General features: G+C 42.6%; 1 protein-coding gene and 2 long non-coding RNA genes across 6 annotated transcripts; 1 reads left to right on the top strand and 2 right to left on the bottom strand.

Moving 5' to 3' along the window:
- Positions 1-2,869: 2,869 nt before the first annotated feature.
- Positions 2,870-10,996, bottom strand: ATG101 (autophagy related 101). 2 transcript variants are annotated; one of them, XM_089679214.1, is made up of 3 exons: positions 10,975-10,996; positions 5,596-5,865; positions 2,870-3,456 (listed from the first exon to the last, which is right to left on the bottom strand). In XM_089679214.1, exons 2-3 carry the CDS (start codon positions 5,845-5,847, stop codon positions 3,052-3,054), a joined length of 657 nt encoding a protein of 218 aa, XP_089535340.1. In that variant the 5' UTR covers positions 5,848-5,865; positions 10,975-10,996; the 3' UTR covers positions 2,870-3,051. The 2 variants fall into 2 exon arrangements, with proteins under 2 accessions (XP_089535340.1, XP_089535333.1); XM_089679207.1 differs by lacking the exon at positions 10,975-10,996 and adding an exon at positions 10,736-10,894.
- A 15,515-nt stretch (positions 10,997-26,511) lies between these two features.
- On the bottom strand, positions 26,512-142,282 carry LOC149473263 (uncharacterized). 3 transcript variants are annotated; one of them, XR_016313337.1, is made up of 8 exons: positions 142,150-142,282; positions 62,244-62,370; positions 62,040-62,151; positions 59,085-59,124; positions 57,517-57,593; positions 39,005-39,096; positions 36,018-36,134; positions 26,512-27,038 (listed from the first exon to the last, which is right to left on the bottom strand). It is a non-coding gene; the product is annotated as an uncharacterized LOC149473263 (long non-coding RNA). The 3 variants fall into 3 exon arrangements; XR_016313339.1 differs by lacking the exon at positions 39,005-39,096; XR_016313341.1 differs by lacking the exon at positions 62,244-62,370 and having other exon boundaries at positions 142,150-142,276.
- A 12,809-nt stretch (positions 142,283-155,091) lies between these two features.
- Positions 155,092-158,434, top strand: LOC149473262 (uncharacterized). Its single transcript, XR_016313336.1, has 2 exons — positions 155,092-155,196; positions 157,338-158,434. It is a non-coding gene; the product is annotated as an uncharacterized LOC149473262 (long non-coding RNA).
- Positions 158,435-243,793: the final 85,359 nt, after the last annotated feature.

Here is a 243,793-nt window from a genome sequence, read left to right as displayed (position 1 = left end):
GCATGTATTAAATGCTTGTTTGGCTAGGAGGGGGAAGAAAGAAGTATAAATACCATATTCTTAGACACAGCAGGCTTCTTGCTTCTTGCATGAGCGTTCCTCTAAAGCCCCTTCCCTCAATGCCAGGCTGGTTGCAGCTTGCTGACATCATCACATACAATGCAGGACCAGCGGTTAACATAATTTTGGGTTTACGAATGAAAATCCATTGAGTATAATGCCTTGGTTTATGAATTTTTTTACACATTTTTTAGCAATACGAAGTGTATGTCGGTGTAGATTTTTCAATGCAATTGCAGGCTTTTTTTTTTTTGCTTCACTATAGCTGACATAATTAGCTGTTACTTTCCCCCAGTTAAAGGAAGCTTTGTTTCTTTTAAGAAACTAAAAGGAAACACTGTTTCTTTTAACTTGGGGAAATAAACTAAAAAGAAACTTTCTTTCTTTTAGCCGGGCAAAAGTGACAGCTGAATTTCTGAGCCATAGTGAAGAAAAAAAAAAAAGCGGTAATTACATTTAAAAACTGGCACCATAATAAATAAAAAAAACAGCATGGGGTCCCCCCTTCCACCCATACCAAACCCTTCGGGTCTCGTATGGATTTTGAGGGGAACCCCACACCAAAATTACGCATGGGACCCCACCCCATGTGACATCAATCACGTCACATGGGACGGGGTCACTCGAGTGATGTCCCCGGGTGGCCCCGCCCCTTTACTATTTAAGAACTGTCAAACCACTGGAGCAGACAGGAGGTGGGAGCCATCGTCGGTAGTGGAGCCTTTTTTTTTTTATTCTTTTTATTTTCGGGTCAGTGGCGGGCATCGTGATTGACGTTGGATCTACTGCGGGGGACATTCTTTTAGTTTTTTCTTTTAATAAAGGACTTGTCAAAGAGCATGCCCTGTATTTTTTCACACTACACTTTTTGTGAATAAGTATCGGGATCATGTACCCCATACTCATTCACATGGGGGGGCCCCCCTTGTTAAAGGGCACTTTCAGATTCCAATAAGCCCCCTGCCCACAGACCCCCACAACCACCGGCCAGGGTTGTCGGGAAGAGGCCCTTGTCCCCATGTTGAGGGTATGTGGCCTGGTATGGTTCAGGAGGGGGGAGCGCTCGCTCGTTCCCCCACCCCTTTCCTGACCTGCCGGGCTGCGTGCTCGGATAAGGGTCTGGTATGGATTTGGGGGGACCCCCCATGCCATTTCTAAAAAAAGTTTGGCGTGGGAGTTCCCCTCAAAATCCATACGAGACCCGAAGGGCTTGGTATGGATGAGAGGGCAATTTATTTTTTTTAATTGCCAGCAATTCTTTTACATTCAGCTGTCAGTGGGGAATACCGCTGACAGCTGAAACATGAACACATGGTTGTCACTACTATAATACCGTATGACTTGATAAAATAACACATGCATATTTTTGGAGCGTTTACTTTTTTCTAACCTCAGGAATGGATTAATTGGTTTTCAATGCATTCCTATGGGAAACGGTGTTTCAGTTTACAATTTTTTTGCTATACGAAAAGTCCCGCAGAACTAATTAAATTCGTAAACCGAAGTATGCCTGTAAAATGAATTTGCTGCCTGTCAGTTAAAGACCTCTGTCCTAAACCCTTTACATGCCCCAGGCTGCAATATGATTGGAGTCCATGTTCTGGCCCTACCTCTGACCCTCCCTCATTCAAAAATGATGCACTTTTATCTTCTGTTTAGATAGCTTCTGTTTAATGAAGACTTTTTTTTCATCAGTTTTAGGCTAAAAAGGGTGTGGGCAAAGAACATTTAAAGCTGAGCTCCAGGCAGATTTACAAAACACAATGCAATGTAACAAAATATCCAAAAGGCTGTGAAAACCACCATCCTATGTATCAAATGTAAATACCTTTCACAGTTACCACCTGCAGACATACTATTGGAAACCTGATGCCCCCTGAGAATTCCTGTTATTTGGCTATCTTTGGCTTTTACACTTTTTGAGTTACTGACCCAGAACAAGCATTCGACTTGTCATGAGGAGAGACCTTCTTCATGACCTGCATACTTGTTTTGGATCTGTGAGACCTATTTAGGCATTTAGATGAGATTAATAGGCAGTCAAGTAGTAGTTCCAAAAAGGAATAGTAGCCTACATATTTTTATAATACAGGTTTTCTTAAAAGTGTACTTAAAGCCAAAACTTTTTCAACTTTGGAGAGAGTACAGAAAGATTAGAATCCCTTTTATGTTTATTTGTTTCCTTTTTTTGCTGTCTGTGCCTGATTTGGGGCAATAATCCTTCACTTCCTGTCTTTGAGATGCAAGAGAAAGTGAGAGCAAATTCCGTTACAAAGTTTCCTTGAAACAGGTCTCCCCATTAGAAGATATTCCTCCATTCCTGTTCCAGTGACAACTGTAAAATGTTAGATTTGTATGTTCCATCTCCTTCCTGTGCCAGGGCCATGTTCCCTAGAACAAACAGAGAGGTTAAATCTCCCCAATGTAGACATCAACAATAATAGCTTAAAGAGGACAAAAAAAAAAAAAACAATGGAGTACCACATCATTCCTTATAATATATAGTCCAGTGTGTTTCACAGGCTTTTAAAATGTCTCTATCATCTTAAGCTTTAATAGCTGAAGTTGAATGTGGTATTAACCCCAAAACCAAAAATGTTATATATTGCAGCTTACCAGTCATTAGATGTTGTGGCTGCCTTCCCCCCCCCCCCCCCCCCCCTTTCATAGGCTTTTCCCCTGTGTTTTCACCTGGTGATCTGGACAGTAACACACCTTCTGTATTAGAGCGCTCTAGGTGAAGCAGCACAGGGGGCACCTTTGGAAATCAGCATCGTCAGTCTGGGGGAAAGGATAATAAAAAGGCCAATAATCTCAATACCTTTTATTATTTATAAGAATTACAATATTTTACACACCCTAAAAAGAAAAAGGTAAAGACTATATACAAACTTGCCACTGTTCTATGATTTTTCGTCAATCAGTGTAATTAGTGACCATTAAAATTAATGACTGCAGTCCATTCTATAAATATTTTGGGTACATGCAGGGCTACAGTGCCAGTGTGTCTTTGATGAGTCTCCGCATTGTAGTAGTGACAGATGTGCCCAAAGAGTCAGTGATCTGATAGGAAATTTTGTACAGATAAGGCTGAACATCCTTCAAAGTTGTATCAAAGACATTGTCCACTTCTGATTGTGTTGGCATTTTTGGTAGATACTCATGTCTGTTCATCACTTCCACAATATTAATGATCTTTTCTCCCAGTTTCTCTCCCACTTTTTCCCTACAGATCTGCCGTTCCTGCTCAGTGGCCAGTGACACAATGTTGACTTTGATTGTCCAAACCTCCCATGGGATGCATTCATCTGAGAATGGCCAACGAGACTTCTTCTTCTGGTAGAATTCAAGAGAAATCTGACCGATGCCGTCATTTCCAGAATTCCTGAGAGCCTCCTGGAATAAAAAAGTTGAAAAGTTGATAGTTCTAACAGACAAACACACTCAGGCTCATTAAATAAGACAATAAAGTGCAAAAAGCAATTACCTTAGCTTCAGGAATTAAGCTAAATGCTATGTTTTAGTTCATTATATTTTCTCATCAAAATTTCAATTTACAAATTAACGTGTAAAATAGTTATTTTTTCCACCCCAAATGGACAAGTTAAACTCAAGGCAAACAGCCAAATATAGAAAAAATACATATGGTATATGGATGCTGTTGTACCAGCTAAAGGATACGTATTTCTATCCATTTATTCCTGAGATTTACTCAACCCTGCCACTCAGCACAGCCAGCCTGGAGACCTTACTTTTTTCTACTGCAATTAAATAGCACAGTTAGGTCTTGTCCCTGCCTCAAACCAGTGACTGGACAATGAATGAGAAGCAGCAGACTGATAAGGTGATCGGTCTATTACTCTGCTTTTTGTCAGATGTCCCTTTTTAGCAAATGAGAACTTCAGCACATCTTACTAGCTCCTCATGTAGCTTTACCCTCTGCCAGTCTGAGCTCTGGTGTACAGGGATTCAAAGAGGCTGATTTAAAGTCACATACAGGTACTTACTAGATGCTTTTAAAATATACTTATAAAGTATGGGTTTGCAAAAAAACAAAAACAAATAAAAACAAACACATTTTTACTCACCTAAGTGGGTGCAGCATTGGTCCGATGCTGCATTGGTCCCCCACCAGCTGTAAGACTGAAAACTGAGCGGTCAAAGAATGCTGATTGATTGGTAAAAATGGGTAAACGAGCGCTAGAAAAACCCAAAAGTAAAAAGCAGCTGGCATAAAAGGTTAAACCTCCAACCCTCATGAGACAATAAATATAAAAATGCAGCGCTCTAAAAGAATGACAACCTCATGTAACAGTATAAGATATTGATAAAAGACTCGGGTGATTCAATAAAAATATGTCTAAGCAAACGCACATATAACAATAATGATGCGCACAGTCCAAGCAGTAAATTTATTAAAGGGCCCCTTTGAAAACGTGCAAGTGCACAAAATGCATTAGGGAGGAGCCAAGCCAGTGACGTTACACCGCATGAGCTACGAGGGAGGCCTGCGGCCATCTTTGATACTGTTTTGTACATTCCTGTATACCTGAGCTGCATTCCTGTGTACCAGATGTGAGTGTTTACTGTCAAAATACATGTTTTACCATTGAATTAATAAACTTACTGCACTATATAGCACTTCTCTTTCTGGCTCATTTAATTTGAGCTATTAAGGTGGATTCCTTAAGTGCTTTATATTGGGTACATATTCTTGAAGTGGAGTTTTCCTGGAATCCGGAGAGTAGCAGTGGATGATCAGCGGTTGTGCAGACGTATGCCAGATGATCCCCGTGGTTACCCCAGGATGATGATGACCAGGAGTGGTCTATGTTACTCAAAGGCTCTTTTAATTGCAATATATGGTTAGTGTAATATATTCTCATTCCCACATTTCACTGGAAGCACAGATCTGTTCACCTACCTGTATTTGGACGATTAGCTGTCACTTACGCACCACTTGCGCCATACTCAGGCGCAATCTGCACTTTTACTGTTGTGCTCCAAAGTGCATTTATATTTATCTTTGGACTGTGCACAATATTATTGTTATATGTGCGTTTACTTAGACGCATTTATATTGAATCACATGAGTCTTTTATCAATATTTATACTGTTACATTAGGTTGTCATTCTTTTAGAGCGCTGCATTTTTATATTTATTAAAGAATGCTGATTGCTTAGTTCTCAGCTTTCAGTGAGCTGGTCTGTGGAGGTGGCAGGAGCTGCTGGCGTGCTAAGAGGCTGAGCCAGCTGCCGGTCCAGGTGTCTGGGTGGATCCCGACAGAGCTTGGACCGGCTCTGTAACGTCAGCTGATAGTGGGCTTTAGCTCACTCTTGGCTGAAAATGGGTCACAGGAATGCAGAACGAACTGCACTCCTGTGATCCCCAGGAGAAGTATAGCCAAAATAGCTTGCATATAGTTCTCCTTTAACGTATGCCTAAAGTTAAAATCTTTCTTTCATTTTTTAGAAGTGGAATTTCTTACCATTCCTTACTCAACCAAAACTTTAAAGAAAATCCAGTTGTCTCACCTTGAACTCACTAACTGCCTTCCTCAGGGCTCTGTCCAGCTCATCTGAAGAAACTCTGACGTAAGTAAACTCTATGAAATCGCAATCAATGTCCTGAGTTCCAACAGTGCCAATAGAATAGGTTCCTTCCTTCTTGTAGTGGAACTTCCCCGTGCTACGGTGAAGGAGTATAGTATGTAGTACCGCCAGCATTGCCTCTTCTACCTGACGGCCCTCTACAGACACTTCCAATACCTCTGAACGGCAGTTCATTGTGATTTGTTAGGAAGCCTGTAGATAGATAACAATACAAATTTGTAAACAACAACTTAAAATGTAAAAATTGCTTGCAGATATTGCGATATATTCATGACTAGAGAGACCATAGATCTCTCCTCTGGCCTCCAAAGCAGAAGTTCAAACCAAGATCAGTTTGATCTGTTGCTTCTCAAGGCGGTAATGACAAACAAACCGAAACTGGAAGTGACAAAACCCTTGTGTCTTCTGGTTTCTGACATCACACAGTGGGAGGAACAACATCAGTTCCTCTCAGTATGTCCAGGGAAGCTGATGCCATTGGATGCATCCTTACTGGGCTCCCTGATTTGACTGGAGCCTAGTAAAGGCAGTGGCAACAGGAGGGGACCCTCTTCTAGCACCTGTAAAAGTAATCTAGAGGCTGTATAGCCACTAGGGTTACTTTTACATTGTGCAGAATTGCCTGATGTAAAAAATTATACCAGGATCATGGTTACAGCCTCAACCTTGATCCCGGTATAGCCACCTCAATATCAGGATGTATATGTGCTTCCAAATTATTATTAACTTTACTGTTCTCCACTATAGGTGCAGAGAGTGTATTACACACTAGTGGTTACAAGAAGGCTCATATCACTATTCTGCATTCAATTTTAAGTCCAATGCCAGTTTTCTTAGTTTTATATATAGTGTGGAAGAATTAGGACACTCAAGTTTTTATTGTTGTCTAAGACCTTTTTGTAAAATAGGAAGTGAGGAATTACCCCTCATCTTGTATCAGTGTCACCCTGTAACACTGTCACTAATATAGGAAATCTCCAAAGCGGGGACACAGGAACAACAACCTGACAGCAGTTCAAGCTCTTCCCTATTCTACTATATATACTAATAATCTGGGTAAATATCTAAGTTACCTGAACAATTATAATGGTGCAAAAAAACTAACACAATTGACAATAACAAACAGGTAGTCCTGTTTCATGTCTATCTGTGCCACCCAATTCCAGTTTCTTTTTAAGAGTGAAATAAAAATGAGTTTGAGTTCTGCACCGGCTTAACAGAGGGATGTGAAATGGGCAGAGGAATCCAGAGCATGCAGTTGCAGCTGGGCTTCTCTCTGTGCTATGGCTATCACAGATGCAGCACAGAACAAGGAGAAGATTGCTTCTCATTAACAAAGGGGCTTGTATCCCTTTCATTAATTTTTAACAATATGAAAGCTCACAAGTGCTGTTTTACTAGACCTACAAGGCAGCAGTAACACAACCGATCTCCGGCCTCCCTACTGGAGTGACCGGTCATTCCTAGAAACCACTGCCCTACGGCACTATGAAGAGGAACGCTGAAGCAGTGGTTTCAACAATCCACAGCAAATAGAGGAATAACAATAGGATTGAGCTAAAAAGTGTATGTAAACCCAAAAACAAAAGTTGTTATATTGCATCGTTCAAATTCTTAAATGTATTGGCTGCTTCGATTTTCTTTTTTAGTTTTTTTTCTTTTATTTTCACCTGGTGAAGTGGTCAGTGACTTTATTATTTTTCAAATTACTTTAAAACAGAACTAAATCTGCCTATGCTTTACAGCCAAGGAAGCTGCCATCTTAGCCTCTGTTTGATCTGTACTGCTATGGTGCAGCACATGTGAACAGTTATGACATCAGCCAATTGATGGCTTGACAGTTCAGGTGAGAGCTGACAAAGGCACACTACCAACTGAAACAGTTGCCATTTGACGCATGCCTGGATGTAACTGTTTGGGGAAACCGCTGAATTGGTCCATTTAGTTCCGCTTTAAAGTACAACAAAACGCACTGATTTAACGGTTTTATGAAACAGTTACAATCCCGGCATGTCAGGAATGCTAACCATCATAGTCTCATAACTGATCACATGCAGAACTATGGCAGTTGCAGATCAAACAGAGGCAAAGATGGCAGCTTCCTTGGCTGTAAAGGATAGGAGGGTTTAGTTCCGCTGTAAATTGGAATTAAACCCATCACTTTACTGGTTTTAAAAAACAATTACACTTGGTATGCTGGGAATGCCAACTGTCACTTTTTGCTTTTATCCAAACTGTCAAACCATCAAATGGCTGGTGCCATAACTGATCACATATGCAGCACCATGGCAGCTGCAAATCAAACAGCGGCTTAGATGGCAGCTTCCTTAGCTGAGAAGGATAGGAGGGTTTAGTTCCTCTTTAACCTCCCTAGCGGTATGATTATTTCAGATTTTTGGTGCTGAATAATAAATTATAATTTAATAAATAATCATTAAAAATAATAATATAATAATAATACATTTAATTCAATAATAGAATCAAACCAAAAACACTGAAATTTGAAATAGAGCGCCAAGTTCGCACATTGCTGAGCAAAGTCGCAGAATCGTTTTCAGTGTCTGATGACGAATTTCCCCCACGAATCATTATCACTCAATTCTGCAAGTGGTTCTGATTTACTATCGCTGTTATCTAGCTGGTCTAAAACTGCTTTTGACCTAAAGGGACACTTTTTGGACACCATGGACATTTCTCAGTTTCCAGGCAGAAAGAGCAGACAAAATGCAGGCAGGGCACAGGACAAAGCACTAGGGACAATATGTATGTGAAATGGGTTGAAACAGCAATGTTTTACTATGTAAAATTTGTTTGGAAAAAAATGACATTTTTTAAAATTTTCAAATTTCCCGCCGCTGGCAGCGCCCGTACGTCCCGACGTCACAGGGACCAGACCACAGAAGCTGGATGCCGGCATCGGCCGGAGGAGATGGCAGGGGACGCTGCAGGGGACACATTGTGGGAGCGAAGGACAAGGTAAGCTCTGCAGGGACTCCCTATGCAGCGCCACATGGTAAGCCCGAGTGTAGCTCGGGGTTACCGCTTTTAGTACTGACATTTTACCCCGAGCTACACTCGGGAATACAGTTAGGGAGGTTAACAGACCAAGCTGTCCAGCAAAAGTGGCAACTAGATCATTGAGACACACCATTTTACACGGACAAGGGTGCTTACAATGGAAAAAATGTTGCTGTAACTGCTTACAAAGTGTTAGCTGTCAGAAGTGAATGCAAAATTGGAGAGGCATTAGAACACCAGTCAGGTTTTATTGCTGTCAGCCAGTTACAGAGATTCTCCCTCTATGTCTGTTCTAATGACTGTTACCACTGAATGTGATAGAGAATGCTATATTTTTAGTGGCCAACTTTTATTTACTGTACTGGTGTGAACTAGACCCATTGGAATCCATGTTACACACCGTCCATTCGTTTTTGATACAGAATAAAAACACACTGGACTGCATCTGGTTTGAACCAGCCCTAAGACAGGACATATTACTGGCAGGATCACCAAATGCAAACAATGTGAAAAAATCCGTAAATAAGAAAACTAAAGCAGCCACCACATCTAAGGACTGGTAAGCTGCAATATATTACAATTTTGTTTTTGGGTTTAGATACACTTTAAAGCTGTAGTAAATCCACAATTAAACATTTATTATTTTGCAACCTACCACTTCTTAGATGTGATGGCTGCATTAGTTTTCTTTTTTAAGGCTTTCTTGCTTTTAAGCTGATCTGGCCAGCATGTCTGCTGTTTTTCAAAAGACCAAGCTCTCTTGCAGGATGTAGTAGTTTACAGGGTTGAGACAAATTATTTACCACTGACAGAGGTGCTTACAATGATCAGCTTTTATTTATTCATTAAAAACCTTTATCCTAAAAGGAAAAAAAATGTTGCTATAACTCCTTTTTAAAGTGTTAGCAGGTGTTTGGCTTCAATTTGTTAGTGTATCTAAATCTGCTAGTATATCTAACACTCCCCTAACCCCAAACTGACAATTCTGCTGTCCAAATGTTCCCCTTCATCCAGGGTGGCGGCACTCTAATACGGGAGGAGTGTCACCGGCCAGATCACCAAATGAAAACAGGGAAAAAGGCTTAAAAAAAAAAAGAAAACTAATGCAGCCACCACATCTAATAACTGGTAAGCTGCAATATTAAATTTTTGGTTTAATACCACTTTAAAGTGGAATTTCACTCTCTCAGTCAACATTGACCATTTTTAATCCTTGCTGCTAGCATTAGTAAATAGATAGGAAAGTATATATGTGCTTGTTTTAACCTTTTTTGCATTTCTTCACTTACTTTCTGGTTTCCATACCTAGACAAATGATATCATCCCCCCACAGCTATTACCTTTTCATATCACTCAACCCCTCCTCCTAGATTGTAAGCTCTAACGAGCAGGGCCCTCTGTTTCCTCTTGTACCAAATTGTATTGTAAGTGTTTGTAAAGAGCTGCACAAACTGTTGGCGCTATATAAATCCCGTATAATAATAATACATCCCAGGAGTCTTCAGGAGGGGAGGTAGGGTTTTCAGCTCAGCCAATGCCTGAGCTAAGGGCAGATGGATTCCAGGAAGTAACTGCTACATGAATCATCTGCCCTTACTCAAGATGGCCATGGCCAGACCTGCCAGGAGGTGTTTTTCAAAGTGATTTCTCAGTAAAATAAAGCATGGAGACATGAACAGATGGGTGGGTTTGTTTGGAATATTAAAAGAATGAATGATATAGCATTCTTGGTTTGGGGTGCTCAGGTGCAGTTTAGGGGTCCCACCACACCATTCCTTTTCAGTGGCATTTTGCTGTAAAGCCTCCCTGGTCCAGGGTTGGTTCCTCCAGCACTGACCTATGGCTCCTTGTTCCCCCCTGGGTCAGGAGGTCTCACTCAGGTACCCCCATGTTCCTCTACACAAGTCCCCCATCCAGTGAGGAAGAGGTGCCCTGACTATGTGCACCGTCATTGGCTGATTGTGGAGTACACAGCAGGAAGACACAGGTATGTGCGCTCCCTCCATCCCCCCGGCCTATCCAGTGACCCAACCATGACACTTACCGCCGACGAGGGACAGAGGGCCTGCAGCTGCCGGTCATATAGAGTGAGAGCAGAGGGAAGGCCGGGCTCAGCGCTGCCAGCTATGTACACACCAGGGCCTCACCACCCGCACAGCTCGCTGCCCCCCACTAGTACCTGCTGATGATGACAGAACCAAAACAATGAACGTCACCGGACTGTACCACCTGCACCGGAAACAGCCTGCACTCCTCTCCTATCACCCGCTCATACTAGGATACCTTGCATTCCTCTGTACTGCGATATAAAAACGCTGTGCCGTATTTTTAGGCTTCTTTTTCTATCGCACAGACCCTACTGGTAGTCCAGTCTGGATTTTCCGTCCCCTTGTCTCCCTGAAGCAATGGTATGGCCCGCTCTGCCTTGTTTGGGACTTGTGCTCCCTCTGCCGGCCATCTCGGTGAAGAAAGGAGAACAGATGAGCTTGTATGATAGATGGAGCCAGACATGAAGCCTGCTGTTACTAGTCTGGGAGCTTCTAAAATCCAACCTCATTCGTCTATTTCATGGATCAGCAATGGAAAACTTGTTTTGGAGTGTGGAAGGGTTAAACACTCTGCCAAGTTTTTCTAGCGGTGTCCCCGCAGAGAGATTCACTTTTCCCTGGTGACTGTTGTCACCGAGACAGAAGATAAAGGGAAATCTCACATTTTGTCACAAGAGGCGAGGAGATGTCTTCTACAGAGGACAGCTGTCTATGAAGGGAATTTCCCTCAGTTGGGAGAGATTTCCTCTCACTTCCTGTTCGGTCTCCAGGACAGGAAGTGAAAGGAAATCACAATAGTAGGGCACAGAGTGTAGGAAATAAACTGATAGAGGTGTTATCCCTTCTCTACTGCATCTAAAACGGAACAAAGTCTTGATCCTATGTGCATTTTAAGGGTTCGTTCACACAAGCTTTACTCTTTGAAGAGTGAGCTGCATTCAGATCATTCTTCAGAGAGTATATGGCATGTGGTGCCTCCTCACACACTCCTTTAACCCCTTGAACCCTATACTAGTGCACCACAACTGCTGTTATTGAATGGGTCACATTTAGCAGGAAGTAGCACCCATCGAGAGTGACAGGGGGTATCATTTCAGCCATGGCATGTGTACATCCCCTCAAAGTGTAGCTCAACTGCTGGATTTTACTGCCCCCCCAACCACTAGCATGAATAAGCCCTAATGCTAAGTTTACATTTGCGGTTGGGGGCAGTGAAAATAGGCAGCTGAGCTGCATTTTTACAGCCCCATCAACCTTGCTTCTCTCTTAAAGTGTTATTAAACCCAGGACCCTGCATTCACTATATCTGGTCTCCTACAGTACACACAACATGGAAGTGCAGTTATTTTAGTAAATATAAACTGCTAAATACCTTTTCTCATCAGCAGTTAGAGCAGTCTTGTGACTTCTATCAGTGTCCAGCGGAGTACTGGTTAAAGCCTGTAGGAAGAGTTTTCATTCTGCTCAAGGAGGATGCAGAACCCCTGACCTCTGTCTGGACAGTGCTGATTGGCCCTTTGCTGCACTCTCCCAAGAAAAAAAAAAAACCTCTCAAGCAATACACACCAAGCTGAGCATATGCAGATAGTCTCCACACCAAATGTCCTTTCAGGAGATAAGAGGGGGACACTGGAAAAAGGGGAGGATCTGAGAAGTCAGAATCAAACAGCCTTTTTACACAATGCAGAGGATTAACCCCTTAGGTTACACAGTGAATATAACAAGCATGCTTTACTGCATATACAGACTGATTTTATTGTTGTGGATTTAGTAACAATTTAAGCTACAATAGCAGCCATACGGAGTTCTATAAATGCTGCAACCACAGTGTTTTGCTTCGGGGAGTGGCAAGAATTATACTCCATCACTTTAGTAGGCAGTTCCACCAGCTGAAACATGACCCATTCAAGTAAATAGGGTTGCCCCACAACCATCAGGTAAATTTGGCATGGTGGGACTAAAACAGGTAGTGACATATGTCCACCTCAAATCCTTGCCAAACATTCTCTGAAAAGCAATCCACCATAGATTGCTCTTCAGAGGGCAACACTTATGTAAATGAGCCCTAACAGCCACATTGATTAATTTGGTTCTGAACTAAGCAAATACCTCCACTCCAAAGAGGCATCATCCATGAGGTCCCCCAACAGCACCAATATTGTTTCCCTGGCTTCCCATGCCCATGCACAAGAGTCAAGCCACCAGCCAATCAAGATGGCCAAGGACTGGCACCCAGAAGAAGCCCAGAGATGTCAGCACACTGTGTGGGACCTAATGGTCCCATGGCTGGAGTAGAGGTGTGTATCTCTAGGCTTCAGTACTGCTTTAGTGCCCGGTCATACCGGTGTGATTTGCAAATTGAAATCGCACATGAAATTGCATCTAATGAATGTGAATGTCAGTGTCTTAAAGTGTGATATGCTGGAACACGATTTCTAAGGATGTTTTTGCATGACTTTTTCTACAGTTTTGTTGTGATTTCCCATACATAGAATATAATGGAAATTGCAAGAAATCTTTGAAAATCTCCACAAGTAGGAATAAAGTCTTCAGAAATCGCACCTGAAATCACGCTGAAATTGCACACAAATCGCACGATTTTAATTCGCAACTGTGTGATCGGTGACTTAGGCAAATTTCTTTTTAGCAATTTGGATAGAGCAAGGGAGAGTTATTACTCAATTTTCATATGTGTGTCCCATAGGGGAGGTTTTACTTAACTACCTATCTCATAGCCAGGAACAGGAAGTGAGAGGAAATCCCTGGTTGTCAAGAGAGTCATTAGAACTAGCGTCCCCATTGGAAGGTTTCCCTCTATTCCCGTTCTGGTGAGAACCCAAATTTAGGATTTTCTTTCATTTTTTCTCTCAGTGATAACAGTAAACAGGACAAATACAGAGGGTGACTCTCCCTAATAGGGGCACAAACAGCAATAGAAACCTGACAGTTGTTCTAATCTGTCTCCCCGCTATCCAAAACAAAAAAAAGTGTTCCCTTTAGCTATATTTTACGTTTACAGGAAGACAGAAGGACGCTGCATTTCTGGCAAGAGGTATTTTCTGATCTTGCCGAAAACAATCTTAGCCTGAAAAGTGAAAACTAATGCAGCTACCACATCTGGTAAACTGCAATATTTTACTTTTTTTTTGTAATTGGTTATCTAAACACTCACTGGCCACTATATTAGGTCCAGAATTGTGTTAATTCTTCATGGCACAGATTCAACAAGTTGTTGGAAACATTCCTCAGAGATTTTGGTCCATATTGACATGATAGCATCACGCAGTTGCTGAAGATTTGTCAGCTGCACATCCATGATGTGAATCTCCCAAAGGTGCTGTATTGGATTGAGATCTGGTGGCTGTGGAGGCCATTGGAGTACAGTGAACTCATTGTCAGTTCAAGAAACTAGTTTGATCTTTGTGACATGGTGCATTATCCTGCTGGAAGGAGCCATCAGAAGATGGGTACACTGTAGTCATGAAGGGATGGACATGGTCAGCAACAATACTAAGGTAGGCCGTGGTGTTTAACCACTTGCCTAACGGCACTTTTACCCCCTTCTTACCCAGGCCAAATTTCAGCTTTCAGTGCTCTCGCACTTTGAATGACAATTGCACGGTCATGCAACACTGTACCCAAACAACATTTTTATCATTTTTTAAAACAGATAGACTTTTGGTGGTATTTAATCACCACTGTGGTTTTTATTTTTTGTTAAACTAAAAAAGACTGACATTTTTGAAAAAAAAAAAGTTTTTTCTCAGTTTCTGTTATAAAATTTTGTAAATAAGTAATTTTTCTCCTTCACTGATGTGCGCTAATGAGGCTGCAGTGATAGGCACTGATAGGCGGCACTGTTGGGCACAGATAGGTGGCACTGATGAGGAGGTACTGATGGGCATTGACAGGCATCACTTGTGGGCATTGACAGGCATCACTGATGGGCACTAAAAGACAACACTCATATGGCACTGATAGGTGGCACTGACCGGTACTAACTGGCACTGATAGGCGGCACTGACTGGCACTGGTTTGTGGCATTGATGGGCACTTACAGGTGGCATTGATGAGCACTGACAGGTAGCACTGATGGGGCTACACTGATCATCAGTGCCCTGATGATCAGTGTAGATGTCCACTCTTAGGAATGCCGATTACCGGCTCTCCTTTCCTCAAGAGCTGTCAGCGGGAGGAGAGAACTGCCGATAACCGGCATTTCCTATTTACATGTGATCAGCTGTAATTGGACACAGCTGATCACATGACAGAGCAACTGTCATCAGCTCTTTACAGTGATTGGTGATCCGCTGTATCCCTGGGACACAGCGCACCACCGATCGCCGCATGCCTCTGAGGGCGTGCATGCGCAGTTAGAGTTGGAGGACGTCCTCCCAGAAAGAGAGAACCGCCACCTGCCCATCATATGGAGGCAGTTAATCCATGCTCAGTTGGTACTAAGGGGGCCCAAAGTGTGCCAAGAAAATCTCTCCCACACCATTACACCACCACCACCAACCTGGTCCGTTGATACAAGGCAGGATGGATCCGTGCTTTCATGTTGTTTACACCAAATTCTGACCCTACTGAATGTCACAGCTAAAATTAAGATTTGAGACTCATCAGAGCAGGCAATGTTTTTCCAGTCTTCTATTCTCCAATTTTGGTGAGCGTGTGCGAATTGTAGCCTCTCCTTCCTGTTCCTAGCTGACAGGAGTGGCAGCCGGTATGGTCTTCTGCTGCTGTAAACCATCTGCTTCAAGGTTCCACGTGTTGTGCATTCAGAGATGGTAGTCTGCATACCTTGGTTGTAACGAGTGGTTATTTGAGTTACTTTTGCCTTTCTATCATCTCAAACTAGTTTGCCCATTCTCTTCTGACATCTGACTACAACAAGGCATATTCATCCACACAACTGCTGCTCACTAGATATTTTCTCTCTTTCAGACCATTCTCTGTAAACGCTAAAGATGGTTGTGTGTGAAAATCCCAGTAGATCAGCAGTTTTTTAAATACTCAAACCAGCCCGTCTGGCACCAACAACCATGCCATATTCAAAGTCACTTAAATCCCCTTTCTTCCCCATTTTGAAGCTCGTCTTAATTACGTCTAGATGCCTAAATGCATCGAGTTGCTGCCATGTGATTGGCTGATTAGCAGTTTGTGTTACCAAGCAATTGAACAAGAGTACCTAATAAAGTGGCCGGTTAGTGTGTGTGTATATATATATATGTATTACTGTATATATAATATTTTAGAGATAAGATGTTACTAAGAGGGCACCCCCAAGAATTATGTGTGCTGCAGAATAAATGCTTCTTAGTTGCTTTAGATAGACATTCGATTGCCCAGTGCAGTCTTGCTATTATGACACTGCTTCTTGGCATTAAAGAACTGGAAGCTTGCCTATGTCAGTGGGGCTCCTGCTTGGCTGGGCACAGTCTTTATTAAGCAGTTTACTATTTATGGCTGACTTTGGCCTGAAGGTTTCATTGCCTGTGAATTGCTTAGCACTAACAACTGCTGTTTAGATTAGATATACAGTGGATATAAAAAGTCTACACACCCCTGTTAAAATGTCAGGTTTCTGTGATGTAAACAAATGAGACAAAGATAAATAATTTCAGAACTTTTTCCACCTTTAATGTGACCTATAAATTGTACTGAAATCTTTTTTTTTTGGGGGGGGGGGGGGGGGGGGTAAACAAAAAACTAAAATAATATGGTTGCATAAGTGTACACACCCTCTTATAACTGGGGATGTAGCTGTGTTCAGAATTAAGCAATCACATTCAAAATCATGTTAAATAGGAGTCAGTACACACCTGCCATCATTTAAAGTGCCTCTGATTAACTCAAAATAGAGTTCACCTGTTCTAGTAGGTCTTTTCTGGCATTTTCTTAGTCGAATCCTACAGCAAAAGCCATGGTCCGCAGAGAGCTACCAAAGCATCTCATTGTTAAACGGTACCAGTCAGGAGAAGGATACAAAAGATTTTCCAAGGCATTAGATGTAACATGGAACACAGTGAAGACAGTCATCATCAAGTGGAGAAAATATGGTGCAACAGTGACATTACCAAGAACTGGATGTCCCTCCAAATTTGATGAAAAGACGAGAAGATAACTGTTCTGGGAGGCTGCCAAGAGGCCTACAGCAACATTAAAGGAGCTGCGGGAAAATCTGGCAAGTACTGTGTGGTACATGTGACAATAATCTCCCATATTCTCCATATGTCTGGGCTATGGGGTAGAGTGGTAAGAGGGAAGCCTTTTCTTACAAAGAAAAACATCCAAGCCCTGCTAAATTTTGCAAAAACACATCTGATGTCTCCCAAAAGCATGTGGGAAAATGTGTTATGGTCTGATGAAAGCAAGGTTGAACTTTTTGGCCATAATTCCAAAAGATATGTTTGGTGCAAAAAGAACACTGTACATCACCAAAAGAACACCATACCCACAGTGAAGCATGGTGGTGGCAGCATCATGCTTTGGGGCTGTTTTTCTTCAGCTGGAACTGGGGCCTTAGTCAAGGTAGAGGGAATTATGAACAGTTCCAAATACCAGTCAATATTGGCAAAAAACTCAGGCTTCTGCTAGAAAGCTGAACATGAAAATGAACTTCATCTTTCAGCATGACAATGACCCAAAGCATACATCCAAATCAACAAAGGAATGGCCTCACCAGAAGATTAATGTTTTGGAATGGCCCGGCCAGACCCCAGACCTGAATCCGATCGAAAATCTGTGGGATGATCTGAAGGGGGCTGTGCACAGGAGATGCCCTTGCAATCTGACAGATTTGGAGTGTTTTTCGAGGAAGAGTGGGCAAATATTGCCTAGTCAAGATGTGCCAAGAGTACTGGAATCAAATCAAAAGGTGCTTCAACAAAGTATTAGTTTAAGGGTGTGCACACTTATGCAACCATATTATTTTAGTTTTTTCATTTTTATTTCCCTCCACCTGAGTTATACAGTTTATAGGTTACTTTGAAGGAGGAAAAAGTTCTGAAATGATTTATCTTTGTCTCATTTTTTTTACATCACAGAAACCTGACATTTTAACAGGGGTGTATAGACTTTGTCCACTGTACATGCCACTTTAAACTTACAAAATAGAGTAACCCCAGTGAGTACTTCAGTACTTATTCAGACTGAGGTTAAAATTGAAATAGAAAAAAAACCACTTCATACTGGGAAAACAGAATACAATATTTAAGAGTTTATATTTACTGCCATGGAATATGAGAGACAATAAGGCAAGCAGCTGGCTTTGTAAGTATTAAATCACATCTGAGTAGAACACCAAAGAAAAAATACAATATCTGGCAATATGCATTTATTTTTTACTTTATTATAAGTCAGTGTAACCAGGTGCTTGGCTAAGAATGAAGCATGATAGAAACATTGGCTGCAGATGTTCTCACAAAGCTGTTAATGCTGGACCTAGCAACATTGCCTGCCTCCAGCCAGTACAGGGAGCAGACAAGTCTAAAGAATTCAAGAGACCTATGCTGGCCACAATAGAGTGTGGGAGTTGAAGTTCAGGAAGGGAGCCATGCTATAGACTCTTATGGAATAGAGATGTGCATGAATAAACAATTTGTTTTATTTCAGATTAGTTTTGTCATAATTGTTATGTTAGAATGATTCATTTTCGGAATTCATTTTATATATTTGGATTAATTTTGTATATTTGTTTATTTGTTATTTTCTAATCCAGGGGTCTCCAAACTTTCTAAACAAAGGGCCAATTTACTGCCCTTTAAATGTTTGGGGGGCTGGACTGTGGCCAGTGGGAGAAGAAAATGTCCTGGTGTCAGTGGGAGTAAACAGTTCCCCATCATCGGTATTAGGGGGAGTAATAGTGGTCCATCAGTGGTATCAATGGGAGGAATAGTGCCCCATCATTGGTGTGAGTGGTAGGAATAGTATCCCATTGATGATGTTAGTGGGAGGAATAGTGCCCCATCGTTGGTGTCAATGGGAGGATAGTGCCCCATCATTGGTGTCATAGGAGGAATAGTTCCCCATCATTGGTGTTAGTGGGAGGAATAGTTCCGCATCATGGGTGTCAATGGGAGGAATAGTGCTCCATCATTAGTATCAATAGGAAGAATAGTGCCCCATCATTGGTGTGAGTGGTAGGAAATAGCATCCCATTGGTGGTGTTAGTGGGAGGAATAGTGCCCCATCGTTTGTGTTAATGGAAGGAATAGCGCCCCATCATTGGTGTCATAGGAGGAATAGTTCCCCATCATTGGTGTCATAGAAGGAATAGTTCCCCATCATTGGTGTCATAGAAGGAATAGTTCCCCATCATTGGTGTCATAGAAGGAATAGTTCCCCATCATTGGTGTTAGTGGGAGGAATGGTGCCCCATCATGGGTGTCAAAGGGAGGAATAGTGCCCCATCATTAGTATCAATATTAAGAATAGTGCCCCATTATTGGTATCAATAGGAGGAATAGTGTCCTTTTGTCGGTGTCAGTGGACTGTACTATGCCCCACTGTTGCTGAAAGTGGGGGGAATAATGCCCCAATGGCCACAAAAAAGCAAGCAAAGGGCCACCTCCAGCCCCTGGGCCACAGTTTGGAGACCACTGTTCTAATCAATTTAAATTAACAATTTTGGAAGATGGCTATATTCTATTTTATTCTTTTCTATTCTGATTCGAATTGCAGAAGATGGCTATATACTTTCTATTCACTTTTATTCTTTTTGAATTTGGAATAATAGAAGATGGCTATATTCTTCCTATTTTATTCTATTTGAAAATTGAATAACGGAAGATGTCAATATTCTTTCCATTTTATTCTATTCTATTTGAAATTCGAATATCGGAACACGGATGTATTCTTTCCGTTTTATTCTAATTCAAATTTCAGAAGACAGCTATATTTTTTCTATTCTGTTCTATTCTGATCGATTACATTTTTTTTCCTATTCCATTCTTTTTTATTCTATTCTACTCTGTTCTATTCTATTCTTTTATATTCTATTCCATTTTGGTATGTTCTATTCTGTTTCATTTTATTCTATTCTATTTCATTTTATTCTATTCTATAAAGCACAAAATCAAACACCACAAATAATCACGCTTGGGTTAAACACCTACAGTTATAAAGACTGAAAAATAAAAACATTTAAACAAGATCCAGCAGCTTGCACAATATCGTAGGATACAATATAAAAGACATATGAGGAAAATGGTGCAGCACTAGTAATAACAGAAACATAACACTTCAGTGTAAAATATAATAGAAAGTCCTATCCATAAATAAATGGTGCACTCTAGTTAAAAAAGGCATAATACGGTCCACCTGTAAAGCCTCAATAGACTGTACTGTAGGAATTGATGTTTCAAGATGTTTAAAGGAGGAAGGAACAGTCAAACAGCGCAGAGTGCAGTCGATATGGACATCAGCAAAGGACCCGCCACAAAATTTTCCTTCGATGGCTTCCAATATATTCCAAAGGGATATAGCCTAATGGGCAGGAATAATCCTCACAGATAATAGCCCAAAAAGGAAAAACATTGTCATAGTGTAATATATTGATAAACAGTGTGCAGCGGAAAGATAGGGATCTGTAGGCTGCTGCTAGCAACTAACACAGGTGAGGTGATAATAAATCAAATAGAATGCTGCGCTGCCAATCCTATAGCTATAAGAAATATAGTGAAAAAATAGTGAAAAAATGTTGTGAACCCCTCTCTAAATAAGAGAAAATGCCAGTTGAAGTGAATAAATTCATAACAATGTGACGTGCTACAATGCACCTCCCTCCTCAATGAAAATGCATATATAGCACTCTATAATATGTGAAAAACCATATGATATACAGGGGTGTGGAAATTTTTGAAAAAACTACTTACCCGGGGACTAAATTGGTGCCCCAATTTACTTGTCCAAATAAAATTTCTTTTTTTTTTAACCATAACTATTTATATCGGAGGTGATTTTAGGAATGTCTGGGGCTTTTAAAAACAAAAGGGGCTTTATGGTGACTTAAACGTTTAATATTTTTAACATTGCCCTGTTTATCAACTCCTCCCCTCCCTGCCTGTCTCCAGCACCGCATTCAGGGACTAGCAGGGAGAAGAGAGACCTTGCAGTGTAATGAGCACTGATTGGCTGCTCATCAGGAAAGGGTGGGTCAGGGCTTATCCTTTATCCCTTTTGCTGCCAGAGCCATTTTTGTATTTTTTGCTCACTTTTAAAAAATCATTTTAGGCCTGAAGATTACATAAAACCCCCAAACATTATATATTTTCTGAAAGCAGAGACCCTAGAGAATAAAATAGTGGTAGTTCCAATTTTTTATGTGGCATGATATTACTTTTTTAATTTTTCATGTGGCAAAATTTCAGTAAAATTTGCATATGCTTGTTAAATGGCGATGAACTTCAGTACCCTGTATTTTCTATAGGTCAACACATTTAAAGCTCCTTATAGGTCACCAGTTTAGTGTTACGAAGGAGGTCTGGTACTAGAATTATTGCTCTCACTCTGGCGTGCGCTGCGATATGTGACATATGTATCACAATCGATGTTTTCATTCGTAGGCGCCCCAGCGTGTGTTTTTACGTTTTTATGTGCATATACATGGGGGTGGGGGGGCCTCAGTTTTTTTTTGGGGGGGGGGGTGGTATGTGCTTGGGTGTAACTTTAATTTTTTACAATAAAAACATTTTTTTCTTCTTACTTTTTTTTTTCATCACATCGGGGACAAAGTCCCTTATGTGACAATTTTTGGTGACAGGTCTTCTTTATTGAGGCATCCAAGATCTAAAAGACCCTGCATGTCTCCCCTGTGCTCCACTGAATGTAATGCAGTGCACATTGCACCGCATTACATTCTTTCCCGGCTTTCATGGCCGGGAATCTCTCAATGGGGACCTGGAAGTGACATCATAACATCACTTCCTGGTTAGGACAAGAAGGGGAGGGGAGCGGACGTGTCTCCTCCCTCTCCTCTAGCTGCCAGCGCACGAATGCTTCCACCTGGTAGGTGAGCCCACTACATGTCCCAGGCATCAGGCGATAGGAATTGAACATCCCTGAATATGAAACATAAATCATATACAATTAATTGGTGTCTAAACCAAAATATTGCATCAGGGGCTACAATACACCTCCCCCTGGTAAAACGTTCTAAAATATAATGCTAAATAATCAAAAACCAATATGTTTATCGGTTCATCTTTATTAGGTAAAAAAATGTCCAGGTACTACAAAACACCTTCCACGTTCATACAATGGTGACTTGTTGATAAGAAACCAGTGACCGTAGCTAATAGTGATCCATCCTGTCACTATTGCTCCCCCTACAGAACCTCACTCACCACAATTTATTGACCCCTGTGCATAGGTGGTTCAAAAGCGCTTATCTGGGTGCATTCCTTCCACAAGCCCCTGTAATGGATTAGCCTCCTGTGAACTGCTGGGATGGATATCCACTGTGATAAGATCCTCCCTATGGAAGGGAACCTTCCAATATACCAGATGACCACCTGTCCGCCACCACCACAGAGCTATGCAGTAGAAATGATCAAAAGGGAAACTACCATAGCGATATACTGTTTTATTTGGATAAAACCACATAAAATTGCAAAAACAATCCGTTCCGGAATGCCATTGTGCTCCACATACATCCTCATGTGAAACGGAAGTGACGCAATTAGCTCTGCCCAACCTACCAGGCGGAGGTGTATTGTAGCCCCTGATGCAATATTTTGGTTTAGACACTTATTAATTGTATATGGTTTATGTTTCATTTATCATATGTTTTTTCATATATTATAGAGTGCTGTATGTGCATCTTCATTGAGGAGGGAGGTGCATTGTAGCATGTCACATTGTTTTGAATTTATTCATTTCAACTGGCATTTTCTATTTTTTATAGAGGGATTCACAACATTTTTTTTACTATTTTTTTCACTATATTTCTTATAGCTATAGGATTGGCAGCGCAGCATCCTACAGCTGCAAGAAAAAGTATGTGAACCCCTTGGGATTACGTGGAGTTTTGCATGAATTGGGCATAAAATGTGCTCTGAACGTCATCTAAGTCACAACAATAGAAGAATACAGTCTGCTGAACATAATACTACACAAACATTAGATGTTGCCATGGTTTAATTGCACATAACATGTAAATATTCACAGTGCAGGGAGGAAAAAGTATGTGAACCTTTGGACTTAATAACTGGTTGACCCTCCTTTGGCAGCAATAACCTCAACCAAACGTTTCCTGTAGTTGCAGATCAGACCTGCACAACGATCTGGAATAATTTTGGACCACTCCTCTTCACAAAACTGTTTCAGTGTAGCAATATTCTTGGGATGTCTGGTGTGAATCGCTCTCTTAAGGTCATGCCACAGCATTTCAATCGGGTTGAGGTCAGGACTCTGACTGGGCCACTGCTGAAGGCGTATTCTGTGCTGCTGCAGCCATTGTTTTGTTGAATTACTTGTATGCTTTGGGTCACTGTCCTGTTGCATCACCCATCCTCTGCGGAGCTTCAGTTGGTGGACAGATGGTCATACGTTTTCCTGCAAAATGTCTTGATAAACTCTGGAATTCCTTTTCCCATCAATGATAACAATCCGTCCAGGCCCTGAGGCAGCAAAGCAGCCCCAAACCATGAAGCTCCCTTCGCCATGTTTTACAGTGGGGATGAGGTTTTGATGTTGGTGTGCTGTGCCTTTTTTTCTCCACACATAGTGTTGTGTGTTCTTCCCAAACAACTCAATCTTGGTTTCATCTGTCCACAGTATATTTTGCCAGTAGTGCTGTGGAACATCCAGGTGCTCTTTTGCAAACTTCAAACGTGCTGCAATCTTCTTTTTGGACAGCAATGGCTTCCTCCGTGGTGTCCTCCCATGTACTCCATTCTTGTTTAATGTTTTCCTTATTGTAGATGTGTCAACGAAAATGTTAGCATGTGCCAGAGATTTCTGTAAGTCTTTAGCTGACACTCTGGGATTCTTCTTTACCTCATGCATCATTCTGCGCTGTGCTCTTGCAGTCATTTTTACTGGACGACCACGCCTAGGGAGAGTAGCAACAGTGCTAAACTTTCTCCATTTGTAGACAGTCTGTCTTACCATGGACACATGAACATCAAGGCTTTTGGATAATAATTTTGTAACCCTTTCCAGCTTCATGCAAGTCAACAATTCTTGATCGTAGGTCTTCTGAGAGCTCTTTTCTGCGAGGCATGGTTCACATCAGACAGTGCTTCTTGAAACCAGTAAACCCTAAACAGGTGTGTGTTTTTTAAGGGCAGGACAGCTGTCAGCAACACATCCAATATCATCACACTGATTGGAGTCAAGGTTGGCTCACTCCTGGCTCCAATTAGCTCTGGGAGACGTCATTAAGCTAGGGCCTCACATACTTTTTCCTCCCTGCACTGTGAATGTTTACAGTGCAATTAAACCATGGCAACATCTAATGTTTGTGTAGTATTATGTTCAGCAGACTGTGTTCTTCTATTGTTGTGACTTAGATGACGTTCAGAGCACATTTTATGCCCAATTCATGCAAAACTCCACGTAATCCCAAGGGGTTCACATACTTTTTCTTGCAACTGTATTTGATTTATTCTCATAGTATAGTATGCTAATAAAACAGATAATGTATTTGAAAGATTGCATGTACATACAACAGAAGTTTAAAACAGCATATCACCAAGCCAGGTAAGAGGTTTCCAACCAACAAGATGGCCGCCACATGTCGCTGCTTGATGATATCAGCCTATCTGCTGTAATAGAAAGAGACTGAGCCCTTTAAGAACTGACCATACAGCCATCTAATAGCCTTATTGCTGCCCACTTGACTGGAACAATTCTCATGTGCACCACTGGTACAACCGGGCCCTAACGCTAGCCAGCTGAAGAGTAGGCCTAAAGACTGCCCCTTTACAGCTGCTGCACAGAGACCTTTACTTTATTCCTAATGCCAAAAGGTACCTCTCAGGGGACATTGCACCTTATCTTAGCATCTTAGCCATTCTCCTAGAGTGCATTATTATGCAGTATTATTATTCACATTGCAGTTAATGCTTGTATGCACTGTTTATTGCTGACTGTGCTGATTCTTGATTAAATTTCAGTCTGGTGGCACAGAACTCTATTCTAGGTTACTTTGGCTTACTGAATATACTGTCTAACAGACTGTGTCTGAATCTACCTTCTGTATGCGCGTTTATACCCAAACCTCCATTTACTCTAAGCCATACCAATACATTGAGTTAAAGAAGGAGTACAGCCAAAGCATTTTTGGCTGTATCTCTGTGGATCTGCACTCCTGTGACCTGTTTTCAGCTGACAGCAAGCTGAAGCCCACTGTCTGCTGACGTCCCTCAGTTGGGGAAAGATCCCAACTTTAAAGTCGAGATTCACTGGGGGGGGGGGGGTCAGAGCATACAGCGGTGACTCCCCTCCCTGCCTGTCTCCAGTCTGACTGTCAGTCAGACTGCTCACAGAGGCAGTGAGAACACAGCAGTCTAGTGATCACTGAGTTCTCACATTTAGAGCCGGTGGGGGACAGATGCAGCATCGGACCGATGCTACATCCACCTAGGTAAAGATAATTTGGTAAAAAGAAAAAACACAAACTTTTCTTGTAGCCTCCCTAGCGATCTGATTATGTCCATATTTCTGTGCTCAAAGCGGGACATTTTTTTTGCATGGAAATATGTATTTTTGTTATTGTAGGCCTGTAATTTTAAGGAATAACTCACTGAAATCTGTCCGAACAAAAGTCTAGTAAACATCCCGGGTATGTTAAAATTTGAAACACGAAATCATAAATTATAATTTAATAAATAATCATAAAAATAATAATAGAATAATAATACATTTAATTCAATAATATATGTAATAAATGTAAAAAGAAAGTGAGCGCTTCTGAATCCTATAAAAAAGCTGATAGCATGAGGAAACCTCTATAACCCTTGAACATGTAAATATATAAAAATGCATTGTCTGAGAGGGTCCAATAAGAGGTCTGGAGAATACCCCTGGACGGTATGAGTGTTGTTTGAATACCACATATTCATCGGGTCCCAGATGGTCACCAGTACCTATATACTTAATGCGTATATATATTATATACGTCCGGTGAGTGCAAGCACACCCTTTATTATATTATCTTTCACGGAAGTCACGAACACCTGATTATCTGATGGAAGCTGAATAAGATTGATCGCCAAGTTCCTATTTGAATCACTGATGCACTTGATGGACTCATGTCATTTTTATCTGTGTGATATATTGTATTGTTACGACAATATTTATTTATTTATTTATTTTTGTCTTCATTAAGACATCATCACGGTCATACAATTAGCGCATCAGTTTGCGCCCTCTGTCACATTCACTTTTATTTGTATTTTAATTTTTAATTTGATCATTCTTTTATTATCAATTCATCCAAGTGCTGCATTTTTATATATTTACAATTAAATAATATAATCAAACCAAAAACACTGAAATTTGAAATATAGCACCAAGTTTGCACATCACTGAGCAAAGTCGCAAAATCATTTTTAGTGTCTGATGACGAATTTCCCCATGAATCATTATCACTCAATTCTGCAAGTGGTTCTAATTTACTATCGCTGTTCTCTAGCTGGTCTAAAACCGATTTTGACCTAAAGGAAACGCTTTTTGGACGCCATGGACATTTCTCAGTTTCCAGGCAGAAAGTACAGTAAAAATGCAGGCAGGGCGCCGGACAAAGCACTAGGGACAAAATGTATTTGAATTGGTTTGATACAGTAATGCTTTACTATGTGATTTTAGTGAATTTAGTGAATGTCACTTTTTCAACTTTCAAATTTCCCACCAGTTCCGTCCCCGTACTTCCTGACGTTACAGGGAACGGAACCCAGAAGACGGATGCCAACATCGGCCGGAGGACATTGCCGGGGACACTGCAGGAGGGACATCGTGGGAGTGAAGGACAAGGTACGTGAAGAAGAGATCCCAGAACAGCGCTGCAAGGTATTCCCGAGTGTAGCTTTGGGTTACCGCTTCTGGTGCTGAAACTTTACCCCAAGCTACACTCAGGAATACGACCAGGGAGGTTAATTTACCAGCAAACTGTCTTGTGTCTATTTCCTGATACTACTTCACAGTTGAGTTAAAATTATCCACACTTATGTTCCTATATAGTAAGTGCGTGCAGTAACTCAACCAGGTCTGTCAGAGGGACTGAGGTTGTTCTTGGAGTCGAGGCGCAGAACAGAGAACCCAAATTACCAAGCGACTCCTTCGGGGGTAGCACTACATAACAAAAAGAGAAGAGAAGAAAAAGGGTATGTTTATATACTTGGCTCCCTGTAGCAATACGTTGTGGTAATGCACAGTAAGACGCACATTTACTATTCATAAATACATTCATAAAGCCTGAAAATTATACAGTTTTAAAATGTGGGTTAGGTTCACATCTTAGATACCTGTCCACCTCTCCTGATCCACAGCGCAATTCATTCTTAATTGAACTGTCAGGAACGTGGTTTCAACCATTGGGCTAAGACACACTGTTTGGCTATTGCGCATGCATGCACATTCTTATGAGCATAGGTGACAAATTGCACTACGTATTCACATGTACGCAAGTCTACTGCTGACAAACACCTATTTAAACCTGAACCCTGCACTGGTTCTGTGCTGTATGCCACCTACTGGAGTAGGAATATTAATTTTTACAGACCACAAGAGCTTAGAGTACCTCGGAGCTGCAAAATGTCTGAGGCCTTGACAAGGAAGGCGGGCACTCTTTTTCTCAAGTTTTAATTTTCATATCAAATACTGGCCCAGTTCTAAGAATGGTAAACCCTATCCCGCATGTTCTCTGAGTCTGAAGACCTAGTGCAGCTGGATACCATTCTCCAAGCCGGAAACATCCTGTTGATGCAACCTGGTCTCATGTCTCATGCATAATCACAGGCATCCTTAGATCCTTTGCCACAAAGAATGAACCTTCAAGAGAAGGATAGTCTTTTCTGACATGAATGTAAACTCTTTATACCTCAAGACCTTCATACAAATATCTTGAAGATATGCCATGTTATCCTTTGGCTGCACACTTTCTGGGATACAGGACTTTGAACTTGGTTCAGTGGCTCTTTTGGAGGCCAATAATGGCAGAGGACTGTGTAAGAGGTATGTTAACTCCTGTGTTACCTGCACCGAAAACAGGGGCAGCAAGAGTAAAGCGTTAAAGTCACTTATTATTCCGGAGAGGCCTTGGGACATTATCTCAATGGACTTTGTTGTTGATCTTTCTTTGTCTGAAAGTTTTTTAGTGGTCTTTGTGATTGTACAGTATATCATCTTTCTAAGATGGCATACTTTGTTCCTATTATGGGGACTCCATCAGCAGCCAAAACAGCTGGAGTCTTTTTGAAAGAAGTAAAAAGGTTGCATGGGGACCAGGGGGAGACTGACAACTCATGGGGCCCCCGGGCAATAAGAGATCATGAGGACCATCTGTGTCCCTGCCCTCACTCAAGCCACACCCACACAAATCCCCACCTCCATATTGCTAAGACAAAGAGGCTCTTTATGTAGTAACGTTCAGTGACAGGACACATAGCAGTCTCTGTATGTCGAAATATTTGGTGATAAGCTCTCTCACCTCAGAGGAGCCTTCATCCCTCAAATCACCTCAGAGTAGCCTCCATCTCCTCACAGAAAATCTGTGTCCCTTATATCTCCTCATAGTCACCCCAGGCGCAGCCTCCATCCAAAAGTTTACCTCAGAGGGAGCCTCCACCTTCTCACACTCAGACTCCTCTCCTCTGACAGAACTTTTCCCTGCCATGTCTAAGGAAAGTTGCCACTCTCCCATCAACCTGGACTGCTGTAGCTACTGCCTGGACCTCGCTAATCAGGCAGAGCCAGCAAGCCTGATCTCCATCGCCAGCCATTTCTGAGCCCTGAGGGACCAGCTGGTGGTGCTGGAGGACATGGACTGGCTGAACCAGATGATGAGTCAGTCCTCAGGAATCCCAACTACCTCCTCAATCAGAGACTGTACGATGGGAACATCAACCAAACCATGCTGTCCAATTGTGTGGCAGGAGACTTAAAGTTGGCGACCCAATAATGGTACCAAGAGCCTTTCATGGGGCCAGGGTTGCCAAACTCCTGCAGTATTTTTCACTGACAAAACATGGAAAATTTACTGATAGAGCTAATTTTTTACTGACAACATGAAAAATGACAGAACTCCTATTAAAAAATGAAGACAATCGATATTTAAACAGTATAAACACAATATGGAAACACTGACAATACCCATAACAAGTATTTTGCTTGGTTTACACTTCAGTTGAATCAACTGAAAAACAAAATCTGCTATGCAAGCTACAGACAACAATGGGCATGACTAAACTGCATCTAAGAGTGGCTCAAAAGAGAACTGTTTCTTGACCACCTCTCTGTACATGAACAGAGCAGCTAATTGTGTGTATTCACATTGCTGTGATGGTCAATTAATGAGATTTTGGGGGTCTCAACTGCAGCCCAAGACACACTAAAACGATGTGCATATTATTTAGTGCTAGACATGCTACAGGAGAGGGCAATAGACTGCAGACCTACTACAGGAGATGTTCAGAGTCTGCAGACCTACTATAGGAGATGGTCAGAGACTGTGAACATGCTACAGGAGAGGGTCAGAGACTGCAGACATACTACAGGAGATGGTTAGAGATTGTGGATATAATATAGGAGATGATCAGAGAAGATGATCAGAGACTGCAGATAAACTGCAGGAGATAGAGACTGCAGACATTGTACAGGAGATGATCAGAGACTGCAGATAGACTACAGTAGATGATCAGAGACTGTGTACATATTACAGGAGCCATTCAGAGATTGCAGACATACTGTAAGAGATGGCCAGAGACTGCAGACATACAACAGAAGATGATCAGAGACTGCAGACATACTGCAGGAGATGGTCAGAGACTGCGGACATAGTACAGGAGATGATCAGAGACTGTGGACATAGTACAGGAGATGATAAGCACAGACAAAAAAGGAATTCTTAGCAACACTTACCAGCCAGCTTGCGAAAAAACCCATATGGCCCTGCCTAACAGTTTGCATTAAAAACAGAGAGTTTTGTTTGCACACATTTGCAAATACATGCATAAGCCACAGTCCCACAATAAGGGTCCTCTGTATACTGTGGACCTAACTATAATTTTGAAAGCCTCCATAGTAGAAGCACATGTATGCACCTTACTGCTAAGGCTAGTTATAGGTTAGGACGGTTGCCATTTTTGTGTAGAAGATGATCAGAGACTGCGTACATATTACAGGAGACGGTCAAATATTGCAGGAAATGGTCAGAGACTGCAGATATATTTCAGGTCAAGGTCAGAGACTGCAGACAAAGTACAGGAGATGCTCAGAGACTGCAGACATACAAAAAAAATGGTCAGAGACTGCAGACATACTACAGGAGACGGTCAGAGACTGCTAACATACTATAGAAGATGGTCGGAGACTGCAGACATACTACAGGAGATAGTCAGCAGGTGAGTATGATATCTTTTTAATTTTAAAGAAAAAAAAAATACCCTTTAGTATCACTTTAACAAACATGTCCTTTGTGTAAACCTGACGTGCCAACTCATTCCATGATCGAGATTCAGGGCCTCCCAAAACTGTGACAGTTGATGGTGAAGAGGAATTTGAAAACTATTGTAGATTGCAGTAAATGTAAAGGACAGATTTAATATGAATGTGGTGCCAGCCGTTAGGTTAAGACATGCTGTTTGGCTAATGCATGTGTGCATAAGCATGCACATTCTTATTAGCATAGGAAACACATTGCACATTTGCACACACATATGAGCACGCACACATGTGCTCGCACATCCACTGCTGACAAGCGGCCTAGTTAAACCTGAGCTTTCAGTGGTTCTGTGCTGTATGGTCTTCAGCCTTGTCCCCGTGTTCCAGTCTCAATGCTCATCTGTGATCCTCTTATCTACCTAGCTTCCTCTCTGACCTTGCTCTCGGATTACCCTTGCCAGCTCATGTTTGCCATCTGTCTCCACTGCCGACCTTGGCCTGGACTACTGACCACAGTTCTGCCTCTGACTGGCTCTGTACCTCGCTGCCAACTTTTGCCAACTTCTGCCTTTTCCTGACTCTGATTCTGAGTACATCTTGGTACTAACTCAGGGTGCTCAGATGGGAACTGTGTAAGAAGCCACCTTTGTCATCTCAGGATCCGCATACAGGTACGTGACAGGCACCCCCACGCATTGGCAACCCGGCACGATTTTGTACGCAGCACAATGCAATTCTGTGCAGCTGGATTTCTAAAAAGGGCCAGGGACTTCCCTACATTTCTTGTTGATAGGACAGCCCCAAACGAATGGTTGCAGTGCTTATGATGTGCACGTGCAAACATGCTCACACTTATGTGAATGGAGCTTTAAGCAGGTTAGTAAGGGGTGCCAGGATAATAGAGAGGAAGAATACATTTTGTTTTTGCATGCTTTACATTCTAAGGCTGGCCATAAACGGGCTGTTTATCGGCCGAATTGTCGGCCAATAAATGAAAAATCGGTCGTTGCTGGCATGGATGCTGCCACAAATGCGTTTTTTGTGACCGATAAAAAAGATAACAAGAAACCAGAAGATCCACGAAAAACGGCCGATGCATTGCCCCACTAACGGCGTGAATATCAGCCAATTTTTCGTGCGGACGAAAATTCGGCCGATAAACAACCAGTCTATGGCCTGCATAAAGCTCAGTTCATTCATTGTACAATCTCCTTTAGGTCTGTTAACAACTATGTAGTGCAAAGGCTTGCCTAACTGGATACAAAAGTGAATGGATAATTTAGGCAGGATTGTGAAACAGCTTGGGCACTCTGAATAAGTAACAATAAGGTCTTAATTGTGGGTGTGGCCCAGCTGTGCAGTGGGAGGGGATTAAAGGGGCATGGATGAATAAAATCACACAGCACACATATGTCATCATCTTTTATATTAATTCCCCCCACCAAATAGGCCTTAAAGGCTGTGTCACCGGCTAGAGTCTCACAGACACATATAACTCTCAGCATAATCATAAAAAAAAAGATTTTTTTCATTACATAAGGCTTTCTGCACACAGTCCAGAACTTCATTAAAACAGAGTGCATGGGTCGGGAGTATATAATGTACAGCGCTGTGTAAATAGTGCAGGGGTCAACAGTATGTAACGGTCAGACTGCAGGAGTGAAGGGTGTGTAATACACAGTCTTCAGGGGTCAGAACAGCGTAATGCACAGAGTGCAGGAGTCAGGAATGCTAATGAACAGTGTGCAGGCGTTTAGAGTGTGTGCTGCAAAGAATGCAGGGGCCTAGGATGCATAACGCATGAAGTGCTGGGGTTAGGAGTGAGCCGTCGACAGAGTGCAGGTGTCAGAAGTGTGTGATACACAAAGTGCATGGGTCAGACGTGTGTAACTTAAAGAGTGCAGGAGGTGGGATTGCATCTTGGTTGAAGTAGTAAAAACCTCTTAGCAAGGGGCTGGTACTCCCTTAAAAGTGTTGTAGCCTGCTCAGTGGCAGGAGTGTGGTGTGTGAGGAGTAGGAAGATGTAAGGCTGGAGGAAGAAGGCTGCCAGGAGGCCTAGTGAGATAATGCCTGCCTGTGAGCTTGGAGCTGGAAAGGAGGAAAACCTGGGACTCATTGGCCCCCTATGCGAGGACCACCTGTATGGCAGGGATGAAGCAGCCCTGCTGATAGGACTGGTAGCAGCTGCCAAGCCACAAGCGGTACAGGAGAGGATCTTAGTGAGCACACCTGCCCCCCCTAGGTGGATAGGGGAAGGAGCACTCTGGTAGGAAACCAAATTAGTCCCTTACTAGTGACTGTTCACTTCAGTTAAAGAGACAGGAGCCAGAACCCCTGCTCAGGAAGAAAGTCTCCAGATTGCATGAAGAGGAGTTCATCTAAGGTCTGGGGTGGTACAACTAGGAGATGCTGGCTAGCCCTTCAACAGAGAAAACCTCTTAGCATGGACCTTACAGGGAGTAATAAATGGACCCCAGGAATGGGTAACAATGGGAGTAGAAAAAGCCCTCACAGTGTTGCAGTCAGTGGGAATATTAAAGCCCCTCACACCCCAGCATTGGTGTCAGTGGTCACTTATGTCTGTGTAGGCTCCATGTCCAATGCCACTCCTTGTTGTGACAGGGAATCACTCCACCCAATAGTACCTGTTAAAGATTACCAGGTGCAGTAATTTAATAGACTACACCATAGTTACACATCCCTCCATAATGATTCTGGAGCAGGACAAAGCTGCTGGTCAACTATGGATCTATGGATTTCTGCAATCTATACTATAATGCTATGTCACCCAAAACATGGAGCTGGTATGGTGTATGTATTGCAGGAAAGTGAAACTGTTGCAACATCATTACTGCCACATCTCTATTATTTTCTATGATCACCTGTTAGTGTAAAAATGGATATGGTGCTAAATAAAAAAGACATCGGGTTTTGATCAAACATTCTTTGGAAAGTTCAGGGTAGTGCATATGTAGGCTAATTGTTGTTAATAAAAGCCTTAAATAATCACATCATTTATTGACTCCATTCAGAGCTTACACTACAATAAAACAGTTAATTAGCCTTTTCTAGGTTGCACTACTTCTCAAACATTGCATTAACTGAAGAGGGTGGATCTGCAATTCCAAGAAACATCCAGCAGATGTCATGGGAGTATGGCAGTAAAAATCGGGCTTCATACTTGCCAAACGATAAAAAGAAAAAAACCTTTCATGCATTTCATACAACTTAAAAGAAAACACAAAAGTATTATTTTTAAAACCCCAGTATAACTTATAGCTCAAAATGTGCAAGGCCATTTTATCAAATCAAAAGTGTTAAAATATTAAGTATCCTTTTATCCGTTTAATTAGCAATTCTGTTGTTTTTATACATAACAGTTAAATTCAGTAAAAAATATACATGTGCAATTTACATAATAGGTAATTTATATGGATTGTTAAATGTATTACAATATGCTCCATTCACTAAAGCAGACAGAATGCAGTATTTAGGTGATGTGATGCATATTTCCAAAGTATTGCATGCTATGCTGAAAATGGCAATACACTATCACCTTATGTGGTATTTATCTCTAAAAGCAAAAATGCTCAGTAAATACCACACAAAACAGCATTAAAGTCAATTCACTAAAGGAAATAAATGTAAAAATGTAAATAAGTAGTGGTCCAGGCATGCGGCATTTGAGGAATGTAAAAACACAATAGCCAATTTGGAGTAGTCACTGCCTTTTTGGATCAGTTCTCTCAACAGTAATGCATAGAAACCTTAATATGGAAAAACACAGAATCATTGGGGTTGATTTACTTAATGTATAACTAGAGGGAAAACATTTCTTTTAGTTTTGGATATAGTGGAGGTGGATTAGAACACCTGTTGGATTTTTATTGCTGTCAGTGCCCCCATTAGGAAGATTCACCCTCTCTGTTTGTCCTGTTTACCATTATCATTGAAGGTGAAAGTAAAAAAAAACACATTTCGGTTGTCCCTAGAAAAGTAAAAGAGGGGAAATCTTCCAATGGGGACACTGATTCTGGTGACCTGGGGGTCCCCAAGGAATTCGATTAAATTGCAGGGATTTACTCTCACTTCCTGTTTTGGCTATGGTACAGGAACCCCAAATAAAAAAAAAAACTATTTTTCCTTCAGTTCTATTTTAAGGCAATTAAACTATGCACTTTGCAAGTTGCTCCAGAGATTATTAAATGAGATAAAACTTAACTTTACAAAGAATACCCAATCACAAGCAAGAAAAATAATAAAAACTGCATTTTTACTTGCACATGATTGGATGGATGAAATCAGCAGAGTTTCTCCTCATTTATTAAACTCTGGAGCAACTGCACTTACAAAGTTCTCAGTCTATGTGTCTTTAGTAAATCCACCCTGTTACTTGTAGTAAAATATATCTATTTTCTCCTCTTATTTTTGCCAGCTGTTCAAATACTTTTTTTGTGTATATACAAGCATATACATAATTTTCTGCAAAAAACCTCCCAATCACTCCAAACATAACAAACATGTAGCACCCTCCTAGTTTAGCTACGGGGAGCAGCTAGACTCAATAGTTAGTCAGGAGCTGGTTAGCAGCTCAGATGTGATAGTCAGAGGGGGCAAATTGTGGTTGGGGCTGAGAGACTCTGCAGGCCAGCCCCTTTGGAATTTCCCTCTGTTCTGAGGCTTTCAAAGGAGGGCCTTGGAGGCAATGGGTGGATCTGTGGAGTGGCTGGTTGCACTCTTGAGGGACCTCAGCCAATCCCCAAAAGAAGTCTTGACAAAGGGCTGGTACTCCCTTAAAAGTGTTGGCGCCTGCTCAGTGGCAGGAGTGTGGTGTGTGAGGAGTAGGAAGATGTAAGTCTGGAGGAAGAAGGCTGCCAGGAGGCCTAGTGAGATGATGCCTGCCTGTGAGCCTGGAGCTGGAAAGGAGGAAAACCTGGGACTTATTGGTCCCCTATGCGAGGACCACCTGTATGGCAGGGATGAAGCAGCCCTGCTGACAGGACTGGTAGTAGCTGCCAAGCCACAAGCGGTACAGGAGAGGATCTTAGTGAGCACACCTGCACCCCCCTAGGTGGATAGGGGAAGGAGCACTCTGGTAGGAAACCAAATTAGTCCCTTACTAGTGACTGGTCACTTCAGTTAAAGAGACAGGAGCCAGATCCCCTGCTCAGGAAGAAAGTCTCCAGATTGGGTGAAGAGGTGTTCATCTAAGGTCTGGGGTGGTACAACTAGGAGATGCTGGCTAGCACTTCAACAGAGATTACATCAGTGAACAGAAACTTGTGAATAGTTCAGGAAGTTGTCCTCGGATATCGGTTCCCTTGGGCATCCTATACCCTCTTGCCCTATCCAAGTTCTAATCCCCTCAAAAAGTACCAAATCCAATGCTCAAGGACTGTTTTCTGTCTCCGGATGAAAGCTTGTGGGGAAAATGCTGAATGACTGGCTGTGCAGGACTATAGGGGGCACCCAAAATCATTAGCAATCCCTAAGGGGATAGCGCTGCAAACATAATCCAGTGTACATGCATACCACAATGGTCTAATTCCTTTTAGAACATATGTCATATGTAGCAGGGATACTTTACTTTTTCACAGTTATTTTTAGAGATATCTTTGGATCAAATATTCACAAGACAGAATTGGATTAAGAATAGACAAGTATTCTTACAAAGGTGTGGAACTTGGGCTGTTAGGAGAGGGTGTCATCAAGATGGATCCCAGAGTGACACTTTCAAGAACGTCATCAGAGAATGACAATGGCTATTCTCTAACAAGAAAAACAGACCTGTCCAAAGATACAGAAATTACTTCACCAAATATCACAGTAAAAATTACTTTAAAGTGTAACTAAAGGCAAAACATTCTTTTTAATTTTGATAAGAGTAATGGGAGGTTAGAACCCCTGGTAGTTTTTTTTGCCATCTATGTCCCATTGGGGAGATTTCCCAACTATTAGTGTTCAATGTCAACCTAAAATGTGGGAATTTGTTTTCCTTTCACCTTCAGGGACAAAGAGAAACAGTAACAATAGAGAGAGAGAATCTCCCTATTGGGGGCACAGCCAGCAATAAAAACCAAAGAAAAGAGGTTACTGGAATACCAGTCAAAGGAAAGCTGCTTTTTATTTTTTTTAATTCTTTATTTAACCACTTCCAGTCCGGACACTTTTACCCCCTTCCTGTCCAGGCCAATTTTTAGCTTTCAGTGCTATCACACTTTGAATGACAATTGCGCGGTCATGCAACACTGTACCCATATGAATTTTTTAGCATTTTTTTGAGACAGATAAAGCTTTATTTTGGTGGCATTTATTCACCACTGGGATTTTTATTTTTTTGCTATGTAAATGAAAGTCCCAAAATTTTGAAAAAAAGTGTTTTTCTTTTAAAATTTTGCAAATAAATAGTATTTCATCATAAATCTTGGCCAAAATGTATTCCGTTATCTTTTTAGTAAAAAAAAAAAAACCCAAATTAGTTTATAACCAAAAATTATAATTTAAACTTTTTTTAACATTTTTTTTATTTTTTTATATTATTATTATTTTTTTAACATACTGTCACCCTAGCAGTACAGTGTCACCATGGTGACACTGTACTACTTGTGGGGGGTGATGAAGATTTTTTTTTTTTTACACTGATTGCTTTTACACCCATAAAGGCTGTAAAAGCAATCATTTCTCCTCTCTAACTGCATTGAGAACTACTTTGTGAGCTGTGATTGGTCACAGCTTGTCACATGGTACAAGGCTATTGTGAATGGCCCTGTACCATGTGATCTCTGTGATCATTCACAGATTTCACATGTAGTAAGCAATGATGTCAGAAGTGACATCTTGCTTACTACTCTGCATGTGATCACTGATTGGCCAATCAGTGATCACATGATCGGGACCTCGCACAGAGGTCCCGTCCGACGTTTGGTGTTCCACTGTGCCTGGAGGACATAGCGGGCACCGGATCGCGGTGCTGCGCGCTCCCAGGGAGTGCGCACAAGCAGGGTGCGGGGAGGCCGTTTATAAATGGCCACCCGACCCTGCACTGCCACCGTCCAGCCGTTTATATACATGGGCCGGACAGGAAGTGGTTAAACAATTCTTCATTCACAGAGCAGTAAAATACAACAGAAACATACATATCAATAGAGGGTAACCCCTTCAAAGGTCACAAGCCATCATGAAAAATTACAACAGCTATAAACAATATAAAGTGCAAAGAAAACTTGTTCAAAACACGTAACTGTCACATAGTAAACTGCTTTCACAGGACACACGTGGTGTGTCAAAAACAACTACAATAAACTAAGTAAATGCTAAACTTCTGTATAAATGTCAACTATTGAATGAAAATAGTATAAAAAAATCACATACATATATAAATACCCTTCTTTCAATGATAAAAAAGACAACGTTGTCCAGCTAAAACCATTTTTAGTAGAATAATTGGAGGCTTTTCCCTTAGCTCCTCTCTTGTGAAATTGTTGTCAACAGGACAGGAAGTGAGGGCAAGTCCTCATGCTCACTTTTTTACAGCTGCTGTTTTTGGCTTTTGGCGTTTTTTTTTCTACAACCAATAAACTCCCCAGCATGTTATCCTATGTGTCCATGCACACATGGTGTTTAATCAGTGTTTTTTGGCAGGGGCGTTTTTTGGCTGGAAAAAAATCCCAGAACTAGTGGGTTTTGTAGAGGAGTTTTTTACCTATAAAAATGCTCTAAAGTTGGTAAACGCGCAAACCAGCATTTTTTAGCTTTTTTTTGTCAAAAATTTTTCTTTTGTAAGAAACGCTAACGCAGAAAAACGCGACTAAATGCTAATGCAAAAACGCTAAAAAAAAGTTTTTGATGCAACTTATACAGCTAACGCTACCAGCGTTTTTAAATCGCCCATTGTACATGAGGGCTAACAGAGCCCCGGATAGCAGTAAAACCAGTGTTTGCCAAAAACAGAAGTGCTTGCTTTTTGTATACCTTGCCTGGAACTAAAGAGCTATCAAGACAGGATTTTATGAGCAGCATGGATAAACATTAATTTTTTGCAACCTCATCACAACCATATTCATACATTTTTTTATTATCATTATTATTATTCACATCCTTAAAGTGATTTTAAAGGCATGATTTTTATGTTTTAAAAGTACCAAACATGTCATAATTACCTGCTCTGTGTAATGGTTTTGCAGCTAAGCCCTGCTCATTGGCTGTGATTGAAAGTAGCAGGAGCCAATGACTTCGGCTGCTGCCTCTCTGTCCAGTGAGGAGAATAGAGAGCAGAGAGAACAGTTACTCTTGTGCAGATCGCTGAATCGAGATCAGGTTCAGGTAAATTTTAGGGGGTGCTGGGGAGGGGGGCTGCATACAGAAGGTTCTTTACCCTAATGCATAGAATGCCGTAATTAAATGTACTCTGTATTTCACACCGCTGTGATCTTGATCTGAGTAGTTTGGAGCAGTATATCAGTATTCTGGTCAACCACATGATGTACCCTCACACGATAAATGTTAGGCAGCTTCTTGAATATTTTTTTTTGTTGTTGTTGTTGTTCAAAAATAGCATGCTTCTCTCAAGTTGCATTCAGTAATTAAATGCAGAATCATATTATTTACGTTTAGTAGTATTAAACCCAAAAGCAAACATTTATTATATTGCAGCTTACAATTTCTTAGCTGTGACGACTGCATTCCTTTTCTTTTTTAGGCTTTCTTTCTTCTATTTTCCCCTGGTGATCCAACCAGTAAGTCTGTTGTTCTTCAAAAGAATAAGCAGAATGCATTAGTTACAGAGTTAAGACAAACCGTTTACCACTGATGGGGTGCTTACAGCAATCAGCTTTTTTTTATGTAATGTTTATTTATGTAAGACAAACCATTTACCACTGATGAGGTGCTTACAACAATCAGCTTTTATTTATGTAATGTTTATTTAACTAAGACAATACATTTACCACTGATGGGGTGCTTACAACAATCAGCTTTTATTTATGTAATGTTTATTTATGTAAGACAAACCGTTTACCACTTATGGGGTGCTTACAACAATCAGCTTTTATTTATGTAACGTTTATTTATGTAAGACAAAGCATTTACCACTGGTGGGGTGCTTACAACAATCAGCTTTTATTTATGTAACGTTTATTTATGTAAGACAAACCATTTACCACTTATAGGGTGCTTACAACAATCAGCTTTTTTTTATGTAATGTTTATTTATGTAAGACAAACCATTTACCACTGATGAGGTGCTTACAACAATCAGCTTTTATTTATGTAATGTTTATTTAACTAAGACAATACATTTACCACTGATGGGGTGCTTACAACAATCAGCTTTTATTTATGTAATGTTTATTTAACTAAGACAATACATTTACCACTGATGGGGTGCTTACAACAATCAGCTTTTATTTATGTAATGTTTATTTATGTAAGACAAACCGTTTACCACTTATGGGGTGCTTACAACAATCAGCTTTTATTTATGTAACGTTTATTTATGTAAGACAAAGCATTTACCACTGGTGGGGTGCTTACAACAATCAGCTTTTATTTATGTAACGTTTATTTATGTAAGACAAACCATTTACCACTTATAGGGTGCTTACAACAATCAGCTTTTATTTATGTAATGTTTATTTATGTAAGACAAAGCATTTACCACTGATGGGGTGCTTACAACAGTGAGATTTATTTATGTAATGTTTATTTATGTAAGACAAACCGTTTACCACTTATGGGGTGCTTACAACAATCAGCTTTTATTTATGTAATGTTTATTTATGTAAGACAAACCGTTTACCACTTATGGGGTGCTTACAACTAGAGATGAGCGAAGAAATGAAAAATTCGATTCGACTGATTCGGCGAATTCGTGGACAATATTCGATTCGAGTCGAATAAATTCGCTGTGAATTTAACTTAAAAAAGGGTGTTTCTAGGCTTCAGAGAGACTTAATATTAGTGCAGAACACTGTACCTTTAATTTAAATGCCCTTGGAGTCTGCTGGGGAAGAGAAATAATACTGTCTGTCAGTATGACATGCAGATGAGTGCCGTCGATCTTAGAATCACTGCACACTTCACTCCTTTGGCCAGTCACGGGGCCAAAACCAGTGTTTGGAGCCACAGTGTGGCGGTGGAGGCAGCAGCAATGGGAGGCCATACAGCAACCTATGACAAAATGGAAACCAGCAGGAGCGTGAGGAGACCTGAAAGTGGCACATGGCAGAGTGGGAGCAATGGGAGGCGGTACAGGGACCCAGGTCACACTATGGGCCCAGCAGCAGCGTGACCAGGCGGTACGGGGGCCCATGGCCGATATGGGGCTTGGTGGCACCTATGGAAGGCCTGTAATCTGCCAGCAACCTATGACAAAATGGACAACCGCAGGAGTGTGAGGAGATTTCAAAGTGGCACATGGCAGAGTGGAAGCAATGGAAGGCCGTACAGGGACCCAGGTCACACTGTGGGACCAGCATCAGCGTGAACAGGCGGTACGGGGGCCCATGGCCGATTTGACCTCATTCATCCCATAGTCCTGCCGACTCACGAATAGCGTGGCCTCCTCAAAGGGCCTGAGCAAGCGCAGGTGTCACACATGAGCTGCCAATGGCTGACATCTAAGTTACACAGGGAGTACCTTTATCCGCTTTTAACATCAGGAAATCTGTGATGGCCTTTAGCTGTTCGTAAAGGCGGTCTAACATATGTAGGGTTGAATTCCACCTTGTTGCAACGTCACAGCATGAGGAGTCGGTACGGGGGCCCATGGCAGATTAGGGGCCTGGCAGCAGCTATGTGAGGCCCGTAATCTGCCTGCACCCTATGTCAAAAAATTTAACACACCAGCAGTGTGAAGAGACCTGAAAGTGGCACATGGCAGCAGAGTGTGGCGATGGAGACAGCAGCAATGGGAGGCCGTACAGGGACCCATGAGAGACTCTGGACTTGGCAGCAGCATGAGGAGGCGGTATATAGGGGCCCATGGCAGATTAGGGGCCTGGCAGCAGCTATGTGAGGCCCGTAATCTGCCTGCACCCTATGTCAAAAAATTTAACACACCAGCAGTGTGAAGAGACCTGAAAGTGGCACATGGCAGCAGAGTGTGGCGATGGAGACAGCAGCAATGGGAGGCCATACAGGGACCCATGACAGACTCTGGACTTGGCAGCAGCATGAGGAGGCGGTATATAGGGGCCCATGGCAGATTAGGGGCCTGGCAGCAGCTATGTGAGGCCCGTAATCTGCCTGCACCCTATGTCAAAAAATGTAACACACCAGCAGTGTGTGAGGAGACCTGAAAGTGGCACATGGCAGAGTGGGAGCAATGGGAGGCGGTACAGGGACCCAGGTCACACTATGGGCCCAGCAGCAGCGTGACCAGGCGGTACGGGGGCCCATGGCCGATATGGGGCTTGGTGGCACCTATGGAAGGCCTGTAATCTGCCAGCAACCTATGACAAAATGGACAACCGCAGGAGTGTGAGGAGATTTCAAAGTGGCACATGGCAGAGTGGAAGCAATGGAAGGCCGTACAGGGACCCAGGTCACACTGTGGGACCAGCATCAGCGTGAACAGGCGGTACGGGGGCCCATGGCCGATTTGACCTCATTCATCCCATAGTCCTGCCGACTCACGAATAGCGTGGCCTCCTCAAAGGGCCTGAGCAAGCGCAGGTGTCACACATGAGCTGCCAATGGCTGACATCTAAGTTACACAGGGAGTACCTTTATCCGCTTTTAACATCAGGAAATCTGTGATGGCCTTTAGCTGTTCGTAAAGGCGGTCTAACATATGTAGGGTTGAATTCCACCTTGTTGCAACGTCACAGCATGAGGAGTCGGTACGGGGGCCCATGGCAGATTAGGGGCCTGGCAGCAGCTATGTGAGGCCCGTAATCTGCCTGCACCCTATGTCAAAAAATTTAACACACCAGCAGTGTGAAGAGACCTGAAAGTGGCACATGGCAGCAGAGTGTGGCGATGGAGACAGCAGCAATGGGAGGCCGTACAGGGACCCATGAGAGACTCTGGACTTGGCAGCAGCATGAGGAGGCGGTATATAGGGGCCCATGGCAGATTAGGGGCCTGGCAGCAGCTATGTGAGGCCCGTAATCTGCCTGCACCCTATGTCAAAAAATTTAACACACCAGCAGTGTGAAGAGACCTGAAAGTGGCACATGGCAGCAGAGTGTGGCGATGGAGACAGCAGCAATGGGAGGCCATACAGGGACCCATGACAGACTCTGGACTTGGCAGCAGCATGAGGAGGCGGTATATAGGGGCCCATGGCAGATTAGGGGCCTGGCAGCAGCTATGTGAGGCCCGTAATCTGCCTGCACCCTATGTCAAAAAATTTAACACACCAGCAGTGTGAAGAGACCTGAAAGTGGCACATGGCAGCAGAGTGTGGCGATGGAGACAGCAGCAATGGGAGGCCGTACAGGGACCCATGAGAGACTCTGGACTTGGCAGCAGCATGAGGAGGCGGTATATAGGGGCCCATGGCAGATTAGGGGCCTGGCAGCAGCTATGTGAGGCCCGTAATCTGCCTGCACCCTATGTCAAAAAATGTAACACACCAGCAGTGTGTGAGGAGACCTGAAAGTGGCACATGGCAGAGTGTGGCGATGGAGACAGCAGCAATGGGAGGCCGTACAGGGACCCATGAGAGACTCTGGACCTGGCAGCAGCATGAGGAGGCGGTATATAGGGGCCTATGGCAGATTAGGGGCCTGGCAGCAGCTATAGGAGGCCCATAATCTGCCAGCACCCTATGTCAAAAAATTCTACACACCAGCAGTGTGAGGAGACCTGAAAGTGGCACATGGCAGCAGAGTGTGGCGATGGAGACAGCAGCAATGGGAGGCCGTACAGGGACCCATGAGAGACTCTGGACTTGGCAGCAGCATGAGGAGGCGGTATATAGGGGCCTATGGCAGATTAGGGGCCTGGCAGCAGCTATAGGAGGCCCATAATCTGCCAGCACCCTATGTCAAAAAATTCTACACACCAGCAGTGTGAGGAGACCTGAAAGTGGCACATGGCAGCAGAGTGTGGCGATGGAGACAGCAGCAATGGGAGGCCGTACAGGGACCCATGAGAGACTCTGGACTTGGCAGCAGCATGAGGAGGCGGTATATAGGGGCCCATGGCAGATTAGGGGCCTGGCAGCAGCTATGTGAGGCCCGTAATCTGCCTGCACCCTATGTCAAAAAATTTAACACACCAGCAGTGTGAAGAGACCTGAAAGTGGCACATGGCAGCAGAGTGTGGCGATGGAGACAGCAGCAATGGGAGGCCGTACAGGGACCCATGAGAGACTCTGGACTTGGCAGCAGCATGAGGAGGCGGTATATAGGGGCCCATGGCAGATTAGGGGCCTGGCAGCAGCTATGTGAGGCCCGTAATCTGCCTGCACCCTATGTCAAAAAATGTAACACACCAGCAGTGTGTGAGGAGACCTGAAAGTGGCACATGGCAGAGTGTGGCGATGGAGACAGCAGCAATGGGAGGCCGTACAGGGACCCATGACAGACTCTAGACTTGGCAGCAGCATGAGGAGGCGGTATATAGGGGCCCATGGCAGATTAGGGGCCTGGCAGGAGCTATGTGAGGCCCGTAATCTGCCTGCACCCTATGTCAAAAAATTTAACACACCAGCAGTGTGAAGAGACCTGAAAGTGGCACATGGCAGCAGAGTGTGGCGATGGAGACAGCAGCAATGGGAGGCCATACAGGGACCCATGACAGACTCTGGACTTGGCAGCAGCATGAGGAGGCGGTATATAGGGGCCCATGGCAGATTAGGGGCCTGGCAGCAGCTATGTGAGGCCCGTAATCTGCCTGCACCCTATGTCAAAAAATTTAACACACCAGCAGTGTGAAGAGACCTGAAAGTGGCACATGGCAGCAGAGTGTGGCGATGGAGACAGCAGCAATGGGAGGCCGTACAGGGACCCATGAGAGACTCTGGACTTGGCAGCAGCATGAGGAGGCGGTATATAGGGGCCCATGGCAGATTAGGGGCCTGGCAGCAGCTATGTGAGGCCCGTAATCTGCCTGCACCCTATGTCAAAAAATGTAACACACCAGCAGTGTGTGAGGAGACCTGAAAGTGGCACATGGCAGAGTGTGGCGATGGAGACAGCAGCAATGGGAGGCCGTACAGGGACCCATGAGAGACTCTGGACCTGGCAGCAGCATGAGGAGGCGGTATATAGGGGCCTATGGCAGATTAGGGGCCTGGCAGCAGCTATAGGAGGCCCATAATCTGCCAGCACCCTATGTCAAAAAATTCTACACACCAGCAGTGTGAGGAGACCTGAAAGTGGCACATGGCAGCAGAGTGTGGCGATGGAGACAGCAGCAATGGGAGGCCGTACAGGGACCCATGAGAGACTCTGGACTTGGCAGCAGCATGAGGAGGCGGTATATAGGGGCCTATGGCAGATTAGGGGCCTGGCAGCAGCTATAGGAGGCCCATAATCTGCCAGCACCCTATGTCAAAAAATTCTACACACCAGCAGTGTGAGGAGACCTGAAAGTGGCACATGGCAGCAGAGTGTGGCGATGGAGACAGCAGCAATGGGAGGCCGTACAGGGACCCATGAGAGACTCTGGACTTGGCAGCAGCATGAGGAGGCGGTATATAGGGGCCCATGGCAGATTAGGGGCCTGGCAGCAGCTATGTGAGGCCCGTAATCTGCCTGCACCCTATGTCAAAAAATTTAACACACCAGCAGTGTGAAGAGACCTGAAAGTGGCACATGGCAGCAGAGTGTGGCGATGGAGACAGCAGCAATGGGAGGCCGTACAGGGACCCATGAGAGACTCTGGACTTGGCAGCAGCATGAGGAGGCGGTATATAGGGGCCCATGGCAGATTAGGGGCCTGGCAGCAGCTATGTGAGGCCCGTAATCTGCCTGCACCCTATGTCAAAAAATGTAACACACCAGCAGTGTGTGAGGAGACCTGAAAGTGGCACATGGCAGAGTGTGGCGATGGAGACAGCAGCAATGGGAGGCCGTACAGGGACCCATGACAGACTCTAGACTTGGCAGCAGCATGAGGAGGCGGTATATAGGGGCCCATGGCAGATTAGGGGCCTGGCAGGAGCTATGTGAGGCCCGTAATCTGCCTGCACCCTATGTCAAAAAATTTAACACACCAGCAGTGTGAAGAGACCTGAAAGTGGCACATGGCAGCAGAGTGTGGCGATGGAGACAGCAGCAATGGGAGGCCATACAGGGACCCATGACAGACTCTGGACTTGGCAGCAGCATGAGGAGGCGGTATATAGGGGCCCATGGCAGATTAGGGGCCTGGCAGCAGCTATGTGAGGCCCGTAATCTGCCTGCACCCTATGTCAAAAAATTTAACACACCAGCAGTGTGAAGAGACCTGAAAGTGGCACATGGCAGCAGAGTGTGGCGATGGAGACAGCAGCAATGGGAGGCCGTACAGGGACCCATGAGAGACTCTGGACTTGGCAGCAGCATGAGGAGGCGGTATATAGGGGCCCATGGCAGATTAGGGGCCTGGCAGCAGCTATGTGAGGCCCGTAATCTGCCTGCACCCTATGTCAAAAAATGTAACACACCAGCAGTGTGTGAGGAGACCTGAAAGTGGCACATGGCAGAGTGTGGCGATGGAGACAGCAGCAATGGGAGGCCGTACAGGGACCCATGAGAGACTCTGGACCTGGCAGCAGCATGAGGAGGCGGTATATAGGGGCCTATGGCAGATTAGGGGCCTGGCAGCAGCTATAGGAGGCCCATAATCTGCCAGCACCCTATGTCAAAAAATTCTACACACCAGCAGTGTGAGGAGACCTGAAAGTGGCACATGGCAGCAGAGTGTGGCGATGGAGACAGCAGCAATGGGAGGCCGTACAGGGACCCATGACAGACTCTAGACTTGGCAGCAGCATGAGGAGGCGGTATATAGGGGCCCATGGCAGATTAGGGGCCTGGCAGGAGCTATGTGAGGCCCGTAATCTGCCTGCACCCTATGTCAAAAAATTTAACACACCAGCAGTGTGAAGAGACCTGAAAGTGGCACATGGCAGCAGAGTGTGGCGATGGAGACAGCAGCAATGGGAGGCCATACAGGGACCCATGAGAGACTCTGGACTTGGCAGCAGCATGAGGAGGCGGTATATAGGGGCCCATGGCAGATTAGGGGCCTGGCAGCAGCTATGTGAGGCCCGTAATCTGCCTGCACCCTATGTCAAAAAATGTAACACACCAGCAGTGTGTGAGGAGACCTGAAAGTGGCACATGGCAGAGTGTGGCGATGGAGACAGCAGCAATGGGAGGCCGTACAGGGACCCATGAGAGACTCTGGACCTGGCAGCAGCATGAGGAAGCGGTATATAGGGGCCTATGGCAGATTAGGGGCCTGGCAGCAGCTATAGGAGGCCCATAATCTGCCAGCACCCTATGTCAAAAAATTCTACACACCAGCAGTGTGTGAGGAGACCTGAAAGTGGCACATGGCAGAGTGTGGCGATGGAGACAGCAGCAATGGGAGGCCGTACAGGGACCCATGAGAGACTCTGGACCTGGCAGCAGCATGAGGAGGCGGTATATAGGGGCCTATGGCAGATTAGGGGCCTGGCAGCAGCTATAGGAGGCCCATAATCTGCCAGCACCCTATGTCAAAAAATTCTACACACCAGCAGTGTGAGGAGACCTGAAAGTGGCACATGGCAGCAGAGTGTGGCGATGGAGACAGCAGCAATGGGAGGCCGTACAGGGACCCATGACAGACTCTAGACTTGGCAGCAGCATGAGGAGGCGGTATATAGGGGCCCATGGCAGATTAGGGGCCTGGCAGGAGCTATGTGAGGCCCGTAATCTGCCTGCACCCTATGTCAAAAAATTTAACACACCAGCAGTGTGAAGAGACCTGAAAGTGGCACATGGCAGCAGAGTGTGGCGATGGAGACAGCAGCAATGGGAGGCCATACAGGGACCCATGAGAGACTCTGGACTTGGCAGCAGCATGAGGAGGCGGTATATAGGGGCCCATGGCAGATTAGGGGCCTGGCAGCAGCTATGTGAGGCCCGTAATCTGCCTGCACCCTATGTCAAAAAATGTAACACACCAGCAGTGTGTGAGGAGACCTGAAAGTGGCACATGGCAGAGTGTGGCGATGGAGACAGCAGCAATGGGAGGCCGTACAGGGACCCATGAGAGACTCTGGACCTGGCAGCAGCATGAGGAAGCGGTATATAGGGGCCTATGGCAGATTAGGGGCCTGGCAGCAGCTATAGGAGGCCCATAATCTGCCAGCACCCTATGTCAAAAAATTCTACACACCAGCAGTGTGTGAGGAGACCTGAAAGTGGCACATGGCAGAGTGTGGCGATGGAGACAGCAGCAATGGGAGGCCGTACAGGGACCCATGAGAGACTCTGGACCTGGCAGCAGCATGAGGAGGCGGTATATAGGGGCCTATGGCAGATTAGGGGCCTGGCAGCAGCTATAGGAGGCCCATAATCTGCCAGCACCCTATGTCAAAAAATTCTACACACCAGCAGTGTGAGGAGACCTGAAAGTGGCACATGGCAGCAGAGTGTGGCGATGGAGACAGCAGCAATGGGAGGCCGTACAGGGACCCATGAGAGACTCTGGACTTGGCAGCAGCATGAGGAGGCGGTATATAGGGGCCTATGGCAGATTAGGGGCCTGGCAGCAGCTATAGGAGGCCCATAATCTGCCAGCACCCTATGTCAAAAAATTCTACACACCAGCAGTGTGAGGAGACCTGAAAGTGGCACATGGCAGCAGAGTGTGGCGATGGAGACAGCAGCAATGGGAGGCCGTACAGGGACCCATGAGAGACTCTGGACTTGGCAGCAGCATGAGGAGGCGGTATATAGGGGCCCATGGCAGATTAGGGGCCTGGCAGCAGCTATGTGAGGCCCGTAATCTGCCTGCACCCTATGTCAAAAAATTTAACACACCAGCAGTGTGAAGAGACCTGAAAGTGGCACATGGCAGCAGAGTGTGGCGATGGAGACAGCAGCAATGGGAGGCCGTACAGGGACCCATGAGAGACTCTGGACCTGGCAGCAGCATGAGGAGGCGGTATATAGGGGCCTATGGCAGATTAGGGGCCTGGCAGCAGCTATAGGAGGCCCATAATCTGCCAGCACCCTATGTCAAAAAATTCTACACACCAGCAGTGTGAGGAGACCTGAAAGTGGCACATGGCAGCAGAGTGTGGCGATGGAGACAGCAGCAATGGGAGGCCGTACAGGGACCCATGAGAGACTCTGGACTTGGCAGCAGCATGAGGAGGCGGTATATAGGGGCCTATGGCAGATTAGGGGCCTGGCAGCAGCTATAGGAGGCCCATAATCTGCCAGCACCCTATGTCAAAAAATTCTACACACCAGCAGTGTGAGGAGACCTGAAAGTGGCACATGGCAGCAGAGTGTGGCGATGGAGACAGCAGCAATGGGAGGCCGTACAGGGACCCATGAGAGACTCTGGACTTGGCAGCAGCATGAGGAGGCGGTATATAGGGGCCCATGGCAGATTAGGGGCCTGGCAGCAGCTATGTGAGGCCCGTAATCTGCCTGCACCCTATGTCAAAAAATGTAACACACCAGCAGTGTGTGAGGAGACCTGAAAGTGGCACATGTTTGAGGCATGATTCATGGCGGATTTAGTCAGTTGTGTCAGGAACTGGTGGTTTGAAATCCAGACTAATCCACGCCTGATTCATTTTCACAAACGTGAGTCTCTCCACACTTTGGGTGGACAGTCGTGTCCTCCGCGGAGTTACAATACCTCCTGCCGCACTAAACACGCGCTCCGATGCCACGCTACTGGCCGGGCATGACAGCCTTTCAAGGGCAAATTCAGCTAGTTGGGGCCAAAGGTCAAGTTTCGTTGCCCAGTAGTCAAGGGGATTGTCTACCTCGGTTGGCAGGGTGCTGTCCAAGTAGGCCCAAGCCTGTTGTTTGAGCTCCTGCTCCAGGTCCACCTGATGCTGCTGCTGCTGCTGCGGCTGGTTAGTAGTTTCCTCACTGCGCTGGTGAAGAAAGCTACTCATCATCGACTGCAGACTGAGGCAGCCGCTGCTGGTGGAGCTGCCACTGCTCCTACCACCCCACCCCTCCCCTGCTGCCATGCCAGCGGAACGCGAGCGCACAGGGCCCACAGTGTCTGAGGATGGACGTTGGCGCACAAAGGCAGAGACCAACTGACTACATAGGTGGTTTTTATAGTACGTAATTTTGGCCTCCCTCTCAGCAGGTGTGAAAAAGGCCACCATTTTGGACCGGTAGCGAGGGTCCAACAAGGTGGACAGCCAAAAGTCATCCCTCTGTCTGATGGTTATTATTCGGCTGTCGCTACGCAAGCAACCGAGCATGCTATGGGCCATTTGTGCCAAGGAATGCGAGGGACTCCCTGCCTCCATCTCCACAGCATACTGCCACGGTGCGTCTGGGTCCTCTGTCTCCTCCTCCTCCTCCTCTACCAGATGCTCCTGCTCCTCCACTCCTGTCCGCTGAGTGGAAAAACCACCCATTTCACTCAATAATTCCTGAGCACAAATGTCCTCCTCTACCTCCTCCTCTTCTTCCTGTCCTGCCCCCACAGGGGTCATGTGGCGTTGAGATCTGTGCGCCACGTCTACCGCACCCTGACCAGCCATTGTTAACAGCATTTGTTCCAGGACGTGCAACAGAGGAATGACGTCGTTCATCCCATAGTCCTGCCGACTCACGAATAGCGTGGCCTCCTCAAAGGGCCTGAGCAAGCGGCAGGTGTCACGCATGAGCTGCCAATGGCTGACATCTAAGTTACACAGGGGAGTACCTTTATCCGCTTGTAACATCAGGAAATCGGTGATGGCCTTTCGCTGCTCGTAAAGGCGGTCTAACATGTGTAGGGTTGAATTCCACCTTGTTGCAACGTCGCAGATCAGGCGATGCTGTGGAATTCCGTTCTGACGCTGCAGCTCAATGAGGGTGTTCTTTGCGGTGTAGGAATGGCTGAAATGCATGCACAGTTTACGTGACATTTTAAGGATGTCTTGCAGTGGGATGGTGGATTTTAGGAACCGCTTGACAACCAGATTGAACACGTGAGCCATGCATGGCGCATGGCACAACCTTCCTTGACGCAGAGCAGACACCATGTTCTTTCCGTTGTCAGTCAACATGGTTCCGATTTTTAGTTTGCGCGGAGACAGCCATCTGTCGATTTCTCTGTTCATTACACTCAGCAGTTCCTCCCCTGTGTGACTACGTTCGCCAAGGCATACCAGGTGCAGCACAGCGTGACACCGTTGCGCCCTGCACATGTGATATGCCGGTCGGGTAATGGGACTTGGCACGGGGGTGGCGGCTGAGGACACGGCGGAAAAAGAGGTGGTAGAGGCGGACATGCTTGCTGGACCAAGGACGTGCAAACGTGGAGGCAAAAGCGTCGTGACCTGTCCAAGTTGCTGGTGCGGCTGTGCCGGCACCACGTTCACCCAGTGGGCCGTAAATGACATGTACTGTCCCTGACCGTAGTTACAGCTCCACACGTCGGCGCTGCCGTGCACTTTGGCAGAGACCGACATGCTCAAAGACTGGCCCACCATCTCTTCTACATGTGAATGCAGGGCTGGCACTGCCTTTTGGGCAAAGAAATGACGGCTTGGCACTCTCCACCGCGGCGCGGCACAAGCCATCATTTCTCGGAAAGGTGCTGAGTCCACCAGTTGGAAAGGGAGGGACTGCAGCACCAGCAACTTGGACAGGAGGACGTTCAGCTTTTGCACCGTCGGGTGCGTGCTCGCAAACTGTTGTCTCTTGGATACGGATTCCAAGAAAGACTGTTGACGGAATCCGAGAAGAGGAGTAGCAGGAGAAGGAGCATCTGAACGAGCGGAAGATGCCAATGAGCGACAACTCCCCTCAGCAGAGGTGTTGGAGCCTTGACTGGCTGATAGAGGGCGATTGACGACGTCGGGTGACGGAGCAAGTAACGGAGCGGGTGATGGAGCGGGGGCTGGGGCAGGCAGAACCGCCGTATGTTTATCACGGTTTTCCCAGGCCACCGAATGGTGACGCTGCATATGCTGACGCAACGCTGTAGTCCCAACATGGGCCCCCTGGCCACGCTTGCATTTCTGGCCACATAGTCGACATACGGCTACGTTTACTTCCTCGGGCGGCTTGAGGAAAAATTGCCACACCACCGAGTAGGAAACTTTGCCCCCGCTACTCTTCACTGGCTGACTGCTACTTCCTCCGTGCGCAACGGCACCACTACTGGCCGTGGTGGTAGGCTGCAGTGGAGCTGGTGCTCTACTCCGTGGACGTTTGGCTCCACTGACACTGATGCGACCCTGCTGCTGTCTCCTGGGCAACCCACCGACTGTTTTGCTCGCTGCCAAGCTGCCACCCTCTTCTCCTGATGATGCGGAAGAAATTGCCTGATGACGACGAGGCTGCCAAGTGCGATCAACCTCCTCATCATCAAGTAGGGTCTCCGCCTCACTACTAGCCCCCTCGGCTGCGTCTGGGTCAGGAGACAGACCTGTCTCTAGACCGGCTACCGAGCCACTCTCCTCGCCAGTACTTGTTCGCTTGGCTGCTGAAAAGGCCGATGTCTCCCCCCGTTCCTGACCGCCCTCTGTTAGCTCTTCCTCACTGTACAGTGGGGCTGAGCCCACAGCATGCGATACTTCGCTTGGTGAGGGAACAGCAAAGGACAGGGGCAGGTAGAGGACACGTGATTTCAGTGGGCTTGGTCCCGGGCCATGCCAACTAACGGTTGTGTCTGACGTACCCACCGACCGTTGGCTGTAGGTGTCAGAGGTGACCTGGGAAGAGGAAGACGACCGAGCCAACCAATCAATGACGGCAGGGTTGTCGGTGGAGACACGACCGCTGGATGACACCGGGAGCACTGGCCTCTGGCTGCGAATACTGCTGCCTCGACCCCTTCCTCTGCTGCCACGTCTGCTCGCTCCTAAAACATTGCCTCCTCTGCCACTCCTCTGCATGTTGTCTGACATACTATTTAATTCAACGATTAGGTGTCCCTGAGTAACAATTCTCTGGCACTCAGTAACAATTCTGTCTGTCCCAGAGTATGAATTCTGTGGCCCTGAGTAACAATTCTGTGTCTGTGCGAGTAACAATTCTGTGTCTGTGCAAGTAACAATTTTGTGTCTGTGCGAGTAACAAATCTCTGGCACTCAGTAACAATTCTGTCTGTCCCTGAGTAACAATTCTCTGGCACTCAGTAACAATTCTGTCTGTCCCTGAGTAACAATTCTCTGGCACTCAGTAACAATTCTGTCTGTCCCTGAGTAACAATTCTCTGGCACTCAGTAACAATTCTGTCTGTCCCTGAGTAACAATTCTCTGGCACTCAGTAACAATTCTGTCTGTCCCTGAGTATGAATTCTGTGGCCCTGAGTAACAATTCTGTGTCTGTGCGAGTAACAATTCTGTGTCTGTGCAAGTAACAATTTTGTGTCTGTGCGAGTAACAAATCTCTGGCACTCAGTAACAATTCTGTCTGTCCCTGAGTAACAATTCTCTGGCACTCAGTAACAATTCTGTCTGTCCCTGAGTAACAATTCTCTGGCACTCAGTAACAATTCTGTCTGTCCCTGAGTAACAATTCTCTGGCACTCAGTAACAATTCTGTCTGTCCCTGAGTAACAATTCTCTGGCACTCAGTAACAATTCTGTCTGTCCCTGAGTATGAATTCTGTGGCCCTGAGTAACAATTCTGTGTCTGTGCGAGTAACAATTCTGTGTCTGTGCAAGTAACAATTTTGTGTCTGTGCGAGTAACAAATCTCTGGCACTCAGTAACAATTCTGTCTGTCCCTGAGTAACAATTCTCTGGCACTCAGTAACAATTCTGTCTGTCCCTGAGTAACAATTCTCTGGCACTCAGTAACAATTCTGTCTGTCCCTGAGTATGAATTCTGTGGCCCTGAGTAACAATTCTGTGTCTGTGCGAGTAACAATTCTGTGTCTGTGCAAGTAACAATTTTGTGTCTGTGCGAGTAACAATTCTCTGGCACTCAGTAACAATTCTGTCTGTCCCTGAGTAACAATTCTCTGGCACTCTAACAATTCTGTCTGTCCCTGAGTAACAATTCTCTGGCACTCAGTAACAATTCTGTCTGTCCCTGAGTAACAATTCTCTGGCACTCAGTAACAATTCTGTCTGTCCCTGAGTAACAATTCTCTGGCACTCAGTAACAATTCTGTCTGTCCCTGAGTAACAATTCTCTGGCACTCAGTAACAATTCTGTCTGTCCCTGAGTAACAATTCTCTGGCACTCAGTAACAATTCTGTCTGTCCCTGAGTATGAATTCTGTGGCCCTGAGTAACAATTCTGTGTCTGTGCGAGTAACAATTCTGTGTCTGTGCAAGTAACAATTTTGTGTCTGTGCGAGTAACAATTCTCTGGCACTCAGTAACAATTCTGTCTGTCCCTGAGTAACAATTCTCTGGCACTCAGTAACAATTCTGTCTGTCCCTGAGTAACAATTCTCTGGCACTCAGTAACAATTCTGTCTGTCCCTGAGTATGAATTCTGTGGCCCTGAGTAACAATTCTGTGTCTGTGCGAGTAACAATTCTGTGTCTGTGCAAGTAACAATTTTGTGTCTGTGCGAGTAACAATTCTCTGGCACTCAGTAACAATTCTGTCTGTCCCTGAGTAACAATTCTCTGGCACTCAGTAACAATTCTGTCTGTCCCTGAGTAACAATTCTCTGGCACTCAGTAACAATTCTGTCTGTCCCTGAGTAACAATTCTCTGGCACTCAGTAACAATTCTGTCTGTCCCTGAGTAACAATTCTCTGGCACTCAGTAACAATTCTGTCTGTCCCTGAGTATGAATTCTGTGGCCCTGAGTAACAATTCTGTGTCTGTGCGAGTAACAATTCTGTGTCTGTGCAAGTAACAATTTTGTGTCTGTGCGAGTAACAAATCTCTGGCACTCAGTAACAATTCTGTCTGTCCCTGAGTAACAATTCTCTGGCACTCAGTAACAATTCTGTCTGTCCCTGAGTAACAATTCTCTGGCACTCAGTAACAATTCTGTCTGTCCCTGAGTATGAATTCTGTGGCCCTGAGTAACAATTCTGTGTCTGTGCGAGTAACAATTCTGTGTCTGTGCAAGTAACAATTTTGTGTCTGTGCGAGTAACAATTCTCTGGCACTCAGTAACAATTCTGTCTGTCCCTGAGTAACAATTCTCTGGCACTCTAACAATTCTGTCTGTCCCTGAGTAACAATTCTCTGGCACTCAGTAACAATTCTGTCTGTCCCTGAGTAACAATTCTCTGGCACTCAGTAACAATTCTGTCTGTCCCTGAGTAACAATTCTCTGGCACTCAGTAACAATTCTGTCTGTCCCTGAGTATGAATTCTGTGGCCCTGAGTAACAATTCTGTGTCTGTGCGAGTAACAATTCTGTGTCTGTGCAAGTAACAATTTTGTGTCTGTGCGAGTAACAATTCTCTGGCACTCAGTAACAATTCTGTCTGTCCCTGAGTAACAATTCTCTGGCACTCAGTAACAATTCTGTCTGTCCCTGAGTAACAATTCTCTGGCACTCAGTAACAATTCTGTCTGTCCCTGAGTATGAATTCTGTGGCCCTGAGTAACAATTCTGTGTCTGTGCGAGTAACAATTCTGTGTCTGTGCAAGTAACAATTTTGTGTCTGTGCGAGTAACAATTCTCTGGCACTCAGTAACAATTCTGTCTGTCCCTGAGTAACAATTCTCTGGCACTCAGTAACAATTCTGTCTGTCCCTGAGTAACAATTCTCTGGCACTCAGTAACAATTCTGTCTATCCCTGAGTATGAATTCTGTGGCCCTGAGTAACAATTCTGTGTCTGTGCGAGTAACAATTCTGTGTCTGTGCAAGTAACAATTTTGTGTCTGTGCGAGTAACAATTCTCTGGCACTCAGTAACAATTCTGTCTGTCCCTGAGTAACAATTCTCTGGCACTCAGTAACAATTCTGTCTGTCCCTGAGTAACAATTCTCTGGCACTCAGTAACAATTCTGTCTGTCCCTGAGTATGAATTCTGTGGCCCTGAGTAACAATTCTGTGTCTGTGCGAGTAACAATTCTGTGTCTGTGCAAGTAACAATTTTGTGTCTGTGCGAGTAACAATTCTCTGGCACTCAGTAACAATTCTGTCTGTCCCTGAGTAACAATTCTCTGGCACTCAGTAACAATTCTGTCTGTCCCTGAGTAACAATTCTCTGGCACTCAGTAACAATTCTGTCTATCCCTGAGTATGAATTCTGTGGCCCTGAGTAACAATTCTGTGTCTGTGCGAGTAACAATTCTGTGTCTGTGCAAGTAACAATTTTGTGTCTGTGCGAGTAACAATTCTCTGGCACTCAGTAACAATTCTGTCTGTCCCTGAGTAACAATTCTCTGGCACTCAGTAACAATTCTGTCTGTCCCTGAGTAACAATTCTCTGGCACTCAGTAACAATTCTGTCTGTCCCTGAGTAACAATTCTCTGGCACTCAGTAACAATTCTGTCTGTCCCTGAGTAACAATTCTCTGGCACTCAGTAACAATTCTGTCTGTCCCTGAGTAACAATTCTGTCTGTCCCTGAGAATGAATTCTGTGGCCCTAAGAATTCTCTGGCACTCAGTAACAATTCTGTCTGTCCCTGAGTAACAATTCTCTGGCACTCAGTAACAATTCTGTCTGTCCCTGAGTAAAAATTCTGTGGCCCTAATAACGTTTCTGTGGCCCTAAGTAACAATTCTCTGGCACTGAGTAACAATTCTGTCTGTCCCTGAGTATGAATTCTGTGGCCCTAACTAGCGTTTCTTTGTCCCTAAATAACGATTCTGTGGCCCTCATTAACAAGTCTGTGTCCCTGAGTAATGGTTCTCTGTCCCTAAGTAACTTCTCTCTGTCCCCAATTCTCGTTTCTGTGGCCCTAACTCTGTCCCTGTCCCTAGTACAGAGCGGTCTGCCTCTGTTCAATGACTGCAGGCAAATGAAGATTTCCAAAATGGCCGCTATATATACCTCGACCATTACACAGTGCTGGCTGGCTGGCTGCTGATTGGCTGATGCGATCACATGTCGTTGAGGAATGCATTATGGGGCAGCGCGCCTTGTCTGCGCGCCTTCCCCGACATCCCCGCTCCGTCGCCGCACATGTCAGCCGCCATTTTCGGAAAAATTTCGATTCGCGCGTCCGAATTAGGCTGTTTTTCGGATTCGGCACGAATCGAAATTTTTCCGATATTCGACTCGAATTCCACTTCGGATGCTTCGATTCGCTCATCTCTACTTACAACAATCAGCTTTTATGTATGTAATGTTTATTTATGTAAGACAAACCGTTTACCACTGATGGGGTGCTTACAACAATCAGCTTTTATTTATGTAATGTTTATTTATGTAAGACAAAGCATTTACCACTGATGGGGTGCTTACAACAGTGAGATTTATTTATATAATGTTTATATATGTAAGACAAAGCGTTTACCACTGATGGGGTGCTTACAGCAATCTGCTTTTATTTATGTAATGTTTATTTATGTAAGACAAACCATTTACCAATGATGAGGTGCTTACAACAATCAGCTTTTATTTATGTAATGTTTATTTATATAAAATATTTATCCCAAAATAAAAAAAACCTTTGCTGTAACTGATTATAAAGTGTTAGTTTAAAACTGGCTTCAATTTGTTAGTGTATTTAAATCTGCAAGTATATCTTACACTCCCCTCCCCTTCCCCAGACTGACAATGCCAAAGGTGTCCCTGCGCTCCTTCATTCAGAGTGGGGACACTCTAATGCAAGCAGTGTGATATTGGCCAGATCACCAGGTGAAAAAGCCTAAGAAAAGAAAAGTACTGAATCCACATCTAATGATTGGTGAGCTGCAATATATTAAATTTTTGGTTTTAGGTTTAATACCACTTTCAGTATACTAGCAGGATTGACTGACAAATTGTTTTGGACTGCATCATTAGTATAAAGCCCCCATATAGTGTGAAAATGGGTGAAAATAGATCTCTGCTACTTAGTGAACTGCAGGCTTCTGTGATGTGTTACACACTTTGCTCCAATATTGATTATAGGCGAACATCCTAATTCTTTAAGGCATTACAGTTTTTCAGCTAGATTTCCTTACCATAGGTTTCCTTTTATTTGTCTGCTGCATCCTGTGCACAGCCTGCGTTGTGTGATGATAAAACATTCCTTCTGGCACTGAAGTAAATGAGGAATAACATTTGGATTAGCAGGGTTTCGGTAGCAGCAGTGACACCCAGAAAATAGGACACCGCTCAGAGTTCACTGAATGGATGGGATGGTGAGAAAGAAAATGAACAGTAACAGATATTTATAAGGACATGTTTGTCTCAGATTGGAGTAACCCTGTGATGTAAATTGAGCATTACATGGTAAGTGTACTGTCACAGAAATGTTTTACCCTGTCATCTAATTGTCTTGATTAGATTGCAGGCTTCATAGCTCCATGGATTGTATACTCAGACTGTAATTTATTTATATACTTATTCTCGAGCATATACTGCACAAATTATATGACATTGATGGCATACAGATGCTTTGTAGGACCTGCATAAATCTCCCTTCTGTCAGAACACAATGACATGGCAGGGAGGATTCCTGCATCCACACCAAATGTGCAGATGGGGGAGCTGTCTAAACGAAGAACCTGAACCATGTATAACATCCTGGGCAAATTAAAGGGTTTATTTGACTAATGGTTAATCTGCCTTTAGTTTAGTGAATTAAATGTGGTAAAAATTCACTTTACATAAAATACCCAGTCACGTCCAAGGAAAATAAAAGAACAATTTTTCTGTTTCATATGATTGGATAATGGAAGCTAGCAGATCTTTACCTCTTCCACTAAGCTAAGGGAAAATTCCCTTTCAAAGCAAATAGTATATTTGACTTTGATAAAGCAACCCCTTAGTGTGTTGCCATGAAACATGGGGGCATTAGTAGTGTGGTTTGATGATGAAAGTCCTGCCTTAGATTAAATGATAGTTATACATTCCAGTCTAAACCAACAACACTGACTTGGTAATATGTAGGCAAAAAATGTCAATTCTGACAATACATGGGCAGCAATCAGATAATTAATACAATGTGCAGATTTTAAATAGACAGTCGTGGCAGTACACAGACAACAAGAAAGTATTATAAATGCATAGGCAATTGTTGCAAAAGAGGGCAGTAAACAGGCAATTGTTACACACTTGGGCTGTCAATGGACAGTTGGGACAAACAAACATCGTTTTAATAATATGCAGGCATAGTATGGGCAATTATGAAAAAACCTGGTCAACAAATGGCCAACCATTAAACTACTGTATATGGGCAAAAAACAGGCAACACTTTCAATACACCATGGGGGGGATTTACTAAAACTGGAGCATTCAGAATCTAGTGCAGCTGTGCATGGTAGTCAATCAGCTTCTAACTTCAGCTTGTTCAGTTAAGCTTTGGCAATAAAACCTGGAATCTGATTGGTTTATATGCAGAAGTTATACCAGATTTTGCACTCCCCAGTTTTAGTGAATAAACCCCCATGCTCCGTGAAATAATAAACATCACATCATGCTCCCAAGGAGTTGTTTTTTTTTGGCAGGTCCAAGATCATTCAAATGAACTTCCATAGTGCTCAAGAGACCTGTAAAGCCAATTTTACCCTTAAAAGCCACTACAAACCTTCATAAGTCCATCTTCCCAATCATCTTCAGTGCATTTCCTGAAATGCAAATACTGTGAATGTTGGTCATAATAAGCAATAAGATTCTTTCATGCACTAGAAAATAAGGTTCTGATTCTTTTGGACACACAATATAGTTCCTCCTTGAAAAAAAGGCCTGACTCTCATTACAATTACATTAAGCAAATTAAAAACAAAGCATTATTATAAAATGTTTATCATATTATAAATTAAATTAGAAAAATTACTTGTTTATGTCCACCATATTTTAACATGTCTGAAGTCCAATCAAAATTCCAAGCACTATTGTGCAAAACAGAATGCTGAGTTTTGGTGCTGTGTATTGCCTGTATATTGGAGGATCAAAGCAGGTCACAACTGCGAAACTTTAAACAATGCAAACCCAATGAACATAAGAGCTGATGTGTCCTAATAATTACACTTTGTTAGTGAGCAAAAGGAACATTTTTGCCCTCTGAGATCCCCTGTTCCCGAGTACATTATTCTAAATGATAGAAAAGCTTCTGTGCTCCTCAGACAGAACAATGAGGCTCAGTAAAGAGCACTGCTAATATTCCATCAGTAATGTTATTTGAACTGCCCTCTATAGCAGACAGGTCAGCCAGTGAAAGAAGTGGAAATTTTGTGACTTGATGGGATGTATGTTTGAAGTGACATGTCCAATTATGCTGTAATTGTTAGAGTGGAAAAAATTTAATTGTGACATCATTTTCTGCATAGGAAAAAAAGATTTAGAACTTTAACTGTAATGTACAAGTATTGAAACAATACTGATTCACACTTTAAAAAATATTCAGCTAAGCTGTATAACATTACAAAAAATGGCCACTGCCCCAGTTTATAACTGGCCTTCACAGCAAGGAGCACATGGAAGGGGAACACATGTCAAACAACAAAAGAGAAAAATTTCTAGCTCAACTTGCCAACCAGCCTACAAACAAACCAAATTAACCTGTCTAACAGTATGCGTCAAAAACAGGGGTTTAATTAGCACACATTTGCAAATACATGCGTAAGCTACAAAGCCCAAAATTCTGTAGTTTCTAACTCTCTAAATTTGGAGAGCCCCCGCAGTAGAGGCACATGTATTTAATGTATAGACCAGGGCAGGTGGACCAGAGGGAGCACACCCCTCCTTAAAAAGTACAGGTACAGGAGCGCAATGGACACCCAGCATGTAGCACAATGGCAGCTAAGGTGTTCAGTGCGCCCCCTCACCAATAATTCAACAGTACAAAAATGGCCGCTGCCCCAGTCTATAACTGGCCTTCACAGCAAGGAGCACATGGAAGGGGAACACATGTCAAACAACAAAAGAGAAAAATTCCCAGCTCAACTTGCCAACCACACTGCAAACACACCAAATTAATCTGTCTAACAGTATGCGTCAAAAACAGGGGTTTAGTTAGCACACATTTGCAAATACATGCATAAGCTACAAAGCCCAAATTTCTGTAGTTTCTAACTCTATAAATTTTGAGAGCCCCCATAGTAGAGGCACATGTATTTAATGGATAGACCAAGGGCAGGTGGACCAGAGGGAGCACACCCCTCCTTAAAAAATACAGGTACAGGAGCGCAATGGACACCCAGAATGTAGCACAATGGCAGCTAAGGTTTTCAGTGCGCCCCCTCACCAATAATTCAACAGTACAAAAATGGCCACTGCCCTAGTCTATAACTGGCCTTCACAGCAAGGAGCACATGGAAGGGCAACACATGTCAAACAACAAAAGAGGAAAATTCCCAACTCAACTTGCCAACCACACTGCAAACACACCAAATTAACCTGTCTAACAGTATGCGTCAAAAACGGGTTTAGTTGACACACATTTGCAAATACATGGATAGGCTACAAGGCCTACTCACGGCATCCCGATATTCTGCAGTTTGTAACTTTACAAATTTTGAGAGCCCCCATAGTAGAGGCACATGTATTTATTGGATAGACCAAGGGCAGGTGGACCGGAGGGAGCCCATCCCTCCTTAAAGGTACAAGTACAGGAGCGCATTGGACACCCAGCATGTAGCACAATGGCAGCTAAGGTGTCTAGTGCGCCTCCTCACCAACAATTCAACAGTACAAAAAATGGCTGCTGCCCCAGCCTATAACTGTAGGCTCTGTAGCTTACGCATGTATTTGCAAATGTGTGCTAACTAAACCCCTGTTTTTGACATATACTGTTAGACAGGTTAATTCGCTTTGTTTGTAGGCTGGTTGGCAAGTTGAGCTGGGAATTTTTCTTTTTTGTTGTTTGAAGCTGCATAACATGCAACCATTACAGTTATTTGCAATTACAACCGTGGACACCTAACATGTCATATATCTGGCAGAAGATTTGTATAGAGAGCAGTAACTTCTACAAGTCAAAGACACTGATACACAAGGTGGTAAAAGCATGTTATGTGCTGATTTAAGGAGAGGCATCTAATGAGAAGCATGGTTTGATTTTTTTGGTATATGGCAGAGGTTCTTAATGGGGTTATCAAGACAGGTAGGACAGTACAGACCAAGAGCAGAGGCTTGAGATTATAAGACAGGAACAAGTGACTAGGATAAAAAGCCGGGCCCACCTTTTGTTCTAGTGATAACCAGGGGCGGACTGACCATTTGGAAACTTGGGCACTGCCCGAGGGCCCGGGGTCAGTAGGGGGCCCCATGAGATGCCCCTGGTACCTTTTTCATAGGCTTTTTTGAGTTTGGGCAAGGACACAGGGGCCCCACGATCCCCTATTGCCCGGGGGCCCCATGAATTGTCAGTCCGCCCCTGGTAATAACTGTAACATTTTGGGTTTCCCATCACTTTCTGTTTCGGTGATTATGGTTAATAAGACTGATGGATGGACTAACTGAATCTTACAACTGGAGACACAGACTGCAATAAAGACTTGACAGAAGGTTTTGACCATACTTTAAAAATGGTTGTACATACACTTTAACTGGTGAAAGAGACAGCATATCTTCAGACTGCTTGGTGAACACTAACCACACTTCAATGGCTTTTCTTGGCCATCAAATGACCCACTACAGGCTCTCTTGGCTGCCTATAAAAAGCAATGGTTAATACATGTGGATTAAGTTTCTGCTGCATTCACAATTTAATTTACCAAATGCCAAATTGCCAGACACATATTACCTCAAAATGCTTTTTTCCACAATTTCATTTGGCTGGGGTTGAACGGAGTTCCTGCTAGAAAATGCATCACCCTGAACAGGTTTTAGAGAGATCTTGGAAAATCATCCTGAACAGATTTTAGAGAGATCTTGGAAAAATTGGAAAACTATGTAAGCGCTTTGTAACATAAGTCTGCAAATTGCTACGGAGAAACTGTAAGGACAGGAGTTTTCTTTATTACCAACTCATCCAACTTAACCCAACCCAACTTGATATCAGATGAACTTACTGTACTGTACACCTGGTAGGCATATCAAGAAAACTTACTGTATTCACTTCATGGCTACATTGCAGCAGATCTATAAACTAAGACTAAGCCATCACATTGTGGCCTATCTTTTCAATACAGCAAATATGACACGTGAGAAACACCTCTGAATTTAATAGGAGAGTAAGAGCCATGGCTTGATGCATATTTCTATCCAATGCAAGGAGGGGTATGTCAGCCATATACATTGGCAGTAGCAGGCCATGCATTTCACATCTAGGCCTTCAGTAATTTCCTACATGAATTAATCCAGCAATTTTTGGCTATATGTACTCTCAGTAAAGCACTCAAGTCACTATGTGCCTATACTCCACTAATAAACAGATAAGAATATAGTGCAATGTCCATAAAAGTGCAAAAAGTGGAGTAAATGAGAAGATAGGTTGGAATACCACTACATCTTGCTATTTCCATGCCCTGTTTGGGTAAACAAGTGCATCTTCTTTTTAATTAAAGAGGTCATATTGGTCTGGTGAATGATTTAAAGTGGATTTCCAGCCATTTTTGTGTTTATTAAAAATCATCAGCTACAAAAATTGTAGCTGCTGAATTTTAATAAGCACACACTCACCTGTCCCAGGGTCCAGCGACGTGGTCACCCGCACTGTCCCTTTTCTCCTTCTTCTCTCCCCGGTGCCAGCATCTCAACTGTGGGTACCAGGCTGTGACAGATTTCGGTTTCACAGCCGGGTGCCCACTGTAAGTTGCACTGCGCATCCCGATTGGTTCTAAAGTCTTCTGAGACCTATGAAGGTTCCCAGGAGACTGCGGGAGGAAGGAGGGGGGCCTTGAGCTGGAAGTGGGAGCGGGAACCTGTCAAAACCAGATGTCCGCTCCCCCCCAAAAGGTGCCAAATATGGCAGTGGAGGAGGGGAGGCAAATGAGCGGAGCTTCCACTTTTGGGTGGAATTCTGCTTTAAATATTGTCTTTCCCACTAGGTGAAACCTGGAGATTGTATGGTGAAGGAAAATCAGCTTTTTATGGACATTGCACTATATTTATATATATGAATTTGCTTATGATTATATGGTGATATATTTGCACAGAATCTTATCTGTTTATTAGTGGAGTGTAGCGCCCTCTATGTAAGTTAGATTAGTTAGTAGTTAATTAGGCTTTATTGTTGTTTCTTCAGACAGAGGCTGGGTAGCAGCCTGGGATGAATCATCCTGGGAGTGAGGTAGTGAGTTCATCTCAAGACAGGCTGGGAGGCTGTACAGGTCAGGGCTTCTGGAGCCCTCCCAACCCAATCCAGAAACTGAGAGAACTTTCTGGAAGAGGGGAGGAGGCCCAGATTTGCATGTTGGAGGGACCTTGGCCAATCCCCAGGCAGGAGGCCAGGCATGGTGACTGAGGACAACCCTTAAATTCCGCAGAGCCTGAGCAGCAGTGTGGAGTTGGGTGGATGATGGATTGAGAGAAGGCTGGAGTGTGGAGCCTGGGAGGGGGCCCCAGTGAGGGGAGCCTATCTACAGGCAGGAAATGCTGGAAATGAGAATCTCCACTGCCCAAGATCCCTTAGGGAAGTCATCCTGAGTAGCAGGGAAGCGGCCAGCCCAGCAAAAAACCTGAAAGCAGCCACCAACCCACCATGCTGACAGCACAGGACAGTGTGAGTACCCCTACACCCCCTGGGCCAGATAAAGGGAGAGGGCAGTCAGGTGCAAGACCCAATTAGTTCTTATCTGGGACTACTTTGCTGTTAGATCTTGGAATACCTTGCCCAGGGATACCCCAGTACAGCTGGGTAAAGAGGAGGATTGATCTGAAGTCTGAGGAGGTACACCAAGGGGACTTCAGTGCTCCTTAAAAGAGACTGTGTCATTTTTGGATCCACATTTTTGTGCAATATTGTAGCTAAGAAGTTTGTCCTCAAGTTTACAGTTCCTTGGCCTTCCCATATACCCCTAGACCCCATCCAAGTTATTAACCCTTTAATAAAAACAACTAAAAAATAGCTCAAGGACTGTTTACTGACTACAAGTGTGCAAGTGTGGAAAATGCGTGTTGCCTGGCCATGCAGAGCCCAGGGGGACCCAAACAAATCCAGCAGCCCTCAAGAGGGTAGTGCTACAGGAATATAGGTACATTGTGACTTCAGTGCATTCTAACAGTGCCCCTATTGAGAGTACACATAGTTTGTGATTTTTTGGACACTACAGGTTGGCAGCTTATTTAGCTTCTTTGACGCAGGGGCTTTCACATTTTTTGCACATTCATTTTTGGCTGTAAACTTAAAAGTTCAGAATTGTACACCTGCTAGATGGGCCCTGGTGTTGCCAATTCAAAATTTGATTGGTTAAAACTACAGTTTCATTGCCATTTCAGAAGGCATCAGGGCAGATTTTTTTGACCCTTGCAACACATGATGGCTATCATGGCTATAATATGATTGGATAAAAGCTCTAACATAAATGTTCACTGGAAGCAGCAAAACCAAGAGAAAGGCTTTGAAATGAAGAGAATAGACTATTGGGAATAACACATTCATGTTCTTTCTCTTTGGTTTTTGAGAAGTATTTGAATACTTCTCTAGCTCCCTCATCACCTCCTCCCACGCTCGCCTCCAGGACTTCTCCAGAACCTCTCCCATCCTCTGGAACTCCCTACCACATCATGTCTGGTCAGCCCTGTAACGATCGCAGCGTCAGACCCCCAGCCCTTCTCAGGCAGGGATTCTTAGTTTGCATTAAAGAGCTTTAAAAACAGTTCAACACTTTCAGAAAGTAAGATTTATTACTAAAAGGTCAAAAGGGTGCAATAAAAATATTTAGAGTAAAAAGATGTAGCCAATATATATATTTAAATATACAGAGAGCAATAACACAGCAAAGAGATAACAGAAAGAAGTTTAGAGAGATAAAGTACTTGCCGTCAGCCTTGGTTTAGCAGATCAAGTTTCCTGAGCAAAAGGGCCTTTATCTCCCTCAGTTGGTTCCAATGTTAAAAGGGAGAATTCTTCAATTTAGCTCAACTCCGCTTAGCTTAGCTAAGCATAACAGCCTTTTTCTAGGAACTCAGCAGGGTGTCTCCTTACAGCGGAGAACCAATCGCCTCATTTGGGGAGGGGTGTTGGGGCGGAGACCCAAGCTAGAACCAAAAACCCTCACAGTTGATGTCATGGTTCATAACTTACCCTTGGTGCATTTAGCAGCCTTGCCTCTAGTAGATTAATATGCAGACGCATCTGCTGAACGTCTAGATATGAAATATGACATACCTGCTGGGACGGTTAAGGAGATATCATTTTCTGCTCTCTTGTAGAGGTCAGCTAGGGGGTGTAATATATCGGACAATTAGTATTAAAGTGACCGGTCTGAATATATGCCTGGTTTTTATGTAAGTCTTTCATATTCCAAGATATGAAATCATAGGGGGAAAGGGGATGTTTAAATGTGAGTCCGTTTTACAACTACCTAGAATGTCTTTGAGGCTCAGTGAAGGACTTGGTTTATGGCTTTACGATCCTTTTCCAGCAAGAGTCTCGCAGACATACGGGGGCCAGGATAATTGGGGTTTATAACCATGACGCCCTCCCAATGAGTTTGCTGCCTTTGATCTCTGCATCAAACAGACCACATGTCACTCAACAGAGAGGGAGGGGGAATTTGGAGTAGAAAATGATCCAAGATGGAGGCCTTTGCCAAAATGGAGGTTCGCATCCATCTCTGTGTGCACAATTGCTACAAGCCCCCACCCTGTCTGCCTTTAGGCGATCTTTGAAAACTCACTTCTTCAGGGAAGCCTACCTCACCTCCACCTAAGAACTGTACTTGAATCACATGCACCAGATCATCCCCCGCAGCTATAACCTTTTGTATCATCTCCCCCTTCCTTTAGATTGTAAGCTCCACGAGCAGGGCCCTCATATTCCTTCTGTACTGAAATGTATTGTAATTGTACTGTCTCCCTTATATTGTAAAGCGCTGCGCAAACTGTTGGCGCTGTATAAATCCTGTATAATAATAATAATACAGTAACTGATTTTGGTGTGCGACTCTGTATGATGCAATATAATTTCTGTTTATCAGGAAGTTTATTCACTCATTGTTTTCTCAGTTCTCTTGCATATGAATGTACTTGGACAGACTAAATCAATTTGAAAAACAAAATCATAAATATAGTTCTGATTATCAGAAGTACGTACTCATTATTATACTGCTGACACATGGGGCTCTCTATGATATGACACACATTATATTTATAATCACATTTATTAAGAGGCTATCTTAAGAAAGGGACATGATTTACAATTCACTGTATGCAATAATTTTTTAAAAAGCCTTAGCGTCAACATTAATTGCTTTACAGGAAGCATTACACTATTCACATACCGTAAGTTCCTACCTTAATATCCCTTACTTCTTCTTCACCCCACTGTAGTCCTATTCCAATATGGGCAAATGACCCGTTAACTTACCAGTATATTTACTATACAAGCTGAATGCAGAGTAGATGAAACCAAGGCATTGCCAGTATACAATACAATCATAACTGTAGCCAAAATGTTATTATTTTGTCAAAAAATGACTGTATAGCATTTCTGCCATCAACGAAACCCAGTGAGCTATAGCCTCAAAAATATTATTAACCTATTGTACCTTTTTAGTAGTTTTTGAGCCACTTAAAGCTATCCAGTACCTAGTAATAGCACCAGTTCCACATTACATGCTTGCAACCCTATTTATATAAGTATAGGCATCTGAGGCATATGATATGTACTTGGTAAGCAAAAAGATGCATATATTGCCCATGATGTCAAGTTCAAATTGCATACAATTTTATGGCTTGGTATTAATTGCCTAGACACAGTTGCTAGGCATACTGCAGTGTTACAAATAGAAGAATTAGTACGTATACTTTCCATAATTAGCATATTATTGCACACTTATGTATACAGTGTACTTTGAGGTCAGTAACTGCTCTTTGACTGCCACCAACTTTCTTCTCTGAGATTGATTGGCCAGGAGGTGTCAGCAGAGATCATAGTCAATCTGTAGGCATACGATTGTTTTAGATTGGTCAGCGATAATGTCACGCCTGCGGTTAATGTAGATTCTAGTAAAGTGAACATGTGTATAGGCTTTTTTTTTTCAAAATGATCTCCCTGGAGAGTACCATTTCTAGAGATCAGATGTATCTTAGGATAATTAATTTCTTGTAAGCAGAGGGCTTATCATAGAATCCTCTGTTTTTTGTTTATTTGTTTTCTACAGCTTGGTTTGCCATGGCACCAGTCTTTGTCACTCAGCAAGAATATCCTGCTAGAGTGGGATGTTCTGATTGGCTAAGAAATTTGGCAATAACACACCCGCTGTAACTCATCACAGCAGTCCATTTACAATGCCCCCAAAGTTCTCACATACCAGACACAACAACTTTTATACTCTGATGACACTGATGATTGAAGAATAATAACTGTTTAATGTATTAAATTACACAATATACTTTTACACATGAGGCTACCAACAGTCCTATAAGTAGAATATACTTTATAAATGTTTAGAATATTATCCAGACAACTAAAATAAAAAATAAATCATCTCTTATGGAGACTGTCAATTTACTTCCTTTACAGGATTCCTAGAAGTCAAGCAAGCTTATCATTAGTGAACAGGCTTAGGGTCAACACTGTTCCTGTATGAACTTGGCACAACCGTGTTTAGTGTATTTGTGTTTAGAATGCACTTACAATTCACGTCTGGGAAAAAGCGGAGAGGCTCAGAGAACTAATAGGTGATCATCTTCTTTTCCTAGAGTTGAACTGTTAAAGAGTAACCCCACTTTTGTTGAGAAAAAAATATTCCCTTCTGGGTGATCTATGTACATTGCAAGGATTTTAACAAACTTTGTCGCAGATTCCTAACTTTTGTTATTCTGAAGAAATAGCTGTTTGTCTGTGTCCATGTGCTAAGTAAATCTGAATGGCAGTGTGACAGACCCATCTGGGACAGGAGCTTGTCTACTCCCTTGCCTACTGACCATGGGCCCTGGTATCTGAGTGGGCTCTATTCTTTGGGAGGTGTGTGCCTAGGGGGGACCTTTAGAGTAGTATGTCTCCCCGAAATACACAGACTCTGAGAACTGAAGGACCCCGATACAGATTTGGGGTCTCTGTGCCCAAGCCAGCATTGACTGCTTCAATCCCCTCCCCAGACTCAGAGACTCAGAGTACATGTTAAAATAATCAGCTCAAAACAACCTGATGCTGAGATCTCCTGCTGTAATCTGTTTATTAAGGTGTTATGTGTTTACTGTTGTGTCTTTCTCTAATTGTTAATTGAGTTAAATGAGTCACCTATTGTTTCTATCTGTTGGCTAATTATCCTGGAGGTTCCTACATGATGGGATTAGTCTTGTGTCAACTTGACCACCTTACCTAATCATTGTGGGATGTTTATCCTAATGCGTAATATTTTTTTTGTTCATGTGGGGACTGCCCCTATTTCCGAAGTGTATAAAAACCTGTATTTCTGTTCAATAAAGTAGTTCCTCTTTGCACTTAAGCTAGTGTCGTCTAGTCCTTGGGTGCAATGCCCAACTATAATACTTTGTCCCTGTGTTTCAGTGGCAGCTCTCTGATGGAAGCACTCAGGCGGGGTGCCAGGCGTTCCATCACAGGGAGTAACTTCATAATTATCAATCAGCTGCTGCACTTGCAGAGCTCTAATGAGGAAAGGTGCAAGGTCTGAATCCCTTTAGATGCAATTTTCTTTTGGGAGTATCTTACCAAAAATGATATTTTTGTTGCAGGGGATGTCTGAAATCTAACCTGTATCTCAGGGGGGTGCTGGAGTGGGCTATGCCCCCCAGATTTTAGTTGCACCCCCCCCAGACCTCTGAGAGTGCATCCACAAATCCATGAGATCTGATGGGGACAGTTGATGTAAGGAGGAACTCTGATGAAGACAGTTGATCTAAGGCGGCACTCTGATGATGTAAGGGGGCACTCTGATGAAGACAGTTGATCTAAGGCGGCACTCTGATGATGTAAGGGGGCACTCTGATGAAGACAGTTGAAATAATGGGACACTCTGATGAAGACAGTTGATGTAAGGGGACACTCTGATGGGGACAGTTGATGTAAAGGGGGCACTCAGAGGGGGCCATTGATGTAAGGGGGCACTCTGTTAAGGCAGTTAATGTAAGGGGGCACTCTGATGAGGCAGTTGATGTAAGGAGGGACTCTTATAGGAGCCCTGATGTAAGGAGGAACTCTGAGGAGAACTCCTGATATAAGGAGGGACTCTGTTAGGGATACCTGATATAACTAATGACAGCCTAATTCATACAAGCATTCCCAGTTCATTCCTGCACCACCTCTGCACTACCTGTCAGACATTTCATCCGGGTTATGACTCTGTGGTACAGAAGTGTGCCGAGTGAACAGGGAATACTATTTCCATGCATCCCTGCCACACTATTGACAATGTGCCTCCTGACTTTTTTTTTACTGCACCCCCAGATCAGATAGGCTAGATCCTGCCATGTTGTAGCTTAGTGCAGACTTCTGGGAAAATCAGTGGGCCAATCTCTGAAAAAAAATGTTTCTAGGGGGCATTCTGTACACCATCTGCGCACAGAATGCCTCCAGGTAGCCATATTGAATTACTTTTTACAGAAAATTTCAGCACTGCAGATTGAAAAGGAAGGGTAATTTTGAATAATATTCAATTACAATATGACTTGTGTATATGCTCTATATATTGTTTAAATTAGTATTTTGCTGCACAAAGTAGAGTTACCCTTTAACTTAGTTTTCTGCAGTGATTATACAAATGTTTTCCATCTGGGGATTATGAAGAATCCCAAGCAGTTTCAGAAAATCATTTTTTTTTAGTTTGCATATTTAAAGGTAATCATTCTGAAGTCAATGAATAAAGAATAAATGGAAAGTCACAGTTGTGCCCCACCTCTCTTTTTTTTCCTACAGACTTGTTGTTTTGGTCTCTCATACCAACAAAACAAATTCTATCCTTTTAGAACAATCCAATCAATACAATATGATTTCTAAATAAACAGCAGTTTATGTGAGTGCTATCATACAGCTCAATAGCATATCAAGAACAGAGCACGCTACTGAGATAGGCGTTAATACCAATCTACCTAATTTAGGTTGTATGGATAGGTGTTGACATCTTGTAATCTGTACAATATATTTTAAACAGGCATAGAATGACTCAAGCCTTATGCAATAAATCTGAATGCTACCACGCAGGCAAACAAATTACTCATACTGGGGTTGCTAAAGGCAAATATACTATTCATTTTGCAAGAGAAGTTGTTCTTTGCATGGGAATGCTTCAAAGATCTTAGTGAATTAGGTGACGTTCAGCTGACTTCCATCATCCAATCATTTTCAAGCAAAAAAGTGCTGTTTTTTTTTTCTTTGCACATGACTGGATATTCTTTGCAAAATGAAATTTTACCATCTTCATAAGCTCTGGGGCAAATTTAAGGGCAAAATGCAACTTCCCTTGTAAAGTGCAATCTCATTTACAGAGTGAACAGCCTAATTGCTTTTAGTAAACCAACCTCACTATCTTGGGCAAACTTAAAGTTGAACTCCAGGAAAAAAATATATTTACTCTTGCAGTGGGTTGCTCTCCCACTGCAAGAGTTAACTGATTATTTTGCCTAGGGGATAATGAGTAGTGTGATATACTTACCTTATTCCTCACTCTCTTGGTTGTCATTCTCCATACATTCTGATGTTCTGGAATATGAACGGGTCCTCTATGTCCTCCTGTAAAATGCAGGCCTGCTGCTCTTGCTCAGTACATAATGTTATCAGAAAGCTGCAACCTGCTTGGCACTGAAAGAGGCTTCAGGGGACCGGTTACAAAGTGAGGAGAAAGCCTGCGGGAGTGAGGAATAAAGTAAGTATATCACTTTTTTTCATCGTCCCCTAGGGAAAACTACAACCTAGCTGAGATGAATATATCAAAAATGGGAAAAGTAACAGCAACTTTCTGGCTAATACTTCAGACAGAATTTGATAGTTTAAAATAGTAGACTAGTCCATACAATTATAATATTATTTATTACAGGTACTTGCATAGCAACGTCAATTTGCACAGCACTTTACATATATATTGTACATTCACATTAGTCCCTGCCCTCAAAGAGGTTACAATCTAACTCACATTCATACATATACATACTAGGGCCAATTTAGACAGGACCTAATTAACCTACCAGCATGTCTTTGAGGGGTGGGAGGAAACCAGAGTACCCAGAGGAAACCCACGTAGGCACACGGAGAACATGCAAACTCCAGTGCTGTGGTTGGGATTCAAACCAACATCCCAAGTGCTGCTAGGCAGAAGTGCTAACCACTGTTATATGTAGGTTTTCCTTTCTTCACCACATCCTTCCTCCTCCTGTCCTTCTCTTTTTTTTATTCTCTGATCTTACCTTAACCACCTTCTGCCCAGCCTATTGTAAAAAGGCGGCAGAGTGGGAACACTGTTACTTCAGGTGGACAATGTCCTCCCCGTCGCGCACCTCATGCACATCCTAGGGGCTGCTCAGCGGCATGGCCTGTCACCCACTGTGTCTACCAGACATAGTGGATAAGAGCTCATTGTACTGGGCTGGCCCCAGTATCATGTGATCTCTGTGACCAATCACAGCGATCACATGTCAAATGTACACAATCAGTGGCTTTCATTCATAGCTAGTGTACTATTGTGATCTCTGTGATTTCTCACAGAGTTCACATGGTACAGACAGGGCTAATCACAGTGCACCTGTACCATGTGATAGCTGTGGCCAATCACAGCTATCATAATTTTACACAATGCAACATGAATGGATCCCATTCATAAAAATGATTACTTATAACAGTGATCATCACTGTAATAAGCAATCATAGTGTAAATTAAAATAAGATCCTGAGCACCTCCCCAGAGTAGTACAGTGTTACTATGGTAACACTGCACTGCTCTGGTCACAGTAAGTAGAAAAAAATGTTAAAGAGTGACTCCAATTTTGTTGAGAAATAACCTTCCCCTCTGTGCAATCTATGTACATTTCAAGGATTTTAACAATCTTTTGGTTGTCTCAAACACCCAAAGTCAACAGTGTGCAGCTGAAAATCCAAACCTCCGTGGGTACAAAAGTCTCATATGCACAAACAGTGCACAACAATCCTTCACAGGTCTTCATATATTCTCATCAGAGTACCCCAATCAGAATGCGTTATGTATCATATGATCTCCTCTCTCTTTTTTATTGACCATCTATACGACTGCTTCCAATCTCCAAAGCAAAAAAATGAATATAATCTAGTAATTTCCACATATAATGTAATATGTGATTCACCCGTGCAAAGTGTAAAACACTGTGAATCGTATCCACCACTATCCACACTAATTACTCTTACCCTCACAGGGTGAGATTGTGCATACAACTCTCCATCAATATAATTATCCTCTTTAATAAGAGTGTGACCATGCTCCATCTACCTCCAATGTGCAAATAGATCAGCGTGCTCATTCCCTTCCCCTTCAGGCATGGATGTGATGTCAGATATAAACGGAAGTGCCTCAGTGGCCATTTTTGTACAGGTTGTTTGTACTTCTCTTTCATGTAAGCGCAATTCTATCATTAAATTGATCATTTTACACAATTGCTGTACTATGGGCTTGTATGTTTGCTTTTATATGGTCATTGAGAGTTTCTGAAGAGTGGGTGAGGAGAAAACGGAGTGAAGATCACACTGAGTTTGAAGAGCACTTTTCGATGTATGCAGGGTAAGGTGCATGCCCGAAGGGGAAGGGAACAAGCAGTGGTGTATTTTGGTTTTGTGCTGCCCTAGGCAAGACTAAAATCGGGCACCCCCCTGCATCTAAATTTGTCCCATCCCTTCCTGTTTAAGATTCACTCCTTCATCTGTAAACCCCACCCCTTCCTATTTAGGATCCACCTCTTCCTATTAGAGTTCCGCCCAATGACAACGATGGGGTGCTATTCCTCCCACTGACATCAATAATGGGGCACTATTCCTCCCACTGACACCAACAATGGGGCACTATTCCTCCCACTGACACCAACAATGGGGCACGATTCCTTCCACTGACACCAATGATTGGGCACTATTCCTCCCACTAACACCAATGATGGGGCACTATACCACCCACACTGACACAAATGATGAGGCACTATTCCTCCCACACTGACACTGATGATGGGGCACTATTCCTCCTACTGACACCAACGATGGTTGTACTATTACTTCCACACTGACACCAATGATGGGGCACTATTCCTCCCACACTGGCACTAATGATGGAGCACTATTCCTCCCACTGACACTAATCAGAGAGAGAGAGGAGGGAGGGAGAGAGAGGAGAGAGAGAGGGGGGAGGGAGGGGGGAGAGAGAGAGGGGGAGAGAGGAGAGAGAGATAAGAGAGGAGGGAGATAGAGAGAGAGAGGGGGGAGAGGAGACAGAGGGGGGAGAGGAGAGAGAGAGGGGGGGAGAGAAGAGAGGGGGGAGAGAGGGAAGAGGGGGGAGATAGAAGACAGAGGAGGGGAGAGAGAGAGGGGAGAGAGGAGGGAGAGAGAGAGGGGAGGAGAGAGGGGGGAGAGAGAGAGAATAGAGGGAGAGAGGGTGAGGAGAGGGGAGAGAGAGAGAATAAAGGGAGAAAGGGGGAGAGAGAGGGGGGAGAGGGGAAGAGAGAGAGGGGGGAAGAGAGAGAGAGGGAGGGAGGGGGAAGAGGGAGAGAGGGAGGGAAGAGAGAGAGGGGGGGAGGGGGGAGAGAGAGGGAGGGGGGAAGAGAGAGAGGGAGAGGGAGGAAGAGGGAGAGGGAGGCACTAATGATGGGGCACTATTCCTCCCACTGACACTAATCAGACAGAGAGATGAGGGAGGGAGAGAGAGGAGAGAGAGAGGGGGGGAGAGGAAGGGGGAGAGAGAGAGGGGGAGAGAGGAGAGAGAAGAGATAGAGAAGAGAGGAGGGGGATAGAGAGAGGGGGGGGAGAGAGAGGGGGGAGAGAAGAGAGGGGGGGAGGAGAGAGGGAAGAGGGAGGAGATAGAAGACAGAGGAGGGGAGAGAGAGGGGAGAGAAGAGAGAGAGTGGAGAGAGGAGAGGGAGAGAGAGAGGAAGAGGGAGGGGGGGAGGAGAGGGGAGAGAGAGAATAAAGGGAGAAAGGGGGGAGAGAGGGGGGAGAGGGGAAGAGAGAGAGGGGGGAGAGGGAGAGAGGGGGGAAGAGAGAGAGGGGGGAGAGAGAGAAGGGGGGAGAGAGAGGGAGGGGGAAGAGAGAGAGGGAGAGGGAGGAAGAGAGAGGGAGAGGGAGGGAGAGAGGGGGGCGAGGGAGAAAGAGAAGGAGAGAGGGGGGAAAGAGGGGGGAAGAGAGATAGGGAGAGGGAGGAAGAGGGGGGGAGAGGGAGGGAGAGATAGGGGGGGAAGAGGGAGAGAGAGAAGGAGAGAGGGGTGAAGAGGGGGGGAAGAGAGAGAATGAGAGAGAATGAGAAGGAGGGAGGAAGAGAGAGAGGGAGGGGGGAAGAGAGAGAGGGAGAGAGAGGGGGAGGGGTGGAGGGAGAGAGAGGGAGGGGGAAGAGAGAGGGGGGAAGAGAGAGAGGGGGGGAGAGAGGGAGAGAGAAGGGGGAAAAAATACACAAGGCTGGCTGGAAGTGTGGACGGGGCAGACACAGGAGGAGAGGGCGGGAGGAGGAGGGGCAGCTTTCTCTCTCCTCTCCTGTCTGTGTGAGGAGGGGGGGGGAACTGTTAGCACTGGGGACTGCATATGCTGACAGATCCCCTGCAGTGCTGGAGAGGTGGGGGGGGGGCGGCCATGGGGGAGTATACAGTAGCTGACCGTATGCAGGAGATGGATAGGGGAGGTGACCGGGGGCACATAGAGCAAAAGAGAAATGCACGGTCCTCTATGTGCCGCCCAGCCCCCTCTCCAGCCGGCTCCATGGCTGACAGGTTCTCTGTCTCCTCACACATCCTCGCCGCCGAGCACACACACAAACCCGCCTGAGCACGCCCCCCTGGCCAAACACAGCCCTTTGCAGCAACAGCACTGGTCCCTTCTGCCTGGGGGCGTTGCCGCCCCCCTGAAAAGTGCCGCCCAAGGCAGATGCCTTGTTTGCCTCACGGCAGATACGCCCCTGGGAACAAGCATGCTGATCTGTTTGCACATTGGAGGTGGATGCCTGAAATCTGACTTGTATCTTAGTATAGATGTCTGGGAAAATCTGTGAGCCAATCACACAAACTGGAAATTACATTTTCAGGGGGTGTTCTGTATACCACCTGTGTACAGAATACCTCCGGGGGGGGGGCATATTGCTTTACATTTTACAGAGAATTACAGTGCTGCAGATTGAAAAGGAAAGGTAATTTTTAATAACATTCAATTCACAATTGTATATGCTATATTATTATTATTTTTTTCTTTTAAATAAATTTTTTTTACATACTGTCACCAGGCAGTATCCTTGATCACTGCCATACCAAACATATGACGACCCTGTACTGCTCTGGTAACAGTATGTAAAAACAATGTGGAAAAAAAAACTATTTTATTTAATTTCTTCATTTTCCAAAAAAAGTTGACAAAAAAATTACAATTTCAAAAAAATCACCATGCCTCTTACTAAATAACTTGGACTGTCAACTTTCCAAAAAAAGGGTCATTTGGGGGGTATTTGTACTGTCCTGGCATTTATGGCTTCAAGGAACGAGATAGGCCGTCAGTACATCAGGACTGCTCAATTTCAAATACTATATATCTCATAGTTTGTAGACTCTATAACTTTCACAAAGACTAAATATTATACATTAAGAATTGTAACAGAATACATTTTGACTGAAATTTATGAAGAAATACTATTTATTTGCAAAATTTTATAACAGATATGATGATTTTTTTTTTTACTTTTCAGGGTTTTTTTTGTTTATATAGCAAAAAAATTAAAAACCCAGTGGTGATCAGATATTACCAAAAGAAAGCTCTATCTGACTCAAAAAAATGATAAAAATTGGCATTCAAAGTGTGACAGCACTGAAATTTGAAAATTGGCCTGGGCAGGAAGGGGGAGAAAAAGTGTTTAGTATTGAAATGGTTAATCTTGCAAATAATTAAGGGGCTTGAAAAATAATACATGTTCCTGAAGACCCTATTGGATAATAATGAATATTTAGTAGGTATGTATTTGAACTAATATTTTAACATACTGCACCCAGAAAGTCATTTTTCACTCAAAATTTTCCATTTTTTATTTCACATGCCGATCTGTAAATGCTTTCACTGGCCATCTGTATAGTAAAAAAAAGCAATTATTTGCATACTGACTGATATACACTCACCAGCCACTTTATTAGGTACACCTGTTCAATCGCTTGGTAACACAAATTGCTAATCAGCCAATCACATTGCAGCAACTCAATGCATTTAGGCATCTAGATGTGGTGAAGATGACTTCCTGAAGTTCAAAGCAAGCATCAGAATGGGGAAGAAAGTGGATTTAAATGGCTTTGAATGTGGCATGGTTCTTGCTGCCATTGTCTGATTATTTAAAAAATTGCTGATCTACTGGGATTTTAACACTTTACCATCTCTAGGGAATTTGAGACTCATCAGACCAGGCAACATTTTTCCAATCTTCTATTGTCCAATTTTGATGAGCGTGTGCGAATTGTAGCCTCTGTTTTCTGTTCTTAGCTGACAGAAGTGGCATCTGGTGTGGTCTTCTGCTGCTGTAGCCCATCTGCTTCAAGGTTCAACATGTTGTGCATTCAGAGATTGTATTCTGCATTCCTTGGTTGTAACAAATGGTTATTTGAGTTACTGTTGCCTTTCTATCATCTCGTACCAGTTTGCCAATTCTCCTCTGACCTCTGATACCAACAAGGCATTTTTATCCACACAACTGCCACTTTCTGGATATAATCTCTTTTTCGGACCATTCACTGTAAACCCTAGAGATGGTTGTGCATGAAAATCCCAGTAGCAGCAGTTTTTGGCATACTCAGACCATCCTGTCTGGCACCAACAATCATGTCATGTTCAAAGTCACTTAAATCCTCTTTCTTCCCCATTCTTTTACAAAAATTTTTATTTTAGAGTAAGCAAAGTTAAACAGTCATACGACAAACAGATGCAATGACCGACAATAATAAATTGTACAATGTAATTGAGCACTAGTATAAATCATATATTGGAAAAAATGTGAGCTTTATCTCGTAATAAAAAATGCCCTGAGGGAGAAGACGATCAGGGGGTAGGAAAGAGACAACATTCTTTGAAGGTCAATGAAATTGTAGACTCTAAAAGGGGATTTTGCTACATCTACAGATAGATGCATAAGTAGCAGTACATATGTATCACATAAAACCATAAGCCCATTTATTAGGACATGGATAAGAACAGATTAGACAGAAGAATAGAAAGAAACATTCAATGAAAAGACACGAACAAAGAAGAGAAAGAGAGAGAGAGAGAGAGAGAGAGAGAGAGAGAGAGAGAGAAAAAAAGAGGGGAGGGGGCTCCAAGAGAATCACAGTAGAATCCATCCTCATATTGACAGAAGGGACTGGTCGAATCTTGATGGTTGAGCTATATCCAGCCAGGGACGCCATATCTGCAGAAATTTGGGATGGGTATCCAACAAAATGGCCGTCAGTTTTTCATTAACCATTATAAAATTCATCCGATTTTTGACAGCCTCAAAACTAAGAAGAGGGGTCTTCCAAGCCCTCGCAATTGTCAATTTAGTAGCCACAAATAAGTGAGTTGCCAGCTGCCGTTCAGGGTGGAGAAGACCCTCCAGTGGTTTAAATAGAAGTGCTTCATACGGGTTACGTTTAATATCTGTGTGAAACATAGTGCGGAGGAGGGCATACACCCTAATCCATAATCTGCTTACTTTAGGACAAGTCCACCAGATATGAGCCATGGTACCCAATTGTTGGCATCCCCGAAAACAAACTGGTGAATATGTAGGGATGAAACTGGCCAGACGAGCAGGCGTGTAGTACCATCGGTAAAGAATTTTGTATGCATTCTCAAGAATAATGACATTCCTAGAACATTTAGATAATGTTTGGGTCATGGTCCGCCAATCCTGTTGATCCAAAGACCCCCCTAATTCAGACTGCCAACGCTGATGATAGGAACGAACCAGGGGAGTTCTATAAGAAATAATAGAAGAGTAAATCAGGGAAATCAAACCCGGAGCATGGGGTCTGTGTCTGCACTGGCTTTCAAAAGGGGACAAACGATAGGGTCCCGAATGCGTGCGTATTAGTGTATTGACAAAGTGACGGAGTTGAAGATATCCAAAGTGTTCCCGCAGGGGAATATTATAAGAAGAACGCAGAGTTTCAAAAGTAAGTATTCGAGTGGGAGTTAAGAGCGAATGTACATCGTAGAACCCATGCGTCTGCCACCAGATAAACTGCCTGGGATTATCCCGGCCTGGAGGGAATAGCGGGTTATGCAACAGACGTAACAACGGCAGGTGGGCAGAAATAAGGCCAGCAGAATACTTAATAGAATCCCAAAGACGGAGCGAGAGCGTCAACGTCGGGCTAAGAGTAGACGGACGTAAAGAAGTAGGAAGCCACGGTAAGGAGGAGAGCGGTATCGGATGGGAGTCCATCATATCTACAACAGCCCACAAGGGAAAATGATGAGAAGCATGGATATGAGCCAAAGGAGCAATATTGGCTGCCAGATAGTAAGACTGGAGATTTGGGACAGATAACCCACCCTCACTCTTTCGCGCAAATAAAATATGTTTACTAATTCTGGGACGAGAAGAACTCCAGATAAAGGACAAAAGCTTTCGCTGGTGGATACGCAAAATATGCGAAGGTACTGGAATTGGTAAAACACGAAATAAGTACAGTAGTTTAGGAAGATAGGTCATACGAATCGCATTTATTCTGCCGAACCATGAAAGCGGAAAGTGAGACCAGGAGGTCAATAGCTCAGTCAGCTCCTGAAAGACAGTGGGAAAATTAGCCTGGTACAGTCCATCATATGTCGGCGTGAGCTTAATTCCTAAATATGGTAAGGCCGAAAGCCACTGGAAAGGGAACGATTGTTTCAAAGTCGTCAAAAGTGCTGGTGAGAGGGTAACCGACATAGCTTTTGATTTGGCCGGATTGACGTGAAGACCCGAAAGACTTGCAAATGAATCGAGAACTGCGAGTAAATTAGGTAGAGTAATTAGGTAGAGTAACCCCCGGATTCAAAATTGACAATAGTATATCGTCGGCAAAAAGAGACAATTTATGTTGAGAGCCTGCCACATCAATTGTGACGAGTACGCAAAGATATCGGTTTGGGATGATGCGCAAAAGAACGTAATCTTCGGGCTAACATGGAGTCCGGTTTGTTTGCTTTACTATACCACTTCTGGCGTGTCCAGCGTAAGGAGCGCTCAGCTTCATCTGTTAAGCAAAGATCCAATTCTAAACGAGCCTGATCCAACGATCTACGGTTCGACGGGGTAGGTGACTGCTTAAATAGAGCCGATATAGAAGCTAACTTTGATTCCAACTGAGACTGTTTAAGCTGTCGTTCCTTCTTTCGCCTTGAAGCTATCTGAATAATATGTCCCCTAAGAACAGCCTTGTACGCTTCCCATAACGTTACCGAAGAAGAGACAGAACCCGAGTTTAATTGGAAATATTCCTGAGATTTGCGATGGAGTTCCGCCTGAATCTCCTTCAACGAAAGCAAGGAATCATTCATTATCCATGAAGAAGAAGCCGGTCTACTTAGAAGAGATTGACAAACCACCAAAATTGGATCATGATCAGACCACGGTACTGTGAGAATAGAAATAGAACGAACCAAAGGAAGATGTTTACGAGATACGAACGCGTGGTCAATTCTGGAATGAGAATGATGAGGGTGAGAATAATAGGTATAATCCATCCCCCTAGGATGAAGTTCCCGCCACAAATCCACCAGATCATGAGTACGTAACGTACGGGAAAGGATCTAGCTGATACAGAAGGGTCAGAGCGCTCCGCTGGATATTTATCTAACGCAGGGTTTAGCACTAAATTGGAGTCCCCTGCCATCAAAAGAGTACCCCGCTGATGTGTAGCCAGGAGAGAACAAAGGTGTGACAAAAAAGGTCCAGGGTTGACATTGGGAGCATAATAGGATACTATAGTAACCTCTATACCTTGGATCGTGCCCTGAAGCAGAAGGTATCTGCCATTAGGATCAGCAATATGCCTCACACAGACAAATGGAGTTCTACTATGGAAGGCGACCAAAACGCCTCTCTGTTTAGTGGGGCCATTAGCCTGAAATATCTGAGGGTAACGAGCATCAAAGTATTTTGGGGCAGAAGTAGTAGAAAAGTGAGTTTCTTGCAGACAAGCAATATCAACTTGACGAGCCCGAAGAAACTTAAAAATCTTTACCCGTTTCTGCGGAGAATTCATCCCCTGGACATTCAATGATAACCAGTTCAATGACATGGTGATCTATATGACAAAAGATCAAATCCACTGTGATCCCCGGGAGCCCTGAAAAATTTTTTTACGGAGACACACATGACAAAAAACACAAAAAAGGAAACGAGAAAGAAAGGAGAAAACAAAGAGACATCTGATATACTAACAATATATCTGTAAAGCAGTGAGGTTAATTCAAACATCATAACAATCAGCTGTGGTTACATCACCCACATAGAAGCTGGGTGGCAGGCAGGCCAAAAAAAAACCAGACCGCTAGCCAGCTCAGAGGGGGACACTTTAGTCCACCGGAATAACTCGGCATTAATAAAAAGAGACATAAAAACATTGTGTAAACATCTTAGGCTAACACACCTGTAAATGATCAATCCAAAATTCGCAGGACAAGGAAGAACTCAACCAATCTATATAACAGCAAACATCTACTCTAGATTGGAGGAAATAAAGCACATGGAGGTCATGAGACCCCTGAACAACTCCAGATTTAAATCTAGGGAGTGACGGTATAAGTCCCCTTGTGGCGAGACTTCATACTGGCAGACAACCTCTAAACATCAAGTTGCAGAGACTTCCTGAAAGCGCTGGGCCTGAAGAGATCGAAGGGCCTGGAAGCTACTTTGGCTAGGAGGAGATTTACGCGGAGGCTGGGATTGTCGTAGACGTGTAGAAACTGAAGCCTCCTCACTCTGGGAATGTGGCAGCTCAAGATTAAGCTCCCGAAAATGGCGACGAAGATCTGCTGGTGACGAGGCCTGAAATTGGCGACCTTGTGAGGAAAATGAGAGCTTGAAAGGAAAGCCCCATCTATACTTAATATCAGCCGATTGAAGAATTTGAAGATAGGGTCTCAAAGTACGATGTTTGGCAATCGTGACTGGAGACAAATCCGCAAACAGATGGATAGAGTGCCCCTGAAACTCCAACGCCGAACGGTTCCGGGCAGCTTGCAGCAGTCGTTCTTTAGTGCGGTAGAAATGTAATTTAATGATAATGTCTCTGGGAGGACCCTCCGTGAGCTTGGGTGCTAAAGCTCTATGAATACGATCAAACTCTAAACGTTCCAGAGGAATCTCAGGGGCCAACTCCTGGAAAAGAGCCGTAGCAGTACCCTGCAGATCTGTGATTACCTCGGGGATTCTGCGGATGCGGAGATTATCTCTACGTGCTCTATTCTCAGCATCTTCCAGCTTATCTTTCAAAGTGTCCAGCTCAGCATGCAGATCCTCCACTTCCTGTTCATGACCCTCCAGGACTGTAGTCACCAGATCCATACGTTGTTCCAATTGATGAGCACGAAGGCCCAACTCCTTTAGGCCTCTCTGTAGATCAGAAGATAATTTGCGTGAAGCGGCAGTAATCTCCTCTCGTACTATAGCACGGAACTTGTGTAGTAAGGTTTCAGGATTTTGTTCAAAGGCATCTACTATCCCCGATGGAAACTGCCTCTGACTATCACCATCAGACTCAAGATCCCCCGGGAGCTGAGTGTTGTCATCAGGTTCAGGTGGGCTAGGCAGCAACTTAGCAGCATGGCCCTGCGGGGAGGATTGCTGCTGAGCCCGAAGTTTAGGTTTGGTGCGGGGAGTACGGTGCATTGCAAGAAGTGTTCCAGAGGGTTTCAGGCTATCTAAGTAATATACTATAATGTGGTGGAAGCCCAATTGCCGAGGAAAATATTTCGGTGGCACGGCCGGGGAGGTCACTCAGGCATTTCCTCCCGACACGTGTATGTGTCCCCCACTGGTGGGGTGTTCACATAAGATACATTCCGATATTACATCCCATGAGAAGCAGGTAGTTATATCTGGGCCAGGTGTGCAGGCTTTGCAGATGCCATCCATATATGCCCCAGGCACCCCTGATTCCTCCACTCAGAATGGGGACATATAGAAGGGGCCTCTTCACCCATCCAGCACCACCCCCTCAATAGATTCAATCTCCAGTTCCCTGCTGGGATTTTGTAGGGACCTGGTGCAGCGTACAGGGCCACAGGAGGGACGAGGAGGACTCACCCAGGCTGCCCCAGTGTCCAACCAGTCTCCAAGCCCGGAGGAGCAGAGCGGCAGTGTGGTGATCCGGTCACGGCAGAGATCCGCCCCGGCCGCGGAATCAGGAAAGACCGCGGCTTCACACGCCGCGGTAGGCCGCAAGTCGTCCCGCGCCCCAGATGGTCGGAGAAGGGGCAAAGTTGCTCCGTACCCCTCCTCAGATGTCGGGTAAGGTCCGGGCAGTAGGGGATCTGCAGCTGGTAACTGCTGTCCCCCTGGATGGCAGTGGATAGGGGATCAGAGAGCCGGAGCTCTCAGAAATGCTTCTGCTCCCGGCGCCATCTTGGACACGCCCCCTTTCTTCCCCATTCTGATGCTCGGTTTGAACTTCAGCAAGTCGTCTTCACCACATCTAGATGCCTAAATGCATTGAGTTGCTGCCATGTGATTGGCGATTGACTGATTACCAATTTGTATTACCAAGCAATTGAACAGTTTGCATGTTCTCCCTGCGCCTGTGCGGGTTTCCTCTGGGTACTCCAGTGTCCTCCCACACTCCAAAGACATGCTGGTAGGTTAATTGGATCCTGTCTAAACTGGCCCTAGTATGTGTATGTATGAATGTGAGATATGGACCTTAGATTGTATGCCCCTTGAGGGTTAGGGACTGATGTAAATGTACAATACATGTAAAGCGTTGCGTAAATTGACGGCGTTATATAAGTACCTGAAATAAATAATAATAATATATATATATATGTGTGTGTTATGTGTATATATATATATATATATATATATATATATAAAATTCTATAATATATATATACTGTATATATATATATATATATATATATATATATACAGTATATGTATATTACATTATATTCTGCTGGTCAAGTATCTAGCTCAAGCTTGCAATTTGGTCTAATAAATGCTTTGTGGCTATGCCTTGTAAACAAAAATGAAATAAAATAGTTACCAAGGCAACTTTCTGTGAATAAAGAACTGTAAATGAGACCCTAGTAACTCCTAGACCAATCAAGAATATGAGACATTATCTGGCTTATGATTGGTTGCCAACAACTGAGTTTACTGCAGGCGTCCTTTTTGTGAACTTAACTGCTGTAAAATTCCATGGCACCACACGCTACCTGCTAGCTGGACCTTCTATGGCCAATCTTTTGTCCACTAAAGGATTCTTTATTCCCTTAGATGATGCTCTGGGTGAATAACATGATGGGAAGGCCACATGTTTGCCAATAACAAGTGTGGAATCTACTGTATCTTAGCTGCCTATTGTCTGGCAGGATGGAAAGATTTTATGGTTCTGATGGGCGTCATGAGGTGGAATAGAAGTCCCAGTGTGTTTTTCTGCTTTGCTGCTGCTGGCAACGATGCAGACACTGGATTCTATCACAGGCCCCCGTACAAAGGGAATGAAAAGTGTCTATGCAATGGGGACTCTGAGAGGCAGCAGTATGAAGCAAGGCCCTCTGTTCCCAGTGAATAAGGATTTCCTTAACCCACACAGTGAAAAACGGCCTGCATTCAGCCCTGGAAAAAACAGGCTGGGATTCCATTTCTGCTGTTACGTCAATTTCTCTTTGACCATTGTACAGTTTAAGAAATTAATGATCAATATGGAACAGAAAGTTCATTGTTTTCCAGCTGCTGTGATGCTCTCTGTTGCTTTCTCAGCTTTGAAAGACACTGTTGTTCTGACTGTTCTCTAGTATATTAATTAACTTTTTCCTGTAGATTTTTATGCCTTTAAAAGTATATGAATCCTTTTTTATGGAGCCAGCATTTTGTATCAGGAACACTTCCTCAATTGGAACACAGAATGTTCCAAAACTTCAATCCATGGAATTTATTTCGATTGTTAGGTACCGGTTGTTTGGACTGGGTGTGATCATTAGACATTGCTTGTTTCCTGAATGGCAGCATAAATAAACAATTCTTTCTGTTGTGCCAGTCAACATAGTAATTCATTTAGCCCAAATTATTTAACGTTGTTAACAAAGGCCATTTAGCAAGGCGTAAATGATCAAAAAACCATTTGACAGCTGAAAGGCATGATCTTTGAATTTCCGTGCAAGTTAAAATTATTTATTTCTGAACCCTTCTAAAAAGTGTAACGAAATATGAAATCTAAAATATAAATAACCATTGTTTTTAATACCCTTTGATCAGTGCTGCATGTTACAGTTGGAACTTTCCTTAAAGAGTTAACGCATATGTAATGGACACTCTTATGCCATATGTTGCATTAATACTTCTGAAGTCAATAACCAGATTAATACCTCTTAGTAATATTGTGCAACAAAATGGCAGAAACCCTGATGTCCAATAGAACATTTTAGTGTCTTACCTCATTATGCCTTCATTCCAGGTGAATGGGGAAAAAAAACAAAAAATCACAATAAAAATAATAATTTACCCTAATTACTTACTTATGTGATCTCTGCAGACAGGCTTTCTATTGAAGTGTATGGAGTCAGTGGTGTGTATGCATGAGTAATACAATGCAGAGATTACAAGATTTCAACAGAATGTGTAGTGCTGGACAGGCCACATAGCATAGTTGTTTTACTGAAAAGGTAGAGCATGTTCACTTTGCAAAGCAAATTTTCACCTAGCTTAGCGCAGTGTTTCTCAACCTTTTTTCAGTCAAGGCACCCTTTAAAATTATGGATAGTCCCAAGGCACCCTTTAAAATTATGGACAGTCTTGAGGTACCCCATTCTAAAATAGGGTGCTTCAATGCTGTTCATAATTTTAAAAGGGCACCCCATTGTAAAATGTGAAAAACTATTCTAATAGTTTTATATAACATAGCAACATCCACACATGTAGGACACCCAGCATTAGAGGTGAATTCTTCCAAAACAAATACACTTCTACACACTGGTACTGACTAGTATTCCAATGTTTCTCTTCTCCCTCAGTTTGAATCCATCACTGAGCTAATGTGCCCCCAGCACTGATGGCGAGGGGCAGGGGAGGGTCAAACTAGGATGCTGTACAGGCAGCCGATATCCTCCTTTATCAGCTGATGATGTCTTTGGTTGTCAGGATACAGACGGCTAGAAGGTTGTAATGGTGCACAATGAAAACCTGTGGCTTTGTGTAACTAAATGGCAGGCTTGTTCCACCTGCTGGCTTGTATATAAGTTTTGGGCAGTTTTTAGACATTTTGCCAAGGCACCCCTGAAGAAACCTCAGAGCACCCCAGGGTGCCTGGGCACCCTGGTTGAGAAAGGCTGGCTTAGCAAATGACATGAAGCTAAGTAATCACGTGCAAGGAAAAAAAACTGGATTTCTCAAGCATGATTTAAAGGTTGAAGTTAGCTCAGTTTTACCTTCTTCAATAACCTATGTGAAAATTAATTTTGCAAAATTCACTTAACATAGGGTGTAAGAGGAAGCTGTGCTGACTTCATTCACCCAATCATGTACAAGCAAAAATCAGTTTGCTTTTTTTTTTTTAATTTTCCTTGCAAGTGATTGGGTATTCTTTACATAGTGAATATTTACTGCACTGTATCTCATTCACTAAGCTAAATGAAAATGCACTTTGTAAAGAGTACAAAATCACTTGCAAGAAAAATGAAAAACAAAACAAAACAAAAATAAAAAATTTTTGCTTGTATACGGTTGGGTGAAAAAGTCAGCACAGCTTCCTCTTACTCCCTAAACTAAGTAAATATGCATTTTCCAAAATTAAGTTTCATTTAGGTTATTGAACAAGGTGAAGCTGAGCTGACTTCAATTTTTAAATCATGTTTTTATTTATTATAACATGATTAAGTGTTCTTTGCAAAGTTTACTTAGCTGTACTCGTTTACTTGTTCACTAAGCTAAGTGAAAATTCACTTTGCAAAGTGAACGTGCATCTTTAAATTATTCTTAAGGAAGGTCTCCATAAGATAGGGTTTGTCACAAAAAGTGCTGGGGTGTGGAGGGGTCCCATAAAAACGATAAGTGCACCAAAAAGTGCACTAAATTTCAGTATAAATAATTTTAGCTGTTTATGTGTTAATTGTTTTTGTTTATGGTTGTGTATGTACTATACATGGGGCAGCCATTACACATACAGGCTCCTATTTTTTACTGTGCTTTGCTGATCCACATACACCATATTGCCAAAAGTATTGGGACGCCTGCCTATACACGCACATGAACTTTAATGGCATCCCAGTCTTAATCCGTAGGGTTCAATATTGAGTTGACCCACCCTTTGCAGCTATAACAGCTTCAACTCTTCTGGAAAGACTGTCCACAAGATTTAGGAGTGTGTCTATGGGAATGTTTGACCATTCTTCCAGAATCACAATTGTGAGGTCAGGCACTGATGTTGGACCAGTAGTCCTGCCTCGCAATCTCTGCTCTAATTCATCCAAAAGGTGTTCTATCGGGTTGAGATCAGGACTCTAGGCAGACCAGTCAAGTTCCTCCACCCCAAACTTGCTCATCCATGTCTTTATGGAGCTTGATTTGTGCACTGGTTCACAGTCATGTTGGAACAGGAGGGGGCCATCCCCAAACTGTTCCCACAAAGTTGGGAGCATGAAATTTGACAAAATGTCTTGGTATGCTGTTGCCTTAAGAGTTCCCTTCACTGAAACTAAGGGGCCAAGCCCAATCCCTGAAAATCAACCCTAAACCATAATTCCCCCTCCACCAAACTTTACACTTGGCACAATGCAGTCAGGCAAGTAATGTTCTCCTGGCAACCACCAAACCCAGACACGTTCATCGGATTTCCAGACAGAAAAGCGTTATTCATCACTTCAGAGAGAACACATCTCTACTGCTCTAGAGTCCAGTGGCGGCGTGCTTTACACCACTGCATCCAACACTTTGCATTGCACTTGATGATGTAAGGCTTGGATGCAGCTGCTTGGCCATGAAAACCCATTCCATGAAGCTCTCTACGCACTCTGTGCACTGCTAATCTGAAGGCCACACTAAGTTTGGAGGTCTGTAGCTATTGACTCTGCAGACAGTTGGTGACTTCTGCTCACTGTGTGCTTCAGTATGCGCTGACCCCGCTATTATTTTTTATGTGGCCTACCACATCATTAAGATTTTATGTGGCCTACCACTTTGGGGCTGAGTTGCTGTTGTTCCCAGTTGCTTCCACTTTGTTATAATACCACTAACAGTTGACCGTGGAATATTTAGTAGCAAGGGAATGTCACGGATGGACTTATTGCACAGGTGGCAACCTATCACAGTACCACGCTTGAATTCACTGAGCTCCTGAGAGCGACCCATTCTTTCACAAATGTTTGTAGAAACAGTCTGCATGCCTAGGTGCTTGATTTTATACACCTGTGGCCATGGAGGTGATTGGAACACCTGAAACCAATGATTTGGAGGGGTGTCCCAATACTTTTGGCAATATAGTATATCTTAAGCTGGCTATACATGGATTGATTTTTTTTTCTTTCAATCAGCAGGCTGATAAAATAAACCCAAACAGATTCACTCATCCACACAAGTGAGGTAAATGCAGGAATCCTGTCCACTATGCTATTGTATTCTGACAGCGAGGACTCCTCTGCTGTCAGAATACACTGATCAGCACTAAAGCCGATTGACTGCAGGCTGTAATTGAATTAAAATTTACCAACAGTCCCATTTGGAGAGGAATTGATAATTAAATCAATTTCTCTTTAATGGGAACAGTCATCAAAATTCATCTGGTCCCTGCTGAACTGGCTGAATTTTGATCCATCTAGGGCAAACTTTACTGTAAGTATACTAATTTGGGTCTGTCTGATTGGAAACAATAAATTATCTGCAATTTCAAATGACGCAAAACACCCACTATGCCCCAGGCTACTTAGGTTGTAAGATTAGTGAGATCTGTCTTTTTGGAAAAGTTTTTTTTTTAACCTCAGAAATTGTCCTGCTCACATGTAAAATAGTGCCTTAAAAAGTGTGATTTTTTAATGATAGGTCCACTTTAAAAGGAAGCATTGTACCACAGAAACATGCTACTATTGTTTAATATTATATATAAAAGAAATTGCTGTGTGAAAAAGCTGCCTTTTTGTTGTGTTTTTTTAAATAATAGGTGCTTGCTAACTTAGCAATTGTTATTTGTAATTTTTATTATATATGCTACTATACAAACCATTTAGAATAGTCATTTGGCATTTTATGTTCTCCTAAACTATCCGGTTTAAAACTAAAATATTTATTTAAATATTATATATGCATTCTGTGTAGTATACCAGTATATAAGTAAATGACAAACAAAACACATAGCTAACACATCATACATAATATATCAGATACTATCACAATGAAAAACAATCACATTTTTTATATATGGGTGAAGTATGAAAAACAGAAAAAAATAGTGTGTGAGATGTGAAAATCCGGAGGTGGGTAGGGTTAAGATAATACAAATGCTCAAATTTCTGTTTATTGCCACTAAGTGTTTTGTTTTCTGTGTGGGTAGTGAGAACCTCCCACTTACAAGGAAAGAATGTGAGGGGTGATTCCTGTTGCACGCAATGGTTTCTCTTCTTCATATGTTTTTGCAGCCACACAGTTGAATGGTCACTGATCACTTCTTACTTTATCACTAATAAGGCTTTGTTCACACATGCAGCTAGTAGACAGTAAAACCAGACAGTTGAGACATGTTTTTACCATTCCCAACTGCCCATCTGAACCTGGGTCTGCAGCAACTTAGGGCTGTACAATGTAGTTCATGGTCATGTCAAAAATGAACCTGCATTTGGCGAACGACCAAAGCAAATATATAGGACCACACTACAGCCACCCCGCAACTGCGTGCAATGCACGTGATTGTAGTGCAGTAGTGCGGCATTTACATCGTTGAATCAGGCAGTGAGGAGGTGATTGACCACCTTCTCACCGCCTTTCAAATGCCTTCTTTTTTTTATACAATCAGTTTTTATTCAAGTTTTACCAGTGATTACAAAAGCAGAAGACATAAACCAGATGCAAATAAAAATCCAGAATTACCTTAGGTACAAACAGTGCAAGATGTACTCATCACCCATACGACAAATATTACATAGATGTGAGAGGTAGTGGTGGCATTCCCATTAAGATAGGCTTCAGACCCAACAGGCATATGGGATTAAGATGGAGACAATAATGCAAAAGCAAAGATAACGGCAAAAATAGTTTAGGCAACCCTGCAGAGTATGGCTACCAAAGTCAGGTACAAGGGAAGTAAGAGGCCCATGTAGTAGACCCAACCCTGCTGAGGCTACGGGAGCAATGGAAGCTGCCGCATTTGTCGTATAAGCAAATACAAGGTATAAACCCGACCAACCGGAGTAGAGGAATATCTCTACCAGATCTGAGATCTGAAGGTGTCCCCATACATGGAGAACCCCTATGTCAAGTCGGGTTAAGTATCTTGTTAATTTCCAGGAAATAGTACATCCAACTATACCAGATGTCAAGAAATAGCTGTTCCTCCTGTTTGCTAAGGTATACCCATCTCTCAGCCTCCATGATCTCAAAGAGTGGGAGAAAGACTTTGCTTCCATCATCTAGGAATGAGACTTTTGGCTGTGTTTAGCAGGTGCAGGTAACACTGTGTTTATAAAATTTAAAGGAGGAAGGTGTCACATGGAATAAATAGTTCAGAGGGGTGAATTCAATAGGTCTGAGCGTTGTTTTCTGAATCCAGAGGGAGATGTCCTTACAGATTTTCTGGATTATGGGAAAGTTTCACCACATATGTAAATAAGTGCCGTCTTGGGTGCACCCTCTCCAGCAGTGGGCATCTGCTTGCAGGAAAATTCTAGCCAGCCGGAGGGGAGTCCAATACCACCTAGATTGAAGCTTGTAACAAGTTTCTTGGGTTTTAATGCTAATGGAGGAGATGTGAGAGAGTTTAATTATCTTTTGTAATTGAGGTGCAGTGAAATAAAATCCTATTTCTGCCACCCACTCCCAGATGTAATAAGGAATAGCTTGTAACTGTACCCCCAGAATCAGGTTGCACATTTGACAAAGCAGGTGTCAGCCTGCGAAGCACACAGCTTTTTAAACTCTGTAAGTGAGGCCACTGCGCACAGTTTGGGACAAAGCTTATGGAAAAAATCCTTCATTTGCCTGTGGCGCCAAGCTGTCAAATGCCTTCTGAAGAGTTATCTAAAGTGGATCATTCTTCTGAGGGCTCTGCATGTGTGAACAAACCGTAAGACCTACTATGTCTTGGGGTGAAACAGGGAAAACAGTACTACAGTAATACTATACACAAAATTAAATAATGCCATATATGCTGCAGTTTTTACCCAGTGTGAACACAGCCGATTTTGTTTTTCTGAATCCCTCTGTAATGTAGTTTTATTGCTTGTTGATCCTGCTGGTAGATCTGTTATTCTTCTGCCTTTTGTAAAAGGGTGACAGTGTTGTTAGTCCTGTTAGTTCTGAGATCACAGCACTGCATTGTAACCCTGTGCACAGGGTTGTCATGGATGGAGATGAAGTTTTAAATGGACTTTAAGTAAAAGACAAACAAATGAAAGCCTAACTCCAGGCAACATTTTTTAAAGATGAATTCCAGGTATGGCAATCTTTACAATCCAGCCTGAACCATTATAAGTATGTGTGTGCCATACCTAGCTGATCCCTGTGGAAGCTAGAAATCTCTGTAGCAAGTACATCTACTACAGTGATCTCTACTAGCTTCCAGGGCCAAGTGACTGCAGCTGCCCTGCTTAGAGCAGGTGCCATTCAGGGAATGCTTTGCATTTTCTCTATTATTGCAAAGAATTCTCTGAATGAACAAGCTGGGGAGGCAAGTCAGTGGCGCCGCAATCTCCACCTCATCCAATCAGAGAACACATTGAGAAAATGGAAAGTATTTTCTGATTGACCCCTGTACAGAGCAGTGATCTTCCTGTGTCCAGTAAGCAGCAGGCCAGTTGTTCAGCACAGGACCCAGAGGCTATTGATGATCACTGTAGTTGCAGGGTCCAATACAGTGATTTCCAGATTCCAAGAGGATCCCACAGGTATGGCACATACACAGTTACATTGGTCAAAGCTGAAACTCAGCTTTAAGCAGTTACAGCAGCAGTATATTTCCTTTTGGAGAAAAAGTTTAACCCCTTGGCGCTGACCGCCTCCCGCCCCTTTAAGGGTTCTAAAAGCTGGGAGGCGGAGGCAGGCATTCGGGTCATGTGACTGCTGTGATTGGCTGTCACAGGGGTCACATGATAGGAAAGCTCCTGATCACATGTATGCAGCGATAGCTTACCAATCCCCACCGGCTACCATGTAAGTTATTTTAACAGGGCCGAGCAGCCGCATGTATGCTTATGGCCAGTGCCAACAGATTAAAATACATGAATAAAAAATCATGTCACCACTCTCTGCCCAGAGATGATAAAAAATTGAGTGATCAGTGGTAATGTGATCTCTCAGTTCTTGGTGTTAGAGCCAGCAGGGGACAGCTGCAGCACCAGACTGATGCTGCAGCAGAGAGGTGAGTATATATGTCTGTATTTTTAGATTTCAACACTTCCCCTTTAAGTTGTCGTTTAAACCAAGCAATCATATGCAAACAAATATTTTGTTTGTTATGTAAGCTTAGTACATGATTACAACTTCAAAAGAAACACATACACAAATTATATGTATTTACCCAGCTAGCCATACAGAACAGTTGCAGAATAAAATAACATAACATAAAATCTGCAAGATTCACCTTTAAAATTTATGGTACAAAATGTAGTAACTAACGTAACACAAGCACTGAAAGAGGTCTTCGCAGGTAGCTTAGCCATCTCAGGGCTCACGTACATGGGGTGTTTGGAAAACTCTTCTGAACGATGGAAACTGACTGCTGGAGAACGTAGGTTAAAAAAAACGGCAGTTTACCCACGTATGCATAACGTGTTTATGTGCGTTTGCAAGCGTTTTTAAAAGATAACCTCAGGAGACCCTCCCAAATGCCCAGAATGCACTGAAAAATAGTAAAAAATTAACTATTTCAGACATTTTGAGAGGAATAGAGAGAGCAGAAGCAGATAGAGCAGTATGTTTTGAGATTACCTGTCTTTTCTGGTTGTATTCACTATGGAACCCATCATGAGCATAATGCAGCACGTTCTACCATTTTTTCCTTCATGTGAAACCTGGAACTGACTGCGCTGGTGTACTAGGTCCATTTGAATACATGGAAAATGCTTTGCATACATTTTTGATGATGAAAAAAGGCTCTGGACAGTATCTGGACATGGATCAGTTAAAAAACGCTTCTAAACACAAACGCTTACAAACGTAGTTAACCGCGTTTACACGCATTTACAAGCGTTTGGCATTTGAAACGTCGGTAAAATCTACTCCACAATGCAAGTTTGGTGCATTAAAAAAAACGACTGCAAACTCAACTGCCTGTAAATGACTGTAAATGACTATGTGTACATGGACACATAGGAAAACATTAGGGAGAGTTCAGGGGCTGCTGAAAAAAACGTCAGTTTAGGAGCTGCAGTGTACATGAGCCCTCAGTCCTCCCAACAATAGCTTAGTTTTCCCAAGGCAGACAGCTGTCTAACAAGAACTAATTGAATTGATCATAATAATACTCAAATTGTTCCCAGACTTTTTGACTTGGTAAATCTATTTCAATTTTCTTATATTAGCCTGATCATTAAATTTTCAGTCTGTAGCCATCCCTTACCTGGTCATGTCTACTTTAGATGGCTATATACTGGTCATCTCATATGTTATGGTACTATTTTATAACTTACAGAGAGTTTGCTGATACTTTTCACATAAAGCTCTCTTATTATCTGGAAGGAAATGTGTAGGCTTCTATATTTGCTAAGAGGTTCAGTGGGCTGAAAAAGGTCCCCCTACACATAGTCCTATAAACTAACAAAGTTGAGCAACTTTAAATCCCAAAGACACCACTCACGTCTTTCACAAGTATTGCTTCTCTTCATTTAATAAATCATGTAATGTTTTCGACATAGACATTGACATGTTCTTGTAGTCTTGTGACCTTTCATTCATTACTGTGGAGTAGTGTCAGACTTCAAATAGCTGGATCTCTGAGAATGAAATTCTCCAAGTCATTAAAGACCTTAAAAAACATTATTCTCCTGACCTAAATAGGTTTTCTCTGCATTTCTGTAAAAACGTGCTAGCTACAGTATATACTCCCAAATTTAAAGGACAGGTTAAATGCATGTTTGATGGGCACACCAAGAAAGCACATGCCTTATTTCTATTGAAATCACCCGATCAATGCTCAGTAAGGAATGCATTAAGGTGAAAAATGTTTAGGCCTTAGAACCACTTTAAATCCTGAGGGCAACCAAGTATGGGTGGATAGTAATAAGAAAGGTGGCTGCTATAAGTTAAACTGAGCATAAGTCTTCCTATTATCACAAAACAGGATGCAGACTGGTAATCTTTACAATAGTCACATTTTTTTTAGTTTTAGATATAGCAGGGAAGGGTTATTTTTTGTCTGTGCACCACTGGGAAACGTTCCCATCATTTCCTGCCTAGAGATGCAGCAGAAAATTAGTGGAAATCTCCCAAAGTATGGGGAATGCCCTACTTGGGAAGTTGGGTAATTAATTCATTACATCTTGCCAGGAACAAAAAAACACTCCTATAGCCCTAAACCTGTACAGAGAAAAGACATGTTTTATTCCCAAAAATGTGAGATATGAGCTCCCACCTAAATGCTTTTTAGCATTTTATTCTGCCTCATTGGCATGTATTAAAGGCTTATTCTTGCTTTCAGAAGAAGCGAGACTACACCCTGTTCCAAATTATTATGCAAATTCTATTTAAGTGTCACAAAGATTAAATATTTTGGACACCTGTGATAATTAGATTGGCAGGTGAGCCCAATTTAAGAAAAAACTACTAAAGGAGGATGTTCCACATTATTAAGCAGAGCACCATTTTCAAGCAATATGGGGAAGAAAAAGGATCTCTCTGCTGCCGAAAAGAGTGAAATAGTTCAATGCCTTGGACGAGGTATGAAAACATATTTCACGAAAACGTAAGCGTGATCATCACACTATTAAGAGATTTGTGGCTGATTCAGAGCACAGATGGGTTCGTGCAGATAAAGGCACATTGAGGAAGATTTCTGCCAGATCCATGCATCGGATAAAGAGAGCAGCTGCTAAAATACAATTACATAGCAGCAAACAGATATTTGAAGCTGCTAGTGCCTCTGGAGTCCCACGGACATCAAGGTGTAGAGTCCTCCAGAGTCTTGCAACTGTGCATAAACCTTCTATTCGGCCACCACTAACCAATGCTCACAAGCAGAAACAGCTGCATTGGGCAGAAAAATACATGAAGACTAATTTTCAAACAGTCCTGTTCACTGATGAGTGCTGTGCAACCCTGGATGGTCCAGATGGATGGAGTAGTGGATGGTTGGTGGACAGCCACCCTGTTCCAACAAGGCTGCGACGTCAGCAAGGCGGTGGTGGAGTCATGGTTTGGGCCGGAATCATGGGAACAGAGCTGGTCGGCCCCCTTTAGGGTCCCCGAAGGTGTAAAGATGACCTTTGCAAAGTATGTGGAGTTTATGACTGACCACTTTCTTCCATGGTACAGAAGGAAGAACTATGCTTTCCGTAATAAAATCATCTTCATGCATGACAATGCACCATCTCATGCTGCAAAGAATACCTCTGCATCAATGGGGATAAAAGGAGAGAAAGACATGGTGTGGCCTCCATCCTCCGCTGACCTCAATCCTATTGGGAACCTTTGGAGCATCCTCCAGCAAAAGATCTATGAGGGTGGGAGGCAGTTTCCATCCAAACAGCAGCTCTGGGAGGCTATTCTGACATCTTGCAAACAAATTCAAGCAGAAACTGTCCAAAAACTCACAAGTTCAATGGATGCAAGACTTGTGAAGCTGCTATCAAATAAGGGGTCCTATGTTACAATGTGACGTGACCTGTTAAAATGTTTACAAAGTTAAAATGTTGTTAAAAGTTTGATTGAAATAGCTTTTGATTTCAGTAAATATGCTGCAAACACAACAAATGACAATTTTCAGTTCTTTACAACCTATAAAGTGTTTTGAAACTTACTGTGTGTAATAATTTGGAACAGTGCATTGGAAGTGTTTTATGTTTAAAAAAAATACTGTTATCATTAGGAGGTTTGGTCAATAAAATTTGAATTGTACTCTTATTAGTTGATAACATGAGAATTATGCTGACTGTTATTTACATCAATTATTTAGGTAAATGAGAAAAATATAATTTGCATAATAATTTGGAACAGGGTGTAGACAATGGAATGAGCCAAAGGTTAGACTGGTACTTGCACTAGTGGTCAAGCAAGCTAACTTACCTGCTTACCAGGAGCGGACTGACAACTCATGGGGCCCCCGGGCAATAGGGGATCATGGGGCCCCTGTGTCCTTGCTCAAACTCAAAAAAGCCTATGAAAAAGGTACCAGGGGCATCTCATGGGGCCCCCCTACTGACCCCGGGCCCTTGGGCAGTGCCCGAGTTTCCAAATGGTCAGTCCGCCCCTGCTGCTTACATCAAATTCTTATATCTCATGAGTCAAAATTGAAAAGATGGAATTCAAAGTTGCATTTATCCAGATAATGCCCTATTTATGGTTACTCCCAAACCTACCACTACTTACTTTTCTAAGTATTAAAGTGTTACTAAACCCAGGACCCTGCATTCACTATATCTGGTCTCCCACACTACACAGAATATGGAAATGCAATTACATTAGTAAATATAAACTGCTAAATACCTTTTCTCATCAGTAGTATATAGCAGTCTTGTGACTTCTATCAATGTCTGACCAAGCATTGGTTAATCTTGTAGGAGGAGTTTTATTTCTTCTCTGACTGTCCTATAAAGCTGCATAACCCCTGACCCTCTGTCTGGACAGTGCTGACTGTCCCTGTGCTGATCACATGCACCCTCCCCCCCCCAAAAAAAAACTCTCTAGCAATACACACCAAACTGAGCATGTGCTGAGTGTCCCCTATGGTTCTGTACTATCAGCAGATGGATTGGGGACTGTGGAAGAAGGGGAGGATCAGAAAAGACAGGATTAAACAGCCTAGCATAATGCGGAGGATTAACCCCTTTGGTTCCATAGTGAGTATAATAAGCATGCTTTACTGCATATACAGACTGATTTTACTGTTGTGGGTTTAGTAACACTTTAAGGGTTGAAGTGCTGCTCTCTTTCTTTCTTTACAAGATTAAACGAGTTTGGTTATATGTGTTAAATAAGTGCAAAAATACCTATGTAGCCTTCTTTGGGAGGAGGGGGGGGGGTTTATGGCAAATGGTCCTCCCGAGATAGGATTTTGCACTAAACCCATAGGTAAAGAAGAGAACCACATCCTTTGCAATTTGGAAGAGTGGGTTTGATGATAAAGTTGCCAGTGACTCCACCCAGGACAAGGTCTCTGTGAACAGAGGGAATTCCCTTCCTGAGAAATTAATCAGTAACCTAATCAAAGTAATTGGGAGCAGAGGAACTACTGCAACCAGCATATAACATTAATCATAAGTATACAGATACACACCAGAATGCAAAAATAATACAAGTTTTACTTAAGAAAAGATTAATAACAGTACATACATCCAATGTACAAACAGGTATTATCAGCAAAGGGCCCAACAAGAGTCCTGCTGGAATTGAGCACATATACCCAAGTTTATATAGTTACATCCAGAGGAATGTTGTAGAAAAGTTCAATTGCAGAACCCCTGAGGATGTTCACATTTTTAACACTTTTCAAAATTGGGTTTAATAATGAAAAGGTCAAAATAGTAAATAAAATATTTATAAAAAAACAAAGATATTACAAAGTAACAAAGAGACGACAATGCAACAGAGAAATAAGGAGTTGAGGGTGAGAATACTTAACAATGTCCTGGTTTTAGCAGATTCCAATGGATGCGAAAATATGGCACAGTGGCTCTCTCAAGTACAGTTTAGGTGTTCCTTGGTTTGATGTTAAATGAGAGCTGTCACAATGTGGTTGCATTCCACTTTTCTTCACATCAAGGGGGGTGTTGACAGAGACCATCTGAGCAATCATCTGGTCTAAGGGGTGCTTGCTGGGATGTCACCGTGTTTATGATCGAGTCCCAGAGACAGTTTTCTGTAAGTGTTCATATCTATGAATACCTACTGTTTACAGACTGCTAAACAAGCATATTATTGTTCAGCGTGAAATTAGCTTCGGGATGAATATAAATATGACAGGTTCCAGTTCACCTAGACAGGGGTAGGCAACCTGCGGCTCTCTGGCTGTTGTGGAACTACATTTCCCATGAGGCATTGCAAAGATGACAAAACTGACAGTTACAGCTATGACTTGCAGAGGCATGATAGAACTTGTAGTCCTGCGGCTCTCAGGTTGCCTACCCCTGACCTAGGAGATCAATTGGGCCGGTTCTGTTCCCGGTACTCCTAAATTAACAATGTTTAGGCTCAATATGCTTACAAAATAACTGAGGGAGATAAATATGTCTATATTCTGGCTGTGCTGTTATTATTTAATGAGTTATGAAATATACTAAAGTTTTAGAGTCTTGGCTGATAACCATTTTATCAGGAATGTATACTGGCCATTCCCCTAGCTGAGCTATTAACTGAGTATCTGTTAAAATTCTAGTTACTAAGGCTTGGGAAGTCTGACGTTTTTATTGGGGTTTGTAGACTGAAGTGTGGATTCAGGCTAATAGGCGTGAGAGGATCTGCCTATGTCTCCTTAAGGATCTGATAAGGAGGTTCTGGCATGGGCTAACAGTTGTGTACCGTATAAACTGAAGAAAGGAGGGCGGAAAAGTAACTTTAGATATGCATTCTTATGACAAAATGGCATGGGAGACTTGTGACGTGAACAAAATGGCTGCTACATACAGCTATTATTAGAATGTATGAATACTTGCCAAATAGTCATTGCTTCTGGTCTGTGTGAAATACAGCAGTAGCAGCAGCTCCTGTGTGTATATAAGGTCATGTGGCTCAGTTCTCTCCCTACTTCCTGAAATCCCACCTTTATAAAATATCACAGTCTTCTAATTGGGGTTTCTGACCCAGCTAGCAGAACAGGAAGTACCTGTCTATAACCAGCTAACTCTGTGGTAATTAGCAAGCACCAGCGTTTACAAATGCAGACAGTAGAGAGCGGCAGATCCCTACACTGGCACTAATATCAAAATAGCTATCCGCCAAAATGAGTGCCACAGAAAAAGTACCAACCCAATTTTATCCCCTGAGTGAATTGAAATTCTGAATTTTCATGTTTGATTAGAGTGTACAAAGTAATAAAAAAACCCTTGCAATCAAATTTACCATTAGATACTTTTTTACATAATGGAGGATTGTAGTCTTTCCAAATGCACAATGCAGTTTAAAACTGATAAGCACCGTCAGTGAAAATTGTGCATCATGCACATATACTGTAGAAACATAGAAAATTGATGGTAGATGGTCTATTGAGTCAGTATGTTTTTGTTTTTTTGGTCTCAGTATAGATCTATGTTTGTCCCAAGCATGTTTGGAGCCACATGCTGTTGATTGACTCACTACCTCTGCTGGAAGTTTATTCCAAGCATCAGCTACTATATCAGTAAAATAATAATTTCTAAGATTAGTTTTGAACTTTCCTCCTGTTAGTTTGAGGTCATGTCCCCATGTTCTTGATGGTTTCATATTAAAAATACTGCCCTCCTGAACTTTATTGATGAATTTAAAGATTTCAGTCATGTCTCCCATTTCTCTTCTTTCCTCCAGACTGTACATTTTAAATTCCTGAAGTATTTCATGATATGTTTTATCCTCCAGAACGTTCACCACTTTTGTTATCTGTCTCTGGACTCATTCTATCTTCATTATCAATATATTCTATATCAATATCTTTTTGTAGGTGAGGTCTCCAGAACTGGACACAGTAGGGGAAACAGAACCTCCTTCCTCCTGCTAGTGACCCCTCTAGTGATGCATCCTAGAATTCTATTAGCTTTCCCCATTGCCTGTCAACACTGTTTGCACATTTTGCAATCATTTCCAATAAGTACTCCCAAATGTTTTCGTCTGTAGTTCTGGCCAGCACTGTACCCCCGATGTACTCTGTCACAGGATTCTTTTTCCCTAGAGGCATTATTTTTTATTCAGAAACATTGAACTGCAGTTTCCACTGTTTTGTCCAATCTTCCAGCAATGCCAAATCATATTCCATGCTACACACACCTTCAGGGATATATACCCTATTGCATATTTTTGTGTTGGCAAAAAGACATACCTTACCCAATAAACCTTTGGTTATATCACTTACATATATACTGTATATGAAATAGAACAGGATCTAAAACAGGTCCTTGTGGTACACCACTAGTAACTGGCCTCTGTTCTGAATGAACCCCATTTACAATCACAATCTGGTATTTATCCTTTAGCCAACTGCATATCCACTGAACCACCCAAGGGTTCAGTCCTAGCTTGTACAACTTTTGTATTAGATCATTATATGGAACTGTATCAAATTTCTTACTGAAATCAAGAAGGCCTATGCCCATAGTCCCACCCTGGTCCAAAACATTAAAGTGATATAGTAAAAAAAAGTCAGATTAGTCTGATATATTCTGTTCTCAGTAAAGCCATGCTGCTTTGAGTCCAGGAAGCTGTATATTTTTAGGTGATCACTGATACTTCTTTTCTGAAATGATTGCATTAACTTGACTACAACCGATGTTAAACTAGCTGACCTGTAATTGCCAGCTTCTATCTTGCTGCCATTCTTGTGGATAGGTACAATATTAGCTGTCTGCTAGTCATGGGAATTTCTCTTTTAATCAAAAAGATCCATTAATGGTCCAACAACTATACCTCAAAGTTCTTTTAGAACTCTAGGATGAATACCATCAGGGCCCTTTGCTTTATCAAGCTTTAATAACCAGTTCCTCTGGCACATCTGTCTCCAGAAATCCTAAAAATGAACCATCTTTACTAGATCCAATATGATTCCCCAGCTTGTTATTGCTAGTACAATTTATTTCTGAGAAGACTGAATAGAAGTCATTGTTTAAATAGTTTGCTACATCCAGGTGTCTCTCAACATAAGTGTTGTGCCCAGTTTTCATTTTAGTGACCCCTTTGTATTTATTCCTTCTATTGCTGATGTACCTAAAAAAGATTTATTTCTCCTTTCTTAATAGATTTAGCAATTTCCTTCTCTTTTTGTGCTTTGATAGCACTGATAATGTGTTTGGCCTCCTTTTCTCTGTTTCTATACACTTCTCTATCAACTAAACCTTGTGTTTCCATGAGACTCCTGTACGCTAATTTATTTTCCTTTACTATTCTTCTTATCTCTTTAGTAAACCATATTGTTTTTTTTTCTTCTATTTACTCTTACTAATTTGCCTGACATATTGTTTAGTTGCCTCCACGATGGTAAACTTTAACAATGCCAACTGATTATTGACTCTTGTTGTTTTATTCCAAGCTTTCCATTAATTTTTTTAGAAAATCCCATGCTTCAGCAAACTTTGTTCTTTTGTAATCTAAAACTTTAGTTTTTTGCATATGATTTTTCAGTTATTCTTTATTATAAAACCAAAGACATTGTGATCACTCGAATCCAAATTTTCTCCCACCTCAACATCAGACAATTGATCCCCATTTGTCAGCACTAGGTCTAGAATATGATAACCTCGGGTTAGGCTTTTTACTAACTACTTCAGAGAAACCTCATTCATTGTCTCCATTACAACTCTGCTTCTGCTTGTAATGGCAGTTTGAGCATTCCATTTTATGTCAGACATTTTGAAGTCACCCATAACTTAAACCTCTCCATTTATTGCCATATGAGTTCTCTTTTAAATCAACAAGTTATCATAATCTTCATTCTGCCCTGGGGGTCTGTATACTACACCAATTCTAAGGGAAGATCTCTCTCTGGTTGGAACACAGACCCAGAGGGTTTTGAGCATTTAATTTGTTTTTTTAATTAATGTTACCGTTATGCTGTTTTTGACATATATGGCAACTCCGCCTCCCGTCTTCCCTACTCTGTCGTTCCTGTATAGTGTGTAACCATGTATAGTTATTTCACCGATATCTGAAAAATTTAACAAAGTCTGTAATTTTAACAAGATCCAAGTTGTCCCTAGACATAAGAGCTGTCAGCTCACAAAGCTTGTTGCCTAAACTAAGTACATTAGTGCACATGACGTGACAAACATTGCTATCTACTGCTTTATTTATAGCACAAGAAACTTTAACTGAAGTAACTACCCCATCAGCCCAGTCCTTAGCAACACAAACCCTCACATTTGTTTTAACCTGCTAGGGACAGAAATGCTCCTCATGAATTACATCTCTGCCCCATTTCTTGAAAAAACTCCTAAATTCCATACTAAGTAGTAGGGATGCACCGACACCTGATTTTTAAGACCAAGAATGAGTACCAATTACATTACCTATTTTTAGTGTCATATGACAGTTTTTTTCAACTAATGAAACGTTATTACTGTTTCTTTATAACAATTAAGAACTGTAACCCAAAAGACATTGCCCTGGTAATTTAGTGGTAGCCCAGCCAGGGGCAGACTGACCATTTGGAAACTCTGGCACTGCCCGAGGGCCCGGGGTCAGTAGGGGGCCCCATGAGATGCCCCTGGTACCTTTTTCATAGGCTTTTTTGAGTTTGGGCAAGGACACAGGGGCCCCATGATCCCCTATTGCCCCATGAGTTGTCAGTCCGCCCCTGAGCCCAGCAGTGTATGAATGCATATATTCATTTACAAATTAAATATTAAATTACACTATTTTTATGTTTTTAACTTATTTATTTTACATTTATTTGCTATAACTCTGCCCTGGTGGTGTATTGGAAGGCCAGCAAACATAAAATCAAGCATTGCCTTTGGATGCATTTTTTTTTTACACTTAACACCCAGCTCACCTGCCTCTGCCCTGCTAGTGTAGCTGGAGAGCACTTGGCAGAGCTTTTGCTGTCTGGATGTCACGTCTGACCTGCTCAAAGTCCCTGGGTCTTTCTCCATATAGGCGGTGGTTACAGTCTGTGGACATATGGGTATCGGTCTAAGTATCAAAGCATTTGCACAAGTACAAGTACTCGTGCAAATGCTTAGTATCGGCAATAATACTGATACTGGTATTGGTATCGGTGTAATGCTACTAAGAAGCTCAGTGCCCTTGTGTGAGGGATGCAGACCATCTTTTTTTGTGCAGCTCAATATCAGATCACTTGCTAGCATCATGATTAACATAACCATAACCTTCAGCTTCTCATCATATCCCTTTCCTCCACTGGAAACTGTCGCTTAAAATATAAGCAAGTGACAAGCTATGAGTTTGGCCAGGTTATCCTGTACTATACATTCTTGCTCTTCTCTGTTAGAAGAGGATGCCATGCTTTGTTAGCTGTGAGACTTCAGAGATGCTATGTCCTGTTGTCAAATGAAAGAGCGCACATGGCAGGCAGACAATGCCACTGCTAATTGCCAGGCACTGGTTTAGCATTGTCAGCCTGCAATAGGAAGCTCCTTCTACATCACTGTTGCTGGCCAAATCACGAAATACGAATCAATGACTCCAAAGACATGCTGTTAGGTTAATTGGCTCCTGTCTAAATTGGCCCTAGTATGTGTATGTATGAATGTGAGTTAGGGAACTTAGATTGTACACCCCTTGAAGGTTAGGGACTGATGTGAATGTACAACATATATATGTAAAGCGCTGTGTAAATTGACGGCGCTATATAAGTACCTATAATAAATAAATAGTAAATGCAGAACAGTCTCTAAAAATGATTGGACCAACTACATACAATGATACATGATGCCACACACTTTTAACAATTTTAACAATTTAAGCTTCCAAATATCCTCTGTTGTTCATACTTAATTGTAATACAGTAATTTTTTTTTTTTTGCACAAAAAAAAATAATTATATATATATATATATATGTGTGTGTGTGTATATATATATATGTATATATATATATATATATATATATACTGTATATATCCATATTTGATATTGTACACTATATTGCCAAAAGTATTGGGACGCCTGCCTTTACACGCACAGGAATTTTAATGGCATCCTAGTCTCAGTCTGTAGGGTTCAATATTGAGTTGGCCCTCCCTTTGCAGCTGTAACAGCTTCAACTCTTCTGGGAAGGCCGTCCACAAGGTTTAGCAGTGTGTCTATGGGAATGTTTGACCATTCTTCCAGAAGCGCATTTGTGAGGTCAGGCACTTGTGTCAGACGCTGAATACGAGCTGTGAGCTGTACCTTTTGCAAATTAATATAGTTGTCTATGTGAGTGCAATTCTAATAAATATCTTGATGATTTTAAATTACTACACTATGGTGGCCTTTTTATGGTTCCGAGTCCATTTGTAGATCAGAGCAGAGCAATAGCCGTACAGTAGCTGAACTGTGAGAATATGGCCTTCCTCACCATATATTTGTTATATGTCACATTGCTTTAATTATATTTTGTGCTTATTGACGCACGTTTATTTCCACTGTGCGTTTTTCACTGGCATCAATCCTGATTATAAGGTGCATTTTTAGTTTCATGCACCTTGTATGATTAGTTTTGCACATATTTTGTTTGCTATTTGATTTTGGCACATTTATCTTTGCACAGTGTTTTTGTGCACCTTTATTTAGGATGTGTTAGTCCTATTATGTTGAATACATTATTTATGTTCACTTGTTGACTATTGTTCACTTTGTATTTCATCACAATCTATATTGCACTTAGTCTGGTCTGGGTTCAGGCCTTTACATTTGTATTATTTATGTTCACTTGCTGATTATTACTCACGTTGTCTTTGTCACAGTTCATCTTGCACCCAATTAGGTCTGGATTCAGGCCTTTATACTTATCACCTCTGTTTTGGGGTTATTTTTTCTGTCTCCCCACTGTTCGAATTATTGTGTCCTTAGTACTATTGATATTAGCGCAACACCATCTTATTTGTTTTGATTCCTGTACAGACGTTTTCTCTTTTTGAAATGTATGCAACTCTATAGTTCAGTGTATTGCTTGTTATTTGTATGCAAAAAAAAGCATGACTTTTAGAAGTTTACTGCAATGGATTCATAGAAGGAAGTAAGCTACAGTACACAGTATTTCTATATCACGCCTTCTTATGCCACTTTTATTTTAAATTTATAAAGGTTCTGCAACTGTCTTGCCATTTATGCATAAACGTTTATTTTATGGGAATATTTGATTGCTTCTTTGGTCTGGTTTTTAGGTATTATGATCTGTGCTATATACCTGTTAACAAATACGTAACGATTTATTCTTTTTTTTTTTTCCAGAGTACCTGCCTTATTAACCTTGAAGAAGTTACTGAAATTAAGACACATGACCTACAAAATGCAGAGCCACTGATCTGCTCCTCTGAACATACCGTCATAGATACCAGCAGGCGCACAGTAAATACGAGGCAGCTGCTTTGAAAAGAAGTACTCATTTCAGAAGGAGATGCCAAGACACAATATGGCTATAGTGTGACCAGGAATGCACAATGTCAGCAGGGGAGTAGCAAGCCATCGAAAGACATTCAGCAGGACCTGCTGATTTATGACTTGTATGAGAAGATTCATATTAACTGCTATGATATAACCTCATCTATCTCTATGTATTATTCATATGCTATTGTTATATTGTGTAAAACACAGCAAACCAAAATCAGTTATTGGATGTTATTAGGTACTCTCCACTATTTGAACCCAAAGCGCAGTTCCTCTCACTCTTTAAAGAAATAAAAGTGAGCAGCTACAAAAACTGTAGCTGCTGACTTTTACAAAACAGCCACTCACCTGTCCCACAATCGTGCATTGCCCCGCCTCAGCCCATTTTACCCGCCATCCTGTATTCCAGGCCCCGGCATCTTCAGTGTGGGCACCTGGCTGTGACAGCTTGCGGCATCACAGCTGGGTGCCCACTGTGCATGCGCGAGTAGCGTTGAGCTTCCTGAATGGCCCCGTAGTCTTCTGGGACCTGTCACATGTCCCAAAAGACTACGAAGAGGGAGGGTAGGAGGACAACTTCTGCCTCCAATCGCCCAGGCGATCTCAGTGGGAGCAGGTACCTGACAAATTCAGGTACCCGTTCCCCCCTCCCCCCCGCTCCCCAAACGTGCCAATCCTTAAGGTGCCAATCCTTCTAAAAACACTCAGTTCAGTATAGCAGCTTCCAATTTTTTCTTTTCATATAGATATATATTAAGTGAGTAGTACAGCAGTTGCTTACAGTTAGATTATTAGTGCGCAGGTATAATATATTGATTTCTATTTTTTTTCTCTTTACTAATTTATTGGAACCCTTTCATGCCTAAGGGTAAAACAAATCTAAATGCCTAAGCACAATTTTGCAACGTTGACATATGTAAGTAAAACCGTACATATCATCACAACTACTTTGTACATCCAGGTGAATTATACCTTGTTTTTTTCAGGACAAATTGGGCTTTCATTTGGTGGTAAATGGTAATGGATATCGCCTGATTTTTTTTTTTTTCAAAGGAAAACTGGCCCAAAATAGTAAAAAACAAAATAATTTTGTTTAATGTAGCTGTGTGTTTCTTGTTACTACCATAACCTACCACCAAAGAACAACCCAAAATACATTTTCCAGCTCTTGACGATCGCAGCGATACCATATATGTGTATGTTGTTTGTTCCCGTAGTACAGCCCAGAAACAATTTTGTTTTTTGTTTTTTTTGTTTTTTTCTTACCTAAAACACACTGACACCGATACCAATAAAAAAATAAAACAAATTCCTGACCTTTGACCCTGACCTTTTAACCTTGACCCAAACACTTACCCTAGCACTGAACTAGATCAAACCTTGATCTAGGTATTTTTTCTTTATTTTTTCTTTTATATTTTTAATATTTATTTATATTTAACAAACTTTTTTTTCCCCCTCTATCTCAGGAGTTAGAGAGATACAATGTATCTCTCTCCTCCATTCATAGAGAGAAAAAAATACAAGGGGGCCAGGCTGTACAGTGACTGATCACTGTGATAGCCAATCAGAGTCTATCACAGCAATCATGTGACCTGGAATCGGGAGTCCAGGGTCCCGATCGTTAGAAAGGGCTCTCAGTGACACCCTGGTCTTTGTGCTGCGAGTGCGCTGTCCAGCGTGCTCCCAGCAAAAAGACAGGTACGCAAATATGCGGCCCCATGGAAAAAAGCCCAGTTCTGTGAGGCCGCATATTTGTGTGACATCGGCGCAAAGCGGTTAAGCATGCCATCCTCCCTTTTCCAAAGCAATGGAGGTACTGTACATCCAAGCAAGTAATCACATTATAGTGTTGGTTAACATCAGGTTGTCTACCCACAAGTTTAGTTCCAATACAATAAAAATAACGTACTGTATCTTGACTTTTACAAAGGCACCTTTTACAGGGGATAAACATTTACACTTGCCTCAAATGAAGAATATAGATCAGAAATATCTGTATCCAAAAGCAGCTGATAACTGTTGGATCAGTTATAGTAACTACTATTTACCTTGTAGTTTTTGCTTTGGCTCTTTTAGCTGACGGGTCGCTGACAGCACCAAAAATAAGAACTAAAGGAAGCATATGTTTTACAGTCTCATTGTGGAGGTGGTTGTATTGCATAACCTGGAACTTAGGCTTGCACCTAATGTATTGTGAACACGTGTCTTTTCATGCTTTTTTGATGCGTTTTCATGCTACACACAGATAGCAACTCATTTATTTGAATGGGCTGCCCCATGTCTGACAAACATGTCAATACAGCTTCTGTATTTTTCTGGGCATTGAGCTTCATGTGTTTTTTAACAACACATTTTGGCATGTTTGCGCATCTGCTTGATGTGTTTGGGGTGCCATGAACAATGAATAGCAATGCAAGTGCAACACATGCTTTACTTATGTTCCATGGGTGCCCGCGAAAAGAAGTTGCTCAGATGTGAATGGAGCCTTAGTGTAAACTTAGTTGTAAGACAGATAAGCATGTAGTATAATCATCACCATTTATAATATCCATGTTGCATAACTATTATTATCTGTACAAATTATATTAGAGATTATTTAAAAACATATGCACCTTATCAACCTGGTTAACTGGAATCAGATTTAAAGCAAACAACCAGTGATATTCAATGAAGAAAAAGTAATACTATGGCAGTTGTACTCCTGGGGTGGGAAGTATTGGGTTGCATAAAATTTCAGGTAGTACGTGACTTAAAGTTTGATATAGTATAGTCAAGAGTGGCAGCTCAGCAGACAGCTGCAGATGGTGATAGCCTTTTGGCAGCCTTTTTTGGCTAGGTAATGATAAATGGAGAACCAAGTCAGCTTATTTAGCATTCAGCAATCAGCATATGATGGCACAGTCTGAGTATTAGGTTAGAGCTAATGTAGCCATGCTCTTACCCATATATGAAATTTTCAGCAGCGGGGTTCTACAGTAAATCATTTTATAGAATAGTACAATTAATACTGTGTAGTGCACACCCTGAAGGAGCCACTGGAAGTAACAGGCCCCTGTTCCTGTGTCCACAACTCTGCAAATAGCATCACCCACTCGTACACACCTGGCTGGGTGTGGAATATTTAATACGGATGTATAGGCAGTAGCCCAATGGTGGATAGATAAGAGATACAATGAGTCTACAGCAATAACACAGGACCATACTGTAATATATATCTATATATATATATATAGTATATATACTGTATCTTAGATTATAAGCTCTAATGAGCAGGGCCCTCTGATTCCTTTTGTACCAAACTGTATTGTAACTGTAATATCTGCCTTCATTTTGTAAAGCACTGCGCAAACTCATGCAGGCACCGACTCTGTGTTACTTGAAGACAACACTGTCCCTCTGTGGTCAAAGTGTAATGTGGTTGTTGCCAGTTGCCTCTCACCAACTCCTGTGTCAGCAGGTGATCTCCTTGTTTACTGTGTGAAGCATAGGCGGTCGGTATCCCAAGTGTTCTTCCCCTTTGGTCAGGTAGAAGGCTCCACCAACATCTGTGGCTTTCTCTAAAGTCCTTAGATGTCTGTCACTGTACCTGTCTCCTTCTCAGGTGCATCAGTGAGCAGTCTACAAACATGCAAAGGTGCACTCAGTCCTCTCAGAACAGCCTCCACACTTCTCAGCCTGGGAGAAGCAACCTTTCTTATTTACCGCAATGCCTTGTGGGATCTGCAGTCTCCTCCTTCCAGATCACCAAGTGCATCTCAGTCTGGCAGAACTACACCTCCCACATTCCTTGCAGTCCACATCCCGTGTGCTTTCCCATTGGGTAGAGGGCAGGATCAACACTGACTCTACAAAAAGAGTCTCTTCCTGTAGCAATGTTTGTGTAAAAGCTTCTTCTGCTGCCAGACACAGAATCCTTTAATACTTTTCCTGTCAGGATTGCAGACCTGGCTACAACTATATCCAGAATCAGATCTGAAGCAGCATTATATTAGGAACAGTTTAATTGAATGTAGCACAAATAGCCATAAAGTTGTCCCAGTTACACATCATCATTTGTAGTTCCCGAAGTGATCCTGCCATTCAGTAAGATCACTTTCACAGGGTGCTTATAAAAGTCTTACCACCAAAGGTAGGACTTATTGTTGAGGCAGAGATTAGGTGCCAGTGTAGCGGTAATATATCTGCACAGAATTTTAGACCTTCTCTAAAGCGGTTAATACCTAAATTTTGGTTAAAGGGTTAATACCTACATTTTGGAAAGAGCAGGAAATACCAAAAAAAAAGACTGGATACGTAGGGTTGACTATGTATATAGGATGGAGGAACTCTACCATCAGGAAGAAGTTAGAATGGTGAGATTTAGAGAAAGGTGGGAGAAATGGGATAAGTTCAAAGAGGAATTTAAAGAAAGATAGGGAGGAGATAAGAAAGGAAGAAAGAGAAGGATGCCTTGAGAGTGGAGAGTTAAGAAGTGGAGCGAGGAGATAAGAGCGAAAATATTGGGGAGCAGAGGGGGGCAAGGGGGTGGGTTCTCTTTTTTTTAGAGGTATAAGGGAATTGTGTATTGTTGAATATTTAGAAATGTTTAACGATGTAATGTGATTTATTGAAAATAAATAAAATATTTATTAAAAAAAAAAAAAAAGAATTTTAGACCTTCTCTAACACTAAGAGATATTCTCTTGGACATTGAGCAATTAGGTTGACGAAAGTAATAAGCTCCTGAATTTCCACTTAGATGAGGGATCAGCACCTACATATCTGGATGACCCATGTGCATTCAGATTTACCAGTAGAAGTCATATTTGTTGCACATCAGTCTGGTAGCAGCCAGGAAAGAGAAGTCTGAACTAATCGGAATGTAACTAGCATTAGGGTCTATTACCTTCCTGTTAGAACATTGCACTTTCCCATAACATCCTAGTGCAACTTTGGTAACATGCACTCTGAATTGGATCACATTTAACTTTGCACTTCAATAATACACTAAACAAATTATTAACCTACATTTTGTTTTTAGCACAATGAAAGACTCTGTTAATGTTATTAATATTACACAGGATTTATATAGCGCCAACAGTTTGCTCAGCGCTGTACATTATAATGGCAGACAGTACACGAGACAGTACAGTAACAATACGATTCAATACACGAGGGGTTCGAGGGCCCTGCTCCTTGGAGCTTACAATTTAGGAGGGAGGGGATAGTGGTACAGGAGGAAATAGCTGTGGGGGATGGAGTGGTAGGAAGAGTGGAGGAGTTCAGTAATTAGCTGAGGGCGGGGTAGGTTTCCCTGAAGAGATAGGTTTTCAGAGTGCGCCTAAAGATGAGCAGAGTAGGTGATAGTCTGATGGATTGGGGTAGGGAGTTCCAGAGGATGGGGGAAGCCCTGGAGAAGTCCTGGAGACGAGCATGGGAGGAGGAGACCAGGGAACTAGAGAGTAGGAGGTCTTGTGAGGAGCGGAGAGTACATTTTGGGTGGTATTTGGATACCAGATCGGTGATGTAGTTTGGGGCAGTATTATGAACAGCTTTATATATCAATGTTAGCATTTTGAATTTTATCCGTTGGGCAATCGGGAGCCAGTGGAGGGATTGGCAGAGGGGGGTGGCAAATACGGAGCGGTTAGTAAGGTGGATGAGTCTGGCCGCAGTATTCAAGATAGACTGAAGTGGGGATAGCCTGCGGTGAGGTAAGCCGATGAGGAGGGCGTTACAGTAGTCAAGTCGTGATATAATAAGGGTGTGAATGAGTTGCTTAGTGGTTTCCGGGGTTAGGAACGGACGTATTTTGAAGATGTTGCGGAGGTGAAGTCTACATGAGTTTGTCAACGATTGGACCTGGGGCTGGAAGGACAGATTGGAGTCTAGGATGACACTTAGTACTCTGGCTTGAGGGGTGGGACTGATGGTAATGTTCCGTTGAACTTATTTTGTGAGCAATATTATAAAATGTGAACCTATGGTTATTTCCTAGAACAGTTTTTTCTTAACCTCTTGCCGTCCGCCTGCTGTTTATAAACGGCAGGGCGGTGGCAGTCCAGGGTCGGGTTGCCGTTCCTAAACGGCACCCGCCTTTTCTAGCTGTGCGCGCTCCCTAAGAGCGCGCACCACCGCGATCCGGTGTCCGCTGTGTCCTCCGGACACAGTGAAACACCGATCGTCGGACGGGACCTCTGTACGAGGTCCCGGTCATGTGATCACTGATTGGCGAATCAGTGATCACATGCAAAGTAGTAAGCAAGATGTCACTAATGGAGCCATGCAAGGCAGTGGCAATTTTTCTGGTAGGCATTTGTTATCAAAAATATGGTCCACAGCAGGGGTGGACTGACAACTCATGGGGCCCCCGGGGCAATAGGGGATCATGGGGCCCCTGTGTCCTTGCCCAAACCCAAGCCTATGAAAAAGGTACCAGGGGCATCTCATGGGACCCCCTACTGACCCTGGGCCCTCGGGCAGTGCCCAAGTTTCCAAATGGTCAGTCCGTCCCTGGTCCACAGGTATGTTACCAGATGTGAGCCATTACCTACCTGGAGTCTGCATGTTCTCTCTGTGCTTGCGTGGGTTTCCTCTGGGTACTCTGGTTTCCTCCCACACTCCAAAGACATGCTGGTAGGTTAATTGACTCCTGTCCAAACTCACCCTAGTATGTGTATGAATGTGAGTTAGGCACCATAGATTGTAAGTTCCTTGAGGACAGGGACTGATGTGAATGTACAATATATATAACATGCTGTGTAAATTGATGGTGCTATATAAGTACCTGAAACAAATAAATGTGAGGCATGAATGTTAGATCTGATTAGCATAGGGTGCTGCTATGGTGTAATGTAACTGTATAGTGGTTTTGTTTTATTAGGGTGAACTAACCCTTTCAGGGCAAATATTTATAAAGTAGGTATGACTTATAATAAATGTAATACAATAAAAACATTTGTCACTTTGCATTCTACTTCTGTATTTTTTTTTCTCATTTCCCACATGATATTGCAATTGTAGGCTTATGTGCTTTCACCGTATTTCGTACTTAACAATGAGCATGTTGAACAGAGAACTGTTGAAGCTGTAGGATTCAATTCAGTTGCAAAATATAAGCTGATCTTTCATATATCCTAGATAAACTCATTACTGTCTTGCTGTGCTAACGTTGATATATTTTACTTTTCAAAGATAATTTTCTTTTCTAATTAGGACATTTTATTATATAATAAATGTCTTAATATTATACATTAGAGTATATAATAAAGTTATATTATTACATTGCAGAGTTAAAACTGTAGTGCCCATTAAGTCACAATTGCTACCAGAGCATTGCAGTTCCAGTGGGGTGGCCCTTTGCCCTTGGACCTTAGATCCTTTCAGCTGTTCATCTGTGTTACCAGAGGCACCCTAGACTCCACTGTGAGGGATGCTATTTATGAGGATAATTGCATGTGCTGTTTTGCTGCAGTACTTCTCAGCTACACTCCCTGCAGCTTTAGAGACTTCTAGAGACTATGCTATGCAGCCACATGTTACCCTCATTGAGATATTGCTGTAAAGAGTCCATGTTTGTGCAGTGTTCATAATCTGATTTCTGTTATTTTGCAATGTATGCATACTCTATGCAACAAGAAGAAGGGTCAGCCGCACACCAGAGGATAGATGAATATAGCGTGTATTTATTGATCCATAGGACACACAAAACACCAGGACAAGAATACAGGACTTGTTAACGCATTTCCCACAATCTCGTGCTTAATCATAACAAAGAAAACAGCAAAAGTGCTGTCTTATATAGGTATTAATTAATAAAGAACACCTGTCCAAATCAGCACTCTTGAATCCTGAGGGTACGCCTACTAATACATTGTAACAAAACATAAAAAACCATTGTATTAAAAACAGTGATCTCAGAGAACAACAAGAAAGGAAGAAAGGAAAAAGGAAAGCAAAGTGGAATAAAAAGAGAAACAAAGAAAGAGAAAAAGAATAATGAGTAAAAATAATTATGACAAAATTATAAATGAAAAGTAAAATGAAAAATAAAATATCGTACACAAACACAGAAAAAAGCGAATAACTATCCCAAGAAGATATGGGCTAAGAAGCCACATTTGTAAATAATCAAAAGTTAAATATTAATACATACAAAAAACGCATGTCTACTTGGGATAAAATACAAAAAAATCACTGAAAATCACAAAATATTGTCTTGTATTCATGTCCTGGTGCTTTGTGTGTCCTATGGATCAATAAATATATGCTGTATTCATCAGTCCTCCAATGTGCGGCTGACCCTTCTTCTTGTTGCATCGTGTGTGGTGGTGAGCCATAGCCTGTGCCTGTCGTGGATTGATCTGGATTGTTTGCCTGAGCGGTATACCTCTGTTTTTTGGGTTATGCATGCTCTCTGACATCCTGAATCTGTTTTGCATTATTGCTTCTGAATCCACCTGTTTAGTAAGGATGAGCTCAGATGTATTTGGACACAAGTCCGAGCTATCCTACCGGGAGGCTGTCAAAGCTGACAGCTAATCATAGGTGGAGGAAGTATTCCCCTTCCTGCGCATTTGCAAGGGGCGTGTATACTGTATGTGCAGCTACATTGCGGGAAATGCCTCGATCGCCTATGATTGTCTACTGGTTTTGATAACCTTTTTGGCATGATAGCTTAGGCGGGTTAAGACTACCAGTAACAGTTACTCTGTCATTAAGCCAATGATCTATTCTGTTAAAAAAAAAACTATTTTAGGAAAGTAGCCTAAATGTAACATATTTGGCAGGCCATTGTTTGGTGCAAACACAATCCCCACTACTGTATGTAAACCAGGAGCTCATCAGCATGAAGTAAGGATTCTCATTTTTATTATTTAAAAAATTGTATATGTGTTAAATAAACTGGTTATACATGTAGAAATCTGATTTTTGAGAATAGGTGGTGACTTTCCCAATCTGGTGTATGCAGTGTGTAGGCAGGTTTAAAACTTCCTAGTTAGATAGGTACTGGCCCAGGATGGGTTGGGAGAGGGTTAAGTTCACTGCTGCTGTTCCCACATACAGAGGAGGGCTACTAGTACAGAGGATCCTGGGATGCCACCAGCCATGAACTATGCACCAACTTTGATTTGTACTACAACTTCTAGACTCTAAAGTGTTGATCTGATGCTCAAAAGTCATGCCTGAGTCGCCAGCAGTTAGTCAGGCTAGAACATGTTCTGCATTGCACTTTTATATTGTGTTGTTCTAACAATGGTCAGTAAAGATTGTTAACTTTTTCTCGAGCCAGGTCTGAAGTTACTCCAAGGGGTTCATAGTGGGGCTGTAGTATACAAACGAACCTGGGCCTGTGATAGCACTAGAGGGGTATGAAGAATGTAGTGTCAAGTCAATATGCTAAAGAAGAGCAAGGACGTTACTAAGGGTAACTAAGTACACTTCAAGACACAAAGCAACTATTTGAGGTGTGATACCTGGGCAAGGTGAGGTGGCCTCTGATGGTAAGAGAGTATCTTTTTGGGCTCCTTCCCTAGCAGTCTGTCTCCCTTAGCAACTGGGACCAGACTAGCATTATGGAGGTTCTCAGTCTAACTGTTGATACGGAAAATGAAGAGTTAATACAGGACACTCATGAGATTTGTGCTAGTTGTCCAGTGAGATCCCATTCTGTTACTGGGAGTGAGGTAACAGGAGTACACTGGCTGATGGAGGTGGTTTGGCTCTGCCCACCACTTCGGATGCAACACAAAACAGTCACTGTATGTACAGCTTATAAGGCCTTTGTCAAATGTAAAAATAGACTTAAAAGCCCATATATATATATATATATATAGTATATAAACTAGATTGTCAAAAGTATTGGGACACTCCTCGAAATCATTGGATTCATGTGTTCCAATCACCTCCATGGCCACAGGTGTATAAAATCAGGCACCTAGGCATGCAGACTGCTTGTACAAACATTTGTGAAAGTACGAGGCGCTCTCAGGAGCTCAGTGAATTCAAGCGTGGTACCGTGATAGGTTGCCACCTGTGCAATAAGTCCATCCGTGAAAGTTCCCTGCTGCTAAATATTCCATGATTAACTGTTAGTGGTATTATAACACAGTGGAAGCAGCCAGGAACAACAGCACGAAGTGGTAGGCCACGTAAAAGGACAGAGCGGGGTCAGCGCATGCTGAAGCACACAGTGCGCAGGAGTCGCCAACTGGGTGCACAATCAATAGCGGAAGACCTCCAAACTTCGTGTGGCCTTCATATTAGCACAACAACAGTGCATAGAGAGCTTTATGGAATGGGTTTCCATGGCCGAGCAGCTGCATCCAAGACTTCCATCACTAAGTGCAATGCAAAGCATCGGATGCAGTGGTGTAAAGCACTGGACTCTAGAGCAGTGGAGACGTGGACTCTGGAGTGATGAATCAATCTTTTTTGTCTGGCAATCTGATGGATGTGTCTGGGTTTGGTAGTTACCAGAAGAACGATACTTGCCTGACTGCATTGTGCCAAGTGTAAAGGTTGATGGAGGGGGGATTATGGTGTAGGGTTGTTTTTCAGGGACTGAGCTTGGCTCCTTAGTTCCACTGAAGGGAACTCTTAAGGCGTCAGCACACCAAGACATTTTGGACAATTCCATGCTCCCAACTTTGTGGGAACAATTTGGGGTTGGCCCCTTCCTGTTCCAACATGACTGCACACCAGTGCACAAAGCAAGGTCCATAAAGACATGGATGAGTGAATTTGGGGTGGAGGAACTTGACTGGCCTGCACAGAGTTCTGACCTCAACCCGATAGAACACCTTTGGGATGAATTAGAGTGGAGACTGCGAGCCAGGCCTTCTCATCCAACATCAGTGCCTGACCTCACAAATGCGCTTCTAGAAAAATGGTCAAACATTCCCATAGACACACTCCTAAGCTTTGTGGACAGCCTTCCCAGAAGAATTGAAGCTGGTACAGCTGCAAAGGGTGGGCCAACTCAATATTGAACCCTATGGACTAAGTCTGGGATGCCATTAAAGTTCATATGTGTGTAAAGGCAGGCGTCCCAATACTTTTGGCAATATAGTGTATATATATATCATATATATCATACACATCAAGTCATACCTCCGAATGGCATTATCCTAACTCACCCCTAGTTGATTTTTTTTTAATAAGAAATAAAATAACCAGTTACAGTTATGTAGAAGAACTAACTAAAGGTTTAAAGGAAGTATTTGAAACTAATTCTTAAACCATTTGTGTGAACATATTTCATATGTGGATCCTGCCTGTGAGAGAACAGTTAATTATCAGAATCTCTGTAACATATCTCAACAATTATCCAATCGCAGCCAACTAGCGTTATGAACTGCAATTAGCGGTTGTCTGTTATCAACTAACTTAATCAAAGCTGGTCTCCCTAACATGCTGACAGCTTGGCTTAGTTGAGGCCACGGGTCGGTGACATATACTACATATACAATTTCATGGGCACAAACATAGACTCTAAAATACAACTTGATGTTCAAATTGAGTCACAGTGGTACTATGATGGAAAAAGATATATCATTAAAAATCCACAGTTCATGTGAATCATTATGGATTAAGGCTAAAGATCAAGGTATTACATTTTTTACTTAAAAGTACCTCCTTACCTATCCACAAATCCTTCCTCATATGATCATATGATTCCTGGCTACTATGAACAATGTGATAAAGATGGCAGATAATCTGTAATTTTTGTTCAAGCAGGAAGGCCCTGTCTAGTGCTTGATGCAATGGTGAAGGTTTTCCTCTGGGCCTCTTAAGAAAGGAGTCAATGTTCATTTCAAGGGGGACACTGAATTCTCTAAATTAGGGATCATAAAGCCCAGGAAGGAGAAACTTAAACTGCATATGAGGGAGTCCCATATTCTCATTAATAATGTGGCCTTTTTACGACACAGTAGGCTCAAAGGGTTGGCTATCTCTTGAATATAATATTGTTTTTTTAGCAGAATTGTTTGTATGTGGTCCTTTCTTATCCCCTTTAGTATTTTTCCACTATAGACATTAAACTTATAGGTCTGTAGTTACCAGGTGAAGAGTATGATCCCTTTTTTGAGCAGGCAACACACTAACCTTTCGCCACTCCATAGGTACCAACACGGTCCTTAAAAAGTCTCTAAAAATTAGGGAAAATAGTTGAAAATTAACAGTGTTTAGTAAACAAAAGATGATTTGAGGACAAGTTGGTGTAACCCGTCTGGTCAGCCATTTTTTCTATACCCTGAACCAGCCCTACTGTTGTACATGTGGATATACAAGCATGAGCCATCTCGGCTTGGATGGGGAACCTTATCCTGGTACTGATATTACTAATATGTAGATTTCAGCTTTTTTACCAAAAGTCATTGCCTTAGCCCTCACTTCCATTTCTAACCTCTTTCTTTCAGAAGTGGCACATAACTGTTATGGAAAAGGCTGAGGTGTCTTTGATGGGCAGGCTTTGTCTGGATAATAGGCAAGATGGTATATGAAGGAATAACTGGGCCTCTATGGACAAACATAAATGATAACTCTACTTTTGTGGGGGAAAAAAATAGCAAAAAAAAAATCTAGCGTATACAATTGCGATATGATATGTAATGCAATACGACTACCTGGAGGCATTCTGTACACAGATGGTGTACAGAATTCCCCCTAGATATTTCATTTCCTGCTTGTGTGATTGGCTCACTGATTTTTCCAGAAGTCTGCACTAAGATACAAGTCATATTTTGGGCATCTCCTGCAACAAAAATGGCATTTTTGGTGAGATACTCACAAAGCGAAAGTACGTCTAAAGGGATGCAGACTATGCCAATTTCCTCATAGTCCTCAGGTGCAGCAGCTGAATGATAATTATAATATTATTCCCATACAGATTCACTCTACACATGGACTGACAAACAAACAGCTGTTTCTCCATAATAACAAAAGTTAGTACTCTGCAACTAAGTTTCTTACAATCCTTGCAATGTAGCACTACCCCTTAGGAGTCGCTGCATTTTGGGTCCCCCTAAAGCTCTGCACAGCCAGGCAACACGCATTTTTCTTCCACACTTTGAACACTGGAGTCAGTAAACAGTCCCTGAGCTTGGGTTTGTGATTTTATTAAGGGGTTCAGAACTTGGATGGGGTTGAGGGGCGTGTGGGATTCCCAAGGAAATTGCAAATTTGAGGACAAACTCCTTAGCAACTATGAGGTGGACAAAAATAGTCTCTCCTTTAAGAGCATTCCAGCTTTCTGGTGTACCTCCTCAGACTCCAGATGAATCCTCCTCTTCAGCTATACTGAGGGTATTCCCTGGGCAAGGGGGCCCAGAAATTGCCAATTTAGCACAGCAGCCCCAGATGAGAAGCTAGTTGGGTTTTCCACCAGACTGCCCTCTTCCCGTATCTGGCCCAGGGGGTGTAAGAGTATGCACACTGTTCTTTCTTGATAGCTTCATGGGTTGGTGGCTGTCTTCAGGCCTTTAGCTGGGCTGACTCTTTCCCTACTGCTCAGGATATCCTCTCTTGGAGATGGTGGTACAGTGGAGATCCTCTTCTCCAGCACCTGCCTGTAGGTAGGCCTCTTCACTGGGCCCCCCTGCCAGGCTCCACACTGTAGTCTCTCACTTCATCTTCCACCCGACACTGCTCCTTTCCACCCAGGCTCTGTGATAATTAAGGATTGCCTTGGTCACCTTGCCCAGCCTCCTGCCAGGGGATTGGCCAAGGCCCCTCCTCCATCCCTCTTCCAGAAAGCTCTAAAAAATACTAAAGGGGACAAGGTTTCTGGAGAGGTAGGAGGGCTCCAGAAGCTCCGACCTTCAGAACCTCCCTAGCCTGTCCTGAGGTGAACTCCTGCCTCACTCACAGGCTGACTCATCCCAGACTGCTACTCAGCCTCTGACTGACAAAAAATGACCTAGCTAACCTGGAGGACATTATAAAAATATCATTCAGATGGGAATATTTTTTTCTTAACAAAAGTGGATGTACTCTTTAAGCAAAGGTTTGGTTCCCTTAAAATGCACCGATAAGTTGTTCATAACCTGAGTAGTTTATTTTTGGCAGCAGTTTCTGCAGATATTGGCAAGGGGAAGTGGTTCTTTAAAATTCAAAGTTAAAGACTTAATTAAAAATAATATCCTGCTCTCAGCATTTGGTGTTTTTCTGTTAGCCAGCTTCTTTACATATTTAGCACTAGTATACATGATACCAGTGAGTTTTTTCTGTGTGAGTTACAAGTGAATGTAATGTGACTTGAATTTTTTAACACCGTTAGTGTATGACCTTTAAGTGCTTCCAAAGGCTGTAGGTCATCATTCACCTTGTTAGTTAGGAAAGATATCTGTCCAGCACACTTGCCTGATCATTAAACGTTAAGTGGGGTCACATCCAACTCCTCCTCTTAAGAATACACTGTGTGATCAAGGTGTTAACAGATGATGTTATTAAGTAGTAAGTCAGAATACATACAGTAAATCAGCATGGGGAATCACACCTCTGAGGGGTATATGAAACTACAGCAGTGTCATAAATGGTATGTGTGTAAAATGAAACATTTTGGAAGGAGACTTTATTTTAGAGATAGAAATGGGTTCTGCATGTAATGGTAGTAACACTACAAAGCTGTTTTAATAATATGTAAACTTGGAACCATTGAATTTCTATGGGTAAAAGGAATGGGAAAGTCAACATGTATGCTCCACTACCCTACATCTACCATGCCAGAGGAAAAATGGTGGCCAGATACTCTGTTGGCATGCTTAGCAAGGCACCTCACTATCTCCAGTCAGCTATATTCTATCAACATCATTTATTATAGCAAAGAGCAATGTGGAAAGTGCTATAAACCACAGCAACCAATCAGAGCTTCTTTTTCTGTGGCCTATCTACATTAAACAACATTGTAATTTTTTAGGATTACTGTATTTTTCATGATAGTTCAGGAGGAGAATTGTGTGGATCATCATGCATCCTTAACCTCTTCACGCCGGCCGAATGCAAATGTGCGGCCTCCTTGCATCTGGGCCTAGATGCTGAGCGGCCGCACATTTACGTTCTATTAAAAAAAAGACATATGTGCTGAGAGCACGCTCAGCACGGTACTCACGGAAAGGTCCCGATCTCCTCTTTCAATCGGGACCTTTCCCTATCATGTGACCGCCGTGACGGCGTGTCACGGTGGTGACATGACCCTAAACCCCGACCCGCCTCCCGGCTTTTGAAACCCTTAAAGGGCCGGGAGGCGCCGGCGCAAAGGGGTTAAAGAGGAACTTCACACCCTGGGGTTAACTTTGCTTTTAAACCTCCCTTACCTTTTTTGCTAGTTTATACCTAATTAACATATTCACATGCCAAGCGAATCCATTGCTTCCTTGCTGTGATCTGCTGCTTTTTTACCACAGGCCTGGTTCATGCTGCCATCTTTTTTAATGTCATTGGGAGAAAAATGTATCTGCAAGGTTCTTGTAGCTAGCCCCCTAATGACATACTGACAAATCATATCCCCCTCCAGCCACTGGGTGGAAGTAAATGCCCCCAGGGATGTCTGACTAAAGCTGACCATACATGGGTCAGTTTTTTTTGTTCAGCCAATGGGTTGAACAAAATAAACTGAACCAGTTTCCCCATCCACACATTCGATATACATGTGGTAATCCTACCCACTGTGTTCTTGTATTCTGACAGTGGGACTCCCCTACTATCAGAATACACTGATCAGCAATGCATGCAGGCACTGTTCGAATGGGAATTTTCCAGCAGGACCTTTCATGAGAAGTTGACCAATTGAACAGGAATAGATGGATCGAAATTTTGCCAATTCCTGCTAAACTGAATGAATTTTGATCCATGCATGGACAGCTTTAGACTCTTCAAGTATGTAAAGGGGGAAGAATGGCAGTACAAAACCTAACAGGGGTTTAATCCTTTCTACTATATCTCAGAAAAATTACATTGTAGATTAAGTGCTTTTCTTTGCTGTGACAAAACATTTTGCCACTATATACAGTATATGTTGGAGCTTTAGACTTAAAGAAGAACTTCGGGATAGGCAAAAAAATAATCACCCATTAGTACACCCCCTACACAAAACATTAAACAATTAATAAAATGTTTAAAATCCTTACCATTTATAAGAAAAGTCTAATTTAATTTTCATGACCTCATCTCTGTAATTCAAAAGATACCAGCATCTGCCCTGCCCTCCTCTCTCTCTCTGAAGTAAAAGTAAACTACAGTTCCCATCAACCTCAGAGAATTTTAGTGAATGTGGGCAGGTACACTGGGCCCTTTCATGTTGAATGTGTCTGAGAGTCTCCGTCCGCCCACCACTGCAAGTGGCTCTGAATGACATTACTGCTTCCCAGAGAAAGAACTAAAGAAGGGATGTGCCAAAACCAGTGGCTGGGGGCATAGCAGCCACTGATCTTACAAACAGGAAACCAAAGAGAATTAATGATTTGATTTGAAAATGAAAAGACTTGTTAAAAACAACTACTGAGTGAACCAGAAGATGGCTGACATATCCAGTGAAGGTAGGGAATCAGCAACAAGGACATGTAAAGATGTCTGCTTTAAAGTGGCTGTAAACCCTTACATATACCCATTAAAGTGACTGGCCTCAGGTGATACACAGAGATGAAACAAACCCTCCTACATAAGTTGTACCTGTTTATCTGCAGTATCTCTTTACATCCATTCAAAGTGAATTAATAAAGCTTGTCTGAGAGTTTAGATAAAAGGGGTGGAAAGCTGAAATTGCACACTGCAGAGCTCAGTGAGGAGAGCTCTAAGAGTTAATTGGAGGGAAGAGACACACCCCCTTCACACAGCTTACGGGAACAGAACTGAGGATATCAATCTGCTGAAGCTGCCTTCCCCGTCACCTTTTTTCTCTTGGTGTCAGCAAAATTTGTCAGAAGTTACTCATGCTGATAGCAGAGGAAGTAGGCAGTAGACAGAAATGACACTTAGTGCTCTGGACTGAAACAAGTGCACACTATAAAGGGATATGCTTTGTTCATATTTCATGTCTGAGGTTTAAAACCACTTTAAGGTTTGGGCTTATTATTTGTGCTTTAAATAATAATATAAGGTGCAGAGACAAATACATTTCGCCTTCTCTACCTGTCCTTTGTAGGTAATTGACATGGGCATCTTAGAATAACAGCAATGGAATTAAAAGCATCTCTTTCCAAATCTCTAAAATCCTTGAATACAAGGAAGAGAAGGGGTTAACCCGGTAACTCGAACAGATGGATACTGCAGCTGGAGCATAAGCAAGAAGCTATGCTTGCTTTACCACGCTAGATTTTGTGAACAATGCACATGTATGTACATGTATATAGATATAACAGTAGGTCTTGATATAAATATAGAATACCAAATAATGCTCAAGTAAGATGAGATATTATCAATATGAAATTATGAAAGATAATGGAAATCTTTAGAAACAATTATAGTAATTATAATGTAAAGTATAAAGATTTAGAGTGTCTGACGCATAGGATATGTACAGTACCTAGCTACACACTATATTTTCACTGTAAGCTGGTTGTAGCCTGAAAGTGAGTCAAAATGTGAACACTCCAATCTCTTTTTCAGGAAAGCCTCCAAGTATTTAATGAAGACAGATGTTATTTTTTAATTACAAAATCCTGGAAGGCATGGATGTAACAGTTACAGGGCAAATTTCAGACAGGGCCATACCTGCTGATAAAGGGCCATCTATTCTAGGATATGGTCTATTAATTGGGTTGTTTTGGATGCATAAAGACATTGGATTTGTTTTTTAACATTAGAAAATGTACATGCTGTATATAATTTGGTGGTTGCATGCAGTATAAGGGCTTGTGTTGGTGGGCTTAGTTTTCCTGCTTTTGTCATGCATTTGGAACTCACATCAAACACAAATTGTGATAGACTGCCTGGCACCTCACCTGGGAGCTTCTGTCAGATAACTGCTTCCTCATCACTGGAACACAGGAACAAATAATTATAGATGGGCATTGCACCCAGCTTAGATGCAACTGGAACTACTTTATTGAACAGAAAAACAGGTTTTATACACTTCAGAAATAGGGGCAGTCCCCACATAAACAATAAAAACAACCATTACACATTGGGATAAACATGCCTCATTGACTAGGTAACAAGGTCAAGTTGACACAAGACAAATCCCATCATGTAGGAATCTCCAAGAGGACTAGCCAACAGGCAAAAAACAATAGGTGACTCAACTCAATTAACAATGGGACAAATACACAACAGTAAACACATCACACCTTAATAAACAGATTTCAGCAAGAGACCTCAGTATCAGGTTGTTTTTAGCTGATTATTTTAATATCTACTTAGAGTCTCTGAGTCTAGGAGGTGGTTTAAAGCAGTCAATGCTGTGTGTTTTAGGGAGACATGAACTGGAATCTGAAGTAAAACTACTCCAAAGGTCCCCCCAGGCACACACCTCCCACAGGATAGAGCCCCCCCTCAGATGCTAGGGCCCATGGTCAGTAGGCAAGAGGCTAGCCTGCAATCCCCTCCAAAAGCCCCTGTCTTGGTTGGGTCTGTCACACAAGTCAAGAAAATCCTATTGACTTTCATTGAGAGTTACGCAGTTTATAGGCTGTGCTTGACTTGCTTTGCTTTGGACTGTGTTCCTTTGGAGGCGGCAGGTCCTACTAAGGTGCATTTATACTGCAGGCAAAGCAAGTCAACCACTGCATTTTCCATTTCCTGCTGCTTTTTCCATTTGAGCACAGCTGCATGTGTTTGAATGTAAGGCACTGCCTTTGACTAGAACACCCATTGACATGAACCCTAAGTTTGGTAAGGATTGATACATTCAAAGCAAAAGCCTTTAATAAATGTATAGGGATTTGCTGTGCTCTATTGTTAGCTGTAAATATCACAATGTTATGTATAATCATGTATTAGCACTTCCTGTCCCTGGGTTGTTGGGGAAAAAATTAATAGGAAGGAAGCAGAGTGAGAAAGATAGGTCCACGACCTATCTTCAGTGTTCTGGCAAAGAAGGGAAGAAGGTTCTCATCCACGATTTTACAATACATGGCCCCATCCATTGGCCCTTCAGTGTGGCAAAGTCAGCCTGTACCTTTAGCAAAGAAACAATCTCAAAGCATAATGTTTCCACTTCCGTGCTTAATTGTAGGGATGGTGCTCTTAGGGTCGTAGTCAACATTTTTCTTCCTCCAAACACAGCAAGTCGAGTTAATGCCAAAGAGCTAAATTTTTGTCTCATCTGACTATAGCACTTTCTCCTAGTCCTTTACTGAATCATTTAACTGTTCATTGGCAAACTTCAGACGGGCCTGTACATGTGCCTTCTTGAGGAGGGGAACCTTGTGGGTGCTGCAGGATTTCAATCCATGACGGAGTATTGTGTTAGCAATGGTTTGTTTGGTGACTGTGGTTTCAACTGCCTTGAGATCATTCACAAGCTCCTCCTGTGTAATTCTGGGCTGATCCCTCACTTTTCTCATGATTATCCTTACCCCATGAGGTGAAATCTTGCATGGAGCTCCAGACCGAGGGCAATTGATGGTTATTTTATATTTCTTCCGTTTGCAAATAGTCTCTCCAACAGTTGTCTCCTTCTCACCAAGCTTCTTGCTGATGGTCTTGTTGTCCATTCCAGCCTTGTGCAGGTCTAAAATCTTGTCCCTGACATCCTTTGACAGCTCTTTGGTCTTGCCCATAACGGTGAGGAAAAATGAGATTCTATGGACAGGTGTCTTTTATACACATAGCGAATTGTCCTTAGGAGCACCTTCTTAAACTGACAGGACTAATTTATGTACCACATGAGCACATAGCCAGTCTGTGGGAGCCAGAATTATTGTTGGTTGGTAGAAGATCAAATACTTATTTTACTCACTGAACTGCAACTCAATTTATAACATTTGTATCATGTGTTTTTTTTCTGGGTTTTTGGTTAATATTCTGTCTCTATAATTTAAAATACACCTATGATAAAAATTATAGACCGTTCATTTGTTTGTAAGTGGGTAAACTCACAAAATCTGCAGGGGATCAAATAATTATTTTCACCACTGTATGCTGGTTGCAGTAGTTCCTCTGCTCCCAATTACTTTGATTAGATTACTGGTTACATTTACAGGTAGGGAATCCCTCCTCCAATCTTTAACTTAGCAAAGTGGTTCTCTTATTTACCTACACATTTAGTGCAAAATCCTGTTTGGAGAGGGCCCTTTCTCATACCCCCTCTTCTTCCCAAAAGAGGGCTACAAATGCATTCACATATATGAAAAGAATACTTGGCCTTGGGCATGTACATGCATAGGTAGCAACAAAGGGTGACAACTTTTGTTATTTCTCTCCTTGCATTTATAACTAACTGTACTAAACATATGGCCTCCATTGTATCTTCTTGCCCACATTGTCCCCACCATCAAAGGAGAATCACTAATTTAAAGATGCTCCACCATCAAGACAAGGCTTCTGATTGGTTGCATTCAGAAGATAGTAGCAGGTGTCAGGCAGGCAGAATCAGGCCTCTCGCAGTTTATATCATGTTATTAAATATTTTGGATGTATTACTGCAGGAAAACATTCATAGCAAAGTTGGCCACCATGTCAAAAGAGATGCTGCAATGATGGAGTAACTTCTATAAGACAGGAAGGGTGGCATTCATTCAACAATTTTCTTGCTGCTGTTAGTCAAAAGTGTTGATGGAGGTGGCATTTTATTCCATGCAGTAAATCTATCATTCATTAAAAAAATGTGTGTGTGCGGAGGGGGGGGGGGGGGGGGAGGGGGGGTTGACATTCAAGAGAACACTTAATAAACTTCTTTCAATTCTTGTTAACCTGATGAATATATTTTTTCAATCTAATTATGTAGTCATTGAAACATTAGCGAGACCCAGTCAGCAACTTAAAAAAAAAATTCCAACCAAGAGCACAAAATCAAGTATTTCAGATGCCTACTTGCAGCTTTATTCATTTTTTATTGCCTAGCAATCCACCTTAGAACTTGCTAGGGAATTGATACTCAAGAAAGTGTCCATTCCTTAGCACAGACCACTCCCTCCTTGCACATCAAAGTTCTATGCTCTTTGGCAGAGTCTAATTACTGTTTGTACTGGTCCAGCTGCTCTGACAGTCCCATCACCTTTCTACATAAACTTTTATGTGGCATCTAGATGAGGAGAATAATATAGAGTATCAACTATGTGAGAGCTGAATTAACATCCATGATGGTGGTGCCCAACAACAATCTTAGAGCTTTTGGATGTCTACACATAGGAGGCTTTTACAGTTAAAGCGGAACTATATTCACCTCTGATCCCACGATGAGCTCCCCGCCCGGCTAGTGATGTCTTCGGGCGGCTGCCTTCTGGGTCCTGAACGCTGGCTACTGTCATTGGCTGGGCAGGAATGACGGATTTGCATTTTTTATTTATGACCTAAAGTTCCATTTAAATTAACTTAAAGGCAGTGAAGGGGAACCAATAGGTACTAAAAAACTGTGCAGTTTTGTAAAATATTCATTAATTTTATTGTCATACCTGTAGGTCTTTTGGGCTCCCACTGAAAGCCCGGCCAAAAAACTCCCAGGTAGCAATCTCCACATGCTGCCTTGTTGCTAGCACATGAAAACCGTAGAACGCTAACTCCCAGCATTACAGGAGTAAAATTAGAGAGAAAAAAATCCTGCACTAAACCCAATGATACTAGCGATAAACCAATCAGGTAAATACGTGAGAAAAAAATGCAAATGTGATAAAGTGAACTGCTGCTACTCACTTCCTGAATACCAGAATGAGAATTTACAAATTAAACAAAAAAGTGCGCTGTTCACTTAACCAATTCAATACCGGGCAATTTTACACCTTCCTGCCCAGGCCAGTTTTCAGGTTTCAGCGCTCTCACACTTTGAATGACAATTGCGCGGTCATACAACATTGTACCCAAACTAAAATTTTATCATTTTCTTCACACAACTAGAGCTTTCTTTTGGTGGTATTTAATCACCGCTGGGGTTTTTATTTTTTGCTAAATTAACAAAAAAAGACCAAAAATTTTGAAAAAAAAAAAGTTTTTCTTTGTTTCTGTTATAAAAGTTTACAAATAAATAATTGTTCTTCCTAAATTTAGGCCGAGATGTATTCTGCTACATGTCTTTGGTGAAAATAACCCAAATTAGGATGTATTATTCAGTTTGTAGGAAAGTTATAGAGTTCACAAACTATGGTATAGATCTGAAAATTGATCAATCCTGAAGTACTGAAAGCCAATCTAATTTCTTGAGGTCCAAGAAAGTCAGAATAGTACAGATATCCCCAAATGACCCCTTTTTACAGAGTAGACAGTCCGACATACTTCATAAGAGGAATGGCGAGTTTTTTGAAGTTGTAATTTTTTGTCATAATTTTTCGGAAAATGAAAAAATGAAAAAAATAATTTTCACTATTTTTTTTTTACATACTGTCACCAGTGCAGTACAGCGTCATCATATAACTGGCATGGCGGTGAACAGGGACACTGACTGGTGACAGTATGAAAAAAAAAAAAAATATATATATTTTTTTTTTTTTTATTATTTTTAATTTTTTATTACATTTATTTTTTTTTTAAGATTTCTTTTTCATATTTTACTATGACCAAAGTAGTACAATATTATCACAGTAACATTGTACTACTTTGGGGAAGTGATCAGTATTTTTTTTTTTTTTACACAATTTGCTTATAGCAAAGAATTACTTTGCTATAAGCAAGCATTTACCTGAATGACATCGATTCATTCAGGTTTTTTTTTTTTTGTGCTTAGCTGTGATTTGGCCACAGCTAATCACATGACATGTGCATGTGACCTGCTGTGACCATTTACAGCTAGGCACTAGTATACAATGGATGGCATGAATGAAGCCATCCATTGTATACAACTGTCATGTGACCTGCTGTGATTGGTCACAGCAGGTCACATGGTACTGGCAATGGGGGCCGGTACTCAGATCTGTCATCGGCCGTGTCCGAGGTACACGGCCGGTGACAGATCGCGCCGCTGCGCGGCTCTGCAACCGCGCGAACTGCGCATGTGCAGGAGGACGCCAAATGGCGTATACCCCAGAAATCTACAGCATTTTTGCGGCCGCCAAACGGCTATAGGCCGGGCGATTAATGGTTAAAACCCCAATGGTATAAATACTAAAATGAATGTGTTTTCAATTAATATGGGTATGATAATACAAAAATCACCATAATATATCATATAAATCAATAAACATTGCACAGATGAACAAGTAATGATATATAAAGTCCCCAATCCAACTTGAAGAAAAAGTGCTGCGTGCTGAATAAATCTTCCAAAAAGTGCTGTAATGCTCAATGGTGCTCTTCACAAAAAACTGACAAACCTCTTACCGAACCAAATAGATCTCAAGCTATAGAGATCCAATAGGCAGAAAATATCCTGACTCCACACTGACACACTCACTACTGATTCCAAAAGGGATGGATGGACAGCTGCAAGCTCCCCAGGAGCCGATATAATACTCCAAACCCCTCTCTGCAATGGTATATAAAGAGTTAAAACAGAAGAAACTTCATAGAGCAAACCAATTAACCACTTACTGTCCGGCCCATGTACATAAATGGCCAGACAGGAGCAGTGCTGAACAAGGATTGCTTACTACGTGTGAAATCTGTGAATGATCACAGAGGTCAAATGGTACAAGGCTATTCACAACAGCCTTGTACCATGTGACAAGCTGTGACAAATCACACCTCTCACAGTATTTCTCAATGGATGCAAGAATGCAGCCAGAGAGAAGGAGAAATTATTTCTTTTACAGCCTTTATGGGTGTAAAAGCAATCAGTGCAACAATAGAGAAAATAAAATCTTCATCACCCCCCCAGAAGAATTACTATGGTGACACTGTACTGCTAGGGTGACAGTATGTTAAAAAAAACAAAACACAAATAATAATATAAATAAATAAAATAAAAATATAAAAAAAATCGAAAAATTATAATTTTTTGTTATAAACTAATTTGAGTTATTTTTTTGTTTTACTAAAAAGACAGCTGAGTACATTTTGGCCAAGATTTATGTAGAAAGATTATTTATTTGCAAAATTAATAAGAGAAACACCTTTTTTTTCAAAATGTTTGGACTTTTTCATTTATGTAGCAAAAAAATTAAAATCCCAGTGGTGAATAAATACCACCAAAATAAAATTTTATCTGTCTCAAAAAAATGCTAACAAATTCATATGGGTACAGTGTTGCATGACCGCGCAATTGTCATTCTAAGTGTGATAGCATTGAAAGCTGAAAATTGGCCTAGACAGGAAGGGAATGAAAGTGTCCAGACTTGAAGTGGTTAAAGAATACTGTTTATTAAGGTAAAATATTGCACTTACATTTGATTAGGTGCAAAGGAAGCATAGAAACAAATACAAATCAGCCGCTGTATCAGTCCGCCGGCTGGTGCGTGGTGACGTCACAAGAAGACTCTACCCATTCCATTTTAAATTAACTTAAAGGCTAAGATCGCCTTTATCAGAAAACATGCTATGCAGTCAAGGGGAACCAGTAGGTACTAAAAAACTGTGCAGTTTTGTAAAATATTCATTAAGTTTATTGTCATACCCGTAGGCCTTTTTGGCCCCCACTGGAAGCCTGGTCGAAAAACTCCCAGGTAGCAATCTCCACATGCTGCCTTGTTGCTAGCACATGAAAACCATAGAACACTAACTCCCAGCATTGCAGGAGTGAAAGCCAAGGATTTCACATCCTAGCAACAAGGCAGGATGTGGGGATTGCAATGGAATGGTTGGCCGCACAAACAGCGATGTGGTGGATGAAATCCTTTGTTGGAATCCTTTACATGCAATATGATAAAAACATGTCAGCTCCAAGACTGAGCAGAGGAGCAGTAGACGCGTTTCACACGAACATGGCTTAGTCATTATGTGGGGGGTTGCTAAATGGGAATTTTTCAGCCAGGCTTCCAGGGGGTTCAAATGGCCTACAGATATGCCAATAAAATGGACATTTTACAAATCCACCCAGTTTTTTTATATCTATTGGGGGTATATCTTTTTTACATGGGCATTACAGTGGCTAAATGGTTAGAACTTCCACCTGGCAGTGCTAGGGTCATTGGTTTGAAGCCCAGCCACGGCACCACCTGCCTGGAGTTTGCATGTTCTCCCTGTACCTGCATGGGTTTCCTCTGGGTACTCCAGTTTCTTCCCACACTCCAAGACATGCTGGTAGGTTAATTGGATCCTGCCTAAATTGGCCCTAGTATGTATGAATGTAAACTAGGGGCTTTAAATTGTACACCCCTTGAGGGTTAGGGACTGATGTGAATGTACAATATATATGTAAAGCGCTGCGTAAATTGACAGCGCTATATCAGTACTTGAAATAAAATACTGCATAGTCTATTTTCTGGAAAACGTATCCTTTAAATCATTTAAATGCTCACATAATCTTTTTCTGATATGCTGTACATAATCTGATGATGCTGTACTGCACTGGTGACAGTATGTAAATAAAAATAGTGAAAATATTTTTTTTTAATTTTTTAATTTTCCAAAAAATTATGACAAAAAAATACAACTTCAAAAAACTCGCCATGCCTGTTATGAAGTAAGTCGGACTCTCTACTTTGCAAAAAGGGGTCATTTGGGGGATATCTGTACTTTTCTGACATTCTTGGACCTCAAGAAATTAGATTGGCTGTCAGTACTTCAGGATTGATCAATATTCAGATCTATACCATAGTTTGTGAACTCTATAACTTTCTTACAAACTAAAAAATACATCCTTATTTGGGTTATTTTCACCAAAGACATGTAGCAGAATACATATTGGCCTAAATTTATGAAGAACAATTATTTATTTGCAAACTTTTATAACAGAAACAAAGAAACACGTGCTTTTTTTCAAAATTTTCGGTCTTTTTTTAATTTAGCAAAAAATGATTAAATTGGTGATTAAATACCACCAAAAGAAAGCTCTAGTTGTTTGAAGAAAATGATAAAATTTTAGTTTGGGTACAATGTTGTATGACCGCGCAATTGTCATTAAAAGTGTGAGAGCGCTGAAACCTGAAAAATGGCCTGGGCAGGAAGGGGGTAAAAGTGCCCGGTATTGAAATGGTTAAACATAAGCCAGCGATGGCTGCCTCTGTCTTTCTTTCATGACGTTTCCTTTAAGGTAGTCTACAAATATTTGCCCGCTTTGCTTTAATACACATGGAACCTGACACAGGGTCATCACCTGCATTAATTGGGACACAGACGCAGGAAAGCTGGGCTTTTTCTTTGCCGTTGCCAGTCTCAGTCTCTTATCCATCTTTTCCTCTTTGTGTTGTTTTGTGAGGAGCTCATTGTTCATTGTTCAAGGCCATCCCATTACAGACCAGGCCCATTAGCAAGTTTAGGTTTCTGAATATGCTGAGTGGGGCTGATTTTCGGTTGGTGTGCTGTGACCCTGTCCACATTATGTATATGGGCATACACCGATGGAAGGCAATGATAATAGAAGGGTTAAATACCAGAAATTGTGAGCAGAAGATGAAAGCTGAGCTGGTGTCCCTGTGAAGTGTTTGACTGCCATCCAGACACAGGCTCATTTCTCTCTGGAAGAGGGCGTTTCGAGGGTTCGCAATTCCCCTTCTATTTTTGGGGACTACAAATCAACAAGTAACAGGTGCTGCTTTTAAAAGCAGCCGTCAGGGTAGTATTGGTTACCCCTTCCAAGGGCATCAGAGTTTCCGCGTGTGTCACACAAACCTAATGTGTGAATCCCGAGGCCCTACAGGCTTTTGACAGCTACGATCTGCAACAGAAACCTTATCCCTGGCTTGACAGGTCTTGTGTTGCTAAGCAACACAAACCCCTTTGCTGTTGTAGTAGCCTGCAGTTCATTGCTATGCTGTGACAATAGAGTATGGCAGATGTGAAATAAGTAGTCTGCAACAAGGACATTTCTCTAATTTGTGTTTTAATTACATGGCTGGTTTTTCCAGCATCGTGTCTATTTTTTTTTTTAAGGAAATCCATGAACACATCCACATTTATATTAGAAGAAAGATTTCCAACAATGTTCTCATTATAACATAACTTCACATGTCTAGATGTTCTATAAATAAATCATAACAAGTGGCAGTTGTTACAGACAGGAGCACCTGTACTCTTGGGCTTTTTATACCTCGCCTGGGGTTGTCTGAGCACTCCTGTGTGTAATGCTCTGCTATCTCAGCGAATACTGTCACTGGAATCTGCAAGAGATCGAACACACCTTGCCTAGAAGCATTAATTGCAGGAATAATCAATCAGCTCAGTGTGCCACACAAAGAGCATGCAGGCCCCTTCTCAGTCTGATTGTTGGTATTTATATGTATCCTGAAGGGATACATATTTCATTTTAAAGTGGCTCGAAAGCAGTGGTTCTCAACCTGTGGGTCGCGACCCCTTTGGGGGTTGAACGACCCTTTCACAGGGGTCCCCTAAGACCATCAGAAAACACATATTTCCGATGTGTAAAGAGCAGCTACTGTGTAGAAAGCAGCAGTATTGGAGGTAAAAGGACACTCATGAATTATAATTACTGGGTAAATAATTTTATGGTTGGGAGTCACCACAACATGAGGAACTGTATTAAAGGGTCACGGCATTAGGAAGGTTGAGAACCACAGCTCTAAAGCCAAAGCATTTTTTTACCACGATGTACTGTCCCAGATCTCCCCATATGGCCACTGACATCTTAGGGCAGCGGGCTTCCGGGTCCCAAATGCCATCCACTGTCATTGGCCAGGTGGAGATGACATCACTCCCACTCCCAAGTTCCGTCAAATTCGCCATTGACAAATTTTTCCAGTAAGCTGCGCCTGTGCAGCTCACTGTGCAGGGGTGGACAGGTAGGTAGGTGGGTTTAATGGAGAAGAGAGAAATCATGTTTCTTCTGCATTCAAAATCCTGCCTGTCCACCCATTTTTAATTTCCACTGTGATGCATTCTCTGTATTAACCACTTGTCCTCTGGAAAGTTTCACCCCCTTCATGACTAGGCCATTTGTTTGCTTTTCAGCACTGCGCTACTTTAACTGGTAATTGTGCGGTCATGCAACGCTGACAAAATTTATACACTGCTCAAAAAAATTAAAGGAATGCTTTGAAAACACATCAGATCTCAATGGGGAAATATATCATGCTGGATATCTATACAGATATGGACTGGGTAATGTGTAAGGAACGTAAGGATGCCCGATCGTTTGATGGAAATTAAAATTATCAACCTACAGAGGACTGAATTCAAAGGCACCCCAAAAGTCAAAGTGAAAAAATGACGCAGCAGGCTAATCCATTTTGCTGAAATTTCATTGCAGCAACTCAGAATGGTACGCAGTAGTTTGTATGGCCTCCACGTTCTTGTATGCATGCCTGACAACATCGGGGCATGCTCCTAATGAGACGAGGGATGATGTTCTGGGGTATTTGCTTCCAGATCTGGACCAGAGTATCACTGAGCTCCTGGAAAGTCTGAGGTGCAACCTGGCGGTGTCGGATGGACTGAAACATGATATCCCAGAGGTGTTCTATTGGATTTAGATCAGGCAAGCATGGGGGTCATTCAATGGTATCAATTCCTTCATCCTCCAGGAACTGCCTGCATACTCTCACCACATGAGGCCGGGCATTGTCATGCACCAGGAGGAGCCCAGGACCCACTGCACCAGTGTAGGGTTTGACAATGGGTCCAAGGATTTCATCTGATACGTAGTGGCAATCAGGGTGCCATTGTCTAGTCTGTGGAGGTCTGTGCATCCCCTTCATGGATATGCCCCCCCAGACCATCATGGACTCGCCACCAAAACAGTCATGCTGAACGATGTTACAGGCAGCATAATGTTCTCCACGGCTTCTCCAGACCCTTTCATGTCTGTCACATGTGCTAAAGATAAACCTGCTCTCATGTGTGAAAAGCACAGGGTGCCAGTGGTGGATCTGCCAATTCTAGTGTTCAATGACAAATGCTAATTGAGCTCTATGGTGCCGGGCAGTAAGCACAGGGCCCACTAGAGGATGTCGGGCCCTCAGGCCACCCTCGTGAAATCTGTTTCTGATTGTTTGGTCAGAGACATTCATACCAGTGTCCTGCTGGAGGTCATTTTGTAGGGCTCTGGCATTGCTCATCTTGTTCCTCCTTGCACAAAGGAGCAGATACCGGACCTGTTGATGGGTTAAGGACCTTCTACAGCCCTGTCCAGCTCTCCTAGAGTAACTGCCTGTCTCCTGGAATCTCCTCTATGCTCTTGAGACTGTGCTGGGAGACACAGTAAACCTTCTGGCAAAGGCATGTATTGATGTGCCATCCTGGAGGAGTTGGACTGCCTGTGCAACCTCTGTAGGGTCCAGGTATCTCCTCATGCTACTTGTAATGACATTGACCCTAGCCAAATACAAAACTAGTGTAAAACAGTCAGAAAAGATGAGTAGGGAAAAATGTCAGTGGCCTCCACCTGTAAAAGCAGTCCTGTTTTGGGGATCATCTCATCGTTGCCCATCTAGTGCACCTGTTGTTAATTTCATTAACACCAAAGCAGCTGAAACTGATTAACAACCCCCTCTGCTACTTGACTGACCCGATCAATATTACAGAAGTTTAATTGACTTGATGCAAAACTCTGATTAAAAAGTGTTCCTTTAATTTTTTTTAGCAGTGTATATATGTGATTCTGCCAGCCAGCCTGCACTGCAGCAGTAAAACAACAGTGTGCGGTCAGCAAGTGGTTTTAAAGTGGTTGTAAACCCTTACATATACCTAGTGAAGTGACTGGCCTCAGATGATACACAGAGATTACACAAATCCTCCTACACAAGCTGTACCTGTTTATCTACAGTCTTCTCTTCTATACATCTGTTCAAAGTCCATTTATTTTCAATGCTTGTGTGCTAGTTCAGAAAAAATGGGAACAATTTTGAAATTACACTCTGCAGAGCTCAGTGAGGAGAGCTCTGTTAGCTGATTGGAGGGAAGGGACAAACCCGCTCCACACAGCTCACAGGAAAAGAGTAGAGGCTGTCAATCAGCTACAGCTCCCTCTACATAATTTTCTCTTAGCGTCAGGAAAACTTATCAGAAGTGGTTCATGCTGATAACAGAGGAATAAAGCAGCAAACAGAAATGACACTTAGCATTCTTAATTGAGACAAGGGATATGCTTTCTTCATACTGTATTTCATATCTGAGGGGGGAAGAAGAGAGAGAGGGGGAAGAAGAGAGAGAGGGGGGAGGAAGAGAGGGGGGAAGAAGGGGGGGGGAGAAGAGAGAGAGAGAGGTGGGAAGAAGAGAGAGAGGAGTGGAGAAGAGAGAGGGGGTGAAGAGAGGAGAGAGAGGGGGGAGAGAGGGGGAGGAGAGAGGGGGGGGAAGAGAGAGAGAGGAGGGGAAGAGAGAGAGGGAGACTCTATTTGACAAGTGATGGAGCACTCATCTAGGGTCTGTGGTGCCTGCACTGATACCTGACATGCAGTGATGGTCTCCTCTCCTGTACCCCCTCTTCATGGTCAGCTGACCTCTAGGCTCCGCCCTCCGGACCTATGCAGTGAATGGAATAGACGGCCAACTGGCTACAGAGAGGCCAGGAGGGCGGAGTATAGCTGCAATGGTCAGTCCGGACCTGGGCTTCCTGCTGGATCTTAACAAAGTCAGTGGGTGCAGCAGGGAATCAGCGCTCCGGGAAGGCACAGAAAGGGGAAGACAGCCGGCTTGCCATTAATTCAGGATGGAATAAGCCGAGCCCATCTTTCCTGCTCAAGACTTGCTGAGCCCGCCCCCCTGCCTAAACCCTGCCTTCCGCCTGAGCCTGCCTCCCGCCCAAGCCATGCCAAGCTCTCCCGACCTGCCAAGCCCTGGTCCCTTGTCCCTGGGGGCAGATTCATCCCTGGGTGTCACCCCGTGCGATTGGTGTCACCCGGTGTGGCTCGCACCCCCTGCACCCACCTAGGGACGCCATTGCTAGTGGGTACTGTAAATTTCTGGTGAAATGGCTGGAGAAGCCCTAGGGACCACAGAACTACTACATAGTGGCTGCCACAGCAGAACAGGAAAAACAGCTCACCCTGCCTTTTCCCCACTGGGCCACACTCCTTCTTGGATCCCATAGCAGCCATGTTGCGGTAGTTATCAAAGACCTGTGCCCTAGGCAGATTTTCTGGTTACAACTCCCTTCCCCAAGCCACCTTTCTCACTTTCAGTGCTAATAACATACTGTATTTCAGTAATAGTAAAACAGTAATATAGTCATGTTTCATCTCAGGAAATATTTTTTGTGTATATTGCAGTGTTATAAGCTCCCTGACTATATTATTCCCCTATATTGCAAAGTCTACCATGCACATTACAATATGATTGTACCATTTCCTTTTAATTTACTAACAATTGCGTAGATTTATTTCCTCCTAATTGGTTATAATCTGTTTGAGTTGTTCAGGTAGTCCCGGGCAAGCCTGTACAATGTTTCATTCTAGTTTTTGATGGAGTAGGGAAGCCTCTCTAACAATGTACTGCTATCTGAGGCTGTTAGAGAGATTTCCCCTGGCTTCCAGTTCTGGTGACACAGCTTTACCAAAAAAAGAAGTGAGGGAAACTGTCCAACAGCAACACAGACAGAAGTAAAAAGTTTTTTTTTTAATTTAAGTGGGGGAAGGCTACAAACCCTGACAACTCTTTATTGTCTGTTTCTCTGCTGCATTCTTCTGTCTGGTAAAAAAGATGTCACTAGGCTCCATTAGAGGGGAGATCTTTCTTAAAGAGCCCTGTAAAGTAGTAAAACCTGACAGGGATTCTAACGTTTGCCCATTCCATCTTAAACTAGAAAAAATGGCTATAGATATCCTTTAAAGCCCAACTCCAGCCAAAACAAAATATTCCCATTCAGTGGGGCTGTGCCAGCACTGCATGGGTTAACTACTTGCTTTTTAGAGAGGAGAGGGAAGATATACTTACGTGATTCTCCGATCCTCCCAGCATAAGACCGCCACCCCTGCGCTCCAGCGGTCTTGAATAGTGGACTGTTCCTGACATCATCATGCTCAGAGCAGGCTCCATAGACCAGGAACAGTCCACTGCTGGGGGAGCGCCATTTTCTGGAGGATCAAAGGATCGGGTGAGTATAAGCTTTTTGTTCACCCCTAAACAAAACAAACAGTTGACCCCTGCAGTGCTTTAAGGCAAAGCAAGCACTATTACCTTGTAAAGTTTAACAGTTTCAGGGACCGATATACAGTACACATTACCAGAAATGGATGTTACAAGGGACACCCATTGCCACATTTTCAGGAGGAGTGGATGGTGGCAAGTTGGGAACTAGCACATAACTAATGAATGGGATTTCTGTAAAAGTGCATGTCCAGCCAAAACTATTTTCATAGTTTTGCTTAGAGGGGGATGAATTTACTGTTTTTTTACTGCTATTTGAGATTACTGTTATCTAATCTTTTGGTGGTGAAGGATCAGAATGTTACAGCTACCTGGGGCTGAATTAGAGAGATTTACCTTCACTTCCTGTCCTGCTAACATTTTACTATTTACCTATTCATTTTATTTAATACAGGTCCTTATATAGTGCCATCAATCTATGCAGTGCTTTACATCTATCTATCTATCTATCTATCTATCTATCTATCTATCTATCTATCACATCAGTCCCTGCTCCTCAAGGAGCTTACAAGCTAAGGTCCCTAACTCACATTCATACATACACATGCTAGACAGGAAATGAGGGGAACTCCCAAATAGCGCCAGAAACATAAAAAAAATGCTTTTCTTTAACCACAAGCCTACAGGGCACTTATACCCCCTTCCTGCCCAGGCCAATTTCCAGCTTTCAGCGCTTTCGCACTTTGAGTGACAATTGCGCGGTCCTGCAACATTGTACCCATATGACATTTTTATAATTTTTTGGTGACAGATAGAGCTTTATTTTGGTGGTATTTAATCACCTCTGGGTTTTTTATTTTTTCTTAAACAAACCAAAAACCACTGCAAATTTTGAAAAAAAAATGTTTTTTCTTAGTTTTTGTTATAAAATTTTGTAAATAAGTGATTTTTCTCCTTCACTGATGTGCGCTAATGAGACTGCAGTGATGGGCACTGATAGGCTGCACTGATGGACACTGATATGTGGCACTGATGGGCACTGATGAGGAGGCACTGGTAGGTGGCACTGATGGGCATTGACAGGCATCACTGATGGGCACTGAAAGGCAGCACTGATACATGGCACTGATAGGCATTGATAGGTGGCACTGGCACTGATGGGTGACACTGAAAGGCAGCTCAGATGTGCACTGATATGTGGCATTGATGTCCACTGGTAGGCACTGATATGTGGCATTGATGTGGCACTGATGGACACTGACAGGTGGCACTACTGGGGCTACACTGATCATCAGGGCACACTGATCATCCACAGAAAGCCGATTACCGGCTCTCCTCTTGAGCTGTCAGCGTGACAGCTCGAGAGGAGAGAAATGCCGATAACCAGCATTTCCCTGTTTACATGTGATCAGCTGTGATTGGACACAGCTGATCACATGACCAAGCGCACCGCCGATCGCTATGCGCTCCCTGAGCCGCGCATGCGCGGTGAGAATGGGAGGACATCATATGACGTCCTCCCAGAACAAGAGAACCACCTTGCATCCATCATATTACTATATGGCGAGCGGGAGGTGGTTAATTGAATAGGAGAAGATTGGAGCCTCTGTCATATTTTTATTTTATTTCTGCTTTTGTCCTTGTTGCAGCTTCCTCACTTTCAATCTAGTGAAGCTGCTGTCAGCAGAACAGGAAGTGGGGGTAAATTACTAATGGAGCGCCAGATAGCAGTAGATTTTAATTAAATCCTTCACCACTAAAAGATTTTTATTCTAACATACAAGCAAGTATATTTTAATGGAGATTGGGGATTGATGTTAATGGGAACAACATGAAGTACAAAAAGGCAAAGGTAATGAAAGCAGCAAGTGGAGGACACCACTGGAATAACTTGAATGGTTCTCTGATTTCTTTATAAATTTACTAGTCCCCTATTGGTATATCAGTGAAATTATGGATTAGTAAAAAAAAACTACATAATGTAAAATAATCATTTTTTATACTTTATATTCATGGTACCTAGCTTCTCCTGCTGCTAATCATTTTCTTTCATGTTGTTTGGCGGAGCATTTAAATTGACCAGCATCATATGCCTTAGTTCCCAAGAGATTAGGGGAAAACATACAGTGCTTTGAAAAAGTATTCATACCCCTTGAAATTTTCCACATTTTGTCATGTTACAACCAAAAATGTAAATGTATTTTATTGGGATTTTATGTGATAGACCAACACAAAGTGGCACATAATTGTGAAGTGGAAGGAAAATGATAAATGGTTTTCAAAATTTTTTACAAATAAATATCTGAAACATGTGGTGTGCATTTGTATTCAGCTCCCTTTACTTTGATACCCCTAACAAAAATCTAGTGGAACCAATTGCCTTCAGAAGTCACCTAATTAGTAAATAGACTCCACCTGTGTGTAATCTGTCATTTAATCTCAGCATAAATACAGCTGTTCTATGAAGCCTTCAGAGGTTTGTTAGAGAATATTAGTGAACAAACAGCATCATGAAGGCCAAGGAACACACCAGACAGGCCAGGGATAAAGTTGTGGAGAAGTTTAAAGCAGGTTTAGGTTTTAACAAACATATCCTAAACTTTGAACATCTCATGGAGTACTGATCAATTCATCATTTAAAAATGGAAGAAGTATAGCACAACTGCAAACCTACCAAGACATTGCTGTCCACCTACAGTGCATCCAGAAAGTATTCACAGCGCTTAAATTTGCCACATTTTGTTATGTTACAGCCTTATTTCAAAATGGATTAAATTCATTTTTTTTCCTCAACATTCTACAAACAATACCCCATAATGACAATGTAAATAATGCTAATCAAAGCCCCTATCACTAAATAAAATGGTTAGCATAGAGTCCTGTTTACACATTGCTTTTGCTTTGCTTCAAAAATTATACCTTATGTGGCTTTCCTGGTGCTTCAAAGCATCTCTGAAGCCTCCATAGAGGTCTTTGACAAAGCTTGCTTGCAGCACCTGCAGCTTTTGAGAAGTTTTTATTCAGCATTAGCTTTGGTTTGTTTTGGAGGTATTAAAAGTATGAGATATCCCAAGAAGCATTGGTAAACCAAAAAGCAAACCTTTCAATCCAGATTTAAAGCTAATAGAGCCACTGATGAACTTTTAATTTTAAAATATGTGTACTACTGAGAAAATAAATACTTGGAATAAATTATGTATATATATATATATATAAAAGTCTATTTATTATGTCTGTGTATTCTGCTTCCCTTTTCTCTGGATAACAGATTATGCTTTCAAAAGTAATGTAACATATATTTCTAGCTCAGGCACTATAGTTAAACATTTGTGGGCACCTGACCATAATATCTAGATTAGCTTTTTAGACATCCCATTCCAAATCATAGGCTTGTTGGGAGTACTACTGAGCAGGTGATCTGCTGAACAAGGGCACTAATAAGCTGGGGATCTGCTGAATAAGGGTACCAATGAGCTGGAGATTTGCTGAACAGGAGTACTAATGAGCTGGGGATCTGCTGATTGAGGGTACTACTGAGCTGGGGTTCCCCTTTAATACAAATAGAAAATCAACACACACAGAAGACATTTTCAAAGCTTCACTAAAGCTTCAAAAAGCATCACCAAAGTATCACCAAAGCATCAAAAACAAAATAAAATAAGCATATTGAAGCGGTAGGCACTGTGTGTTGAACTCAAAACAAGTCTAAATGAGCCCTAAAAGAGCCTTCTTCTCACAGGCCACAAATGAAAGGAGCACTTTTCCCACTGGCCACCAATGAATTCATTTTATCAGATGTTCTCTCAGACCTGGAAATTATTTTTAGGGGTTCCTCTGGGGTCAAAAAGCTTTCAAAGACTTTTGGCAGCGGGCTTAGAGGGGCCAATAAGGGGAATTTTGGATAAGACAACCCCTTCATTATAAAAGGGGGGACACAGGACAGTCGTAGCTTCAGTGAATTGGAAGTTGTAGCTGCATTTCACAGCAAAGTGGTTTAAACCACCACAATTGCCTTATTAACCCATTAATATCTCAGATCTGCTGTATGTTTTACCATCAGAGAAGATTGGAGCCATGGTTGATACCTAGGCTGGACATGTCCATCTCCACTACATTAGGGCTGATGGGATTGATACGAGGGGCGCCCAAGTCAAATTTAATTTCCCAGGTATAAAAAGGGATGCAAGTGTAGAGGTACTACATGCAATAGTAAAAAAAAAAAAAAAGATTAAAAAGGCTGCTTTAAAAGCTGGGACTTTCGCCACTTTGCTGTTTTTTCAAAACAATATAACGGGAACAAACAAATTTATTCTAAATGCTATCTCTCACCTCCCGCTCATAAAAACGGAAATCAATAGTAGTAGTAGTTTTTATATTTGGAAGAACAATCCATAGAGCTCTGATATACTGTAGTTTCTGAGAGCTATATCCTCTTAACACTTTAGGAAATATCTGAAAGTCATAGGACACTTGGCTTGCTAATGGTCACTTACCTTTTCAAGCTAAAGTACGTAGTATGTCATATGCAAAAAATTCTCACTTGGTAATTGCCATGGATTAGAGGCAGTAAGCTGCTTGGTGTGGTGCTGGGGTGTACGCCAACCAACTAACAAGTCAATAGTGCAGTAATGAGCCTTGGTCTTGAATTCCCATTTGTTGATGTGATAGCAACTTTGGTAGAGCTCAGTAATAGCTACGGAAATGTGACCCGAGTTTTTTATAACCATTCATCTTGAGACACTGAAATATGAATTCATTTATTCTGTTTCCAATGAACATATTACTGTTTACATGTAACATAATTATTGCAGCATTTTATATTTAATGATTTTAAAACATGTTAATTAGCAAATAGAGTGTTCCTATTCGCTTTCAATCAGCATTATTTTAAAACCTTATACTGCTAGCATTAGTAAATAGATAGGAAAGTATATCATATTTACTTAAACAAAATATGAAATTGTGCCAAGTCTATGACTATCAGTAATAAAAAAGGTACCACATCCCAAAAACTGTACTAAAGAAAAAAGCAAGAGAAGAATGAGACTCTCTGCAACACCATTAGGATAAAAATGTTTTTATGTTTTTTGGGTATGTATACATAGCCTATGTTATATGAATGGCCTTGTTTATGTTTACATGTGGTGTTTATCCACGTGTTTTTGTCCTAGACCATTTCCAACCCCCTGATGAAGGCTCATTAAGAGCTGAAATGCATTGAGGTTTCAAGGTCTCAAAATCCATCTAAAAACTTATCAACAGATCAGGGGCAGACTGACAACTTATGGGGCCCCCGGGCAATAGGGGATCATGGGGCCCCTGTGTCCTTGCCCAAACTCAAAAAAGCCTATGAAAATGGTACCAGGGGCATCTCATGGGGCCCCCTACTGACCCCGGGCCCTCAGGCAGTGCCCGAGTTTCCAAATGGTCAGTCCATCCCTGCAACAGATGGAACACAATCAACTCACCTATGCAGTCATAATCTAGTTCATACTATTATATATGTTATATATTATTTGTAATCTTGTCCAATACAAATTGTACCTTTTTATATTATATTTACTTGTTTTAATATTTTTTAACATTTCTTCAGTTAATTCCTGGTTTTTGGCCTAGCCCAAAATGATGTCATACATCCCAGGAGTCTTCATGAACATTTAACTTTTCTTTCATCTGGAGGAGGGGAAGAGAGGCTTTCTCAGCTAACAAGAAAAAGAGGGGAAGGTGCCTCTAAGTGCAGTATTAACAATTTATTAGTAGACAATGGAAAATTTGCACTTACAAGATAAACGGTTAAAAAGACTCATTGTGTGGTGATTGGATCCAGGTGGGACATCCAGCCGTCCGGCAGCAAGCTATAGGATCAGGAAGTAGAGTCCAGGATGTGCCTGTGTATCAAAAATGAAGCTTGGAGAGCAGAGTCAGATGTAGCAGGTGAAAGGGGCGGTAATGCATTTCGGAGCAAGCTCAATAGGCTCTCAAGTAGGAACCTATTGAGCATGCTCCGAAATGCATTACCGCCTTCCTCTCTTTTTCTTGTTACTGCATTAGAACCTTGCTTCCACTCTAAGAAGAGCTGCCTCAGTGTTACTGCTTCCATCCATCCATCCCTGATTTCCATCTGGCACCTTTATCTTACAGCTACAGAGGTTGGGCTCCAACAAGCGCGCCCTATATAATATACCGTACATTTTCTCAGCTAAGCACACCCTCCTGCATGCATGCCTGAGCTAAGGGCAGATGGATTCCATGTAGTAAGTGTTACATGAATCATGGTCCCTTACTCAAGATGTCTACAGCTAAATGTGCTTGGGTGGTGGGGGTGGGGGGAGGGGTGTTTTTCAAAGTGATTTCTTAGCCAAACAAAGCATGGAGACATGGCTGAATAGGTGAGTTTGCTTTGAACAATAAAAATGAAATAAAAAGGGTCATCAGTTTGTTGTGCTCTGATAGCACATGTGCTCAGTTCAGTTCCCCTTTAAGATTTTTTTAATCCTTAAAGTGTACCTCCAGGAAAAAATTAAAAGCATTGCATGATTAAAAACATTTAAAAACCTTTCATGTTATGTTGCAGTTAGCCTTTGCTATTTTATAGAAAAAAAGTGCTAATTCTGCCAGTTCCCTGTAGATCATGCTGATTCCGATGCAGACTGACAGGATGTTATTGATTCCATGCAAATGAATAGTGCTACTACCCGAAAGCTTTGCAGGCTGATTATTCATGCAGAATGATGGAGCACACCAGAAGCAACCTCATATGTGCTGTAATAATGGAGGAAGCTCTGACTGTGCTACCTTTGCATTGCTCCTAAACGCCTTCAATCCTACTTGCCTCACTTTGACTCTTGAATAGTCTTCACCCACCACCTGCAGAGGAAGGCACATTGCTCAGAAGGATGCAGTCACATGGCTGTCTGTAAATATATAAAATCAAGGTATTTAGGAAGCATTTGTTAAAGAATTCAGCCCACAACAGTAAAATCAGTCTGTATATGCAGTAAAGTATGCTTGTTATACTCACAGTGGAACCTAAGGGGTTAATTCTCCGCATTGTGTAAGAAGGATGTTTGATCCTGTCTTCTCTGATTCTCCCCTTTTTCCACAGCCCCCAATCTATCTGCTGATAGAACAGAGCCTTGTGCATAAGCTGCACATGCTCAATTTGGTGTGCATTGCTAGAGAATTTTTATTTTTTGTGTGTGCATGTAATCAGCACAGGGCTAATCAGCACTGTCCAGAAAGAGGGTCCGGGGTCCTGCAGCCTCATAGGACAATCAGAGGAGAATGAAAACTACAAGCTTTAATCAGTGCTCTGCTGGACACTAATAGAAGTCAGATAGAAGTGATGAGAAAAGGTATTTAGTAGCTTATAGTTACTACAATAATTGCATTTCCATGTTTTTGTATTGTGGGAAACCAGATATAGTGAATGCAGGGTCATGAGTTTAGTAACACTTTTAGCAACCTTTCAGATTTCAGAATGATGTTTTTTGTGCTTTGCCTTTCCATCTACTTTAATCATAAAATAATATTGATGGTATTAGTAACCAGAATAACTGTTTATCATTTTGTGGGCAACCTGCAACAAAATCAGTTAAAGAGAAACTAAACCCACTGATTTAACAGTTTCAAAAAACAGTTACATTCCCAGCATGCCTGGAATGCTAACTATCACATTTGCCTTTGTTCTCAACCAAAATGTCAAACCATCGAATGTCTGGTGTCATAACTGATCACATGTGCAGCATCATGGCAGTTGCAGTTCAAACAGAGGCTAAAATGGCAGTTTCCTTGGCTGAAAGAGATAGGAGGGTTTAGTTCTGCTTTAATTATCTAATTAATTAATACGGAAACCAAAATAGTATTGCTACAAATCCATCAGTTAGAGGTGGAAAATCAGAAAACTGCAGCCCGGGGGCCAGATGTAGCCCTTTGCTTGCTTTTATCAGGCCCTTGGGGCACTATTTCATCCAGTGATACCAGCAATGGGGCATAATTTCAACCACTGACACCAATGAAGTGGCACAATTCCTCCCAATGACACCCAACGATGAGGCCCAGCGACCCCAACAACGGGGTCCAATTCCTCTCACTGACACCAAAGATGGGGCATTGTCTATTCTCACTGACTTCAGAACCTTTTCTACTCCCAACAGCCACATTCCAGCCCCCCTAAAGTCTGACGGACAGTAAACTGGCCCTTTGTTTAGAAAGTTTGGAGACCCCTGCACTAGACAGAGATGGTTCACACTAGAATGTTTTCAGTTTCATAATATTTCTGTGTTCATTTATTTACAGAACTATCTTCCCCTGGTGCAGTGTTAGCATGCAAAAAAAAATTGTGAAAAATAATGCAAAACTGAAGTGATAAATATCGCAAAACATAAATATTTAATGCATTTTTTATAGTGAATTGACTACTTTTGAGAGAAAACCCGCATGGGTTATTTTAACTCAAAAATGTATGCAGCATTTATCTCTCAGTGCATTGACCCCTAAGTCCGTTATGCAGCTGAGAACAGAAATTATGTAATTACCTATTAAAAAAAAGGTATATATCTATCTATATCTATCTATCTATCTATCTATCTATATCTATATCTATATATATATATATATATATAGATATAGATATATATTTATTTATTAACACACACAAATTTTCCTTTTATTTCTATTTTAACTCCTTGGCACCAACAATACATATATATGCAGCCTCTCGTATGGGCCTTAATGGAGAGACACTGTATATATGCATAGCAAAATGTAAATACAGCTGTGCCGAGAGTGTGCACCTTGCGCACTTCTGGCACAGTTGCCCGTGGCTAACGGGAAGTCTTACCTTGTCCCACGATCCCGCGAGGTCCTCTCGCTGTGTCCCCCGGCCATGTCTGCTGACCGATGCCGGCATCCATCTTCCAGGTTCCGTTTCCTGCGAGCATCAGAACGTTCGGGGGGCGGAACCGGCGGGAGATTCAAAAAAGTAAAAATTTGACATACACACAATACACTGTAATCTCTTAGTATTACATTACTGTATCAAAGCATTTCACATACATTTTGTCCCGAGTGCTTTGTCTGGTGCCCTGCCTGCACTTTTACCGTTCTTTCTGCCTCGAAACTGAGAAACGTCCATGGTGTCCAAAAAGTGTCCCTTTAGGTCAAAAGCGGTTTTAGACCAGCTAGAGAACAGCGATAGTAAATCAGAACCACTTTCAGAATTGAGTGATAATGATTTGTGGGGGAAATTCATCATCAGACACTGAAAATGATTCTGCGACTTTGCTCAGTGATGTACGAACTTGGCGCTATATTTCAAATCTCAGTGTTTTTGGTTTGATTACATTATTGAATTAAATGTATTATTATTATATTATTATTATTTTTTATAACTATTTATTATATTATAATTTATGATTTTGTGTTTCAGACTTTATCATACCCGGGATGTTTACTAGACTCTTGTTTGGACAGATTTAAGTGAGTTATTCCTAAGAATTACAGGCCTACAATATAAAACAACAAATTTCCATGCAAAACAATGTATCGCTTTGACATTCAAAAATATTGATTAGTTAGACCGCCAGGGAGGTTAAATCATTTTATAAAGCAGATGTCAGTGGTTTTTTTTATGCAAAAACATAATTGGATCAATTAATGTAGTTTTACACAATTTTTTTCTTCCATGTGACTGTAGTTTTTATATCACATTGCATTAATGATCCTTATGTTAATGATTTAACTTTGCGAATGAGCGCAATGTATTGTAATTAATTGTAATCTATAGTAATTGATATTTCTGATTAAAAGGCCCATCCCCAGGGGTGCTCACTAAAGGGTACAAATGAAAGTTGGGAAACACCCCTCTATAGCCCCAGAACTGTACCAGCATAGTGGCAGGGGTAGGCTGCAGTATTTCCTCCAACCTGTTCCATTTATTCAGGCTGGCAGGAGCGCATCAAGGAATAATTGTTTCCTGACATTTACTACAGGCAGCCATCTTGGGGAGGATTGCAATCCTATTGGATATAAAAGTCCCATGAGATTTGGGCAGCCATCTTGATTGAGGATTCCATTAATTGTGGAATTCTGCATCATTCAGTGTGCCCGCAGTGTGGGAGTAAGATAGGGACAGAGCCCCTGCTGGATAGGGAGAAGAATTAAGGAGAGGTACCTGATGTGAGGGAAATCGTAGGCTTTCCCTACTGGGTGTTTCCTCTGCCAGCTTCCTGGAACAATCTTCCACTGTCAGCCAGATATCTGCAGGGACTTTTGGGGATTGCAATGTTAATTAGTAACACTACCATCCCTCCAAGGGAAGTGCTCCTTTGGCATTTTGTGATTTGTAAGTGTGTTTCAAAACATTGCTGGAAATCTGCCTTTCTTATAAACAGAAGTTTATCTATGTGAAGAACTGTATAATCCACAACATGTTTAGTACCATTGCTGTAACTGCCTTGTTTGTTAGACATGTGCGTTTCATTTCATTATGATTTGTTTTTCATTGAATGAATCTCTGAATGGACATAGTAAAGAATGTCAACAAATCCGAAAAAAGTTATAACAAAATTAACAAATGGATTTGTTTCATTTGGATGACATCACGTGATGTGAGAGCAGTTCGGGCCCACGGGGAAATTAATTAAATTTTCAAATTCATTTCATAATTCGGATTCAGATAACAAATGGATCTGAATTTTGTTTCATTCAGTAATTTGAATGCACATAATGGTAGGCAATATTGTTCAATCAGCTCATGCCAATTTTCTTGGTGGGTTGCACTAGTGTCTGAAAAATATTGAATCCTTCTGATTTAAAACCATCCGATTTGATAAAATATATTGAATATATGGCAATCTTCTGGAAAAACTGCAATTTTTTTGGAATCCACCTGGACCGACAAATATATGAAATGTATGCTGAAGTTACGAAATGAATTCTGAAAATGATAACGAATATGATGAAAAAAAATCTTCAATGAACAAAAATGCATCTGAAATGAACTGAAAAAAATATTTCCAGCTTGTACATTTCTATTGTTTGTGCCTTTTCATATTCAAATAACGCCATGTGGTCATTCCTCTGAATCTTCAGGTACACTGATCAAAGTGCATGTAAAGGCAGAAGAATTTTTTTTACCTGCATGCATTCTATGCATGAAAGTAAAAAACCTTCTGTGTGCTGCTTCACCCACAGACCCCTAATAAATAGATACCTGAACCCCCTCTCAAACTAGCGATGTGCATGAGATCCTCAGCTGTCCCGGGACTTCCTCTCCTCATTGGCTGAGAAAGCAGCAGGAGCCATTGGCTCCCACTGCTGTCAGTCACAGCCAGTGAGCCAATGAGGAGAGAGCAGAGGCGGGGCAGAGCTCTATGTGTCTTACGCACCAGTACCCCCATACCAAACCACATGGAAGAAAAATATATTTGAAATATATTTTAACAATATTCTTCCCAAATATATTGCCATATATTTGAAACACTACAATTTTGGCCATATTCAATATATTTCAAAATATATTTCAATAAATATATATATATATATATATATACTGCATGTTTAAATGCATTTTTATTACAAAATATATGAAAAATATTCTTAAAAATACATTTCAAATATACTGATGTAGATGAAAATCTACATTTTTGGAATGCATTTACAAATATATGCAAAAATATATGTTAAAATTACTTTTTTAGATGTTAAAAAAAATCTGAAGAATATATTTAAAAAATATATATTTTTTAAAATATTTATTTTTTAAATATATTCTTCAGATTTTTTGAAAAATGTATTTAAAATATATTTTTCTTCCATATGGGAAGTGGCTTGCTATTGGGGGCACTGGACAAGGGGGAGGAGCCAAGAGCACCGGGGTTGGGTCTAAGAAGAGGAGCCACTGCATAGAACAGGTAAGTATGATATGTTTGTAAGTATGACAACCTTTAATACCACTTTAAGTCTTGCCTACAAGCAGGCCAGCCTGTACATGAATTTACATAGTTACTTAGTCTGGCTGAAAAAAGACAAACGTCCATCCATTTCAACCATAGAAAAAAAAAAAGAGTTATAATCCTATACCCACAGTTGATCCAGAGGAAGGCAAAAAAAAACCCCAGCAAAGCATGATCCAATTTGCTTCTGCTGGGAAAAAAAATTTCTTCTTGATCCCCTTCCTGAATGGGAGTAGAGAATGAACACACAGGTTGATACTTTTCATCTTTTACCAAAAACCCTCTTTTTGACTGATGTACCTACAATTAAGGTGTCCAAGCAGATTTCTCACTGTGAGCAGTTAAAGGTTAGCTGTCTGCCCATCCATGTACCCATGACTTGACTTGCCTGATTATCTAATACAGCTCATGCATTTATATGATATAAAAGTCACAATCACTTATCAGTTGAAGAGACATTACAACATGTTGAGACATTTCTTGGAGTGATAATGAGGCCTTCTTATGTTCAGAGTTGCTTGTTATCGCTCAGGAGTTAACACATATATTGCCCTATTATCGCAAGAATTGGTCGCTTGGCTGTGAATACCAGGTCACGGATGGCTGGATTCACTTTTCTTAATGGCAGATTTGCAGTGTTGTAGAACCAGGGCTGGATTTACATTTTTATCTCCCCTAGGAAGGATACCTCATGTCCCCACACCACCCACATGAAAGAGATTATGGATACAACCCCCCATGCCTATACATGAACACAACGTGCACTATTCCTCATATGCATAAAGAAATAATTACAGTGGGCTACATTTAACATTAAAAGTAAAACGATAAAAAATGAGGTATCACTAAATTATCATTAGAGCATAACTAAAGGCAAAACTTTTTTTTATTTAAGAATGTGTTCCCATTAGGGAGATTCACTCTTTCTAACTGTCCTGATCACCAATGTCACTGAGAATGAAAGAGAGAATCCAAAATTATGAGTTTTCACTAGAGCAGAAATAGAGGAAATCCAGTCGGGAAGCTTTTACTCGTGATCACTGTCTAAGACGGAATTTCCCTCACATTATAACCTCCCGTGTCCTGTTGAGTATACAGAACAGAAAGAGGAGGAAACTATCCCCAATGTGACACAGCTGGCAAAAAATATATAAACTGACAATGATTTTAAACTAGAACTATAGGCATTTTTTTTATTTAGGAGGGTAATAACCCCTGTCAGATTTTTTTTCAAAATCTGTGTCCTATTGGGGAGATTTCCCTCTCCACTCCATCCAAAACGAAAAGAAAAAAATTTGCCTTCAGTAATACTTTAACATTTTCCCATTAATATCCAAAAAAAAAGATATACTTTATTGAGTAAACAGGAAATCATTTAAATGTTCATAGAATATTTTTAAATAACAAAGAGGAAAGAAAGGCTTCCGGTCCCCTCCCCCCCCCAAAAAAAAAAAAAATTAAAAGCCAGCAGCTACAAATACTGTAGCTGCTGACTTTTAATATCAGGGCACTTACCTGTCCAGTGGTCCAGTGGTGTCCTCACCCCGAGCCAATTCTTCAGTTGGCTGTCACGCATTCACATGTATGGGAAACTATGTGAATGCGCGAAGCGTGCTACACTTTGTGAATGGGCCGCAGTCCTCTGGGACCTGTGAAGTGTCCCAGAGGGCTGCAGGGGGCCAAACCTGGTACCCACTCTCCCCCAAAAGGTGCCAAATGTGACAAGTGTGAGGGGGGAGGAGGCAGAAAATTGAAGCTTTCACTTTTGGGTGGCACTCCACTTTAAATGTTGCCTTCCCTCTGCCTTTAAAAATTCTGCACATTGCATTCAATAACAAGTGTAAATATCTTGTATTTTATTTCTTTCCTAGCAGTCACGTGACCACACAGCTCTGCATTCTGAGTGGCTGCTACTGATGGTGGAAGGAGTCCTTGACAATGTCCAAAGCATTTGGGTCACGTTGGTTAATGTCATATGGTAATTCTGTTTGTTGCAGGATGGCTGGTAAGTGAGCTGGGAGTTTTTGTTTATTGTTTTTGACATGCTTCATCCTTCCATATGCTCCTTGCTGCATTGGCAAGTTGCAGATTGGGGTGGTTGCCATTTGCTTGTACTGTTGGTGAACTGGTGAAGGGGCACACTGGATACCTTCGCTGCCATTGTGCTACATGCTGGGTTTCTGGTGCATCTCTATACCTTTAAGGAGGGGTGGGCTCCCACCAGGCATACCTGTCCTTAATCTATTCATTATTATTCATGTGCTTCAACTTGGAGACTCTCAAAATTTATAGAGTTAGGATTGCAGTACACTGGGGTGCCATGACGTGGCCTCTGCAGCTTACGCATGTATTTGCAAATGTGTGCAAACTAAACCCCTAGTTTTAACGTGAACTGTTAGACAATGTAATTTGGTTTGTTGCAGGCTGATTGGTAAGTGAGCTGGGAATTTTTGCTTGTTGTTTTCTGACATACGTCATCCATCCATATGCTCCTTGCTGCAAAGGTCAGTTATAGGTTGGGGTGGTTGCCATTTGTTTGTACTGGAGGTGATGACATTGTTCTGGGAAGTCCTCACTCTTGTCATATGACCAATAGCAACAGATTAAAAATGGTACTTACAATACTTATTATTGATAACAATGTACAGCATTAGGGAAAGCAATATTTAAAGCTTACTTATTAGAAATCTTCTCCTTCTACTTAAACTTATCATAAGATAATGTAAGTAATAGGTTATTAGAGAAAATGTTAAAACTGTACAAGAAACATATCCACAAAGACACAGTGGGGGAGATTTACTAAAACTGGAGAGTGCAAAATCTGGAGTAGACTTTTCAAAATGCACTGCACCTGCAGTGCAGTAGTGCGATGATCCCCATAAGATTTAAAGGGAAACATTTTTTGCAAGGTAAAAAGGAAGGAAAAATGTATCAGTGTGAAAGAACTTTTATCTGTTGAAATACAAATGTAATAAATTGTTTTTACATAAATTTGAAGTTGTTGGATTGTATTCAGTGCTAGGAAAGTCCCATCCGCCCATGAATTTGTAGTGTGGAGACATAATCGATATTGTACTGACACTATCAAAGTGTTCAAAGTCCTCCGCCGACAGCACACTGCTAGAAAAAAGGCAGATCACCACTCCAGCTTGTCACATCCTAAAAGTAGCACTTTATTGTACAACTTTTAAAAAGTACTATATATATATATGTAACAATAGTTGATTTGTTGCATTTAGAAGTTGTACAGTAATTAGCTATTTTATGGTAAAAAAAAGGAAAAACCCAAATTCATCTTTTTCTAGCAGAGATCAGAATAATTTGAATTCGAATTACTAACATAATTATCTAGTAGTAATAGAGTTCAACACAGTGCTTCAGTGCTCACAAAAATTATAAAATCTGTGCCTGCTTTTGGAATGACAGAATCCTGAATATTTCGAAAATACACAGGCAAATTTCTCTAACAATGGTACCTCTCAAAGACTTAAACTGGCCATGCGCTAGTAGAATTTTGTTTGAAATTGTATAATTTACTAACTTTAGTTCAATTTTCAAATTATTAGTGGGATCAAATTTGGGCTCGTTTTCAATATGTCTTTTCTTTTTTTTCACAAAGAAAAGTAAATCAGTGATACAAAATAGAGAAAAAAAAAGATACCTGAGAATGTGCTCATAATTAAAATAATGTACAACTGCAACCAATAGGAGAATAGCAATCATCTGACAATGGCTTACTCTAGAACATATTGCGTACAATATATACTAAATTGCATTCCAAAAGGAGAAGTAAATTTGGACGCTGATTTTTTGACCCTAGGGATGAAAAATATTGTAGGAAATTTTTCCTCCAACAAATTTGTAACAGTGTATGTGATTTTCGTTCAGGAAAGTCCTTTCAATCCAAAATCGTATGTTACATGCAAAAGTTGGTGAACTGGTAATTTTAAAGTGCTTTTGAACAACATTTGTCAGCTCATTGAATGTACTGAGAATTTGTGTACGAATGTTCAAAGGAATGTTTCTTTGAAAACCTTCATTGTATGGCCAGCTTTAGATGGAGGTCCATGCTGCCTGTGCACTGACCCCTGTTGCTTTATGTATGCTCCAAATTATTCTCAAAGCTAGGTGAATATCCTTTACTTATTTTGTAAATCCAACCTATAGTGTGTTGTGTGGCTTGTAAACATACGCTAAGATGTATAAAACATACCTAGCCAACTCTGGATTTTTGGATAGGTCTGAAAGAATGCACTTTGCATATGAAGAGATTTGCTGTTATAGGGAACATCTGGAAATTATGAATATAGTTAAAGAGGAGCTCCACCCAAAAGGGGAAGTTCCACTGTAAAGACCGCTCCCACTTCTGCTGCAATCACCTAAGCGATCGGAAGGGGATGTTGTCCTCCTACCCTCCTTCCCCGTAGTCTTCTGGGACACGTGACAGGTCCCAGAAGACTATGGGGCCATTCAGGAAGCGCAGCGCTACTCGCACATGTGCAGTGGGCACCCGGCTGTGAAGCCGCAAACTGTCACAGCCGGGTGCCCACACTGAAGATGCCGGCGCCTGGAACACCAGACATCTGGTGAAACCGGCTGTGGGGAGGACACCGCGGGATCGTAGGACAGGTGAGTGGCTGTTTTTTAAAAGTCAGCAGCTACAGTTTTTGTAGCTGCTGACTTATATTTTTTTACAGTATGAGTGAAAATTCGCTTTAAGCACTACCTTTTGTTTGGATTTTCTCCTGAAAAATAGCAGTGCACTTCTTGGTAAGTGAGGGTGCATAGCCACTAGTGGTTCCAACAGCCTCATAACTGTATATCTACTGTGTGAGATCTAAGTCACTGCTAGGTTCAGGAGATTTGGAGTGGGATTTGGTGACATCACTACTGTTTTCATTATCAATGGCTTGACATGAAGAAGTAAAGACCTGCTTCTACCGTTATAGCTGCCTTCACAGAGGCATGGTGCAGAACAAGACATAGAAAGTCAGGATGGGGAAAATATCAGCTTCAGATGGACCACAGGCAATACACTCAAAATGTAAAATCATATATTCATTTTCACATTGTATTTCAATTATTTCTAGCCAATGATAGAGATTTTTCAAGTAAACTTATATTGGATTGTCAAATATAACTATTGTTTGTATTGCTATTACAATGCTGATGTTAAAAATAGAAAGTGTATGCTGTGATCACAGATCTCCTTTAAAGTATACCTAAATCCAAGAACGAGATTTTTATATATTGAAGCTTACTAGTCCTTAGATGCGGTGAATGCATTAATTTTCTATTTTACGTACTTTTTTGCTTTATTTTACTGGCGATCCTGCCAGTAACACACTTTTCGTTCTAGGGTGACAATGTATACCCTCTGTACTGTATCTATGTAGGAGCAGCGTTGTTACCCTTGGACGAGAAGAGTATTAGGATCACAGAACACCTCCCCTCTCCTCATTTCCATAATGTCTGTAGGGAGTTGTGTTGTCCACAGAGAAAGCTGGCAGCATTGCTATCTGCCATCAAAAGCAGAGAGCACAGGAAATTTTCAGCTGACAAGATTTCTGGCAGTATCAACAGGTATTTTTTGCAATTATCAAAACATTTAACAAAACTATTTCCATTGCATATTTATAACAGACAAAAAGACCCAAGAGACGTTTATTGTTGGACTTTGAATACACTGAAAACAGCCAATATGACTTCACAAACAATTATTTTTTACAATGAGCAACAAAGGACAAGATCTAGCAAAAGCATGCATGAACTTTTATAGTGATAGATTGGTAAAGTACGGTAGGTCTTTATGTGCCTCAATTTTAGATTTCAAAATATTGGAAGGTATGAATGTCACTTCAGTCGGTCACAAGTAAAAAAAAAAAGGAAACAAAGCTGCATCTTTACACTCACTGTTCATTTAATCACATGCAAATCACTTGCTTGAGTGTTAAAGTTAGGTTGCTATTTCCAAATGCACACTTGGGCGGGATATAAGAATATGTTCATACTTGAAGATGAATGTTTTTGGCATTTTGTTGGCAGGTAATATAGGCAGAAGGCACCACATTAATGGAATCCACATAGTGGCCATGGTAAAAGTAGATGTTATGTTATTAATAACTGGGCAGTCCAGTTTTTCCACTGTCTCAATATCTCTTGGCAAAAAATATCATGGTGTCAGTGTTCTGTCCTGTGACTACTGTAGCGTTCTCTGAACATACGTGAAAATCTTCTTTAGTTAAACATCTCCTTGATCATAAAGTGTAGAAATGATATGTGATTATGAGATACTGTTAGTGGGGTGCACTGCATGGTCAGCAGGCATGTGTAGCACAGCAAAGGTCAATTGGGTAAGCGTCACTGGCACATTACTAATTTACAGTATTAAATATGCACTACTGGACGTTAATTATATGTGTTAAAGTTTATGAAGAGTTTTTAATTAAACATGCAGTGTAACAGAGACTGTGGCCCTAGAGAAGTAAAATATTGAAAAGGTAAAAATCTCTTTTGACATTTGTATCTTTGTTATGACATTACATCATCCATATAAAGCTGTATTGATTTAAGCTGAACTCCAGCCAAACAGACAAAAACACACAGTTCAATTACATATGTAGGATTTTTTTTCTGTCGCTCCAGTCCTGAGATTTACTCAGCTCTGCCAGACAATACAACCCTCTTTTGCAGAGCAGGATAATTTTTTTTCCTTTCTGCTGCAGTTTAGTAACCCTTCCATCCACTAGCCTGTAACCTTAAGGTCTCATTCACACCTATGTGTGTTGCAATCTGCTGCCTGGAAAAAAAGTCACTGACCTAAAAATGCAACAGCTGAAAACACATAGATGTGAATGGGTCCCATAGGAAACCATGTTAAATGGACTGTAGTGAGTTTCTGTAAAATGTAAAAAGCACTAAAAAAATGCATCGGCGTGCATCTGGCCTACAAAATGAAGTAGTAGCTAATCTTTCCATCACTCTATCCTCTGCCTTTATCAGCATGCTACTGGCATTGCGACACAACTGATTGGATCCTTGTGCTGCTTATCCCTCCACCAGTTTGAGCTCTGATGTACGGGATTGAAATCTCATACAGTATTATTAGCCCTTCCTAGTGCATCTTTGTGAATTACAGAATACCTCCCTTCTGTGATAACAAGGGAAAGGTTTCAGGGTGAATTCACACTAAAAATCTATTGAATCACAGAGCAGCTGGAGTGATTTACCGCTCTGCATTGCCAGCTGCTTTGGGAGCTGTGTGGTGTGCAATTCAGCGCATCCCATGGCTCCCTTTTTTTCTGTTTTGTACAAGCTTTATTTGAAGTAGACAAAACATATGCTTCACTCACTGCAGTGTTGGACACCATAATTCGCTGCACTACCCACCATTGCCCTGGCATTTTCAGCCTTACAGTGCTTTATTACTGAATGGCTTGATGGCCACCACTTCTGCTTTGTAGCACTAGGGTCCTTATTTCAAATCCCAACCAGGAAACGTCCAGTTTAGAATTTGCACATTCTCCCTGCGCTTGTGTGGGTTTTTTCCCATACTCTAAAGACATGTTGATAACTAAATCGACCCTAGTTTATGTATGTGAAGTAGGGACCTTAGAAAGTAAGCTCCATAAAGTGTCAGTGTTATATAAATACTTGTAATAAATAATCAAAACAGTCATTACTTTAAACTGTCTTGTTATCAGCCTCTTTGTTCTCTTTTACAGCAGATGGAGGGCCAGCATTAGCAGCCAGGTTCTTTTGCAGTGCACATGTGTTGAAGGTGAACATGCTGCACACGATTGGATTGCTAAGTGATGACTGATTCTCCTTTACTGTCCAGCTGTCAGGTTGTGGGTCTGTTTTTATCCAAGCTGAGTGGACGCTGCAGTAGATGTTGAGTATTTGACTATATGGTGTACAAAATTAACTGATCAGAATGACAAATCCTTTGGAAAGTAAAATAGTTAACATACAGTATGGTATGTATTACATTTTACTTAACTTTCTTTAAACATGAGAGTTCCAAAATTTGCTAGAACCCTTTTTAAATATAGACACCATATTGTCCTTATGCCAATCCAGCAATTCTATGCCAGTCACTAGAGTCTCAAAAAAAATTAAAAACAATGGCTTAGAAATAACAGAGCTCAACGCCTTGAGGACCGGTGGGTGTAAGCCATTTGGTCCAAGTGCTTTATTCACCTTTTTTTTGTCTAAGAACATATATATGAGGGGCATTCAAGTCCTTTAACCGGACTTTACGGTATAAAAAGGGACACTAGTGTGGTCCTAATACTGTCGTGGGCCAGTCAAGAGACTGTTATTCAAGATGGCAGATAGCAGTGTTAGTGCATGCATGGAACAGCGCGTGGTGACGAATTTTCTTGTGAACGAAGGTGTAAAACCCACGGATAACTACAGAGGACTTCAAGCAGAATATGGTGATGAGCTGCTCAGCCGCAGTAAGACATTTGAATGGAATAAATGTTTCAAAGATGGCTGTACATCCGTCAGTGATGATCCCGACTATGCTGGTTCCCAGTCTCCACTAGTCATTTCTGTGAACATTCAGCACATGGAACACCTGATCCTGGATAATCAACACGTAATCTGTCATGAAATTGCACAAGTGACAAATCTTTCTGTGGGAACGGTGAACACAATGATGACGAAGTGAAGCAGGCTGTCCTAGGATGGTTCAGGCGTACTGACAAATCTTTCTATGCCAAAGCTTTCCAGGCATTAGTTAATCGCTGGGATAAGTGTATAAATGTAGCAGGGGAGTATGTTGAAAAATAAATGCAGTTTCCTTTCCTTGAAATTTGTTCTTTTATTATATAAACTCAAAAGTCCCAGTTTGACTTGAACTCCTCTCGTACTTCCCCTAATCACCTTCTTAAAATGGAACTAAATCCACCTATCTTTTACAGCCAAGAATGCTGCCATCTTAGCCTTTGTGTTGATCTGCAGTTTCCATAGTGCTGCAGATGTGATCAGTTATGGAATCTGTCATTTTATGGCTTGACAGTTCAGTTGAGAGCCCAAACAACAATCTTGGGAAACAGTTAAATCAATGGGTTTAGTTCTGCTACAAAAGCACTATGTTCAACTGAACTTAAGTCCTCATGCACACTGGATGTTTTTACAGCTGCTGTTTTTGGCTTTTGATGTTTTTTTCTACAGCCAGTGAGCTCCTCAGCATGTTATCCTATGTGTCCATGCACACATAGACTGTATTCAGCATTCTTTGTCAGGGGCGTTTTTTGGCAGGAAAAAAACCCAGAACTAGTGGGTTTCTAGAGAAGTTCTATAGCTGTAAAAATGCTCTAACACTGATAAACATGGCAAAACATGGTAAATCGCGGCATACCGGCATTTTTTGACTTTTTTTCAGCAGAAGAACCCACAAAAAATGCTCAAAACGCTGCTAAATGCTAATGCAAAAGCACTGAAAAACTCACATTTTTAACGTGACTCTACACAGCTAACGTTGCCAGCTCTATTAAAATGCCCAGTGTGCATGGAGCCTTAGTATAAGAGCTCCTTCATATACAATTTATTGCATGCTTTGCACCAAGAAGGTATAACAACATAGCAGAGACATTATAAGATCTTGATAGATCTGCCACTGCTAAACATTTTCCCTTTGCTGGACTTCAACAAACATGCAGCTAAAGAGGTCACAGTGAAGTCTGAGCTCTGCACTGTGGCCCACATACATTTTGATGCAAAAGGATAACCCTGGCAGCCAGGCAACTAGTGTTTTAAGAAGGAGATCAGCAATGTTATCTTACATATTTCTTGCATGAAGAAGAGAATAGCATGTTAGCAATGATTTTTATCATGGTCATCAGGCCCAGACTGGGACAAAAAATAGGCACAGGCACTTTGGACTGAGCAGCCCAAAGCCCTGAGACCCTTTCCTTGAAGCCCGGTGGCAGAATGCCAGAGCCCAGTGTGACGATCGCGGCGTCAGACCCCCAGCCCTTCTCACCAACTCGTAACCAATGGACTAGCCAATCTAAAACCACGCTGTCACGTGCATAACAATGCCACGCTCAGCTGCACCCTGCACAAAGATTTTCCAGCTAATGGACCATAATTTATGTACCTGCAGCCTCAGAGCGATTGTTACTGGGTCAGGTTAATTACGCAATTAATCCTTCACACTGCCACCACCGCCTTTTTGTACAGAGAAGGAGGAAACCTGCGAATATTAGCAATAACACTCTGATGTTTGAATAATCATCTGTATACACACTGTCACCGCAGGCAGGTGTATATAGAGGTTTAAAAACACACAGTAGCGCTCTTCAGAGGCAGGGATACTTAGTTTGCATTAAAGAGCTTTAGAAACAGTTCAACACTTTTCAGAAAATAAGATTTATTACTAAAAAGGTCAAAATGGTGCAATAAAAGTATTTACAGACAAAGATGTAGCCTATATATATATATATATATATATATATATACATATATAAATACAGAGAGCAATAACACAACAGGGAGATAACAGAAAGAAATTTAGAGAGGTAGAATACTTGCCGTCAGCCTTGGTTTACGCAGATTCAAGTGTCCTGAGCAAAAGGGTGCCTTTTCTCCCAAAGTTGGTCCTGGTGTTAAAAGGGAGATCTCTTCAACTACTGCTCCAAGCATAACAGCCTCTTTTCTAGGAACTCAGCAGGGTGTCTCCTTAAAGCAGAGAACCAATCGCCTCATTTGGGGAGGGGTGTTTTAGGCGGGGAACTCAGGCTATGACCAAATCCCTCCCAAATTATACCATGATCAATAACCTTCCCTAGGTACATGTAGCAGCCTAGCCACTAGTAGATTAATATGCAGAATGATCTCCTGAACGTCCAAACATCAAACATGCCATATCTTACTATTTCAGCTAGAACTATATGGCTTTCTGCTCTCCTGTAGATTTTAACTAGGGGTGTAAGATATCAGGTGACTCGCATTAAACTGAGCTATCCGAATATATGCTTTGTTTTATTGTAATTATTTCCTATCTTAAGATATGAAATTATATGGAAAAGGGGTTTTAAATAGGATGTCTGTTTTACTGTTATCTCGGAATGTCTTTCATGTTCAGTGAAGGACTGGTTTACAGCTTACGATCACCTCCAAGCAAGAGTCTTACAGACATACTGGGCCCATGCTAATTGGGGTTTATAACCATGAAGCTATACTGCTGTGCCTGATCCTGTGATCTCAGCATACATACAGACCACATTCCTGAGGGAGGGGGATTGGAGGGAGACCGAATGATACAAGATTGAGGATCTGTAGCAAGATGGATGACCGTGTCTATCTCTGTATGTACAATTGCTACACCCAGTTGCAAGAGTGACCTTTGAAACCCTGGTAATTCTTCCACTAATGTCAGTAGGTTTTAATTTTTATTTAATTTTTCACAATTTTATTATTTTTTTACTTTTTTTGTAGGCAAGAAAGCAGTAAAAGAAAGTGAGAGGAAAGAAAGAAAGAAAGAAAGAAAGAAAGAAAGAAAGAAAGAAAGAAAGAAAGAGAGGCGTATAGAAGGAAGGAGGCAAAGAAGGAAGGAGGGAAAGAAGGAAGGAAGGAGGGAAACAGGAGACAGAGAGAGAGAAAGAAAAAGAGATGTACAGAAGGAGGGAAAGAAAGAAGGAAGGAGGGAAAGAAGTAAAGAGGGAAAGAGGGAAAGAAGGAAGGAGGGAAAGAAAGAGGGAAGGAAGAAAGGAAGGAAGGAAGGAAGGAAGGAAGGAAGGAAGGAAGGAAGGAAGGAAGGAAAGAAAGAAAGAAAGAAAGAAAGAAAGAAAGAAAGAAAGAAAGAAAGAAAGAAAGAAAGAAAGAAAGAAAGAGAGGTGTATAGAAGGAAAGAAGGAAGGAGGCAAAGAAGGAAGGAGGGAAAGAAGGAAGGAAGGAGGGAAACAGGAGACAGAGAGAGAGAAAGAAAAAGAGATGTACAGAAGGAGGGAAAGAAGGAAGGAGGGAAAGAAGTAAAGAGGGAAAGAAGGAAAGAGGGAAAGAAAGAAGGAGGGAAAGAAAGAGGGAAGGAAGAAAGGAAGGAAGGAAGGAAGGAAGGAAGGAAAGAAAGAAAGAAAGAAAGAAAGAAAGAAAGAAAGAAAGAAAGAAAGAAAGAAAGAAAGAAAGAAAGAAAGAAAGAAAGAAAGAAAGAAAGAAAAGGAACAGGAGACAGAGAGAGAGGATGAAAGAAAGAGAAAAGAAAGAAAGAAGAAAAACAAGAGACAGCGGGAGAAAGAAAGAAAGAGAAAGAGAGAAATAAAAGAAATTAGAAGATAGATAGAGAGATAGAGAGAAGGAAGAAGGGATGAGAGAAGACATTTGCTGACAGATCCCCCCAGCGCTGGATGAGATGAGGGGGGGTCCACTGCAGGAGATGAAGAGGGGGTCCGCTGGGGGAGGTGAGGGAGGGGGCTGCTGGAGAAGATGAGGAGGACTGCTGGAGGAGATTGGGGGCTGCTGGAGGAGATGAGGGAGAGAGCTGTTAGAGGAGATGAGGGGGGCCGCTGGAGGAGATGAGGGAGGGGGTCGCTTGAGGAGTTGAGGGGGGACACTGGAGTCGATGAGGGAGGGGGCCGCTGGAGTCGATGAGAAGGGGGGCCACTGGAGGAGATGAGAGGGGGTGCTGGAGGAGATGAGGGAGGAGGCCGCTGGAGGAGGGCGCTGGAGATGGGGGGGCCGCTGGAGGAGATGAGGGAGGGGGCTGCTGGAGGAGATGAGGGGGGGCGCTGGAGAAGATGAGGGAGGTACCACTGGAGAACATGAGGAGGGGGCCGCTGGAGGAGATGAGGGAGGGGGCTGCTGGAGAAGATGAGGGGGAGTGGCCGTGGGGGAGTATACAGGAGCTGACGGCTTGCAGGAGATGGATAGAAGAGGCGGCTGGGCTGCACGTAGGGTGACTGAGAACTGCGAGGTCCTCTATGTGCCACCTGGCCACCTCTCCTATCCAGGCGGCCCTGTCCCACCAGACAAATGCTTGGTGTGCCCTATGGCCAATCCAGGCCTGATGGTCATTATCATTAATCATTTTTTTTGTTCCAGTTGTTCAACAAAGAAATTAAATATAATTGGTTGCTATGGGTTACTGCATCTTGTATCATTGCTATTTACACTGCCTTAACAAACAAACTTGTACACGTTCTGTCCAGTCTGCAGTAATCATTGGTCATTTACACATACGCAGCACTTCTGTGTGCCAGTTTATCATGAAGCTGACAAGTTGGCGGACAATATTGATGGTTGTGCATATTTAATAGGGAACTTGATAGACATCATAAAAGTCTATGTCTATGTACATGAAAACTGCATCCATCAACAATATTTTGAATATTCTTTCCTTTGGAAATAAAAAAAGAAAACAATTTTAAAGGAGGAGCTAGCATCCAATAAATCAGTTCATGTTACATGCATGTGTGCTGAATAGTGTGTAAGTGTAACACTTTCATTTGCTTTTTTTTCTTCAGAAGCATGAAACGATCTATGCTTGGTCATCATCCAGAGTCAGCATATACCTCCTGGACTGAGAAGGTGACTCACAGATGATGTAATTATGTAAATCCATGTACCATTGCAGTTCTTGACTGGGTTCAGAAATGTCTAACACAAACCAGCCCCTTCTGCAGCCACTAACTGGGACTTCCATCAAATTTACAATGTTGATCTGATCACTAGGAGAGAAGAGACTGAAGAAATGCTTCTTGCACCTGCACCTACCTGCAGCAGGCTGATATCATCTTAGCTTAGGCAAAGTCAGTTAACTATACCTTGTGGTCAGCCTTTTATGATAAAATGCACAAAATTTACAAAAGTAAGACTATGGCTGTATATTAGGATATGGCAGGAATTAATTCACTCAGATTTGTAAAGTAACTAAAAGGACCCCTTTAGGTGTGATCATCCTAATTAATGTGTCCTTTCAAATTTATAGCAAATGACATTTAACTACTTCCCACCTATAGGACGTCATATGATGTCCTGGACTTTCACTGATTATACTGGGATGATACCTGCAGCTACAGGCATCCTCCTGGTATCTATTTTTTCTGCTGGTGATGCACTTTTATGTAAAAGTCATTTGAGAGGCTAATTAGCTGCTGGATCACTTTTACAAGTGGCAAGAGCAAGTTTGGTGCCATTCCACAGGCATACACAATTTTAACCTCCTTAGCGGTATTCCCGAGTGTAGCTCGGGGTAAAATTTCAGTACCAAGAGCGGTAACCCCGAGCTACACTCGGGCTTACCATGCGGCGTTGCTCAGGGAGTCCCTGCAGCACTTACCTTGTCCTTCGCTCCCACGATGTGTCCCCTGCAGCGTCCCCAGCCATCTCCTCCGGCTGATGCCGGCATCCGGCTTCCGTGTTCCGGTCCCTGTGACGTCGGGACGTACAGGCGCCGGAACCAAATTTGAAATTTTTTAAAAATTTCATTTTTAAAAAAATTATTATTACATAGTAAAACATTGCTGTTTCAATGCATTTCACATACATTTTGTCCCTACTGCTTTGTCCTGTGCCCTGCCTGCATTTTGACTGTTCTTTCTGCCTGGAAACTTTTCTACGTCCATGGCGTCCAAAAATCGTCCCTTCACGTCAAAAGCAGTTTTAGACCAGCTAGAGAACAGTGATTGTAAATCAGAACCACTTGCAGAATTGAGTGATAATGATTTGTGGGGAAATTCATCATCAGACACTGAAAACGATTTTGCGACTTTGCTCAGCGATGTGCGAATTTGCCTCTGTATTTCAAATTTCAGTGTTTTTTGTTTGATTATATTATGGAATTAAATTTATTTTTATTATATTATTATTTTTTATGAATATTTATTAAATTATAATTTATGATTTTGTGTTTCAAATTTTATCCTACCCGGGATGTTTACTAGACTCTTGTTCGTACAGATTTCAGTGAGTTATTCCTAAAAATTACAGCGTACAATAAAAAACTACATATTTCCATGCAAAAAAATGGTACCGCTTTCAGCACAAAAAATAGGAAATAATCAGACCGCCGAGGAGGTTAAAGCACGACATATCAGGTATCTATTTACTCGGCATAACATAATCTTTTATATTTTACCAAAAAATGAGTATTATATTGTGTTTGTGTATTTTTTCCAAAAAAATTGTGTTTAAAAAAACGCTGAGCAAATACTGTGTGTCACAAAAAATTGCAACACCCACCATTTTCCTTTTGTTGAGGGCCTCAACTTAAAAATACTGTATATATAATGTTTGAGGGTTCTAAGTCATTTTCTGGCAAGAAAAATTATTTTTTACATGTAGGAGAGAAATGTCAGAATTGGCCCAGTAGAGAAGCAATTAACTGATCTTCCTATGGCGATCTAAAATCCGCCTATTTGCTAGGCCGTCAATTTTGATACATCAGGATTTGTTATGCTGCTTTGTTATGCGCAATGGCAGGAATTTATGCAGACAGGAAAAAGTATTAACTGTGGCAATTATCATGTCTTATAGTGTACTAACATATGGCTCATATACAGGGCAATGGCAGTGAAATTATTTGATATAAATTCCAACAATGTAAACTAAGAAGAATAAATTATATGTTAAACAGCAACTTGCTGACAGCTCTAGTTCACAGGGATCATAGACACTGTACATAACAGAAACCATGACCCATTCAATCCAAGCAATAGACATTTTTTTTAGTCTTGAATAGAGCGAGAAAGGGTTAAAACCTCCATCAGGTTTATTTGCTATCTGTGAGGGGTGACCTTACATCTCACCAATGGTAAACAAGCTAGCAAAGGTTCCATACTTTCCAAATGAAAAACAAATTTTATAGAATTCTTCTTCAAAACCAAGCAGAAACTGGTAGATATGGTTTTTAGAAAACGACATGGACATCAAAGGGCCCAACACAGTGCTGTCCTATTTTTCATATGTCACAGTGCAGGATTGTCTTCACAAAGCTTAGTTTTTTTTTCCATCCAGATTGTCTTTTATGATCATTCTTAACATATTCACAATGTACTATTATTATGCAAACATGTTGAAATGACCATGTGAAGAAAATGGCAAACAAAGCATTTTCTTGCCATTTTTCTGCAATATTAATCATGCGGCTTTACACTAATGGATGACACAAGCCATCTGAGGCAAGGTGTAGTATTGCAGTAACAATAACATATTATACAATTAAATGAAAACTAACAAACAACAGAGATTATTGAAGAAAATAAAACCTAAAAATTAAAATGAATGAATTGCTGCATACCTCCAGAGCTTCATTGTTCTTTCCTGAACCAGCCTGAGTCTTTAAACCTTTAACACTCGTACTGTATACAGCCCAATAATAATTGGAAATATTACAGCATAACTTTCATCTGTAATATGCACATCAAAATGTTTAGAGCTTCTTAATTTCCCATCTGTCTATGCACATAGCGATTAAACTGTTAACTCTTTGGTGAAGAGGACTCTTTCCCATCTGTCAGCTTGGCTCTGCTCTGTGTTGTTACCTCTTCATTTTCTTTGTACTAATAAGCATTTATTAGAGGAATTGTCTGATTTAACTGTCTCCACAATCTATGTCACTTTTACAGTCTGTGAGTGGTAGAGCCTGAATTTCAGTACTGGACACAGGCCTGGAACACCCTTGGCATCAATGAGTGCCAAGAGTCTGGCTGAAATTTATGATTGGAAACCAATGCAATCTAATCTTAGTTCATGCTTCCCCTCAGAGTCTCATCCTCAGCCTGAATCAGCTGTCTTGTTTAACTGTCTTTTGATACTGGAATAGATTTGATCTTGCTGTAACTGTCTTTCGGGTATGACATTCCTATTCCATAAGCAATGTTTGCTTCATTTTATACAATATGAACACTTTGTATTCATTTAAACTGTTACTTGTATTCGTGGTTTTTGACACTACTGCCTGGGTGTTGCTGGATTTCTTTACAGAAGAAGTAGCCTGTAGTAATAATATGGATAGAGCATGAATGTCTAGATGGGCCAATCTAGTCAGGGGTGTTGTTTGGCAATTTGTTTTAAAAACAGCAGATTTTTCATAGAGAATACCAATGGGACATCTGAACAAACTACTGATCACAAGGAGACTAGAGCTTTTGAGGATTCTGTTGGTCCAGTGCAGAACCCTGAATTTTCCTTTTGCCCTTTGACGGCTAGATTTTCCATCTTTACAGTTTGTACCTATAAGGTCTCTTGCACACCTGCCTAAAAACATAGCACTTTTTTTTTCTTACTGATCTAAATGCAGCTCATGGTTTTCAATGAGTATAGAGTATAGATTAAAAAATCAGTGTAAAAAGAAAGTTGTCAGTCTGTATTTTACATGTATAAGCACATATGCATGCAAATATGCTGAAATACACCTGCAAATTGTTAATTTGAAGAGGATAAAATTCCATTATGACAGCCACAATTTATTTTACTCGTGTATGTGTGTACAGGCAAACATGCACAAATATGCATATTTGTCTCCTGCTTCTCTTCTGCATAAAAACAAAACATTGATGAGAAAAACTAAATTTGATTCTAAAGGAGAAGTATGGGCAAAGCTTTTCTCATGTGGGTCACAGGAATGCACTTAGTTCTGCACTTCTGTGACCCAGATTCAGCCAACAGTGGGTTAAGTTGGTTGACATTATTCAGCTAGTCCAGGCTCTGCAGGGATCCCCATAATAATATGGGGATCCACTCAGATGCCTGACCAGCACCTGGCTCAGCCTCTTAGCACACCGAAGAGTGATCAGTGGTCATGTGATTATTCAGTTACCAGTCTTAGAGCCAGTGGGGGGCAGCTACAGCATCTGATCAATGTTGCATCCACATAGGTGAGTGTGTGTGTGTGTTTTTTTTTAATCCTATACAGGGGCGGACTGACAACTCATGGGGCCCCTGGGCAATAGGAGATAATGGGGCCCCTGTGTCCTCATCCACACCCAAAAAAGCCTATGAAAAATCCAATGAAAGGTAACAGGGGCATCTCATGGGGCCCCCTACTGGCCCTCGGGCAGTGCCCGAGTGTTCAAATGGTCAGTCCGCCCTTGATCCTATACTTCTCCTTAAGTCTTTTAAATCTAAATGTTGTCTTCTAAAACTAAAACTAAAAGGTTGATGCTCTGGTGACTGAAATGTAAAATATATTGGAAAGTTCAATACATTTTATGTGAAAAATGAATAGTATAAGTAGAAAAGTAAATCACCCTCCACAAAGTCCTCCTATATAACTGAATAAGAATGAAATTCAGAAAACATGAAGACAATGACAAAAGTGGATAACACTACCCAGGTAACCAATTATACGAGTGGGAAGTTGTCTACTTAAAATCCTTTTGGACAAAAAAAACGGACAGAGCTTCTCAAGTTGGTCATAGCTGATGCCTCAGTATAAACTGTGCAAGTCTTTTCTAAAATTGTGGCTTGTCTAATACAAGTAGACTTTTCTGGCTGGCAGGGAGTGGCTGGCTCTAGAGCTAGACTCTTTGTTGTCCTGGTAGAAATTTCTGTTTAAGCTATCAGTTTGATAAAATTCTTGATAACATGATGAATGAAATTCTCCCTAAATATCCTTCTTAGAAATATTAAAATCATTTTTATGGACTCAAAAATCAGACAGAGGTCATTGCAGACAAAAGACAATCCCCAAGAAAAAAAAGGAAAAGGGTTTCCTCTTTGAACCCCATAACCCCTTTGCTTCTTCAACCTGTTCCAAACAATGACACCACTATGCAGGTCATGGAAAGATTATTCACATTCCCTTGGTAATAAGAGAATATGACTTAATGCCCTTGGGTATTAAGTATCATTACAATCCAGAGTGGGATTCCCTTTCAGAAAGGAGATTCCTTTTTTCCAGGCAGCATTTTCCTGCAGTCTAGGCAGCAAGCAGTTCAGCAGATAATATTTCCAAACTAGGGATGGGCTTCAAGTTCATCTGTGAGTTCTGCAAACCCTCAAACAATCCACATGTGTCCCCAGCTGTTGTTTCTTAAACAAGCCAGCTAGAGATCTATTATTTAGCAGCAGCACTTCAGCCACATAATGATACAGCAAGCAGTTCAGCAGATAACGCTTTGAAATTAGGTATGAGCTTTGAGTTCAAACAGCCTTTCCACAGTTCGACAAACCATCAAACAATCTGCTTTTATGTGGCCAGTTTGTCCAAGGATGTCCACAACTGTTTATAAACAAACCTGCCAGGGATCTGTCAGCGATACCCAGGGCCAGGACAAGGGGGTGGTAGAAGGTGCATGTGCCCTGGGCACACTGGCTGTATGTAGAGGAGGGGACACACTGGAAACTCCAGCTGCTCCATTCTCCCTGTTTCTGATATTGCAGGAGTGACTGCAGTATCACCCCTGTCAGTAGGGATTTTTTTTTGTTTTGAGTGCAGTGGTATTTGGTACTACCTCCTCTGGTACTAACCTTGCACTCACTGCTGTCACTTGTAGGAGAAGAAGGCACCCTGTGCTGACTTCTCTTTATGAGTGACAGTGTGCCCCAAATGACAGCACCTCCTCAGTGCAGGAGGTGTGGCTGTGAGAGTAGGGAGCGCTCGCACACAGCATGACAGTCAAGCCTCCTGGCAGCCATTCCTCCTGCATTGAGGACTGGGTAAGTAGCTAGAGGTGCGTAGAAGAGCTCTACTGGAATGGGGGAACTTTGTAGTGAGGGTTTGGCGGGAGAGCTCTGTAATGATGGGGGGGGAGTGAGTAGTGGTTAAGTCAGGTGTGTTCAGACACAAGTCTGATCCAGCCTGAGCTATCCTGCTGGGAAGCTGTCATAGCCAACGTACAGAATGTATACGTACAGTTGAGAGGCGGGGAATGCCTCTACTGCCTATGGTCATCTATGACAGCTTCCCAACAGGATAGCTCATTCCTGGTAAAGAGGCTTTTAGTGTAGGGGTGTTGGAGTTGAGTTGAGAGAAAAGCTCAGTACTGGGGAGGTGGGGGTGAGGGTGAAGGAAGAGCTATGTAGTGATGTTTACTACAGTGGCATTCACAGGGACATTTTTTTCCATCCAATGATACATTGGACTCAGGGAAATTTTTTCCTTCCAGTGACATCACCAACACAGGGGCATTGACTTCATTGACACCATTGGCTCCAGAGCATCCTTTCTTTTCAGTGACACCAGCAACATTTTTTTTCTCTTCCAGTGACACTGTCAACTCAAGGACATTTATTTCCTTTCAGTGACACCAATGACTCAGGGACATTTTTTTCTGTCCAATGACACCACCAACTTAGGGACATTGTTTTCATTTCAGTGGTATCATAAACTCACGGACATTTTTTTCCTTTCATTGATACCACCAACTAAGGGGCATTTTTTCATTGATACCACCAACTCAGGGAGAGGGGCAGTTTTCCCATCTCCACCCTAGGCACTTGATGATCTTTTCCTGGCACTGTTGTTAGAACTACAATCATAGATTTACAGACCAAACTTTCAACATTGTTGCCCCACCACCACCACCACCATGAATTGCCAGATAATGTCACCCTGCTGCACTAACGCTGCAAAATGACAGATCCCTAAACGACTTCTATTTTTAAAACAATGCAGCAGGAAATCCAGGGTGATGTCATTGGCCAAATGTGGTCATGACCATATTTAGTCAATGACATTATTCAGCTTTCCTCCCTGGTATGTTTACAAAGAGAAGTAAGCCAGGGAGCTGTCGTTTTCAGGGGTAGTGCAGCAGGGTGATATTATTGGACAATTCATGTTGGCTGTGCAACGACATCAGAAGTTGGGGCATTGTGATTGATGATGGATCAGCATGACTTGACAATGTGATACAATAGGGGAAGGGGGCACACCTGACCTCTGAGGCTCCATGGCTGGATAAGAGTCTGATATGATTTTTAAGAAGAATCCCACGCTTTTTTTTTCTTACTTTTTTATAACTTTAAAGGGTTAACTTATGCTGTTTCATAACTTCATCTGCAGCCTTAAAGTGTTACTAAACCTAGGACCCTGCATTCACTATATATGATCTCCCACAGTACACACAACATGGAAATGCAATTATTTTAGTAAATATTAACTGCTAAATACCTTTTCTCATCAGCAGTTAGAGCAGTCTTGTGACTTCAGCAGAGCACTGGTTAAAGCTTGTAGGAGGAGTTTTCTTTTTGCTCTAGGAGGATGTGAAAGTCCTGACCCTCTGTCTGGACAGTGCTGATTGGCCCTGTGCTAATCACATGCACTCTCCCAAGAAAACAAAAACCTCTCTAGCAATACACCGCAAACTGAGCAAGTGCATGTGACTATGGATTCAGTCTGTATCAGGTGGTCATTTCAACAAGAGGAGGGGCAGAGAAGAAAGGATCAAACGGCCTCTTTACACAGTGCAGAGGATTAACCCCTTAGGCAAAGTGAGTATAACAAGCATGCTTTATTGCATATACAGACTGATTTTACTGTTGAGGGTTTAGTAACACTTTAACCACTTGCCCTCCTGAGGATTTACCCCCCTCCTGACCAGGTCATTTTTTGTGTTATGGCGCTGCGTTACTTTAACTGACAATTGCGTGGTCATGCAGTGCTACACCCAAAATTAAATTTACGTCCTTTTTTCCCTACGAATTGAGCTTTCTTTCGGTGGTATTTGATCACCTGTGCATTTTTTATTTTTTGCGCTATAAAAAAAAAGGCCGACAATTTTGAGAAAAAAAACAATATTTTTTTACTTTTTGCTATTAAACATGTCCAGTAAAAAAATACAATTTTGTCATATAATTAGACCAAAATATATTCTGCTACTTGTCTTTGCTAAAAAAAATCCCAATACCTGTAAATTAATTGGTTTACGTGAAAGTTATAGCATTTACAAATAGCTGTATAGATACTGGCATTTTTTTTTTTACTAGTAATGGTGGTGATCAGTGACTTTTAGCGGGACTTCGGGACTGCAGCGGACATTCTGACACTGGGGGGGAACTGACTTGGTGTCATTGACATCCCCAGTGACACCAATACAGTGATAAAAAAAAGCACTGACACTGTACTAATGGCACTGGGCAGGAAAGGGTTAACATGAGGGACCATCAAAGCGTTCACTGTGTGCAGGGAGTGTTTTACTAGGGGGCGGTGTCAGTGTGCTTCACTGTAAGCACACTGCTCTTGATGGCTGTGCTGTGCACAGCCATCCAAAGCAGTGTGCCTGAGCTGACAGGGAGGAGAACTGTTAGTAAACAAAACAGTCCACCTCCCTGTCGGAGATGCTCGGTAATCACTGGGTGCCAGCAGGTAATCACCGGCTGGGACCAGGTGATCGGCAGCCACGGCCACGAAAGGCGGCTTGGGTAGGGCGCACACGCAGCTCACGCACGCCCCTACCTGGAAATGCAAAATCACGTATATATACTTGCTTTTGCACACCCCTACTGCCCTGTAGCAATATATCTGCTATTGGGTGGCGAGAATGCTGTTAAGGCGTTCCCCAAGCATGCTATTTATGGGAACAAAGCCCTCCAGGGGTGTGTGTCACCATTGCAGAGGCTTCCATCTTCACCCAGTCTTCCTCCCGAGTTCCTGGGCTGCAGCCACTTGATGACATCACTCCCCCGCATGTGCTGCGGCACACAGCTCTGTTATTTTACCTACAGGTAAGCTTTATTACAAGCTTACCTGTAGGTAAAAGTATAAAAAATCAGATTACTACCACTTTAAGCTGCATAAAATGGCCGTCTCTGCTGAATGGCATTTTTCTTTTTTGCATTGGTACATGTAATCCATAGCAGTGCCCAGCTACCCATTCCTTTTCTAACTAAAGCTTCTTAATCTTAATTAATCTTGAAAAAAATAATAATAATAATTATTATTATTAGTAGTAGTAATAATAATAATTAATAAATACATCGATAATAGATATATAAATAATAATTAATAATTAATCTTGAAAAAGGTGGAAAAAATTCAGCTTCCTTAAACTTTAATAGGGTTTGGCACTGTTCCAGCTAGATTCACCAAAGCTCCTGTGAAGCAAACTTTGAGTGCTCATTGATATTTGAACTTAATTTTTGATCTTTAATTCCAATTCAAAACATGCTGGTTCTGGTTCCTTCAAATAAACTGTTCTGGGCGATTTAGCACTATTATAAACCTAAGCGTAATATTTTTTTTTTTTTTATCAAGAAGTTCAAATTAGAAGCAATCACCTCTTGGTGTCTTAAGGAAAATTTAATTAGGATGAAACCAGACTTAAAAGATGTTTAGTATTAGATATCTATTCATTTTGTTTTTCAGAAATTTAGAAGATGTGTGCAACTTTTGCCCAACCATGTATGTAGACATTTTTAACACTATCAAAGATTTGAATATGTTTACATGTGAATTAAATTACAAGTACCTCACTGAAGGCCCTAAATACAATTGATGCGAACTCCCATTAGGGGGAACTATTGCTCATTGACATGATTATACATGTACAGACTATAAGGCCCTACAAATTTTAACGGAGTTAGAACAGGAAAGTGGGGCTAGTGAGCTCCCTGATCTGATACAGGATCAAGATTCAGATATGAATACACAGGACATACCTCTGACTATTGGTTTACCTTCCTATAAGAAGAAATCAAAAAGTTTTCCTACTCAAACTAATTCTAAAATTGATCTTTTTCTTAAATTAGTGACCAAAGACATTGAATGTTTACAATGTAAAAACGTATGATCTAACCTTACGAAAGGTGAATCGGATGCCTTATTGAATCTACAGAAATGTCATTATTTGGTAATTAAATCCTCTGAAAAGGGAGGAAATGTAGTTCTTATGACCCAAGAGCAATATGTTTCTATGCATGAAAACATTTTGAAAAATAAGTCTTGGTATAGACCCATTTCACTTATCTCTAGTGCATCATTATAAGGCTCCTTTTTCAAAATTATTGATAGGGCATATACACAATCAATCATTACTAAAGATTCTCAGGATTTTTTTAAAATCACATATCCGATCACACCAGCATTTTATGCGTTACCAAAAACCCATAAAAGACTTATTGATACCCTGGGTTGCCTAATTGTATCTGGGATAAATAGCTTGACATCGAGGGCAAGTCAAGTTGCAGATGACCACCTTTGTCCTCACGTTGAGAGTTTGCCATCCTATTTAAAGGACACGATACACCTGCTGACCATTCTAGATGAATTGATTGTGGACCAACACATGATACTGGCATCTATTGATGTTGAGTGCCTCTACTCATGTATTCCACACGAAAAGGGCATACATATGACAGGAACCCTTCTAAGATAAAGAAGCAGGGAATACTACCCATACAATTCCTTTATTCTATAATTGCTGGAATTTATCCTGACATCTAATACCTTCATCTTTGACCACTCCCACTGCCTCCAGGTGCAGGGTGTGGCGATGGGGACTACATGTGCCCCCTCTTACACCAATCTGTATCGGGGGGTGGGAGTGGTTGATTTGTAGCTCAGATGTAATGTCACAACACCTCCAATTTGTGTCATTTTGGATAAGATATATTGATGACATATTGTTGCTATGGACAGGATCTCAAGATCTGTTGATTGAGTTTGTCAATTGTCTAAATACTAATGATTGGAACCTTCAATTTTCTTTGAATTTAAATAACTCATCTCTACCTTTTTGGACCTAACATCTATAAAGACTTAGGTGGCAAGGTCTTTACTGATCTTTCCAGGAAAGACACTGTGGGCAATTCATTGCTGCATGCTGAGAGAACGCACCCAAGACATGTGAGTAGAGGTATCCCAGTGGGCCAATACTTACATGTGCACAGAAATTGCTCTAGTGAATCAGATTTTGAGGCACAAGCTAAATCATTTAGAGATAGGTTCCTTAGACATGAACTTATTTTATTTCAAGGTGACCATATACAAGAAAAGGTTAAGATTAGACCTATTCTACAGTTTAACAATCAGAGTGAAGCAGTTAGAGACACCTTACAAAAGCATTGACATCTGTTGACAGATGATAAAATTATCAAACATTTCATAAATGATCACCCACATTTGACTTTCAAATGTGGATGTTCTCTGAGAGATACACTGGTACAGTGTCATTTTGACAGAATGAAGGACCAGGTGTACATTTAAGTGTGGCAACTGCGTCTTTTGTAGGTCCGTTCAGGTAACCCAAGATTAAACATTACCAACAGGTATTACATTTAGATCGCAACATTTTGTAAATTGTGATACAATAGAAGTAATATACCTTTTATCTTGTGGCTGCGATGCCTTCTATGTAGGCAAAACAGGCAGAAAATTTTGGCAACACATCAAAGACCATGTAGCAGATATTAAGGGAGTAAATCTGGAAAGTCCTATTGGATGACATTTTGCTGAACGACACACTTACCAAATTGAGCTTTTGTTTTTTGTTGGATGTCTTTTAGGATCACTTACCTCCCTTCAAACTATGTCCCCCCTGGACTTAAGAGCCCTTTGTGGTCAGATTGTATCTTTTCTAACATACTGTATATATATGCATTGCCTTCTTATCTTTGTCCTCTAGATGGTACTCTATCCAGTGTAGGCTTCTTTTAGTCATATCCGCTCCTAAGCATGCGTGCTGGAGCACTTATGCGTCATGATGTCATCGCGCATTAGTGCGGTGATGTCACGTCCGATGTGGCGGACATATTTGTTGTTTGCTTTTGCTTTGTTTGGTCCACATGGCCGGCCAATTATGGCAATACACATGGGAACAATTTAGTATTTCTATTATCTATATTGGCATCACCTGCTGAGAAGCTCTCTATGGGGGAAAGGAACCACCCTTTTCCATACCCCCTGTTTTGGCCACTGACCTTTTAGTGGTAGGCAGTGGTTGGTGCTGGACAATTTGGGGCAGATCCTTGGGAAGCACAGGGACTATAAGGAAAGGTTCGTAGTTAGTATACTTTCTCTTCCATCTTTGATAGCACATGCACCAGAATAATGGTGGTTTTCCAGCTGTTATTATACATCTATACCAGCAAGAACGCCAGATTGATATATTGTCTTAGATCTCTAGTTGATTATTATTGAGTATAGTATTGACCGCTCCACTCTTTGTGTTTTGTTTTATCTTTTTTAGAGAGGTTATATTAAATCACATATCTGTCCCTTATTCTGATTGAGGCCTGCCTCCCTGTTGTGCTAATTTACCAGATTTACCTTACTCTTTCATCTTGAGCAGAGACATAATTGCTTGATATAACACATTTGGATGCTTCCTATTTCCTATCTACAGGTTCTAGCCATATCACTAAGTTTGTGTAAGTATGATGCAATTTGAGAAGTGTCAGTGACCAAGATGTAGCGTCCATGTAATGGTTTCATTTGATATGTCTATTTTTATTTTAGACTATTCATACATTGGCACTTTGGAATTGTTGATACGGTGCCTATGATTACCCACCTGTGGTCTCTGTTGTATGCCTCCCTCGGTTCGGACGGGGGTGACTATGTCCTGAGAGTCTTTACATTGTCTTTGTAAGTACTTTGGTCTACCTCCCCTCATTTTTTTTTTCTCTTGGTGTTGTGTGTCCATTTTACACCCCCTATGGGCCAGCTGCAAAGTATTCATGTTATGTCCCCATGCATGTAAGTGGATTTCACATATATATTTTCTATTTATAGAGATGTTATGACTATTTGTCACACTTTTTCAAGTCTGAAGAAGCGGTTGTTACTGCAGAACGCGTAATTTTTCTCCAACAACAAGTGTAACTTATAAATTATTATCTTTGTATTATAACTTGTTTTTATATTCTGTTTGAATAAAATTGTGATGTATTGTAAACATTTAAATCTGTATTTTTGATTTGTTTTATTTATATATACACCGATAGGTCACCCTAGATTTACCTGTTTTTTCTTCTCATTTTTGCATCATCTGCAGATAACCCAACATCATCTCTAGTAGGATAAATTTCCTCTAACAGCAAGCTCCTTAGAGAAGATTTTCAGCCAATTTAAATCTAAACTTTTTTTCTTGATTGAGTTAATTATTTTGGGGAAATCCAATTGTATCCATCCCTGCTTTAATACAAACAAAAAAAATTAACATAGACATGTATATCCTTTTTTTTGGAAAATAAATTAATCATAATAGACAGGATAGTGCGTGTCTAAATCTTACTCTGGGAGATTGATTTAGTAAAAGCAAATAGGCTGCTCACTTTGCAAGAGAATTTTCCCTTAGCTTAGTGAATGTGGTTAAAATTCACTTTGCAAAGAATGCCTAATCATGTGCAAGGAAAATAAAAAAAAAAACAACTGTTTTGCTTGCACAACATTGGATGAAAGAAGTCAGCAGAGAAGTCATTCACTAAGCTGAGGCAAAGTTCCCTTGCAAAGTGAAAATTATCTTGAAAGTTGAACTGCCTATTTGTCTTTTAAGTAACCCCTATTCTTTTAAGATCTGCCATGTACTTTTACTATGCCTGCCTATATTCCAGCAGTTCAGCACTGTGTGACAAAAAGAGTGAATGCAGGAAAATCTTTATTGGAAAGGTAAACTTAGCCTTTAAGGGCTGGCTCAGACCATGCCCGCACCTTGTGCTGCTACTGGGAAGAAGCTGGTCACAGAGTTGGGAAGCAGAAACTGGAAAGTGCAGGGCCTGCATGTCAGGAACCATCGCGACGCATGGGTCTACACATGCGTAGGTTTCTGCCGAGACGTATAGGTGGCAGGGCACTAGGACATAGGCGCACCCGTCGTCTGGACAGTACTAGGCAGGCACTGGGACCCAGGCTACGCCTGTCAGGTGCAGGGCGGGCTATTTAAGCTAGCCCTGCACAGACACTTGTTGCCGAATGGTCTTTGTATCCTGTTACCTGTGTGTGAGTACTTCTGATCTGGATTGTTTTGACCTTGTTGCCTTCTCCCGTCCTGACCCCTTGGCTTGCCTGACTCTGCTCCCGGATGTTCCCGTTTAGATCTGACCTCCTGGTATTGACCCTGAGTGTGACCCGACTATCCTTTGCCTACCATTTTGTACCTTACCGATCCTCTAGTTACTGTCCCGGCCTGCATGACTCTGATTTAGCTCATCCATCCACCCCGCAGGGATCACTAGGCTCCCTTACATCAGACTCCTAGCTCTCTGGAGCCCCTGTCAGACTTCTCTACCCCTGTTGGAGATACCTGGTAGTTGCGACCTGGTACCGGAGCGCTCCAAGTCCATCCCCACCATCAGGGGCCCTGGTGAACAAGTGCTCCGGTGCTTAGACTCCGCACGCTGGGGAGGCTCTACCGGGGGACTGATAGAGGTGCTGTCAGGCGGTCCCTTACACTGCAGGAGGACAAGATGAGGGCTGGAGTCAGCTGCCGATGTCCACTGAATGCTAAGACCAGAGGTTGTTGCGGTTGCACAGAGAGGTGCAAGATCTGTAGAAGGAGTTATGTCCTCCTCTATTCTGCTGCCTGCTGAAATGGGGGTGGCTGCAGAGGCAAGTCTCTCCGTGGCTGCACGGAGAAGCACAGGATCTGGTGGAGGTATTCCGTTCTCCTCTCTGCTTCTGAATTCTGTGAAAAGGTGGGGGTGGAAACGAGGAGGATGTCTCAGGCATGAGAGTTGCAAGGGCCACATGAAATGGTGTGGTGGGCTCAATTCAGCCCACGAGTCATGTGTTTGACACATGTAGTTTAGACCATCTACCTTTGAAGTACAGTACAAATGAAACTATACGTGGCTGAGCCTTATATACCCCTGATGCTCCTTATCACATTCACACATATAAAAATAGACTTCAGATCATCACGGTTTTGCTCTGTTCACTGCTCTACCCAATGAAGGGTAAGGCACCATAGCTGGTGGGTTTTGAAGTACTATGCTTGTATCTGCATTGTAACTACCTTTCTATATCCCTAACACCAATCACTGCTGTTACCTCCAATGTAAGGCGAAACTGAACTTGTCTACATGCAGCTCTCCTACATCTCTCCATAAATAAACATGAGCGTTCGTATTTATGGACCTGCCATGCATCTTTGGTCTCTAAGGTAGTTTGCATTGTGCTTGCATGTTCTACCACCTTCTACATTTTATGGGCATCTAAACACACCTACCCATTTATTAACTAGTTAGCAATAGAAAAATGGAACTGAATTTCTAGTTGCTTTGAAAATGATATTTGTGATTCAGTGGTGTATTCTATTAAATTAGCCAAAGTTTGTCATGTTTGGGTAGCACTCGTTAAGTGGGACCTCTTGGTACAAACATGCCTTCATAGAGAATAAATTGTTGTGAATCCATAGGCTTGTATAGAGATCTTCAGAGCACAAGGTGCAAAAAGAAACATGTAAAAGAAGTCCAACACATATGTTTTCTGTGTCATCACTCATCAGTATCTGCCAGCTTGTTGGGGAAAGGATTTTATTACAGTCAGAGCAAACTCCTCATGCAGTAGTTAGTGTTCAGCAAGCACTCAGCATTTAGTGTGTTTATTAGTCAATTACACCACTTAGCGACAACAATATTGTATATACAATGATTAAAGTATTCTCAGTTTACAGCACAACCTTGGTTAGAAGCCATTTTTGAGGAACACTGTCACCAGAAAGAAAGAGGACTCGTAGCAACTCTCTTAAGCAAATTATCACATTTGCAGATCTGCAGATTTTGATCAACATTTTGATCAGTGAACTGTGGTAAGATTAAAGTAAAATGAATAATATATTGGAATGTTTTATTCCTGTATCCCTTAATGTGACACAGCACTGTATTGAGGATGAGGTTACTGCTGGCTGTAAAGGATTAAACACTTCAGGAGTAGTAGGTGATCAGAGCCAAGACAAAAACCGACAATCAAACATCAACAACCAAAGGATAAAGCAAGCGACTAATTTTAGGATTAAACACCAAAAACAACTTCCAGTTTAAAATTAAATTTAAAGTGTTTGTAAACCCAGAAATCAAAAGTGCTTTATTTGCTTACTATTTATAACTGCAGTCTAGTGCACCATGTCAATTCGGTTTGCAGCTTATACAGCTGTCAAAAGTACTTGTTGATCCTGCCGGTATAAGACAACCCTAGCACATCCTGTTATCTATTGGTGGCTCCAGTTGTTTTATTACACTCTGCACACTCTTGTTATTGTTCTGCAGCACAGGATGCTCACAAGGTCCTGTTAACCAGTGAATTGCATCATTAGTGACCATGCTTACTGGACAGTTCAGTAGGGCATAGTTCAGAGGCTCCCCTCACTGTCAGTCCCTAGCTTATCATTCTGATGGCATGTCCGAGGTGAGGCATGATGTCAGTAACGCATCTTTACAACCGTTCTGTATTGCAGCGCATGTTGCCATGTTGCAAAAATGCTGCAGGCGTAGGTGGTGTATTAGCAGCCAATTCAAAAGTACTGTTTTACTGTTTTAAGTGTAGCGCTGCCCTCGTGAGGGACGCTTGGATTTATGCCCCTGTTTCCCCTTACTTCGCCCCTCAGCCAGGCACAGTGTATTTCTTCAGCCAAATACACACACACACTTCCGCTCATTGTCTTCCATGACCAGTCTAGGGGATGTTTGTTTTTGGAGTTTATTGTAGAACTGGGGATAGGGAAGGGGAATTGTAGTAGGATACTCCAAAATTAGAACTATTCACACTGAGGACATCTGAACTTATCTCTCAGCTGAGCAGTATTGAAGCCCTGACTGAAAGCAGATAGCAGGCTTCTCTTTAAAATGTAGCAGCAGGTAGTTTAGGAGTGAGCAAAGTCCCTTTTTGCAGTAGTAGTAGTTACAGGGCTGAGCTACTCAGGTACAAACCAATTACGACTGACTGCGACAGCCCAAAGGTAACGTAGCTGAGCAAAGTCCTTTGCAGTAGCAACAACTGGACAAACTCTTCAGAACACTAGCCAACTTTCCTTTTTCTCAGACCCACTCAGACTATCAAGCACCTTAGGGGTAGCAAAGCACACAGAGGTCCCCAAGATCTCTCAGTGTCCGTACTCAAGGACTCAGCTCAAGGACAGAATGGTTGCCTCCTTCCAATCTTCAAAGTGACTCTCTCACCAGTGATACCAGACAGCTCCACTCAATCAGCTTACTGTAGAGCCAGGGTCACTCTCTCTAACTTCAGGCCCTCTGGTTAACCCACCTGAGGTCACATGGCAGCCAGTGCCAGATGAGGCAGCCTGCCTCCAGCCTGATTGTTCAATCCTCTCCCAGGAAAGATACTGAACCCATGTGCTCACAGGATATAAATACCACTCCCAGCATGCAATGGGGCCCCCCTCCCCTGCAGTAGGCTAGGGCTGTATCCATATTCATGCTGTTCATTTGTCTAGCCCCTACCTATGTACTGGAAGGCACTCATGGCTTCTTGAAGGTGGGCAGAACTCAGACAAACTAAAATAACACCAGAGCATCATGAGCAGACCTGACTAATCAATCACAGCACTCTGTTAAGCAGAATACCACACTGAATTTACCTGACAGCCTCTCTGGTAAGCAGAGAAACACAGCTATGCTTAACCTAACTATACAAATCCTAACACCTGACTAGGAGGGTGCTACATAAGGCAGTACCCATTAACACAAGGCATAATGTGTGTTAAAGCACAGTACATGAATACACACATGTTAATGTAATAAAGACAGATCACTGCTACTCACTCTCCTTGTGCAGGGTGACTGGACTCATATCCACTCCTCCTCTACTTTGTTTCTAGGCAGTCTGTAATCTGTGGGCCTGCTGGGTTCTTCCCACAGCGCTGAACACCAATTTACCTTGCCCTGGAAAGCTGCTCTGCTCAGTCACTATAGTTGTGTTTCCTGAGGCCAGGCTGTTTGCTACAGACCACAATGACAGCTAGCCATCCAAGATGAATGTAAGGAAGTACCTGAGCTGAATATTTTTAAACAGTTCATTTGGTAGACCTGTGGCATTCTACTACAAGCTTTGGTACCAGAAATGTGGATGACATACTGTTAGGTATCAACCAGTCCTATCCCAGCTGTTGCATGCATAGCTCTCTCTGCCCTAGTGTGTGGAATGTTATCTAGGGTTTAAGCCATCATCTCGTGGTTGATTGTCAAGTTAGTTGTCAAGCAGCAGGGTTCTCTATGACTAGCATAATTAAGGAAGTACAATTAGATCCAAAACTGAGAGTGGGCCTCCATCCAAAGTGGGCATAGCCCACTTTACACACTTCCAGTAAGGTATTCAGGTATCCTCTTGAAATAACAAACCTCCAGATAGAAACAAATATCTTCTTCTTTTACTTGGAGTACAACTTCCAAAGGGTGGCAGATAAACAAAGGTACTTCTAATTTCAATCCAGTAAACCCATATCCTCTGGTGCAGTGTTAAGTCCTTAAGCTGGCCATAGATGGGGAGTTATTTTTTTCAGCCGTAAGGCTTATTTGTGTGGATGAAGGAATCTGTTAGATATTTTTCAACCCACTGGCAAATATGTAACAGATTCCTCCATCCACAGAAACAAGGTGGATGGAGAAACCTTTCCAGTACCTGGATATTGTAGTACTGCTGTCAGAATACACTGATCAATGGCCGCAGACGCTTATCACCAAACATTTTCCAGTATGCCTCTTCAACTTCTGTTGAGCAGGGGCTGCCACTCACTGATTGAAATTTAGCCAGTCCTGCTGAATAAGATGAAATTTGATTCATCTATGGCTAGCTTTGTTTCCTTTAGGTCAGTGTCCTGAATACCTAACATCTTTCAAGACCCTGTGTAAATAGACTGTGCCATGCTGTACCCTATAATAATACTCCACTGGTGCGTGGTAGCGATGGAAGCAGTCCTTGAGGCAGAGACCAGGTTGACCAGGACAGGAGGAACAAAAAAAGGAGGTGTCACGCCTAATTCCATGTCTGCTACAGACACAGCATCTTTTTTGGGATGACTTTTGGATTGGGGTACCAGGAATGGCATCAGCAAAATGCCTCTTATGCAGCCGGCTCACTGCATCTGGGTTGAGGGTTTGGCCCATAGCACCTTCTGGATACAAAAGGCCCGTGATGATCTCTTCCTGGAATTTTAGGAAGGATCCACTTTGTCCAGTTGCTTTGCAAAGCACGAAAGCATTGTACCGCCCCAGTTTAACTAAATACACAGACACTTTTTTGTACCAGTGTCTGGCTTTACAGGAAACTAAGTATGGCTTCATCATCTGGTCATTGAAGTCCACCCCTCCCATGTTAAGGTTATAGTCGTGGACACAGAGGGGATTCTGAACAACACCAGCTGCTGTGGAAATTTGTGCGAATGGAAGACAGGACAAAAACATTCCATTTGTCCTTCCAGTTCACTGTGGTGATTAGGTTGCGTGGTGCCACATCCACCAATCTCAAGATTGTACAAATATCTAAATAGTGCCACACTTGTATAAAAATTGCCCACTTATAAGTGGTACCTCATATGCAAAAAGGGTGACATCAAGTTCCAAATTATCTTGCCACTGCTCCCCATGTAGTCTGGGCATCCGGGGGCTCCACTTGACTATCTTTTCCTTCGTAAATCTTAAAATTACATGTATAGCCTATTGCCCTCTCACAGGTCTTATACATTTTGACCCCATATCTGGCACGCTTGCTGGGGATAAATTGTTTGAATGCAAGGTGGGCAGAAAAATTAATGAGGGGCTCATCAACGCAAATATTTTGCTGAGGAGTATACACATCTGCAAATTTCTGGTAAGGGTGATTTAGGAGGGGCCAAATTTTGTGGAGCCTATCATTTTCAGGGTTACCCCGAGGATGACGGAGTGTATTGTCATAGAAATGCATAAATCACATTATATTCTCATATCTTTGCCTAGCCATAGCAGCAGAGAACATGGGCATATGATGAATTGGGTTTGTGGACCAATACAATTGCAACTCATTCTTTTTAGTAATGCTCATGTTGAGGGTTAGGCCAAAACAAATGTTAAATTCAGAAACCGTGATAGGTTTCCATGCAATTGGTCTGCCAAGGTGTGAATTTGGGTTGGCGGGGATAAATTGTTGTGCATATAAATTGCTTTGATCCACAATCAATCCATACAGATTTGGAGAGTAGTTAAATTTGCTGTTTCCACCTGAATTCTGGGTTGGGCAGAAAATGGGGGAAGTATAGGTGCTGCAGAATTTGTGGTCTGCCAATCAGAATTTGCAAGCACATCTGGAAGGACATTATGTGCTCTACGGGCCTGTGTTAGAATTCTTGGTGGTTGCAGGACACTACTTGTGCTAGCCACCGCACCAGCTTGTACTGCACTTATGGGACTTGCCATGTCACCAAGTGATGCTGCAGTGCTGGTATGTAAAAGACCAGGGTGTACTAGGCCACTGGTGCTCCCCAGTTCACCAAAAGGTGAGTGGCACTAGTACTGGCACTCTGCTGCATATGAGAATCATCTCAGCAAACTGGGAACACCTCAGCAAACTAAGAATGGGGTCAAGTATGCCTGACCATAGGAGGGACCTCTACGTCATCGTCTGAGCTATCTGTCAGGGTGCCACTGCTCCCTTCGTATTCTTAGCCTGATTTTGTCAGTGAGGCTTCCCCTTTGCTCTCATCTGACATACTCAGAATACTGTAGGCCTCTTCACTAGAGTACCTTTCGTTGGACATTTTGGCCATTACATTTATAGGTACCTAATGTGACTCACATGAAAAAGAGCATGAACAATTGCATAATTTCCTGTGCCTGTGTAATGTAAACTCAGGCACAAGAAGACCTCTGATTCAGTACAGCAGGTCCAGGCCAAATATTATTGGTCTTAATCTGCTGAGTGATTGGTGCTGCAACCGTGCGCACGCCCCCTGCCCGTGAACACAGTGGGAGCTCAGATCATGTATATATACGTGATTGTCAGGCATCTGTGGTAGTGAGGCCTTGTAGGTCACCAACTAGGGGTTCCTCAGGGCGCTGAGTTTAAGCTTCAGCCTGCTTCTTCACCAGAGCCCCTGATGGTGGGGATGGACTTGCAGCAAGCTGGAACCAGGTAGCAGCTCCCAGGCATGCCCAGCTGAGGATGCAGAGATCACCGACATGTGCAGGGTACAAACAGCAGGAGACAAGAGGAAATCCAGGAGATAAGCAAGATCAAGGCAGGCAGCAAACAAGCAAAGTTGGTAAATGAAGCTGTGGTAGGTACACAGGTAGTCAGGCACAAGAAACACAAGTAACAAGTGAACGGAAGCTCAGAAGACTGTGAAGTTGCTCAGGCAATGTGGCATACAAAGAGCATGTCTTATATAGTCAAGCAAACCAGGAGGAAGGCCAGGAAGTGATGGAAGGGATGTAAATAAATGCCCACAGAATAGCAGGTGACACCCAAAGGTGAGCACAGCTAACCACACATGTGAAGGTATTCAGACTAGGAAAAGCACTGCAGCATGGAGGTAAGAATACACAAGCAAGAACTGCAAGTTAACTTGTGAGAGTAAACTTCTGATGAAAGAGTTTCACCAAACAAGGAGCAGAAACATCAGTAGAAGGAATCCAACACCTCTCCTCAGGACCATATCCCTTCCAGTCACTTAGATACAAAAGCCTCCCCCTGGAGAGTTTGGAATCCAAGACCTGCTTGATTTCATACTGATCCGAGGTGTTGACTGTAAGAGAAAGATGTCGAAGAGGACGGGAAAACCTATTGATGATGTATGGTCTCAGAAGAGAAACAGGGAAAACGTTAGGGATCCTTAGATGTGAAGGAAGCCGAAGCTAGAAAGCAACAGGATTAACTTGACAGAGAATGGTAAAGGGACCAATGAAATGAGGAGCAAATTTCATGGAGGGTACTCCGAGACTGATATTCTTGGTAGAGAACCAAACCTTGTCGCCAGGAAGAAATGTGCGACTCGCACGGTGATGACGATCTGTGGCTACTTCGTACTAGGAAACTGCCAGATGTAAATTCTTGGAAACATTTGCCCAGATGGAGTTGAAAGATAGTTTCATATCTGCAGCAGCAGGCCCCACAGAAGAGATGGGAACAAGAAATGGTACCAAAGGATGGTGATGACCATACACTGTGAAAAAGGGAGACTTGCTAGTGGCATTAGCATGTTTATTGAGGGCAAACTCTGCCCAGGGTAAAAGGTCTACCCAGTCATCTTGATGTGCATAAATGAAGGCACAAAGATACCGTTCCACATTCTTGTTGACCCTTTCAGTTTGCCCACTGGACTGCGGATGGAAGGCTGAGGAGAAGTCTAACTTGAATCCAAAGGATGTGGCCAGAGCCCTCCAGAAGCGGGCTGTAAATTGAAATCCTCTATCAGAGATGATGTGCGAGGGCATACCATGAAAACAGAATATTTCCTTAATGAAGATGGAAACTAAAATTACAGCAGAGGGTAGTCCTGGAGGTGTAGGTAAGTGACACATTTCAGAAAAATGTCTACAACCACCCAGATAATGGTGGAGCCCACTGAGGGGGGTAGATCAGAAATAAAGTCCATGGAAATGCAACACCAAGGTACATCTGGAACAGGCAGGGGTAAAGGAAGACCTGCAGGAGCCAATGTGGAGGACTTGGACTGTACAAAAATGAGGCAAGCCTGGACATAGTCTTTGACATCCATCCAAAGTGAGGGCCACCAGTAGTAATGCTGCAGGAAGGCACAGGTATGCCCTGAGAATTTAGAATCATGTGCCCATTTGAGAAGTTTGGTGTGAAGGGAGGGCACCACAAAGGTCTTTCCAGGCGGGATTTGTGATGACTGAAGAAGAGTGGAAGCCAGAATATGATGGCAGGAATAATAGATTCTGGTTCAACATGATACTCAGAGTCAGCAGTGTCAAACAATCTGGACAAGGCTTCAGCGTGAGCATTTTTAGAACCAGGCCAGAAGGTGATGTCGAATTTTAACCTGGCAAAGAAAAGAGTCCATCGTGCTTGTCTGGGATTCAAACATCGGGCAGATTGCAGATACTGGAGGTTCTTATGATCGGTATAGATCAGGACAAGATGTGTAGACCCCTCCAGTAGATGTTGCCATTCTTGCAGTGCCAGCTTGATAGCCAGGAGTTCGTGATACCCAATGGTGTGATTTCTTTTCTCATCTGAAAACTTCTTAGAGAAGAAGGCACAAGGACGGAGCTCACTATGATGCATTTGGAGAAGAACGGCCCCAACAAACAAGGATGAAGCATCTACCTCCAAGAAGAAAGGCTGGAGAATGTCTGGATGTATGAAAATAGATGCGGACAGAAAGGTCGTTTTGTAAAGCCTCAACTGCCTCAGGAGGCCAGGTTCTGGCATTAGAAGTGATTGGGGCCACCAGAGAGGAATAATCAGGAATAAACTGGAAATAAAAATTGGTGACACCCAAGAGCCGCTGCGTGGCTTTTAGGCCAGAAGGCTGAGGCCAGTTGGAGATGGCCTGAAGTTTGGCTGGATCCATAAACAGGCTTTTATTTGTGACAATGTAACCTAGGAAAGGAACCTGAGTTTGCTCAAAGAGGCACTTCTCCAACTTTGCAAACAGGCGGTGGTCCCAAAAATGTAAAAGAACTGTACATAAGTGCTTATGATGAGAGTCCAAATCTGGAGAAAAGATTAGTATGTCATCCAGATACACAATCACACAAATGTATGAGAGATCAGAAAAAATTTCTTTAACAAAGTTCTTACGAATCCTTTCTGCAGATTTTCCCAGATATATTCAGACATGGCTTGAGTCTCAGGGACGGAGAGAGGGTAGATTCGACCTTGGTGCGGAGTAGTCCTAGGTTGGAGGTCAATTGTGCAATCGTAGAGATGATGAGGAGGCAAATTGTCAGCAGCTTTATTACAAAAAACATCTTGGAAAGCCTGATAATGCCAGGGAAGCGTCTGAGAGGTGGTGATCTCTGCCACAGGTACACAGAGAGATGGGCGCACTTTAGGGAGACAAGTCTGATGGCATTGCAGCCTCCAAGACCACACTTGGCTAGAGTTCCAATCCAGATAAGGTGAGTGTTTCTGCAACCATGGAAGTGCAAGAATAATGGGACTAGAAGACTTAGAAAGGAGATTTCCTCAAAATGAAGGACACTGACATACATAATGATGGAGGTAGTTTGGAACCATAGGGGTCCTAAGGCCAAGGTAGATCCATCAACTGCAGATACAGATAGAGGCATTGCCAAGGGAATGAGAGGAATGTCCAAATCAATGGCCAATGAGTGCTCGATGAAGTTCCCAGCCGCCCCAGAGCCCATATATGCAGAAACGCGATACGAGTTCAGGGCCCAGTGAAGGGAGACAGGTATGATAAATTGAGGGAAAGTGGAATACAGATTCTGGTCTAGATCACATCTCTCTGAGTGACCTAGACCCGAGAGTTTCCTGGACCAACAGGACAGGACTTTATTCCATGATGATCATCCCCGCAGTAAATACATAGGCCAAGTCTCACTGTTGTGGTGTGAGGCGTGTTTGGCCTAATTGCATATGTTCTTCAGATGCTAATATAACTGCAGAGATGGGTTGTTCAGGAGCTTTCTGGACAACAGAAACTAAACGATTCAGTGGGGGGCAACGTAGACCAGCCTTTTCCAGATCTTGGTCCTGGAAGCTGACACCAATTTGGACGCTAAGGGTGAACAAGTCATCCAGGGTGATGGGTATAGTTCTGCTAGCTAGTTCATTCTTAATACGATCTTCTAGGCCCTGCCAAAAGGTTGCAGTAAGGATCTCATTATTCTGAAGCCAAGGTGCAAAACCAAATTGCATGTTGACCAACAGTCATGTTCCTTAATGAAGCCTTAGAAGGGCTCCAGAAGCAGATGAGGATCTTCCAAGCACATTGAAGATTTTGCAGAGAGCCTGCAGGAAGGCAGAGAGGAGAGAGGATCATGACACTCCCACAGTGGTGAGGCCCACACAAGTGCATCTCCAGAAAGTAGTGATATCATATAAGCCCCTTTGGAACGATCAGTAGGAAAATCGTGGCCTGCTAGTTCAAAGTGAATTGAGCACAGATTGATGAAGCCCCGACAAGCTTTAGGATCACCAGAAAAGTGAGGAGGTGAAGGCAGCTGGAGTTTTGAAAGACTCTCCTCCCCTGGAACAGGAGCAGGAACAGAGGGTGGGGAAGTGGACACCACCTGTAGCTGATCCAAGTGGGAGGAAAGTTCCAGCAGAAACTGCATTAGTCATTCTTGATAGGTCTGCTGGACATAAACTCTCTGCATCAAACACTGAAGTTGTTCTAGAAGAGGCTGCAGTGTTTCTGAGGAGCTCATGACCTGCACAAACTGTCAAGTGTCTGTGGTAGTGAGCCCTTGTAGGTCGCCAACTCAGGGATCCCCAAGGCACAGAGTCTAAACCTCAGAATGCTTCTTCACCAGAGCCCCTGATGGTGGGGGTGGACTTGCAGCAAGCTGAAACTTGGACAGTCCTTTCTAGGAAAGACCCAGATCCCTGTGTGCACTGCAGCAAGGAGGTAAGAATACACAAGCAGGAACTGCAAGTTACTGTTACTTGTAACAGTGATTTTGCACAGGGAGTCTACCCTGTAGCAGTAAAACTGCTATAGGGTGGAGGGGAACTGGTTAATGCATTCTCTGCATTAAGGAAACAACCTTTTAATAGTAGCTCCCCTGCAGCCCCCCCCCCCCCCAAATACTTACCCAAGTCCAATCTTGATCCGGGCTGTGTGTCTGACACAAACAGCCTGGCTCGGGAATGAGCTCACAGGAGTGCCCCTGTAGAAAATGGCTTCCTATGGGGGCACTCGGCAGGGAGAAGGAGCCAGGAGCCCCAGCAGGGCTATGTTAACCATAGTAAATTATGCTAAGTTAAAAGCATTTTACCCCAATTAATACCATGATATTAAAAGGGTAAAAATTTGCCATTTGTTCATGATAATATTAAAAATGTAAAATAAACAAGCAGCTTGTGGGGTGTGGAAATTCTCCACGTATGTGGCAACCGTCAGCAGGTGCTTGGTGCCTATGTGAACATTTGCTGCATTACATACTTTCAATACATGCAACACAGAGATTTTCTTATTAATAATTTGTTAAAATCTTCTGAGTACTGTCCGTGATACTTTTTTTTATTTGCACTAACATACAATTTTGAGGACAAGCTTTCGGGGTATGTCCCCTTCTTCAAAGTCCAAGCAGTATATACAAATCACAAAGTTTCAGCAGAACGTTAGAAGGGATGAAAAAAAAAAAAGAGGTTAGAGATAAGATACAGCAAAAGCTGTGTGTAAGTATGAATTCAATGAGCTGTGTAACATCCTCAGCAGTGTATTTGTGGTTTGGTGCGGATGATAAGGATCTGTGACATGCAGCTAATCCATCCTTGTGAGGGATATTACAACAACATTAGGGATATTATTTTTCAACAACATACAGCAATTACCATCTAATACACTTCTAGTGACTATGGATGTAGTATCCCTGTATAGTAATATCCCTCACAAGGATGGATTAGCTGCATGTCACAGATCCTTATGATCCTCACCAAACCACAAATACACTGCTGAGGATGTTACACAGCTCATTGAATTCATACTTACACACAACTACTTTGCCTTCAATAAAGACATCTATCTTCAATGTATGGGTACTGCGATGGGAAGTAAAATGGCACCCCAATATGCCAATTTATTTATGGCTGACCTGGAGGAAAAATTCCTGAACAGCATAGATCAAAAACCATACAGATACTATCGCTATATTGATGATATTTTCATCATATGGACAGAAGGTGAAGAAAACCTAAAACAATTTTACTCATTGATCAACACTTTTCATCCATCAATCAAACTAAAAATGGAATACTCAAACACACATGTCAACTTCTTAGACACCACAGTATACATCAGGGATGATATGCTTCATACCTCAATATACAGGAAACCCACTGACAGATGAAACTGCCTCCACAGTTCCAGCTTCCACCCCCAACACACGAAACGTACCATCATACACAGTCAGGCCATTAGATACCACAAATATGTTCTGACCCAATAGACAGAGATAAACATCTCAGGACACTAGCAGACGCCTTCGAAAAGAAAGGTTACAAGGACAAAACTATCAACACCAGCATAAACACAGCCTTGAGGACCCGAAGATAAAATCTACTTCAGTACAAAGAGAAAAAAACAAACAACCGTGTACCTCTAGTAATCACATACAACCCAGCACTAGAAGGGATAAGAAAAATAATCAAAGATTTACAACCCATCATAACAGAGGATGGAACTCTGAAAGAAATATTCCAACAACCCCCAATACTAGCTTTCAGACAACCCCCCAACCTCAGAAATAAACTAATCAGTAGGAAACTTCCTTCTGATCAAGATGTCACAAATAATGGAAGCACACCCTGCAATGGAAAACGCTGCAAACTGTGCAACCAAATCAATCCATCAAAAAGTGTCAGACACTCAAAAGGGATCTTCAATATCTCTGGATCATACAGCTGCATCTCTGGTAAATGTTGTGTACCTTATCCAGTGCAGAAAATGCAGCAAAGGATCTTATGTTGGTGAAACAGGACAAAGGTTGCAAGCAAGGATGAATTTGCACAGACATTCCATCAAGGAACATAAAGAAGATGACCTCTGCACACTTGTAGGACACCATTTCGCACAACCAGGCCACACAATGGGAGACCTCAATATTTTAGTTCTTAAAGGAAATTTCAAATCCATTCAGGAAAGAAAAACTTTTGAACTAAGAATAATAATTCTATTTGACACAAGAGTTAATGGCCTGAATTTGGACATGGGATTCCTCAATCATTATCCAACAGTTTTATGACTATTAGCTCAAGCTTAACTCCCTCTGTGTGAGTGTAGTATTCCCCCCCCCCCCCCTCGCTTTTGCTGTATCTTATCTCTAACCTCTTTTTTTTCATCCCTTCTAACATTCTGTTGAAACTTTTTGATTTGTATAGTACTGCTTGGACTTTGAAGAAGGGGACATACCCCGAAAGCTTGTCCTCAAAATTGTATGTTAGTGCAAATAAAAAAAGTATCACGGACAGTACTCAATTGTTTCTGTCGCAAATGCACTAATACGGCTACAATCACCTCAAGTTAAAATCTTCTAAACTTATGTTCATGCAAACTCAAACTTATGCAAATGTTTGAAAATATACAGTATCTGTCAGAGAGACTTATGGGTCTTCTATTGCTGACCTCCCCCTGAAAATTCTAGGTGACTGTTTTTTTATGGACCCTCTAGCTTTACTATGGACCCTCTAGCTTTAGTACTTTCTGAATCACTGAACTAGCATAAGTATGCTGATCAAGAAAGTGGGAGAAAAACCGGAAAGCCTAAAGTATATGCGTATTGTTGCAGAACAGAAATTCAAAGTGTTGATGCAAGTGTTGATGCAAGGATGAAGGATAGGGAGGCATAGCATTTTTAGTGGAACTAAGATTTGGGAATCTTTGTTTCTAGGTAGGTAGTATTTATTTTATTGTAACTCACATGTTGCCTAAAATTCAGGAATCCAAACCCTGACCTGCTTTATGTTTCTGCTCTTACCTATAAGGTTGGATTTTCTACCCCACTAAAATTCAAATAGGCACTATTGGAGCCTACATAGCCACACTGATATTTTTAATTTAGTATTTTAATAGATAAGTGTACATGCTTACAACAAGCATACTGTAGATGTATACTCAGACAAAAAAAGTTAACAAAAAACACAAACAAACAAAAAAATAAGTAAAATAAAATAAAATACAAAACGTATTAAAAAAATGGACAGACTCGATGGTCTTTTATTCTGCCATCACTTTTCTATGTTTCTATGAGTATTAAAAAACAAGCAATAATTGAAGCATGTACAATGTAAAATATTCAATGTTTTAAATTTTTTAACTGCTGGTGGTCCGTGAGATTTAAAATGGGTTACAAGAGTGATTCTAACATAACTAGCCTGAAATCACAAATCTATAAAACAGGATGTGTGAAGGATGCAATGCAATTTGTTTGGAGTCAGCACCTAACAGTTGTGCTTTGGGGTTTCCTTTTTCCCCTCCACAAATAATAATCTGTTCATTCTGTCCCTTGTTACTTGCCCAATCCTATGTCAAAAAAAGCCACGGCTTCCAATCCTTGCACTGATGAGCTAAGAAACCTTAAACAACTGTATGCAAAATAACATAGATTGAGACTTAAGAAAAAAAAAACTTGCCTATTCCTTTTTTGTGAACGCTGTCCTTGTACTATTTTGTCATTAGCAGGTTTGGTCAGTGAAAAAGTATGGTGTAAGGAATAGAAGGAAGAACAGCATGTTCAGTTTTGGGCACACATAAATTTAGAACATATGTGTTTATATAGGCAGGGGACTGCAGAAATTCTAAACGTGACCTTGCAGACATTTCTGTCACACCAGTAGGCAATGCCAAACATAAAACTTCAATGGTGGCTTTTAACTTGCTCAAACCTAATGACTGCTGTGCAACAACCAGGACTTTGTGCTAGTCACCTTTTTAGTACTTCTTAAAACTGCTATGTTTCTTGATGGGGAAAATGTATCCCCTTTCCTTCATGTCTGTTTGATGTATATGCACTCTGATGACTTGGGAGTGAGAATACAAATCATTGCCTTGACACTGTTTAAAAACTAGACAACTCAGTGACAGCTGCTGAGAGCATGGACAGATCATCATAACTGGATGACCTTCAGTAGTTGGAATAAGATTGCAAATTGCTTGTCTGGGATTCCTGTTGACTCAGCTATGCTCACCGGCATTGTAGAGAGAAACAGTTTATTATGTAAGTAATGGGCATACCAAAAGCTTACATTTTAGATTACATTTATAATAGCAGTTAACACAGACTGGCATAATGATGAATGTAGGTTCATGCATTTAATAGTTTTCCTTCAGTAATTGGCATATGATTGAAGACCAGTATTTTATTTGTGCAAAACCCTTTCTGTATAACAAAATTGATATTTCATGCTTGCTAGCTCCACAGTTAAGGAGCCATATATTGTATTTCATTTTGTATACAAAAATATTTTCATTTTTATACAAAGAACACTTGAGCATATAATATATCCACTAATTAAAGCAAATGTTTTGGACAGAGGTGGAATACAGTACTACAGCATAGTGGCAATCATGAAATGTACCCTTAGTGGTTACCTGCCTGTAATTGGTTAGCACTCCCTTTTGCCTTCAGAATAGCCTGTTTCTTCTAAACATATGTAGTGCTACTCCCGTAGGAGCCGCAGGAATACTGTCCAGGCCCTCCCCAGTTACTCTGCCCTGCAGCCAGACACATAGACTCATTTCTACAATAATCAGCCCAGGGGTGTTGTTGTTGTTTTTATTTTTTGAAGATTTGGGATAGGGAGATGGGAGATGGGTGGAATACTCCAAAATAGGAACTATGTACATTGAGGACTTTGTCTAATTTTCAGGGCAGGCTATATTGGAGTCCTTGCTTGAATCAAACAGTGGACTTTAGCTTAAAGCAGTAGCAAAAAGTAGTAGCAGTGACTTCTTCAGATCCCTAGAGTAGAGTCCCATTGAATAGTTGTGGACAGATGGACAAAGCTCTTCAGAAAACACCTGCCAATGTTCCCTTTGCTAGACCTGCAACTGTCTTCCTAGCACCAGAGGAGGTTAAACAGCACTCTTTAAGATCCTTAGGGATGTCTGTACTCACAAGGCCCAAGAGCAATTGGACACCTTCCTCGGTGGTACCAGACCAAATCTTTAGGAGACAGCCCCGCAGTCAGCATAGCAGAACCTCTGGACTCAGCATTCAGGCCCTCAGGTTGCCCAGGTCAGCAGTAGATGCCTGGGAGGGCATTGTGCCCTCTCCCAGGCTTGGACAATCCTTTCTAGGAAAGACCCAGATCCCTGTGTGCTCACTGAATATATACAGTTACCCAGCATGCCTTAGAGCCCCTCTCTTAGAGATAGGCTGAGGCTAGATCAATATTCATGCTGCCATCTGCATAACACCATACCTATCATCTAGAAACTTCTACAATTTCCTGGATACAGAGGAAGCTAGGCAGACTATCAGCAGCTGAGCACACAGAGCAGACCAAACTAAATGACCATAGCTCACCCTGTACAGTGAGCCAACTATGCTTTTTCCTAGCAAATATTTACAACCACTCTGGCTACAGAGTGACAATTAAATTTACCTATCAAAAACAAACTAATCCTATCTAATCCTAGCCCCTACCTAGAAGTGTGCTACACATAGATTTAACAAGGTACTGCAAATAGTTCTCAGCAAAGTTGGTCAATGCTGACATGATAGCAAAAAGGTCCTCCAGATTTGCTAGCCACAGATTTATACTGTTTCCAAAAGACTTGTGCTGTTCACGCAATATAATGACCTTACCATTTACATGACCTTGCAGGAGGGGTGAGTATCAGTGGGTCTGGGGGCTTTACACAGACTGACCAGAATGGACAAAGTCACTGTGTCTTTTTAAAGTGATTCTAAAGGTAAAAAAATGACAGATATGTTACACCCACCTGCTCTGTGCAATGGTTTTGCACACAGCAGCCCAAATTATCCTCTTCTCGGGTCCCCTGCTGGCGATCCTGGCTCCTCCTCCCTGCTGAGTGCCCCCATAGCAAGCTTGCTGGGCAAATATATCTGAGCCAGTATGGAGCTCACAGACATCACTGGAGTAGAGGCAAGTTTAATTACGCTTGTAATGCAATTAATTTCAGTGCACAGCAATGCCCTACACATTATGTTCTGTGGAGCTCCTCCCCAGCTAATAGTGGAACCAGTACATCTGCAAGTGCTTTGTATACTATTTGTATAGTATAAATCAAGGGTACAATTGTTACCCTTGAATCCCATTTTCTGATTCAGATTCAGAATATTTTATTAATCCTAAAGGGAAATTATTAAAATACAATTACAGTCAACAAAGACAGCACAAAATCACAGTAACAAACGGAAACAAAACACAATAACAACATTATAATTACCAATAACAGCTTAATATATACAATAACCATGAATTAAAATAAACAAATTAAATTCAATTTGAACTATATTGTGATAAACCATACCATCCTATTAAAACACTACATAATTAAACAAAACTAACATAATACAGTATGTCCTGGGTTCTATTTCCTAGAGGGTACAAGCAGCCAGGCAAATGGTAGTTTTGCAGTCTCTCCTCACAAGAACCAGGCAGAAAGTGGCTTTTTTTAATTTTTATTTCTTGAAGAACTTGGATAGGTATAGGAGGACTGTTCCTGACAACAGTTAAACTCTTTAGAATAGATCTCCTGTGCACAAAACAGTGGACGCTATCTCCAGTCTAACTGCAGTCCTGAGCCAACAACTCTGGAACAGTCTCTCCAATTTTAAGTTTAAATAAACTTAGTAGAGGAAAAGATCGGCCTTCTACTTAGGACAGCTCTCATGTTGCTTAAGAATAGAAGAGCTGATTCAGTATGTGAAGAGGATGGAATACATGACTGCCTCCCTAAAAGACTCCTTAGACACTCATAACCAGGTTTGAGAATTATGGGACCTTTTAGAAGCTCCCCCTACCACACCTACCCTGAGTCACTGTAGGATGTGTGTGAGTGATGGCTTCTGGTTTTGGCTGAGCTCCAAAGTAGGTGGATTCTTAATTCTCCCTTATCCCTCCCTTCCCCCTCTTTCCTCTCTTTTTCTTATCCTCTTGTACTCCTCTATATCCCTTTTGCACTAGGTACAGTGACTGTTGGATAGCGGTTAAATATCTCAGTAAGTATAAGATTTGCCTGTGATTGTATACTCTCTTCCTCTCTTTTTGGAAGCAAGACTGTTGACCTTACTCTATTATCCTAGCACTAGGTAACAACCTACTGCATGCCTTGACTAGAGGTTTACTTACTGTACTCTGATATCTGTGTGATGCAATTTTTGCACTTCTGTTTGAATGTCTTGTACTTTTTTTCATGTACGTTGGAAAACTAATACAATAAAAATTGTCAGTTCTCAAAAAGAATAGAAGAGCTACAACTCAGGGACATCAGACACAAGCACAGTCTCAAATCAGCTACTTCGGAGCAGGTGTTCAAAGGGTAAAAGCAGCAACAATCACTAGGATCTCTCTCTCTCAGGCCTTTACTCATTGTCTCTGTACCCCTGTGTACTTGCTTGCCTCCTTCTAATATCAGTCAGACCCTGTACTGTGAGCCTCCAGGCTAGATCCTCAATCAACTTCCCTTGAATTAATTCCAGCTCCTTTCCAAAAGCAGGCTCCCCCAGCTCTCCCTTAGCTGGAACCTTGATAAACCTCATGTAATCTTCTGCTAAGCAGCCCAAGAGAGCCTGACAGGCTGGGTCTATTTCCTCCAGAACAAGGACTCTGCTGTTCTAGGCACCAGGCTATTAACACTCAGCCCCCTGCTGGTCACTCTCTTGACCAGGAATTGGCTGAGGATGCATGAATATTCAACCCAGGGTCTGCCTCTTCCAGCCCACAATGTTACGGAACCTACCAGAACATAGGGAGAAGTAGTGAAGCCTGCAACCAACAGAATCCAGAACAGCCAAAAAGCATTTAAAATTGCTCCACTGGCTACAGAGGAGCCAAAAAATCCTACATTTAACTACTTTAGTCATATTAGCGACCTAACTAAGAGGGTGCTACTATATAGAACTGCATAAAAATCTGGATCATAAACCAGATTACATTCTGACATTCAGCACTCACAGAAAAGAATTATACAATTTGATGGACACAGGCAAAAATGATTTCATGTGTCTCTCTGTGGTACATCGTGGTTGTAACAATCTATCATGGAAGGCACTCAAACTGACCAGCGTATTGTGGAATGGATGGGACAAGTTGTCCAAGATTGAAGGTACCTTGGACAATATCTTCCTCTCTGACAGTTGTTAAAGACTCCAGCTCCAACCCAACATCACTGGCCTTGTGAATCAGATTGTTGATTCTGTTGGTTCCAACCACGCTTAGTCTGCTTCCCCAGCTTGCCACCGCATACAGTAGAGCACTGGCTGCCATAGACTTAGAGAACACCTTTAGCATTATCCTGCAGCTGTGAAAAGTCCTCAGCTTCCTTAAAAAATAGAGGTTCTGGCCCATTCTATAGAGTACATTAATGTTCTTACTCCATTACCTATGTGCACCCCCACATATTTGTAATTTTCTACTACATCCACACCTACTCCTTGGATGGAGACAGGGGTTACATGAAGAATTTTTTTCATGATGCTGTGGATGGGGTTGTTAGGGGTCTATTCATAGAGGCCACATATTTTGGTCAGACGGTTTCTGCCTTCTTTCACCTGGCCATCGTGTTTAGTGATTGATCCTCAGTAAAAAGTTGTATTTGATTTATTTTTGTGTATATATTGTCAATTTGTTTGAGTGATAACCTTAAAAGTCTCACAAACCCTTAATTTTTTGGTCCTGAGGGACATAGGTGTTGTTTTATATGTTTTTGTCAAAAACACAAAACCTCTTGACTACATCTTTTTGATTTGCACACAACAAACAAATCTTTTTTGCCCATAAACGTACAAATTAAACCTAATGTATACACATTAGGTCTTCCTATAACTGTTAGAGGGAGCAGAATAAATTGTTAATATTTTACACAGTTTCCATCTTTTGCATTTATTAGGACTTGTGTAGTTTATATTGAGTATGGGATAGGTAGTGTTGTGTAACATACAAAAAATGAATACATTAATTATACTGTATGTTCTACATTTTATTTGTTAGATTATCATGGAACACCCGTTTTAAGAATATTATGAATTATATTGGATCTCTACTCTCACAAAATACAGTGAAGGAAATACGTATTTGATCCCCTGCTGATTTTGAATGTTTGCCCACTCACAAAGAAATGATCAGTCTAAAAATCAAATGGTAGGTGTATTATAACAGAGAGACAGAATAGCAACAAAAAATTCAAAAGAAATCCATGTCTAACAAATTATGCACTGATTTGCATGTTCATGAGGCAGAAACAATTCAGTACTGTCCGTGATACTTTTTTTATTTGCACTAACATACAATTTTTAAGGACACGCTTTCAGGGTATGTCCCCTTGTTCAAAGTCCAAGCAGTACTATACATATCACAAAGTTTCAGCAGAATGTTAGAAGAGATGAAGGGAAAAAATCCCTGATATCCACCCAGCAAAAGAAAATTCTGTACAATCTTTCACCACTAGATCGAAGGGCTATACACGATTTGCGCAATAATCAGGCCATCACCATCAAACCAGCGGATAAAGGGGGAGCAGTTGTTGTGATGGATACAAACAAATACATACAAGAAGGCCAGAGGCAGCTGGAAAATGCCATCTACTGTACTATAAAAAACTGGATTATGATCCGACCCAGGACTTTACAAAACAATTAAAAGGTCTCATTAAAACACTTCCAGCCCACCTACATTCAGAACTTATAAATGCGATTCCGGATCATACAGAAATTGGGGACTTCTACATGCTGCCCAAAATCCACAAGCCAGGAAACCCAGGCAGACCCATCATAACAGGTATGAATACACTCACCGAACAAATCTCAGGCTTTGAGGAAAAAATTTTAAAACCGTTAGTCAAGAATACTGCTAATTTCCTGCAAGACACAACTGACTTTCTGAACAAGCTCAACAACATACAGAAATTACCATCCAATACACGTCTAGTGACTATGGATTTAGTATCCCTGTATAGTAACATCCCTCACAAGGATGGATTAGCTGCATGTCACAGATCCTTATCATCCTCACCAAACCATAAATACACTGCTGAGGATGTTACACAGCTCATTGAATTCATACTTACACACAACTACTTTGCCTTCAATAAAGACATCTATCTTCAATGTATGGGTACTGCGATGGGAAGTAAAATGGCACCCCAATATGCCAATTTATTTATGGCTGACCTGGAGGAAAAATTCTTGAACAGCAGGGAACAAAAACCATACAGATACTATCGCTATGTTGATGATATTTTCATCATATGGACAGAAGGTGAAGAACACCTAAAACAATTTTATTCATTGATCAACACTTTTCATCCATCAATCAAACTAAAAATGGAATACTCAAATACTACACAGGTCAACTTCCTAGACACCAGAGTATACATCAGGGATGATACACTTCACACCTCAATATACAGGAAACCCACTGACAGATGCAACTACTTCCACAGTTCTAGCTTCCACCCCCAACGCACGAAACGTACCATCATACACAGTCAGGCCATTAGATACCACCGAAAATGTTCTGACCCAAGAGACAGAGATACACATCTTGGGACACTAGCAGACTCCTTCCATAAGAAAGGTTACAAGGACAAAACTATCAACACCAGCATAAACACAGCCTTGAGAACCCGAAGAGAAAATTTACTTCAGTACAAGGAGAAAAAAACAAACAACCGTGTACCTCTAGTAACCACATACAACCCAGCACTAGAAGGAATAAGAAAAATAATCAAAGATTTACAACCCATCATAACAGAGGATGGAACTCTGAAAGAAATATTCCAGCAACCTCCAATACTGACCTTCAGACAACCCCCCAACCTCAGAAATAAACTAATCATTAGGAAACTTCCTTCTGATCAAGATGTCACAAATAATGGAAGCACACCCTGCAATAAAAAACGCTGCAAACTGTGCAACCAAATCAATCCATCAAAAAGTGTCAAACACTCAAAAGGGATCATCAATATCTCCGGATCATACAGCTGCACCTCCAGTAATGTTGTGTACCTTATCCAGTGCAGAAAGTGTAGCAAAGGATCTTATGTTGGCGAAACAGGACAGAAGTTGCAAACAAGGATGAATTTGCACAGACATACTATCAAGGAACATAAAGAAGATGACCTTTGCACACCTGTGGTACACCATTTCGCACAACCGGACCACATTATGGAAGACCTCAATGTTTTAGTTCTTAAAGGAAATTTCAAATCCATCCAGGAAAGAAAAACTTTTGAACTAAGAATGATAATTCTATTTGACACAAGAGATAACGGCCTTAATTTGGACATGGGATTCCTCACTCATTATCCAACAGTTTTATGACTATTAGCTAAAGCTTGACTCCCCGCTTTTTGGACGGGGGCGGGGCCTGAGCATGGCGGCAGGGGAGAGCTCGATGTAGGAGCTCTTGGACGGAGCTCCGTTGTCTGACCTCCCCAAGCCTCCAGGTCTATCCCCTCAGGCATGTTAGAGCCCCGCGGTGTGGGACCTACCCTGGCCTGACGGCTCCCTGTGGAGGAGAGGTGGATGCTGGCGGGGGAGAGAGAGGAGCGGCTGGAGACTGGCAGTGAGAGAGTCCCTGGATGCTGGGAGATGAAGGGGGCCGGCGCGATCACATGACCAGCCGCAAGGCACCACTGGGAGATCGGGAAGCCGGCCGGCCGGCGTTTTGCAGTGAGAGAGCAGCGCCAACCTGTTTGCCGGTGGCCGACTCATTCTCCCCCTATCCCCCTGAAACCCCTCGAGCCTAAAGTAAAACGGGAGGAGAACTATTGAGACCTGGACAAGGAGACTGAGGAGATCCTGGGGAGTTCCCCCCCATGAACAGAACCTGAGGGGAACTGACCGAGAAAGCACTCACAAGAAGAAAACATATGAGGAGGGTGAGTGATCATGATTGAACTTTGATTTGCATTGGTTGAAGTACTGTGTTGACCCCTAAAGAGAAGTAGAGTGTAAGTGAAAGGGGGGACCCCTGGAGACTGTACAAAAAGTGGAAGAGGCCCGCAGGAAGAAAAGAAAAGCTTAAAAAATCAGCAGGGGGATAGGGCAGAGACTTGAAAGTTAAAGAATTGTTTCCCCTCCCTACCCACGAATTTATAAAGGAGTATAAGAAGGATAAGAGCCACAGAGAAAAATGAAAAATAAAAATGTAAAAGGAAGTGGGCTTAAAGGGTCCCAGACTGGTACAATTAAAAAATACACATCCCAAGGAAACGTAACCCCAGAAAGACCCCAGAGCAGGACTGAAAAAGGAGAAGCAGATCTTAGTATGGAAAGTAGTCCTAGAGTATCATTAGGCCTTGATACTAGTAACCAGCAAATATCAGGCAATATAGAGATGGAAAAAGATCTACAAATACCTAATAAAAAAGAAATGGCAGAAATGTTTAAAGAATTGGAGAAAACAATAAAACAAGAAATGGTAAATATCCGCAGCGATCTGGGACACCTGTTGGAGAGAGTTGAAGAAACGGAGGAGAAAGTTAAAAGTCAGACCCAGGCTATCTCTGAACTAGAAAAAGAAATAACTAACATAGGGAAAGCCCAAGAAAAATTGATATATAAGGCTGAGATACAAGAAAACAAAGACAGGAAGAGAAACGTCTTGATACGAGGGGTCCCAGAGAACTCAAAGGGAGAAAGTCTGCAAGAGGTGGTTTGTAAAATATTTAATACTATAACAGACAGCTCTGAAATGGAAAGGACTAAAATAGAAGGAATCTTTAGAAAAGGAAAAATTCAGAGAATTCAGGGGAAAGAAAGGCCGAGAGATATACTAGTTAAATTTTATGAGCTTCGGGATAAAGAAAAAATCTTGAAGAAGACCAAGGGAAAATCAGTAATTAAGTATGAAGGAGGAGACATACAGATATATGCGGATCTGGCCCCAGAGACGGAGAAGGAGATCTTTGAGACCCCTATTGGAAAGGTTGAAAGAACATAATGTGCAATATAGATGGGGGACTCCCGAATGCTTAATAGGATGGAAAAATGGGACTACAGCATACCTCAGGTTTCCAGAAGATTTGAAAAATTTTTGTGACAGTTTAAAAATCCAAAGAATGGAAATCCCTGGCTGGGAAGAAGAACAATGGGAAAATAGAACGAAGAGAAAAGAGGACTGGAAATTTGTGGGGGGGAGGTGGCGGGGGGGGGGGAGGGGAGAGGGGGAGAGGGATGGAGGAGGAGAAATAGGGTTGTTTTTTTTTTTTTTCTCTCCTCTATCTTTTTCTGCCCTCACCCTACCGTCCTTGTTTTACTGTGCCTGAGATAAATCTGGGTAGGACTTGGGGGGTTATGGGGAGGTTAGACAAGGGGAAAGTCGTCCATGGACGGAGTCTTAGCCCAAGGATCAAATCAAAAGTGGATTTTATATTCCATAAATGATTAGTAGGCAAATGATAGGCCTAAAAAGAGGGGGGAGGGGAGGGGGGAGGGAGGGAGGGGGTTGGAAGATTGGAAGGGTGGGAAACGGGAGAGGGGGGTTGTTTTTTCTGCAAGATAAAAGAAGATATAAAAGCAAGTGAGAAGGGAGAAGGAGGAGAGGAGAAGAAGGGAGGAGAAGAGGAAATGAGAAATGGGGAGAGAAAAGAAAAATATAGATGGAGGAGAAAAGAGGAAATTTAAGGAAGATAGAAGAGATTCAGTTTATAACATATAATGTAAATGGGTTGAACTGCCCTGGGAAAAGATATAGATTATTTAAAGAACTACACCATAGGGCAGCCTCAGTGATATTTCTACAGGAGACACATCTTGAGATAAAATCAAATGTTAGGCTGAGGTCTAGAAATCACCCAACATGGTACTATGCAGACTCCCCGGTTAAAAGAGCAAAAGGGGTAGCAATAGGTTTGGCAAAGCATATTAGGTTTGAGTTGGAAGATAGAAAAACAGACCCAGATGGGAGATTCTTGTTTTTAAAGGGCAAGTTACAGGAGATCGAGTGTACACTGGCCAATATCTACTGTCCTAATAAAAGACCGGAGGCGTACCTGAAAAAAGTGTTGAGGAAGTTGATGGACTTTAAAAAAGGACGTCTGATCCTGGCAGGGGATTTTAACTTTTGTATGGAACCACAAAGGGACGCCACCTCCCATATAAAGAGAGAGGGAAGTAGGGCCCTGAAATTATTGAAAAAAGAATTACACATAAGTCAATTGGTAGATGCCTGGAGAATTACACATATGCAAGAAAGAGATTATACTTTCTTTTCAAACATGCATAAGAGGTATTCAAGATTAGATCATATATTAATAGAACATCAACTAATTGATCATCTGGTCCAGGTAGAAATAGAGACAATATCTCTATCAGATCACGCCCCAGTTATTATGAAAATGGAATGGGGGAGGAGGAAAATCGGAGGGCTGGGATGGAAATTGAATGAAACACTCTTAGTGGAAAAGGAAATAGCTCAGAAAATAGGGGAGGAGATCGAACGCTTTTTTAAGGAGAATGAGACAGGTGAGGTATCAAGAGCCACAGTGTGGAAATCTCATAAAGCATATATAAGAGGAATATTAATGGCGATTGGGGCAAGAAAGAAAAAAGAAAGAAGGGAGAAAATGAGTGAGCTCTTAGAAGAAATAAGTAAATTAGAACAAATACATAAGAATAGAATAACAAAAGAAATAGAGCTGAAGTTAAAAAAAAAAAAAGAAGAATTGAAAGAAGTGATAGAAGAGGAGAGGAGAAAAGTATATAATAGAGTTTTGAGTGAGAGATATAGATGGGGAGAAAGACCTGGAAAGTATCTGATGAGAGCCCTGAGGAAAAAGAAAAATAGAAATTATATAGAAAAAATAAAAGATGTTAAACCTGATGCATTCAAATAAAAATATCATCAAAGCCTTCATAGAATATTACAGGAAACTGTACAATATAAGCCCCCTGGAAGGCTCAGAAAATATAGAAAGTGAGAAGAATCAAAAAAGAAAGAAATATCTGGAAATGGCTGGGTTACTAAAATTAAGCGAGGATCAATTGAACTCCCTAGATGCAGATATCTCACAGGACGAAATAAATATAGCATTAAAGGGGACAGTGTCAGGGAAAAGTCCAGGACCAGATGGATATACAGTGAGATATTATAAAAAATTTAGTGAAATTTTAGTACCAAAACTTAGAAATTACATGAATGCACTAGGTGGAGAGATGGAAGTAAGAAGAGAATCATTACAAGCCCAAGTCGTGCTCATTCAAAAAGAGGGAAAAGATCCCTCACAGTGTTCGAGTTATAGACCTATTTCATTATTGAACACCGACACTAAGTTGTACGCAAAGGTCCTATCAAATAGATTGAAAGAGCTAATGCCTGAATGGATACATGAGGATCAGGTGGGCTTTGTCCCAGGGAGGGAGGGTAAAGACAATGGGTTACGATCACTGATGTTAATCCAAAAGAGCAAAAAGGGAAAAGAACCGGTGGTGCTACTCTCTATAGATGCTGAAAAAGCGTTTGACAGAGTGAACTGGAGATTCATGATGGATACTCTAGAAGCCTTGAGAATTGGGCCTAGGATGAGAGAGTGGATAGGAAAGTTGTACAGATACCCTTCTGTGGTTATTGGGGTAAATGGGGAGAGGTCAGAACCCATTGAGATGTCAAACGGAACAAGACAGGGATGCCCATTGTCCCCATTGTTGTATGTTATATCATTAGAACCATTGTTGTCAACAATAAGGCTGAATAGAGACGTAAAGGGAATCCTGATAGGAGATACAGAACATAAAGTTGCTGCTTTTGCAGACGACTTGCTGTTCTACGTAGGAAATCCCAGGATAACACTTCCAAACTTAATGAAGTCATTAAAGGAATATGGAGAACTATCAAACCTAAAGATTAATCCAACAAAAACGGAGATTCTAAATATAAACATCTTAAAAAATGAAAAAGAAAAGATACAAAAGGAATTTCCCTTTAAATGGAAAGACAGAGATATAAAATATCTAGGAGTAAAACTTACAGCCTCATATAAACATCTATATAAATTAAACTATATTTCATTGATTAATGAGATTAGAGAGGAGTTAAAAATATTGGAGGGAGGAACCCCGACATGGATAGGTCGTATTAATCTGGTAAAAATGGTAATAGTACCAAAAATTATATATAGATATCAAATGATCCCAATTAAACTCCCAGAGATCTTTTTTAAAATAATTAAGAAACTGATAACAAAATTCATATGGAGGAATAAAAAACCAAGACTGTCATACGAGCTGTTGAGTAGGAGGAAAGAGAGAGGTGGTTTAGGGCTCCCAGACTTTAAAAGATATTACAAAGCTGTAATATTGGCAAGAACCATAGATTGGATATATAATTATAAAAAAAGCTGGGTGAGAATAGAGAATGAACTCAGTGGAATAGACCTGGGAAGAGTGATATGGGTGCCAACACAGTATAGGGGTTTAAATGATAATGTAAATACATACACTTTGAATGTTTTAAAAATTTGGGATAATTTACACAAAAATATGAAATGGACTTTTAATTCAACACTGATTCCACTAAAAAACACAGAGTTTTTTCCCCCAGGCAGAGAAGAAATAGGAGGGAGGTGGTTTAAAAAAGACAAGGTGCAATTAAGAGATATTTTGGTGGGAGATGAAATAGGATCATTTGGCAAATTGAAAAAAAAAGAGGGAGAGATCTTCACTAAACTAGATGAATGACGGTATTTTCAATTGAGGTGTTTTGTTGGAAGTTTGCCAAAACCTTTAAGGACAAGAGACAATTGGAACTTGTTTGAAAAGGTATTGGGGACACAAGGTGATGGGAAACACGGGATTGCTAAAGTTTATAAAATACTCACTGAATTAGATACAAACACAAAGCCAACATATATAACAAAATGGGAAATGGATATGGCAGTTGTGATAGATGAGGAAAAGCAGAGGAGAATGTATAGATTAACTCATGAGAACGTTTCTATGAGAGAAGTAGAGATGAACTATAAGTGTTTGACAAGATGGCACATTACACCAAATGTAGAAAATAAGATATGCGGAGAGAGTTCACCACTGTGTTGGAGGGGATGTGGAGAAATAGGCACAATGTACCATATATGGTGGAGATACCCAAAAATCCAGATATTCTGGAAAACAAAAATCCACTTGATAGGAAAATTGACAGAAATAGACATAGATCTAGATCCAGAAGTATGTATTTTGCATAACATGGACATAACAGTAAATAAATATAAAAAATCAGGGATATGGTACTATATAAATGCTGCAAAAGCTCTGATACCCAAGTTCTGGAGGCGAATAGAGATACCGAAGGAAGAGGACTGGATTGAAAGAGTTGAGCAGATCAAAAAGATGGAAAGGTTGTGTCATATCCAAGAAGATAGGATGGAGGCTTATTATGGGAAATGGGTGAACTGGGAAAAAGCTAGATTATATATGAAGTATAGGAAAGAATAAAGAAAACAACAGAAAAACTTCACTTGCTGATATAAGAAGACGTAGAGAAAAGGTAGGATAGGCAGAGGGGATTAGGGTGGGGGGCGGAGGTGGGAGGGAAATGTTGCATAGAGTAAATAAAGTAGAAATGTTGGATATTATAATATTATAAAATATATTTATATATATATATATATATATATATATATTGTGATGATGAAATGTATTTAAAATGAAAAATTAATAAATATTTAAATTATAAAAAAAAAAAAAAAAGCTTGACTCCCTCTGTGTGAGTGTAGTATCCCCCTCCCCCTTGATTTGGCTGTATCTTATCTCTAGCCTCTTTTTTTTTTTCTTCATCTCTTCTAACATTCTGCTGAAACTTTGTGATTTGTATAGTACTGCTTGGACTTTGAAGAAGGGGACATACCCCGAAAGCTTGTCCTCAAAATTGTATGTAGTGCAAATAAAAAAAGTATCACGGACAGTACTCAATTGTTTCTGTCGCAAATGCACTAATATGGCAACAATCACCTCAAGCAGCATGTTCATGAGGGAAATTAGTATTTGATCCCCTTCACAAAACATGACTTAGTACTTGGTGGCAAATCCCTTGTTGGCAATCACAGAGGTCAGACGTTTCCTGTAGTTGGCCACCAGGTTTGCACACATCTCAGGAGGGATTTTGGCCCACTCCTCTTGGCAGATCCTCTCCAAGTCATTAAGGTTTGGTGGCTGACATTTGTATTTCAATGGTTTTTATTAATTTTAAACAGTATAAAACAGAGGCAACAAAACACACCCACGCAGGGGCTATCAATTGCACCGATAAAAAAGGCATAATAGAGCAGACAACGCTCTAATTCCAATAAGGCAAAACGTATGCCCACGCAGGGGCTATCAATGGCACATAGGTTACAATAACATCAGTGAAACTCTGACTAACGCAACTAAAGGCAGCTGTCCACTGTCACACCAAAACAAACAAAAAAAGAGAGAAGAAGAGCAGAGAGGAAAGAAAAAAAAAAAAAACACACACCGAAGAGCAGGGCTCCACGAGCGCCAATACCAAACTCCATTACCTCCCCACACTGGCCGGGGGGAGCGTGGGAAAGGCGTATTGCAACCACGGCTCCCATATTTTCAAAAATTTATGTTGAGAGTTGTTGCATATACTCGACATCTGTTTGTTGAGCATCATAGTAGTCATACGATCCCGCACCCCCTGAAAAAGTACAAACGGACTCTTCCAGGCCTGAGCAATTGTCCTAATGGCCGATAAAAACAAATAGGAAGCCAACCGCTGCTGACGAGCCAAGAGGCCCGGTATGGGGCAATGAAGCAAAGCATACCGAGCATCCCGTCGTATGGAGAGATGGAACAAAGTGAAAAGGAGGCCAAACACACGAGACCAAAAACGAACCAACCTCGGGCATGACCACCAGATATGCAGTACATCGCCACGATGGCCACAACTCCGAAAAAATCGATCACTACAGGCAGGGTTAGCCTGGGCCAGACGAGCCGGAACCCAGTACCAACGAAACAATACCTTGTAGGCTGCTTCCAGCGTGGTCGTATTAAATGAACATTTAGCTATGAGTGACTAGGCCTTATTCCAGTCCTCCGGATCCACAGCCACTCCCAGGTCGCGTTCCCACTGAACAACATATGAAAGAGAAGTGTGCGACGAGCGTCTGTTCAAAGCTGCGTAATGAAGGGAGATAAGGCCCGGGGCACCTGGGCGCTGCTGGCAAAGCCGTTCAAAGGCAGATTTCTGATATGGGAAAGCAGAAGTGGCCCTCAGCGAGAGTAGCCATTGCCGCAATTGAAGGTAACGAAAAAATTCCGCTGGGGGGACATCTCGAGACTCCCGAAGGACATTCCAGGTGGGAAAGGACCGAAAAATCAAAAAGTGTTGCACCTGTGAGAAACCATGAGCCACCCACCAAGAAAATGCCCTCGGGTGATCTAGACCCGGCGGGAAAAGAGGGTTGTTAACGATTGGAAGCAAGGGCAAGAAGGGTGACATCAGGCCACTGGAGTAACGTACGAGTCCCAGACTTGTAGGCCATGGAGCAACATCGGACTCAGCGCCATAGGGCGCAGGGCAGGGGGAAGCCATAGAAGTGTCGACAGTGCGATAGGGGCACAATTAGGTAGTTCCAGCAGGACCCAGAGAGGAACATCAGAGGAAGCGTGCAACATAGACAGCGGGGCAATCTGGCTCGCCTGATAATACTTAGTTACATAAGGTACCCCAAGACCACCCTGGAGTCTATGAGCAAAGAGCGTATTTCTAGAGACTCTGGGGTGTTTATTGGCCCAGATAAAACGCATAAACTTTGCTTGAAGCAACCGAAGAAAATGAGGGGGAACCCGCACTGGGAGGGTGCGAAAATAATATAACAATTTCGGCAAGATGGTCATTTTCACTGAATGAACCCGTCCTATCCAAGACAGGTGTGGAAATTGCCAGGAATGCATAAGAGAAGATAAAGAGCTAAGCAAAGGATAATAATTTGCAGCAAAAAGGGAGTCATAGGTGGGGGTCAAGCGAATGCCCAAGTATTCAAGAGAAGAGGAAGCCCACCGGTAAGGGAAGTGGGATTGTAGGCGCGAAACCAAATCTGAAGCCAAAGTAATATTGAGAGCGACGGTTATATCCAAGTTGATACATAGACCCGAAATCAAGGAGCAGCGCTCAAGAACCCGTTGCAAGTTAGGAAGTGTCGTCAGAGGATTAGTAAGGGTCAAGAGGGCATCATCCGCAAAGAGGCTCAGCTTAAACTCCTGTCCAGCGTATGGAACCCCCGATACATTGCAATCGGTCCGGAGTGCTAAAGCCAGTGGCTCAAGCGCCAGGACAAAAAGCGCCGGGGACAGCGGGAAGCCCTGCCTCGTCCCTCGCCCAACCGGAAAGGGATCCGAGAAATACCCAGCGTATTTAACGGAGGAAGGAAAGGAATACAAGGCTTGAATCCAAGAGAAAATAGAATCCCCGAAACCCCAACGAGACAGCACAAACCGCAGATATTCCCATGATAGAGAATCAAAAGCTTTATATATGTCCAAGGACAGTAAGAATCCTGGGATTTTCCGTTGTTGCAGAAAATGTATAAGATGGACCACCTTACGGACGTTATCACCCGCCTGCCTCCCGGGGACGAACCCTACTTGGTCCCTGTGGACCAGGCTACACAAATATTTATTGATGCGAAAACTAAGGATCTTGCCCAATATCTTCAGGTCTTCATTAAGAAGAGAAATGGGCCGGAAGGCTTGCGGTTCCTGGACATCCTCGGTCGTCTTAGGAATCATAGAGATATGTGCCCTAAGTGCGTCCGGAGAGGGCAAGGAGCCCTGTCGTAACTCATTGAAATAGGCCGCTAAAAAGGGCGCCAATAGGGCTGAGAATTTTTTATAATAGAGACTGGAGAAGCCGTCGGGACCTGGGGCCGCGGTGGACCGTAAAGATTTGATTGCTTGGAGCACTTCCGGTACGGTGACACCAGCGTTGAGGGCCGCCTGTGCTGCCTCGGTTAATACAGGAAGATAGAGGTCTTGAAAGAATGCCTCTGCCTGGGCCACAGAGAAGGGATCTGGGGCAGCATAGAGGCGCGAAAGGAAGTCCGAGAATCGGGAAACAATCTGCTGGGGATTAGAAGTACAGCCACCCGTGGAAAGTCGAATCGGTTTATGGGGTTTCCCCACAGAATTGAGTTTCCTGGCTAGCATGGGACCGGTCTGGAATTTATGTCTGGTCCAACGCAGGGCCCGTTCCGCCTCTGAAGAGGCGAGGAGGTCCAATTCTGTCGCCAGAGCGTCCCGAGCACGTTTATGGGCCACGGATGGAGATGACTTCCAACGCGCATCCCCAGAGGCCAGGAGAGAATGAAGCTCCAAGAGTCGGCGTTCCCGCTCCCGCTTCCGAACTGCAGCCAGCTGTATAACATGACCCCGCACCATGGCCTTATGCGCTTCCCATAGGGGCACTGCTGAAGAGACCGATCCCGAGTTTTCTGTAAAGTATGTCCGTAAAAAGAATTCTATTTGTTGGCAGGTAGCCTGAGTGGTCAGCAAAGAGTCATTGATGCGCCAATGAAAAGGGCGCCGTTCTGACCCAGAAAGGGCAAGGAGGAGTACCAAAGGATCATGATCTGACCAGGGTGAGGAGGGAATAGTTATCCGCCGGACCAAGGGGAGCTGCTGGACCTGCATGAATATATGATCAATTCTACAAAAACTGTCACGAGGATTGGAATAGAACGTAAAGTCGCGTTCAGTTGGATGAAGTTCCCTCCAGACATCCGCTAGCCCCGCCGTCCGCAAAAGAGAGCGCATACATTCCTCCAGCACCAAGTCATGAGAGGGAGTCGCTCCCCGTGCGTAGCGCCTATCCAATGTGGAATCCAAGGTAACATTCAAATCCCCCATAACAAGAAGAAGACCCTTAGAGTATCGAGAAACAATGGTGCAAAGATGCAAAAAGAATTTATGCTGGAAACGGTTAGGTGCATAGTAAGAGACAAAGGTAACCTCCTGGTCCCAGAGGGTGCCTTGCAGAAGCAAATACCTGCCCGTGGGGTCCGCTATATGCCTAGAACAGACAAAGGGGAGATTGCGTTTAAAAGCTATCAGAACACCCCGACGCTTCTCAGGAGCCGAGGCCATGTAAAAGATGGGATAGTGAGGTGAAAGATAACGCGGAGCGGAGGACTGGGAAAACCTGGTCTCCTGTAGACATGCCACATCAATTTGTTGCGATTTGAGGTGATGAAAAACTTTAGCCCGTTTCTGAGGTGAATTGAAGCCTTGAACATTTTGTGAATGTATTTTCAAAGGGGCGAGGCCATGGCGGTATCAACGCAACACGCTCAGCAGAAAAAAGCCCAAAGCAGCCAGCAATTTCCACTCCCAATGGCGATTGGACCATGGCGTCCCGGAACCCTGCAGAAAACAAAAACGAAAAAAAAACAGAGAAAAAGAAAAGAACAAAGAAAGAAAAAAGGAAAAAGACACAAAAAGTATACACAACAGTGCAATCGTGTCACACCAATGGTGACGTGCATCCTACACATGAAGGATACAGTTAGGGGTAACTCTACCACCGGACACATGGCTGCAAATGGAAACATCAAAACAGAAGCCCTCAGGGGGCAAAAAGGCAATGAACATAATATAATATAGTAAAACTTAATAAAACTAAAAGTCCCAGGAGCAGGGACCTCCGCGATAACCTCCCCATAGAAACCCGGAGAACCATAGGGGCCAACCTCCTTCCACCCTACCAGGCCCACTGGGTCAACCTCCCACCCCAGAGCCCAAGGAAACCATCACCCAATGCCACCAACGTAGACCCAATTACCATCATATGGACCCAAAATAGGCTACGGCAGCAAAAAGTCCCAATTCTTAAGTCCAGGAAAAGACCCCCCCCCAACCCGGGATGTAACCCAAAAGAGCAAGCCGGAGCAGTCCCAACCTAGAATGTCGACAAACCGGGAAGACCCTAAGGCCAAACTCACGATCTCGTAAGGGTAGTCCCTCGGTGAGACGATATGTGGAAGTTCCAAGGCGCATCTTCAGCCTGGAGAAGAACAGGAAGGACTCGATCGCGAAGGGGTCTGAGGGAGAGCCCCCCTCCTGTTGGACGACCGCTCCCAGATGCGGCTCAAAGGAGGAGGCCTCGCCGAGGATCCAGATGAATGAGCTGGGCTCCGATCAGCAGCTTCCGGCGAGAGAAGATGTAGAGATTCCAGGAGGGAATGGGCCTCCTCCGGCGTAGCCACAGAATGACTGCGGCCCTGGTAGGTGAAGGTGAGGCGGAACGGAAAGCCCCAGGCGTATTTAATTCTGTGTTTCACCAGGACCGAAGTGAAGGACTTCAACTGGCGGCGTTTCTGGAGAGTGGTCTGAGAGAGGTCCGCGAAAAGCTGGTAGCGGTGCCCCTGGAAGCTAAGATCAGGGTTATTTCTGGCCGCCAAGAGGATAGTTTCCTTAGTGCGGTAATAAGTAAACTTGATGATAATGTCCCTCGGGGGCCCATCCGGTCGTCTGGCGCCCAAAGAACGATGTATGCGGTCAAATTCGAGCAGGTCAATGGGAATAGCGGGTGTCAGCTCCTGAAACAGAGCAGTAGCAGTGGAGGTAAGATCCGTGACCATTTCCGGGATACCCCTTAACCACAAATTGCCGCGTCGGGAACGATTTTCTAAATCCTCAAGCCGCAGTAGTGCGTCCGCCAATTCCTTCTTAAGGTCGCACAGGTCTTGTTCGTGATTTTCAATGACCGTGGCCGCAGCGTCCATTTTATCCTCGAGATCATTCGTCCGATTGCCCAAATCCCGAATTTCCCGCGAAAGACGGTCGGCCAGCTTGGAGGTAGTGGAGGACAATTCTGATTGCAGCATACATTTGAAGCGGCGCAGGAGCTCAGCATCCCACAGGGATGGAATGTGAGACTGCCGGGATGGCTCTGAATCCAGGTCTTCCCCACTGCCAGGATCCATCTCACCTGCAGGTAGTGATGGCAGGGGACCCAAACTTGCAGCCAGGGCTTCAGCTGTTGTCCCCGGCGGGAACTGCAAATCCGCGGCCGGGGTCCTGGAAGCCTCCGGCGGCCGGCCCAAAATCGAGGCCGCGGCTTCACCCGCGATCTCCGGCGGGTAGGCCGCAACGGTCCGCCGGGCGCTGGAGATGCGGGCGGCCGGCGTTTTTTTCCCCATCAGGGTGCAGGAGGGACAGGGGGCCAGGGAGGAAGCGGAGGGACCCCCCCTGAAGGTCAAAAATCGGCCGATGTGTCCGGAGGCCGAGACAGAAAATTAATAGGCAGCCATCCTGGCTGCTGCTCACGAGCGCCCCCCTGGTGGCTGACATTTGGCAACTCAAACTTCCAGCTCCCTCCACAGATTTTCAATCAGATTAAGGTCTGGAGACTGGCTAGGCCACTCTAGGACATTGATGTGCTTCTTCTTGAGCCACTCCTTTGTTGCCTTGGCCATGTGTTTTGGGTCATTGTAATGCTGGAATACCCATCCACGAGCCATTTTCAATGCCCTGGCTGAGGGAAGAAGTTTCTCACCCAAGATTTGGCGGTACATTGCCCTGTCCATCGTCCTTATGATGCGGTGCAGTTGTCCTGTCCCCTTAGCAGAAAAACACCCTCAAAGCAGAATGTTTCCACCACCATGTTTGACAGTTGGGATGGTGTTCTTGGGGTCATAGACAGCATTCCTCCTCCTCCAAACACGGCGAGTTGAGTTGATGCCAAAGAGCTCGATTTTGGTATCATCTGACCACAACACTTTCAACCAGTCCTCCTCTGTAACATTCAGATGTTCAGTGGCAAACTTCAGACAGGACTGGACATGTGCTTTCTCGAGCAGAGAGACCTTGCTGGCACTCAAGGATTTCAATCCTTGTCGGCGTAGTGTGTTACCAATTGTTTTCTTGGTGACTGTGGTCCCAGCTGCCTGGAGATCATTGACAAGATCCTCGTGTAGTTCTGGGATAATTCCTGACTATTCACATGATCATTGACACTCCACGAGGTGAGATCTTGCATGGTGCACCAGACCTAGGGAGACTGACAGTTGTTTTGTGTTTCTTCCATTTGTGAATGATTGCACTAACTGTTGTCACCTTCTCACCAAGCTGCTTGGCGATAGTTTGGTAGCCCAGTCCAGCCTTGTGTAGATCTACAATCTTGTCCCTGACATCCTTGGACAGCTCTTTGGTCTTTGCCATGGTGGAGGGTTTGGAATCTGCTTGTTTGATTGCTCCTGTGGACAGGTGTCTTTTACACAGGTAACAAAATGAGACTAGCAGCACTCCCTTTAACAGACTGCTTCTAATATCAGCTTTTTACCTGTATGAAAGACACCTGGTAACCAGAAATCCTGCTGAATGATAGGGAATCAAATACTTATTTCCCTCATGAATATGCAAATCAGTGCATAATTTGTTAGACATGCATTTCTTTTGAATTTTTTGTTGCTATTCTGTCTCTCAGTGTTACACTACACCTACCATTCGATTTTTAGACTGATAATTTCTTTGTGAGTGGGTAAACATTCAAAATCAGCAGGGGATCAAATACTTATTTCCTTCACTGTATGTTGTTTATTTAGAGGTCTGGACTAATATGCATTAAAAAGGATGAAAAATACCTTAAGCTGATCATGCACTAATAGATTTCTGAATGAACATTCGTACAAAAATTCTCAGTACATTGGATGACTTGATGAATGTTGTCCAAAAGTAACTACACATTTTGTTTAGTTTTAACATTAGAATTTGGAATGAATAGACTTACCTGAACAAAAAAAAATAAAAACATATATTGTTATAAATGATTTAGTTTGAAAAAAATGTTCAGCTTCTTTGAATTTTTTGGTCCCTGTGGCTGAAAATGAATGTCAATTTGATCCCACAAATTATTAGGAAATCTAACAAACATTCTTAAAACAAATGTTTTCAAATTAAATTCTGCTAGTGTGTGCCAGCTTTACTGTCTGGGGTAGAAAAAAACACTCTAAACTGTGGCAGGGAAAGGGTTATTTGAAGAGTGAACATATTTGAACAACTTTTAATAAGTGAACCAAGGTTATTTGAGTTGGCGGTTCGACTGTGAAAGGCACCATTTAACTGTCAGCAGCATTGGTGTTTGGAGATTCAGTAGCTCAGTAATATTTTTTGGATAGGTTAGCTGAATGTTAATCTGCGATGGTTCAGTGTGGTTGCATGCTGTAGCACTTACATTTCCATGGACTATCTGTGCAGTAGCAAAGTGCAATTAAATCCAACAGGCTGTTTATTACAATACTCAAGTTTTAAAAAAGCCCCTGGGGAGATGAAAGATTGTATCCGCAGTCAAGCTGGCTATGGATCATGCAGAACCCTGTGTCCATGTTAATGTGCCTGCTTGATGCAGTCTTGACAAGGTATTGGACTGTGCGTATGGGGGTGCCAGCAGAAGAGCTATTGACAGGTTCCAGATGCTTCAGCAATACCGAAGGCCTCCTGCAGATCCACTTAGTGACATCAAATGAAACTGTCAATAAACCATCCGTTTCTGTAGCCAGTATGAGCGTGTGTTTTAAAGTGAAACTCCAGCTTTGTTTAGGAACTCAAAGGTATGTTACATAAGGTATATATTGCAGATGTTATCAAATGTTGCTGCTGTTTCTTCCCTAATTATTTGATGCATATATTAGAAGCACAAACATTTTTTTTTGCTGTGCTGAAGAAGGTTCAACTGGAATACCAACAGGAAGGTCCTGCAAAGAGGACAGGTAGAATTGTTCAGTAGTTCTTTATTTAAAGGCTAATCCAACCTTTGGGACCCCATTTCATGTTACACCCATATTTAGGGTCTAATATGCAACATAGTAACATTTCTCAGCCCCCAACTCCAAACCACCACCCCATGTACTGTACCTGGATGGAGGGTTGCTTCTCCTCTTAGGCTAATGCTTAGTTTTGAATTCAGACTTGCTGTGTGTGTGGCTCAGCCTGCACAGCCGTGTCATCCACTCACTGAGATCTGTAAATGAACATACTAGTACTATCCTGTTCCACCATAGCAGAGGGACTTATAGATTCCAATAGAGCAGAAGTGTGTTGGCATCACTGTACCTGTAGTCCATTTTCTACTTCCACCAGGCTCATAACTGAAAGTACATACCTCAGACATAGGGCTGGGGGATAAGTCTGGAGAAGCCTGTGATTAGCACTTGCTTTCCACTGATAGCAGTTCCAATTAGAGATGGAAATGGAAACATTGGGGGAAAAAACATATTTTTTTTGTTATTTCCCAAAGCCACGTTTATTTTTTTCCTGAAAAAACTGGAAAAAAAATTAAAAAGTGTGGAATATGTTCTTTTAAAATGATAAATAATATCATTTTGACATGTATTCAAACTATATAAGATGAAGACCTAATGAAATATTATGAGCCTTTATGTAAAGTTCTCTCAACTGAAGGCAAGCAAATCCTGGAATACAATTCAAGTAACACTGTACTTCTCAGTGCCGTTCTCAGACAAGAACAATGTGATTTCTGCCACTAGGGGGCACTACGGGGGAGGCTCCAGTTTAGTTTGCTTGCAGGCTCCATCTTGTACCATTTGGTGATTGTTGGGGTACAGTAGATGATAATTTATGTTCTCCCCTCAGGCCTTAATTGACAGGCAAGAGGGTAAATTTGTCAAAATTGCTTATCTTTATAACCTTGAAAACATCCTATTAACCTCCCTGGAGGTATTCCCGAGTGTAGCTCAGGGTAAAGTTTCAGCACCGCAAGCAGTAACCCCAAGCTACACTCGGGAATACCTTGCAGCGTTGCTCCGGGATCTCTTCTGCACTGACCTTGTCCTGCGCTCCCACGATGTCCCCCCTGCAGCGTCCCCGGTAATGTCCTCCGGCCGATTCCGACATCTGTCTTCCGGGTTCCGTTCCCTGCAACATCAGGACGTACGGGGATGAAATGGGGGGAAATTTAAAATGTGAAAATGTGACATTCACTAAATACACTAAAATCACAGTAAAACATTACTGTATCAAAGCATTTCACATACATTTTGTCCCTAGTGCTTTGTCCTGTGCCCTGCCTGCATTTTTACTGTTCTTTCTGCCTTGAAACTGAGAAACGTCCATGGTGTCCAAAAAGCGTCCCTTTAGGTCAAAAGCAGTTTTAGACCAGCTAGAGAACAGTGGTAGTAAATTAGAACTACTTGCAGAATTGAGTGATAATGATCCGTGGGGAAATTCGTCATCAGACACTGAAAACGATTTTGTGACTTTGCTCAGTGATATGCGAACTTGGCGCTATATTTCAAATTTCAGTGTTTTTGGTTTGATAATATTATTGAATTAAATTTATTATTTTTATACTATTATTTTTTATGATTATTTATCAAATTATAATTTATGATTTCGTGTTTCAAATTTTAACATACCCGGGATGTTTACTAGACTCTTGTTCAAACAGATTTCAGTGAGTTATTCCTAAAAATTACAGGCCTACAAGAAAAAAACTACATATTTCCATGCATACAAATGTACCACTTTGAGCACAGAAATACTGACATAATCAGACCACTAGGGAGGCTACTGTTTTCCACCATCTCAGCTTAATGTGTTTTCTTTCCCTCCTCTCTTGGTAAGACCAACATCTAGAGCAGTGTTTCTCAATCGTGGCTCCACGAGAAGTCCCCAGGGGTTCTGCCATGATCTGCCTGTCCAAGCAGAAAACGGGTAGATTGCATCCTCACATAGCTGACAGTCAAGCTTCAGAGTTGCAGAGGGAAACAACTTGCATCACTGTCCTGTGCCGATCCCAGCCGGACCTCTCCTCCTCTCTGTTCCAGGTGTTTGTGTGTGACATCACTCAGGAGGGACAAGAGAGGAGGAAGGGTGGGGATCAGGGCACCAGATATCATCCAGAAGCTTTCCTGAGCTACTCTGCATGAGGAAAACTGCTACAGACCCCAGTATTGTACAATCCAGTACTGTTTCCTCTTTGCCCCCTGTACTGTGCTGTGCTCTACTGGTTCCCTATATTGTTGCCTTCTGCCCCCCCATACTGTTTCTTCCTGGCCCCACTATACTGTCCCTTCCTGGCTGCTCTATACTGTTCTCTCCTGGCCTCCTATACTGTTCTCTCCTAGGCTCCCTGCACTATTCCATCCTGGCCCCCTGTACTGTTTTGTGCTCTTCTGGCCCCCCTATACTGTTCCCTCCTGACCTCCCTGTACTGTGTTGTGCTCTTCTTGTCCCCCTACAGTGTTCCCTCCTGGCCCCCCTATACTGTTCCTTTCTGGCTCCTCTATACTGTTCTCTCCTGGCCCCCTATACTGTTCCCTCCTGCTCCCCCCCTATTGTTCTCTCCTAGGTTCCCTGAACTATTCCCTCCTGGCCCCCTGTACTGTGTTGTGCTCTTCTGCCCCCCCTACACTGTTCCCTCCTGGCCTCCCTGTACTGTGTTGTGCTCTTCTGGTCCCCCTACACTGTTCCCTCCTGGCCTCCCTGTACTCTTTCCTCGTGTTCCCCTTCCCATACAGTAGTGTCCTGTCCCCCTGTACATTCCTCTTCTGCCCCCCTATACTGTTCCCTCCTAGATCCCCTGTGCTCTGTCCTGCTGACCTCCTGTACACTGCTTATCTTAAGTTTCACCCAAAATTGAGCATCTGTGCAAAAAAAAAAGCAAACACAAGTTTCACATTAAGGAGCTAAGTTTTAATATTTATCCTATTGTTCAATGCTCTTTCTAAGAATAATTGTTGTAACTTGTTATATCTACAGGTAGAAAGGGTAGAAAACCCTGATCTAGAGTTTGAAGACACTTTTGGCTCTGAAGGGATAAGCTGACTCCCAGGTGTTGAATGAAGGAAAACGCCAGTTGGATCACTTTCAAAAGATTCCCATATCAAGACAGTGTCCGGGTTCGTTATTCATATTTGGAATCTGTACTGCGCTTTTTTGAACCTTACCTAATTGAGGGGTCATTTCGGTCTGGTAAGAGGCAGCATTTTTTGGGGTGTTGGTTGTTCTGTCTCTTCAGTCTAAGCATTGATAGTGTGATCTCTGTAACTTACAATTGTGATGAGATAGCGATAACTTCAACCTCAGTTGGATACCACAGTCAGTGACTCAATCGATAAGGCATCTTGTAGATCTTGTGAAGTTTATTCCATAAACTGAGAGAATCTTACAACAATGAACATTCGATAGGTTAAAAGATCAAAATGTGATCTACTTCATGACATGAGGCTAGAGCTGCAATACATCTCTGGGAAAGGGGGAGGGCTATCTATACAGCATTAACTAAACCAAAGGAAAGGGAGGAGCAGACACAACATATAGAAACACTTAAAGGCATATGACAGTCAATATGACAGTCATGTGAAATATGACCCTCCCCGTCAAAATCTATGATTTATATTATAATAAACTTTAGGTCAAGTCCAATATAAATAATGAAGATTCTTTCCAGGAACATCTGCAAAACAAGAGGGAAGAACAAAAGAAAACAATGCAAACATTTAGCATAATACTTGCAGATGTTGGTCTCAAAAGTCCAGGCTGAGACATGGAAATCCATATTCAGAGAGGAAGGCAGCAACATGCACTATTCCTTCTTACCTCCCTTTAAATCAGGTTGATGACTTGTCTTCCTCTTTGGGCAAAAGAAGTACTAGTTCATTTATAGCTTTAAGTAAAGGTGTGCAGAACCTTCTTTCATGGTGGATATAGCCAAGATGTGTCCCGAAATGCAGTAGTAGGTACTGCACGATTGCCACGGTCACCAGGGTTGAGGCTAGTGGGAACATAGTGCTATTGTTCAGGCATAGAGAAGACATGAATCTCTCTTCTGGTGGCATTCTTTAAGGATGCTTGGGTGTAACAGCGTGGTATCTGGAGTTGTTCTAATGCTTTTAGAGACTGTTTGATGCTTGGAATCTGGTTGCACTCAATGATAGTGGGCAAAGATATTTCCACATTGTCATTCAGAGGAGCAACTGCAAGACCACTGGCTCTCCTATCTAAGACTTCTGTAGTGCCGGAACAAGTGCTTAGAGTGTAAGGCAGAGCATCTCCAGTTATGTTCAACAGTTCAAAAAACTTTGTTCTTGCAAGAGATCTATTACTCTGATCATCCAGAATAGTATAGTTTTATGGCCTTTTCAGGTTGACCTTTGGGGTATACACGGACCAAGCATATTTTTGCACAAGATTTGTCGTAGAATCCTTCTCCACAGACCTCTGTACATGTAGCGAACACTGGGGTGGTAGGTGCTGCTTGATCTGGGCGCTCCCCGCCTTGCTTTGCCTCAGGAAGATTGTGGACTTACGTGGAGTGATTTGGGAACATATATTGCTGCTAAGGCATTCAATACCGGAGCTGGCTTAAAGTCCATTGGCATGTTGGTTTGTAGAGTAGTGCGTTTGCTAAGAGGTACTCTGTTGGTGCCAAAGTAAGGTGGGCAGTCTGTTAAATACACACCAGTGTCTGTGGCTAACTGAGATGTTGCAATCTGATGTGCAACCGGACCGTGTGCAACCGGACGTCCGGCGAGAAGGACGTGCGGCGGCGAGCTCCTGCTCCCCTGGCCCCAATCCGCTGCCATCTGGGCGGCAGCGGACCCTGACGGGGGCTCCACGACTCTTTGGTCCCTGCTCGTCAGCCAGGGAAGGCCACTGGACCTTTTTCCTGGAGCTCCGGGACTTGCGGCCTACCCGACACCCGAAGCTGCGGCCTCGATTTTTGGCGCGGCTGACCCAGATCGCTGGGCATCAGCCCGGGCTGCTGCCGCTCCGTTCCCCGGTCCCCACCGTTCAGCCAGCCTCCCCAGGGCCCCCCTCACCGGCCCTGGGTCCATCCCCGACCACCAGGTACCAGCTCGCCCAAAGCAGCCGCTTGTTCGCCAGCCCCGGCGCCCCCGCGCCCCATCCACTGCCATCCGGACCCCTGAGCCTGCTGCTGAGGTCCCCACCAACACCCTGAAGGGGCCACAGACACTCCGGACCCAGGACACCAGGTACTCCACCTGAGGCACCCACTACCCACCAGGGAGCCCAACCACCATCATACCACCAGCCACCAGGGACACACTCAGGGATCCCACCATCCACCTCCACCCCGACGCTCCAGGACCCAGGACACCAGGTACTCCACCTGAGGCACCCACTACCCACCAGGGAGCCCAACCACCATCACACCAGCCACCAGGGTCACACTCAGGGATCCCACCATCCACCGGAAACTCCAAACCACCAGGGACCCTAAGCCACTATCCCTCCAGGGATCGCTACTACCCCACCAGGGATAGCACGGCCACCATCCCACAAGGGATTGCCTGCCCACCACCCCACCTGGGAGTACCAGCCAACCACCCCACCAGGGACCACTAGCCCACCACCCTGCCCTCCGGCACGCTATTCCCTCTGGCGAAGCCCCGGCAACTTGTGGCCCACCACGACCCCTGAAGTCACGGTCTCTCCTACCGGCCGCAACAAATCACGGAGGAGCGCAAACCACGTAGGGCCGACGATCGCTAATGCGACGCCCCGCTCGACCCTGACGACGATCCTTCAACACCTCCTGACGCTGCGCCCTTCAGCACCTTCAGCGCCTCCCGACGCCGAGCACTCAGCACCTGACGCCTGGCCTCAACATCTCCAGTCACCGAGCCGCCAGCATCACCAGTCGCCGTACCTACCAACACCCCCAGTCATCGCACCCTACAACCCCTCCACTCGCCGAACCACCGGACCCACTGAAGACGTGCCGCAGCACCCACGGACGCCAGCATACTGCACCCACAGACTGCAGCCAGCCAGCTGCTGCCCTCCACCCTCACTCTCCCCCTACAGAAGGACTCAAATGGACTCCTCCACGGTGATACAGATTCCCCACATCACCTTGCCCCGACCTGTATTCCTTCACCTCCCCTGACCCGACCATCACTCCACTCACCCCAACATGCCACCTGCACTCCTCCTCCTCGTTTTCCTCTCCACCATCCCAAAAATCGCCTCCCTCTACCCGCCTACCCCCCCAAAACAGCTCTACATTGCCCCTTCACTTCTCCCCTCTCCCACTACGGCACTCACTACCTCCTCCTGCTACTCCACTCCCCCGTCGACCCACGTGCCACCACTATCAGACCCACACGCTCCTGCACTTCCCATCACCATGCCACCTTCCTCACCCTTCTCCTATCCGCTGGGGACATCTCCCTGAACCCTGGCCCCTCACTACCTCACCCCTCCTCTAGGGACCCCCCTGCTCCCGCCAGCCGCCGTAACCTCCTCAACCTCATACCTGTGCCCCTCCTCCCTGCATCCATCCCCTCTCTCTCGGTTGCACTCCTGAATGCCCGCTCCCTCAACCTCCCTCAACCTCCTAGCCATCACCGAAACCTGGGTACAGGCCACTGACTCCACCTCCCTTGCGGCACTCTCCTATGGAGGTCTCGTCTGGTCCCATTCACCAAGACTGAACGGTCACAAAGGTGGTGGTGTCGGCCTGCTCCTATCACCGCTGAGCACCTTCCAGGGCTTCCCTAACCCCCCCTCCCTAACCTTCTCCTCCTTTGAGGCTCACTGCATCCGGCTCTTCACCCCCACCCCCCTAAGGATCGCAGTGATCTACAGGCCTCCCGGATCTATACCCCGCTTCCTGGATGACTTCGCCGCCTGGCTTCCCTTCTTCCTCTCCTCTGAGCTACCGACCATCATCCTTGGGGACCTCAATATCCCCATCAACGACAACAGCCCGGCTACTTCCCAACTCCTCCACCTAACCTCCTCCTTCGTGCTCACACAGCACACTCAATCCTCCACCCACATCAATGGGAACACCCTGGACCTCGTCTTCTCCCACCTCTGTACCCTCAACCATTTCACTAACACCCCCTTCCCTCTCTCCGACCACCACCTCCTTGCGTTCTCCATCTCCCCTTCACCTAACCCCCCCCCAGAGCGCCAAACCATCACCAGCTGCAACCTCCGCAACCTGAACCCGGCCCCCCTCCACTCGGCTGCCGACCGCCTACATGACAGCATCCTTCCACTGACATGTCCTGACCTAGCCACCACCACGTACAACGACTCACTTTCAGCTACCCTAGACTCTCTGGCACCCCTAACCACACGCTACATCAAACCCAGACCGCTCCAACCATGGCAGAATGACCACACTAAATGCCTCAAACGCCGCAGTCGCGCGCTAGAGAGACTATGGCGCAAGACCAGGTCCCCTCGTGCATTCTTCCTTTACAAATCCTTCCTCACTTACACCTCCTCCCTCCATGCCGCCAAGCAGCCTTACTTCATAAACCTGATCAACACCCTCTCCTCCTGCCCTCGCCGACTCTTCTCCACCTTCAAATCCCTACTCTCCCCCCCCCCCTCCTCCACTCAGTACCTCACTCACCGCCCGCGAGATTGCCACTCATTTCCACAACAAGATTGATGCAATCCGTAAGGACATAGTCAACTCGCAATCTACCTCCCCACCTAGCCTCCCCCCCCCATCTCCCCCTCATCTCTTCCCTCCTCTGACCTCGCAACCGCACTGCCCCCCACCACACCCAAGACCCCGCTTACCGTAACCCCCCCCAGCTCCGCACTCCTTCAGCCCCGCTACCACTGAGGAAGTCACCAGGGTCTTCTCAGAAGCCCGCCTCACTACCTGCCCCCTGGACCCTATCCCCTCTCAACTCCTCCGGTCCGAGGTCCCTCTCCCCTCATCTGCTCCCTCACCCACATCTTCAATCTCTCCCTCTCTACCGGCGTATTCCCCTCCCCCCTAAAGCATGCGCACATCACCCCCATACTCAAAAAGCCCTCCCTGGACCCCACTGACCCAAACAACCTCAGACCCATCTCCCTGCTGCCACTCACTTCCAAACTCCTTGAGCGCTTAGTCTACGACCGCCTAAGCGCCCACCTAACTGACAACAACCTCCTTGATCCACTACAGTCTGGCTTCCGCCCCCTACACTCCAAACCGCCCTCCTCAAAATCACCAACGACCTACTAACCGCCAAAGCCAAAGACGACTACTCTGTTCTCCTCCTCCTGGACCTCTCCACGGCCTTCAACACAGTCAACCACCCCCTCCTCCTTAATAAACTACTCTCCCTTGGCATCAGAGACACCGCTCTCTCCTTGTTCTCCTCTTACCTATCCCGATGCTCCTTCAGCGTTTCCTACAATGGTGCCACCTCCCCTTCCGTCCCCCTCTCTGTTGGGGTCCCCCAGGGCTCTGTCCTTGGACCCCTTCTCTTCTCCATCTACACCTCCTCCCTTGGCAAACTCATACACTCCCATGGCTTCAACTACCACCTCTACGCTGATGACACTCAAATTTACCTCTCCACCGCCCACCTCACCCCCACATTCTCCGCCCGCATCACTCACCTCCTAAACGACATCTCTGACTGGATTTTGCTCCATTTCCTCAAGCTTAACCTCTCCAAAACCGAGCTTCTCATCTTCCCCCCTGCCCGCGCCCCCCCCCCATCCTATCCATCACTACCAACAACACCACCATCAATCCCGTCCCGCAAGCCAAAGTCCTTGGCGTCATTCTGGACTCAAACCTCTCCTTCCAACCTCATGTCAAATCACTTACAAACACATGCAGGCTCCACCTTCGCAACATCGCCAAGATACGCACCTTCCTTACCCCAGACACCACTAAAATACTCGTACACTCCCTGATTATCTCACGCCCCGACTACTGCAACTCCCTCCTCACCGGCCTACCCCAGTGCAGGCTCTCCCCGCTTCAGACCATCCTGAACTCAGCGGCTAGACTCATCCACCTCACCAACCGCTCCACCTCTGCCACCCCCCTCTGCCTATCCCTCCACTGGCTCCCTATCGCCCAACGCATCAAATTCAAACTACTCACTCTGACCTACAAAGCCATTCACAACACTGCCCCTAACTACCTCACCAACCTGATTCCCAGGTGTCACCCCACCCGTACCCTTTGCTCTTCACAGGACCTCCTTCTATCTTGCCCCCTGGTCTCCTCCTCCCACGCACGTCTGCAAGACTTCTCCAGGTCCTCCCCCATCCTCTGGAACTCACTACCCCAATCCATCAGACTGTCACCTTCCCTCCTCACCTTCAGGCGCTCCCTGAAAACCCACCTCTTCAGGGAAGCCTACCCCACCCTCACCTAACTGCCGTTCTCCTTCATTCCTCCTACCACTCCATCCCCCACAGCCACTTCCTCTTGTACCACTACCCCCTCCCTCCTAGACTGTAAGCTCGAAAGAGTAGGGCCCTCTAACCCCTCGTGTGCTGTTTGTAGTTGCTGTACTGTTTCATGTATTGTTCCCCCCTCTATTGTACAGCACTGAGTAAACCCTTTGGCGCTATATTAACTCGATGTAATGTAATGATGTATTGGAGGATATAAGGGCAAATCATCTTGAGATACGGTAGGTGCAGAGAAGAGACTTTGATGGAGTACTTTGGCTGCTGTGACAGGGAGTTGATGTTCTGGAGAGGTGTGTGAAGAATCTGAGACATAAGATACAACTGAGTGCCATGGCTGTGGCATGCTCACATTGTTTTTCCAAAACTTCAATTTCTGCCTTTTGATGTGTGGCTTCAGCTTCTTTCTCTGCTTTCTGATGTGCAGCCTGAGCCTCCATTTGTGCGGCCTGAGCCTCTATTTTTGCTTTCTGATGTGCAGTCTGAGCCTCCATTTGTGTGGCCTGAGCCTCTCTTTCTGCTTTCTGATGTGTGGCCTGAGCCTCCATTTGTGCAGCCTGCGCCTCCATTTCTGCTTTCTTATGTGCGGCTCGAGCCTCCATGTCAGGGCCTGTACTTGAACCTGGGACTTCTACTAGTGTCAGGCAGTAACTCTACTTACTGAGCTACCTAGGATGCTGGACAACACTTTGCCTCATCTATTGGATAATCCTGCCTTGTTCCTTGTTTGCTCTTGAACCTTGAACTCCTTGCTCCTCCCATGAACTTCCTATATAAGCCATGTCCTTGGACTTCCTCCTTGCCAGATTATTGTGCCTTTCCAGCCAATATCCCGCTACTGTTCCTGCTGCTGTCTACACCTCCGCTACTGATCTTTGGCTTGTTCCTGACCACGATTTCGTCTCATCCTAACGTACTACGATTGATCTGCTACCATTTGTGACCGACCCTTGGCTTGTGACCGACTCTGCTTTCGTCTGATCCCTAACCTGTTGATCCGCTATTGGTTCCCAGTCTGCTCATTCCCTGGTGGGGTGATCCTGAGATCTGCGACCTGGTATTAACACGCAGCCCAATCCATCTCCACCATTAGGAGCTCTGGTGAATACCGGTTAATACTTAGACCCCGCACCTCAGGTGAGCCTGCGTCATTCCCAGGGGGATCCGCTGGTGTACCTATCCTGCTGGTTCCAGGTAAGCCTTTTACTGCTATAGCAACTGGTCTCTGAACCTGACCTTACACCATGACAGAATAATCTGGCCCACACATGGAGGCCGCTATAGCAAATGCCATGGCTCCTGTCAGGCAGCAAATTTCAGAGCTACAAGAGTTTGGTGTTACCTACCAAAAGAAATTTGCTGAACTGCAAAGTGTAGTAGAGGGGCAACAGGAAGAGATCCATGCTCTGCAGACACGATTGCTGGACATGTGCTCCCGCGATGTTGCTAATACACACATGCCTCTGCCACTCAAGTTCAATGGAGACCGCCGCCACTACAGGGGTTTCCTTAACCAATGCCGCATTTATTTCCAGATGCAACCTGCTGCATTTAATACTGAGAGGCAGAAGGTATTGTTTGTTATAAACCTCCTGACTGAGGAAGCCCTAGCTTGGGCCTCTCCCTATATAGAGCAAAATAATGCAATGTTAAACAGTTTTGCGACTTTTGTGACTGCAATGAACCAGGTCTTTGATGATCCCAACCGCTGCGCTACCGCTGAAGCAAAGCTGCATAGTTTGAGGCAGGGTCGACGCCCTGTTGCGGAGTATACAACTGAATTTTGACGCAGGATCTCAGACACCACCTGGAACCCAGCAGCGCAAAAGAGTCAGTTCCGGCAGGGGCTCTCTGAACAGGTGAAGGATGAGCTCGCCAGAGTAGAGACTCCTAACGATCTTGAGGAGTTCATCCAATTATGCATTCGGATTGACCAGAGACTGACAGAAAGGAGAGATTGGGAAGTAATGGTGGCATGCGTTTTTCTGCTAATCAGTTCAGTCAGAAGGATTTAAACATTTCTTCAGATTATAACACACCTGAACCTATGCAAGTAGATACTGTTAAAAGATCAATTTCTACTCAAGAGAAGGAGAGAAGACGTTTGGAGAATTTATGTTTATACTGTGGGGACTCTGGGGCTGGGGGAAACTTTATGGACATAGAGTTTGCCCACAATAATAATATTCTCAGGAGAAACAAATCTGCCCCTATTGATATGGAGACAGTTGATGGTTCACCTTTATCATCAGGATCAGTTACTCATGTACTCCAATTTCAGGCTGACCATTTTGAGACCATCAGCTTTCAGCTGATTACATCACCTAAATTTCCTGTCATCCTGGGCATCCCTTGGTTTTCTACCCATAATCCCTTCATCAACTGGGGAGCACGGACCATAAATTTTACATCCCCCCATTGTGAGGAACATTGTAGGAAACCATGTGCTACAAGTTGTCTACCAATCAGGAAATCACAGGCTGATATGGTAACTACACAGTCATATGACAATCTGCCTCCACAATACCATGAGTTTCGAGACGTCTGTGATAAGAAAAATGCGGATCAACTACCTCCTCATCGTCCATACGATTGTCCCATTGAACTGCTTCCAGGAGCAGAAATACCATTCAGCCGCATTTTCAATTTATCAGAACCTGAGTTAAAGGTGCTAAGGGAGTGGCTTGATGAGAATTTGGAGAAGGGCTTTATCAGACCCTCAACATCTCCTGCAGGAGCAGCCCTGTTCTTTGTTGAGAAAAAGGACTCCACCTTGCGTCCATGCATTGATTTTAGGGGCTTGAATAAAATCACTGTTAAAAACCGTTACCCACTCCCTTTAATCGCAGAGATGTTGGAAAGACTCCGCTCTGCCAAAGTCTTCACAAAACTTGACTTACGGGGGGCATATAACCTGGTACGCATGCGTCAAGGCGACGAATGGAAGACTGCCTTTAGAACCAGATATGGACACTTTGAGTCCCTAGTTATGCCTTTTGGCCTATGTAATGCTCCCGCGACTTTTCAGCACTTCATAAAGGATGTGTTTCGAGATTTGTTGGACCAGTTTGTTATTGCTTATCTGGACGATATCCTCATCTTTTCGGACAACCTGGTGGAGCATCGCAAGCATGTCTGCACTGTATTCAAAAGGTTAAGGATGAACCGACTTTACATCAAACTGGAGAAGTGTGAGTTTGAACGAGCCCAGATCCAGTTCTTGGGATATATCGTTTCTTCAGAAGGAGTGAGCATGGATCCTGAAAAGATCAAGGCAGTGGTGGATTGGACTGCCCCTGGAAACATTAAGGAAATACAACGATTTATTGGATTTGCTAACTTTTATAGGAAATTCATAAGAAACTTCTCTAAGGTAATAGCACCAATTACACAGCTGACAAAGAAAGGAGTGCCCTTTGCATGGTCAACTGAGGCACAAACTGCTTTTAGTAAGCTAAAGACTCTCTTCACATCTGCACCAATATTGGTACATCCTGAGCTACCTTTTATTGTGGAAGTGGATGCCTCAGACTCCGCCGTGGGAGCTATCATTTCTCAGCGACGAGGAGAAAAAATGCAGCTTCATCCCTGTGCTTATTTTTCTCGTTTGATGTCATCTGCTGAAAGGAATTATGACATTGGGAATAAGGAGTTGCTGGCAATTAAGGAAGCCTTTTCCGAATGGAGGCATCTGTTGGAAGGGGCTAAGCATCCTGTGACTGTCTTCACGGATCATAAAAATCTAGAATTCATCCGTTCTGCCAAGAGATTGTCTTCTAGACAAGCACGTTGGTCACTGTTCTTTTCCAGGTTCAATTTTATTATCTCATATCGACCTGGGTCAAGAAACGGAAAGGCTGATGCCTTATCACGAATGTCGCCTGGGCCTCTCCAGGAGAACACTTCTGAATGCACAATCCTGCCTCAAAAGAACTTTCTAGGGGCCACAAGTCCTAAGGCATTCTTGAATCTTCTTAAAGAGGGGTATGAGAATGACCCACTTCTCAATCATCCACCTACGGACATTAACCTGACTTATAAGAATGACTTTTGGATTCAAGGACATCATCTTTATGTACCTGAATCTGTTCGGGTGGAAGCTCTCAAGTTGGTTCATGATTCCAAACTTGCTGGGCATTTTGGAGTCGCTAAGACCGAAGAACTATTATCACGTTCCTTTTGGTGGCCGGGGTACAAGAAAGATGTCAAACGCTATGTGATCTCATGCTTGACCTGTGCATGCAATAAGATTCCCCGAGCCTCCCCTTTGGGGTTGCTTCAGCCACTCCCTGTTCCATCAAGACCATGGGGGTCTATTTCTATGGATTTTGTGGTGGATTTACCTCCCTCAAAAGGAATGACCACCATTTTGGTAGTGGTTGACCGTCTCACTAAAATGGCCCATTTTGTTCCAGTTAAGGGGGTGCCCACTGCCGAACAGACTGCTGAACTGATGGTTCGAGAAATATTTAAACTGCATGGAATCCCTGATGATGCGGTGTCTGACAGAGGTGTGCAGTTTACTTCGAAATTCTGGAGAAGTTTTTGCTCAGCCTTAGGTGTTACAATTAACCTGTCCTCTGCTTTTCATCCCCAGTCTAATGGTCAGACTGAGAGAACTAATCAAACAATGGAACAGTATCTTCGATGCTTTGTCACTTATCTTCAGGATGACTGGGTGGACTGTCTTCCCACTGCAGAGTTTGCATACCACAATTCTAAACATAGTTCCACCTCTCAAAGTCCTTTTTACTTAAACGCCGGTTACCATCCAGTTTTTATTCCTGATCTCCCTATCACAACTCCAATCCCTGCTGTTACCAATAGACTAACTACATTGCAGGAGATTCAAGAGAAATTGATTGAGACTTTGAGGGAAGCTCAGGAGTATTACAAAAAGGCTGCAGACAGACACCGGAGAACACTTCCTACGTTTCATGTGGGTGAAAAAGTTTGGTTATCAACAAAGAATTTGAAGGTCCAGGTGCCATCTGCTAAGTTGGGTCAAAAGTTTGTGGGTCCTTTTCGGATTTCTGCCCAAATCAACCCAGTCACCTTCCGCTTACAGCTTCCAGATAGTATGAGGATTCACCCTGTTTTTCATATATCGCTACTCAAACCGTTTCAGGAAAATCCTTTCCCTGGAAGAATTTTTCCACCTCCTCCACCTGTTGAGGTACAGGGTGAAGAAGAATTTGTGGTGGAGAAAATCCTTGATTCCAGGATCTTTAGGAATAAGTTACAGTATCTGGTTCAATGGGAAGGATATGGACCAGAAGAAAATTCTTGGGAGCCTGAGGAGAATGTTCATGCTCCTAGACTAACAAGAGAATTCCACCAGAGGTTTCCACACAAGCCTAGTCCTAAGACGTCCAGAGGACGTCCTGGGAGGAGGGGAGTACTGTCAGGGCCTGGACTTGAACCTGGGACTTCTACTAGTGTCAGGCAGTAACTCTACTCACTGAGCTACCTAGGATGCTGGACAACACTTTTCCTCATCTATTGGATAATCCTGCCTTGTGCTTTGTTTGCTCTTGAACCTTGAACTCCTTGCTCCTCCCATGAACTTCCTATATAAGCCATGTCCTTGGACTTCCTCCTTGCCAGATTATTGTGCCTTTCCAGCCAATATCCCGCTACTGTTCCTGCTGCTGTCTACACCTCCGCTACTGATCTTTGACTTGTTCCTGACCACGATTTCGTCTCATCCTAACGTACTACGATTGATCTGCTACCATTTGTGACCGACCCTTGGCTTGTGACCGACTCTGCTTTCGTCTGATCCCTAACCTGTTGATCCGCTATTGGTTCCCAGTCTGCTCATTCCCTGGAGGTGTGATCCTGAGATCTGCGACCTGGTATTAACACGCAGCCCAATCCATCTCCACCATTAGGAGCTCTGGTGAATACCGGTTAATACTTAGACCCCGCACCTCAGGTGAGCCTGCGTCATTCCCAGGGGGATCCGCTGGTGTACCTATCCTGCTGGTTCCAGGTAAGCCTTTTACTGCTATAGCAACTGGTCTCTGAACCTGACCTTACACCGTGACACTCCATTTCTGCGGCCTGAGCCTCCAATTCTGGTTTCTTTTGGGCGAAAGCTGCCTGAATTTTAGAAGCTTCAGCATCAACACGGGCTTTTATTAGTTGTTGACTGAGTGTAGAAGACCTTGTATGTATGGATTTGCAAGATCTTGAGGAGAATCTAGTAGATGAAGAGCGATAAGATCTGGATTCATGTACCTGTGTTATTCTCACTTCTGCCTTTTGTCTTTGTTCGCACCACTAAATTGTCTCTTTCAAGATTGAGCTCCTCAAAACTCATTAATTCTAACAATGACCTTTGAGTGTTGTACCGCTTTAATAGAGCAATATATTTAACACACAGACTTTGATAATTCTCATAAGCAACATTCAATTGCTGGATAGCGCCCTCTAGTCGTATTGGCTCATGAGATTGTTGGGAGAGAGCAGACGTGCATTTAACAGTACTAGACCATAAGTCATTAATATTAGACAGCAATTCTAACTTGTCAGCATCAGGATTTTCTTGCACTTTCCAGGTTGGATTTCTTAAGCGTTTTTCTCTTTTATCTAAATCTTGCTCTGGATGAAGCTCTGATTGTGGTCATGTATTAGTTTCCCCAGACTGTATATTACTTTCCTGAAACATCATGTTAGCAAGGAGAGGGGTTGATAGAAAGTTTACAGAGAAATGTATTACTTTTTCTGTGGGTGAGTTCAGGTTTCCTAGGCAATGATTGCACAAAGGTTTTCTTTTTCTTTCTTATAAGTTCACACCAGGAACAGACTGACAACTCATGGGGCCCCCGGGCAATAGGGGATCATGGGGCCCGTGTCCTTGCCCACATTCAAAAAAAGCCTATAAAAGGTACCAGGGGCATTTCATGGGACCCCCTACTGACCCCGAGCCCTCGGGCAGTGCCCAAGTGCTCAAATTGTCAGTCCGCCCCTGGTTCACACACAATCCATGTGGTAATGCATACAGATGCAGTGTATAAACTTGCAGTTGTAAAACATTCACATCAATAATTTGTCCTGACACTGATGAGTGTTATGCTGGGATATACTTGGAGACATGTATAGACTTGTGTAGAGATGGCTGCACTCTCTATAGCTGTTATATCCAGTATCAATATAACATCTCACTGTGTATTGTAGCTAGCAAGGATTCTATGAAGCCTTCCACAGATCTTTTGACTAGCCAGGATCCTATGAAGCATTCCACTGATATTTTGACTGTTCTGTCTCTCTAAGCATTGATAGTGTGATCTCTGTAACTTACAGTTGTGATGAGATAGCGATAACTTCAACCTCAGTTGGATAACACAGTCAGTGACTCAATCGATAAGACATCTTGTAGATCTTGTGAAGTTTATTCCATAAACTGAGAGAATCTTACAACAATGAACATTCAATAGGTCAAAAGATCATAATGTGATCTACTTCATGACATGAGGCTAGAGCTGAAATGCATCTCTGGGAAAGGGGGAGGGCTATCTATACAGCATTAACTAAACCAAAGGAAAGGGAGGAGCATGCACAAATATAGAAACACTTAAAGGCATATGATAGTCAAAATGAGAGTCATGTGAAACATGACATTGGTGATGGTGGACTCTCCCAGTCTATTGGAATTTTTTGGGGAATTTATTTGATATCCATATATTTTATTATAAAGGCATTTATTTTTATTTATGCTGGACACTATTGGACTTTTATTTTATTAATTTATCTGTAGCGCCGCACCTTTGTGTTCTATACAGTTCAATTTTATGCCTGTTTACTTGTGTCAGTGGAGACACATCATAATGTGAGTGTACTAATTTTAAAAAATAAAAGAAATGTTTTAAGGATCCTATGCTATGCGAGTTTTTTTCTCTCCTCCTCCCTCATAAAAAATTGGTGATTGTGGCACTGCATACTATACAGGTGATTGTCAGATCTTGCTGGGTCTGCAAATTATTACTCCTAGAGGGGAATGTGCTTCATGCTGGTCTTAAATGATACTCCCATATTCAGGGTATAACATGTAAATGTTACGATCAGACCGGCCCCCGGCCCCCGCTCCCTGCTTTGACAGCTACCAGGGAATCTTCTCCCTCTCACTAGCTGTCAAATTCTTAAAAAACGTGGTCATGCGGGGCTCCACCCACACTGCTGCATCGTTCATTCGCAGTTATCTATGAATGAGAGACTACAAGTCCCGGCAGCCTTAGTGGCTGTCAGCTTGTAGTCCTCAATGAACCAACACAGCACTGTGAAGCACCATGGTAGTTCATTCACTCTTCCTGTCAGTATATCTGCTTGCTCATACATCCGGTGCGGCAAGCAGATATACTTATAGTTCTGCAGGAGATCTGCATGACACCAGCGATCTGCTGATTTCTGGTGCAATGCTTTCTATGCTCCTGCAGACAAAAATAATAAATGAACATTTTTTTACGTGCAAAAAAATGTGCATGTATTATTTTTTTTCTAAAAGGTGAATTTACAACCTTTTTTCCCCACGAATAGAGATTTCTTTCGGTGGTATTTGATCGCCTGTGCGGTTTTTTTTTGTGCTAAAAAAAAAAAAGACTGAAAATTTTGAAAAAAAAAAAACAATATTTTTGACTTTTTGGTATTAAACATGTCCAGTAAAAAAATCCAATTTCCTCATAAATTTAGGCCAAAATGTATTCTGCTACATCTTTGGTAAAAAAAATCCCAATATGCGTAAATTAACTGGTTTACGTGAAAGTTATAGCATTTACAAATGGCGGTATACAGTATATACTGGGCTATTTTTTAATTATATTTTTAATTTTTACTAGTAATCAGCACTGGGACTGTGGCACTGTGGCAGGCATTCTGACACTGGAGGGAACTGACTTGGTGTCACTGACATCCCCAGTGACACCAATACAGTGATCAGTGCTAATAAAAAGCAATGACACTGTACTAATGACACTGGGCATGAAGGGGTTAACACGTGGAGCGATGAAAGGGTTAATTGTGTGCTGTTTTACTGTGGACTGTGTGTGTGCTTTCAACTGTATGCACACTGCTTTGCATGGCTCTGCTATGCAGAGCCATGCAAACCAGTGTGTAGGAGCTGTGTGCTGTGCTTGTGCTTGACTATAAGCACACTGCTTTGCATGGCTATGCTGTGCACAGCCATGCAAAGCAGTGTGCAGGAACTGACAGGGAGGAGAACTGTTTTGTTTACTAACAGTTCTCTCCCCCGTTGGAGATCCTCGGCAATCACCGGGCGCTGGAGAGTAATCACCGGCTGGGACCCGGTGATTGACAGCCGCAGCTGCGAATGGCGGTGTAGGTAGGGCGTGTGTGTGCATGACGCGCGCCCCCTACCCAGAAATGCAAAATCACGTACAGTCAGGTCCATAAATATTGGGACATCGACACAATTCTAACATTTTTGGCTCTATACACCACCATAATGGATTTGAAATGAACAAGATGTGCTTTAAACAATGAAATGAACAAGATGTGCTACACCGTTCACCTGATTTGGATATAAATACCCTCAAATTAAAGCTGACAGTCTCCAGTTAAAGCACATCTTGTTCGTTTCATTTCAAATCCATTGTGGTGGTGTATAGAGCCAAAAATGTTAGAATTGTGTCGATGTCCCAATATTTATGCACCTGACTGTATATATATATGTGATTTTGCGCACAGCTGCTGCCCTGTAGCAGTATTTCTGCTATGGGGTGAAGCTGAAGCAGTCAAACACACCAACATTTACTCTTGGTGAGTTCATTTAGTATTTCATGGTGGTGGATTTCACATTGGTGTTGGTGGAAGAAAATAAGAAATAATAAAAAGTATAATAAATAAAAAGTAATAAAAATAATAAAAAAATGTATTGGTTATTTGAATCAAGTTATCACAATGTGGCTGTCTGACTATTTATGAATGTGCACTGACTTTTTTCATAGATATTGCACATATTTGTTGGTTGCGCATTGATCATACACACTGAATTTTATTGATTGATTGAGTTATGCTTATACGTATTGTATACAGTGCATTTATTTATTTTAGTAGTGTTAAGTTTGTACACGTTGCATATTATTTTGCACATATGTTTGACAGATATTGAAATCTTTACAGGGTAGTGCAGTGCTAACTTTTGATATTTTCACAAGTTGCCAGTCATAGTTTTAGTCATATTGTGAGGATAACTCTTTTTTGCATTTCATGTTGATTTCAATTGCTGACTTTGCTTGTCCTGACATTGCTACAATTCCACCTGTCTTATCTTCTGTATTTTCTGAACACATGTTTGCCCCTTGCTCTGGCTTTAAAATGTGGCTCTGGTTATTCCTGGCAATGACTTTTGTCAGCACCTTCTGAGTGCACTTCTGTCTCTTCCTTTGGCACTGACTGCAGGTTATGACCTCTAGCCTGTCTAATGTTCGGCTACTGGAGACACCTGAATACCAATGCATGCACATAATGCACCCTAGAAAGGTGGCTATTATCGGTGAAGTGCCCACAACAGTGATTATCTGCTGTTAAAAGAGATTATATTCTCAAACTTGGGTGATATATTTAACAACTAGGTAGACATTCAGGGCCTACTGGTATAAACAAAAGAAACAACTGATTTTCATGGTACTTCACCCTTTTTTGTCTGAATTGCAGTAAAACAGCTAAATATACTGATGACATACATCTAATTAGCACTTTTATTTACCAAGGATTATTATTTGTGTCCATCCATTTTTGGGATTTACATAGTACAGCTTTATCTGGCAGGGCAAACACCTGATTTTAATTTGAGTTAAAGCAGAACTAAAGGCAGCTTTTATACTCACCTTTCTTCTGAGGGAATTGTCCCTCTCCATTACTGACATCTGCCCTTGTGTGCCAGTTTTCAGCCACATCCATTGGACGGTGCAGGATGATGTCACTGCACATGCACACTGAGGATCGGGTAGGGCTCTGTGAGCTGAGCTGCTCATGCGCAGCTCAGTTTACATTCTGGGGACACTTAGAACCAGGGGACCAGGGGCGGACTGACAACTCATGGGGCCCCCAGGCAATAGGGGATCATAGGGCCCCTGTGTCCTTGCCCACACTCAAAAAAGCCTATAAAAAAAGGTACCGGGAGCATTTCATGGGGCCCCCTACCGAGTGCTCGAATGGTCAGTCCGTCCCTGCTTAGAACAGACAGGTAAGTGTATTTTATTACAGAAGAGACATTACATGCCTTTGTTGTAGAACAGGGGTGTCAAACTGGCAGCCCTCCAGCTGTTGTGAAACTACAAGTCCCATCATGCCTCTGCCTTTGGGAGTCAAGCTTTTATATGTCAATTTTGCAATGCCTCATGGGACTTGTAGTTTGGTAACAGCTGGAGGGCCGCCAGTTTGACACCCATGTTGTAGAACTACTCCTTTTGCCTGATATATCACCAATTAGATTAAAGGGATTCTAAAGGTTCTTTTTTTTGTGGAAAATAACAAACATGCTATACTTACCTGCTGTGTGCAGTAGTTTTGCACAGAGCAGCCCGGATCCTCCTCTTCTAGGGTCCCCCGCAGGCTCTCTTGGACCCTCCCTCCTATCGGATGCCCCCACTGCAAGCAGCTTACTATGGGGGCACCTACTCTGTGTGTCTATTAACACATGGAGCTGCGGCTTGGCCCCACCCCTCTTTTCTCATTGGCTGACTGGCTGTGATTGACAGCCGATGGCTCTTGCTTGCTGTCTCAACCAATGAGGAGGCAGAGACCGGGGACAGCTGAGGCTGTTGATCACATCGCTGAATCGCGATGAGACTCGGGTAAGTATTGAGGGGGCTGGGGGCACTGCTGCACACAGAAGGTTTTTTTACCTTTTTGGGCAGCACAGTGGCTAAATGGTTAGTACTTCCTCCTGGCAGTACTAGGGTCGCTGGTTTGAATCCCAACCACGGCACCACCTGCCTGGAGTTTGCATGTTCTCCCTGTGCCTGTGTGGGTTTTCTCTGGTACTCCGGTTTCCTTTCACACTCCAAAAACATGTTAATTGGATCCTGTCTAAATTGGCCCTAGTATATGAATGTATGAATGTAAGTTAGGGACCTTAGATTGTACGCCCCTTGAGAGATAGGGACTGATGTGAATGTACAATGTGTAAAGCGCTGCGTAAATTGATGGCGCTATATAAGTACCTGCATTAAAATAGATGCATAGAAATAAAAAATCCTGAGTCTTTACAACCACTCTAAAGTTACCAAGGCAGGCTGGAATCTGTTTGGTGGCTGCATGAAACATCTCCAAATTACAATGATACATCAGTCATGTGAGAGATAGCAAGGAATGAACACATTTTAGCAATATTATCATTAGGCTGGCCAATTACAGAAAGGTTTGGGTTAGACCAGATTGGCATTTGAAGATAAGTCTTTCCATAAGATTATATGTATACTGCACATGTGTATTTTATTTACTTAAAAATGGCTCCTTTGTGCAGACATCCATAAGCCCTGAGACTTTTGCTGGGTGCTACCATCTTGGTAATGTCAGCAATGCCAGCAGGCTCAGTGCTGTCACTTTCCTACTAGGGCAGCTACATAAAGGTTATGTAGAGAGGTGGTGAGAGGATGGGGGATTCTATGTGCACTAACAATCACTTTAGACCTGATTAAATGGTTAACCACCTCAAGACCCCCTTCCTACAGGCCATTTTCAGTGCCGTTATAGTCTGACTAACAATTACTCATTCCTACAATAGTGTACCCTAATGAATTTTATAACATCTTTGGAGACAGATAGAGAATTCTTTTAACCACTTGCAGTCCGGCCGCTGTATATAAACGGCCGGACGGTGGCAGTCCAGGGGCGGGTTGCCGTCCATAATGGCACCTGCCATTATGGACTGTGCGCGCTCCCTGGGAGCGCACAGCACCATGATCCAGTGCCCGCTGTGTCCTCCGGACACAGTGGAACACCGATCGTCGTACGGGACCTCTGTGCGAGGTCCCGATAATGATCACAGGCAGAGTAGTAAGCAAGATGTCACTTCTGACATCATTGCTTACTACTTGTGAAATCTGTGAATGATCACAGCAGCCTTGTACCTGTGACAAGCTGTGACCAATCACAGCTCACACAGTAGTTCTCAAAGGCTGCAAGAATACAGACAGAGAGAAGGAGAAATTATTGCTTTTACAGACTTTATGGGTGTAAAAGCAATCAGTGTAAAAGAAAAAAAAAATCTTCATCACCCCCCACAAGTAGTACAGTGTCACCATGTGTGTATGGCCTTAAAAATGTGACAGTTGTTTAAAGTTATCTTGATATATATCACTGAAATATGTAAATAACTGGATTCTATGTCACTATACAGTGCCTTGAAATAGTATTCGTACCACTTGAAATTTTCCACATTTTGTCATGTTACAAACAAAAACGTAAATGTATTTTATTGGGATTTTATGTGATGGACAAACACAAAGTGGCACATAATTGTGAAGTGGAAGGAAAGTGATAAATGGTTTTCAAAAGTTTTTACAAATAAATATCTGAAGAGTGTGGCATGCGTTTGTATTCAGCCCCCCTGAGTCAATACTTTGTAGAACCACCGCTAACTGCAATTACAGCTGCAAATCTTTTTGGGTATGTCTCTACCAGCTTTGCACATCTAGAGAGTGAAATTTTTGCTCATTCTTCTTTGCAAAATAGCTCAAGCTCTGTCTGATTGGGTGGAGAGCATCTGTGAACAGCAATTTTCAAGTCTTTCCACAGATTCTCAATTGGATTTAGATCTGAACTTTGACTGGGCCATTCTAACACATGAATATGCTTTGATCTAAACCATTCCATTGTAGCTCTGGCTGTATGTTTAGGGTTGTTGTCCTGCTAGAAGGTGAACCTCCATCCCAATCTCAAGTCTTTTTTAGACTCTAACAGGTTTTCTTCTAAGATTGCCCTGTCTTTGGTTCCATCCATCTTCCCATCAACTCTGACCAGCTTCCCTGTCCCTGCTGAAGAACAGCATCCCCACAACATGATTCTGCCACCACCACGTTTCATGGTGGGGATAGTGAGTTCAGGGTGATGTGCAGTGTTAGTTTTCCGCCACACATAGCGTTTTTCTTTTAGGCTAAAAAGTTAAATTTGGGCCTCATCTGACCAGAGCACCTTCTTCCACATGTTTGCTGTGTCCCTCACATGTCTTCTCGTAAATTGCAGACCGGACTTCTAATGGCTTTCTTTCAACAATGGCTTTCTTCTTGCCACTTTTCCATAAAGGCCAGATTTGTGGCGTGCACAACTAATAGTTGTCCTGTGGACAGATTCTCCCACCTGCGCTATGGATCTCTGCAGCTCCTCCAGAGTTACTATGGACCTCTTGGCTGCTTCTTTGATTAATGCTCCCCTTTTTTATAACCTAACGCTGCTTTAAACATCTCCACAACTTTATCCCTGATCTGTCTGGTGTGTTTCTTGGCCTTCATGGTGCTGTTTGTTCACTAATGTTCTCTAACATTATTATTATTTTGTATTAAAAGAGGTATAGACTCCAGAGAGAGAGATATTATTTTACCCCTGTACAAATCATTAGTAAGAACTCATCTGGAATATGCAGTTCAGGTTTGGGCACCAATTCACAAAAAGAACATTGTGGAACTGGAGAAAGTACAGAGAAGGGCAACCAAACTGATAAGAGGCATGGAGGAGATCAGCTATGAGGAAAGATTAGAGGAACTGAATTTATTCTCTCTTGAGAAGAGGAGATTAAGGGGGGATATGATCAACATGTATAAATACATCAGTGGTTCATATAGTGAACTCTGTGTAGAGCTATTCACCCTGAGGTCATCACAGAGGACAAGGGGGCACGTCTGAAGGAAAAGAAATGTAATCTCCAAACACGGAAAGGTTTCTTCACAGTGAGAGCTGTGAAAATGTGGAATAGACTCTCTCAAGAGTTGGTTCTGGCCAGCTCAGTGGATTGCTTTAAAAAATACACAGAATATAGCTGGACACTAATATTTATAGGTAAAGTTGATCCAGGGAATATCCGATTGCCTCTCGGGGGATCAGGAAGGAATTTTTTCTCTGCAGGAGCAAATTGGATCGTGCTTTGCTGTTTTTGTTTTGCCTTCCTCTGGATCAACTGTGGGTATAGGATTATAACTTTTTTTTTTTTTAATGGTGGTTAACCTGGACCTGGATTTTTTTTTTTAATGGTGGTTGACCTGACCTGGATTTTTCAGCCAGACTAACTAACTATGTAACTATGTAACAAACAACTGAAGGCTTCACAGAACAGCTGTATTTATTCTGAGACTCTTTTTACTAATTACCGTATTTTTCGCTCCATAAGACGCACCTGACCATAAGACGCACCTAGGTTTTAGAGGCAGAGAACAGGAAAAAAAAATTCTGAACTAATGGACTGCAGACATAGTACAGGAGATGACCAGAGACTGCGGACACAGTACAGGAGATGACCAGAGACTGCGGACATAGTAGAGGAGATGACCAGAGACTGCGGACACAGTACAGGAGATGACCAGAGACTGCGGACACAGTACAGGAGATGACCAGAGACTGCGGACACAGTACAGGAGATGACCAGAGACTGCGGACACAGTACAGGAGATGACCAGAGACTGCGGACACAGTACAGGAGATGACCAGAGACTGCGGACACAGTACAGGAGATGACCAGAGACTGCGGACACAGTACAGGAGATGACCAGAGACTGCGGACACAGTACAGGAGATGACCAGAGACTGCGGACACAGTACAGGAGATGGACCAGAGACTGCGGACACAGTACAGGAGATGACCAGAGACTGCGGACACAGTACAGGAGATGACCAGAGACTGCGGACACAGTACAGGAGATGACCAGAGACTGCGGACACAGTACAGGAGATGACCAGAGACTGCGGACACAGTACAGGAGATGACCAGAGACTGCGGACAGTACAGGAGATGACCAGAGACTGCGGACAGCACAGGGATGACCAGAGACTGTGGATAGTACAGGGGATGACTGCTGACCTTTGGGGAGGTGGGGAGCGGGTACCTGAATTTCACAGATACCCGCTCCCACTTCCGTGGAGTTGTTCTTTCATCTTACCTGTTCCTCTATCCAGCCGTGCGCTGTCTTCCCGGCTTCTGTAATGGCGCTCGGCATGACAGCCGGGTGCCCAGTGCGCATGAGCGAGAAGCACTTGCGCTTTGTGATTGGTCCGGCGGCTTCTGGGATCTGTCATGTGTCCCAGGTGCCACCTTACCATTCACAAAAAGCACCGCTTCTTGCGCATGCGCACTTGGCACCCGGCTGTCATGCCCACACTACAGAAGCCGGGAAGACCGCGCCGCTGGATAGAGGACCAGGTAAGATGAAAGAACAACTCCACGGAAGTGGGAGCGGGTACCTGTCAAATTCAGGTACCCGCTCCCCCTCCCTCCCCAAAGGTCAGCAGTCATCTCTATAAGGTCCCGCTGTAGAGCTGAGCGGCCGGCCCGGTATTCTGACGCGGCGGCAGTGGAAATACCGGACCGGCCGCTCTATATTCGCTCCATAAGACGCACTGACATTTTCCCCCCTTTTTTGGGGGGAAAAAAGTGCGTCTTATGGAGCGAAAAATACGGTAGGTGACTTCTAAAGGCAATTGGTTCCACTAGATTTTAGTTAGGGGTATCAGAGTAAAGGGGGCTGAATACTAATGCATGCCACGCTTTTTAGATATTTATTTGTAACAAATTTTGAAAATCATTTATCATTTTCCTTACACTTCACAATTATGTGCCACTTTGTGCTGGTCTATCACATAAAATCCCAATAAAATACATTTCCAGTTTTGGTTGTAACATGACAAAATGTGGAAAATGTCAAGGGGTACAAATACTTTTTCAAAGCACTGTATGTATTTTATATTGTGAGTAGTTCCTTTGGGGCTCATGTACACGGCTCTAAACAAAATGTTCTACTTTCCAATGTATAAATTCTGAGTTTTAAAATCTGCATCTGGGGTCAACCATTTATGCATATATGCGTGTAAACGCTTGTATATGGAAATATGCTTCATTTAAATCTTAGTTTGCAAAAAAGAGAAATGTTATGCATATAAGCACATGTGTATGCTTATGTACCTGTATGCATGTAAGAGCATGCACTTGTGATTTGTATGTAGACCTTTCAAGATCCTGTGTTTATGATCAGTCATTTTATTACAGCCCTGTGCATGAAGCCTAAAAGTCTGTTAGCATAGCTATGCTTAACCTTCCTTTTAAAGATTATATCGTAGCATTTCAATTTAATAATTAGCACATACTGTACATCATTGAGGGTGGATCACCATCCTTCTGGGAAACTACTCAATATTTCAGTGTTGCCAGGTGAGACATTCCACTGGGAAAAGAGTGGTCTCTGGGTGTCACAAGGGTTCCTGTCAGCACACACACACACACACACACACACACACACACACAAACCTTCTTGCCCTCCTGCAGTGCAGTTGAGATCTATGTGAGTATATGTCACTCATCACTCGCCATGGGGTTATAAAAATGAGGACTGGAAGCAAAATGCTTATCTTCCGTATACAGTTGTGTTCAAAATAATAGTTGTCAGACATCACTAACCTGATCAATCACTGTTTTTGGTAGAAATTATATTTTTACATGGCAAATAATTTACTAGCAGGTGTAGTAGAGTAATAGAAATCCAACAGACCCAACAGTCATGACATGCATGCTGCTGATTCTGTGTAATTGAATCACTAATTGAAAGGGGCATGTTCAAAATAATTGCAGTGTGGAGTTCTATTAGTGAGGTCATTCATTCTTTGAAAAAACAGGTGGCAATTATTGCCCTTATTTAAGGGAGGAAGGCAGCAAATGTTGTACATGCTGGTTACAGTGCATTTCTCTCTGAAATTCTGAGGAAAATGGGTCGTTCCACACATTGTTCAGAAAAACAGCGTACCTTGATTAAAAAGTTGATTGGAGAGGGGAAAACATATAAAGAAGTGCAGAAAATGATAGGCTGCTCAGCTAAAATGATCGCAAATGCTTTAAAATGGGAACCAAAACCTGAAGGACGTGGAAGAAAGCAAAAAACTACCAATCGAATGGATAGAAGAATAGCCAAAATGGCAAGAACTCAGCCAACAATCAGCTCCAGGAAGATCAAAGAAGGTCTAAAGTTACCTGTGAGTACTGTTACAATTAGAAGACGCCTATGTAAAGCCAAGTTATCTGCAAGAAGCCCCCGCAAAGTCCCACTGTTGAAAAAAAGACGTGCTGAAGAGGTTACAATTTGCCAAAGAGCACATTGACTGGCCTAAAGAGAAATGGCGCAACATTTTGTGGACTGATGAAAGTAAG

This window comes from Staurois parvus, unplaced genomic scaffold, assembly GCF_062004578.1.
Source record: "Staurois parvus isolate SC_StPar_1 unplaced genomic scaffold, SC_StPar_1.0 ptg000017l, whole genome shotgun sequence".
NCBI lineage: Eukaryota > Metazoa > Chordata > Amphibia > Anura > Ranidae > Staurois > Staurois parvus.
The sequence above is the reverse complement of the archived record's forward strand: the minus strand, read 5'-3'. Positions and strand labels throughout refer to the sequence as shown.

Excerpts from the sequence above, each read along its gene's own strand:
- ATG101 (XM_089679214.1), bottom strand. The coding sequence starts at position 5,847 with ATGAACTGCCGTTCAGAGGTATTGGAAGTGTCTGTAGAGGGCCGTCAG. Across the intron at positions 3,457-5,595 it reads AGGCAGTTAGTGAGTTCAAG|GAGGCTCTCAGGAATTCTGG; the intron begins GTGAGACAACTG and ends TTTTTATTCCAG.